This window comes from Callorhinus ursinus, unplaced genomic scaffold, assembly GCF_003265705.2.
Source record: "Callorhinus ursinus isolate GAN/ISIS: 27379988/994484 unplaced genomic scaffold, GSC_fseal_2.0 scaffold23, whole genome shotgun sequence".
Classification (NCBI taxonomy): domain Eukaryota; kingdom Metazoa; phylum Chordata; class Mammalia; order Carnivora; family Otariidae; genus Callorhinus; species Callorhinus ursinus.
Genome location: NW_027397085.1, coordinates 1,544,152 through 1,832,509, shown reverse-complemented (window position 1 = coordinate 1,832,509; position 288,358 = coordinate 1,544,152). Strand labels below are relative to the sequence as shown.

Below are 288,358 nucleotides of genomic sequence, written 5' to 3'. Positions count from 1 at the left end.
ATGATAAGTGTACTCTTTAATCCCCCTCCCCTATTTCACCCATCCCTCCACCCACCTCGCCTCTGGTAACCATCAGTTGTTCTCTATAGTAAAGAGTCTGTTTCTTGGTTTGTCCCTCTATTTTTTCATCTGCTCATTTGTTTCTTAAATTCCACATACAAGTGAGATCATAATATATTTGTCTTTTTCTGACTTATTTCACTCAGCATTACACTCTCTTGATCTGTCTGTGTTGTTGCAAATGGCAAGATTTCATTCTTTTTTATGGCGGAATAGCATTACAGTGTGTGTGTATACACATCTTTATCCATTCATCTATTGATGGACACTTGAGCTGCTTCCATAATTTGGCTATTGTAAATAATGCTGCTATAAATAAACATAGAGGTACATGTATCCCTTTGAATTATTGTTTAGGTATTTTTTGGTAAATATCCAGTAGTGTGATTCATGGATTATAGAGTAGTTCTATTTTTAATTTTTTTTGAGAAACCTCCATACAATTTTCCACAATGGCTGCATGAATTTGCATTCCCACCAACAGTGCAAGAGGGTTCTTTTTCTTCACATCCTCCCCAAGACTTGTTGCTTATGCTTTTGATTTTAGCCCTTCTGAGCTGTGTGAGGTGGTATCTCATGGTAGTTTTGATTTGCATTTCCCTGATGAATGATTTTGAACACCTTTTCACGTGTCTATTGTCCATCTGGATGTCTTCTTTGGAGAAATGTCTGTTAATGTCTTCTGTCCATTTCAATCAGATTGCTTGTGTTTTTTTTGGTGTTGAGTTATATAAGTTCTTTATGTATTTTAGGTACTGACTCTTGATTGGTTGTGTCATTTGCAAATATCTTCTCCCATTGTGTAGGTTACCTTTTAATTTTGTTGTTTCCTTTGCAGAAGCTTTTTATTTTGATGCAGATGTTTTGTTTTTGCTCTTATTTCCCTTGCCTCAGGAAACATATCTACAAGAATATTGCTAGCCGATATTAGAGTGATTACTACCTCTGCTCTTTTCTAGGATTTTTATTGTTTCAGGTCTCACATTTAGGTCTTTAATCCATTTTCAGTTTAGTTTTGTGTATGGTGAAAGAAAATGGTCCCATTTCATTCTTTTGCATTTGGCTGTCCAGCTTTCCCAACACCATTTGTTGGAGATACTGTATTTTTCCCATTGTATATTCATTCCCCCTTTGTGAGAGATTGGACCATATAATTTTTTATTCTGTTGATCTCTAATGTATCTGTTTTTATGTCAGTACCATCCTGTTTTAACTACTACTGCTTTGTAATATAACTTGAAATCTGGGATTGTGATAACTACAGTTTTGTTTTTCTTTTTTAAGATTGCTTTGGCTATTTGAGGTCATTGTGGTTCCATACAAATTTTAGGATTGTTCTAGTTTTGTGGAAAATGCTATTGGTATTTTGATAGGGATTGCATTAAACGTGTGGATTGCTTTGGGTAGTATAGACATTTTAACAATAATTGTTCTAATCCATGAGCATGGCATATCTTTCCATTTCTTTGTGTTGTCTTCACTTACTTTCATCAGTGCTTTATAGTTTTCGGAGTATAAGTCTTTCACCTTTTTAGTTAGGTTTATTCCTAGGTATCTTATTATTTTTGGTGCATTACAAATGGGATTGTTTTCTTAATATCTCTTTTTGCTGCTTCATTATTAGTGTATAGAAATGCAACAGAGGCACTTTTGATTTCTTGGTTTGACCCATTCATTGTTTAATAGCATGTTTATTTAATGTCCATGTATTTGTGGTCTTTCCAAATTTTTTCTTGTAATTGATTTCTAGTTTTATAGCATTGTGGTCAGAAAAGATGCATGGTATGATTTTGATTCTTTTGAATTTTAGAGTTTTTTTGTAGCCTCATATGTGATCTATTCTGGAAAATATCCAGTGTGCACTTTAATGTGTATTCTGCTCTTTTAGGATGGAATGTTTTGAATATGTCTTAAACCCACCTGGTGCAGTGTGTCATTCACAGTCATTCTTTCCTTGTTGATTTTCTGTTTGGATGATCTGTCCATTGATGCAAGTAGGGTGTTAAAGGCCCCTACTAAGACCATTATTGTATTACTCTTGTTTAGTTCCTTTATATTTGTTGTTAACTGTTTTATGTATTTGGGTGCTCCCATGTTGGGGCATAAATATTTACAGTTGTATCTTCTTGTTGGATTGTCCCCTTCATTATTACATAGTGTCCTTGTTTGTCTCCTGTGGTCTTTAAGTCTATTTTGTCCAATATAAATATTGCTACTCTGGCTTTTTTTTTGGCTTCCATTTGCATGGTAAATGTTTTTCTGTCCCCTCACTTTCAATCTGTAGGTGTCATTTGGTCTGAAATGAGTCTCTTGTAAGTAGCATATACATGGGTCTTATTTGTATATCCACTCTGTCACACTATGTCTTTTGATTGGAGTATTTAGTCCATTTACATTCAAAGTAATTATTAATAGATATGTATTTATGCCATTTTGTTACATGTTTTGTGGTTGTTTCTATAGATTTTCTGATTCTTCTCTTGCTATTTATAGGAATAAGGTTCATTGGCTTTCTTTAGTGATATGTTTGGATCCCGTTCTCTTTAGTCTTTGTATATTTATTACTGGGTTTTGATTTGTGGTTACCATTAGGTTTGTATATAACATGTTCTGCATATAGCAGTCTATATTAAGTTGATGGTTGCTTAAGTTTAAACTCATTCTTTACTCCTCTTCCTCCCACCTTTTAGGTGTATAGTGTCATATTTCACATCCTTTTATTTTTTGAATCTCTTCAATGATTTTTATAGAAATACTGATTTTTATTGCTTTTTTGCTTTTTACTTTTCATACTCTCACTTATGGTTTTTCTTTTTCACTCAAAGAGTGCTCTTTAAAATTTCTTATAGGGGGGCGCCTGGGTGGCTCAGTTGGTTAAGTGACTGCCTTCGGCTCAGGTCATGATCCTGGAGTCCCAGGATCGAGTCCCGCATTGGGCTCCCTGCTCAGCAGGGAGTCTGCTTCTCCCTCTGACCCTCCCCCTCTCATGTGCTCTCTTTCTCTCACTCTCTCTCAAATAAATAAATAAAATCTTTAAAAATAACAATAATAAAATTTCTTATAGGGCTGGTTTAGTGGTCTGTTTTTTTGGAGGAACTCTTTATCTGTCTTTCTATTCTGAATGATATCCTTACTGGATAGAGCATTCTTGGCTACAGAGTTTTCCCTTTTACCACTTTGAATGTATCATGCCACTCCCTTCTGGCCTGCAAAGTTGCTGCTGAAAAATTCACTTGTAGCCTTATGGGATTTTCCTTGTATGTAACTGTCTTCTTTTCTCTTGCTTTAAATGTTTTTCTTTATCCCTACTTTTTGCCATTTTAATTGCTGTGTGTCTTGGTGTGGACCTCCTTGGGTTGAATTTTTTGGAGGATCTCTCTGCCTCCTGGATCTGGATATCTGTTACCACATTAGGGAAATTTTCAGTTATTATTTCTTCAAATAAATTTTCTGCCTCTCTCTTCTTCTGAGGTCCCTGTAATGTGGATGTTACTATGCTTGATAGGCTTGATAAGAGTTGCTGAATTCCCTAATACTGTTCTCAATTTATATACTTTTCTTTCCTTTGCTCAACTTGGTTACTTTGTGTTACTCTGTCTTCCAGGTATTAATTCATTCCTTGGCTTCATCAAGCCTGCTATTTATTTTATTATAAGTGTATTTTTAATTTCACTTATTGTGTTCTTGACCTCTGGTTCTTTTTTATCTCTGTGTTAAGGGTCTCACTGATGTCCTCCACTCTTTTCTCCAGTCCAGTGAGTATCTTTGTGATCATTACTTTAAATTTTCTTTCAGGCATCTTATTTATATCCATTTTGCTTTGGTCTCTAGCTGTGGTTTGGTCCTGTTCTTTCATTTGGGAGATGTTTCTCTGTCTTCTCATTTTGTTTGACTTTCTGTGTCTGTTTCTCTGTGTTAGAGAAGTCAGCTACTTACCTTACTCATAACAATAGTAGTCTTTGAAGAAGAAGTATTATAGTGCCCTGTAGTGCAGTGTCCCTGTTCCCCAGGGTGTGTTGTAGGTGCTCTGCTGTTGAGTTCTGGAATCTTCTCCCTTCAGTCCAGTTGTTTGCTGATGCTGTCTTTACCTATTGTGAGTAGCAAGGTGTGCAGTGGTCTACGTGTGAAACAATACCTGCCACTGCTGGAACTGTGGTCCTGCAAAACAAGCGGGTCAGGAGATGTGGTATTGGCAGGGTGGTCTTCTCGGGGAGGGACCCCACAGCACCACAACTCAGGGGAGCATGCCTGGGAAGGGCTGATCTGCCAAAGCACATGTGGCGGGGCTCGGTTTGGTGTAAGCAATTTAAGTAGCATGTGGCCGCCCACACAGTGTTGGTTTCCGCAGGTGGCTGTTATTTATGCGGGGGAGCAGGGGAGAAAAATGTCACCTGCCAGCTCCTTTTTTCCTGGAGGGGTCTCCCCATGATACCTGTCTTTCTAGGCCCGTGCTCTGAGATGAGCAAATCTCTGTCCTTCTTGTCTGCCTGTGGCATTTTTCGAACTGCTGGTTCTACACTGCATCTGCATAGGCTGTCTTTCATCCTGTCTCTTTAAGATGAGGGACTCTGTTTCCTAACACCTTCTGGGCTTACCCAGAGCTGAGCATGCTGGTTTTTAAAATTCTAGGTTTTAAGTCCTGCTGGTTTTAAGAACCCATGCAATTTCAAAGGCAAATATGGAGATTCATCCTCCCAGTTAGTATGAAGATCTGCCTGCCTCTCTTCTCTGTGCCGCTGGCTCCTTCTCCGCTGCGGCAGGCTGCTGTCCCTTTTGCTCCCAGACTGTGTCTTCACTCTTTATATCTCCTTTGTTGTGGACTCTTCCCTACCCTTCGCTGTGGAGTGTGTTCTGGCATCCTTTGGGCTGTTTGCTGGGTTATTTCCACTGCTGTGGGTGTTACCTAGTTGTATCTGTTGGAGGAGCCGAGTTTAGGGTCCTCCTTCTCTGCCGTCTTCCCAGCCAACCTCTCCTATTAACTTTTTAGGGCCCTGGCACGTACCTTTCTTTGGTGGAAAGAGTTAACAATTAACCTTGATGTAAATTCTTCAGTTTGGCACTATCTGTATTTTACTAAAAAGTGATACTTCAAGGTTTTGTTTTGTGTTTCTACACGTGGCATCCTGGAGGAGAGTGTGTATGGTGCGGTGGTAGAGGTAGCAGCCAATTGGAGAGTTGAGGAATGAGTGAGTTTGAGAAAATGGAGATGGAGAGCTGAAGCAGCACTTTACTACACACTAGAGGAAGAAGAGAGGAGTTCTTGGCGTTTTGCTTTTTGTTAGGGTTAGGCCTTTTGAAAGAAGTTAAAATTGGATCTCTGTGTTATATAATTTGTCCTTTTCTTAATCTTCCTAGCCTCCACCAGGCACTGTGAAAATGCCTAATGTACCCAGTACACAACCAGCAATAATGAAACCAACAGAGGAACATCCAACTTATACACAGATTGCAAAGGTTAGTTCATGTTATGTGTGTAAATTTGTATTGGAAATTACAGTATCAACATCTTCAGAATAGAAGAATTTTTTTTTTAAAGATTTATTTATTTTGAGAGAGTGAGAATGAGAGAGAGAGAGTACATGAGAGGGGGGAGGGTTAGAGGGAGAAGCAGGCTCCTCGCTGAGCAGGGAGCCCGATGCGGGACTTGATCCCGGGACTCCAGGATCATGACCTGAGCCGAAGGCAGTCGCTTAACCAACTGAGCCACCCAGGCGCCCGGAAGAATTCTTTATATGTTGCCTTACTTAATTTTTTTTTTTTTGCCTTTTTTTTTTTTTTTAAGATTTTATTTATTTGACAGAGACACAGTGAGAGAGGGAACACAAGCAGAGGGAGTGGGAGAGGGAGAAGCAGGCTTCCCACTGAGCAGGGAGCCGGACGCAGGGCTCGATCCCAGGACTCTGGGATCATGACCTGTGCTGAAGGCAGACGCTTAACAGCTGAGCCACCCAGGCGCCCCTGCCTTATTTAATTTTTAACTTACTTTTGAGTGTGGGTTAGTTAGTCAACCCTATAATACAGTTCTTTTTCAGCTTATAGTATTTACTTTATACTGTTATTAGCAGTTACTGAATTCATATATCCTCTTGAGGAACAATTTCTTTAGGGAAGTTTTTGTTGCCTTTTGTTGGGTTTACTCTTTAATGCACAATGCTATTATAGTACCAATGATAAGATAATATAAACTATTGGAAAAGAGTTGTAATGGCTAAGCAAAGGACAGTGGTAGGAAGTAGCAGGTGGTAAAAATAGGAGAATAAAGGAGATGAATAGGATGCCTTGTATTACATAAAGGCAGATGGAGTTACAAACCAGAATTTCTTAATCATATCCTTCTTTCATCTCGTTGTCTTCTAAAATAGAAGATACTGTATATTCTTGAATTGGAAACCTTAGGCACCATTCAAACCAATTCTTAAGAGGCAGTTCAGTTGTCATTTTCTCACTTTGTCTGTTTTGCCTCAGTTGTTCCCTTTGTTCTTCATTCTCATTTAGGCACAGAGGTTACCTTAATTTTATTTTCCCAATTAGAACTCTAACTACTCTTACTGAGAGAATTTTGTCCTGTTCTAAATGTCCCAATATTCTCGCTGATGGTTTTCATAACCAGAAAAACCCAAATCAAGGATTCCTAGGTGGCTCAGTCAGTTAAACATCTGCCTTCAGGTCAGGTCATGATCACAGGGTCCTGGGATCAAACCCCCCTTCGGGCTCCCTGCTCTGTGTGGAGCCTGCTTCTCCCTCTGCCTGCCGCTCCCCCTGCTTGTGCTCTTTCTCTCTCTCTGAAAAATAAATGAATAAAATCTTAAAAACAAACAAAAATCAGTCACGTATCTCCTTGTCTTCTGAAGATGTAACCTAGAGTGAATTCCTGTATTTTTTTTTAAGATTTTATTTATTTGAGAGAGAGAGACAGAGATAGCAACAGAGAGAGAGAGATCACGAGTGGGGAGGAGAGGGAGAAGCAGGCTCCCCACTGAGCAGGGAGCCCCATGACCAACTGAGCCACCCAGGCACCCCTGAATTCCTGTATTTTGGAAGAGCATTTGAATTTAATTCTGACATTGTAGGACTCTTGATCTTGGGGTCCTGAGTTCAAGCCTCACATTGGATGTAGAGATGACTAAAAAGTAAATAAACTTAAAAAAAAGTTTCTGGCATTGTAGAGGGAGAGAGAGAGTAGAGAGCATAGTCATGTTATCGGATTTTCTAACTCTGACAACCTATTCATTCACTGATGTTTTGTTTGTTTGTTTGTTTAAGGAACATGCTTTGGCCCAAGCTGAGCTTCTTAAGCGCCAAGAAGAACTAGAAAGAAAAGCAGCAGAATTAGATCGTCGAGAACGAGAAATGCAAAATCTCAGTCAACATGGTAGTATCCAAAGAAGTTTGAAATAAAAATAACTTTTAAACACTTTAAATTATGCCTGTGCTAGCTCTAAGTCATTTGGTTTATGGATAAAGCCATGGCATTTTTTCCTGTTCTAGCAAGATCAGACAGGAGATTTCCTTCTTGTTACTCTGTAGCTCTCTGATCTTGGCTGATTTGCATAGTCTTTTGATAGATTATAACAGTGTTAACCTTATCACACAGAAAGTGAATGTGAACATGATAATTTTGGGGTTTGGCCAGGAGCCTTTGATTCTGCACTTGGGCCCTCTTTGAGTCTATTGAAGCTTTAAGAGTGTGCCCTAAATTTGACTCTTACTTTTTGTTTATTACTGTTTCTATTTATGTGCCTTGTCCTCAGAAGTATAACATGCCTGTCAAATCATATTAAAAAAAATGTGTGACATGACTTTGGGAAGCCTCAGGTTTCTCAGTGATACCACAGAAATAAGTACTGAATTGATCATTTGCTATGAAATCTATTTAGACTGTGACTACCAAAGGCCACTTCAAGGGTGTATCTTAGAGAAAGATAGCAGTGTCTGGCTAAGGGGTTAAAGAGCTAGATAAGTCATTGTTACTATGTCTAGGATAGTGATGGAATGACAGAGCTAGGTCAGCAATAATATACTGAACTATTTCTTCCTTATCTTAGATTGTGTAAGCCTAAGTTAGAGAACAACAAATACCATATGACTTCACTCATATGTGGAGTTTAAGAAACAAAACTAACAGTCATAGGGGGAAAAAAGAGAGGCAAACCAAGGACAACTGTAGAGAACAAACTGATGGTTACCAGAGGGGAGGCGGGTGGGGTTGGGGTTTAAGGAGGGCACTTGCTGTGATGAGCATCAGGTATTGTATGGAAGTGTTGAACCACTATAATGTACCCCTGAGACTAGTATTACACTGTATGTTAACTAGGGAATTTAAATTAAAACTAAAAATGAAATTTATATATTCAAAGACTATTAAAAAAAAAGTGTGTAAGCCTAGGGCCTTGTGAAGACACATTCATCCTTGGCCATTTTGTTGGCTTGCAACATCAGAGACCACATCTGTAAAAGGAGAAACTAAGGATTTATTTGAGATCAGTGTTTCTGAAATACCTGTAATAAAATCTGTCCTATATCCTTAGTATTGACTAATATAAGTTATTTCTATGGGAGATATTTTAGTAAAGATAGTAACAAAGAGTGGGAAATTAAGAGTTAGACTTTTAGTATGTTACACATGTAAGTACTTATTATCTATTAACTCATTTAATTATAATTCCCTGAAGGGTGGTATAGTTATTATTCTCTTGTTATTTCTACTCTTAAATTTATGAAGAAATGTAAGATTTTATAGATGTCTTCAGATTTTACCAAGTCTTCAAGAGTTTAAGGTACCCAATGCCCTCTAGCCAAAAAATTGCTAGGCACTTCTTTTTTCAGATTCTAGTTCTTACTTTGCTATTCTCTGCTCCTCTCAAATAGTGTGAGACTTGTATGAGAAATGAATATGAAATTTGGAAAGAATTATAAATAGCACAGACATGGTGGGAAGAATCAGACATAGGTCATTCTTGTTTTCCACTGTAAAGTTTTCTTCACCTATACAAAGTATATAAAATCAAATTTTCAAAAATTGTGGCATATAATTTCTAAAATGAGAAGTGGCCTTTAGGTGTTGTGTTTACCTTCTGTTTTTAATGTTTAGACTTCTTGCTTTAATTTTGGTGTTTTTATTGCTCCCACTGCTTCCCAAGCCCTATTTTCTGTTTCATTTCTTTATAAAGACACATTTTCCCTCCTCATAATTTGAATTTATTTTTCCTCTAGGTTTTTGAAGGTGTTATAATTCCTTAGCTCCCTTCTCATGTTTCATATTTTCTCCTAGTTTTATGGTTTTCTCACATGGATATTTTTAATATTTTTTCAGACTTTGGGATTTCCAAATTTGATTCTTTGGTATTAGTTAATTGTGTGTTTCTTCATGGAGTTAACAGTAGAAAACTCAAAAGATTCAGAAGCTGTTCTTCCCTCTCCACATGGGCTAGGAATTATATTCAAACACTTAAGATGCTGAAGAGGAAATTGTAGATATTTTAAAAACTGCATGACCTTCACATGACAGCCAGACTCTTGGGACTTTGAGAAATAAGTCTGTTTTTAGGGTAGAGTCACAGGGTATGTCTTTGTGCTCTTTTTTTGTTTCTTGTATCAAGAAACCATTTATGTATATAAATGGTTCCTGCTAAACATTACATGACACCGGAAAAAATATTTTGCCATCTAATGTTTTCTAAAGTGAAACTCTGGGGAAAAAAACTTTTTTTTTTTTTTTTAGGATTTATTTTTAAGTAATCTCTACACCCAATGCAGGACTTGAACCCACAGCACTAGATCCAACAGTCGTCACACCTCTATCGACTGAGCCAGCCATGTGCCCCTACTTTGGGGGAAAAAAATTTTTTTTTTTTTTTAAAGATTTGATTTATTTGACAGAGAAAGGGAACACAAGCAGGGGGAGTGGGAGAGGGAGAAGCAGGCTTCCTGCAGAGCAGGGAATCAGATATGGGGCTTAATCCCAGGATCCTGGGATCATAACCTGAGCCAAAGGCAGACACTTAACACGTGAGCCATCCAGGCGCCCCCTTTGGGAAAATTTTTAAAAATACAAAGCTTGGCTTTCAAAGCTGTACCAATATAGGAATGTAGAGATGCAGCATTCGATTTATAAAACATCTATTAAAAGAACAAATTATGTTATTTATTATGAAACCAAAAATAAGAATAGCACATCTTGGTCCTAATATAATTTTTTTTTTTAAATTTGCAGGCAGAAAAAATAATTGGCCACCTCTCCCTGGCAATTTTCCCGTGGGACCTTGTTTTTATCAGGATTTTTCTGTAGACATTCCTGTAGAATTCCAGAAGACAGTAAAGATTATGTACTACTTGTGGATGTGTGAGTATAAAAGAAATTATATATTCAACAGAGTTTATGTTTTATTGTCAAAAACCACCCTTTTTGGAATTCAGGTATTAAGGATAGTATCACAAATAGGTTTTTTGGTATAGCTCTTAGTTTTCAGAGTGAAACATATTTAGGTATTGCAAAATTATACTGTATGTGACAATCTAAACTGAAAGCATATATGAAAGCATATATGAGAACTGGCATTCTTTTGAGGAAAGGACTTCTCTGTCACATATATAGTATTTTTTTGAGGAAAAAGGAATAGTTGTAAAATACTATCTAGGTAATACTTGTTTTGAAAAAATTATATGAAATGAAGGCTGTTTGAAGCATTATGACTTTTTAAAAGGGCCATAAAATATTATTATAATTTTTATTAGAGCTTTGAGCACAATTTACTGTTCATTTTCAAGTGGTTGATAAGTACTTTTATTATTGGAAGTCCTAGTTAATGTAGGATATTTTACTAAATAGAACATTAGGACATATATTTAGGCTGTGGTGCTTGCGTTGTGTTGAGTATAATTACAACTCATGTAATAACTAAAGTAAAATGTCAAGCTGTTAACAGTTTGTTCTAGGTACACAGAATTTCCACTTATTCTCTGTTTCACTTTTATTGCAAACAGTAGTCTCAGCCCCTTTTAATGTTACTATGTTAGTAGGAGAGGTGTAGCTGTCATGACTTCTCACCTGCATAACTGCTGGGTTTAGTGGAGGTTTTGTAGTGTACATTCTTGATGGAGGAAATTTATGTGTGTTACTGTATAATTATAAAAAAGCCGTTTTTTCCCCTTCCTAAATAAATGAGACAATCTTCCTCAAAATCTTTTCAGAGCATTCTTCACATATGTGAAGTTACTTTAGAATGTGAGTAGTGATCCCTTATGGATAGTACATTCTTAACTCTTTAGTTATTCTTTGAGATTTTGTTGTTGATCTAGTATCTTGCTAAATCTCCAGTGTAGGCAGTATTATATACTTTTAACATTAAAGCTTTTGATTTTATATATGTCATGTAAACAACCCATATATTTTATTTAATCAATATATAATATATGCATGTATATAGTAATTATTTTTTAATGGGCAGACCTGGCCTAGCATTTTAAGTATAAGTTCTTTGACCTAGTGGAAAAACATGTTTTGGATGGCGGAGATAGAGGTTTGGAAGAAAATTCTACAAGGAATTTAGTAAATAGAGATTGAATGGGAAAGGTGATTAATTTTAATTGAATGGCTACTTTACTAGTACTAATTGTTTCAAAGTAGGTCTGTTTTGTTTTATAAATATGTAACTTTCTGAGGTTTTTAGAATATAGTTTTTCTAAATCCTGTTGAGTTGACAGATCTCTTATTTAAAGTACTTAAAGAGGCTCAATATTTAAGGAAGCATTACCTGGAATAAAGTAAGATCTAGTACCAGCTCAGTGATGTTTCTAAATTTCACTTTTAATAAGTCACTTTCAAGAAGTGTCAGCCTGTTAATGATTTCAGAGCTGACGAGTGCTTTCATACTGTAGTAATAATTATAATGAAAGAGAATATTTATTGAGGATTTATTTGTGCCAGGCATAGTACTAATCACTTTATATACATGATGTTATTAACTCCTAACTACACTATGAAGCAGGTATTATATTACCTAAGATAAGGAAACCAAAGCTTAGAGAATTGGAGTAACTTGTTCAAGACTACACAACAATTAGGATTGGAGTTGGATAGCTTGACTCCAGAGCCAAGAGTCTAGATTTCCATGTTGTGCAACCTACAAAATACCAAAATGAAGAAGTAATTTATGTTTTAAACCCAAATAAGATGAAGATATACTTTCAAAGGTACCTTACTTGAAATAAATATTTTACTCTATAAAGGAACTGAAGCAATTAGAACTATCACTGTGAAATGAATCTTAACCTCTTTGAGTATATTCTTAAAAAAAGGGAAAACAAGCCATTTAAAGATCATTAGTGAAGAAGATAATTATACTGTTTAAAATCTGTCTATGTTAGGTGTCTGTGTTATAATGCAGAGCTTATCAAGAAGAATATTGTAGTGATAGTTACAAATTTAGGTCCACTAATAACAGATTTAAGTGCTTAAAAAAGCGTATGGAAATTTTCTATGCAGTTGAATCACTCAACTTAAAAACTTACAAATCATGTAAACAAAATACCCTAAAAGTTTCTTAGTGTTATATGTACACCTAGAATCCACCAAGTGGATTGGAATGGGATTGAAATTAGCAACAGAGAATCATGTGTTTCACATTACCTTGCCTTTCTGTATATTTTTTGATCTGTGTATAAGTGGATTATTTAGTAAGTAGGCCTGGACATTTTACTTTTCTTTGGGGTACAAATAAATGACTTGTTGATCATGGTTTTTGGTTACTCTGAAAACATTTAGAAAGAAATTTTAATAGATTACACAAAATTAAATTGAAATTTTTATCAATAATTGGAAGAATTTTTAATGAAACTTAAATACACATATCCATATTTTCTTAGGCAAATTAGGAGATAAACCTTTAAAAATTCTTTTAAGGTTGAAATTTGAATTGTAATGTGAATATATAAAACTTTTTTAGGCAGTTGGATGATATTTCATGTTAAAAAATAGTAACTTTCTATTTCATGGTCTTTTGAAATCTGTTTTTAAGCCATTGACAAAAACTTTTATTTTGAGACAGAAGATTGTGAGTAAATTTATTAGTAAGCTAGCTTTTGTGAAAGTTAGAAATCCTAATGGTAACAAAGTTAATAAGAAAGAGTCTTCTTTGTGTAATAGAATGGAATGGAGTTTTAAATGTGGAAGAGCTCCTGTATTTCTGTAGCTGAAAAATTGAAATGTAGAGGTTGATTAGCTCAATAGTATATCTGTATAACCCAGATGTTTTCACTCTTCCTCTAGTGCCCTTTTCTTACTCTAGAGTTTGTATATTTAGCTAGTCATTTAAGCAAATATAGAGGCACCCTATAATGTATGTCTTTATCTTGTTTTGTTAATTACTATTTTTATTTAAGTTGAAAAGATTTTAAAGTTTTTAAGGTAAGTTGAGATTTTTGTATTTGGATTTACTAGGTTTTTCATTTATTTTTAATTCAAGTAGTAGTTTGTTGGTATATTTTTCTTGTATTAATTTACATTGAACATTATTTTAACTTTTGAAAAAAAATTATTTCTTTTAATTCAGCTTGTGAATAAACTTCTTAAAAATCTTTTTTAAAAGTTATTAATTATAATGGGTAAATGTAGTTCTTTAGGATCAAAGTATAGTTAGATGGTACTCGGATTTTTTGTTTTAGGTCTTTCTGGATATGTAATTATTAACAACATATGAAGAGTTTTCCATTAACTGTGTTAATTAAAAGAAAGATCTGCCACAGCAGCTGAAATTCATTATTTCCTTTCTTTAAAAGTAAATTTAATCCTCTACCAAAACACCATATTTATCCCAGCATTTTAAAAAATGATAACCCTATGAAGAATATTCCCAAGAGATTGACTATACAGTCCCTGAAATTGCTACTGTATTGTTATTTTTAGTTTAGTGATTCTAATTAATTGCTTAAAAATGTTACAGTGAGATTGTACAGGGCACTTCTCCAGTTTTCTTCTCCTTGTATAGTCTACTCTGGGAGGAGTCTGCAGGCCTACTCTGTAAAAATGTAATTCAGAGTGTAGGATCTTTTTCCTCCAAAGTCCTGGTTCTTTCCCTGGCTGGGCCTTGGATCAGAAAGGCATATCACGTGTTTCCTTCTCAAGGAAGAATCACTTAAGGCAGTATTTCTCTGCTAATTGCCCATCAGGAGAGGGTCAGAAGAATTGTTCCCAAACATTACATATAGTAGGACTCTTTTTCCTGTATATACTGTTTTCAAATCAAATGTGTAAGAAACAGCAATGTTTTTTAAAAGATCCTAACTAGAAACAAGGGATGGGATACATTTGCTCTAAGAAAGAATTTTTTCATTTACAATTTTTGTTGAATGAATTCATAAATTGAATGTAAACATTTCTATTTTGTTTTTTGATTCCACAGTCCACGCTGTAACACTCTTTCTAAATATCTTCGGATGCTTGGCTTGGTTTTGTGTTGATCCTACAAGAGGGGTTGATTTTGGATTGAGTATCCTGTGGTTCTTGCTTTTTACTCCTTGTTCATTTGTCTGTTGGTACAGACCACTTTACGGAGCTTTCAGGTAAAATGTGTGTACTTTGAAATATACTCTTTAAAACCTGTGAAGTAAATAATTGGTAATTAACCTTAAGGGGAAAATTGACATTTTCACTAAAATTTTTTATTGTGTAACATATATTCTGATAAATTCATATGTAATATGCCTTTGTAGTAATTAGGTTTTGTAAGTCACAAAATCTCTTTCTTTTCTCCCACTTGAGAAGATCAAACATGAAAATAAATAAATGACAATAGTCTTATATCTTAATATTTGTAGAATATTATATTTCATATGATACACTTGACATTAAAGAAAATTTTGCTCTTCATTCCCCTTCAAAAAAAAGTCACAAATGGTGATTAAAGTCTAATTCTTAAATGAACCTAGGTAAGGTCAGTATACCTATGATATTTAAAGTGAGTCATTTTTACCTAGCAAGCTAATTATTTTCTATGTAAATTCATTTTTGGCTTTTCAAAAGTTCTCACATTTGAGAATCATTAAGATTATAAGGTTATATTATTTTGCATGATATATTTTAATCGGTGGTTAGGATTAATATTTCCTAAATGCATGTTCTGTGAGGTATTAATAAATGTTGACAAAAAAGGGACTCATTAACTTAGGTTTGGGAAAAGCTGGATAATAAAGTTAAATTTCTTCGCTTCAGGATTTCTTAGACTCTTTTAAGAACCTAGTGTGATTTGTGATTTGACTATGAAAGCATTATTTTTTTGTGGAACACCTTGTTGAACTATTGCTTTAAATAAATGTTGGGAAGTGCTGATTTAGATAATCGTTCTCTACGACTCCATATATGCAACATTTATCAACTTATTTTTGAGTAAACTTGTTTGTGAGTAATGAACTTTTTTCAGCTCTCATGAGTGAGGGGGGCAGCATTACTAGGAAACAGGTATGTATGGTGCAGATGTTATATTGGGGAAATTAGAGGGCCACATTCAGTTGTTGTTGTTGTTTTTTCCATTTCAACATAGAATTTCTTTGCTTAACCACAGTTTATATTCCTTCATTGTGGAATTAGAAACCCAGATATGTAAACAGATAAAAAAAAAAAAAAACCCAGACGGAAAAGGAATAAGATGAGGGAATTTGGGGAGAAAAGGGGTCATTCAACAGAAAACTAAATTGGTTAGAATTGGAATGAAGGGAAGAAAATGGATGGACGAAGGAAAGAATCTTTGAATATATTAGAATATGGAGGTTAGTTATCAGGGAATGGGGAGAGGTGCCTCCTCTGGATGTGGCTTGGAGAGGAATAAAAAGGACCTATTTACTCTTTCCATGACCTAGGAAGAGAGTTACTGCTGCTCTTTTTCTTGTTATCTAAGCCTGGCTCACAAGGTTTTTTAATTTTTTGACACTTGGCTTTGGCTTCTGCCTGCCTACTTCCATCATGCTACTAATATATTTGTAATGATGCCAGTGGGTAGGATTAGGGTTGTTTTTGAGACTTTAAAAGTGACATGAGGAGGTGCCTGGGTGGCTCAGTTGGTTAAGCGTCTGCCTTCACCTCAGGTCATGATCTTGGGATCGAGCCCCACTTTGGGCTACCTGCTGGGTGGGGAGCCTGCTTGTCTCTCTGCATCTACCCCTCCCCTGCTCGTGGGTGCGCACTCTCTCTCTCTCTCACATGCTCTCTCTTTAAATAAATAAATAAATAAAATCTGAAAAAAAAGTGACACGAGACTAATGACTTTGGATTTTAAACCTTCTATGACTAATGTAGCGAAAACAAACTACTAAAAACCAGCTTTCTGCCTTTTATTACTTGAAGTCACTTGCTTCCTTTTATTTCCTTTCTTTGCCAGTTGAAATAAAAATGCTTTGTGGAACATTTTTACTTCTGTCATTATTAATATGTAAGGCTAAGTTCTTAGCTGCATCTCAGTCCTTTAGAGTTTATCCCAAATGTGTTAATTATCTGGGTTTCCCTGTTCAGAGCAGAACTGAGAGGAATAATATTTAATGGGGAAAGTTGAAATTAAAGTATTTTACATCATTACTATACCTTCTCAGTATGTAACTTCGGCATTTCTTTCATCCACATTGCCACGTGTCTTTCCTGCTGTATCTAGTAGTTTGTTAAACCTGTATTGATGGCAGCTTTTTCCTTTAAATATGAAAATCTCAAACACAGATACATTGGATGTGATTCTTGATATTAAATATAGGGCTTTAAATAGTCTTAATCACATAAATGCTTTATTTTATTTTATTTTTTATTTATTTTTTTAAAGATTTTATTTATTTATTTGACAGAGAGAGAATGAGAGATAGAGAGCATGAGAGGGAAGAGGGTCAGAGGGAGAAGCAGACTCCCTGCCGAGCAGGGAGCCGGATGCGGGACTTGATCCTGGGACTGCAGGATCATGACCTGAGCCGAAGGCAGTCGCCCAACCAACCAAGCCACCCAGGCGCCCATAAATGCTTTATTTTAGATCAGTTTTGATAGGGATTACTGCCTTTGAGAAAGGGCAGAATCAGGATATGCAGTGTTTCATATTTTGTTTCAAGACTGATTAAGAAATGAAAACAAGCTTCTGAACATACTTTGTAAGTCAGTAGAAAATGGGTAGCTACAAACTTTTAGGCCAGGTTTACTGGTTTCTTGAGAGAAGTTGTTATTGAAAGCATTTAGTTTTTATTAATCAGATGCTGCAGTGAAGCTAATATGCTTTTTAAAAGTTTTCAGGGGTTTTTTTTTGTTTTAAGATTTACTTATTTATTTTAGAGCGAGAGCGCACAAGCAGAGGGAAGGGCAGAGGGAGAGAGGCAGCCACCTAGTTGCCCCTAAAAGTTTTCAGGTTTTACTCTTCTCTGGCTAATGGTATATTTGCCTCTTCTGCCATAAGATTATTTAAATATCTCCTGAATTTTATTTCTCAGGTTTCCCCCTAGAAGTGAAGAAAAGACTAGTAAGCAATAAGGCTCACCTTGGGTGGCTCAGTTGGTTAAGCGTCTGACTCTTGATATTGGCTCAGATCATAATCTCAGGGTTGTGAGATCAAGCCCTGCCTCCAGCTCACAGCTCACTCCCTGGGCATGGAACTTGCTTAAGATTTTTTCTCTCCCTCTCCCTCTGCCCTCCCCCCACTTAAAAAAAGGAATAGTAAGCAGTAAGAAAAACATGGCAAGGATTGATTTTAGAATAAACTAGTCATTGCAAACATAGAAGTTAGGGGCATTAGGTTTGAGAATGTGATCAGATTTTTCTTTTTTTAGTTCAGTGAATTTATTTTTTTCTTGTGGATGGTGGTAATTTCAAGTTTCTAGAGTAGCTGTTAGCTCTGTGGTGGAGTGCTAAAAATAACGAGAGGACATATCAGGAAGGCTTTATTTCTAGAATACAATAGAAACGTACCTTAGTCATTTGGAGTTGCATTTTTAATTGCCATATGTGGTTTATCTCTTTTGCCTCTGGCTCACAGGGTAAAAGTAAATAAATTTAGTATTCAAATTCCTTTTTGAAGGTTAACAGGTAACTTTGTTATTAAGAATTTGTTGTAATTTGCTCAATAATATGGCTGAATAAACCTTTTTTTATATTAACTCTAATCTGAGAAGAAAAATATAATTGTTTTAACTGAATTATACAATGCCTTTTTAGATTGAATTAAAGTATTTGGTAGTACTTTTAAAGCCCAGTGGAAAATTTAAATCTACATTTAAGTGATTGTATCTAGTAATCACATATAACACATCATAATAATTACACATAATTTTAAAATGTGATAAAGGTAGAATATTTAGCAATAATCATTTTTTAACTAGTTATTATGCATGAGAAGTTGGTTTTCCAGTGTCATCTGGGTTTCTATTTTAGTATTTTATTTGCATGCTCATTATTGAGTTCACTGGATTCTTTCAGGGGGACATAAATATTAAGATAAATAACTTATATTATGCAACTGCTTTACAATAATGAAGTATCCTAAGGTTAAATGAATCACTCATTGAATAATGACCATATACTAAGCTGGAGATACAAAGAAGACATGGTACTTGCCCTTAGAAATGTATAATTGATTTGAAAGTAGGCATTTCTGAAGCTTTGGCTAGTAAAATTTATATATAAAAATTGGGTGATATTCAGACACCCCCAGAATATTTGAATTCCAAAGGAATTTAATATTGGTGACATACCTTGTGTTATATCTCAAGATATAAGATCAGTTATCTTCAAATTAGTCTTCTTGGATTACCTTTTTGAGGATTTCAGTTTTTGATAAATATTTTTCTCTGAAATCAGGGGGGGAAAACCCTGTTTTTATTGGCACCATTGAAATATCAGAATGTTCATGAAAAAGATGGTTTCAAACTGTGTAAAATACTGTACTGTATGACTTATCTTAGTTTTCCACCAAGAAACTGGTTTTACTGTTATACTTACAGGACTTTGTCCTTCATAAGGTTATCCGTCCACCTGAATCTGAAGGTCAATGTAGAGAAGTTTCAGGTATATGTGTTTTTAAAAGTTAAGTTTAATAGCTATCAAAATTAAATCTGGACTTGTCATTTTGTCATTTACATATTTTAAAAAGATTGTAACTCTGATCTTAATTTTATGCTTCCACAAATGACTAAGCATTATGTAAATACTTTAAGATAATAGGTCATTATTAATGAGGCAGTGTTTTGTTGAAAAAGCTTACTTATTGGAAATATACTGAAAAAGTGTAAGAATCCTGGCTTCTCTGCTTAAAAGTATTGAGCTCCTAGGAAAATGCAGTATAAAACTTTAGTGCCTCAGTTTGTTGAATGTAAATGGGATAATATTTGCAGAGTTGATAAAAGGATTAGAGATAATATATGCAAAATACTAGGTTTTATAGGTTGTCAAAAAATGGTAGCTGGAATTAATGTTTTATTTTTGTGTTAGGTTTTATTATTTACTTCTGATCCATAAAACTGTTCCTTGTAAGAAATCATCCTTTGCTGCTTTTAGTTCATTGTCCTCTGGTGCCTCAGTCTGAGCTAGAGGAAATCATAATTTATACTAGGGTGTATGTAGGTCCTTGTGTTGAGAGATAAAAATAAACTTAAAAAAAATCTAGTATGACAATCTAGTCTTTTAATTGGAGTTTTTTGTTTATATTTAATATAATTACTTATTTACATGGATTTATATCTGCCTCCTATTTTCTTGAAGAGGAATAATTCTTATATTTAATTATGAAAAATTTCAAAAAAATAGCAAAGTTGAAAGAATTTTATATCGAACACCATATATACACCATCTAGATTCTGTCACTAACATATGGATGCATTACAGGGTAAGTTGTAGACATTAGTAACTAAACTCAGTATTTGTTTACTGTTTTGGTTTGTTCTTGTGTGTGTTTTTTAAATTTTTTATTTATTTTTTAAAAGATTTTATTTATTTATTTAATTGACAGAGAGAGAGAGAGAGATAGCGAGAGCAGAAACACAAGCAGGGGGAGTGGGAGAGGGAGAAGCAGGCTCCCCGCTGAGCAGGGAGCCCGATGCCGGGCTCGATCCCAGGACCCCGGGACCATGACCTGAGCCGAAGGCAGACGCTTAACGAGTGAGCCACCCAGGTGCCCCGTGTGTGTTTTTTTTTTAAATGTAAAATCTGAATTCACAAACCCTATCAAGATACAGTATATTAATACCTCACCCAAGAAAATTTCTCAGGGCCCCTTTACTTGAATCCCCTTTCCCACTCCTCCAGAGGCTACTGTAAATAGTTTGTTTTTTTGTCATTGGAGTTTTTTTTTTTTAATTTAAATTCAATTAACTATAATGTACTATTGGTTTCAGAGATACAGGACTGTAATTCATCAGTTTTATATAATAACCAGTGCCCATTACATCTCGTGCCCTCCTTAATGTCTGTCACCCAGTTACTCCCTCCCCTCCAGCATCCCTTAGTTTGTTTTGTATGAGTAAGTCTCTTATTGTTTATCTCCCTCTCTGGTTTCATTTTGTTTTATTTTTTCTTCTCTTCCCCTATGATATTCTGTTTTGTTTCTTATATTCCACATATGAGTGAGATCATATGATAATTGTCTTTCTCTGATTGATTTATTTCACTTAGCATAATACCCTCTAGTTCCATCCACGTCGTTGCAAATGGCAAGATTTCATTTTTTTGATGGCTGCCTAATATTCCAGTGTGTGTGTATGTGTGTGTGTGTGTGTGTGTGTGTGTGTACACACCACATCTTCTTTATGCACTCATCTGTTGATGGACATCTGGGCTCTTTCTGTAGTTTGGCTATTGTGGACATTGCTGCTGTAAACATTGGGGTTCAGGTGCCCCTTCGGATCACTGTGTTTGTATCTTTGGGGTAAATACCCAGTAGTGCAATTGCTGGGTCATAGAGTAGCTCTGTTTTCAACTTTTTGAGGAACCTCCTTCTGCCTTCTATTTATATGTAGTGCTTGCTGTATAAAACATATCTGTTATATACCTTTTTCTTTCTTTGCCTTTTAGATCAATAAGTTCTGTTTTTTTAAATATAGTTTACTTTTTCTCTCTTTTTTTTAAGTTTATTAGAGCGTGCTCAGGTGTGAGCAGGAGGGGCTGAGATAGGTAGAGAGAGAGAGAGAGAGAGAGAATCTCCAGCAGATTCCCTCCTGAGCTCAGAGCCTGACTCGGGGCTCAATTCCACATCCCCGAGATCATGACCGGAGCTGAAATCAGGATCAGTCACCTAACCAACTGAGCCACCCAAGCGCCCCTGTGGTTCATTTGTTTTTATGTAGGTCTGCTGGCAATGAATTCTCTCTGATTTATTATTTTGTTTCCAAATATATTCATTTCACATTGATTTTTTTTAGCTTTTTTGAGGTATAATTGGCAAAATTATACTTAAATTGTATAACGTGATTTCATAGTCATACGTGTTATGAGAGAATTCCCACATTTGGGTTAACACATCCATCACCTCACATATTTACCTTTTTCTTTTGTTGTTGAGAACTCTTAAGATTTACCCTCTTGGGGTGCCTGGGTGGCTCAGTTGTTAAGCATCTGCCTTCGGCTCAGGTCATGGTCCCAGGGTCCTGGGATCAAGTCCCACATCGGGCTCCCTGCTCAGAGGGGAGCCTGCTTCTCCTTCTCCCCCTGCTTGTGTTCCCTCGCTTACTGTCTCTCTCTCTCTGTCAAAATAAATATTTAAAAAAAAAAAGATCTACCCTCTTGGCAAATTTCAATTATATAGTACAGTATTAACTATAGTCATTATACACTACATTAGATCCTTAGACCTTCCTGATTTTATAACTAGAAATTCATACCTTTTAATCAATATCTACCATTTCCCCCATCCCCTGGCAACCACCATTCTACTCTGTTTCTGTGAGTTCAACTTTTTTTTTTTTTTTTTGATCCCCATATAAGTGATACCATTATTTGTCATTCTCTATCTGGCTTAGTCCATTTAGCATAGTGCTGTCCCAAGTTCATGCATATAGTCCCAAATGGCAGAATTTCCTTCTAAGGTTGAGTAGTACTCTATTGTATATAAACCATTCTTTTCATCGTTGGCCATTTAGATTGTTTCCATACCTTAGCCGTTGTGAATAATGCTGCAATGAACATAGGATTACAGATGTTTTTTTGAGATAATGATTCTACTATCTTTGGATGAATGGCCTGAGGTAGATTTGCTAGATCATATAGTAGTTATATTTTTAATTTGTTGAGGAACCTCCATACTGCTATCCATAGTGACTGCATCAATTTACATTCCCACCAACAGTGCACAGCTCTTTATCCTTGTCAACACTTGTTATTTCTTATCTTTTTGATAATAGCCATTTTAACAGGTGAGAGGTGATAAATGATTGTGGCTTTAATTTGCATTTCCCTGATGATTAGTGATGTTGAACACCTTTTCATCTACTTGTTGGTCATATGTGTGTCTTTGGAAAAATGTCTATTTAGATTTTTTTTTTTAATATTTATTTGACAGAGAGTGTGCGAGAGAGCACAAGTAGGGGGAGCAGCAGAGGGAGAGGGAGAAGCAGGCTCCCCGCTGAGCGGAAAGCCCAACATGGGGCTCAATCCCAGGACTCTGGGATCATGACCTGAGCCGAAGGCAGACGCTTAACCCACTGAGCCATCCAGGTGCCCCTGTCTCTTCAGATCTTAGGCCCATTATTTTTTAATTGGATTTTCTTTTTTTTGCTGTTAAGTTGTATCAGTTCTTTGTATATATTGGATATTAATCTTTTACAAGATAAATTATTTGCAAATATTTTCTCCCATCCAGTAGGTTGCCTTTTCTTTGCTGTGCCAAAGCTTTTTATTTGTTGTAGTACCACTTGTTGATTTTTGCTTTTGTCACTTTTGCTTTTAGTGTCAAATCCAAATAATCAGTGCCAAGAATGATGTCAGGGGGTTTACCACGTATGTTTTCTTATATGAGTTTTATGGTTTCAGGTGTTTAATTCAAGTCTTAAATCCATTTTGAGTTAATTTTTGTGTATGGTGTTAAGATACTGGTGTAATTTCATTCTTTTGCATGTGGCCATCCAGTTTTCCCCACACCATTTATTAAAGAGACTCTTTTTTCTCCATTGTATATATTTGGCTCCTTTGTGTGGTACATAATATATAATATATATATATATATATACCTATATAAATATATATATATATATATATATATTGTCTTTGGACGGTCCTGTTCAGTTAATCTATGTGTTTGCATACTGTTTTAATTACTATAGCTTTTTAATAATAGTTTGAAATCAGGGATTGTGATGCCTCCAGCTTGGTCCTTTCTCAAGACTGCTATGGCTATTGAAGGTCTTTTGTAGTTCCATACAAATTTTAGGATTGTTCTATTTTTGTGAAAAATGCCATTTGAATTTTGATAGGGATTTTTTTTGAATCTGTAGATTGCTTGGAGGAGTGTGGACATTTTGACAATATTTTTCCAATCTACAAGCATGATGTATCTTTCCATTTATTTGTATTTTCACTTTTATGTGTCCAATTTCTTTAATCAGTGTTTTACAGTTTTCAGTGTAAGGGTCTTTCACTTCCTAAGTTAAACTTATTCCTACGTATTTTATTTTTTATGCAGCTGTAAATAAGATTTTTTTTAATTTCTCTCTCTGGTAGTTTATTGTTAATGTAGAGAAACACAAAAGATTTTTGTATATTGATTTTGTATCCTGTAACTTTACTGAATTTTTTAGTTCTAACAGTTTTTCAGTGGAGTCTGTAGGGTTTTCTGTATATAAAATAATTTCATCTGCAAATAATGATAGTTTTATTTCTTCCTTCCATTGTGGATGCCTCTGACTAGGACTTCCAATACTGTGTTGAGTAAAAGTGGTGAGAATGGGCATCCTTGTCTTGTTCGTCATCTTAGAGGAAAAGCTTTCAGCTTTTCACCATAGAATATTATGTTAGCTATGGGCTTGTCATATATGACCTGTATTATGTTGAGGTATATTCCCTCTATACCCACTTTGTTGAGAGTTTTTTCCTTAAAGATTTATTTATTTTAGAGTGGGGGAGGGGCAGAGGGAGAGGGACAGAGAGTCCCAAGCAGACTCCGCACAGAGCATGATGTGGGACTTGATCTCAAGACACTGAGATCACGACCTGAGCCAAAACCAAGAGTCAGACACTTAACCAATTGTGCCACCACCCAGGTACCCCTTTGTTCAGAATTTTTAATCATAAATGTATGTTGAATTTTGTGATATACTTTTTCTGTATCTATTGAGATGAGCATATGATTTTTGTCTTTTGTTAATGTGGTTTATTACTTTGATATGTGAATGTCAAACCATCCTTGCATCCTTGGAATAAATCCCACTTAATCATGGTGTATGATTCTTTTCATGTGTAGTTGAATTTGGTTTGCTATTTTTTTAAAGATTTATTTTTGAGAGAGGGGGAGAGAGAGAGCACAAGTGGGGGAGGAGCAGAGGGAGAAGCAGACTTCCTGCTGAGCAGGGAGCCCAATGTGGGACTTGATCCCAGGACCCCTGGGATCATGACCTGAGCCAAAGGCAGATGCTTAACTGAGCCACCCAGGTCCCCTGGTTTGCTATTTTTTTATTAAGGATTTTCGCTCCTGTGTTCATTCTTGTCACTTATATGTAAGCATTTATCTACACATAGATAAGCCTTTTTCCTTCATTTACTCCATCTCCGATGCTCTTCCTTTAGGTGGATCTTTTTCTGACATATTATTTTCCTTCTCTCTGTAAAACTTCTCAATATTTCTTGCAAGGGCGGTCTACTAACAACAAATACCTTCAATTTTTGTTTGTTGTTTTATGTCATTTTTTTTCTCCTTTGCTTTTGAGGAATAATTTTACAGGGTTCAGAATTGTAGGTTGGTGGCTTTTTTTTTCCCTCAACACTAAATATTTTACTGAACTGTCTACTTCTTTGTATGATTTCTGAGGAGATATTGGATGTAATTATTACCTTTGTTTCTCTGTAGCTAATGTGTTTTTTTTCCTCTGGCTTTTTTCAAGATTTTTTCTTTATCTTTGAGTTTTTTGGTTTGAATATAATTTGCCTTGATGTACTTCTGTTTGGTGTTCTCTGAGCTTCCTGGATCTGTTATTTGGTAATCGACATTAATTGGGGGAAATTCTCAGTCATAATTGTTTGTAATATTCTTTCTTTCTCTTTTCTGCTGGCATTCCTGTTTTGCATATTTTACAACTTTTGTAGTTGTCCCATAGTCCTTGGATATCCTTTAATTTTTTTTAAAAGTCTTTTTCTCTTTGCTTTTTATTTTTGGAGATTGTTGTCAAGATGTTCTCAAACTCACATTCTTTCCTCAACCATGCCCCATCTACTAATAAGCCCATCAAAGGCAATCTTTATTTCTGCTACAGTGGTTTTTAGACGTTGACCATTTCTGCTTGCTCTTTCTTAGTTTCTCCATCTTTCTGCTTACTTATATTGCTAATTTCATCTTGCATGCTGTCTACTTTATACATTGGAGGCCTTAGCATATTAATCGTAGTTGTGAAATTTCTGTTGTAATTCCAACATCACAGCCATATCTGAGCTTCCTGTTTCCTCAAACTGTATTTTTTGCATTTTCATATACTTTGTAATTTTTACTTGCTAGGTAGACTTGATGTACTAGGTAAAAGGAACTGCTGTAAATTTTGCCTTTAGTAATATGACTTAGGGTTGTGGGGGAGGGGAAGTACTCTTTAAAGCTAAGATTAGGTATCTTTTAGGGAGCCTGTGCCTCGACTGTGAGCTTCACCAATGCTTCTCAAGCTCCCTACCCTCTTAGATGGGACAGTATGTTTAGAATTGGTTGGAGTTGGGTATTTCCCTTTCCTAATGTGGGTTAGGCTCTAGTAAAGCCCTCTGCAAATTAGGCTCTGGTTAGTTTCTCCTGAGGGCAGACCTTGTTAAGAACAGAGTGCTTTGGAGTATTTCCAAATGGTTCCTTTTCTCCTCCTCCTGCCCCAAGCATGAGGGGATTTTCTCCAATTTTCACTGTGAGAATCAGGTTGAGCTGTTGGTGATAAAACAAACATGTGGCGGGGCGCCTGGGTGGCTCAGTCATTAAGCATCTCCCTTAGGCTCGGGTCATGATCCCAGCGTCCTGGGATCCAGTCCCACATCGGGCTCCCTGCTCTGCAGGAAGCCTGCTTCTCCCTCTCCCACTCCCCCTGCTTGTGTTTCTGCTCTCGCTATCTCTCTCTCTCTCTCTGTCAAATAAATAAATAAAATCTTTAAAAAACAAAACAAAACAAACATGTGGGGCTCCTCCATGACTAGGTCTCCTGGAGATTTTAACTCCAAGAGCTGTTTGTTCTGAGTCTCCCGCAATTCAATTACAGTTGAGATTTTTCTGCCCTGGCACTGGTTCCTGCAGAGGTTTCTCTCCTATAAGGTTTGATCTTCTGTATTTACCTGCCTCTCCAGTTTTCGGGTGGCAGTTTGCTCTGTGACCTCACTTTGGGATTTAAGAAGAGTTGCTGATTTTTCAGTTTAGCTTTTTACTTGTTGCTAGGATGGATTGACTGTTTCTAACCTGCTTGCAGGTATACTTTTTAAAAGTAAGCTGTCTCTGGGCATTAGACAGGGTTTTTGTTTTGTTTTGTTTCATTTGTCATTTCTTTCTAACATGCTTAATATCCACGGGAATATTACACCTTTTATGTTGGATTATTCTCACTGGAATTAGAAATTAAATATAATTGAACTATAACACCATTTTAACATCTTGAAAAACAGATTTTAATATTTTAATTTAAAAACATAATTTAAGATATTTTTAACAGAAAATTTAATTTAGCTTTTTCTCTAAAAAGATAACTTTATAGTTGATTTAAAAAAGCTTTTTTTAAAGATTTTATTTATTTATTTGACAGAAAGCGAGAGAGGGAGCACAAGCAGGGGGAGTGGGAGAAGGAGAAGCAGGCCTCCCGCTGAGCAGGGAGCCTAATGCAGGGCTCGATCCCAGGACCCTGGGATCATGACCTGAGCCGAAGGCAGACACTTAACGACTGAGCCACCCAGGTGCCCCTATTGTTGATTTTAAGCATAAAAACATATTCAAAGATAAGGAATTGATATAATTTGTATGCTGTTTAAGTTAGTTTTTCAGTTTATATACTGTTTAAAGTCTTTCAGTTTTGCTTTTCTTTTTAAAGGTTGCTTTGGCTATTCTAGGTCTTATTTGAGAATTTTTCTTTTTTGACACCAGAGTGAAGTATGACTTTAAACTTACCTGATGGAAAGATAATATTCTTTCTGTACCTGCAAGGAGAACCTACTGTTTATCATATTTTCTCACATGTGTATATGAATACATGTACTTTAGAGTCTACAAGTCATGTTTAATATTTACACACTTTTGAATGGGTTGTTAGTTGCTGAAATTTTCCACCTAGGTCTTCAGACTAAATAGGGCTCATGTGTTCCTTCCTAATTTGTTACATTTACTTTATCATTTAGTTTGTGGTGAATCCAGGTATTTCAGTGATCTCCTCTCAGTGGGTTAATTTATTTTGGAATAGTAACTAGCAATGCTTATTTCTTGAATAGTTTTTTATCCAAGCTACTTAAGACCTTACTATTCATTATAAAGGTCCATGCCAGCTAAGTGTTGAGAGTGTGGAGAAGAAAAATGACCTGTTCCTTTTTATGCAGCTTATTTCATAATAGTTTTTCTAAGTGTGATATTAAGATCCTTGGGTCTCTTTCAGGGAGCTTCAGGTTATCCCTTTCAAACTATATGTGTGGAGTTAATTTTCTTAATTTTCAACCAAAATAACATATCATTTAACAGATTGAGTGCAGAAGTTATTTTGAAAACTCATATAGAATGTATGTGCCACATACAGTGCTAAAGGATTTTAAAACTCTGAAATAAACACCTCTTTTTGTGTGCACTTGAAAGAATGTATATTCTGCTATAGAAGGGAAGAATGTTGTGTAAACAGAAGTTGGTATATTTGGTTGATAGTGTTGTTCCGGTCTTCTGTAACCATACTAATTTTTTGTCTGCTTGTTTTGTTAATTCCTGAGAGTGATAGGTTGAAATTTCCAATTTATTTGTGGACTTTTTCTGTTTCTTCTTTTAGTTCTATTGTTTTTTGTTTCATGTAGTTTGATACTATCTTATTAGGTAGATAGATATTTATGATATGTTTTCTTTGTGCTTTGACTTCTTTATCATTATGTAATGTACTGCTTTATCCCTGGTAATAATGTTTTCTCTGTAATCGATTTTATCTGATATTATTAAAACCACCCCAGCTTTCTTTTGATTCGTGTTTGCATGTTATATATTTTTGTTATTTTATTTTTAACCTTTCAGTGTGTTTACATTTAAAGTAGCTCTTTTTGGTAGATAACATATAGTTGGCTTTCGTTTTGCAACCAAGTTGATGGTCTGTCTCTCTCTTTTTTTTTTTAATTTTATTTATTTATTTGACACAGAGACACAGCGAGAGAGGGAACACAAGCAAGGGGAGTGGGAGAGGGAGAAACAGGCTTCCCGCTGAGCAGGGAGCCTGATGCGGGGCTTGATCCCAGGACCCCGGGATCATGACCTGAGCCGAAGGCAGACGCGCAAATCAACTGAGCCACCCAGGTGCCCCAAGTCTCTCTCTTAGTTAGTGTGCTTATGTCCTTTGCATTATTTGATCTGGTTGGATTAAAATCTCTCTTTTTATGAGCTGTTTTCTATTCCAACTGTTCTTTGTTTCTTTTTCATTTTTGCCTTCTTCGGGATTATTTTTAAAACATTTTATGTTTTCATGTTTTTTCATTGTTTCTACCTCTTACCAACATCTTTTTTGAGTGATGACTGAGTTTTTATAATATACATCTTTAATAAATCTGAATCTGTGTTAAAATAATAATATTCTTATTTATGTGTACTGTAAGGACCTTCCAACAGGATAGTCTCATTTTCTTACTCCATCCTTGGTGCTATTTTTGTTATATAGTTTATTTTTACATACACTAGGGACACATAGTACCTTGCTATAGTTTTTGCTGTAGGCAGTCGTTTCTCTGTTAGAAGAATTAAAAATGAGGAAAAATAAATTTTATATTTGCCTTTATTAATGCCATTTTTTTTGCTCTTCATTTTTAAAAAAATTTCCATCCCTATTTCTTTTTTTTTTTTTTTTAGCTTTTTTTGTTTTTTTATTATGTTAGTCACCATACAGTACATCATTAGTTTTTGATGTGGTGATCCACGATCCATTGTTTTCATATAACACCCAGTGCCCCATGAAGTACGTGCCTTCCTTAATACCCATCACTGCGGGGCTAACCAATGCCCCCTCCCCTCTCCCCTCTAAAACCCTGTTTGTTTCTCAGAGTCCATAGTCTCTCATGGTTCATCTCTCCCTCTGAGTTCCCCACCCTTCATTTTTCCCATCATAATTATTTTGCCAGAAGAATTTCCTTTAATATTTCTTTTAGTACAGGTCTACTGGTAACCAGTTCTCTAGTTTTTGTCTGAAAAAAATCTTTATTTTCCATTCATTTTATTAAAGATACCTTCACTGGGTATAGAATTCTTGCTTCACGGTTTTGTTTATTCAGTACTTGAAACACATCATTTTGTGTTCTGGCTTGTAAACATTCTAAGTCTTCTGTAATTCTTCTCTTCTTCTTCTTCTTTTTTTTTTTTTTTTGAATGTGTCTTATGCCCAGTGTGCTCTGGGCATTTTGAATGTGATTATGTGTGGTGTACACATGTGTATGTGGTGGTATGTGTTTTGGTTTGTATCCTTAACTGTTCCATCATATTCTTCGATCTGTGGTTTGGAGTCTCTTGTTAACTTTGGAAAATTCTCAGTTGTCATTTTTCAGATAATTTTTTTTTTCTTCTCTTTCCAGAATTCTTACTACACATAATTTGGACTGTTTGATACTGCCCTACATCTTTTGGGTGCTCTGTTATTTTTTTCTTCACTCTTTTTTTATCTCTGCATTTCATTTTGTGTAATTTCTACAAGTTCACCCTCGGCTGTTTTGAGTGTGTTTGATGAGCTTGTCAAAGGTATTCTTCTCTCTGCTTTCATGTTTTCTTTCTGCCATGTCTGTTCGGTTATTTCTTATAGCTTACATATATGCTGAGATTCTTCTTTTGTTCATTCATGTTGTCCACCTTTGTGACTTCAGTCTTGAACATATTAATCATAGTTATTTTAAATTCTTTATAGTGCTGACATCTAAGCTATATCTGAGTTTGTTTCTTTTGATTGTCTTGTCTCTTGTCAGGCCTTCTTGTACAGCCATAGGATTGGCGACTGGTGTTTATCTTTTCCCTTGAAGGCTTAGAGGTTAAAAGCTTTATAGATAAGGGCAGTCTTGATTATAAAGCTGACTGCATTTGCACAAAACAGTAGAGTTAGCCTGTCCCTTCCTCCCTTAAATCCTGGTGCACTCTTCTCTTCCTTACTAATAAATGTCCTTTGTGGCATTCTTTTTTTCTTGAGTAGGGCACTTTCATCTGCCTTAAACACCTGTTCTGGCAAATATCTTTTCTTCTCAATGATTTTCTTAATGGCATCTTGGAGCTCGTCTGCTGTCTCTTGGTTGGCAGAAGCTGCTTCTCCTGTTATCTTGATATTTTTTAAGCCAAACCTTTTTCTAAAATTATGAAACCATCCTTTTGCTAGCATTAAATTCTCCAGCTTTAAATCCTTCACCTTCCTTTTGTTTTAAGTTGTCATGTAATGACCTCACTTCTTCTTGATTATATTAGATAGATATGCCTTTATTACAGCATTCTTGCACCCACATAAAAGCTGCATTTTCAGTATGAGATAAAAAGGCATTTAGCAAAAAATGTAAGGTCTTTGCACCAGCTAGTGTAGATACAGTGATGGCTTCATGAATTTCCTTACCCTGGATTCATTTATCTGACCTCTGAACCTATGGTATGTATTAAGTAATTCAACTTTTTCTTGTAATGTCATGACTTTTCTTTGTTCTTGGAAGCACTTCCAGCATCACTAGTTTGTATGGGTCTCATGGTGTTATTCCAGGTTTGCTATATTGTACGAAATACAATGAAAAATATGCAAGAGTTGTGAGAGTCCACTTTTTACTGCAGTATGCAACTTACTAGAGAGATGATCTGCTTACCCAGAGATACTAATGTGACATGGTATTTTAAGCGGGTACTGGCAATACTTGAGCTCACCACAATAGCAACAGGAGGTGGGTATGAAACTATTACAAAACTATTATGAAACAGTATGTACTACCATTAATTTATCATTTGATACCACATCTTTACATTTGCTTTTGTGTCTCTTGACTATAAATGGTGTCATGTACAGTCTAGGTGTTGTATGCAAAGTATGTGATAACTTTTTATAATAAATTTACTACCATAAAATATGCAAAATTGTTTAGTATCTACATATAGTTTTGTTCATGACATAACTTTCTCTTTTTTTTGATATTTCTAGGCTACGTGGTTTGTCTGTGTTTTCAAATTGTTGCAAATCTCCAAAAAAAATTACCAGCACATTTATTGAAAAAAATCCATGCATAAGTGGGCCTACGCAGTTCAAACCTGTGTTGTTCAAGGGTCAAGTGACTTTTAAGTATGACTTTTATATTCCAGCTGAAATGAGGAAGGTGGTGTTAGCTGTAGAATTTTAAAATCCCTAGCAGTTTACAGTAATAGAGATTTGCAGTAAATATGAAATCATTTAAGGTTGATGAGACAAATGTTTTTAAAATATCTTTTGATCAGTTAGTTCTAGATTCTTTGTTCTCTTAGCTGGTTATTTTGCACACACCTGATAATAAAAGAAAACACAAATAAGGTGAGTAGCATTGTTCCTTAAATGGCAAAAACAGGTAGGTAAGAAACATTTATATATGGTACAGTTAAGAGTAGCTTAGATACAGAACAGAGCAGAATGATACATGTGCATATATTTACTTATGTATATATAAATAAATATATGTAATGTCTCTGTAACATACATAATTTATATTAAAATAAGTAAAACCCCTTTAATAAGGAATTCAAGGTGAATTGATATTGGTGATAAAGTTTTTAGTTTACTCAATAAGAGTTATTTGTTTTCAGTAATAGTCCATGAGATACATTATTTTTCTCTATGGCATTTTACTATATGGAAGAAGTACATACTTACTAGCTTGCAATATAAAATTAAGATAGTTGATTTAGAATTTAAGTATATGTGAACATTTAAGGAAATAGTTGAGGAGATAAAAGGATATTTCAAAGTAGATTAAGTAATTAGGAAACTTGTCGTGTGGAAATAATAGGACTGTAGATATTAAGTTGTTTAAATGGTTGACTCCTGGCTGATTTTAGCTGTTTATGCTTTCTAAATTGAAGGCAATTCAGTGGTGAGATTTTAGTTGTTAGGTAAATTTTTGCTTAATCAAGTAAAAGTTTTAGTAAATTTCAATCCTTATTTTCTGATAAGCTACAAAATAGTATTTTTTCAGTCGTAACCTCAACTCTTCTTAAAAGGGAGTATTTTTAAAGAACTAAATTATTACGAATGGAAAGAAAATTTATAATCTCCCCGTATATAGAAAACACTACATTGAGCATTTGAAGTTAATTTAGAGAGTGGTATCCTATTGATAGATAATTGGCTTTCTTGGGCAAAATGGAATTGAAATAATAGCCTAGGGATAGATTTATCCCATGGTTAAAAACATTAGCTTCACAGATACACAGACGAGTCTCAGCATTTCTCTTACCAGCTCTGCATTTGGATCACTTAACCTCTCTAAATCTGTTTATTCATCAGTAAAATGGAGTCAGTATTATTGCCTACCTCACAGTGGGTTTTTTAAACATTAAATGGATAATGCATGTGTTTGCCTTGGTCACTGACACATAATGTTCAATAAGTGTTAGCTATTATTACAAAATACAGAGTCAGGTGTAGTGGATAGAGTGTTAGGTGTAGAGGATATAGATGTTGAACCCAGGTCTGGGTTTAAAATTTCATTACATGTGAACCTTTTATTATGCATGTCTGCTTTAAGCATAGCATGGACGGGAGGAAGACAAAGTCTAAAGGCCTATGCTTTTTCATTTAGACTAATCTAGTGAGTGGTTTTTTAATGGTTTTTATGTCACAGACTCCATTACGAATCTAAAATTTTTGAGTCCTCTTTTTAAGAAAAATAAACACATGCAAAATTTTATGCACAATCTGGGTGGGTTTGTGCTGTTTCTTTTTAAAGCTATCTGTGGAACACCTGATCTTGGAGAAAGAATTGATTTCAGCACAAAATTATTAGAAGGAAGATGGGGTTGCATCCCAAAGTAACTAAGACAAGGAAAGTAGCTGTACTTTGTAGGTTCCTTTTTATTGTAATGTCTTTACATCAGTAATAATTTTATGTATTACTTTCTTCTCTTAGTAGTAGTGAAGTTACCAGCCATGTCCCAGAAATGCTCAGGATCTTGTCAGAGGCCAAATATCACTTGTGTAAGCAGAGTAGTCTGTGAACAAAACCGTTTTAGTGTAGTATTGTACTAGTGCAGTAGAGGTACCAACAAGTAACATTTATTGATTACTTACTATGTGCCTATACATTCATTCCCTGCTAAGCCCTTTATATCTGTTTCATTCATATAAAAGTAGATTCCACTGTTATTCCCATTTTGTAAATAGAAAATCTCAGATTTAGACTTAGATTTTGCTTGAAGTTACACAACTTTTAATGGGAGACTTCTGGATTCAAACCCAAGTCTGTCTATAAAGGTACATGCTCTTAACTACTATGCCAAGTTACTGAACGTAAAATGTTTAGTATTTTAGTTAAGTTGTGCTGCGCTCCCGTATCATGGGAGCTCCCTTATACATTTTACAAATGTAAAATTTTTGTTAACTCTTTTGAAATGATGAGATACCTTTTCTTCTCTGCTTCCCCAAACTGTAGTTGTAATTAATATCTCTGATCCTGACAGGTAATGTGAAATATACTTTTAAGATCATATAAATCTATTTTCTGAGAACTTTTGAAAATTTAGGGGAGAATTTTTTTATTTTAAGGTGTTGTAACAGGGCACCTGGGTGGCCCAGTTGGTTAAGCATCTGACTTCTGATTTTGGCTCAGGTCATGATCTCAGGGTTGTGAAATTGAGCCCTATGTGGGGCTCTGCACTGGGTGTGGAGCCTGCTTAAGATTCTCTTTTTCTGGGGCCCCTGGGTGGCTCAGTTGGTTGAGTGTCTGGCTCTTGATTTTGGCTCAGGTTGTGATCTCCTGGGCTGTGGGATTGAGCCTGGTGGTTGGGCTCTACCTTCAGTGGGGAGTCTGCTTGGGATTCTCTTCTCTCCCTCTGCCCATCCCCTGCTCGCGTGCTCTCTCTCTCTGAAATAAATAAATCTTAAAAAAAAAAAAAAAAGGTAGGTTGTAACTTGGCAGTATATTATTTGAAGACGTTAAGCCAAATCCAACTGGCTTATTTGAGATTCAGTTTTCTAGTAGACTTTGATCTGGAAGAGCTAGGATGACAAGTAGTAGAAAGCTTTTATTACTTATTGATTGATTCTGACGAAATAGATTACATAGGTGGGTTTATTATGAAAATATATTCACAATACCATAAATACTTGATTGTAAACTGAGGCAGATTACAATTTAAAACTGCTTAGCTTAAATCAGTTGATAGCAGTTTTTTCAAGTATATTTGTACTTTTTCTTCTTTGGCTTAAAATAGCTATATACAAGCTGGATTATTTAAAGTTTTTTTCCTAATCTTTTCCTATATACAAGACTTACCCCGTTTGGTTCTGGATGCCAACAGAAGTCCTTCTACACTCCTGATGATGGTTTTTCTCCTGGACTCCTCATTTTGGCTCTGTCCCTTTACAGCCCTCCACCAGTCTTCTGGCAGCCTTACCTGGCTTTTCCGTCAAACATCTCAAATGAACTTGATATTCATGTGATGTTGTATTGGTCAAATTTGTTAATTTACACTTTACAGAGTTTTCCTCTCTTCAGTATATGGGAAGTTATTTATACTTAATACACTTCTTAACACTGTGATTAGCTCAGTTTTTGCATATAAATTTTTAATAATTTTTAGGCTTTTGGCAGGGAATGTAACCCCATATTGTAAAATTGTTTCCACACGATAGATCCATATTTTTATGTCACTTTGATATAAAGAGCTATATTTTCAGTGCCTGCTTGTTTAGTTAAAAATGAGGCAACCTGGGGCACCTGGGTGGCTCAGTGGGTTGAGTATCTGCCTCTTGATTTCGGCTCAGGTTGTGATCTCAGGGTTGTGGGATCGAGCCTCACATTACATCGGGCTCTGTGCTCAGTGGCGAGTCTGCTTGGGATTCTCTCTCTCCCTCTCCCTCTGCCCCTTCCCCTACTCTCACTTTCACTTGCTTTACCTCTCTCTCTCTCTTAAATAAATAAATCTTTTTTAAAAATGAGGCAACCTTTTTAAAATTTGATTTGACTAATTTTGCATTTTTAATAATTTGAATAGATTATATAGAAGAAGATTTGTATACTCTTGGAGGTAAGAGTTCAGGTAGTTGACTAATTATATGGAGTTTACATCTCAGAGAAATTTGAAGTGTTTTAAAATTATCATTTATATTTACATGGTAGGTGTACAGTGAAATGAATTTTACTGTCTCCTTGTCCACAAACAGAAAAATTGGTTAATCACATAAAGCAAACAAGATATACTGAGAAAGGTTTCTAGCCTGTTCAAAAAAATAGAAGTAGACCAAACGGGTTTCAAAGACTTTGGGGTTTCTATTTGATCAGTTTAGTAAACTAGCTTTACATTTATATGTGCTAACTGTACGTATAAAAGAGGAAGGTGAACCAGTTTTAACATTCTTCAATTTGTATCTGAAAGCAATATTTTAGAAATATTTGCTTTTTAGTAGGACTTCCTTAGCAGGACTTGAAAACATATTCTGTATTTTCTAATAGATTTCTTAACTAGAGGCTGTTATTAGGCAGTTGCCGCTTCTACAATATTATCTGTGAGTTTGGAACAAAGAAAGATCCTTCTTCGGGAACTGAAATAGCTTTTGTGAAGCCTTTAGACATTATGTAGGAAGCTCTTATTCAGAGTATATATTCCCTTTATAATTTTAACCATTTTGATAATATGGTTTCTTGGTAAACAGGTAATGAAGTAAAAACTCAAACAAGAAAAAGAGAATTGTAAGTTAGGATCTTTTTCTACTAAAGGGATAGGGAAATAGAAGTATATTTTAGCAGTACCTATTTGAAAAGAGTAAAAAAATTGATTTATTAAATGTGGTATTTGTTTACCAAGTATTAGCCTGGAGAAATGAAGCGTACATGGGATTTCTATTTGTTATTAATAAAAATAGCATTTTATATTGTGAACTTTTTGTTGCTTGTTTTTTGTTGGTTAAGTTTTCTAAGTTTTATGGTCAGTAAGTAATACCAACTTTGGTGTAATATATTACTAATAAATTACTGTGAAAGGTGGAACCATTTGATTTAAATCTAATAACAGAAAAAACATTATTCGTGAACTATTAAAATCTGCTTTTTTGCACTTTGGAGAAATGGCTGATTCTAAAGCAAGGAAAATACAAAATAAGCAGAGATCAAGTACTTAAGCAAATAGAATCTAAAAGGCTAAAGCTAGAATAGTTTTAGCACAAAATAATTATAGTGTTTAATTTTAACCTAAAAAATAAATATCCATGAGTCCATACTGATAGGAAAAAATGATGAATATAAACAGGTGGAGCTGAAAGAACAAATCTTACATACAGAATTCCAAATAATAATTGTGAATTCTACTCTTTCTAAGGGGTAGAGCTTAACTGTCCTCTATTTTAGTGTGGAGTAGACTTAGTGATTCATCTTAAAAGCTGAGTGCATGTTTGCCAGGCAGGAAAGAGGACTGTATTGGGCATTTTAGACACAGTGTAAATAAAAGCATTGAAATAGCAAGACATGTTCTTCAGTTTCTATTATGAAGACACACACACACACACACACACACACACACACACACACACACACTGGGTTATATTATTTGAACTTCATCCTGTTCTTGGTGGGTCATACATTAGAAGATACAAGCATCAACTAAGGAACCTTCCTGTAAAGACAGTTTTACAATATGACATGGAGGTGGATCTTGAAATAAGAGACTGAGAGGCAGTCTAGATTTGAGAAGAAACAGAAGTAGAAGTGAGTAATATTATAGAAGCCAAGGTCAAAGAGTGTTTAAGAGGATCTTTAGTGTCAAGTTCCATTAAAAAAAATAAAGAGACTTGAGGAATTTGGTTTGGAAATTCATAGATTGCCCGTGATTTTGAAGTACCTCTGGAGGAATAGGTGAGGAAAGGCCAAGTTACAGTGGGTTGAGAAGTGAATAAGAAGAGGGAAGTAGAGGAAATCAAGACTTACTGAAGGGAAAGCGGGAGATCAAGTAGGTGGAAGTTTAGCAGGGGAGATAGGGTTAAAAGAGGGTTAGTTGAAGATGAGAACTATGTGTTTATACACTGGGAAAGATCCTCCTCGAAGAGCTGAAGACACAAGCTAGGAGAGAAGATAAGTGACTACTGACGTAGAGTGCTCCAGAGGAACTAGAATGATGGACTAAAGATTTTTATGCAGGTGTTAATTTTGAAATGAGTGATACTTCCTCCTCACACATAAGCAATAAGGAGGGTTGGTGGTATATATAAACTTGGAAATCATTATATGGAGAAGAAAGTTGAGGTTTATTTCTATGCCTTCTGTTTTCGTCTCTGGTGAAGAAAACAGTTTTATGCTGAGACTGAGGAAGTTGAAATGTTAAGGGCCTTGAAAAATGTGTGTTGGGGTTGGAATGGTCACTGTGATGAAAAGAAAATGGAGTAAATTTGGGATGGTTGAAAATCTTGCCAAACAAATCAAATCCAATAATATGTTAAAAGGATACCATGTCATAATCAAGTGGGTAGAACTTTTTCAGGAATTCAAGGCTGGTTTAACATTTAAAAATAACTAGCATAATTAACCATATTATAAATTAAAATAGAAAACCCATATGAGTATCTTCATGTAGAAGCATTTGACAAAGTACAATACTCAATCACTCATGATGAAAATCCTCAGTAACTTAGAAAAAGAACTTTAGCAGGGCACCTGGGTGGCGCAGTTGGTTAAGTGTCTGACTCTTGTTTTTGGCTGAGGTTGTGATCTCAGGGTTGTGGGATTGAGCTCCGTATCGGACTCTGCACTCAGGGTAGAGTCTGCTTGAGAATCTCTCCCTCTCCTTCTACTCCCCCCCCCTCCCGCGCCGTGTCTGCTCTCTCTCCCTTTCTCTAAAATAAATAAATAAATCTTAAAAAAAAAAAGAACTTTCTCCACTTAGTCAAGAGCATCTATAAAAAACTGTAACAGCTAACACCATACTTAATGGTGAAAGACTAAATCTTTCTACCAAGATCAAGAACCAAGATAAAGATGTTCGTTCTCAACACTTCCATAAAACACTGTAATGGAACTTCTGTCCAATATAAACAGGCAAGAAAAAGAAAGAAAAGCATCCAGATTAGAAAGAAAGAAGTAAAACTGTCTTTATTTGCAGATCATTTGGTCATTTGTGTAGAAAATATAAATGGAGACATATACTTTGTTAATAGTTGGGAAGACTTGATGTTACTGTGGTGTGAATTCTCTCAAAATGGATCTGTAAATCCAATGCAATTTCAATAAAAATCCCAGCGTGATGTTTTATAGAATTAAACAAGGTGATTCTAAAAGGCATATAGAAATATAAAAGCCTAGAATAACCAAAACAACTTTGAAAAAGGACAAGAAATTTGGAGAGCTAACATTACTTAATTTGAAGACTTAATAGAAAACCTTGAAGGACACTCTGCAAAGAATGAAAAGATAAACCAGAGACTGAGAGAACAATCCTGCCAAACATGTATCTGATAAAGGACTAGTACATGCAAATGCACAAAACCTAATAGTAAGAGGAAAAAAACAGTTAAAACCTTGGGGAAAGATTTTAACAGTTCACCATAGAAGATAGATGGATGGCAAAAGGCAATGAAAAAGTGCTTAACATTAGCTATTAGGAAAATGCAAATTCAAACCAAAAGAGATAGTTATTATATACCTACTAGAATGGCTAAAATTTAAAGAATTGACCATACTCAAGTGTTGGTGATATGTGGAGGAACTGGCATACTCCTACAGTGCCACTGGGACCATAAAACAGAATAAGTCCTTTGGAAAACAGTTTGGCAGTTTCTTAAAAAGTTAAACATACACCTATCATGTGATCTAGCCATTCTACTTTTAGGTAGTTACCCAAGAGAAAAGGAAATTTATGTTCATGTGAAGACTTATACATGGATGTTAATAATTAGCACCTTTATTTGTAATAGTAAAAAACTAGAAACTACCTAAAAGTCTATCAGTAGGTGAGTGAGTTGACAAACGTGGTATATCTGTACAGTGAACTACTACTCAGTGAAAAGGAATGAACTCTTGATACGTGCAACAAAATGAGTGAATCTCAAAATAATTGTGCTGAGTGAAAGAAAGCAGACAAAGTATATATTGTATGATCTCATTTATTTAAAATTCTAAAATATGAAAACTGTAGTGACAGAAAGCAGTGGGTGCGATGAAGAGGGAGGGATTATCAAGGTTCACAAGGAGATTTTTGGGAAATGCTTACTATTTTGATTGAAATAGATGCATGGGTATATACATGTCAGACCTTATCAAATTTATATTTAAAATAGTTGCAGTTTATTGTATGTTAATTAAATTCCACGAAACTCTTTAATAATTTAAAAGGGAACAAAAACTTTTTTGCCAAGATGTTTGTGATACAGTTGAAAAGTGAAAGGACAAAAAATGAGTTAAAATGTCATTGAGTATCTGGAAAAAGGGTTCACATACATTGTCTTGGTAGCCTTAACTAGTTGCCAGTGGTATTTTTATTTCTCAGTGTTTGAATGTCTTTCTTCATGTGAATTGTGAATATAAAGATATTGAGAAAAATGACACTTTACTCTTCTTTCTCCCCCCCCCTTTTTTTAAAGGAGTGACAGTTCATTCAGATTCTTTGTATTCTTCTTCGTCTATATTTGTCAGTTTGCTGTTCATGTACTCCAAGCTGCAGGATTTCATAATTGGGGCAACTGGTAAGTCATTTACTTTAATTACTCCAGTTTTAATCTGTTTATCTAGTATCTCTACATAATTTTGGCTTCCTAAAAATAGTTAACATAGAAAAGCCAGATTAGCAAAAGTAAACAAATATAAAAATAGTAAAAAATGCAATTTAAAAAATGTCAAAGGCATATAACCTTTGGGCAAACGATTCTACTGAAAATTATCTTGCTATTTTTTAAAAACAGCATATTATATCTAGTTTAAAAATGTGTATATAACGGGCACCAAGAGGAAGAGTAAAAAGGATACTGAGGAGGGGTCAAATACCTGGGCCAAAGATTGTGGAAGGGAGAGAAAAGAACTTCTAGGACTTTAAGGAAAAGGGTATCTATTATGTGTAAAGCACTATTTTAGGTAGAGAGACATATATTTCCATACACACACAAATACATATGCACATGGACACTTATCTTTGAAAAATGGGATCACTGCAATGCTCACTCTGTGGGAGACCCTCAGAAACTGAAACTAAATTATTTAGACTCAGGCTAGGAGAAAATGGCAGATGGGTATGGCTCTTCATACACTTTGGAGCAAACATTCCTTGAATGAAATGGTGGGTGGAAGAGTACACATCTCTAAAATTATCCCTCCCTCTCTTCTATTATAATTGAGTTGCATAATGTTGAATTCTTATAAGCAAAAGTATGTACAAGGCAACTTTGCTGCAGTGTTTACAAAAACTAAGGCTGTAACTAGAGTATATTGAGAACTTAAATTTAGTGTGCTCATTCTGAATCAGAGTGGAGACTGGCAGTCAGACAACTATAGGTAGCTTTGTGGATCCCTTAATGGTCATGCATACATGCAGAGAATTTATATGGATACTTTAAATCAGTTCTTAAAAAAACCATACATTATTTCAAATAGTGTATTTAGTCTTTGGCATATGAGGGAAAGGAAATGTTTTAAATGTTTAATTTAAAAATATACTGCTTATGTTAACAGCACAAGTTTTTTTTATTCTTATGAAATTGAAGTAATTTCTTTTGCTTTTTAGCACAAATTTAGAAAAAAGTGTTAAAATTGAGCATAACATTGTGTAGTGGCCACATAGGACAGTAGACTGCTAGTGAGGGGGCGTATAGGATGATGTGTTTTAAGATATCTAGACCTCATGTGATTCAGCAGATTTTTAAAAAATTAAAAATTTTTATTTATTTTGAGATAATTGCAGATTCACATAGTTATAAGAAATAATACTGTTTACACAGTTTTTTCCATTGGTAACATCTTGCAAAAACATGGTGTCATGTCAAAACCAGGATTTTGACATTGATAGAGTAAAGATAAAGAACATTTCCATCACCAGAGGATCTCCCATGTTGCCCTTTTAGAGCACATTCACTTCCCTTCTGCCCTCATTTCCTTCTTAACCCCAGCAGTCACTAATCTGTTCATCATTTCTATTATATTGTTATTTCAAGAATGTTATATATGTGGTATCATAGGGTATGTAACTTTTGTCTTTCTGTGTTTGGCATAGTTCTCCGGAGATTCTTCTAGGTCGTTGGGTGTATCAGTAGTTTGTTCGTTTTTATTCCTGAGTAAAACCGTGGATGTACTACAGTTTAATCATTCACCAGTTGAAGGACTCTGGACTGTTCCTAGTTTTAGGCTTAGCCTCTGTAAACATTCGTGAACATCCATTTTCACTTCTTTGTGATAAATACCAAAGAGTATAATTGTTGGTTCATACGGAAATTGCATGTTTAGTCATTTTTAAGAAACTAACAGACTTTTTCAGAATGGCTCTGCCGGGTTGCATTCCCACCAACAATGTATGAGTAACTCAGCCTCCACGTCCTGACCAGCATTGGTGTTGTCACTTTTTAAAGTTTTAGCTATTCTGGTAGATGTATAGTGATAGCTCACCGAGGTTTTAAGTTGTATTTCTCCAGTGACTCAAGATGTTGAACATCTTTTCATGTGATTATTTGCTTCTTTATAGTCTCTTGAAACATCTTTTCATGTCTTGCCCATTTTATTTTTTTTTAATTTTTTTAAATTTTATTTTGTTACGTTAATCACCATACATTACATCATTAGTTGTTGCTGTAGTGTTCCATGATTCATTGTTTGCGTATAACACCCCGTACTCCATTCAATACGTACCCTCTTTAATACCCATCACCAGGGGTGCCTGGGTGGCTCAGTCGTTAAGTGTCTGCCTTCAGCTCAGGTCATGATCCCAGGATCCTGGGATCAAGCCCCGCATCGGCCTCCCTGCTCAGTGGAAAGCCTGCTTCTCCCTCTCTCACTACCCCTGCTTGTGTTCCCTCTCTTGCTGTGTGTTTCTCTGTCAAATAAATAAATAAATAAATAAGTAAAATGTTAAAAAAAAAAAATACCCATCACCAGGCTAATCCATCCCTCACCCCCTACCCTCTAGAACTCTCAGTTTGTTTCTTGGAGTCCATAGTCTCTCATGGTTCGTCTCCCCCTCTGACCCCCCCCACTTCATTTTTCCCTTCCTACTATCTTCTCTCTCTTTCTCTCTCTCTTTTTTAACATATAATGTATTATTTGTTTCAGAGGCACAGGTCCATGATTCATTAGTCTTACACAATTCACAACACTCACCATAGCACATACCCTCCCCAATGTCTGTCACCCAGCCACCCCATCCCTCCCACCCCCCACCACTCCAGCAACCCTGAGTTTGTTTCCTGAGATTAAGAATTCCTCATATCAGTGAGATCATATGATACATGTCTTTCTCTGATTGACTTATTTTGCTCAGCACAATACCCTCTACTTCCATCCACGTTGTTGCAAATGGCAAGATTTTGTGAGTTTTTTTTTTTGATGGCTGCATAATGTTCCATTGTATATATACACTACATCTTCATCCATTCATCTGTCCATGGACATCTTGGCTCTTTCCATAGTTTGGCTATTGTGGACATTGCTGCTATAAACATTGGGGTGCACGTACCCCTTCAAGATCCCTACATTTGTATCTTTGGGGTAAATACCCAGTAGTGCAGTTGCTGGGTCATCATACGGTAGCTCTATTATCAACTTTTTGAAGAACTTCCGTACTGTTTTCCAAAGTGGCTGCACCAGCTTGCATTCCCACCAACAGTGTAGGAGGGTCCCCCTTTCTCTGCATCCTCGCCAACATCTGTCATTTCCTGACTTGTTAATTTTAGCTGACTGGTGTGAGGTGGTATCTCATTGAGGTTTTGATTTGGATTTCCCTGATGCCGAGCGATGTTGAGCACTTTTTCATGTGTCTGTTGGCCATTTGGATGTCTTCTTTGGAAAAATGTCTGTTCATGTCTTCTGCCCATTTCTTGATTGGATTCTTTGTTCTTTGGGTGTTGAGTTTGATAAGTTCCTTATAGATTTTGGATACTAGCCCTTTATCTGATATGTCATTTGCAAATATCTTCTCCTATTCTGTCGGTTGTCTTTTGGTTTTGTTGACTGTTTCCCTTGCTTTGCAAAAGCTTTTTATCTTGATGAAGTCCCAATAGTTCATTTTTGCTCTTGCTTCCCTTGCCTTTGGCGATGTTTCTAGGAAGAAGTTGCCACGGCTGAGGTCAAAGAGGTTGCTACCTGTGTTCTCCTCTAGGATTTTGATGGACTCCTGTCTCACATTTAGGTCTTTCATCCATTTGGAGTCTATTTTTGTGTGTGATGTAAGGAAATGGCCCAGTTTCATTCTTTTGCATGTGGCTGTCCAATTTTCCCAACACCATTTGTTGAAGAGACTTTTTTCCATTGGACATTGTTTCCTGCTTTGTCGAAGATTAGTTGACCATAGAGTTGAGGGTCCATTTCTGGGCTCTCTGTTCTGTTCCATTGATCTATGTGTCTGTTTTTGTGCCAGTACCATTACTGTCTTGATGATGACAGCTTTGTAATAGAGCTTGAAGTCTGGAATTGTGATGCCACCAGCTTTGCTTTTCTTTTTCAGCATTCCTCTGGCTATTCGGGGTCTTTTCTGGTTCCATACAAATTTTAGGATTATTTGTTCCATTTCTTTGAAAAAAGTGAGTGGTATTTTGATAGGGATTGCATTAAATGTGTAGATTGCTCTAGGTAGCATTGACATCTTCACAATGTTTGTTCTTCCAATCCATGAGCATGGAATGTTTTTCCATTTCTTTGTGTCTTCCTCAGTTTCTTTCATGAGTATTTTATAGTTTTCTGAGTACAGATTCTTTGCCTCCTTGATTAGATTTATTTCTAGGTATCTTATGGTTTTGGGTGCAATTGTAAATGGGATCGACTCCTTAATTTCTCTTCTTCTGTCTTGTTGTTGGTGTATAGGAATGAAACTGATTTCTGTGCATTGATTTTATATCCTGCCACTTTACTGAATTCCTGTATGAGTTCTAGCAGTTTCGGTGTGGAGTCTTTTGGGTTTTCCACATAAAGTATCATATCATCTGCAAAAAGAGTTTCACTTCTTCTTTGCCAATTCGGATGCCTTTTATTTCTTTTTGTTGTCTGATTGCTGAGGCTTGGACTTCTAGTACTATGTTGAATAGCAGTGGTGATAGTGGACATCCCTGCCTTGTTCCTGACCTTAGGGGAAAAGCTCTCAGTTTTTCCCCATGGAGAATGATATTTGCTGTGGGTTTTTCATAGATAGCTTTTATGATATTGAGGTATGTACACTCTATCCCTACACTGTGAAGAGTTTTTTTAATCAAGAAAGAATGCTGTACTTTGTCATATGCTTTTTCTGCATCTATTGAGAGGATCATATGGTTCTTGTTTTATTAATGTCTTATATCCCATTGATTGATTTGTGGATGTTGAACCAACCTTGCAGCCCATGAATACGTCCCACTTGGTTGTGGTGAATAATCCTTTTAATGTACTGTTGGATTCTATTGGCTAGTATTTTGGTGAGAATTTTGGCATCTTATTCATCAGGGATATTGGTCTGTAGTTCTCCTTTTTGATAGGGTCTTTGGTTTGGGGATCAAGGTAATGCTGCCTCATAAAATGAGTTTGGAAGTTTTCCTTCCATTTCTATTTTTTGGAACAGTTTCAGGAGAATAGGTATTAATTCTTCTTGAAATGTTTGGTAGAATTCCCCTGGGAAGCCATCTAGCCCTGGGCTTTTGTTTGTTGGGATATTTTTGATGACTACTTCAATTTCCTTAGTGGTTATAGGTCTGTTCAGGTTTTCTATTTCTTCCTGGTTCAGTTTCGGTAGTTGATACATCTCTAGGAATGCATCTATTTCTTCCAGATTATCTAATTTGCTGGCATAGAGTTGCTCATAATATGTTCTTATAATTGTTTGTATTTCTTTGGTGTTGGTTGTGATCTCTCCTCTTTCATTCATGGTTTTATTTATTTGGGTCCTTTCTCTTCTTTTTGATAAGTCTGGCCAGGGGTTCATCAATCTTATTCTTTCAAAGAAGCAGCTCCTAGTTTTGTTGATCTGTTCTACTGTTCTTTTGGTTTCTATTTCATTGATTTCTGCTCTGATCTTTATTATTTCTGTTCTGCTGGGTTTAGGCTTTATTTGCTGTTCTTTCTCAAGCTCCTATAGGTGTAGGGTTAGGTTGTGTATTTGAAACCTTTCTTGTTTCTTGAGAAAGGTTTGTATTGCTATATAGTTTCCTCTTAGGACCACCTTTGCTGCATCCCAAAGATTTTGAGCAGTTGTGTTTTCATTTTCATTGGTTTCCATGAATTTTTTTAAATTCTTCTTTAATTTCCTGGTTGACCCATTCATTCTTTAGTAGGATGCTCTTTAGCCTCCATGTATTTGAGTTCTTTCTGACTTTCCTCTTGTGATTGAGTTCTAGTTTCAAAGCATTTGTGGTCTGAAAATATGCAGGGAATGATCCCAATCTTTTGGTACCAGTTGAGACCTGATTTGTGAGCTAGGATGTGATCTGTTCTAGAGAATGTTCCGTGGGCATTAGAGAAGAATGTGTATTCTGTTGCTTTGGGATGGAATGTTCTGAATATATCTGTGAAGTCCATTTGGTCCAGGGTGTCAATTAAAGTCTTTATTTCTGGGGCGCCTGGGTGGCTCAGTCATTAAGCGTCTATCTTCGGCTCAGGTCATGATCCCAGGGTCCTGGGATCGAGCCCCACATCGGGCTCCCTGCTCAGTGGAGAGCCTGCTTCTCCCTCTCCCTCAGCCTGCCTCTCTGCCTACTTGTGCTCTCTCTCTCTCTCTCTCTGTCAAATAAATAAATAAAATCTTTAAAAAAAAAAAAGTCTTTATTTCTTTGTTGATCTTTTGCTTAGATGATCTGTCCATTTCAGTGAGGTGGGTGTTAAAGTCCCCTACTATTACTGTATTGTTGTCGATGTCTTTCTTTGATTTTGTTATTAACTGGCTTATATAATTGGCTGCTGCCATATTAGGGGCATAGATGTTTATAATTGTTAGATCTTCTTGTTGGGTAGACCCTTTAAGTATGATATAGTGTCCTTCCTCGTCTCTTATTACAGACTTTGGTTTAAAATCTAATTTGATAAAGCATTGCCACGCCAGCTTTCTTTTGGTGTCCATTAGCATGGTAAATGGTTTTCCACCTCCTCACTTTCAATCAAGGTGTCTTTGGGTCTAAAATGAGTCTCTTGCAGACAGCATATCAATGGGTCTTGTTTTCTTTATCCAGTCTGATACCTGTGTCTTTTGATTGGGACATTTAGCCCATTTACAAAGATATGAATTTAGTGCCATTGTATTGCCTGTAAGGTGACTTTTACTGTATACTGTCTCTATTCCTTTCTGGTCTATGTTACTTTTAGGCTGTCTCTTTGCTTAGAGTACCCCTTTCAATATTTCTTGTAGGGCTAGTTTCGTGTTTGCAAATTCTTTTAGTTCTTGTTTGTCCTGGAAGCTGTTTATCTCTCCTTCAATTTTCAATGACAGCCTAGCTGGATATAGTATTCTTGGCTGCATATTTTTCTTGTTTAGTGCTCTAAATATATCATGCCAGTCCTTTCTAGCCTGCCAAGTCTCTGTGGATAGGTCTGTTGCCAGTCTAATGTTTCTAGCATTGTAGGTTACAGACCTCTTGTCCTGAGCTGCTTTCAGGATTTTCTCTTTGTCTCTGAGACTTGTAAGTTTTACCATTAGATGTCGGGGTGTTGACCTATTTTTATTGATTTTGAGGGGCATTCTCTGTGCCTCCTGGATTTTGATGCCTGTTTCCTTCCCCAAATTAGGGAAGTTCTCTGCTATAATTTGCTCCAGTATACTTTCTGCTCCTCTTCTTCTGGGATCCCAATTGTTCTAATATTGTTTCGTTTTATGGTATCACTTACCTCTCAAATTCTGCCCTCGTGATCCAGTGGTTGTTTATCTCTCTTTTTCTCAGCTTCTTTATTCTCCATCATTTGGTCTTCTGTATCACTAATTCTCTCTTCTGCCTCATTTATCCTAGCAGTTAGAGCCTCCATTTTTTATTACACCTCATTAATAGCCTTTTTGATTTCAACTTGGTTAGATTTTCGTGCTTTTATTTCTCCAGAAAGGGTTTCTCTAGTATCTTCCATCCTTTCTTCAAGCCCAGCTAGTATCTTTATAATCGTCATTCTGAGCTCTGGTTCCAACATCTTACTAATGTCCGTATTGATTAGATCCCTGGCAGTCAGTACTGCCACTTGTTCTTTTTTTTGAGGTGAGTTTTTCTGTCTTGTCATTTTGTCCAGAGGAGAACAGATGAATGAGAGAACAAAATGCTAACAGGGTAACAGTGACTCCAGAACAATTTACGCTAAACAAATCAGAAGCAACCTGAAACCAGGGGGAAAGAAAGGGAAAGAAAGAAAAAAGAAAAAAAAAAGAATATGATCAAATATGATTAGGCTGGTGAATAGATCAGTGCCACACACTAGATTTTGGGCATATTTTGGTCTATTAGAAAAAACTGCCTCCCAAAATTTTAAAGAAAGAAAAACGTATATATGTACAAAAATAAGGATAAATACGATGAAGGGATAGAATGATTGTAAAGATGAAAATTATAAAAGATTTTATAAAAGGAATTGATAAGTTGGTTGAAAAAAGAAAGAAGAGAAATTTAAAAAAAGGGGGGGGAGAATGTGTTTAGATAGGAGACTAGAAAAAAGCCATGCACTAGAGATTTAGGGTATATTTTGGTCTGTTAGAATAAACTGTATCCCAAGATTTTAAAGTGAGAACAACTTATGTATATACACCAAAAATAGGGTTAACTACAATGAAGGGATAGAATATGACTCTAAAAATGAAAAATAAAAAAGATTTTTAAAAAAAAGGGATTGATAAGATGGTTGAAAAAGGGAAAAAGAAAAATTAAAAAAAATAGAAAAAAAATTTAAAAATTTAACTTTGAAAGACTAAAGTATAGGGGAAAAGAGCCATGAATTCTCTGTGTAGTATTCCCCTGGTGCTGGCGTTTTCCCATTCTCATTGATCAGTAAACTTGGTCTTGGCTGGCTGTTCTTGCTGATCTTCTGGGGGAGACGCCTGTTGCTGTGGTTCCCAAATGTCTTTGCCGGAGGCAGAATTGCCCTCCCTGCCGGGGGCCGGGCTAAGTAATCTGGGGTTTGCTCTCGGGAGCTTTTGTTCCCTGCAAGCTTTCCCTACAGCTTTGGAGGACGAGAGTGAAAATGGCAGCCTCCCAGTCTCTGCCCCGGAGGAGCCCAGAACTTGGGGCCCCACTCCTCGTGAGCCCCCAGAGAAAAGCAGTCAATCACTTCGTCTCCCTGGTCTCCGGCCGCACTCCATGCTCACGGGGCCTGTGACCAAGCGTTTCTGTCACTGGCACCCGACCCTGTGTGGAGTCTCCAAACCTAGCAGATCCCTACGGTGGGCTCCCGCGCTGCTCCTCCCCGGGGGCGGAAGGGGAGTCTCCCCGGTGTGCCACATGTTGGGTCCCTGCTGGAGGAGCAGTGGCCTGACTGTGCCCCGGATCACGGTGTATGGCAACCCCTCGGCTCCGTCTCTGCACCCGGCTTCTCCGCTCTGATACCTGGGAGCTCTGCCGCACTGAGGCACCCCCGGTCTTTCTGTGACCCCGAGGGTCCTGAGACCACACTGTCCCAAGCGAAGGTTCCACCCCCCACACCCCGCCCAGCCAGTGGAGCGACCCCTCAGCGGAGCTGACTTCTACAGGTTCCGATTTTGTGCCCTGCTGCTCTATCACTTGCCAGTAGCAGCTGACGGAGGCCCCCTACCCCTCCGTCTATCTTCTCAAATATCGCCTTGGCTTCACTTCTCCGTACGTCCTACTTTCCAGAAAGTGGTTGCTTTTCTGTTCAGAGAGTTGCTGCTCTTCTTTTCTTTGATGTCTTACTGAGTTTGTAGGTGTTCAGAGTGGTTTGTTCCCTATCTAGCTGAATTCCTGGGACGACGAAATTTAGGTCTCCTACTCCTCCGCCATCTTGCTCCTCCCCCTTTTGCCCATTTTCTAATGGAATTTTTTTCTAACTGTTGAGCTTTGAAAGTTCTTCATATATTCTCAATGCTAATTGTTGGTTGGATATACAGTTTGCAAATATTTTCTTTCATAATTAAGCAGAATTTAAAAAGAATTGAAGGTAATAATGAGTTCGTGTGCTGAAAAAAAAAAGTAAAATGTGGTGGTACACACTTAAGGCTCTGGTACTCATTGTTGGATTTGAATTCAGACTATACCATTTATTAGCTGTGTGACTTTGAGCAAGTTAGTGAATATCTCTGACTTACGCTTATCTGCAAAATAGAGATTTAAAACAGGATCTGTCTTATGAAATTGTGAAAATTAAGTGAGTTAATATGAAGATCTTGAATATTGCCTGGCTTATAAGTGCTGAATATGTATTGGTTACTATGTTATTTTTTTTTTTAAAGCATGCATTCACTTACTTGTCTAATTATACTTTTTTTTAAATTACTTCTCAGTGGTTGGATTTCATCCCTTACTGGCCTCAACCAAAGTATTCCTGTTGGAATTATGATGATAATCATAGCAGCACTTTTCACAGCATCAGCGGTCATCTCGCTAGTTATGTTTAAAAAGGTAAGTGATTTGTACATCTGTAAATTTTTATACTTAATCTTATGTTCAGTTCCCATCTTCCCATTTTACTTTCAATTCATTGTACCCTCAAGCTGTTTTGTTGTTCATCTTGAGCATATGTGCTCTCTTACGATTACCTTTTACAATTATAAGTTAAGCATAAAGAAAACTTCATCACATTTTTAACTTCCTGTAAAAAGGAAGTATCTTAAAATCCTGTTAGCTCAAGGTTTCTTTGATGAGGAGTCAACCTCATATAAAAAATTTTGGAATTAAAAATATTTTTCTAATTTCTTTTTTTTAATATAAAGCATATTAGCCTGATTAATACATAGAAGTAAATTTGTGTGGAATGTGCATTTTGTTTGTATTTAAAATTGAAAGACATGAAATTAGGAAAATAAAGTAAGCTGGTGACAGGTTTGGACTGGGTTATAACGTGAATTTGTTTTTAGTGACTGCCCAGTTATCTTAGCTGTACTTCTCGTATGAAATTCCCATGGCTGTTTTCTTAGCCTTAACAAAATCATTACATGGGGGAGAGAGAAATCAATGGTTTTATTTGTTTATATAAAGTTTTACTGTGTCTCAGATACGTATTTTTGATATTCTACATGTGTTCAAACATGTAGATTCTACATGATATAGAAACCCTGGGAATAACCCCTGTGTTTTAAGATGATAAAGATTTTTGATGGGTCTTCCTTTAAAGAAGATAATTCCTTAGAACAGTTTTTTCTTTATTTTTTCCCTGTCTGGTAACTTGAGGATATGTACAAGGAATACTTAGAAATAACTGTACTTTATATTTAAGAACACTTGGCACTCCTGAAATATTATTCTTGTGCATTTGCCTTTTATTGTCAGAACTCTGAAGACTAGGCTGTGTTCTTTCTGCCCATATTTTGCTACTCATTTTTTCTCTTAAAAGCTTTTACTTCTTTTCTGTACTACACACATGTACTATCAAAACTCAGCTTCCCAAAGTTACTAAATTCTGTAGCCTTTTTGCAGTTACCTTTTTCCTTGAACTCTGCAGTCTTCTGTACTACAGGTGGCCCCTCTTCCTCAGTCTTTGTAATTGTGTTCTGATTCTCCTGCCTTTGAGGCTGTTCTTTCTTCTTCATTTCTTTGTCCAGCTCCTAAGTACAGGTCTTCTTAAATGAAATCAGTTCTCCTCTTTGTGCTATATAATCTTTTTCCTTGGAGATTTCAATCTCTCCCATTTTTTTTTTTAAAGATTTTATTTATTTATTTGAGAGACAGAGAGAATGAGAGAGAAAGCACATGAGATGGGGGGAGGGTCAGAGGGAGAAGCAGACTCCCCGCTGAGCAGGGAGCCCGATGCGGGACTCGATCCAGGGACTCCAGGATCATGACCTGAGCCAAAGGCAGTCGCTTAACCAACTGAGCCACCCAGGCGCCCCAATCTCTCCCATTTTTTGAGTTCCTTCTCTTCTCTGTCGTGGGTGCTCTAGAATCTTGGAGTTGGAAGACATGATGCTTTTCATAATAATGTACTTGCTTGATCGGCTGAGTGTTTAGGTCTCCAGTTGGACAGTATCATCATCTTACAGTAATGCGTCAGTGACTCATCAATTCCTTCTCAGAACTAACTCTTCTTCCAGAAGTTCAGATTCATAGTCAAGAAACATTTAGTAAGACCACATATTATATGATTTCATTTATATGAAGTGTCCAAAACAGGCAAATCTCTAGAGATAGAAAATAGATTGCTGGTGGTTTTTGACCAGGAATAGGGCAGAGAAGGATTGCTTATGGTCATGAAATTTCTTTTTGTGGTGATGAAAATTAGATTATAGATGATATATTCACAACACTATAGTGTTGTGTACTAAACCGCATTGAATTCTACACTTTAAGAGGGTAAATTGTTGATTATGCAAATTTTATCTCAGGGAAACTGTTTTTATTTTTATTTTATTTCTTTTCTTTTTATACCCATCAACAGGCTAACCCATCCCCCCACCCCCCTCCCCTCTAAGGGAAGCTGTTTTTAAAAGAGGAACATTTATTAAGTACCTACAATAAATTTGGTGATGCTAAGTATTTTCTCATGATTCCATTTAAATTTATTTCAGCACTTTGACTGCTTTTGTCAGTGTTTTTGTTACTTCTTAAGTCACTTTCCTAGATATTTTCTTAGAATCTTTTTCATATTTTTCTTCCTCTCCATTCCCAGCCTCAGCTAGCCCAGAATTTTTTTGCAAATCACTCACACTCCCAACTTCCTTCAGTCCGTTTTGTGTGTAGTTACTATGTTAATCTAAAAAAAAACCCCAAACCCAGCACTCTGAAGATTTTTGAAGTGGACTGGGTTGGGAATGGGATTTTGGTGGTTAAGGGAAGTAGGGCTAGTACTGACCTTTTACTGCTCCTGGATCCAGACTTTCTCCTCTAGTCAAACTGTATTTCTAAGTTTCTTCATATATATCACATATGTTCCTTTGTCCCAGTTTTTGTTCATGCTAGGCCTCTTGACTCCTGGGTTGCTTCATCTTCTATGCCAGTTGAAGACCTATGAGTGTTCTTTCAAGATCTTCATGCCTCTTTCACAGAATCTTTCTCATTACTCCTGTCTCCAGGATTAGGTCATCCTCTGTTTTCTTGGGGAACTTACTGTAGGTATTACTCACTGCAGCATCTGGGCACAAGCCACTTTATATACCTTATATTCTGGGTACCCAGCTTGTTAAAGTTCGTCTGGGTGAACATGTCTTTTAGCATTGGAATGAATTAGAAGAGCAAGAGCTTTGGAACCATACACTCAGGTTGAAATTCTGGTGCCTTGACTTAGCGCTTTGTGAGCTGAGGCAGGCTTCTGTAACCACAGAGGTTCAGTGTCATCACCTGTACTCTAAGCTCCATGAGAGCAGAGACCTAGTCTGTTTTTTTTGAGGTTATATTTCTTACATCTGGAACAGTGACTGGCAGTGATTCCCATGTGATAGGCACTCAAAGTATTTGTTGAATGAAGGAAGGAATGGGAATAATAACTACTTCCAGAGTGTTAGGGTGAGGGTTAAGTGAAACAGGGAACATAAGTTGCACAGCACAGGGCTTTCTCAATTAAAATTAACTATTTTTTTCTGGTCTTCTTGACCCCTTTATCAGTTTATATACAGGGTCAGGTTTAGTGTCTACCTTTATTTAGTAGATACCTGTGTCAGTCAGTGTTGTATCAGAGAAACAGAATGAAGAGATTTATTGAAAGGAATTGGCTTATGTGGTTGTGGGGGCTTAGGTTCGTCTAAAATCCATCGGGCAGGCAGTCAGGGAGGGTCAGAAAATCTCAAGCGGAAGCTGAAGTTCCAGTCATAGGTGGGATTTCTTCTTCCTCAGAGAAACATCAGTTCTGTTCTTAAAGCCTTTCAACTAACTGGATCAGGCCTACCCATATAACTCAGAACCACTCATTTTCTTAAAGTCAACTGATTAATAATCACGTGCACAAAATACCTTCACAGCAACACCTAGATTAGTGTTTGATTGATAACCAAAGACTATAGCCTAGCCAAAGAAACCTGACCATGACAACATCTCTTTGGACATTTCTTTAATTATTCTATATGTATCATTGGGGGTGCTTTATAAAACTAGAAATGTAATAAGTTTAGAGTACAGTGGAGGGTTTTGTGGTATGCTGCAGATTCCATTCATTTGTTAACCATTTATGAGCATGTGTCATGTGTCAAGTACTGCACTATGTATGAGCTCACAGGGCATGGAGCCTACATACATACATATGTACATATGTATATATAAATATATATAATATATATGTGTATCTCCATATATATCTCCATATATATGTATATATGGAGAGAGAGAGAAGCTATATGGGCATCAGGTTGTTTTCAACTTTGAATCCAGAGAGTTTAAAATAATGCTGGAGCACCAAAGTATAAATACACAGTAGGCTTTTGGATGTATAAGTTGGGAGCAAAAGAAAGAGCTTTAGGCTGGATTTCTAGACTTGGGAAGTAATAACTTCTTGATGTAAATGAAGCCCAGAAAGTGGGTATGGTAGTGAGATGAGGGTAGAACACACTGCAGATCTGCTGAGGAAAGAATGTGGGGGATTTTAACCAGTGGTGATGGTGCATATGTGGCACAGATGATTAATCCGGTCAGAGTGAAGGAGAAAGTGTTTATTCTACAGCTGTGTAACTGACTGCTGTGTGCAGCACTCTAAAGTCTTTGACCTGCAGCTTTTCCCCTAGGGACACAATTCTTTAAGATCCAACCCATTAAAGGAAAAGTTTTAGAGCTGTGCTGATTGTATGCCAGGCATTCGAAAGAACTGTGACTGCTTCCCAACTAAATGTATTAATATGGGAGTTGTGCAGCATACTTTCTTTTGGTTGACCTTTTTTTACCTCATAGTTGAAGAACTTGCCAGTTAACTCCTTTTATACGTGTTCACTGTCAGTCAGTGCAATATAAGTCCCTGAACTTCTCTGAATCTCATATTCTAATGAAATAGGAATTTAGATGAGATGATTTTCTGTATGATTTTATGAAGTACAATAAATGAGGATAATATAAGCTAAAATATAATTTGAGCTCAGATTTCATACTTGTAGTGGCAAGGATTTCTCTCTCTCTCTCTTTTTAAGGATTTTGTTTGAGAGAGAGAGAGAGTGTACAAGCAGGGGAAACGGCAGAGGCAGAGGGAGAAGCAGGTTGCTGAGCAGGGAACCCGAAGTGGGGCTCCATCCCAGGACCCTGAGATCATGACCTGAGCCGAAGGCAGACGCTTAACTGACTGAGCCACCCAGGTGCTCCTATTTCTCTTACTTTTGATAGAAATTGAGATCCAGTAAAAACGCCCAACAAACAGCTGAAAGCATACTGGCTGTTTCCTCTGTAGCCATAGTTGCTAACCACTAGGGGTCAGGCTCTTCATAAACAGTTAATGCCCTCCAAAAGTTCCCAATGCACACTATTTGACTCAAGAATTGTTGCATTTTGTTAGACTATTCTTGTCTCCAGCCCCAGCTAAACATGCTTGGTGGTATATATTTATTTCAATTATAATGAATACAATTTTGAGAATTCTTTTGGCATTCTGATTTGGCCTTGCATAATTGGAGTAAGTAATCATTGCTGTATAAAGTGCCCAGTATGAGTATTATAGTACCTTTGTTTTCTCCTAGTGTCATTTTATAATTGAAATTTGAAAAAATTGAAATGTAGGAATATCTGTCTCTTCACAGATAAGGGAACAGGGAGCAGGGAGATTTACCTTACCTTTCACAGATAGATTTCTTAAACTTTCACTTAGATTGTTTCTAAAAGGTATTTTTTTTAAAAAGGTCTTCTTTCCATAGTAAACAAATAGAATTAAGTAATAGTTTTGGACTAAGGAGGAGGTATTTTCAGTGGATCATACCAGGGGAATTCAAAAATTTTCTTCTTTTAATTGGTGTAAGAGCCAGAATAACTTAGTATGGAAGAGATAAATAAATAGATGATACATAATTTGTATTCCTTTGGGGACTTTTGAATGATTTTTCTGATGAAATTTAAGAAACTGTTCATAGACATTTGTGTTCACATTAATAAAGTAATTAACTGATTTTTTTAAGCATTTCAAAAGAATTTTAGAAAAAATTTATTTCAAGGGGGCCTGGGTGGTTCAGTCCATTACTGCCTTCGGTTTGGGTCATAATCACAGGGTCCCTGCTCAGCAGGGAGTCTGCTTCTCTCTCTGCCCCTGCCCATACTCTCTCTCTCTTTCTCTCTCTTGGTCACGCGCTCTCTCAAATCTTTAAAAAAAGAAAGAAAAAACTTATTTCACTTTAAAAAAAAAAAACAAGTTTCCCTAAATGCTTGAAATTTTTTTTAAATGTCAGTATATCCATTCTGAAAATACTTTTGTGTGAGTCTTTAGAATTTAGGTATATGATCCAGAATAATGACAAGTCTCATTGATTCGTTAAATTGGTGTTTTATAGTAAATGCTTTGTAAACACATTGCATGTAAATACATGTAAATAAGTCTTCTTAGATTAAAAGCGATGCTTTCATTTTCTTTGAAAGCACTGCTATTGTTCACTCCCTCTTTTTTCTTTCTTTCTTTCTTTGGATCTAGGACAGAATGCTGATAATTTTACTATACTTTTTTTTATAGTCACAAATAGGTATACTTCTTTTGTCTTTCTGTCTCTTTCTCTGAATCATCCAACACTCATTTTTCCTGATGGTGAATAAATTTCAGATGATTTACATTGCCTATTAAAATGCAGGTCCACATGCTTGTTATCTTCATCCAAGGGACACACAGTAGGTACAGTAATACTTTAGAATCCCTAGAAAAATTGGCACTCTGAGCAAGTTGTTTATATCCTGTCCTCGAGTGGTATCCTTAGTATGTTCACTTTTTTCTGATTGCCCCCTCTTTTTATTTTGTTATTCTTTTCTGATCTTAATAGATCCCAAGTCAAGATTGATATGTCTAAATTATTGAAAATCATCTTTACTTAGGCATGTTCAAATTTGTTGGCTCTGCTAATATTTATAATGCTATACATATGATATTTTATCTAAATAATCTTTATTATTTTTAACAAATCATGTTGAGCGATCATTTAAATTTACTCATTTAAAATGTACAATTCATGGTTTTTGATATTACCTTATTTTTTCAAATTGTGATGAGATATATAATACAAAATTTGCCATTTTAATCATTTTTAAGTGTACAATTCGGTGGCATTAATTACATTCACAATGTTATATAACTGTAACCATTATTTTGAAGACTTTTTGTCATGCCAAGCAGCGCTCTGCAGTCATACAGCAATAGCTCTCCCTACACCCAGCCCTTGGTAAGTTTGGTAAGCTTTGGGCTCTGAGCTGGGTGTGATGCCTACTTAAGGTTCTCTCCCTCTCCCTCCACCCCTCCCCCTGCTCACGTGCACATGCATGTTCTCTCTCTCTTAAAAAAATAAATAAACATGATGAAATACTTTCCATGATAAGTAGTTATCATCTGTCGCCATAAAAGGTTACACAAAATTATTGACTATATATCCTATGCTGTACTTTACATCCCTATGATTTATTTTGTAACTGGAAGTTTGTACCTGTTAATCCCGTTCACCTATTTTTTCCATCCCTTCACTCTTCACTTCTGTATGACCCCTTGCAATACCCCTTCCCCCCCAGCAACCATCATTTTGTACTCTGTATTTATGAGTCTCTTTCTGTTTTTTTGTTGTTGTTTGCTCATTTGTTTTTTAGATTCTGCATGTAGGTGAAATCATATAGTATTTGTCTTTCTCTGACTTATTTCACTTAGCGTAATACCTTCTAGGCCCACCCATGTTGAAAGTGACAAGATCTCATTCTTCTTTTGGCCGAGCAATATTGCATTGTGTGTATATATACACACATACATACACACACACACCTTCTTTATCCATTCATTTATCAGCATAAGATACTTAGATTTCTTCTGTATCTTGGGTATTGTAAATAATACTACAACAACCATAGGCATTCATACATCTTTTCCAATTAGTGTTTGTTTTCCTTGGGTAAATAACCAGAAGTGGAATGACTGTATCATATGGTACTTCTATTTTTAGTGTTTTGAGGAATTCTCCATGACCTTTTCCATAGTTGCTATACCAATTTACATGCCCACCAACAGTGCAGGAAGGTTCCCTTTTCCCCACATTTTTGCCAACACTTGTTATTTCTTGTCTTTTTGAGGATAGCCATTGTGACTGGTGTGAGCTGGTATCTCATTGTGGTTTTGATTTGCATTTGATGATTAGTGATATTGAGCATCTTTTCACATAGCTGTTGGCTATTTGTATGTTGTCTTTGGGAAAATGTCTATTCAGGTTCTTCTGCCCATTTTTTAATTGGATTGTTTTTTTATTTTTTTGAGTTATATTGATTATATATTTTGGATATTAGTCTCTTATCATTTGTATTATTTGCACATATCTTCTCCCATTCAGTAGATAGTGCCTTTTCATTTTGTTGATGGTTTCCTTCACTGGAAAAAAGCTTTTTAGTTTGATGTAGTCCCATTTGTTTATTTTTGTTTTTGTTGCACTTGGCTAAGGAGACATATCCAAAAAAATATTGCTAAGATTAATGTCCAAGAGTTTACTACCTGTGTTTTCCTTTAGGAGTTTTATGGCTTCAGGTCTTATATTAGGGATTTTAATCCATTTTGAATTTATTTTTATATATGGTGAAAGTGATCCAGTTTCATTCTGTTGCATGTAGCTGTCAGTTTTCCCAACACCATTTACTGAAAACACTGTCTTTTCCCCACTATATATTCTTGCCTCCTTTGTCACAGATTAAGTAACCATGTAAGAATGAGTTTATTTCTGGGCTCTGTATGATGTTCCATTATTCTGTGTGTCTCTTTTTGCACCAGTACTGTACTATTTTGATTACCATAGCTTCACAGCAGAGCTTGAATCTGGAATTGTGATACTTCTAGCTTTGTTCTTTCTCAAGATTGCTTTGGCTCTTTGGGGTCTTTTGTGGTTCTGTATAAATGTTAGGATTATTCTAGTTCTGTGAAAAATACTGTTGGTATTCTGATAGGGATTGCATTGAACATGTAAATTGCTTTGGATAGTTTGGACATTAACAGTATTCTTTGAGTCCATGAGCATGATACATCTTTCCATTTGTATCAACATCAATTCATTTCATCAGTGTTTTATAGTTTTCATTATATGGGTCTTTTACCTCTTTGGTTAAGTTTATTTCTAGATTTTTTTTTCTTTTTTGATATGTAATAGTAAAGGGAATTACTTTCTTAATTCTCTTTCTGCTGGTTTATTATTAGTGTATAGATTTCTGTATATTAATTTTCTGTCTTGCAACTTCACTGCATTCATTTAACCTAACAGTTTTTTTGGTGGAGTCTTTAGGATTTTCTATACATATCACCATGTTATTTGTGAATAGTAACAGAGTGGATGCCTTTTTTTTTTTAATATATATTTTTTTTAAGATTTTATTAATTTGACAGAGAGAGAAACAGTGGAGAGCAGGAACACAAGCAGAGGGAGTGGGAGAGGGAGAAGCAGGCTTCCCGCTGAGCAGGGAGCCCGATGTGGGGCTCGATCCCAGGACCCTGGGATCATGACCTGAGCCGAAGGCAGATGCTTAACGACTGAGCCACCCAGGCGCCCCAGAGTGGATGCCTTTTTTTTTTTTTTCCTTTTTCCTGCCTGATTTTTGTGGCAGGGACTTCCAGTACTGTGTTGAATAAAAAAGGCAGGAATGGACATCCTTGTCCTGTTCCTCATCTTGGAGGAAGAGCTTTCACTTTTTCACCACTCTGTATAATGTTAACTGCAGGTTTGTCATATATGGCCTTTGTTATGTTGAAGTACGCTCTCTCTTTGCCCACTTTGTTGAGAGTTTTTATAATGAATGATGTTGAATTTTGTGAAATGATTTCTCTGCATCTATTGAGGTGATCATATGATTTTTATCATTCACTTAATTAATCTGGTGTATTATGTTGATTGATTTGAAGATATTGAGCCATCTTTCATCTCGGGAATAAATCTCACTTGATCATGGTGAATGATCCTTTTAATGTATTGTTGAATTTGGGTTGCTTATTTTTTTTTTTTGAGGATTTTTGCATATATGTTCATCAGGAATATTGGCCTGTAATTTTCTTTTTTTTGTAGTGTCTTTGGTTTTGGATACCAAATGAGTAATGCTGACCTCATAGAATGAATATGGAAGCATTCCTTCTCCTCAGTTTTTTGGACTAGTTTGAGAAGAATAGGTATTAGCTCTTCTTTAAATGTTGGGTAGAACTCATCTGTGAAGCCACCCAGTCCTCAGCTTTTGCTTGTTGGGAGTTTTTTTTATTATTGATTCATTCTCATTATTAGTAATCAGTCTATTCAGATCTTCTATTTCTTCCTGATTTAGTCTTGGAAAATTTGTATGTTTTTAGGAATTTATCCATTTCGTCTAGGTTGTCCAATTTGTTGGCATATAATTTTTCATAGTAGTCTCTTAACAATCCTTTGTATTTTCGTAGTGTTGGATGTAATTTGTCCTCTTGTATTTCTGATTTTATTTATTTGAGTCCTCTCTCTTTTTTGCTTGATGTGTCTGATAAAGATTTATCTATCAATTCTGTTTATCTTTTCAAAGAATCAGTTCTTAGTTTCATTGATTTTTTTTTCTATTTTTGTCTCTATTTCGTCTATTTCCAGTCTGATCTTTAATTATTTCCTTGCTTCTGCTAACTTTGGGCATTGTTTGGTTGGTTTTTAGTGCCTTTAGGTATAAGGTTAGATGGTTTGAGATTTTTCTGGTTTATTTGCGTAGGCCTGTATTGCTTTAAACTTTTCTAAGGTCTTCTTTTGCTGTGTCTCAAAGATTTTGAACTGCTGGGTTTCCATTTTCATTTGTCTGAATGTTTTTTTTTTTTAATTTCCTTTTGATTCCTTTGTTGACCCATTGGTTGTTTGGTAACATGTTGTTTAGCCTCCAGGTATATATGTTTTTGTCCAGTTTTTTTAAATTGATTTCTAGTTTAATACCATTGTGGTCAGAAAAGATACTTGATATGATTCCAGTCTTCTTAAATTTATTGAGATTTGTTTTATGGCTTAATATGTAATCCTGGAGAATGTTCATGTGTACTTGAAGAGAATGTATGTTCTGCTGTTTTTGATGAGGTGTTCTGTGTGTATCTCTTGAGCCCATCTAGCCTACTGTGTCCTTCACAGCCACTCCTTCCTTGACTGATTTTCTGCCTGAATGATCTATCTATTGATGTAAGTGGTGGGGTGTTAAAGTTCCCTAGTATGTTCACTTTTAAAACAGCCTGTGAGGTAATTGCAAACTAAGCAATTTACTTTGTAACACAGATACAGTCTGCTAGAGCAGTATTGTACTTCTTGGTAACTTTGTAAACAGGGTAATTTGGGGCCATTTTTTTTAATCCCTAACAGATAAACAAGTAATTAATTATATAGTGGCTTTTACTGCAAATCATTATGTCATGTTTTTTTTTTCTTGTTTTGTTTTTTGTTTTTTAAAGTAAGCTCTACACCCAGTGTGGAGCTTGAACTCATGACCCCAAGATCAAGAGTTGCATGCTCTGGGGCACCTGGGTGGCTCAGTTGGTTAAGCAACTGCCTTCGGCTCAGGTCATGATCCTGTAGTCCCGGTATCGAGTCCCACATCGGGCTCCCTGCTCAGCAGGGAGTCTGCTTCTCCCTCTGACCCTCTTCCCTCTCATGTGCTCTCTATCTCTCATTCTCTCTCTCTCAAATAAATAAATAAAATCTTAAAAAAAAAAAAAAAAGAGTTGCATGCTCTATGACTGAGCCAGCCAGGTGCCCCAGCAAGTTACTCTGTCTTATAGGGGATATAACAATGAGTGGAAATTAGCCCTTCCCCTCAAGAAACCAAAAGCATGTGGGATATAAGACATGTATACCTACAAACCCGACAAAAGAAAAAGCACGTTATACATCCCTAAAAGATGTACAGTGTACTGCAGGTGCTCACAGTAGGGAGAGCCACAGCTAGGTCAGGCAGAAAGAGGGCAGCAGTGTATGAGATAGGCTCATATCTCATGGGATGAGTGGGATTTCAGTAGTGTGGGACTGGACTATTAATTCAGGAGGTTACAGAGGGGTATCTGACCCCAGTCTGTGGGCAGTTCACAGATGGTTTATAGGAAATGTTTAATGGAAACATTAGACTATCGCTTCTCGTCCTTTTGGCTAAGATCAAGTGTGGAAAACATTAGACTAAGAGATTGGTAAGTTTTTTAAAAACTCAAAATAAGAAAGAAAATTTCAAAAATTCATTTCTTCATTTTTTCCCAGGTTTTAAAAAAGTTAAAATAATTTTGACATAACAGGCATCTTTATATTTATAAAAGCATCACTTCTTGAACTCATATTCTCTGAGCTTTAATGGAAATAAATGTTTGGATTATTTTGTCTAAGTACTGTACCATGGTTCTTTCCATAGTATATAGTACATAATTTTTTGTGTCATATACCAGCACAGTATACACTGAGGAAGCAAGATTCCCTTCTGGAGTTGTATCTTGGCTGTGACTCTTCTACAGATATTTAAAAGTTAATTTTAATTTTTGTTACATATTTACATATTACATATTTATATAATTCTCATTTGATCCTTAGGAAAACTTTGAGAGACAGGGCAACACTCTTGTTTCATGGGAAGTAAACTTGAGGGCTTTTTGTTTGTTTGTTTTTTTAAGATTTTATTTATTTACTTGAGAGAGAGTGAGAGAGAGCATTGGGGGGGGAGGGTCAGAGGGAGAAGCAGACTCCCCACGGAGCGGGGAGCCTGAAGTGGGTCTGGATCCTGGGACTCCGAAGGCAGATGCTCAACCCTCAACTGACTGAGGCACCCCTTAAACTTGAGGTTTTATGTGGTGACCAGCCAGGTAGAAAGTAGTGGAATCAGTAGATACCAAATCTAGTGTTCTTTCTGTGTTGCTCCTAGAACTAAATATTTAGGTTAATGCAGTTCTCGTAACTGGAAGAATAGCAAGTATTTAAGCTGTTCGGTTTTTAAAAATTATAATATTTTATCTTAAAGCTTTCATAAGGAATGTGAGCTATCAGTAGATATCACTCTGAAACATAGCAGGGAAATGATGAGCTTTTTTAAGATGGTGATACTTAGAATTAGCCTGTCATGTTGGAGCACTGATAAAAGAATCACCCTTTTCACATGGATAGAATGGATTTCATACAGCATTTGAGCATTATGCACTGAATACTTATGTAATCTTTTCCCTCTAGGTGGCTCTCTGAGTCTGTATGGATTTGGACTACTGAGAAATGTGTGTTCTTCTACCTTTATTTTCCTTCCTGCTCTGGGACTATGCATTACATTTTTTAAGTAATGAAGTATGAAACCCATTGAATATGTAACCTCAGGGACTCAGTTTAAAACACATCTGGGAAAGGAAATAACAAAGCAAGTTAGAACAAACATTTGTTTATTACATGCCCTTAAACTTGGGGGGAAAGGAAGAGAGACAGACAAGTGAACTGTAGTGGCATTGCACTGTGACAGGGTCTAGTAAGTAAAGGTTTATTAGATTTCTATAACATACTTCATTTTCTTGGGCTTAATCGTATGAACTCTGTTTCGAGATCATTTTCTTACATATAGGACTGGTAATTTATCTGTATCTCTTATGTTCCATAGAAAACTTGGTTTTAAAAAGAGAATAGGTCGCTTGGGCAGCTCAGCTGGTTGAGCATCTGACTCTTGGTTTTGGCTCAGGTCACGATCTCATGGTTGTGAGATGGAGCCCTGCATTAGGCTCTGTGCTTAGGGAGGAGTCTGCTTGAGATTCTCTCTCTCTCCCTCTGCCCCTCCCCACTTGCACTCTCTTTCTCTCTCTCTCAAATAGATCTTTAAAAACAATTTTAAAAAGGAATAAAAATAATTACTTGTGATTCTGAAAATTCCCAACATGAAGAAATGCTTTTGAAGGTGTTGATCAAAATTACAGAACAGGAAGTGATCATATAATGGAATGACAAACTATGAAGATTAATATTTCAGCTCCCTTTGTGTTTATAAGCAAGGATCAGCAATTTTGTTTGGAACCATTTTTGTGTGTCATAACAATAACTTTGGATAATGCATAAAGATTATCCTAGGAGAGAGAAGGGAACACAAAAGAGATGCAATATAACGTTCAGTTAACCAGCATGTGAAAAAGTCATTTCTCATCATTCTAAGTATTAAAAGAATTAAATTATGATAGTGCAATAGTACTAGAAGAAAATAATTTTAGGGTTTACCTAAAGTGTACTTGTCAGCACTCTCTTTTATTCCTTGACCCTTTTATAGTTTGTTCCACTGTAATATGGCATTTGCCTTCACCACTATGTCAAAAGAACTTAGGGCTGTCTGGGTATTTTTATCTTCCACCCTGGGCAGCTCTTTATTCCTTAATGTGGCTTTCTTCCCTTGGCACCTGTGAAAAAGTCTCTGGCTTTTCCCATTTCTCTTTTAATTATTCCTTGTTATTGTGGGTACCTCCTAAATATTGGTATCTTAACAGACTTTGGTACTTGACTCTCTCTTTTTTTTCTCCATGGACCATTTTATTTATGTCAGAGTTGCAGCTACCACTGATGTGCCATTGCTTTTCAAGTCCTTGTTTCCTGCCCATTCCTCTCTTGAGCTCCAAACCAAATCTTCCCCTGCCTGCTATGGCAGGTCTAGAGTAGGCATCCAAACATTTGTGGAATGTATGAATGTTTAAAATTAGCATCTCCTTTCCCCTCTAAACCAACCTGTCTTGTCTATTCTCTGTCTTGAAACAACTTCTCAGTATCTAAGCTTGACTTGAAAATCTTTGATTCATTCTCTTTTTCCTCATTCCGTATTTACTCCACGAGTATCAGTCCCTATCCAGTCTTGGGAAAAAGACTGACTTGGGTGCAATGCCCCGATGTTCCAAACCTGCTTTGATTGCATTTCAGGCAGGCTTTATTTAGACTTCATCAAAATGCAGTGTAAGTTGCATTTCTGTCTCTTCCGCCCACCCACCCAAGTTTGTAGGCATGTAATAAATATTCTAATTTGTTTTATTATTTTCTCAAATTTATATTAAATTGGCTGGCTATTGTTGCACTTCATAGTTTATGCATCTTGCAACATATGCTAATAGAAAGAGTATTTTTGAACCTTGCTCTTGCAAATAAATCCCAAAGATTTAAATGATAAATCAGTATGGACGGACAGTTCCCAAAAGTTTATCTTTGTAAATCCTTTAGGACTTCACCGTACACAAAAAGTAAAATGGTATACAGAGTGAGAGAGGATAGCAGAAGTATCTCTAAGAACATAAGTAGTGCTTGGTACATTAAATGATATCATTTGATTGTAATAGGGTTAGTGGTTCATATGTAGCCAACATAGAAATAGATAAGGTATTATTCTCTTTGAATTGTCTTACATAGTAAATTAATAAATCAAAGTCTGAATGTCTCTTGTGTTTAAACCATTCTCTGTAATATCTTAAGTAAGTACAGCAGGAAACATAGCCTTTTGCACTTGGTTAAGAAGTTTTAAAAATTATTTTTAGTTTAGCATAAGCATAAGTACCTCTCCTGCATTGGGGATAAAGTGGAAAAGTCTGTGTTAGGAAAATATTTAAATACAATATTGTGTGCCAATGTGGTGGCTGATGTTCTTGACCCTAGGAATCATGGCTGCAGTCTGGTCCTTTTATCTCTGGATAAGGTTGAGATTAATTGAAGAGTTGCTGAAAATGATTGTATAGGTTACCACTTACTTTGTCCCACTTTTTTGTGCCTCCATAGGTACATGGACTATACCGCACAACAGGTGCTAGTTTTGAGAAAGCCCAGCAAGAATTTGCAACAGGAGTGATGTCCAACAAAACTGTCCAGACTGCAGCTGCAAATGCAGCTTCAAGTGCAGCAACTAGTGCGGCTCAGAATGCTTTCAAGGGTAACCAGATTTAGAGAACCCTCCAACAATAACACTGGTACCTTCTGACTGTACTTTTTCTCCAGTTACTGTATTCTATAAATATTTTTATGTTCAAAACAGTACACACGGCATGTATATTTCCTGTTCACTTGTGCATGGGCTAAAACCAGAAAAACTTCCTTGTCTTATTATTTACCTAGCAATTTAACATTTTGGTGCCCCCTGCAGAAAAAAATATCACAAATATTCTCCATATTTTTTGGGGGATGAATGTTCAGCAAATTATTTCAGTGGTGACACACTGAAATTAATATGGTACTTATGATTAAAAATGCATTTAGTACTAGCTGCAGTCTTTCAAGAATCTTAGACTTAAGGATTACATACTAGAGCATTAAAGCGATACTTCATTCCGTTTTCCCTATTTATATTGAAAGAAATAGGCCATCAGGGACTTAGGGATTTTAAAATTGGCTTGCTTTTTAGCAGTTTTAGTCACCAGTGAAGAGCCTGTGTGCATTTTGTAGTAGATCATGTAAATTTTATCCTTTTATTTTTGTTCCTTTTTTTCTTTTTTAGAGTAGTTGATATTTTGATATCAATCTCTGATCTTGCATGGGCACCACATTTCTTAAAAGAATTCGTATTTTGGCTTCTGCACTGCTTATGGTTGTAGGATTAGGGAGTTGCTGGTAGAATCAAAGACGTGGTTTTCTGCAGTAGTTTCTTTTAAATAAAAATTTATTGGGATGCAATTTGAGAACATAATATGCAGTGCATTATCCAAAAAAAAGGGTAGATAATCAATGAAATAGAATGTAGTAATGATAATACTTTTTTTTTTTAATTTTCAGTATTCGTATCATAGTAGAATATTACTGTATGGAAACTTTGGTATATTCTTGTGGCTACTCATTTTAACTGAATTGAGATTGTGTTTGGCAGCTCTTTTTTGGGGAGTGTGTGTGTGATTTTTAACAGAGGTATTAAAGTTAGACAAACTCCTTGTCCAAAAAGAACATACAGTATTTCAGGGATTTTTCTTTTAGCCTGTCATCTGTAGTGGGATTAAAAAGAAAAAGACGCTGTTGTTTCACATATACTTGAATCCCTAATTCACCTCAGTCTTTCAATTTTTGAGACAGACTGAATACATTAAAATTTTTCAGCAATAGAAAAAACATTTAACCTGCACCAAACAAGAAAATACAAATACAGTTAAATGCATTAATTATGACTACAACCACATTAAAATTGTTACTATGCAGCATAGGATTTAATTCTTACAGTATACTTGGTTTGAAACTTTGAATCATTTTTAATACTGATTAAATGACTCAAAGACATTCATAAAGTCATGATATACTGTGTTTTGGAAGTCATCAGCTAACTTAAGATTGCAGAATAATCAGTGATTTTTTTAACTTGACTTTTAAGTAAGGATAGTCTATTGGATTATATTATTTGAGACTGCAGATCCTTTTTAAAAACAACCAAATGGGCATAAATTCATTCTTTTCCCCAAACCTGGAGATAAATGAATTTAGCGTTGGGGGTGGGATGATGAGTTCTCACTATTTATGAGGGAAGCGTTGTGTGACACTAGGTAACATGGAGCCATCTAGATGGTGTTTACATTTGATTTATTTGGGATTAATTGAAGTAATATACTTGGAAGATATTTCCTTTATTCTGCTTAAAATAGGATTCAGAATATGAATTTAAAGCTGTTTTTATGAGTATTTCTGATCAGTGATAATCTCCCTACTTTCTCAAATAAGCCAGTTCAAGTTTGTCAGATTCTATAATCTTACTGGAAATCTGTTTTATCACAGTGTGCTTTACTGGGTGTGTATTTTACAAACATTCACAACATTAACCACAAAATATAATAGGAGTACTTATGTTCATCATTAATTTATATCTCAAGCCCATTTCTTTTTTTCTTTCAACTACAAATGAATATAGAGACTTGAAAAATACTAAGATACTTTCCTTCAAGAATAGGAAGGCTTCTGTCTGTCTTGTAGAAATCCCCAAAGGTAGCATTGTTAAATAGCAAATAATTAAAACCAACAGTACCTTTTTGTGTGTGGATGGGGAAAATGTTTTAAAATCCACTTCTTTGGGTTCATACAAGCTTACGAGAGAAAATTGTTTTTTAAAATATATAAATGTGCATTAAAATGATGGCAATAACAGTTTGGTAAGGTATGGGGATTTTAAATTCTTACATTCTCTGTTCTCCTAACAATAATGAGTAAATGGTCACATTTTCCAGCAAGAGATTGGCATTTTTTAATGTTTTATACTTAATACTAACATGACCCAGTATCACAGTCATGAAATGGTCTTCATTGTTGTAAGCATTCGTGTCCTTTTTCAGTTTGCAATATTAAATTGTGGCTATTTTATTTAAAACTAAAATTTGAACACTGGAAAATCATTGCTCAGTGATTTGTAATTTGGGACTTGGATTATTTAGGGATGTTTGTATATTTTGTCAATGAGTAATATTGCGCTGCCATCATAAGGAGCGTCATGGTTCTATATAAATGCCCTCCATCTGTCTCTCTAATGTTGCATGTTTTCAGTGGTTTGGAAGTTTTGTATATTTATTGTATTAACACAGAGTGTCATGAAATAAAATGCTGTTTACTGGATGTTAGTTTGTCTAATTTTAAACACGATATTAGCATTTCAGAGGTAGAGATTATGCTGTGGGCTTTATGTATATAGAAATTTCACATTTGATTTTTAAAGAATCTATGTATAATTCTATCATGTGCTGAACAAAATACTATAAAAGGCTTCATTAAAAACTGAGCAACATAAAATGACAATTTTTCTGTTGGATTAGACCTTTTAGGTGATGGAACATGAGCTTCACTCATATATTTTGATCACTTCAAGGTCAAAATACACATAGTATCTAGAAGTTAGATTCAAAATGGAAAACCTGTTTTGTGGCTCAAGTTTTTCCTTGTGGGTTAAAATGGATGCTTCTGTACTAGTATTGTATTGATTAGCTTGAACTTGTGTTCTGTTTCCTAACCTAGCTACCTGTTGCTGTTTTATGTACTGATGAAAGTACCTATTTGTGTATTGTTGGATTTTTCACTTGGATTATCTAAAGAGGATGTACAAATCTAAAATGTTCATGTTGAATCTTATTTTGAGAAATATGTGTTAAATTAAAATAGGACCAGCATTTTTAATTTTCTGGGTGTTATCCAAAAAGTGAGTTTGGATTTTTATTGGATATATCTTCTTCTATAAATCATGTTGAGCTAATGTATAGTTTACATTTTATGGGGAATTTATGTTAAATTGAGTTTATTAGTTTCTGTAATTTATTTGTACTAGCATAATGCTTTTATAGTTATTGCTATGTCTTTTTCTGAAAATGCTGACACATTAGCATTTAATTTTATGTCTTTACTGGTAAAAATCTATGTTTAAACTGTTTATATGCAGAGTTTGTTACAGTTTTGCACATTTCCCCCCGTTGGAATTACTGTGGCCGTCAAACACCATTTCACTGTATTTCCTTCCATTTTTCCTTTAAGGAAAATGTTTAGAGGGATTTTTTGATTCCATGTGATTAAGACCTTTAGAAGTGAAATAAAAGTGGTTAATGTAAAAATAATGGTTAAAAATAAAAAAATGCCTTACTTTGATAGATTTTCAAGTGCCATAGTATAAATTTATTTAGAGTAGAATAATATAGTGTAAAACATTAGAGCTGTTTTAAAAACTTGTTTATTAAACTAAAAAGTTACATCTCAATTGTTAAATATTATGGAAAGTGAACTATTTCCACTAGAAGTTTTGGGTACATTTTATAAAACAGTGTGTTTTTTGTATTGATGGGCGTTTTAAAACCTTACTTTAGGGCTTTGTCACAGTACAGAGAGAGCTAGAAAGAAATCTATAGAAATTTTCTAAACCAGACATTGCCACTAATCTATACTAGATAAATATCTTTAAAGATTCTAGGAAAATAGGGAAAGACCCTTCTCTAGTGTTTTTACCCTTCCTGTCAGTTTCATATTTATAGTTTAACTTTGTGGTTTTGGTAAGACAAAGCCTTCAACCTGTAGAGTTTTCTTTAGCACTGTTTATATTTTCAAATGGCAAGGGAGATAGGAGCCACCATGTAGCAGTGTAATGAGTGTTAAATTTTATGTTTATCTAAATCTTGATTTATTCTTCAGCTTATCTTTTTTTTAATTTTTAATTTTTTTGTTTTTTAATTTACTTAAGTGATGGCTATACCCCATGTAGGCCTTGAACTTAGGAGCCAGAGATCAAGAGTAGCATGCTCTGTGGACTGAGGCACCAGCTAGGTGCCCCATCAGCTTATATCTTTCTGGGCTTGTATGGCTGATGGTGTAGTTAAAACCTTCCTGCCACTAAAACCCATTTTTTCTCTAACAGGACAAAAAGTAGTTAATCCTCTTCAACTTAGTAATGTTTCATATGCTTGTATAAGATTAGTCTGAATATTATTTTCTCTACATTTATTCAGTTACAATTTGTAGAATCATAGGATGCAAATTTTATTTTTTAATTCTTTAGTTATTTATACCCCTTACATGTAATCCTAGAATTCCTCCAGAACTCATTCGATATTTTGTAGGCCAGTGATTCTCAAGATAAATCATAGTTGTGAGTAGTTGTTACTGGTAGTAGTTTATGGTATTCTTCAGCTGTTTCTTCAGCCAAAAATCACTGTCTTTTATCTGGTCATAGTAGTTCCTACAAAATTATAGTCTACACAAAAACTCAGTCCGCTGGTCATACACATTCCTCAAACTAATTTTTTCTAGTTTGAAAGTCATATATACCTGTTAGAAAACAGTTGGAAAATAATGAATGAGAAAAAAATAATATGTAATTCTGTCATCTAGGGATATCACTGCCAATGTTTTATTGTATTTTTTTATCCTTTTTCTATGCATACATTTTTTTTTAGAGAATTAAGGAATATAAACTGGATTTTTTAATCTTATTTTCCCTCCTTTAGCATTATGTCATAATGGCCTGATAGTTTAGCTTCTAAAACTAAAATTAATACACACTTCAACATAAATTTTAGAAAATATAAGCAAAAGAAGATAAAGTTGCTCATAATTTTATACCAATAAATAACTGCTATTAAAATTTGGCTTATATGTTTCTATTAATTTTCTAGGAAGACAACTTTTATCCTAAAATTAAAAAATAAGTTTCCCTTCCGCATTCTTGTAATAGGTCCTGTGGGGGTGTTTATCTAGCTCTCATAAGCCTCATCTCTTTGGGCCCCTTAAGACCACACTGGTACAAGTTGTCATCTAGCCATAGCGACTTAGACTTGGCTCATTAAATGATAAAAATGCACAAGTAGGATGAAACACATAAAAAATACCCTAATAGCTTTCCATTTCCTGTATGAGGCCCAGTAGGTCACCCATATTTCATCCCATTATCCCAGTAATACTCTTACTCTTGTTTTCTCTCTGAGCTATCTTGAGTTGGTTTCCTATTACTTAGAAAAGGAGAATTTAAGTGGGTTGTAATCTTTTTAAAACTATGATATGAATATATGTTGAACTTTTTTCATATTCTCAATATATTTCTATAACATTTAATACCTGTATAGCTACCCTTATATGCATGGGTCATGTTATTTTTTAATTAAAAATTTATTGAGGTATAATTGATGTAACATTAAAATAGTTTCAGGTGTACAACATAATGATTCAGTATTTGTGTACACTGTGAAATGACCACACAAAGTCTAATTACCATCCATCACCATACATAGTTACAAAACTTTTTTTTGTGATGATATTTAAGATTTACTCTCTTAGCAACTTTCAAATATTCACTACAGTATTATTAAGTGTAGTCACCATGCTGTACATTACATCCCCATGATTTATATTAATACTGGAAGTTTGTACCTTTTGACTCCCTTCACCCATTTCCCCTACCCTCTATACCCTCCTCCTCTGGCAACTACCAGTCTGTTCTCTGTATCTATGAGCTTGGGTTTTATTGGTTATTTTGTTTTGGGGGGAAAATTTTTTTTTTTTTTTTTTTTTTTTTAGATTCTGCATATAAGTGAGATCATACAGTATTTGTCTTTCTGTGATTTATTTCACTTAGCATAATGCCTTCCAGGTCCATAAATGATGGTGCAATGGCAAAATTCCATTTGGGGGTTGGGGGCTGAATAATATTCCAATATTCCAAATGCACATATTGCAGATATTTTCTCCCATTCAGTAGGTTGCCTTTTCATTTTGTTGATGATTTCATTTGCTGTGCACAGGCTTTTGAGTTTGATGTAGTCCCACTTGTTTATTTTTGCTTTATTGCCTTTGCTTTTGGAGTCAGATTCAAAACATCATTGCCAAGGTCAGTGTGAAGGAGCTTACCACCAATGTTTTCTTCTAGGAGTTTTCTAAAGCTTTCAGGTCTTACATTCAATTCTCTAATCAATTAATTTTTGTGTATGGTGTAAAGTAGTGGTCCAGTTTCATTCTTTTGCATGTGGCTGTCCAGTTTTCCCAACACCATTTATTGAAGAGACTGTTCTTTCCCCATTTATATTTTTGCCTCCTTTGTCATAGGTTAATTGGCCATGTATGTATGAGTTTATTTCTGGGCTCTCTGTTGTGTACTATTGATCTGTATGCTTTTATGCTAATATCATACTGTTTTGATTACTGTAGCTTTGTAATATAGTTTGAAATCAGGGAGTGTGATGCCTCCAGTTTTGTTTTTTTTTTTTTTTTAAAGATTTTATTTATTTATTTGACAGAGACACAGCGAGAAAGGGAACAGAAGCAGCGGGAGTAGGAGAGAGAGAAGCAGGCTTCCCACTGAGCAGGGAGCCCAGCGTGGGGCTCGATCTCAGCACGCTGGGATCATGACCTGAGCCAAAGGCAGACACTTAGCGACTGCGCCACCCAGGCACCCCTCCAGTTTTGTTCTTAAGTTTTCTTTGGTTATTCAGAGTCTTTTGTGGTTCTGTACAGACTTTCCTATCATTTATTTCTTTGAAAAATGCCATTTGAATTTTGATAGGGATTGCATTGAATCTGTAGATGGCTTTGAGTAGTATGGACATCTTATTCTTTTTAAAAGATTTTATTGGGGAGAGAGAGAGAGCATGAGCAGGGAGAGGGGCAGAGGGAGAGGGAGAAGCAGATGCCCCACTGAGCAGGGAGCCCGATGTGTGGGGCTCGATCCCAGGACCCTGGGATGATGACCTGAGCTAAAGGCAGTCGCTTAACCAACTGAGCCACCCAGGCATCCCTAGTATGGACATTTTTAGCATTATTAATTCTTCTAATCCATGAGCAGAGAATATCTTTCCATCTGTTTGTGTCATCTCTGATTTCTTTCATCAGTGTCTTATTTTATTCTTTTTGATGCAGTTGTAAATTGGGGATTGTTTCCTTGATTTCTTTTTGTGATAGATTGTTGTTAGTGTATAGAAACACAACAGATCTTTTGTATATTAACTTTGTATCCTGCAATTTTACTGAATTCATTTATTCTAACATTTTTCTGTGAAGTTGTCAGGGTTTTCTATATTTAAAATCATGTCACCCATCGATAGTGACAGTTCTATTTCTTCCTTTTCAGTTTGGGTATCTCTATTTCTTTTTCTTGCCTTCTTGCTTTGGTAAGATTTCCAGTGGTGTTTTGAATAAAAATGGTGAGAGTGGCATCCTTGTCTTACTCCTGAACTTAGAGGAAAAGTTTTCAGCTTTTCACTATTGAGCATGGTGTTAGCTGTGGGCTTGTCATATATCACCTTGTCATACTATCATCTTTATTATAAAGGGTATGTTCCCTCTATACTCACTTTGTTGAGAGTTATAAATGAATGTTGAATTTTGTGCAATGTTTTTTCTGCATCTATTAGACGATCATATGATTTTTATCCTTCATTTTGTTAATGTGGTATAGTTGTGATTGGACCATCCTTGCATCCCTGGAATAAATCTTACTTGATCATGGTATATGATTCTTTTAATGCATTGTTAAATTTGGTTTACTAGTATGTTTTTATGACTTTTGCATTTATGTTTATCAGGGATATTGTCCTGTAATTTTCTTTTCTTGTGGTGTTCTTATCTGATATTCGTTAGGGTAATGCTGGCCTCATAAAATGAGTTTGGAATCATCCTCTCTTTTTGTTTTTTTTTGAAGAGTTTGAGAATGATCGGTATTAATTCTTTGAATGTTAGGTAGAATTCACCCATAAAGCCATCTGGTCCTACACTTTGATTTGTTGGCGGTTTTGATCACTGATGCACTCTCCTTACTGGTAATCAGTCTATTCAGAGTCTCTGTTTTTTCATGATTCAGTCTTGGAAGTTTGTATATCACTAGGAATTTATCCATTTCTTCTAGGTTGTCCATTTTATTTGCATATAATTGTTTATAATAGTCTCTTAACATCCTTTGTATTTCTGAGGTATCTTTGTAAAGTCTTCTGATTTTATGTATTTGGTAAGTCTAGCTAAAGGTTTGTCAATTTATGTTTATATTTTGAAAGAAACCAGTTATTAAGTTCCATTGATCTTTTTTCTTGTTTTTAGTCTCTGTTTCATTTGTTTCTTATTGTTATTTTTTCCTTCTTCTAACTTTGGGCTTTGCTTGTTCTTTTTCTAGTTCCTTGAGGTATGAAATTAGATAGTTTGAGATTTTTCTGCTTCTTAAGGTAGGCCTGTATTACTATGAACCTCTCTCAGAACTGTTTTTGCTGCATCACATACATTTTGGTGTGTTGTGTTTGCATTTTTTATCTCAATATATTTTTGATTTCTCCTTTGATTTCTTTATTGACCCATTGGTTGTTCACAGTTGCATGTTTAATCTCCACATTTTTGTGAATTTCCAGTTTTATTCTTGTAATTGCTTTCTAGTTTCATATCACTGTGGTTGGAAAAGATGCTTGATATGAATTGTTCTCTTAAATTTATTAAGAATTGTTTTTGTAACCTTACATATATATGATCTATCCTGGAGAACGTTTCATGTGTACTTGAAAAGAATGTGTTTTCTGCTGCTTTTGGATGGACTGCTCTGTATATATCTAATAAGTCCATCTGGTCTAATGTATCTTTCAAAGCCAGTGTTTACTTAATGGTTTTTCTGTCTGGATGATCCATTCGTTAAATGTCCTACTGTAATGTCCTACTATTATTATATTGCATTGTGTTATTTTGTCTCTTTCTCTTTAGATCTGTTAATATTTGCTTTATGTATTTAGATGTTCATGTGTTGGGTGCATAAATATTTGTAAATATTATGTCTTTCTGTTGGATTGACCCATTTATCATTATGTAATGCCCTTCTTTGTCTTTTTTTTAGTGTCTTTATTTTAAAGTCTATTCTGTCTCATGTAAGTATTATTACCCCAGTTTTCTTTTGGTTATGTTTACATGGTTATTTTTATAGTTTTATTTTCAATTTGTGTGTGTCCCTTACATCTGAAGTGAATCTCTTGCAGACAGCATAAAGTTGGGTCTTTTTTTTTTTTACCCCACATTCAGCCACTCTTATGTCTTTTGATTAAAGAATTCAGTCCATTTACATTCAGAGTAATTATTGATAGTTATATACTTATTGCCATTTTGTTAATTGTTTTCAGTTCTTCTTGTTACTCCATTAAGTTCTGATTTTCAGGTTTTTGTATTAATAATTTATCAGGGAGGGGCGCCTGGGTGGCTCAGTTGGTTAAGAGACTGCCTTCAGCTCAGGTCATGATCCCGGAGTTCTGGGATCAAGTCCCGCATCGAGCTCCCTGCTCAGCAGGGAGTCTGCTTCTCCCTCTGACCCTACCCCCTCTTGGGGTCTCTCTCTCTCTCTCTCAAATAAATAAATAAAATCTTAAAAAAATAATTTATCAGGGATGTATTTGTTCCTAAGTTTGGGGGCTTAGCCTTTTGTTCTTTCTTTAGGACAAATTGTTGGGTCAAAACTTAAGCATTTTTTTTTTTTAAACTCTACCCCCAGTGTGGGGCTTGAACTTAAAACTCCAAGATCGAGTGACACGCTCTAACGACTGAGTCAGCCGGGTGCCCTAAACAAGCATATTTTTTAAAGACCCTTGATGTGCACTGCCAAATTGTTCCAGAAAATTTTATCAGTTTATGCCCCATCAGTATTGTCTGCAGTGGCTTCTCTATCCACACTCTGCCAACATTGCATGTTCCTTTTCTAAAGTCTTTGCTTACCAGTAGGTTTTGACAATTAGGTTTGTTTTCTTAGATTCTGCTGTCCCATAGATGATGGGCTAAGTCACACTAACCTCTTTATCTTTTTGGTTTTGCTAAATGGGAGTGACCATGTATACTGCATCCACAGAGAAATCTTCCTCTTCCTGAAAGCACTAAGTTAAAGATGATTAGGATGGAAAAAGAAATGGTGGCCTCAGGTAGCCAATCCATTGAGCCTCTCTCGGTAAAATTAGATTGGTTTTAACAAGTTATGTTATTCTTTACAAGTTTTTAGCACAAGTCTTAATTTTTAAGATTAAATGACAGTCTGGGCAGACAGAACATTCTCTTAATTTTCTTCTAGTAACTTTTACTTATTGAGGACTTTATACCAGAGAGTATACTAACTGCTTTAATACATCACTTAATCCTCACACCAAACCTATGAAATAATTTCTATTATGGGTCCCATTTTTAGAGATGAGTAGAAAATTATCCCATTCAGTGAGTGCTGGTGAAGGGGCAGCTAGACCCGTGTTCTCTGACTCCTGCTACATATGGGGCTGCCTCTGCCATGTGGTACCCATGGTATCACTTCTCTCCAACTCTGTTCCCTTTCCATCTTTCCACGTTCATACCCATAATTCATATCCATAATTCATATCCATCCTTTCAGGACAGTGGACCCTAGGAAAAAAGTCAGTACCCAAGGAAAAAAAGTTACAGCATGTATTTGAAGTCTCTACACCAAGGCCTAGTTCTACAACATGTGGGTGAGTACCTGCTGTACCATTACCAAATAGTCTTTGGCATTTGTGTGTATGTTTGGAGAAACTTTAGTTGAAGTCAAATCCTTATTAGGTTAACTACGAAGAAAATAGGCTTTTTAGCTAATAATAGCTGCTTACCCTGGATGAGAGATTATTTATAATAACTATCAAATAATCATCTGTTTAACTACAGTCATATATCCTGATGAATTTTTAGGGGCACTTTACAGGATTGAGTGAGTTGAGACCTTCTAAGGTAAGAAAAACTAGCAGGTCTTTCTCTGAAAGGGAGAAAAGAGCATTTTTCATCAGTTGTCATCTTATGGTGTGGTCTTTTTGGAGTTGTACTTAGAAGTTATTCCAAGATTTAACTACACAGAGATGTTGGTGTTCCTCCAGGATTTGTATTGGCCTTCTTTTCATCATGGACATTTTAGGTACAAGGAAACTACCACTGTTTGAGAATATAGGCTTGGAAAGCCACTTACTAGCTTTTTAACCTAGGGTAAATTCAGTTTAGTTCAGTTACTTGAATAACAACTTATCTGTAACATGAGGATAATTCCTGTTTATAGGGTTTTGATGAATAAATGAATTTAATGCTTAACACAGTATGTGCATAGAAAGTACACCCTAATTAACTCTTCTTGTCTGTCATGCATATTGATGACTTCCAAATCTCTATGTCTAACCTGGTCTTCTCTCCAGACTATATTCCTGGCTGCACACAGGACTTCTGGCAGCCTAAGCCGAACCTTTCCACCTTTATACTGTTTCTGCTCCTCTCTGATTTCTGATGTTGCTGATTACCATCACTTTCCGCCCAGTCTGCCCAAGCTAAATACCTGGGAGACATTTTGGATTCTTTCCTTTCCTTTCCTCTCCTCCCACCCTCAAGCCCCCCACTTCTAACGAGTCACCAAACTGTCCATTCTTTTTCCAAAGCATCTCTAATTCATCTCATGGTCTTCACCATCACCTGCCTTAATTCAGGCTTTCTTCTCTTGAGAATAGGTCAAAGTGGTTTCCCCCATAGGCACTTGGTTGACTGCTTGCCTGTAGGTTCAACAATCTAAAGGTGTTAGATTTTTCAGAATATTTGACTATAAAAAGCCAGAGAGGTGCTAATATCTACATGTTACTTGACTTTTCTTTTCCATGTGGTTTTACTGCTTCCTCTTACTTATTTATGCTTTTATCTACATCCTGTGTACCTCAGCAAAAAAGAGCAGTTCATAGCTTCAAGACTTATCTTGCAGAACTCTCCACGGTGAGGAAGAAGCTGCAAGGAAGAAGATAGAAGGGACAGCAGCCAAATGATTAAGCAGCTGATAGATAGGGACTCTGAGAGAAGGGAATTATTGGTTCTTGTTGCTCTGAAGAGTAGGCTAAACGTTGGCTTTGATGCCATTATTCTTTAGTGTTTGAGGGTTGAAAGGGTAGTGAATAAATGGAAACTATTGAAATAACCCACTTAAAATAAATGTCCTATTTTTTGATAGTAAGATTGTTCTTAAGTGGTTTAATGTTAAGGAAAGACTTTAAGGAGAGCTAGCAGTAAGTTGAATGCAGTGTCCCAGGAAGATCAATTGTGGGAAGTTGATCCAGTAGCAAAATTGCCAAGTAAAAACTAAGGATGAAATGCGAAGCACATGTGAGCGTTTCCCAGCCTCTGCTGACCTGTAAAGCCAGGGTCCTTTCTCTTTTGGATTAAAGATGTGAAAGCTGAAAAAGCAAGTGAAGATTTCCAATTTTGCTTGGACTACCTAGATCATAATTCTTTTGAAAATTTTTTTCTTTCGTGATTCGGATAATTTTGTCAGCTTTTAATTTTTGTTTCTATTAGAAACTTAGCAGGTGTCAGGTATCTTTAGAAGCCAAAGCATAAAAGTAGTTTCAGCTGTCACGGGCCTTTAAAGAGCCATTTTTGTTTATTCTATCAGATAAGTGCTTCATGGGATATGCAGAATTGAAAGAGTTTATGAGAAGTGTTATTAGTGTCATCTTTGAATTTCTAAAGTAGAATTCTGCTTCTTGATGAGGCTCTCTATGGGCAGGACTTCAGGAAAGGTGGATGTGCACCTCCTCCAGAACTGGCTTTTTTTTAAGCAGTTTTTTTTTTTTAAAGATTTTATTTATTTAATTGACAGAGAGAGACAGCATGAGAGGGAACACAAGCAGGGGGAGTGGGAGAGGGAGAAGCAGGCTTCCAGCCGAGCAGGGAGGCTGATGCGGGGCTCGATCCCAGGACCCCGGGATCATGACCTGAGCCGAAGGCAGTCGCTTAACCAACTGAGCCACCCAGGTGCCCCCAGAACTGGCTTTAATTTTGGTATTTTTGTTGGAAGAGACTGTGTCCTTCAACTGACTTTTTTTCTTTGTCACTATTATACATATTTCTTCAAAAAGTGTTTTTAATGCTTGGAAACATTTTCATATTTCTTAAGTTTACTGTAAAATTAAGATATTTGTATAATATTTGAGAGTTCCCCTCTCCCCATTTATGTTGATGCTTCTCCAAGAAAGAAATAGGTCCTTAATCTTGAAGTTAAAAAGCTAACCTAGAGATACATATGTACTAAAGAATGGAATAGTTAAAATACCTGAACATTTCCCCCCCATCATTAATATTACATATAAGTTAGTGTTTAACATAAAAGTTGACTGGTAGGTGTTTTTTTTTTTATGTTATAATAGGTGTTTTCTTGGGAAAATTATGTAATTCTGTTGAAACCAATATACTTAGACTTGAAAAAATCAGATTGAGTTTCCAAAATCTGGTTTAATTCCGATCTGGGGAGGGGAGGGCATTGTGAAATACATATGCACAGGAACCTAATCAATGCTAGACAAACAATGTATTAGTTTACAGTATAATAGGATAACCATAAATTTGAAGGCTCAAATTGAGTCCATTAGCGGTAAATACAGTTTTCTATTTGGCTCAGAGGCTACTGAATATCAAGTGATGCTGAGTTCCTCCAAAGCACCTAATGACCTCCCCAGCCTTGGAAGGAGTTTCACCACAGTCTCAGAAGAAATCCCAGTCATGCCTTTAACTCTTTTGGCCCTTGGGAGTCATCGCTGCCCAAATAGAAATGCAGGCCAGGGATTCCTAGTGGCCACATGTTATTGCACAGAGAGGTCTGTTCTAAGCCAGACTCTTACGGCTAAGAAGGTGTGAGATCAGCCCTTAAATAGTGGTCTAGCATTAACGTGGTCTATCAAAGCATGTTAAGAAAAAGCTCCTTAGTGATTATGTCCCAGCTACTAGTTTTCACACTAACAGAAAAGGCAATGTGGCAGCTTCACATTTCACATGAAAGACTAGCATTAACTGGGCCTGGTGCTGGCTTAATTTTCACGTAAATCTAGTGATTATTTTAATGTAGACCCAGGAATAAATGATTTCATACCAGTCTTTTCTTCACATCGGTTTGTGTAGCATTTAAATTGTTATGGGTTAATGACTAGGCCATGAAGGCAAACATGTTTAACTCTCCTTTGCCAAAACAGAAACAATCCCTGTTCTGACTCCTGTCCAGTTTCCAAAAAAAAAACAAAACATACATACACCTTTGTTATTGCACATCTTTCACAGACTTGTGTATGTATAATATACATATATATATTTTAAATATGCTACACATAAAAAAAGACTATGGCACTTTACATGTTTAACAAAGATCATTACACCACAGATGTTTGAAAACTGTACAAAAACCCTTACACAATTAAGTGTAACATCGTTGAATTAGCACACAGGTTTAAAAAATCCACAGAATCCAAGGCAAGTATTTCTGCCTTCTTGGGAGTTCACTGAGAAGCCCAGCCCATCACAAAACTTTAAGCGCAAATGCAGGCAAAAATAAATAAGACTTTTCTGGTAGTAGTAATGGTCCAGGTGTATTAGATTTTTGGACTGAGGTGATTAGATGATTGATATTTATTAGGAAAATGTGGGTCAACAATCAGTCCACTTGTTTAACATATTTCTAATACATTCCTCATATTCAGTGGTTTTTAAACAGCTGTACAGGTTGGTGTAGACTAGCATGATTTTGACATTTCATTTTTCCCAAAGCCTGGCTAATGGACTGAAGGTTTAAAAGGCCCAACATTAGTTCTTACTCTGTCTCTGCTACAGAAATTCCATCTCTGCTCTGCTTATTAAGTCAGTGTTTAAGTAGTTTTTAGTGGTTTGGGGTGATGTATGTGTGTGCATGTACTTTGTCATCTGTAGCAGTCAGACTAATGGAATAAAAACAGTCAAGTGAATTTCTTCTGGCCAAGAGAAGTAGCATTTTCACTTGTGACTACTGCTTTATCAGGGTATTCTAGAGATATGCCACCACCTTAGCCAAAGAGCAGTCAGGTAGTAAAAATGATGGCCATTCTCAGAAGGTCCTCAGGGCTTAGGACTTAAACTTTTCTGTAAAAAAAGGGAGTTAAGAAAACCCATTTCCTAACACTGATTTTGTACAGAAAAAAACAGTAGAGCAAAACTGCTGATGAAAGGAATCCCCCCTCCCCCGCTGTTTTTTTGAATGAAAATTACTGCCAAGATTTAAAAAGTAGTTACGGTGGGCACTGGGAGTTGGTTAGAACATAAAAATACACAGCAGGGACAGGAGCCCTGTCCATCGGCTTCCATACCCTATGTCTGTGGGGACTTAAATCTTGCTTACTCTGACCTTTGGTCTAAGAAAGGTGAACTGATTAAGACCTGGTTCTATACCACCACCCCTCTTGCCCTTAGCTCTTAATCTGGGTGATAAAGTGGTTTGTGGTATAGGCCCCAAAGAAGGGAATAAAAGTTTAGTTGCTCCGTTCCCTCTACATATAAAGCAACTGTTTGTTTTGCACCAAGGCATGGTTTTAGACTCAGCCTGGAGATGATTCACTTCAGGCCGTGTTGTAAAATCTGAATCAGGTTTCTATGCCTGGTGGTACTTAGCATACAATACCTTACCCAAAGAAGGTGCAAAGTCATTATTTGTTAAGCTTTCAAAACAAAGCAAGCTCTTAGGGGAACAGATTCGTAAGCCAAAATAGACCTGTACTTTTAATTCTTCCAGAAATCTTGTGGGTCCACTCCAAACTTGCTAAACTGTGAAGGAGTGTTTCTGTATCATTCTGCAATTCTGAAGCTTCGGTAATACCCAGCTAGGTGCTTGCCACTGAGATCATTCCAAAGTAAATTTGAGGTGGTGGTGAATACCATTTTTCTGCATCAATTTTATTGGTAATTTATAGAAACTAGATTATAAGCTCCTGAATCCTTTTTAATAGTGGTGGTCCATTCTTTTTGTAAACAGGCATAGGCAGGTGCTATGAGCTTGGTCTAGCTCTCATTTTTGCATTAAATTTCCACTCTGTGCTTCTCTGGGTATGAAGGCTTGATGCAGCTCACCCACTGAAGTAATTTTAATGTTCTTTCAGTCTGCTTTCAGAAACAACACTAGTAACTGGAGAAACTGAACTCCCGTGACTAGCTCCTTTTTTTCCTGCAAAGGTCATTCCATTGCTGCTGGGGTTGGAAATACAGCTGACTACCATATGGTTACCAAACAGTGGGAAAAGGTCTCCTGGCAAGTGCTGAGATTCTGGCAAGTTCTCTCAGTGAGTATCTGAAGGAGCCGCAGTTGGCTTGGAGACCTCTGTTCCTGGAATGAGGAAATAGGGTGAGGTTTCCTTTGGCAGTCAAAGCTCGATCCTAACCCTAGGAGAAAAATATGGGATCTCCTTTAGAAGAGGAGACTGGGCCGGTACTGGTGCTAGCCTGACTGCTGGGCAGTGGCATGAATTTCTCTTCCCTAGCAGGATTTTTCTACTTCTATTCCCATGATCATATAGGTCCTTATTCTTACTCAGATTTCTAAAATCTTGGAGGGACAGTTCAAATGATCCAACCTTACCCTGGAATTCAGCCTAAAATCAGTTCCACAGTGGGATTCCACACTGACCTGCTGACCCCTTTGGTCCTAAGAGGCAGTGTCTTACTATGCCCTGGAACACATTACCTATCCCCAGTAAGTATGCAGGCTTCACTTTAGTCTCTGAGACGACCCGCAAGAACTAGGAGGAGACAAAAACACCAACCCCAAAACCCCATTCTGGAGCAGTGATGCTTACAGGCCTGCAACTTTGTGGCAGAAATACATCTCAACATAGCCTGCAAATCTAGCTCACAGTCTCCTGTTACCAGAGGAACTGCTGCCTTAATGATTTAGATCATCATCCTTCATGAGCTTTGGAGGAGATGGAGTCAGACAGACTCGTCAACTCCAGGTCAGGGTTCATGCAGTAGTTTCCTGTTCCATCTCTGACAGCTGGAACTGTGGCCCTTGAGCGCAGTCACTTAGCTGGATGTTGCCTCGCACTGGTCCTGTTAAGGCCTGGGGCCGTGGAATGTAGGCTTTGGTAGGTAAAGGCTAGTTCTTCACTTGACTCAGACGAGGAAACCAGAGGGGTACTCTTTCACAAGGTGACACAGGAAGAAAAAGGGCATTTACGTCTCTTCCAAACTAAAGGAGGCAGATAAGGTTTTTCCCCTCTTCGATTTCTTCCTGTACTTTGTCACTGGAGGTTGCAATCTCTGCTTGTGCGGAGAAGACAGCACAGATGAAGGTGAGGACCGTGCCTCCAATGGCGGTATAAAAGGCCCAGCCCAAGGAGCAGTCTCCAGGCTTGTAGGCCGACGCATAGTGTCCGCAGTAGCCTACGGCCTTCTGACAGCCCCAGCCAGCAGGGTAGAGTATCAGACCCAGGATCAGGAACAAGCCTGCGAGGCAAAGAGAGGACAGGTGAAAACCCCCACGGCTTTACAGTGTAACGTGAGCAACTGTACAGAGAGGCTGTCATCCGTTTGGTAGGAGCAGCAGGGACCACTTTATGCAACTAATCTGACCTGATCGAGAAATACCATCACTTTCTTAGAAATATATTTAGCCTCTTTTGTATATGTTGGAATGTGAATCCATTCATAATTTCTCTTCTACAAAAGCAAATTAAACTGGTTGCTAGTTCTTCCCACACAACTCTTATTACAGTGAGCATTTCCCTTTTGGTCTAAGGCACAGGTTGGCAAACTAAGGACCCCACAAGTGAAATGTGGACTTGGTTCTGTAAAGGTTTTTTTGTTTTGTTTTGTTTTTTAAGATTTTGAGAGAGAGCAAGTGAGAGAGCCCAGGCTTGGCGGGGGGGCGGGGGGCAGAGGGGTAGAGGCAGAGAGAGAATCAGGTTCCCTGCCGAGCAGGGAGCCTGATGCGGGGCTCGATCCCAGGACCCTGGCATCATGACCTGAGCCGAAGGCAGACGCTTAACCCACTGAGCCACCCAGGCGCCCCTGTAAATAAAGTTTTACTGGAATGTACCCCATGCCCATATGTTTATGACCTTTGCCTACAGCTGCTTTTGTGCTGTAACAGTTGCAAGATGATGGCTTATATTTTATGTGGCAGGAGAAAAATGGTATTCTCCACAAAATGATACCTAATATAAATCGATTGCTAACTTTATACCCCCAAAAGCTTTTTTTTTTTTAAAGACACCTTGCAGTAGCAATTCTATCCTCATAATTTAATCGTGGTTCTAAATTCTCTTTTTTCCTACCTTTCCTGAAGTTCTCTGGGTTTACCACACCAAAGCTTCTAAGTCATTTATAGGAACTCTCTCACAGAAAGAACATGACTGAATCTGTGGTGCTATCAGGCTTGAAGGATGATCAGGAACAGTGTTTCAGCCCACAGGTCACAACTGTCATAGCTGTCTTCGCCTTAGGACGGCATCTTCTTGCCAAGCCTGGCAGTTCAGATCGGACTTTCCCTACTTCCCAAATTAATCCCATTGTTCTACTCTGGAGGCCTTAGGGGACTTTCTAGCAGGGATGGAATATAGGGAAGTGGTTCATATGTTCACTGTCTGAAGAATAGTGTTTCAAAAAAGAAGTCTTTCTAACCCTGCAACCCTTTATTTCTGCATAGGTCAGAGTGCTGGGCAGTAGGTAGGGAAAAGCACTCCAGGGTTAGAAGCATCAAGTGAAAGGACACCCGACTGAGGCATCCCAGAGAGGTGCTGTTAGAAAGGACTGGGAGCACGGAGCTAATTCCCCCAAGAATAAGACCGCCAGTGGAGAATGTGTTGGTACTCGATTATGCAAGGTTTTAACAAAGACTTGCTAAGTTAAGAGGTGGGTGGGTTAGTAGTTATGAGCTCGGACGTAGGTACCATAGAGGTTTGAATCCAAACTATTGCCATTTATGAGCTGGGTGACCTCTGGGTATGATTCTTCACCTGTAAAACTGGCTAATCCCTAACTCATAAAGTGGTTGTGGATATTAAAGTGTGTAAAAAGATACTTTATACATCCATAACAGTAACAGCCTTAACAAAACTGGAACACAGACTAGCAACTGATAACAGGTTAGAGCCTTTGGCAGACCTCTCCCATATATAAACACAAGCAGTTTAAAGTTTACCGTTTATGAATAAGCAAATCAGGTCTATTTTGAGGGTGTATTTTGAAAGGTGTAATAATTTGGGACGGGGAGAACCCAAGCTATAATTTAATACCCTTGGAAGAATAAACTAGTCTCCATCTGAACATATCTTACTCAGCTGGGGAGATCTAAATCTACTGAGCTAATAAGTCTTCTGTATTTCTAAGGCCTACGATAAAGCCTGATTAATCCCCATCTCCTTCCCTAGGAAACCTCACCTGAGGTAGACAGCACTTCGGTAGTCTCCTCCCTCGGGTCCTCAGTTTCCACCCGGGAAACAGTGAGGTACCATGGCTGGGACTTCCGTAAGGATTCAGAGGCACTCTCTGGCACGTGAACGTTCACTCCAGCACTACCCTCCACACTCCGGGCTGTTCCCCTTTCCAGTAGCTCAGCTAAGCTTCCCGAGGGGCTTCAGCCCATCTTAAAATCCTGTGGTAGCCAAAGGCCGATCAGTTTGTGAATAAGGACAGCAGGGAAACTTTCCTTACCACAGAGTTTGTCAGAGCCTCAGCTTGAATATTGACAAGCCCACAGGGCAGTCCGGGTGGGGGGGTAATCAATAGTGGGCTTGGGTATGTCTGCAAGCCCCAGTGGAGGGGGTCTGGGCTGCAACCACAGGCAGCCAGCCTACACAAACACCAGGAGTGCCTTATCCAGATTCTCAGAGGGAGGAAACCTCACTGTCTACCTTGCCCTGGCTGGTGACCTCTCCTCCGAGCACTCATTGGATTGTCATTAACACAACTGATGCCATGAAAATGCAAGACCTACGTCTCCATGAGAGACAGAAAACAGGCCTTTGGGTGAGCAAACATAAATAAAAATGTAAAAATCCCATTTTTCATCTCTCTAGTATTTAGACAAAGGCTCTTTACCAAAGGAATTCAGTAAGTTGAACAATTCAGGTTGCCTCTCCAGTGACTGCCACAGTCAGTCCTTACCTTACACCACGTCCTGACTCCACTGCTGTCGGGCCCAGTGCAGCTTATGAGGAGCCTGGGCCTTGGTGGTTTCCTGGGCCCTAATAAGCATTCCTTAGTCATAAAACCCTACCCAAACAGATTCTTTTTGCTTCTTAGTAAAAGTGAGAAAAAACCCATTAAAGTTCCCCATCTCAGGGTAAAATCCAGCTTTCTCTGTCTCCTTGGCCTTCAAAGCCCTATGACCCGCCTACCTATTACCTATTCAAATTCACCTTTGCCTTTCTCACCCTTGTGCTCTCTGCTCCAGCCTCACTAGCGAGAGGGCTTTTCCTTGGACATCCGTACCAGCCATGCTCAAGCCTTTGTACCCGCTATTCCTCTTATCTGCAGTGCTTTCCTTCCAGACAGCGTTTAGGCCACGGTCAAGTGCCACCTTGTGGGTGTGGTCTTCCATTCCACTCTACTTAAAAGTCCAACCACCTACCTCCCCCCTTTCCTTGCTTTATGGCTCCTTAGCATTTATTACTAACATAGAACATATTTCTTTGAATCATATGAAACTTCCAATGTTTGACCATTTTTGACCTATAAAAATGGGCACATCCTATAGTTCAACCTATTATTTTACTTCTTTTGTTACCATCTCCATCCCAGACTTGAAACTCCACGAGGGCAGGGATTTTTGTATTATGTATTTACCACTCTAAAGCCAGTACTCAAAGGAGTGCTTGGAACATAGTTAAACTCATAATAAAATCTCTCCAAACCACAGTGCCCACCGTGAAAACCAGTAAAATAACTTGACAGATACCAGTCAATCAATGAGAACAAAATGTGTCAGCAAGAAAGGAAATAGAGACTCTTAGCTGGCTGGTTTAGCTCGTCACACCTCCCTGTTCCAGGCCTCTGAATCCCAGTATTTAGAAGCAAACTTACACCCCAAATTCCAAACAGGATTAATGACACCAACTATGGGGCAAAACTGAAGTCTTAAAGAGGCATGTGAGACAACAGGCGTAAGAATATAGTCAGACATACCCATACCAAGTCTGCTGCGAACTTAGCATGGTTTTTCTGGTCCTCGATCTGGAGTATAGCCAAGGACTCTCAGTATGGTTGTGGGTTACAGCTAGAGACCAAATGGAAGGTGAAGTGTGCTCTGGATTGAATTTCACACAGGAGCCAAGCCAGAAAATGGTCTGATCTTCTTGTATGGCTATTAAAAAAGTAGCTTCTGAAGTTAGGCCAGCCTATAGTGAGTGGTCTCTGGGGTCTTTCCACCACCTTGCCCTTGTGCATTATTGTTTTGGGAGGGGGGCATCATTGATAGAGAAAGTAAGCAGCGACTAGGCCAGTAGGCTTTGGCTTTTCTGACTGGCATCTCCTCCCGTGTGCCTGATTAAGCAATGGCTGGTCCAGCAGGGAGGAAGAGAAGCAGGGAGGATGATACTGGCCAGCAACCAAAGGAAACAGTCATCACCGAAAGCAGCAGTGACTCAGAGCTGTGATAACCTCTGCTATAGCTCCACTTGATAGGATGGTACCCCAGAAGGTACCGTCTGCTCATCATGGGATCACCTGGGGATGACTCAACCTTATCTGGGAAAGAAAAAAATGAACTAATGGTTAGTTACTTAGACTACCTGAGATGCCACCACAGGCTGGAGACAGAGCCCCGACGACCTCGGTGAGGCCGGCCATATGGTGCTGGCTCTCTCACGATGAGCTGGACACCAGCTATCACAACGCAATGCCCACCGTGTCTCTGTGCCGTTTGAATAACAGTTTCCCCTGCCTGGATGGCGCATTCAGGCTCAACCCCAGATTCCCAGCAGTTGAATCTTGCTGCACAGGAATCTTTAGTCTCTGTGGGCAACCTAAGCATGTGGTTTGGACTTTCAAATAATTAGACTCCGTAAGCTCCCAAAGGGCAGAAACTATGTCTTACCTAGCATTTCCAGTGTCTAAAACCTAGGAGGTGCTAAAAAACAATGAAATGCACCAAGAAAAGTCTTAGTCCTCTTGCTTTGTGGTCCACATTTACTGACTGCTGTGAGTAGACCAACCACAAAATTGTACATCTTAGGTAATTTTCTTGCTACTACCCTGGAATGAAATAATGTTATCAAATCTAAGTTTTAAGCAAATCCCTTAGGTGGGAAGATAAACATCTCCGTGATCCTGAAAAGCACCCAATTTTATAAAGATTAGGAGTTCCTGAATACAATAAATAGTATTTTACTTGGTCTGAAGATGACCATCTCCAGCTTCATGAGATGCCAGGAATGGTGGGGGCGGGGGGGGGGGGGGAGTCCAGTCTGAACCACAGCTCTTCAGTCTGTGAGGGAAATGAGGAAAGGCTCTATGGCTGTTTCAGTGTTTTCCGGCTGTTAGAGCATCACCTCCTTCCCTCCAGATCAACCACACAATTGTCACTCTTTCACCACTGGCTGACCAAGGGAATGGACTCAAGGTTTCTTGTCCTTTGTGGGTCACCCACCATTTGTACAGAAGAAGGCCATTTTTTCCTGGCCTGAAAATGTGAGAACCAAAGGCTGGCTCCTGTTCCAAAGAATAACAAGTGGATCTTTGGACATCACCTTCCTATTTCCTCTTCAGACAGGCTTTCAGTCTAAATAGCAAAGACTGACTAGACCTCAGTTTGCAAAGCACTTCTCTAAGGACACGAAGAAAAGGCCAGCTGTCAGTGCCGCCGCCAACCTGTGGAGAAGCTCCCAGAGAGGGACACAACACTTAGCCTCTACTAGATTATAATCAAGAAGCTCGTTCTAAAGCTATGAGAGATCTTCATCTCTCTGGAGAGTGAGCACACAGCAGACAGTTGGCAGCAGGCGGAGTAGCTTTTGATAAATTTGGGTTCCAATTAGGTAATTCGCGAGGTGAGTCCACTGAGTGTCCTGGTGCCAAGCAGGTGAGTGGCCACGGCAGCAGGGGAGGAGGGGGCTGGTGCGGGGTTTCACAGGCGCTGCACACTTTTAGGCCAGTAATACTCAAGGAATCAGGTCACACTCCACACATCACAATTCCCTGAACACGGGGCTCTTACTCATGCTGACCCCTGGGGTACTCCATCTACCTGGAAATAGCCCCCCTCACCCAAGTCAAGCGTCACCTCTATGTGAAACATTTGTCACCACTTCCTGCCAGAATGGTCTTGTCTGTGTGCCTCCACTACCCTGTCCCTCTTCAGCTCTTCATCACAGTGTTAATTTTGCAGACTTATTCAACAACTATTTACTAAGTTACCTAAGTGCCCCTCCTATTATACTCAGCCCTGAGGATAGAGCAGTACCCTCGTAGGACTCTGAGCCCCTTGAGGGCAGAAAACTTGATTTCTCAGTATACATGACAGTTTTGTCTTAGCATTTACCATAAACCTGATGGGTGTGTCACAGTTAACTTTGGATAACAAAGGTCAAGAGTTCAACTCATTTCTTTGAAATAGCCACGGACTCATTTAGGAACCCAGCAGGAGATCCCTTGTTTAAACCTTTGGGTCTACCTTGTGACTCAGAGACCTGGACCTAGACCTGGAATGTGGACTTAGCTTAGCCTGCACCCCAGTGTTTGTTGACCCAGCTCAGCTGACTAAAGCATAATGCCAGGAGGCTGCCCCCAGGCCGCCTACGCCTCATTCCCTTGCTCCAGGCAGCCATCTCTCTAACAGGAAGTAAGGCAAATCAGACGAGAGAGTGACTGGCTTCTAGGACAGCTCAGAGAGCACTCCAGGCTTAATGGGAGTGGTACCTTCAATCAGCAAGTTCAAAACAAACAACAAAAAAAATACAGCACAGGATTAGAGGAAGACCAAGACAGGACAGCCCTCCTTGCAAGTATTTTAGAGCATCCACCAGCGTTCTAGGTGGGATGCCATACTGGCTTTTCCTTCTCAGTATCCTTTGCTGTCATTAATCTTCCAATTTCTTAACATTGGACTGCCCAGGGCTCAATCCTTTGTCGTCTCTGTATTCTGCTCATTGATCACACGTGGTCCCATAGCTTTAAAATACTCTAGGCTGACATCTCCTGCACTCGGATCTCCAGATTTGCATATCCAATTACCTACCTGACCTCCACTTAGATGTCTAACAAATTATGTCCAAACCTAACTCGTGATTGCCACTCCCCGCTTCACAATCTTGTCTTTGCCCTGTGCACTTCATTATCAGCAAATGGGAGTTCAATTCTTACACCCTCTCAGGCCAGAAACCTTAGGATAATTTTTGACTCCTCTCTTTGTCTCAGAGCCTACATTACTCTTTATCAACAAGGCCTTCATTCTGACTGTTCCCTGGGCCTGCAAAGCTCTTCCTGATTACCCATATGGCTAACTCCTTTATCTTCGTCAAGTCCTTAAATCTGTTCTCGAATCCTACCCTGACTGTCCTATTTAATATTATAACTTGTCCTCTTATCATGCCAGCATACTTAACCTCTCTTATCCTGGCTACACCTTTTTTTTCTCCCCTAGTGCCCACCACCTTTTAATACACTAAATAACTTAGTTTACAGTTTGTCTCCCCCACCTTCAGTGTAAACTCCATGAGGAGAAAGAACTTTGTCAGTTTATGTATCCCAATTGCTTATAACAATGTAAGACATGTAATAGGTGCTCAGTAATATTTGCTGGGTGAATGAAGAGACAGGGTGCTGTGATGCAGATGTTACATTTTAAAGGAAACCAATGTAACATACCTGCCAAGTTTTTAAACTAGTTGGAGGAAAAAGCTTAGTTCGATAAGGTGAATCTCAGGAGTTGGCAATTTCGGCTAACAGAACAACAGCCATACTTACTAATGAAACCCACACAAGGTCCAAATCATAGGACTTGACTGCAAGCACTGAAAACCTCCTTTCTAGCTCTAGAAAGTGATGCTCTTTGGAAGAACACAAAGATAAAAGCATTAAGTTAATTAAATGTAATAAATTTTTAGTTATCTAGAGATCAGCCTTAGTTGAGCCTCAAAACTCTGAAATTGTTTCCAACTCTGGCTGACTGCAGTGAGGACAGCTAAAAAGACAGACTGTGGCTGACCTGGGGGACCTTTCCAGGACACCACCTGTGGGAGGGAGCAGTGCCGGGATAAGCCTGGAGAAGTTCAGGAAAATGGCAGGTGACAGAAAGTAGAGGGGTACAAGTGTAAATGAAGAAGGAGGTGGACCGTGGCAGTTTGCAAAAGAGCTAAGGGTGGTATCCAGAAGCAGCACGAGCCTGGACAATGGAAAGACCAACAGAAAGTGCCAGCATTGAAGGCAGGAGAAGGCAGAACTGCTCTGCAGTGCAGGAAAGGCCCCTCCCACCAGCAGCCCGAAGGCAGTGTCACGGATGAGCAGCTGGTGTGCGTAGTCTGCACTCCCCGGGAGAGGAATACCACGTTCGGCTATTTTCCGCTAAGTCTGGGACCATCATGTGCCAGACCAAGTGATGTACAGAGTGGTTTACAACAAAGGTAGAGATGCTGGTTAACATTTATCTGTACGTTTACTGCGCTTTTCTGTCTAAATTTTAATTTTCCCCCAAGTCACCTTTCATGCTGACAGCCGGAAAGCATCTTGGCAGGTCAGCTGTTGTCAGGTGGGGACACTTCTCTTTGACAGTACCCCTAGGCAAACATATGCTTTGAGGAAGGCACACCACATCAGACCATGTCCAGTTCCCACCCACTGAATCTGTCATCACGCCATTCTCTTCCCAGCCGTCCTGCTATGAACCTGTTACACACTCTTCACGTGCAGGGACTTTGTGAGACATTCTCTAGTGACCATTCTCAGTCACAACACAAAGCTAACCCAGGTTCTCTCTAATCTTTTAAGAAAGAAGAAATGTAATTTTTATTTGAAATTTTTAACTATGAAATTCTAAGGAGCAAGTACAGGGTTAACCAACTATGTGGAAAACTATATAGAACAGTGATAGTAAAAAAAAAGAGAAGTCTTAACTGTGACATAATACACATCTGTCCCATAAAAGAACAGCAATCGTCCGAGCTCAGACGGACTCTCACTCAACTGTAAACTCGCTAACAGCGGGAGGCAGTGTGTTCCCTGTCGCTTGGCCTCTCTCTCCATCCCTATCCCACGTCTACGCTCAGTGCCCAGGCCCCAGGCCTCTACACATTCTGTGTTGTTGGCTGACTTCATGCGTCATTTCTCATGCCTGTTTTCTTTCTAGTCTTCACATCTTCACAAGAACCTTTTGGAAAGGTCTTCTATGGCAAAAATGCTAGATTCCAAGTAAAGATGACATGGAGCTAAAGCTATAAACACCTTCCCCCAATTTTATACATTCACAACTATTACTTTAAAGCTAGAGGTTTATACAGATGATTAGAACCGTTTAATGGTCAGAATAATTTAAAATACGGTGGCAATCACTGATGCTGACTGAGCCCTACAACGTGCCAGGCACGGGTGAAGCACTTTAAACTTAGTTCGTTCAGTCCTTTTCACAGTCTTAGGAGGTTGGTACTGTTCCCACCGGAGAGATGAGGGAACTGCAGCCTGCAGGGATTCAGTAGGGCCCTGGCTAACGAGTGGTGGAGGCGGGCCTCGCATCCAGGCGCTGTGGCTCCATACGGCACACCCCGCTCCCGAGCCATCGGCTCCTGCCGCCTCACTGCAAACCAGACGGGCTTCTCGCCTGGGTGGCTCAGGTGGTTAAGCGACTGCCTTTGGCTCAGGTCATGATCCTGGAGTCTCGGGATCGAGTCCCGCACCAGGGAGCCCGCTTCTCCCTCTGACCCTCCCTCCTCTCCTGTGCTCGCTCTCTCTCTCAAATAAATAAACCAGACGGGCTTCTAAGCAAAACGCCTGTCCGGCCCAAGAGGGGAGACTGGTACGTACTCAAAGCTGGCTTATTCCTCCAAGAGGTCAGAGAGCAGATGATGAGGAACAGCTACCAAGTGAGAGAACCACAGGAGTGCTGTGGGAGGGAAAGGCCACTCCAAAACAAAGGGTCACCTATTCTTCATGCCGGCTGGTTTGCTAACGCCACAGCAAGACAACAACAAATAAAGGAGTTCCATCCACACCTTCTCCTTCATTACAGCCTGTCACCAGCCTCCTCACCGCAATATAGATGCCACTGTGGAATGGCTGCCTCTGGCTAAAGAAGCTTCTAGAAAGAAAACCTAGTGAGCAGGTCGGAACAATTTCAGGTTTGCTACGATGTCCTCTCCCGCAGGATGTGGAACACCCGTGTGAGCAGAAAACTGCAAGCAAACCTAAAACCTATTGGCCTAGAGGGAAGAAATGTAAGCCATATAATCCACCTACATTTTTGTCTTTGCTCTGAGATTCTGTATGATTGGGAATTGTCTAAAATTGCACATCCACCTAAAACAATAATGCCATCCACAAGCAAACATATCCCGTGTTCTTCCCAGGGCAGCTGATGAGACAAACACGGCACCAAGAGCATTCCCAGACAGCCCCCAAATTACACCCTCCTCCAGCGGGTCAGGCCACTGTGCAACTGTCTCTTCAAGTGGCTTTCCGTAATTCACAGAACACAGCTGATGATCTTTGTCTCTCCGGCCCTCCTCCTCCTGCATCCTCGCGCCATTACCTACACACCATAGCTGTCAGTCCACCACGTGTCTGCAGGAGATCTGCTTGTCTCACTGTCTGCCAGCCGGGGATATCACCCTCAGTCCGCGGCATCTCGCTGGCATGACGTCTTGCTTAGGACAACTGCAGACACCAAGATGTTGGCTCTCAGGGCCCTTCCCTCCGCCCAAGGAGAGTCCTGGGCTCACGCCTCCCAAGTTGCAAAGCCATCTAGCGATGGTATTCTGGCCTGCTTGACTTCTCAGATGCCAGGCAGGCCACTATCCTCAGTACCAAAATGTCAAGTTCGCCATTCAGAGTCAGGGGTATTTGAATAGTATTTATAAATAGAAGTAATAAAACAAAGTATTAGTTATAACATGAATCAAGGATTTCTGCCCAAGAACTGCCACCTTTGGTTAATCTAGACCTTTAACATCACTTTGCCCATTAAGGTTTTTCAATTTTTCAATGAAAATTTATTTAAAAGCCAAAACAGAATTTCGTTTTAGTGCTTGCCAGTTCTGAAGCGATTCTTATTAGTTCTTTGGGTAATGGCTCCATTAATCTATTTATGCCCTGTCTGGGAGGGCAGAGGTCATGTCAGGATTGAGGCTTAGCAGCACTGGTGAACACTTTACTTTTTTCCAGATACCTAGAAATTTATAGCTCTGCTAGGACAGATCATCATAACGCGGATCATGTTTTTATCAATGAATATACATTTACTGAGGACTTATGTATGTAGCAGGGCCCATTCTGAACAGTAGAGATAGAAATGTGAAAAAGACACAATCTGCACCCTTGCTTACATTCTAGAACAGTGGTTCCCACACTTCTGGACTTCACACACTAGTACAATAGCCAGAAAAATTATTGGAAGGCCAATATTTTTATTTTGCTGATATAAGGACACTGAAAACCATCATCTCCTTTCCTCCTCATTTCATAAGAGGATATTTTAACACAAAAACTGTGAAGGATGTAATCTGAGAATTAAAGACAGTTCTTTAAATGGAATACATTCAGCTCTATGAAATCTTACTACACTGTCCCTGTCTTTCTTTTTGCTGTGGACTGCTGGAGACCTTAGCAGGGTGGACCAGGATTCATTCAAAGGCAGTAGCTGCTGGGCAAGAGGCCCCTCTGAGGAGAGGGCAGAGGTTGCCTGTGTCAGGCTGGGGACACCTCTCTAAGAAGCAAGTAATAGGCTGAAGACTAAGAAGGCTCTTTGTGAATTCTCTGTCTTTGGAATCCAGAATCTGAACTTGCATTCGCTGCACCTCATTGTAAAATTTCAAGAGTTTATGAAAAGCCACAGTGGGCCCAACTTTGACATTTAATAACTCTGCTTTGATAGGCAGATCAGGAACTGGAGGTCAAAGGGTTCACTGGTAATCAAAAGGGTTTTCAGCTGCTACCACAGTGTCTTTGTTAAGCAGATTATATCTACATGTCATCTTCATACATGATTAATAACATTAGAGGTTTTTTTTTAATTTTTTTAAAAGATTTTATTTATTCATTTCAGACACAGAGATACAGAGAGAGAGACAGCATGAGCAGGGGGAGAGGCAGAGGGAGAGGGAGAAGTGGGCTCCACGCTGAGCCAGGAGCCTGATGTGGGGCTCGATCCCAGGACCCTGGGATCATGACCTGAGCCGAAGGCAGACGCTTAACCATCTGAGCCACCCAGGCGCCTAACAGTAGAGGTTTTTAACCAACAAGATTTTCTGAAGGGAAGGAGAAAAAAAGCGAAGGATCAGGTGTCAGTTTTTTTTTTTTTTTAAAGTTTGTATTAATGCTCATACCATCTCCCCGGAAGAATCTAGTATGGTACTGGTTTCCTACTAAGAACACTCCCAGGGAATTATAATAAAAAGAAAAATACTTTTGCAGGGTCGGGGTGGACAGTGGATGATAGAGCAACATAAAGAGAATTCTTTGGAAGACAATCAGAGCATAGTTGTCATAAAAAGACTTTACAACCAAGGCCCCCAGAGGAAGTTTCTGTTAGAATTACTCAGAATTAATGACCATCAATTAAGAATTGTCTGATGCCCTTAAAATATACAGAGAAACAATCTGTAAGAAAGATGCAGTTTCTCCCTTGTTGAAGCCTCCTGAAGTCTTTCTCAGCAATGATTCATGTTTATATGCAAATTACTTCACTGTCAGTTTCTAAAGCCTTAACTCTTAACAGTTTAAATGCATCCCCAAAACTAATTTAGCCAGATTAGTGCTTCCTATGAATTAGTGGTATCATTTTCTTCTCATTCCAAGTAAGAGGCTTTTTTTTTTTTTTTTGAGAAGCTGTTTTTTAAACTACATGCAACTGGGAAAAATTTATAAAGTATTTTCTTGATAAATCATTCATCCAACATGCAAGATTAAGAAAGAGCTTCTGTTTGACTATAACCAAATTACACTGATCATTCAAAGTAAACTTCCAAAATAAATAAAATGCAGCGTACAGCAGAGTAAAAGACATGTGAAAAAATTCAATTTTTGAGCTATAAAATTTTTATTTTTTATTTTTTATTTTTTTTTTAAATTTTGTTTATTTATTTGAGAGAGAGAGAATGAGAGACAGAGAGCACGAGAGGGAAGAGGGTCAGAGGGAGAAGCTGACTCCCCACTGAGCGGGGAGCCCGATGCGGGACTCGATCCCAGGACTCCAGGATCATGACCTGAGCCGAAGGCAGTCGCTTAACCAACTGAGCCACCCAGGCGCCCTGAGCTATAAAATTTTTAGAACAGTAAGTAAATTTCTTGCCTGCTAAAGTCTTAGGGTCCAGATAATGTTAAATAACTCCTCTACTGAAGCAGGTGTCTTTTCAACACAGGGCCCTGAGTTTGGCCTAAAAACTCCAAACACACAGCACCTGTGCATTTTGGTTTGAAACTTTTTAATATTGGCTTTGTATTTTCAATGTTTATTTTAGATTTCATTGGTACTAGGGGCTATCTTTTAAAAAAGAGGGTGATTCTTGGGGGCGCCTGGTGGCTCAGTCGGTTAAGTGTCCAAATCTTGATTATCAGCTCACGTGGTGACCCCAGGGTCCTGGGATGGAGCCCCACCTTGGGCTCCCTGCTCAGCAGGGAGTCTGCTTTGCCCTCTCCTTCTGCCGCTCCCCTTGCTTGTGTGGGCACGCACACTCTCCCTCTCAAATAATAAAATCTTTTTTGAAAAATAAAAGATAAAAAAGAGAGTGAGTCCTGGACATTTAACAAAGCTACTGGAGAGCCCGTACACAGGAACTGAACTCCTAACTGGCTGGCTTTGCTGGAGCACAGTTCTTCATAGGATGCAGATGACTCTTCAAGTGGTGTCACAGCTTAGAATACTCCCAATGCAGCAACCTCTGAAAACGAAGCGTCTGAGCTGCTCATGTAAATGTTCAGAGCCATACTTAAGTGATTATTTGTTCATGAAATTTGAACATACATCATCCATGGCTCCATGATAATCTACGTCTATAATTAAGTGGTTCCCATGGCAAACTGCTTTCCACATTTTGTTTGCATATCAAGGAGAATTTGCAATTTTCTTCTAGACCTTCCAACTGGTTCTTTAAGAACAGATCCCACTCCCTGGATTTACTCAAATTAATGCCTGCTTGGTCCACTTGCTTTTAGGGCGTAGTTTTTTATCTAATGATATGGTTGAGTAGTTCTCTGTTCCCTTTATATATAATGATTTATATATATATTTTTTGCCTCTCTAGGGTACAGTTTATGAAACAATGACTCTCTAATATGGCTGGGGAACAGAAACTGAAGAAATTGGAGACCTGAGTCTACACGTCTTTGTACTTAGTAGGCATCCCATGAAAGCTCCTTGAACTGAAATTTAATTCTGGCCTGCTGTACATTTCTGCATTCTTCAGTTTTTACCAGGGGATTACTAGAGGTCGATGAATTAGTAGATGTGTCATAATCAGTGGTATTCTTAAATCAATCCAGACACAGAACTGTTAGGCCTGACTTCTGGGGGGAAGCATTCTCTGTCTGGAGAACCAGAAATGAAGAGCTTCCCTTTGACAGCCGGAAGCTTCCAGAGCTTTGTTCTAAGAAGGAAAAGCACCAGATGCTTCCTCTATTTTCCTCATGCTTTTTCTCTGAGGGGATTTTGAAGTTGGGCAGTCAAGGTCACGCTACCTTCTTGGAGAAAGCCAGTAAGTTTTCCAGGTGTAAAATTATGGGACAAGGTGTCTGTGAGAGTTAGGAATCTCTTCCTCTCTCCCTATGCTTTCCAAGCCCCTGTTCTTATTTTTCTCCTTTCCAGTGGCTGATTTTCCTGGCCCAGAAGTAAATGGGTAGAGCAAGGGACAAGTCAAAATATATGCTGAGACCAGGTTGAGTCGTGGTTATCTTCTTGATGCTAAGGTTATTGTTCAGCCTGTGAAAAACAGCAGTGGCAATACCCAGTCCTAGATGGTGATCACGGTATATTTCATATGCCTACCCATACTCCCATATACCTTCTGGTTTACAACAAAGCAATTCTACAAGCAGCAAAGGCAAAACCCTCCACTTGTCTCCTCTCTCAGATTCTTCTTTTATTCCTTTCCCTTTTTTGCATATTGTCCTCCTCTTTCCTCAGTCATTGCTCACTTCCCAGAAAGCTGAGCCTGCGCACAGCAGGAGCTGAGCTATGACGACAGAGAGCGAGTCCCAGGAGCACGCCCTCTGTCCCAGACCGGGGAAGGCAGAGTTCAGCCCACAGCCATCTATCTGGTCAGACTGGTGGAGCAGCTGGCCGAGGCGATCCTGTTGGATTGAAACGGATAGAGAGAGACAGAGGGCTATGGGGAACAGAGAGCGTGAGAGCCAACCAGACCCAAAGAAGCCAATGAGCATATGAGGGAAGACTGAAAAGATAGCAGGCAGCCAGGCCCAGCAACTCATGTGCTAGTCCAGCCCTCATGGCAACCCCAGTGGAATAGTCCAGGCCAAAACTAGTGAGCCAAATCCTGAGCTCATTTTAATGGCTTCTGTCCCAAACCTGAGTCACTGGGGATTCCATAGACTTCTAAGAGAGCCCTACATGCGTTTCTAAAAACAAACTGCTTGATGCTGTCATGGAAAACCTGGATCTTTGCGTTCTGTGGTTTCATTATGGATTACATCCAGGTCACAACCTAAGGAAGACAGCTGGGGGCGACGACCCTGCTGGCCGATTACCCAGCTTTTGTAATGAATCCCAGAGGGCTCCAGATGATGTGTGTTTCTGGCTCTGCCAAGCTCTGGACAAGTCCTCACCTCGTGAAGACCAATCAGCCTGTGATTTAGTTTGTGTGGGGAGCCTGAAAAGCCACCTGCAGTCAAGGCTCAACTGCGAGAAGCTGCCTCCAGCAAGGAGAGGAATTAGAGACTGTGTGTCAGACGGAAGAGCAGTGAGAGCAAGAAGTTCTTGGTTTTCCTGTCAACTCAACTGCTATCTTCTGCTTTTTAAAAAAACGCCCCAAGGACACCCACAGTCACCCCAAAGCCACAGGAATACTCTACACTCTTTAGCCCCAACACAGGCAGGTTATGAAGGGGCCAAGAATGGCCCAAACAACACAGTGATGTTTGATTTTTCAATAGAACAAGGTCACTTCTAAAGACTGGAAGAGAAACCACTATTCCTTAAAATGCAGCAATTCTAGGAAACATTAAAAAAAACCAACTAAATCCTGCCAAGAAAGCAGAAAAACTTCAATAACCACATAGCTACCACTTATTGTTTACTATGTGCCGAGTACTCGGCTTAAGCCTTTCTTCTCATATATGATCTAATGTAACCCACAAAACAACCCTGAGGTATGTATTATACCTCATTATACCCATTTCACAAGTGAGAAAGGAGGTTCAGAGAAGTGAGGTCAATTACTGGCCATTTCATGGCCACTGTAAGGTGAGGTCAGGACTGATCCAGAGGCAGGTGAGGCTTGACCTCTAATTGCTGCCGAGAGAGAGAAGTACTGAACTCCGAAGGCGTCTGTGCTGAGTACTTAGGAAACGTCAGATGGGTGCCCAGCAGTAGGCTAGACCTTGAAGGCAAATCCTATATCTGGGTTGATGTGATAGTCAATAGTTGTATCTTCTTCTTATTTTTAAGTAACATAGATTCTGAGAGTTCCACTGAGGTAGCAAATTCTTTCACATCCACTTCTAAAATCAAAATACCCAGATTTTGATAATTTATGTTACACTTTCTATAGACAATGAGTCTACACAAATCTAAGGCCTATTTATTCTTTAAAATTAGTCACAGTAAGGAATATGCTTACAGTATCTTGTAATTTTTCTTCCAGTTATATTAAAAAAATGTTATTTTTGCCAAAATGAAAGTTTTAAGAACAAACACAGTCTGAGTGTATTTCCAGAGAATGCTCTTGTTGCGCTGGCAACAGCTCCTTTCTCACCATTTGTTCCCATGTCACATAGATGCGGGGCTGAGAACCGTGGGGGGGTGTGGGGGGGGCGGGGGGGAGGGAGACTGACGTTAGCAGCTGCACCGAGTCCTTGGCTGAGGCTGGTGCTGCCCAGATGCTATTACATATTGGCCGACAGGAGAGAAAGCAAGTCAGCTGTTTCAGACACTGGTGGGGCAACTTTCTCAGCCATAGGTTCAAGGACCATGGCTGCCATTTTGTTGGCTTGAACTACCCAGTATAGACCTCCATTAGGAGAGAAAGAGCCCACCAAGCATCCCTTACAAGATGTGCCCCCTCCCCGAACCATGAGGGAGTCACCTGCCCAGTGCATAGTCCATCTCGCCCGAGATTTCTGTTCAACAGGGATGCTGCTAGGCTAGGCAGAGAAACTACTCCTTCCTGTACTTCAGTCCTTAGCCTTAGATCAGTGGGCTCTAGAGAGATGGTCTGGTTTATAGGAATCTCTGCCTCTTGCCAATTCAAAATTTTAAATAATTTCAGACTCTCTGAGATGCTGTGTTTACTCAGAGGGAACCTAAGTGAGAGGGGTGGGGAGAAAGTTCTCTTAGAAAATCTAGACTTTTGGGACGGACAGGTGACCAACAGACTAGCACCTCAGGTATGCTACTATTTCCTTCCTTTCAACCCTTCTTCCCAGAGCCCTGATACAGAGAGGGAGGGAGAGAGGGAGGGAGAAGCCAGGAATAATTCACTGGAGTGTATGAATAATTCCTACGACATATACTGACCTTTGTGCCAAAATGAACACTCTTGTCATTTATGTGAAATAGCAAACAAGAGCCCCAAAAGATTTGTTGGACTAATCCTCATTCTTAGAGACTGAGTTCACTGGACTAACACCTTATTAAAGACTGCATGGAGGCGCCTGGGTGGCTGAGTTGGTTAAGCATCTGACTCTTGATTTCAGCTCTGGTCATGATCTCAGAGTCGTGGGATCGAGCCCCACATCGGGATACATGCTGGGCATGGAGCCTGTTTGGGAGTCTCTCTCTCCCTCTCCCTTTGTACTGCCCCCCCTTCAAAACCTGCATGTAAATAGTCTGTAAGACTGAAAGGGTAACCATAAGTTGCTTGTGAATGACTGTAAAACACAGCTTAAGGTGTTATGGCCCAAGATGCCCCATTCGTACTATGGACGGCCAGGAGTGCTAGAAGGAACTAAATTTCTCAGGATGAAAAACATTCTTAGGGATGACAAACCAGGAGTTTTGCCTGCATACCAGCACTTTGATAAAATTCATCGTAAAGGCATGAATCACCACGGATGTGGAAATATACTAGTAAGGAAAAATTACACAGAAATCCACTTCTCTGGTCAACCCGGGCTCTTCGACAGGATTAATAAATTGTGTATGCTGCCTTCTCTTCGTCCACCTGTTTATTCTGGCTTTTCAAAAGCCTTTGGTAATACTTCTCAGCAGAAGTTTTAAGATACACACAGCATATATGCACATACCTCTGAGGCACTGTGTGTCTCAGGGCAATAAAGTAGGGGCATTTCTCTGACAAGAAAAAGATGAATCTTATTTAATGTAGCTGGGAGGTAAAATGCCAAGCTGAAGGGGATAAACTTCAGATTTCAGAAGTGAATAAAAGGGATAATGAACTTCAGAGAATTAAAAATTTAAGGTAAAAAAAATCTAAGGTAAGGTTATATTTTCCAATGTCCCTATTTTTCAGATGAGGAATGCCAAGCATTTATCTCAAGCAAAACTGAAAACGAGAACCCTGGCCTCCCCAGTGCTGTGAATGCCTAGGAGCGCTCGAGTCATTCATCAACCCGCTAGTCCTCTCGGAGAGATGGGGGCCCCAGATACCCCCCATGCAAAGAGATCAGCACCGTGCAGCACGCCCTCTCTCGTTTCTCTAGGCCCCTTAATCCACCAACCACCACACACACATATATATGGGGGCTCCCCTAAGACTGGGTGAACAGAAAACATTATCTTATCAGCTGCCTGGGAAATAACTGTTGGTTTGATCTGCTGATTTGGAAGCCAGCCCTGCTGAGCTCAAGAGTTTGCTATTAGACTAGAGTTAATTCACTTGGGGTCTGTTTCCTCACAGCCCTGCACACCAGGCTCAGTGCTTTACCTTCACTGTTGAAGAGTCCCACGCACAAAGCTTTAGGATTTGCTGAGGGATGAGTCACCCGTGCCCTTCAGTTAGGGTTTGTGGGTGGATTACCGCTCTCCTGTTGGAGTTCAGATTAACAAATGCCTTGGTTCTAACTGTTTAAAAAGTGATCTTTTTCCCCCCTGAAAAATCAAAGCGAGAGTCTAGTCCTTTAGTTCCTTGACGGTATCTTCAAACTGCAGCGTGTCTATGTGTTTACTCCTGCCATCCAGAACAAATCCCTTGAGCCTAGACAGACTGAGCGATACCCGCTTGGCTCAGGATCCACCTTTCAAACCCATAGGGGAAAGGCTATCGAAGTGCTGGTGTGCGTGGAAGTTTTCTCACAGCTCCCGGCCTCCCTTCTGGGATCACCGTAAAGGGCGCACACTCTTCTTTCCACCAATTTCTAACAAGCTCATTAGTGAGGGATTGCCTGAGAGTGGAACAGTTAGTTTGTATTTTCAGATCTAAATGCACAGAACCTTCTGTCAGGCTCCGGGAGACAGACAATTTAAACCTGAATGTGATTAAACACAGAGCTGCCCATACTCCCTCCTTCCCAGCCTGCTGCTTCCCCTCCCCAAGCTGAAATCATCCTGCGGTTGGGCATGGGGCTGAGCGTGCGTGGCGGGACCACTGCCCTGGCCTGGAGGCCGCACAGGCACATGCCCTCCTTCCTAGCACACGCGGCCTGCTGCAGGGGGGCCTCTCTCACCGAATTTCCTCAGTGGGATGCACGGACGTGGAAAGCATGCTTTTTAATGTAATGGGAAAAGCAAAACAGTAGGAGTAGTCACTCTAAGAAAACCCAAGGAGGGCGCCTGGGTGGCTCAGATGGTTAAGCGTCTGCCTTCGGCTCAGGTCATGATCCCAGGGTCCTGGGATCGAGTCCCGCGTCAGGCTCCCTGCTCCTTGGGAGCCTGCTTCTCCCTCTGCCTCTCTCTCTCTGTCTCTCTGTCTGTCTCTCATGAATAAATAAATAAAATCTTTAAAAAAAAAAAAAAGAAAGAAAACCCAAGGAAATCAGCGAAGAGGAACATGGGAGAGAAAGAGCAGGCGTAACAGGGGAAGGGGAGCCGTGAGGGCAGCACACTCCTGTTGCCTGGAACAGTCTTTGCCAAGCCAGTGTGCGCGGACAGGAGACGGCCTTCCAAACCAGCAGGGATGGACCAGAGCAGCAGGTGCGCAGCACGCACAGCGCAAGGGCCCCGCCGTCTCCCCGCACACTTACCTGCAATCCCTTGCAACAGCCCGCAGACGTTGAAAAGACTCTTCTTCATGATGCTCTGCACACACATGGTGAAGACGGACACCAAGGCCACGATGCAGAGGATGAAGATGCCCACGGCGAGGAAGATAGCGGTGGCCTGCCAGAAGCCGCTGGCAATCTCGCCGAAGTTCTCGGCATAGGGCCCGCACAGCGTCTCCCGCGGCACGTGCTGCACGCCGGGGTTGCGGATGCAGCGGGCGTAGATGCCCAAGGTCGGGTGGTAGGGCTCCGACGAGCCTCCGCTCCGGTCCTCGGGCTCGGCGCCGCTGCGACCCTTGGATGTGCCGATGAGCCAGTCGGCGCTCATGAAGGCAATGAGCTCTGCAAAAGCCACCACAATACTCAGGAGGGTCCAGAGCATCGAGCGACAGGTGACAATAACATGACACATATTGATGTTCCAGGCGGAGAAGTCAGGAGTCCACGGGGTGAAGAAGAACAGCCAGCGGGTGGGGAGGGAGGCTCAGGCGGCCTCAGGAAGCAGTCGCTGCTCCGGGCGCTCACTCCCACAGCCTGGGGCTCCCTCTGGCCGGCGTCTGGCAGCGCGGCGCCGGGCCGTCATGCTGCCATGTCCGAGCTCGGAGCGCGGCCTCACCTACGGGAGGGAAGGCAGGAGGGCGGTGAGCGGCGGCCAGGCTCCGCCCCGCGGCGCCGCCGCCAGCGAGCGCGCGGCCCCCAAAGCCAAGCGTGCGGGCGCCGCGGGGCTGCTCCCCGCGCTCCCCAGCCCTCCCCAGCCCGGGCCGCCGCGTGCCGCTCGGCGCCCCCCCGCCGGAGCAGATCCCGGTCCCCGGCCGGCGCGCCGCGGTCACCGGTTTTCTTTGTTCCCATTCTCCGTTCGCGAGCTCTCGCGCCCTGCGTGCGGTGGTTCCCTTTTCTCCGGGTCGGCGGGGGGCCGACGCTTCGGCACAGGAGCTCCCGCCAGAGCCGCGGCACTCTCGGGATAGGGCTCCTGCTCCATCATCTCTTACCAGACAAGGTCAACGGCACGGAGAGCCAGATAGATCTCGATAGGACCTGCAGGCAACGAACGCTGCCGACAGCCTGGCCGTGTTTTTATAAAGCTCACAGGGACTCTCTGCCTGCTGTCTTGGTACGAGATGAGGTGAGTTTTGAAAAACTCGCACCAAAAGCTTTTGCTTAGAGACAGCGCAGCAACACCCACTTTTATTGCCTGGGAATCAAATTAGTGGCAGAGACCTAAGAGGGAGGGTTTGCTTCATAGGTAAGTGAGAATTTATAAAAGGAAACACTATGAAAAATAACAACACACTGCTCCCCAAACTTATTTTTATTCATTTCTCACAGGGTGATTTCTGGACAAAAAGCTACACTAATTAAAACTCAAAAGAGGAAAAAATAAGAAAGCCTTGAAGAATTCATGACTTACTCACTCGGGGAAATCCTTCAAAACGGGCATTAATGACCACTGACTAAGTATCATTACCACTGAGGAGACTTGTTGCCAGAAACTTGCCGAGGAAGAATGCATTCCTTGAACTGTCCCAATTCAGCCCATGTGCCTCTGCCTGAGCTTCCATTCACCCCATGTCTGCAACTCAACATGCCCATTGTTTCTGATTGCACAAGGGCTCATTCTCTTCCCAGGGACAAATGGCTTCATTACCAGAGGGCTGTGCTCTAAGGTTCAAACCTCCTTGAGAGGGGCCTGAACCCTTAAACAGGGGTACAGTGCTCCTCGGCCGCCCCATTTGCTGCCCCTTCTCCAAGGTCAGGAAGAATCACACAGTTCACATCTGACATCTGGGCACGAGGCTGTGTTGTGAATGATTAGACATGATTAAACTGAGGTCATGTCAACCTCACGAGAACCAGAAAGAGCCCCAGTGGGGTGGGGCAGGGAGTTAGTGACGAGGAAGGGCATGGGGAAATAAGGAAGCCCAGAGTCAAAGCGTCCACACCACACTAGTGGACATGCTAGTGAGAGATTACTATTTATCTCCTAGAACGTGGCACATTTACAAATCCTCATATCATTCTAGTTACACAAGATGCTCTTTTGGGAAATTACCTAACACAGTAGTAAGGACATAGGCCCTTCATCGTCAGTGTGCGTGTGCACATGCGTGTGCGTGTGTCTGCTGAGTGCGGCTCTGCTGAGCACATGAAGGGAGAAGCGGGTTCCACTCTAGGAGTTTTGGAGTCTGTCAGGTCTGGGTTCCAAACCCAGCTCCACCACCCACTGGCCATGTGGACGCCTCAGCTGCCTCACCTACTCCATGGCAACAGTAAGGTATCCCGCTTCACAGTGTTGCTTCAGGAAACTACCAAGAACCTGTTAGAGCCCCTCAGGGCCTGGCAGTAAGTAAGCACTCAGTTAACTATCACCTCGCTTCCCTCAGAAGCCTTTCCCTGAGCCTGGAAGACACTGGTCAGACAACAGTGTAACTGCTGGAAGCGCTTGGCTGGTAACAGAAACATGGTCATTACACGCAAACATTAAGCACATGCTATTTAGAGACGGATGAGGTCACTTGTGTCAGCCTCCCCGGTAGGCTTCACGGGTGGGTCCTGGTCCTACTTCCTACCTCCTCACTGCCCAACCCGCTGCCAAACTCAACTGCGAAATAAATTAGCACTAGGCCAGAAGGAGAACTTACTCCCCCTCGCTCATCTCACCACCACTCAACCCCAAATGCCACCAAATAGAAATGCCTTTTTGAGACAAGAGTTAACAATACAAAAAAGCTTGGGAGGAGATAGTTTAGTCTGAAACGATCATTCTGAATGAGAACAATTAACAAGCCAGTAATGACTCCCGGGAGGTCCCACAAGCTGCACGCACCTGCCCGCCCACCAGGCTCGCACACACCTTGCACCGACGAGTGGAAAGCCAGCCCATTAGATGAAGATGAGGCTTCTACTAAGTCTTTTCATTTGATTAGAAAGCAGTTCACTGAGATGCTAGCCGATCTTGATCCCTGCTCCTCTTCTGTTTAATGGACAATTTTCAATATGAACATAAAACTTCTGCGTGTACTCTTACAGAGCCTCGGGGCTCTGCTACAACCTCTCCAGCGACCTGGATCTTAATGACCGTATCACGTGTCCACTGTCCTGGGCAGCAAGCTCGGCTCAGAGTCAGGCCTGCAGTCAGGTCGCCACTTATGAAGAGAAAGGGTGTGAAACTTCAGGGGAACGGAAGGTGGCACATTCAGGCTTAGCAAAATGGTCCGGGCCCCATTTAGGGCAGGATTATTTAGGGAGCCAAGTGGTTAAGTTCACAGAACGTAGTTCTCTTGTCTGTCCATGCTAGAACAATCCCCCATCTACGGCACCAAATTCTCACATCCAGGCGGGCATGGCTGGAAGGAAGCTTTTATTCGCCTGTTTGGAAGAGGGAGATAACATGCTTTGCTCTCTCCAGCCCAGTCCGCTAATAACTAAGTGGGACGGCCATACCACACAAGGCCGACTGACCGGCTTTCCTGGGGATCCAAAACAAGTCCTCAGATCGACAGGACAAGGGAAAATCTGGAAATGCATCAAGGGGCTTCACCAGGAGCCTGTGCTCTGTAGAGTGTCCCAGTTTGGCCACGTCACATGTGCGAGGAGAGACCCCTGCCGACACAACATCCATATCAAAGGGGAAACAGATCCTCATGACAGATGTTGTGAACCATGGGGATCCCAGCACGGAGCTCAACACAGCCTCCACGGACGTCCCCCGGACTCCCTGCTTCTCCACAACTCACTCAATAAGACCAGGCCCTCGCTGACCTTCCATATGGAAGTCTTCTCTCCACAGGCCACTACATACATCTCCACTCCAGCACAGCTGACTTCACTGTCTTATCCCTGATGGCTGGGCCTCATCTGGACAGTCCTCTGACTTTCAGAAAATGATGCTGTGATTCTCACAAAGGTCCGCAGAGTAAAGCCTCTTAGCGAGTAATAAGAAACTACAACAACAACAACAAAAAGAGACTCCTACAGAAACCTACAGTAATGATCTGCAGTCATACTAGAGTCAGAATGCAGAGCAAGGGGAAAGTGACAAGTGGCCGGTCTCCACAAAGCCCTCATATTTAAAACAAGGGTGAAGGTAGTAGGCTGCGCTCAACTGGGTCTGTCACTGCCACCACAGGGTCCTATCTTTGGCAGCTTCCTGCTGTCACAGTGAGCAGGGAAGAAGGTGCAGGTGGAGCACAACCACCCGGGGCCAGGTGGCCGGGAGATGACCGTAACAGAGACTGAGGAGCAGAGGAGGTGAAAGGACTTGACTCAGGTGCGTCACAGCTACCCAAGTGTGCCGCCATTACGAGAGCAGCGAAGCCCGTGAATGAAGCCATGACAGAGTTTTGAAGAACACTAGAGCTTGCTTCTTCACTTCAGTTCTCTTTTTCTACTTTATTATGAAAACTGGCAAACATAGATGGAAGTGGAAAAGAACAGACTATGGACGTTCAGCTTCGACACTGGTATACAGCCTCACGCTAACACTCATTTTCTTCTGAACCATGCGAAAACAAGTCACAGATGTCTTGACACTTCAACCCTAAACACTGTAGCATACACCTCCTAAAAATAAAGACATTTTCCTACATAACCACAATAAAATGAACACACCCCAAAAAAACTGACAATACTTTCCTTCTATCCAAAGCCTGGTCCACACTCAAATTTCCCTATCCTGCCCCATTTTTTATAGTTGTTTTCTTATAACCATGACTCAGTCAAGGCTCATGCACTTCATTTGGTTTTGTATCTTGTTTCTTTTAGTAAAAAACGATCCTTTCACCCCTAACCCTGTTTGCATTTTTCCCTTGACATTGAGGCTTTTTTTTTTAAGATACCAGGCCAGTTGCCTTGTAGAATACCCAACAATCTTGATTTGTCCATTTCCTCATGATGTCATTTAAAGTGTTCTCTATTCCCTGCTTTATAGAAACAAGGTGACTAACTTCCGCCTACCCCGCCCGGGCCCCCGGACCGGAAGCGCCAGGCTCGAACCCCAACCTCCTCGTCTGGCTTGAAACACCGGCGCCGCCAAGATGCCGGCTTACCACTCTTCTCTCATGGACCCTGACACCAAACTCATTGGAAACATGGCACTGTTGCCTATCAGAAGTCAGTTCAAAGGACCTGCCCCTAGAGAGACAAAAGATACAGATATTGTGGATGAAGCCATCTATTATTTTAAGGCCAATGTCTTCTTCAAAAACTATGAGATTAAGAATGAAGCTGATAGAACCTTGATATATATAACTCTGTACATTTCTGAGTGTCTAAAGAAACTCCAAAAGTGCAATTCCAAAAGCCAAGGTGAAAAAGAAATGTATACACTGGGAATCACTAATTTTCCCATTCCTGGAGAGCCTGGTTTTCCACTTAATGCAATTTATGCCAAACCTGCAAACAAACAGGAAGATGAGGTGATGAGGGCCTACTTACAGCAGCTGAGACAAGAGACTGGACTGAGACTTTGTGAGAAAGTTTTTGACCCTCAGAATGATAAACCTAGCAAGTGGTGGACTTGCTTTGTGAAGAGACAGTTCATGAACAAGAGTCTTTCAGGACCTGGACAGTGAAAGGAGCCTGAGCAGACACTTTCCACAGCCGTGGGCAGCATTTTACAGCAAGGTGTACACAGTTATTTGCCTTTATTTGATAAAGTTTTATACAGAAGAGAGAAGAGAGCATGTCTTCACTTGAAGAGCTCTTTTATCAAGAATTTGGGGCAGGGAGGGAAGAATGGGTGATTTGAAATTTTCTGCAGTATTAAGCTGGTGCTTAATAAAAATAAGTAAGAATAAAGAAATTTCTAACATTCCATGTCAAAAAAAAAAAAAGAAACGAGGTGAAATCTAAAGGCTAGTTCAGAATCAGCTTAAATATTTTTGGTGAGACTGCTTTGCAGGTGACACTCTTTATTCCTACTGCATCACATTTGGGAGGAATAATACTGAGTACACCTCAGAATCAGAATAATTTTATACATATATAGACATACATGATTATGTATATGTGTACATGTATAAATATATATGCATATATTTATACATATATATGGGGGGGAGAGAGACAGACAAGACAGACAACATGCCCGGGGTCCTCTCTGGCCCTGAAGAATCAGAATTTTGGTGAGGGAGATGCAGAAGGCTGGCTGGGCAGGGCTCCATGTTTGGAAGAGCTCCTTGGGTAAGTGTTGACAGCACTGTTGAGAAGCCCTGCCCTAAGAGATGCCACCCTGGAAGCTTAAAAAGTCCTTTACCAAAGGGATTTTACTTCTAAGAAATGTTTGCTGTATTTCTTTGAAATGAAATCACACTTTATATATGACGTATGAAAGCAGGGAAAGCTCTGCAGGCTTGGGGAGTAAAATACAACCTTAGAGAGAGGCAGCCCTTTCCAGGAGGACTGACTTGAACCAACAGAGCCCGGTTGTAGTGATGAGGAAAGCTTTTGCGTGACGAGAAGGAGGGGCCATCTTGCCGCTAACTTCAGAGCCCCCCCGTCTCAGAAAGGACAGCCCTGGGCTCCTGCCGCCTCCCTGTGACCTTGCCCTCGGCCCGCCAGCCTGCCCTCAGCCAGGCTGCGGGGGGCATCAGGTGCTGGCAATACCACGCTGGGCAAAGCGCACTACACTGTGGGAGCTGGGATGGCGGCATTTTAAGAGCTTTGTAAACAGACTCATGAGCAAATCTCAGCTCTGCCGCTGAAGAGTTGTGTGACCTTGGGCAAGCTATTCACGCTGCACCTTGGCCCGCCTCAGTTTCCTCCTCTGCAAAAAAAGGGTAGCAACATCTTCGTCCCGAGGCTGCCAGGAGGAATGAAGGAGACAGCACACGAGGAATGATCAGCAGAGTTTCCTGTTCACTGTGCTCAACATACCTGAGCTATTATCAATCATTATCAGAGGATTAAATAATTTATTAATGATTATCATTTTAATCATGGGATCATATGACTAAATAATAGATTTACTATAGTAACCCATGTGACCAGAAGGACCAATACACTTCCGAGCAGATTGCATTTTGCTCCCACGTCACTGATGGTTTCTTTGGCAGTATGGTCTCCATCCCAGTGTCTTCTGGAAGGATAAGAGGATTAGGTGAGTAAAATTTATGTGCTTTTTGCCTTCCAAGAGTTGGAAAGACCCTCCAGAAGGCTGCTTCTTGAAGTGTGGTCCCTGGACCACCCCCCATCTCCTAGAGGGAGATGTAGGCCATCTGTTTTAAAAAACATTTAGTTCCTGGTCCCCACACACTGCATCAAACTTTCTGGAGGTGGTGCCAGAAAGTGTTTCTAACAAGCCCCCCCGCCCCCGAGATTCTCTGCATGGCGCCATCTAAGACCGGGTTGGGGGGAGGTCGCTGGCCCTGGCAGTGCCTTGGAGCTGGGGAGGGAGCCAAGAAGAGGCTTGCCCGGCTCAGGAGGACAGAGCCAGACCACCTGTCCTTGGCACAGCTCCTGACGTCACAGAAGTCACTGGGCCAGTGAATCTGCAGGGACGCAAGCTGCTTCCCCATACACGTGCTCTCCAGTGGTCCTTGTAGAGCATGAAAGAGCTCAAGCATTCAGGACTCTTCAGAGCACGCCAGCAGCTCTCAGAACTGATGGACTGGGCTGGTCCAAAAAGCTCAGCACCTTGCATGACTTTCCAAAAAAAAAAAAAAATCAGCTCCCAAAGGAGGTTTTGCGAACTCTCAATTGCCCTGGCCACCCCCTCAAACACGTGGACTATGGAAATGTGGTCCTCTTGACAATATTTAAGAAGGGGCCCCAATGTACTAATCCATACGCTGTCCCTGGAGTGCCAGTCTTGGCATGCTCACATCCTCCCGCTAGCGACCACGATTTCCTTCCTCGCTCCCTCCCCGTCTCTGATCTGACTCTACCTGGAAAACTCCTGCCCTGGCTCTCAACCAGGACGATTTTGCCCCCTCCCCCTTGCAGGAGACATGCGGTGATGTGTGGACATATTCGGGGCTTGTCACAACTTGGGGCGGGAGGGGAGGGTGTGCTCCTGGCATCCAGTGTGCCAAGGATGCTGCTGACCGGCCTGCAGGGCACAGGGCAGCCCCACAAAGAGGCAATGTCACCAGTGTTTACAGTGAGAACCCCTTTCTGGAGGCTTCCTGCATAGAGCAGGGTTGACATTTGCAGGTGCAACATGAAACAGATTGCTAAAGCTGTTGCTTTTTAAAAAGGTCTAATGAGTAAGCCATGCTCTATAATCTGGATGGACAGTCACAGTATTTACTACATTAAGTACATTTTTAGTCGTTTTTCTGAATTTCTGTTTAAGGTCCACGCTAGTCTGTGTGTCCCAAGATGGCAAGCTGACAGAATGTGGATCCCAACTTGCCGGAGTGAACACACTCAGGGACAGTGCCCTTGACCTTGCCTCTTCGGGGGCCCTGACAGTGTTTGGATCACACACAGAAGTCAGCTATTGTTTTTAGTCATCTCTTCTGCAAATGGCAGAATGGGGCTCCCAGCTTATTAAGAGCAGGAGGTCATTCGCTGCTGGGTCTTTACCTCCCCGAGGGTCTTGCACTACCTCAGACAACTGCAAGTTTGGTCACATGGCCTCTATTTCTCTCAAATTCCCCTCCTCCCGAGCTGGGCTGTCCACTCCATACATGCTCAGGGGGCCTTGGCCATTCCAAATGCCAGGAAACCTCAAGGAACTTCCCAAGGAGACCGAGGGAATGCGCAGGCATTCTGGTTACTACCCGACCCCGGCCTGGCTCCCTCGACCAGATGCTTTCCTCTCTGGCTGACCCTCTCAGCGGTGTCTGCGGCCTGATGGCCCCTCCAGGGCAGCAAGGGCCCACCCTCCGAAAGCAACTGAACGAGCCTTTTCTTTTCTGGGTTTGGAGCACCCGGTGAGCTCCTGCTCATTATCAAGTGTGTCCTTTAATTCCCTGCTCCTCCCAAGGCCTTCTTGGTGCCCACTCTCACTCCTCTTGTAACTAATCCATCTGCTTACTAAGCACCCATTTCTAAAAGTGTCATTTTTATATTTCCTCCCTGAGACATCAGCACCCAGAGGGAGCAGGTCTACTTGTCTGGTCCTATTTTCTAAATGATCCCTTCTTTAAGATTTCTGAAGCCCACCTAACTTACTTCTTAACTTTTTCCTTGTACAAACCTCACCATCTAAAAATCTTTAGAAAACAAGTCTTTCTTTACGGATCTTCTACTCTGTCAAACAGGAGGGACTGAAGAATCAATCTCCAAGGTAAACGCTGACGTCTAATCTCACGCACATCCTGTAAGCTAGGGGCCATATGCCTATGCCCTCCCATACTGTGGGGTCCAAATGTTTTCAGTTTGTTTCAATGGAATTAGAGCTTGAACATCAAGGGTTGCCTTTTAGTGTCACTGTTGTATATAATTTTAAACTAAAGGTATTTTCAAGTTCGTAATGAATTCTGTGATACCAGGCAAAATGTAAGTCTTAAAGTGAGCCTCATGAGTTTTCTCAGAATCAATAAGAAAGTAGAGTGCTTTAATGGAGAAAAGTAAAGGATGGAAAACAAATAACTTAGGAGAACTTGTGCGTAAAAATCAAGATATATAACTTCCTTCTTCATGAACACCAGTGAAAACCAGAGACTCCAAATGCCCTCTGTTAAAGTGCCTCAACTCTGAGAATAAATAACAGGCTTCTGGCTTGTCTAAGTGGACAGCTGGGCAGCCTCTCCCAGGGCGGGGAGCATGGACGTTCACTCTCAGAGCAACTGTAGGCTTTCTAGTCCCTTCCAGACACAGGCAGAAAGCATCACTTCTGTTCACGGGATATGATGCCATCAGTCAGGTTCCCTTCCAACAGCTTGAGAAAAGCCAAACATGATAAACGGAAAGGATTATGCCATCTGTTATTTCTGAGTCTCACAGAAACCCAGAGAACCCAAGAATCAACTGGAACAAGAGTCCCATTCTGACTGGAAGCTTCGGCGGAAGCTTTTGTGGAAGACTGTATTCCTCTTTCAAATATACTCTGTCTCTCCTTGGAGGAGGGTCCTATTGTCCCTCCCCATCCCCATCAAGCCTGCCCAGAGCGCTGGCTTCAGCCAAACCACTGTAAGAAGTGACACATGCCACTTCTAAGCGGAAGAGTTTATGAGCTGGTGCCTTATTCTCCAGCTCTCCTACCTCTCCCATGAGGTCGAAAACACCTCAGACAGAGGCCTCCCCCTCCGCCTGGGTCCCTGACAGCACGAAGCAGGGGCCCCTGATCCTTGATAAACAGGCAGTGTGGGCCCCAACCCGGCCCTGTTGTTGCCAGTGCGGAGATGTGAGGGCCGCGCTCCTGCTGGAATCCGAGTACCTGCCGGTCCCGACTCTCTGGTGGCAGGTTCGATTCCACTTCGCCATGTTCTACCACACGCACGGCAAAGAGCTTCCGGCATTTAACAGTAATAAATGAGAGACATTAAAGCTTGGCCACCGTCTCAGGAGTACTCCCTGAACAATTCAGTGAGGTAAGCTGCTCCAATACGGGGTTTGCTCTCACTGTATTTATTTTAGGGTTAATAAATGGAAGTACTAAGAAAGAAGAAAAATTCCCTCTTCAGTAAGTGGGGACATTTATAAAGCGACTCAGAGGACCGGCTTGAAGACTCACTTCCCACATCAGGCGCTTCTCCGAGGTCTCTTGCGGAAGAGCTGCCTCAGCTTTCCCTTCTCTGCTTCTGCTTCTTCCACCCAGGGGGGGCTCCAGCCGGCTCCCGCCGCCGCCGCCGGCCAGGACGACAGCCAGGCCGCTGCCGTGGTGCAGGACAGCTCCGCGCCGGGCCTGACCGGGGGGCTGGGCCCGCGCCGCCGCCGGCGCCGGGGAGCCCTGCGGGAGCAGCTGGTCGCCGCACTGGCCCGAACCAGGGCGCAGGGCCGCCCGGAGGCCGGAAGCCACAGGGCTGGAGGGAGGGCGTCCGACGGACACGGGGCACAAGAGCTCCTTGAGCTCGGAGGGCAGGACCGACACCCGGAGGCTCCGGCTGCGGAACAAGAGGTCGCGGCGGCCCAGGATGCGGAGCCGCCAGACGAGGGAGAACGGAAAGTCCGGAGGCACAAGGTGGAGGCAGTGAGTCGCAGGGGGACAAAGAGCCATGACCACACTTGACATTTTCTCAGGTAATCTCTACCGTGAGAATCAGAATATTCCATCTAGGAATGCGGCCATTGCAGAGACGGCATGAGGGTGGGAACTGGTGGCTTTTGTGAGGAAGACTGCCAACAACTCCTGAGAATATCTGTCATTTAAAAATGGGTTTTTTAAATTTTGGTATTGCCTCCTTTTGAACCGAGTCCTTTTTTTTTTTAAACAGCAATATGGTATCATTTTCTAAACTCAGTAATAAGTGCCAGACAAAAACGCTAATCTGGAAATAGTCTGTGGTAGTTAAAAAACAGCAGAAAGTTCTTTCCTTCTATCCCCAACACACACACGCACGCGCGCGCACGCACGCACACGCACGCACAGGCACTGAAAATCTCACCCATTAGTGTTATTAACACAAGAAAACCAGAGTGGTTAATGTTCAACGTGGGCCTTGGTGCCAAGGTTCCACCAGCCGTTAGGGAGGTGATGGGTGTGAGTGGAAGTACCACAGAAACCTCCTTTTAGAGGCCAAGGGGACAGGGCAGGTGCATGACTCAGAGAAGGGGTTCCCGCCTGCGGACCAAAACTCCACCCAGGAACTTCCCGAAGGGAACGGGGCGGGAACCCAGGACGCCCTTGAAACAAGCCCATCACAACACCACCCGCCGCCGTCTGGTCTGCTTGCAAAGCTCTCAGCAGAGTGATGTTCTTTCTAATTAGCCACTAAAAGATATTATCAGTCAACTGGGCCTAAAGATGCAAGACAACCCACATCCTTAAAAACCAAAAGGATAATTTGGGATTTACCCAGAGACCAAGACAGTGCTAGTCCTTCCTCACCTTTTTCTTTTCCAACCTTTTCTATTCTCACTGAAGTCACTTCTGTTTCTAACCAACATTGCTCAGCAGCAGTGGAATTTTAACAAGTTTTTGAATGAGTTAAAGGAAAAGGCCAAAGTCTACTGTAGACTATGCTCATATTTCTAAGAGCACCACTGAAATGCTCAAACTCGTTATTACTTCACTCACACCAATACTGGCTTTTTGCAACTGAAGATATGACTTGCAGCCTCTGGTCTGAACCACCCTGTTGGGTGTAGACACACTTCCTGACTGTCAGTGAGCTTGGACAGGGAATGGACATCAGCCTAAGGCTTTATGTACCCAACACACACGCAGCCTAGAATAAGATGGACGAGATAGGTGCTCACAAACACGACTCTTTGTAAGTCTAGGCATTAAAAATCTCCCCTCTCTAGAGACTTCCTTCTCCCACGAAATACTGTATGATCAGGAATGTGTACGTACACACATATTTGCAATGTTAGATTCTTTTAAACCTCTAAAAAATCAGCCGGACAGATTTGTACACTGCATCCACACCCAGTTCATTAACCACTGTCCATTTCAGTGATTTCATAGCCAGAGAGTGAGCTACCCAGCACTTTTCACCTTTCCCTAATGAGCATGCCAAATTCAAAACCATAAGCAGGTTTAAGCTTCCTTCATTTATTAACTAGAGGAATTCCCCAGATATTCAGAATTCACACTGTTCTGGAAACAGGCGGGTTTAAGTACAGCTCCCAAAGGGATGCACACTCTTTGAGGGAAAATATGTTCAATGCACGGTTACCAGCAGCTTCAGGTACTCGCAAAGGGAGAACAGTCCTGCAGTGTGGGCGGCAGCCCAGGCCTACACTGCCGAGCTGGCCTAGTGCCAGGGAGGTACCAGGCGGAGGAGGCCCCGGAGCTTTCTTCACTGCAGGCTCGATGGAGTCAGTGCAGACTCCAAGTTCAAGATGGTCAGAGCACACCCCCGATATTTTGGAAGTCTGAACCCTTGTACTTGATCAAAGGACCCAGCACTTTCTTTCTGCAAACAGGGATTCACTGTTACAGTTTCTAACAATAGTGAGGTGTAGTGAACAGAGAGAAAGCTCAACTGGACGTCTCAGAAAAGAGAGTATGTGTCAGAAGACCAGGCTGCTTAAAAACAAAAGCAAAAGTGCTAGAAAGCCTGGGAGCAGAAAACACATTAGGTTCATTTCTAGAAGAAGACATGTCCCAACCCTCTGTTCCCTAGCTTCTCCCCTGTAAGGGCTGATAAACAAGGTGGGCAAAGAGGAAGCCTGTCCTGGTTTACAGGCCTGTCCAGCACTATGGACACCAGGTGCCACAGTGGGGTCTTGGCACCATCCCCCGCCCAGCCCCCACCCCACCCCTCCAGCACAGGTCTTCTGTAGGGTATGACTCACTGAGAACACACATGGCTCCGTAAGAGAAAGGTACAAGGCCAGGGGGCCTGAGGGAATCAGCAGAGGGGAAAAAAAATGGCCAGGTAATAAAATGGAGCATCCCCGAGATGCTGACACATAATCCGCTGAAGTCGTAAGAACTGACAGACTTTGTGACAGCAAACCATTCCCCACAGCCCTGATCACTGCAGGCTTCGTAAAAAGACCCCTTATCTGGCAGAGTAAGTCCTTTTCTCTGCATCCCAACTGCCAAGCTCTCCCATGAGCAGGGTGGTTAATAACTCCAGGTTCCCGCACAGTGTTTTGGGGAGTCTCTCAGGCTCATGCACAGGAAGAAGGTAGGCTCAAGAATCACCCTCTCAGAGTTCCTACAACGCCCACTGCTCTGCCCTTCCAGGCCAGTGAGATCCCCTAGAAAGACAGCACCAGGGAGGGATTTGGTCTGGAGCCAGACTGCCTGGATTTAAATCCTGTTTCTACCACTTCCTAGATTAGATGGTGACTCTGGCACAGACCTGCCTCTGTGCCTCAGTTCCTGTGTCTGCAAAATGGGATGCCAATGGAACCTACCCCAGAGGCTTGTTGTGAGGATCACGAAGTTAAAAGAAATAACGAGATCAGAACAGGGCTTGACGCATGCTCAGTGTTCCCGGCACATGGCCCACCCTCCCTGGAACAGGATCCAGCCTCCCCACCTCCTGACTTGCATCAGAACGGCCACTTTGGGGGTCGTGCCTGAGGCATTCCTTTTGCCATTTTGACTTTCCTGTTCTCTAAGGCCCACCTGGCATGCGGTAATTTGCCTTACCTTCAAACACCAGTCTTTTCCATGTGAAAGGAGTCACAGAGCAGGAAGGATACGGCTTGGAGCCAGATCCTCCTTCAACGCTGTCACCCTGACTATAACTAAGTCTGCGTCTGTGGACAACGAGGTTCGCTTCTCTGAAGCAGAGCTGATCAAGTACCTACCTCACAGGGCATTACAAAGGACGACAAGACCCATGCAGGTAAAGTGAGGTTAAGACTGCAAACACTCATTAGGTGGTAGGACCCACTACTATTATTATCCTGTTGGTCAACATTTATTTTTCTGCTCCCAAAAGGCTCTTTGTCTCCACAAGGCCACAAAAAAAAAAAAAAAAAAAAAAAAAAATCACAGCATCACTAACAGGTGGGAAAAAAGCCCTAGACAGGAAGCCGGGAAAACTTGGGTGCTGGTCTAGGCTCTCGCCTAACTGACCTGTGAGCAGACAGCTCGCTGAGCGATCCTGGCTTCAACAGCTCAGGCACAAAGTGACGGGGATGGGTTTGCAGATCACCACTGTCAGTTCCGGTGCCAAAAGGCTGTCATTTCAAGCACCACACCACCTCTTACCACCTTCTCCAAGACTAGGGGCTCCCCTGGAGCAGGTGGCACCCCAAGTCCTATTCTTCTAGAGGGGAAGCCTGTGGGGGAATGGCAGAGGGGAGACCCTGCAGGAATGCCAAATGCAGTGGCTTAAAGGTGGCAGAAGAGGGGCACGCAGGTGGCTCAGCTGGTTAAATGTCTGACTCTTGATTTCCGCTCAGGTCATGATCTCAGGGCGGTGAGATCAAGCCTCCATTCAGCAGGGAGTCTCCCTCCCCCTATGCCCCTCACTTAGCTCGCAGGGGGGAAAAAAAAAGGTGGCAGAAAAGAAGGTCACATTTGATCACAGTGCTGAGAAGACCGGGGACTGGGGGACATGCCCTTGGGCAGCGCACAGGGACGTGTCCAAGGGCCATGGTCAGATGGTATGGCCTATACTGGTTCCCTCTTCTCATGGTCTTGTTTTCTCCCTGCGGTGGAGGAACCCAGCTCTGACCTTTCATTTCCCACTTCAGAGTGTCTCTCATTCTTGGAAACACAGCAGAGCAGTCCCCACTCCAGTCTCTGGGCTAACAGCTACAAATGAGGCCCCCTCCTGTCCTTAGCTTCAGAGATGGATCCTGCAACTGAAGCACGCTTATTCAGTTCTGAAAATTCACGGTCATAAAAAGGATGCTTTCTTTCTTAGATACTTTTGCTACCCGTCCTAGACAAGTAAAACGCTTGATCATGAAAAATTTCATGGCCATATGCCAGAGGACATGATAGAATACAAAGTTCTAATCGTTTTGAAGTATTTAGATGTTGGTTTCTTACATATTTTAGGAAGGGCACCAGCTGATTCACCAATGCTCCTTAATATGAAGTCTGCAGTTGGAGAAGCCAGCAACAGGAGACACTTGTTTTGAAGGAGTTTAGTTTCAGGCAGGAGTCAAAAGTCATATCCCTTTTATTTCAAAACATAAACCATATGAAGCTGTCCTATAAAATTAATGTTTGCTGCTGTTTATTCTCTGTTCTTTGGTGAATTATTAAAGTCAGGCAGTGTAATTCTCTCTTCAGTTATAAATGGCCCCAGAAGACTGATTTGCATCCATCCAGGGGCACTTATTTCTGATAAGTACTCTTATTAATGACCTAATAAAATGTCTTGTTTTGTTATGATCAACCAAGTGATTCAAATGATGTTTAAAAATTCAGCACTCCAACCCAACAGCCCTGGTGATGAAGCCGCTGAGCTGATGTTAATGTAAAGTGATTTTCAATTTTCCTTGGCATTATCAGTGAGATCGTGGATGAATTAAAAAAAATTTTTTTTTTACATTTTGGTCCCAATGCTGTCAAAGGCAATCGTTTACCAAGGTTCAGTAAAAATGATCTGATTAGAAATGATAATCACAGATAGCAAAGGCCACGGTTAAGAGGTGCTGGTAAGACAAATGATTTGGCGGGCAGCCACATACATCCTAAATTGGCAGGCAGGCTGCCGGCATGGCTGTGAAAATAAAGCTCTGTCAACAACAAGAACAACACTCCCAAAAAGAACACATCAAGTTTCACGCCTCCTAACTTCCTGACCTTTGTTCCAAAATGCCCTTTAGCAGAGGGAGCCACTCATAAAAGCAAGGGCTAAACCCGATTATGCCACCATGGTATGTCCTGCCCGTCTGGAAGGCCGGCTACGAGCAGGTGCTAAGAAGCTGATGAACGAGTTGTGCGCACACACACACAGAAACACCTCCCACCCCCGTGGAGAAACCCAGGGCCCGAAGCCTAACAGGACAGAAGTAATGGATTTCTGAGGTAATGCTGAAACTGTCCGTATTCTGCAAAAATAGCTCTTCTTTTTCCTGGGACCCAGAATATCATATTGCCTGATTTTTTTTCCTTCACCCTTCTTTGAAAATAATGCTCATTAAATCTCTGCTAAAACTAAAGCACTTAACAAGGAGTCTCATCTGCGAGCTTCCCAAACCAGAGAATTTCTGTTCATATGCATTTATTTACCCTTATCTATCACTGGGATTAGCAACCGAGCACTCAAGCTCTCAAGAGGTAAGACAAGGCAGTTCCCTCTAGAAACTAACAACCTTGCGCAAGATCTGACTGTCCAAGGTGTGCAGAGCAACATAGTGGGTCACGGAGTCCGGACAGGACGGGCGGGAGGAGACACACTCACTGCTCTCAAGGGGAATCAAGAAACAGACCAGATAGACTCAGGCCACCGAGGGGCAGGACCAGCCACTGAGAGAACTCACCATGGATCAGGAGGGCGGGCAGTACTGCGGAGGGGGGGGGGGGGGGGGGCATAGACACAAACTATGATAAGGTTTGATCAGGAACATAATGGCTGGGAAGTAAATCGAAGGGAAAACTGCAGTTGGGGGAAAAAAAGGTGAGGGTTATTCCTGTTTCTGTTGGATAACCCCAGATGGATGCATAACAACACTTCTGAGAGGAAGACTGAAGGGCTGGATGATGCTGACCCTCCTCATATTCTGAGCAAAACAGAGTGGCGGATAACCCTCCTGTGTTTTGGGGCATATGTAAGTAGAAATGGTGGCTGAACGGGAGAATGAGATTTAATCCTGGCATATCTGCCAGCTATTTAGTATGATGAATTTTAAACAAAAGAATTAAAATTAACCTATGTTCTAACAGCCCCCTCTTCCCCATTCAAATTCACTTTTTCACGGACAGGATTATTTGTGAACTTTTCATAATGATTGCAAGGAACTAGGATGAACTTTGAGTCTGGCTTCCTCATCCAAATTCTATCAAGAAAGAAACTCCTAGAACACATCGGGCTTAGGTAGTTTTAAGAGACAAACGTGCTCTGTTGAATGTCAAACCCATACTGTTTTCAGAGGCTAGAGGGGGGTATACCTGGCAGGACTGCTCTGCCCTCAGCTGCTTCTGCTCCAGAGCGCAGGGTCCTCTGGTCCTGAAACACCGATGCAAGTGGAACCTACCATTCGAAGAAGCAGCTTGCACTTGGCAAAGTAAGTGCATATTTATATTTGGCTCAGGGAAAAAATAAATGACATTAGGGGAAGAGTTTGTAAATATAAAGTGTGATCCCAAAAAGGAATTTGCAACCCTTTCTGCAAGCTGTCCCTTCCTGCTAAGTTCCCTAGGAGCTCCTGACCACGTGGGACATTTTCAGGAGAGGAAGGAAGGGGGCATCAATGGATGTGACTGAGAAAACTGGGAGCTTTGCGACTTATATAAAACATACAATGTAATTAGGGACAAGAGTCCCCCAATTTCCTCATCAGAAAGAAAGAGAAGTTGTAGCAGTCTGGTCGGTAGTGGCCATTCCTCAGAAACCAGGCAGCCAATCCCGGAACCAAGGGGTGAATTGATCTCATTTCTGAGAGTGAAAGGTTCTACTGACACACCGTCAATATTAACTTTGTAAGACTGTTCATGGGCCCGGGGCTACGCCAGGGCTGGGACGCCGAACTGATTAGCCCTCTTCCTCCAAGTGGTCACGGGCTCGTGGGGGGAGGGGAAGGTCAGCGGGGGGCCCAGCACCGAGCTGTCAGTGAAGAGGGTGCACTGTGCTCACTGGGAGGCTGATGAGGCCATGGGGAACAGCACTAGCACATTCATGTCCTGGGGCACAAAGGGGGGGTGCAGGGAGCAACATGACAGGAAAAGACAGCAGGAACCAACTAGCGAGGTGCTGGATAGGTCTGGGATTTGAACTTTGTCCTATACATTATGAAGAGGGGCCCCTGGAATAATTTCAGCATAAAAGTGACAAAATCAGGTCTGCATTTTAGAAGATCACCTCCAGGAAACCTGCAAGGGTTAGGCCGACTAAAAGGAAGGAACACACGTGTCCTGAGTGTGTCTGTGTGTGCACTTTGCACGCATGCACGCAGAGGTGCACTCAGGGTCTGAGGGGAGCTGGCGATCACCAGGATGGTTCTGAGGGTGCGGCTGGGCCCCAGATCCCACAGACTGCGGCCAGGCAGAGGGGTCTGTGCTGCAGTGATGGCCTACCAGAAGCCAGCGAGGAAACTCCTGCAGTGAGCCGGGTGGGGACCGCTCAGAGTCCGCGCTACGGTGGAGAGAGGGGCAGGTTGGAGAGGGACCTGCCTAACGGAGTATGGAGGTTGTTGGGAAAAGGGAGTCCGGGATGACTCCCAGATTGCTGCCCAGCCACCTGAACGCTTCCATTCCTTGGTGTAAGAATACGGAAGGAGGGACATGTGGGGCAAGCCCGTGCATCTAGTCTGGGTCAAGAAGAACCTGAGATCTCTGTGGACGTACAACAGGCGCTGAGAGGAGATCTAAGAGCAACCGGAGTAAGGGACACTGGGGATGTACCCTGGGGATCCGAGGAAACGGCCAGAGAGACAAGGAGCAGTCCGAGGGGGAAGAATGTGGGGACCGTGTGTCCTGGAAGGCATGACGGAGAGAGGTCACGGGGGGTGGCCGTGGTCAGCAGAGACCAGGGGCAGACAGTGCCGTTCACATCCTACCAAACAAACATTTTATCCTAAAAAGCAGCAAGGAGATCGCTGAGCAGGAATGAAAGGGAGTCTCACTGTGGTCTGATTTATACTTCAGAATGTCGTGCACTGACTGCATTTTAGCTACATCCTCAATTTGCCAGCCCCAAGCATTTAATTAAAAGGAAAAAAAAGTCCCAAGGAGTACTTTATCTGAGGAGTCACTACAACGAACGGGCGGTCAGCACAAGGTCACGATGAGGAAGAATGGGAACAACACAGTGCTGCAGATGCGGCTGGGGGGCGTGGGGAGAGGGCTGCAGGGAAGGAAATGAGCTGGACCATGCACAGATGTCTACGTTTTCGCTCTCAGACAAACAGGAAGACCTTAAACTTCTCCAACTGGGAACGCTCGGTTTTGCCTGAGGAGCAGAGGGGCTGAGCACATGACCGGAACACGAAAACAGACGGTTGTGATTAAGGCAAATCTACACAGAACCTTCATGCAGCCTCGTTCACACAGAAACTCGAGCCTGGCTCACCCTGCACCCAGACTACGCTCCCTCGGCCCGTGGCTGGTCCGCGGGGTTTGGGGGGGGGGCGTGGTCTGTGAAGTCCTAAGAGCTGCACCCACCCATGGGACCAAACAAGGCCGACATGGTAAATTTCACAATTTTAAAATTTCCTGCGGACACGTAGCAGAGAACCCATGTGCATTAAGCCTGTAAGAGGATCCAAAGAGAAAATGGCTAGCATAATTCTCCATGTGAGAGAATTATGTTCCAGTAACTGTAACACACCAGAGGTATAAGAATTGTTAGAAATCCTTTGCATTTCATAAGTTAGGAATTTCATGAAATATTTTTTCCCTGTAAACAGTTATATATTTTTTTCTCCCTGTTGAGTAACTCTGCAAACAAGGAATATTTCTTGAAGTAACTGAAATTTCACAGCATCACTTGGAAGGTGGCCCTTAACTGTTAAACCTAAATGCTCTGTCTGCTCTAACTACAACGGGGTTTCTCAAGTTCAGCACCTTTAACATTTGGGGTTGGATAATTCTTTGTCAGCAGGTTGTAGGATGTAGCCTCTTCCCACTATATGCCAGGAGCACTCTCCCAGTTGTGACAATAAAAAGTGTCTTCTGATACTGCCAAATGCCCCTGAGTAACAATTTTGCTCTAGAAGGTACCCACTAGTAGTTAAGGCACAAGATCTAGACTAAGGTGAGGTTCAAGCCCTAGCTATGGCACATGCTAGCAGAATAAAGTTGGGCAAGTAATAGCCTCCCTCTGCCTCAATTTCCCCAGCCATCAAATGGGGATGATACTACCTACTTCACAGGGTTGATATGAAGATTCAATGAGAAAATACACACAAAATGCATTGCACAGAACCCAGCACCTAATACAAACTCAGTAAATGATAGCAGTGACAGTGGTTGAAGAAGAGAGCTACAGACCCATGACTTTGGAAGACAGAATCAAGCGTATCACTCATTTGGCCATAAGGTAAGACAAACCGCCCACAGAACTCATGTCTGAACAGTCTGTACGAGGGCACTTATGGCAAGTATGCTAGAAACACAACCACTTATTAATACTAACCTTGATGGAAATCAAATTGCTTTCATTCCTTTTGGGATGAAAGCGGGGGAAGAATAAAGAGAAAAGAAATGAAATGGAAAAAGTGCTATGTACCAAAGACAGATAACCTGACACAAAGTGGAAAAGGTAAAACTTCACGCCTTCAAAAAACTACTTGGGCCACCAATTAAAATAAACAGAAATCTGGGATGTGGGTACGATGGTTAAGAATGAGCACCTAAACAGTTAAAGGTGGTCACTGGGAGACCAAGGGGACGTCCTAAGTCAAAGCAGCCAGGAGGACAGACACCAAGGAGGCAGGAAGGTGTGAGCCCTGGAGACTCTGGCCGAGAGCAGTCTCACCGCTTGTTCCCGTCAGTGCCGTGGGGCCTGCTGCAGAGGTTGGCAGAGCCCCCATGGCCTCCCGAGGGTCCACCAGCTTTGAGGGCAGCCATGACGGGCTGCTGGTACTGCAGCCCACCTCCAGCACCTCTGCTCACAGGCGCGCGCGCACGCACACACACACGCGCACGCACACACAACGCACGCAGACACGCACGTACGCAGACACACACGCACGCACACATGCACACAGACATGCACGCACACACACACAGACACGCACGCACGCATGCAGACACACACACACACACACAGGCATGGACACACACGCGTGCGCGTGCCCGAAAACCAAAAGCACCTCTCCTGCTCAGCCAGCACGGCCTCTGCTTCCCGCACAGCGTGGCTTTGAATGGGAGAATCAGAACGCAAGCACAGAGTCAACCAGCATCCAAGCGTTCTCGGGTTTGGCCATAGTGACTTTATCCAGTAGCTGGAGTCTGAAAGAAGCTGTTTAAAACAGTCATCTGACTCACAGAGAATGCAACACTAAATTAGAGATATCTTCTAATTAACCATTCAAAAACACAACTGAGCCTTTCTTTGGGAGACAAAGCCTAGAAGTATGTGGTCAAAGACCCCCTTCACTGCCTATTTTCTGACCTGGGTTTCGCATGTATCTCGGTGACACACAGGGATCTACTATGTCATTCAAATGCACCATGTTTTTTCTTTTCTCATTAAAGTAAACTGAATAACCCAGAATAGTAGTAGGCTTGTGCCCAGCGTGGAGGGTTGTGTGCATTAACATTCAACAATGTGCCCACACATCCATGATCTGAGCCTCAGTTTTGTCCACTCAAAAACCCAGTGGAGGCGAGGGATGTTTTACCCTGATATACTATTATGTTGTTGTCAGCTGAATGCACTCTAAGAACCAAATGAGGAAAACAAAGACAACCCTCCATTCTTTCCTGAAGGAAGGCCACACAGTGCCCTCCATTTGACCCCAACATCCCATCAAAGACATCACATGGCATTTACATAACAGGGTAATTTGTGTAAGATTAAAACTTCTACAGCGCAATTTAAAAAGCAAAATATTTGACGTAAGTACAGTATCCAACACATAGTACAGGTTAGAAATGAGAAAAACAGGCAACAAATAAATAGTTAACTTAAAATATCCTAAGCCATTTCGACAAACTCCCGAAAGTAGAATGCTAAACTCACTTCGTCAGAATTAATTTGGGAAACATTTAGCCCTGCTTGGAGGAGAACTGGACTTCCCCAGCCAACATTTTGTCAAGTCACCATTTCCATAGTTTCTTCCTGTCAGTGTTCCATCTGAGTAACTAAGTGTCCCTCTCTTGCCTTGGCTGGGAGGACTAACATGGGGCCAAACAGCTTGGAGACAGAAAAACAAACGGACCCAGTTACTAGGTTTTAAACTCAGTTCTGTCTGGAAATCAGGAACCAAGATCAAGTTTTGGGGCAGCTCTCAGGCTGATGAGGTGTTTTTTTTTTTTTTCTCAAAAGTTCAAATGAGAAGTCATCCAGAGCTCAGAAGTGCAGAAGGCTAAGAAATGGCCATGTGGATTGCCTCCTGGGGGCACAGTCCGCCTCCACCGCTTGGATTCAAAAGGATCAGAAATTTGGACTGGTGTCCTGCCTTGTTATTTCCACCTGACCCTTCTGTGTTTGCAAATTTTATATAAAATGTCTCTGCCTGAAAAGGGATCTAGATGGTCAATTTCACTGTACTAGCGGAGCGAAGGAAGGGAGGATTTTAGATTTTACCTCACTGACAGAGAAAGAAAGGAAAAAATATTGTGCAATTTTCAAATTTCCTTATAACAACAGTTTTTCCCATCACAAGAGGAACTGAAAAATGTCATTTAACTGGAAAAATCAGCTGTCTGCTTCCCAGCACCCTTCCACCCTAGCTTTATTTGTTCACATACACAATGTTTATTGAGCTGCCCGGCTAAGAACGTGAAGTCAGCAACGATTCCAGTTCTGGGTCCTGAAGAGAGCAGACTATGGACAGGAGCTGGGGTCAGGAAGAGTGACATCCAATATTCACCAGTCTCAGCTTTTCCTTTCTCCTGTTTCTCTGCTCTCGTAACCCTCTGTCTCCATTTTCTGAGTCCGACAGCGGCCAGGACTTTCCATTGATTACAACTGATCTCTGAACCACAGCCGTCTGTCTAAAACTCGATCTCCCTCTAGGGTGACTGTGCTCCCAGAAACAAAATCCTGAAAGGTTTGAACCAATGCACTTCATGTGGGCATTCTGCTACAGATCTGTGTCTGCTGTGGCTTCTGAGTTAAAATACACCTATAAGACAGATTGCCTCAACCCAACTCAGTCTGCACACTCCCTACGTGATGCTCTCAGACTGCGTGCCGTAGACTATGCCGATGCAGCCACGGCTAACAGGCCTTACAGGTCAACAGGCGCCATGTTGCGTACCATGCGTGCCCGGCTGCCGGGCTCCCACACGGCTTCCAAACCCTCTTTACAGAGGCAGTCGCTGAGCTCTAGGCCATGTAAGCAAATCAATAAACACAGACCTTTCCCTCCAACATCCAAGAGGGAGCATCCACACTCAAAAAGTGCTAATAAATACTGATGACCAAATACTTCTATTTTAACCAGTGTCATGTTAACATAACTTGAAAAACTACTTTAGAAATGTGTTCTTCAACTGGACACAACCAACCAAATGTCAATTACCATAGCCCTGTCAAAGGCAAGTACCTTCATACCTTAAAATTACATGTTTACCCATACCAAAAAAAAAAAAAGTTTACTCATACCAATACCTGGAATCCTATAAGGACTGAAAAGTACTTTTCCTGGTGACCTCGTTCAATTGCCACAGCATTCCTGTGAAAGTTTGGAAAGAACTGATAAACTCCAGCACTTTTCCCTGAAGCATGAAGCTTTCAGACGGCCTCAGAAAAGTGTTGCGCGGTGTGTAGGCAGGGTTTCGTGTGGGATGGAGCCCCGCCACGGAGCTGGATGCCTAAGTGCTCACAGGTTTAAAAGCAGAAAGCATTACACATGGAGACAGGTGAGAGGATTTGTGAAACAAATCACTGAATTTTCAAAACACTATATATTCTCAAGAAGGGAAATCATCTGACAGACTGAATCATGAATTTGTGCAGTGCAAGAATTTATGAAAGCACCAAGGTATGAATCATAGCCACAAAATGTTTTGTAACATCCTTGTAAAAATCTGCCTTATAAATGTAGCAGCTCTTCCAAAAGCACTTGTCTTTTTGTTCTAGGTATTCACTCATTTAACGATTTGTAAAAATGATTTATAAAATCTACCTGAGGTATAATTTCTGGAAACTAGAAGAAAGGGAAAAAAGAAACTAAACCCCAGTACAGTAGACTGTTTGGATGCCATTTTGTCTACATCAGAAGCATTATCAAAAAGAGAGATTATCATGTTATTCCTTCTAATGATACTAAGTCAAGCCATAAGATCCAATAAGCACTTTACTTTTAGTATAATTACTCAAGGGCACTCCAATTCATAGCTAAGTACCATCCATAGGAACTTTTCTAAGATTACAAATAATTTTGTCATTAAATTTTAAATGGGCTTCTCTGAAATACCAAGTGATTGTTAAAAGTTACCCCCAGTTTCTAACTCTCTGATCAAATTACATCATTAGGACTTAAAAACAGCAAATTAAGTGATTTTGGTTTTGTGTACATATGTGGCCTTAGTCTACTGTTTCTCCAATACTCCTTTGTGGGGAAAGCCATAACCATTAAGGTCCACATGAAACCAAGCTGAAAGATAAGGAATCATTCCAAGAGGTATGTCTACACAGGGAACTGGGAGCTGGAGAGTTTCATCCTGATACGATGTCTTCATTAATCCCTCCCCTGATAAGGACCCATCATTTAATGAGATCATGTGCCCTGAGTTCTAGAGCTACTGGTAAGATGTTGAGTCAGTCTTCTGGGAAGTTCCAGCTCCATGGTTGCTGACTTTGTACTTATTGGGCCAGACATTATTAACCACTTTTACAGCATGAACCCCAAACTGACCATAACACTCACACGGACTCATCCTTGGTTACCAACTGCACCTAACCCTCCCGAAAATTTCACGTGCAGATACGAAGATGCTACTTCAAGGTGACTCCCATGGGACTGGGGTTGTTTCTGAGCAGTTCTTGTGTGGTAGGAATAATGCCCCCACAGCCCTGCCTGCCAACGGTGTCCTCTCGACCACAAGTTGACTCATTTCACAGTCAGCTGTGGCTAAGGACTTGAATAAGCAATAGGTAATTTTTCCTTGACAGAGACTGCCAGGTTTCTACCCAATATCCATTCTCCTCTTCTTTGCTCGGAGTACCGATGACCAGAAACTGGGGTGAGGAGAGTAAGACACTCTCCTTGAGTGCAAATTTAAGGGGATGCCAAAAACTGATTAATCGTGATAAAAAATATTTTAATATGTTATCATGTAAAACCAATTAATTTCAAAATCCACAATAAACCAAAATAAAATTTAAATAAAGACCAGGTCAGCATTACCAATTTTTCCTTTTACTTTAGGCTCCAAATATGGCACTGTAACATTGCATTAAAACATCACTTATCTTAATTACTGGGTTTTTTGGTGTACCCTTAAATTTTGCACAAAGGTGAGTGTCTTATTTGCCTTACCGTATTCCTGGCCCTGAAAGAAATCGTACCTTATGGGGGGTGGCAGTGTGTCCAGCTTAAAAAAAAAAAAAATCTACATTTCCTTTGCAGACGGGTTGGCCAATGAGACTTAAATGGACAAGATGGGGAGATGTTTCTGGGAAAGCTATTTAAAAGGATCTGCTCTATCACACACACACATACACACAAAAGTAACCATGTGAGGCGGTGGATGTGTTCATTAACTTGGTGGTGGGAATCATCACATTGTAACCTTAAATTTATTATAATTTTATTTGTCAATTATACCTCAATGAAACTGAAAAAAAAAAAAAAGGGAAAAAAACCTGATAAGAACAAGGGACCTGACTCAACTTTGATACTAGCTTTTCCCCTTTGGGGAAAGTGACCATGAAGGCTCCAGTGGGGACTTATAGGATGACATGCCCCTCCCTGGCGGCTGCGGAGCAACAGGAGAGAAGGCACCTGCATCCGTGACAACATCATGCAGCTCACATCCTGGTCAGCCCGTCTCAGGATTCTTTATTACCTGAAAACAACGCAACTCTTAGTTTGCTTAAAGCACTGTAAGCGGGCCTCAGTTAACTGATAAATTCAGTTCTCAACTGGTAGACTAGGAATACTTAAAAAAAAAAAAAAAGCTAATCACAGTGATAAAACCAACGCCTTCATTTAAATGGGACTGTTCTGAAGAGATACACCAACATCTCTGATACTTCTCGTTCCATCTTAACTGAAACACCAGTGTTTCCACCCAAACGATTCTAGTGTCGGCTTACTATTAGGAAGTCCACGTGCTGCTGGCCTCCCGAGTAATCGGAGGCAAAGATCAGGCAAGGGTGGGGATTGGAGATGCTTCCCCACTGGTGAGGGGCTCCTGCCTGTGGCCACGGAGACAGGCCAAGCCCCCAGTGCCCCGAGAGCCCGATTCGGGGAGGCTGGGCAGTGCACCGAGGGCCCTCAGAGACTCTGCTCCCATCCTCTCCTTTACGGAGTCTACTTCCATCCGCACCAACAGGCTCCCGGACACCGAAACCCGTGGCCGCCTCGGGCCTTTGGGGCTTCGCTGCTCAACTGCAGCAAAAAGTAACATAGGTTCACCTGAGGGCAGTCATCTTTTCAAAAACCAAAACTTTAGAAGACGCCTCGCACATTCCTGATATTGCGCTCCCCACAAAATAGTAACACCTCCATATGGAAGATATATCAGGAAACACTGAACATTAAGCCTTAACATATTTTTAAATTATATTCTTAAACAAATGAAGCTTTGTTCCATCAGGTATGGCAGTAATTCAAACCATGTGAACAAAGCGGTGCCTGGTGACATTCCTTAGAAGATGTGTGACAAATATATAGGAGAATAAATCAGAAGAAAAATCGGCATTCGTTTGTAAACGTACTGCTAACACTGTGGGAGCAGGGGTGCGAGGTGTGGGGCCTGGGGGGGTCGTGAGGGAGGTAAGTAAAAGTATAATCTTTCAATCTCCCTGAACAAAGGAAACAGAGAGGGAAAGCCCTCTCTGGCTAGGAAGATGTCAGTGCAGGAACTAAAGGCTCCTATTCCAAGGTCAGAGCCCCCTTTTCAGCAGAAGAAAAGAAAGGAAAGCGTCATTTAACATTTCTCCTGGCTTGTATGGGTTGTTAAGTAATAAGCCATGTGCCAAAACCTTAATCTGCAGGATCAGCTCTGAAAAGAGGAAGAGAATTCTGCCAAGCATTTATCAACACCTAAAATTGTTTCTTTTCATTCCTAGAACTAAAGCTGTTTTATTAAATTTATAAACCTGAGGTCCACTGCTCACCTCCAAACCTGCAGGCACTTCTCAGATTTTAAGCCATGGCTCTCAGAAAGCAAAGGGGGGGGTACCCCACGCCAAGGCGGCTGTTAGAACAAAGACTGGAGGCCCCCTGAGCCCTCCCCAGCCCTGAGGGTGTGCAGACACCCCCGCTCCAGCTGTGAGCCTTGGCAGGGCGGCTCCCCCCACAGCCCTTCTGGACAACTCCGAAGAGCAGCACCCCAGATGGCAGCCTCGAAAGGAGAAGCTGTGCAGCTGTGGCCACACCATCATGTGACACTAGATGCTGGCGGAGGGGGAGGAGGGAGCCAAGGGAAGGGCTGGATGCTGCTGCTGGCCGCCATGCCCCCACAAGGTACAAGGTGGGGGGGGAATCTCTGAGATCTGGAGTCCCTCCTAGAAGGAAAGCAGAAGCAGCTCCTAGGAGCCAAAGGCTAAAACAACAGGCAAGGGCAGCTTCGTGGGCTTGGACCCAGCAGTGTGCTGGGGGCCGCAGAGAGGAACAGGAAGTCAGTGGGATCCTGGGAGGCATGATGGTGCAGAGAAGGGAGCACTGGATTGTGAGTTCAGCAACATGCTCCCCCAGCCAGCTGTGTGTCCTTGGGCAAGGTGCTTTGCTCTTCCAGGGCCTCTGCCGGTTCCTGCCCAAATGAGGTCATTAGAAAGCCAACTGTCAAGAGACCCTCCCAGCTCTAATGTCCATGACTCAGTGATTCCCTGTCCTCAAGCCTCACCCATCCCTGGTGCTGACTCACTCACGTTGCGACTGCTGGGTTTTCTTTTCTTGACCACCCTTCAGATTCAAAGCAAAACAGGAACATAAAGGCAGAACTCCAGATGTGGGGTCAATCTTCCCTACTTCCCATGTTACTGAGCCGGCTGCAGATCCTTGGGGAGCAGTGGCCTAAGCGTTGGCCCCCCAGGGCACCCTTGAAGCCCAGGGCCCCCTCTTCCGGGTCAGGTCTTCACCATCCCCCCCTTGGCTCCGGCAAAACTCCCTGCTCCTGCCAACCCGGGACAGGAGAGGTAGGGGCCGTGACGAGGCCCAGGGATTTCACTTAGAGAAACACTGCCAAAATCATACAGCCGCCTCAACTTAAGCTTTTCAAATCTTAGGATATTATTTTTTGCCCTGTACTGTAAGTCCATGGCAAAACTTAAAAGCTTTAATAGCATTTTTGTTTCAAGTTGAACAAGTTTGTTGGAATGTAGGAAGAAAAACCATCAATTTCTTAGGAGTAACTGGGAAGAAACCCCATTTTCCAGTGTCCCAGGACTGCTCCCCATTTCATTTTAGTTCTTTGTCTCCCACAAAAGGAAATGAGGCTTCATCTGAACCTTAGAACATATCACAGGTGAGACATAAAGAAGTGGTTTTGCCAAGGAATCAGAGACAGCTCTGACTTGGAACACCATGCTTAGCATCCAAGTGCATGGGGCCCCTAACTTTCCACTGAACTCTGACCCTGAGTGAATCACTGTGGGGTAAACAGAGATAAAGATAATCCTAAAAAACCCTCTCTGGTGCAGGGACACCCCCCCCCCCATCTCAGGCTCAGCCCCAGCTTGTCTCATTGCTCCAGTTCCTCACAAAGGGTAGAGGGGGAGATCGAGAAGTGCAAAGATCTAGGGCGCCCTTCCCCCCAGAGCCAACAGCCAGGGGAGAGAAGCCATCCACAGGGGCTCCTCCCAGCCAGCCCTCCCGCCCAATCTGGGTCCCCAGCTCTGCCTGTAAATTCCTAACCCCACCCACTCACTGATGTCTTCCCGCCCCGGAGCCCCCTGGAGAGGAAGCAAGGGAGGTCTAGTGCTTGCTTCCCGCCAAGCCTGGCTGGGGATGTCTGTGGAACTCCCATGCACTAACCACAGGCACATCATGACCGCCGTCCCTCATCCCCAGGATGGGCCGGCTGTGGGCTCCTCCACAGGACTGACTACACCATTTCCACATGACAACGGGCTCTGGATTCCGACACAAACCGAAAGCAATCTCTAGAATACAATCAGAATCACAAGCTGGATCCTACTGGCCTCAGAGTTTTAATAATCAGACTGGCTGTTCGTACCCTTGGAAGAGACTTAGGCATTCTGCCTCAGGGAAGTGGGAGTCACTCAAAAGACCCACGCAAAGGGAGTTCACCGTGTTTCCTTCTGTGAAGATCACCCAGTCACGGCTTCTGCAGCCAGATGTCACTGCAGTTCCTCAGGGGCCCGTGCCAAAAAGAGACCAATGCTATAGACCGAAAACAGCCCAGGGGCCAAATGCGATCCCAGGGTGTGTGGCGGTGGCCCGCAACAGCATTGGAGATGAACTCCCATGGGGGGGCGGGGAGGCATGGCAGTATTCAAGTGGAAACTGGGTAGGGCTCTGCCAACTGTTGTTGCCTCTACCGTCCAGTCAGCCAGAGGTCCCAGCAAAAAGACGCGCCCCCCGCCCCCCACCAAGGAAGTCTTTCAGGGAGACAGAGGAGTGCAGTTTTCTCCTCGCCTCTGGAAGAAACTCCAACAGCTTATACAGCCAGCCCAAGTTTCCCCCCAACCTCAACCAGGGCCTGTCATACTCATTCTCCTACAGATGGACACAGAATCCTGGTCTCTCAAGGAGTGGTCTTATTCCCCTGCCACCCTGCAAACTACCTATCTGCTCATAAAGGCTTTAAAATGATCAAAATGACTTTAACCTCACAGCTTCAGTGTCTGGGCTATTCTTCTGCCCTTACAATTTTGGTAAAGTCTGCTCCATTATTTATAAGAAGAGTCTCCATATACATCAACTAGTGCAGGTTTGCGCTTTACTGAGTTAGTCATTACATCTACAGTGGTCAGAGTTTGACCAAATAGATGCATTTTTTACCAGCAAAATTATACTACACAACACACTCATAATCTTGCTGTTAGGGTAAAGCGGCGTCACCACCACCACCAGGCCAGGGAAACATCGTCAGTATGACCAGCAGCAGCTGTTGAAACACTGGTCTTTTACTTAGCGTAGGCCAAATACAAGATGATCAAAACGGAGTGGGGTAACTCCCCCATCTGTGCACCTTCACCCTTCCTCAGAGGCCTGAAGATCACAGTGGACTCCAACCCTTTGCCACTCAAAGTGTGTTCCCAGGAACAGAAGCATCGGTATTGCCCACGAACTCACTAGAAATGCAGACTCCCTGCTAGAGGCGGGGGGTGGGAGGGATGGGTGGCTGGGTGATAGACATTGGGGAGGGTATGTGCTATGGTGAGCGCTGTGAATTGTGTAAGACTGTTGAATCACAGATCTGTACTTCTGAAACAAATAATACATTATGTGTTAAAAAAAAAAAAAGATAATAGGAAGGGAAAAAATGAAGGGGGGGGAATTGGAGGGGGAGACAAACCATGAGAGACTATGGACTCTGAAAAACAAACTGAGGGTTCTAGAGGGGAGGGGGGTGGGGGATGGGTTAGCCTGGTGATGGGTATTAACGAGGGCACATACTGCGTGGAGCACTGGGTGTTATGCACAAACAATGAATCATGGAACACTACATCAAAACTAATGATGTAATGTATGGTGATTAACATAACATAATAAAATAAAATTTAAAAAAAAAAGAAAGAAAGAAATGCTGACGCCTGGACCCCAGCCAGACCTCCTGAATCAGAATCTGTACTGAACATTCACAGGCACACTAAAGTGTAAGAAGCACTGCCCCCAGGCCTTTCTCCTCCCACCTCCACACTCCCCCTGGCCATCCTCTACTCAAACATACACTTTGGTCTCAGATCTGAGAGCAGCCCATGCTCCCTGGAGGCCACTGAGGCTTTCTCCAAGGGGCCAAGTCGCCATGGCCACCCCACTCTGCAGGCCCTCCTGGCTGCACCCTGCCCCACTGGCCTCCTCTGTTGACTTGTCTGGGGTGGTTAGAAATGTGTGAGGCATTTCTGTCCCCCCCAAAGTGGTTTATTCATGAGGAAAAAGATCTATTTTTAAGCGTCAACTGCCAGCCCATCCTGGCTCACCCAGTCCCTCTCCTCCCACTTGTCCAATTAGAAAGATCATATTGTTTCCTGGCATACAGTTCCGAGGGCATGCAGCACGGGCAGGGGACCTGGAGAGGGCTCCAAGAACAGCTCTTAGTGAATGGAAACAAGATGACTTCTGCTCAAAGCAATTTCCTCAGCACCCACCCTTTCCTCCCACCACGGACCCCATGCTGAAGGGACGCCAAGGCCACGTGGAAGTAACAGAACACCAACATATGCAAGACATATTTTTTACCCTCCAAATACAGCAGAAAAAAAGGAGAGCCAATCAGTTAACTCTCCTTTTATCCCACCCAAGTTGAAACTGTAATAGTCTAATCCCAAATTCCCAGATGATAGAGAGATGGATCCAAGTTTTTCTTATATGGAGGAGCGTGCCCAAGAAGGATGTAGTATCAAAAGCTTCTGAGCTTGCTGCGCTCTCAAATTCTGACTTTTTAGGGGGATCTGGAAGTGACCATAAACAGCTAATTTACCTTACTATCCTGGTGTACTACAGGGATGGCAAATACGTCAGGCCATTTGCCTTTCCTTAGCTCACAGTAGATGGCACTAATTCACCACAGTGCTTTTTGTCACTGAGCCTAGATACTGCCTTAGAATCCTTCTCAACAGAGCCCCTCTTCCTGTAGAACCTCAGAACCCTCCCCTAGAACTCCTCAATCAGGATGTACACTGGAGCAGGACCCCAGGTGACCCGCACATGGTGAGAAGCACTGGCGGAAGCGGTACCTGATGTGGGTCCACAAAGTGAGATACACTTGCTACCCCTGGTCTAGGGTCCTGGGGTTCCCATGTCTATTCCAACATTTCCAGAGCCTCAGAGCCTCATAGCCTATTCCACTCCTTCATGCTGCCTACCTGAGTATGTGACTATACCACAATGGAGACTGTCATGTTTCCCAAGTCAGTAAGAACAGGTGCCCATGACACCGACCTTCACATTCAACCCTTTTCACTAGTCCTGATGATGAGCAGCCACATCTGCTTTGGCACACTTTCCCTTTCCCCACATGATCCCCACAGGAAAGGAGCGCTGCAGTGTAAGCTGCCCCTTCATAGAGCTCCTGTCCTGTTGGAGATCCACAGGCTGCCTGAGGCCTGCAACCACACACTACAAATCCTTTCTGCTGTCTTGTGCCCAGCACCAAGCACACACCAGCAAACACGACCTCAATAGCATGAGCCCTAAGTCTGCAGCCTGCTTCAAATTCCTGGCAATGCCACTCAGGAGCAGCGTGAGGACCCTGGGCAAGCCGCTAACCCCTCTGAGCCTGTTTCCTCCTCTGTGAAATCAGAGGAAGCACTTAACTCAGTGTTCTGCTCAGTTACTGGGGGGAATAAACGGCAGAGTGTGAAGTGCTCAGCACAGTGCCTAGCATATCTATGCACTCAATAAAGGTGGTTATTGCTATCATGAAACACAGCTCGTGCTCAACAAATATTTGTTAACTGACTGACTTTCCCATCACCTTTGACTATCCTACTTCCCTGAGAAATGGAGAGCTTTCAGACCCTCTGCATTGTCATCTAGGTTGGGAATGAGGCATTGTAGTCCCTGGGGGGGGGGGGTCGTCTCTGGACAAGCTGGCCACATCAGCATCCCAGGATGTGGGTTGGCGGAATAGAGACCTGAAACTGCACAGCCAGGCAGGGCATTTTCCTTACCTCCACTCACAACTTCTACACAAACCAGCCAACTTTTTGCTTTTTTAAAAAAAAAAGGTCATTAGCATTTCCATATGTCTCCTTTTGAAGTTAATAAAATAGATTTTTAAATTCCATTCCAACCCACATACATCTCTCACTTCTCTGATCTCACAATGCACTTGGGTAGGACCACCCATTTTAGCATTTAATGCTCTCTCAATATTTCATATAGACCGTATGACTCTCCAGAAAAATTCTAAGTGGCCTCTAAGGTCATCAGCACAATGTGTGGCAAACAGAAGGTATTTTTTTTCAAGTACACATACATGCATATACGGGTTTCCTTTTCAAGCAAAACAATAAATGTTTCTGCATTTATCTTGCACTGGCAAAGTGCTAAGCAATGTAACAAAATATATGCCATGCCCATCAACATCCATTTCCTTGTGCGCTAAGAGATATGTTTGATGTTAACTAAACTCTGAAATGGAACTCTTCCAGTTTTCTTTGGTAAACTTTGAAAGTGTAATAAATGAAAAGGGACTGATTTAGGTCACTGTCTTGTTTGTTTCCTTAAAAAGAGACTGGTGATGATCTCTGGGCTGCAACATTTTATCTGCCAACGCTGCAAAACTGACGGAAGAAACATGCTATGTCTTTCCAAAAACAATGGTTTCCGTGTTAGTTCCTCCTTTCAGTTCTAACTGATTTCAACACACGCCACAGGCCTTGGTCTTGGCCTTCCTTTTTGGGAACCGTGAAGGCCTCACATTCACAGCCTGCAGAATGCAGAGGGCCTGGGGATCGCTAGCAAGGACTGGCGGGAAGAGAACCACACTGGTCATTTTCAGTCTCCCTAACATGGGGAAGAAGTAGAGGTGTTTGGGACCATTCCTGGCACCTCTGTCCAGGCCATTTATTCGAGCATCCTGTTGCTGTGGCTGCCCCACAACCAGCTTTGACTCCGAAGTGGCACATCGAAACAGCTAGAAAATTCACTGTTTAATGTCAGCCCTGGACACCAGCTCCTCCTCCAGGGGTCAGACAATGGTCTCGTTGAAGCAGCTCTCTGGAATGGATTTGGAGTGACCCGCTTGTCTGAGCAAACCGCACAACCCTGCCAGGCAGCTGTCCCCTCGCTTATGGGGACACGGAGAGTTGTCATCCCAACCTTGGCCCTTAGCAGTAAGGAAACCCCTGTGTTTTCGGTGAGCAAAGAGTGCTGACCTCTAGCAGTGCCAGAGAGAATCATGGGAATGTTCTGAGCAGAGCCTGAGGTCTCCAGGAGGGAAAAAGGCAGGAACATTAGCACTAAGAACAAAGGAGCAGAAAACCCTTTACCTCCCAGGGAGAGGAAGTAGGTCCCTCAATTAACTGCCTGATATATCACCCATGAGTGGCAGCCCCACCTCCCCAACTCTTTACCACCCCCACCTCAGCCCAGATCTGCATGGCACTTGCTCTCCAGACAGATGCTAAATCAGCTACTTTGAATCGAGTTGTCTAACAGGATTTCTCAGTTGGCGGGTAGTGAAGGTAGGGGAGAGGAACCATCTGGGGACACAGAGGGGGCAGGAGAAAGTGGGGAAGGCAACTTCCAAGTATCTATTGATAACAAAATATGAGCACACTGACTGAAGGCCCAAAGGCCTTATGAGTGCTTCCTTTGTAGTTTCTCAACTGAGTACCCCCAGTGCAGTCGTGAGATGTGGGAGCCCACTGAAGGACACTGCAGAGCTCCTATTTCACATGTAATTGCTGCTTGTAGAAAACATTTCACATTTACTGTTGTATGGAGAACACAGAGGCAGCCCACGGCCTGTCATCGGACGCATGGCTGGGCCAGTCACAGAGTCCTTGGGAAAGGGGAGGGTCCCCTTTCATAAACTCTTACATTATGACCAGCCTGACAGCTGATCAATCAGTTACAGAAACAGATCCAGGGAACCCAGGAACACTCAAAAGGGGGGAAAACGTAACGACAAACCCATAAAATACTACTATGCTGCAAAAACCACACAAAAGAGGACTTGCAGTTCAGGGAAATGCATCACAGGAAAATGGTAATAATTAAAGCAGTGCCAGGTGCCTGTGTACCTACACAGGTGAGGGCAGTCATTAGCCTACAAACAGTAGAAGCCATAACCACTAAGACTAAGTTAAACTAGAAGAAAAAGGAAAAAAGCATCCACATTGAAAAAAATGCATTTCCATAGTAGAAATAACATTAGGATGCTTTGAGTTTGAATTCTGACAAGGGTCCACTTTAAGAGGGAAGCCATTTGTAATTCTAGAATCCTTAAACTACAGCAATTTAGTAGCTCCGTGACCTTTGGATTTTTTTTTTTTTTTTTTTTTTGAACCACTGTAGTTAAGCTTTTGTCCAACTACCTCTATATCCTTGGGAAGTAAATTCTTTAGCATTGTGTGATGGCTCCGATTTGCCATCAGGAAAAGAAAAGTGAGCAATCTCTAAGAGACCTCACATTACCCCAGAGCCTGCTTTCTCCAGTAGGATCCCTGGAGAGACTCAGTTTTCTGAATGGTAAGCACTGCTATGGGCCCAGCAGGATGACTTTACGGAGCTGCCAAACTTGCTTTGTCCCTCTGTGGAACCTACCAGCAAAGGGAGCTTGTGAATTGCTTCCCGAGACTTCCAGGAATCGCCCTGCTCGGCTGCTCCTGGTTGCGGCCTGTGTGTGTGTGTGTCCCGGGAGGCAGAGAACACATCTCAGCCTTTCCCGCTCCCCTCAGAGCTCCCATCAGGCGGGTTGCCTGTGTGCCCACCTCAGTGCTGTGGTCTCCGCACCCTTCACCTGCACAAGGCCACCGCCCCTCTGTCCTTCAAGGTCTAGCCTTGTTGACATCTCTTCCACGGAAGCCTTTCCTTTCAGACTATCTGCCCCCACCGAGTGGGATCCAGTCTTTACCTGGACCCCTTCAATGGCACAGCACTTTCTACAGCACGGTGCATTTAAGAGAACATCTTTTCTCCCTTCCTGGAGAGCCCTACAAACTTCTGGAGCTCGGAACCCTCACTGGACTCACTGTCACAGGCCCACAGAACTGCACACCCAGGGCCTGCTCAGTAAGTGCCTATGGGAAGCTGCCTAGGGCCCCGTTTCTGCCTGCAGGGAGGGCGGCAGGTGTCCACAGACCTTGCTGGGGCACGGGGACGGCAGTCTCCCATCCTTCCTGCTGGGGCTCTCTAGGCTTCCCACCTTCCTGCTCTGCCCCTCTGTGAGGATGGAGAGCAGCAGGACAGACGTGGCCACAGCCTCACTCCTGAGACACAGTCCTCAGACCCCAGGCCTGGCCTCCCGGATACACGGAGAGAAAGAGTGTTTCCTCAGCCAGAGAGTCACCTTCAGATACATACAGCTGTGGGCCTGAGACAGGGCGACCTGCACGGTGCCAACCAGGACAACACATCAGGAGGATCAGGGCAAGGCATGAAGTCATTGCCGTAGGTGCACTGAGGACAGAAAATGCGACTGGGGGGAGGACCTGACGAGGAGGGGGGGATTCTGTCATAGCCTTTGAATGTCTCTTGCAAATTCCGGGTTGGGATGCTAAGGGCAGACCCACCTCCAGTGGGCAGGCTATAAGCACTCTGCCTTGGCTTTTGCAAGGGACTGAGAGGCAGCACAGCTGACTGATCTGGGACCAGGTGGGAAGGGCTGAGGGTGGCTGAGGAAAATCACGGACCACCCACCAGTGCCGAGGTAGCCATGAGAGGGAGACGCTTGACGTGCCAATGGAGTTTCCTGTTCTGGGCTCTGGGCAGCCCCTTGGGTGGCTCTCTTCTAGACATTGTGCAATTCCCTTACTTCATGCCCCCAAGCTGTGGGGGCCTCATGCCCAGCCTGCTGCAGACAGCAAACTCCTGAGGGCAGGGACCACAAGTGTCTCCCCAACTCAACATCACAACCTCCCACAGCATCTGGTGCACATAGCAGGTGCCCAGTAACGACCTGCTGAATGACACCTCGGAGGTAAAAAAGAACTCAGATTTTTGGTTTGGAATCGTCAGAGGTAGTACATTTTGAACACAAAGTACAAAAACTGTATCAGCCTCTCCATTCCCCCCTGTAGGGGACAGGGTGGGCATGCAAAATCTCCAAATCAAAATCCAAAGTTGCCTTCTTATAAGGCTACCATTTCTCAGAGAAAAATTAGCCAGAAAAACCTCTGTCATGATTTTTGTCAACAGGATGAATATGTATCATTTGTTTGAATCCTTAAGTCACAGATGTGTGCAGACACATGGAGGACTCACAGCTCCGCTGACTACAGCAGTTTCAAAGTAGCTTGTTCCGGTGAGACCAGGCTACCTTGGTGGGGAAAGTCAGGCCAAGGGCAGCAAAGTGTGCCAGGAGGTCCTGGGCCATATTCTGGTGCTCGTGCACATGCGCACACACACACTCACACACATACACACAGATACACACACACTCATATACCAGAACACAAAAACAAAGACACAACCACTGAAGTGACTGTTTGAACAGGCATTTAACTGCCTCTTAGTCTGCTTTTCAGTAACTGGGTCAGAATCTGAACTTTTCTTTGTCTTCCTTTTTCTAAAAGAAAACATCCCCTAACCAAAATATGGAATTCATCTGCACGGTAATCCCAAGTGGAGAGCAGACTCATTTCCTCTTGATCTGTGTCTCACTCACGCCCACTCACTCTTGTTTCTCATGGACAATGAATGGAAACACTCCCCTGTAGGAATCTCAACCGCCCTCTTTGAAACAGATGTTTTGGAAGTCCCTGACAAGCTGCCCGTCACTGTGAGGCAGATCGCACACGTTCACAGCCCGTCGGGTCCAACACTTCTGCACGCCCGGCTCCAACAAGGCTTGCAAGAGCTCAGACAGCTGTTCCATGAGATCAGATAAAACTCTGTAGTTCAGCAACTTTTTCTCCATGTCCCCTTTCAGCAACATTCCCCATCAGGAGGCCACTTCTAAGGCCCTCCTTCAGCAAAGTCATTGTCATCTGCTACAGAATCAAGACTGGGATTTCCCGGGCATGTCTCTGTAAAGATCTAGTATGGTCAAATCCTTCGATGAAAACATTACTTTCAGGAAATGAGCCATGCACTTGGGAAAGAAAATGAACTTTTGTAAGCCACCAGAGCACTGTTCATAAATTTCTGCTAGGCGAACGGGGCCCTCGTGGCCTGGGAGAGTTACTACTCAGTACTTCCTAAGCACCCACAGAAGCTCACGTTTCTCCCTGAGGGCCTCACTTGCCCCAGGAGAGAAATGCACTACAAGCTTTCATCTTGTTTAAAACTGTGTGATGCATGGAGGCAGATCATTCAAGCCACCTGGGTGTGCTGTGAAATAGTTTCTCCAACAGTTCCAGCTTTTCCAAATGCACCTATAAAAACAAAACTAAATGTCTGTTAAATCCACTCTTTAGGGGACCTACTTTGCTCCAGAGTCAACTGACCAGAGAGAAGCTTCAGCAGAACCTAATACACTTGCTCCAACAATCTGGTTATTGGCCAGAGTAAAGAATAGGTTCATGCACATTTGGAAGGCCATGAACTAAGGCAAGAGGAGACACCCCAAAAGAGACCTTTCCTTACCCAACTTTTGCTAAGGCCATGATACAGAGGATGAACTGGAGAAGCTAAGGAATCTGAGAGAAGCAACCAACATTTAAAAAGAAAACCTCTGAAACATTATTCCCATCTGCCTCAGCAATGGGCTTCAAAACAGTTCTGATTTCTACTGCACCAATAAAACTTTCCATGACTGTGAGCCATTAAATCCAGGCACAAACATACTTCTAGAACTGTACATGCCTGCTCAGTATTAGTACACACTGTTAAGGTTAGACTATTGGCTCCTTTTCTCTACATTCTTCTATCAATAAGGATTATTTACATGTAACACTAAATTTCAATTTTATTTGGAGTAAACTTTGAGTGGAATGACCATAAAGTTGTAATTATGATTAAAAAAAAAAAGACATTTTCTCAAACCAGGTATCCTTAGGTACTGCATTCACCAAACCCAACAGGAAGAAAAAAATATACATACATGCATACGCATACACACACACAAAGATAAAAATAAAAAAGGGATTAACAGAGAAGGGCAACATAGTGGAATATTTAAGGACATAAACTCTAGCCCAAGGGACCCAACCCCAGCTCCATCACTTTATCATCCCGTGTGACCTTGGGCAGATTAGTCTCTGAGCCTCCGTTTCCCCATGTGTGAAATGGGGATAATAGAACGTACATTTCTAGCATGGGTGATTCATCTTGAGGCACAGTGTCCAGTAAATGGAAAGCTCTCAATAAATGGTTGCCTTTATCATGTGGTTCTTACTAACCTCAACTCCAGGACCCGCTGGTGCTTGCTTACTTAAGAACGACACAATCTGGCAGAGTCACCTGCACATATTGACTATAACTGGCCTCTTGTTCGCCTTGCCACTTAGAGGTCACAGTCTACACGTTCTGTTTATATTGACAAAGAGTTTCCTGATGACACAGTAGTTACACAGAAATATCTATTTGTTTAGTTCTTTGCTTTTTGCTGCTTCCAAATGTCTGTGGATTGATCTATGTGGATCCCAGAAATGTAATCGTTAGTTGCTTGGCTAAAGAGGCTTCTCTCTGTGTTTGTTTTTACTAGAAGTCAGTCCTCTGAACCTGTGGTTTGCAAACTTTCTTTCTGAGCATGGAACACTATTTATCAAACAGAATCTGACAAGCAACCCTAGATGCGTATATGAAACAGCGAGAAGCAGAGCTGGTGCTGATTATAAAATAAGGAGTCGACAAGGGCCACCTTGCTCCCATGACCACCATCACCTCCAGGTAACCCCTAAAATGCCATTAGAAACTGCAGCAACTGCAGCACTCTGTGGAAGATGCTCAGAAAAACACTGATCTAAACCACTCTTCCAATTTGGATCTCAGAGCCTATAAACACCACATGGCCTGAACTTGAGTCTCATTGGTGAGCTCCTGCTTTTCATCTCCTAGCTCCGTCAGTAACGACAAAGTCAGAGACCCACAAAACCACGATCCCTTGCTTACTAAATGTTCTTAACATGGCTGTGGTCTGTGCAGATACACAGACTCTTACTGTCTTTGTTTTACTAGACCATACACCGAGTTACAGCAACTCCCCAAAAGAAATGCCGTAGGACCACAGTGTTCACATGGCTGTGCCAACCAGTACGTACGATGTATGTTAACATTATTCCTGGCTTCTGGAGGAGCCATGTTCCTCTTACACTTTGTTTCACCCTTTAGTCCATGACATACAAACCAAGATCAATCCAATCTAGCAAAGACTCTGAAGAATACTGGAAAAATGTTCAATGAATATGCCACTCTCGTGCTGAAATGTATATCCTTACAGGGCTTATGAAGTACCACACGATTTCCACACATATGAAATGATGAAATGTTACAGGGATGAAAAAATTAGAGAGAAGTTCAGAGCAGGGGAATCAGAAGGCTGAAGCAGCTGGAGAAAGTCATCACTTCAGAAAGCACCAAGACCAGGAAGCAGGCCCCTCCTCCTCAGTTTAATGGCTGCTCAGCGGAAGCATGACATAGATTCAACTGTGGGAAGGCAAAAGGTAGGAGACTTGCTCAGGGTGGTCTGAGGAGACAGGCCAGGCGTGATGGGGCTGGAGCCAACCAACAAAAGATCCCAACCAATAGGGAGGAAAATATTTCCTCCACAGAAAAAGCCGCTCCATCTCCCAAGGGAATGGTTGGAAGACTCCCAGCCTGAGTCATTCGGAAACAGATTTTACAAACCGCTCCAGAGTGTCCCAGGGGAAATGATCAGGCCATGACGGAAGAAGAGGCTTCATGACCAAGTGGGTCTTTTCCAGCTCCAACTCCCATGATTCCCAGAACCTTCTGCTTCTTCCCAACTCACTGCGGCCAGCGTGGCCAGAGCCTGACCATCACGATCCTCCCCTGTGAGCCCGGCAAGGCCTGGGCGTAGCTACTGATGTGGCTCTGCCTGAGTCCTCCCAGCTGCCACAGTGAGCCCGCAGTCCTGGCTTCCGTGTAAACAGCCCCACCTGGCCCCAGGGCCCTGAAGAGATGGTGGATGTGATAACCGAGGATGCGGAGCTACCAGGCCCCGGGGCACTCAGCAATCAGGCTGCGGCCAGGGGCACTGCCCCGGGCCTTTTACGTTTCCCCATCTCACTGGGGCCTTCGACATCTGCTAATCAGATTTGCTCCTGGGAGCCGGCAGTAATTAAACTCACTGCATGGCTGGAACACTGGCAAGGTCTCATATCCCCGTAGCTGTCCAGCGAGGGGAGCAGATGGGCCACATCTGAAAGTGTGTCTGCTTGAATCTAATTATTAGGCTGAAAGAATGAGCCCTAAGTGACCCTGGTCACCTCAGAGATGGCTGGTCAGACAGGCCTCGGGAAAATGTCGCCTCGACAGCAGGGGGGTAAGGCTACAACTTCTCCATCAGTCCCTCTCACCTTCTTCCCAAGGCAGTATGAGCACCACCCATGCTGGATCACTCACACTGGGACTGACTGGGTGCCATTTTCTGGTGCCGTTAATCATATGTCAAACACATTTTTTCTTGGTAAGTATTCTCTTGACTCAGGTTTCTAGAAAATCCCTGTCCAGAAATTTCATTTTAAGCCAGAAAAGCCTCACAGAAAGTATCTGATTAGATAAACCACCACATTTTTTTTTTTTGGTCTCGTTTCAGTTTTTAATTGGGCGTTACTGTTAAGACGGTATCCCCGTTAACTATTGCTGTGTAACAAAGCTTCTCACGGTATCCCCGTTAACTATTGCTGTGTAACAAAGCTTCTCAAAATGTAGTGGCTTAAAACAATGATTTATTATTTCTCACGATTCCACGCGCCGTCGGGCAGTTCCTCTGCTGGTTTTGCCCCAGCTCATGGATGCGCGGCTCTCAGCGGGGTCAGCCATGCTGGAAGGCCCACTGAGCCTTCACTCATACATGTGGCAGTTAATGCGGCCTGTTGATGGCGGCACCGCGGCTCTCGTCCATGGGCCTCTCATCCTCCTGTAGGCTGGGCTGGCTTCCTTCCACACAAGTCTCAAGGCAGAGTCCCAACAGGGCAAAAGCAGAAGCTGCTGGACCTCTCGAGGTCTAGGCTCTGGAACTTACACAATGCTTGTGCTGCATCTGTCACTCCAAGTGAGTGAGAAGGCCTGCCCAGCCTCAAGGGGTAGGGAAATAAGGCTGTAGTTCTGGATGAGAAGAGCCAAAAAAAAAAGGATTTGTGGAAAAAAAAGGTTTCAAATTCACCACATGTCAGCATTTTCCCAGTGTGTCAGAGTGACAGCACTTCTGGACAGTGGTCACAGGTGCTCTTAGACCAAAGGGATCCCAGAACAGATGCCGAATCCTACAGCCCACCCTTGAAAACCCGCTGTACACATTACCATGTTAAAGTCTCTGAAAAGTCCCACAATAAAAATACATCCTGCTTAACAATGAACAAATAACCTTATAGAAACCAAAGAAGACTACTTTCCTGTAGTAGTTGGAAACCTTGGTCACGAATCCTGAATTTTGGGAATAGTTCTGGTTTTGCATGCTTTGTTCTTGGTGACCTATGAAACATCCCAGAAATGTCACGTATGTTTCCAGAACACCTCCTAACATATGAAAGTGGCACCACTACTGCAGGTCCTGAGGTGGGGTTATAAAACTAAAAGCCACCACAGTTCTCTCTCAGGTAAGTAGACATGAACAAACTTCCACTCAGAATCATCTCGCATAGCCCTAGAAAACTTTCTTAAAAGTTGTAGGCACAAAGGTTTGGAGGTTTTTTCTTCTTCAGATAATAGTATTTTTGAGCACTAACATTCGTACTATTTCCTACAGAATGAACATGAACATTTACTCTGACTAAACTTCGCAAATTTGAAATTCAGGGAAAATAGCATGACCCATAGCAGAGCAGGAGGCCAAAGACTATGCTTCCACAGAAGCTGATGAAGAACTACTCTACTTCTTACCTACCTATTGGTCACCAACCTGTACCCTCCCATAAATCTGTACCCTCCCGTATTATTTTCTGCTCAATCAGAAAGAAAAAGCTCATCCATCCTCAAAACCAGGCTCTCCATTGGCAGCTTTTAATAGCAATGATATGGGGGGGACAATGGTCTAGTGCTCTGGTCATAAGACCGCAACAGTTCCAGCGGTGAGTGAAGATTCATGTGGGCTGGGCCAAGTCAAATCATGATCTAGGACCATTGAGACACATGCACTCACGAGACCAGGAACAAGGAACAAGGGCGGTCTCCTCAAATTCAAGAACCAGACCCCCAGCACAGTCCCTGCACACAGAGTACAATGCACAGGGAAGGCACACTGCAATGCTGGATGCTAACTACAAACCTGAAAAAATATCCTATTTACCTTTGCATTTTCTCTTGTGTCAGGGAGAGTGACTGACAAGGAGAGAAGAACCTACACCATCTGGCTGCTAGAAGTTTCTTAGAATTGATTATTCTTACATTCATTCACTAAAGGACAGTGATTCACCCTGACAGCTGTCAGGAGGGCAGTTTACCAAATCAGACTCAAGACATCTCGGTATTTCTTTCTTTGGCATCAAAAACTTGTCAGTCTTTGTCTTATGCTGTGAAATCATCAGGGAAACAACTCCTGGAAGCCTGAATGAAGTTTCAAAGGATGGGATAAAAGTGAATCTACAGACAAATGGGGGGGAATTCCATGGGAAAAAACCCTCCATGTGTGATAAAAGAGGAGGGCGGAACTCCTAAGGGAGACAGAATCCTGAGCACACTGGTCAGTCTAAGAAATAAACAAGGTGACTGGCCGAAGGAGCTCCACAGCACAGCCCCTTGGAGAGCCTTTCTGAGAGTGGATGAACGACATGCAAGCTTGAATTTAAGCAGCAAGAGGTCGGTGCAAGGATCTGGTGAGAGGGTACTTCCTCGGGGTTCCTAGAGATACATCTGGGAGTCCGCTTTAGCTCCTGCTCCCAAGTCACCCTGAGAAACGGCCCTAGGATGTGGACACCACAACGTGTGCTTTTTCCCTCTACCAAGGTAGCTACTCTTTTAGAAACAAGGGACAAAAATGACAACCAAGGGATTCAGCTGCTCAGTGGGGTGTGGGAGAAAACCTGCAGCCAGCTGACGACTTTGTTCCCATTCTCAGTCCATGCACTGAGGGATTCTAAGCGCAGACGTGCCCCCTAGAGCACGGCCCAAAGCACCACCACACTAATGCGATGACACGGCGAGAGCAGAGAGGGGGAAAATTAGTTAAAGAGAAGCACTAACAGTTCCAAACTCTGTTATATATAGCGAGGTGTCTCCAGGAACAGGGAACACTTGGACTCGCAGGAGTGGTAGAAAATACATGGCCCAGAGGGGACAAAGATATATCTAATACTGACCACCTGCGTGAAGCAGGCCCATCCCATCATCGACAAGGCATCCACAGGCCATTCAGGATCAGGGATCAGCTGCTAAGCACAAAATGGTCGTTTTACTGCCAGAAGGCTGCATCTGTGGAACCTTGAACCCCACACAGGTTGTACAAGCTCCGTTCACCAGCCTACGTCATTTCTATGACGGCAGGGTGTCCGCTAGGGAAACCAGAGGGGACAGAAGGGGCCGGGCTGTCAGCGCCATCTGCCTTCCGACGGTATGTGAAGGCAGTGGCAAGGCCCTCAGGACTTGGACAAGCTGCCTTCTCCTGCCTGCAGGTCCAGCCTCACGACACCGTGTTCCGAATCCCACCAACCACTCACTGCTCCCTGACCACACGCAGCACTTCCAGCCCCCTTGGCTTCCGTCCACACTCGTCCCCACCTGGACACCATTCTCTCCCTTCATGCCTTAGTGAAACCTACTCATCTGCTAAGGCCCAACTCAAATGTCACAGCTCTGGAATGCCCTCCCCAAAGGTCAGAATTAATTGTTCCGTCCTCTGTCCCCAGCGTTACCCATTTATCACAGAATCAGTGGCTTCTCTGCTCGTCCTCTCATGGCTGGACCGGGAACTCACTGAGGACGGGGACACTGTTCTACTCTTCGCTGCTCCACTGTCACACAACAGGTCTGAGTGATCAGATATCTGACAGCTTCAAGATCGCATCCGCTCGTCCCCTAAATGACACTCACAGAACAGCCAGCAGGATATTAGAAGATATTTTCCATTTTAGGGTGTGTCCTTAAGACTGCTGTGTAACAGAGAGGAATCAAAAAAAAAATAACAGAGAAGGGTTCTTTTTAAGGTGCACTAACAGCTTGGATTCCCCCTTCTTTCCTTCCCCAGGAATTTCCCCGAGTAATGTAGATGGCTCTGTCCAGACTTGGCTGGCCAGAGATTTCCGTCAGGTTTTTGTTTTCTTCCAGATCTGAGTGCACGGAAAAAATACCGTAATTTCCTTGTGGGCCTAGTTACAATTCTATAGGCCGATGAGCAAGGAGGAACCCTCAGCCCTGTAAGAAGCCCTGATAACCCAGTTGTTCCATTTGTTACTGTCAAGGCTTATCAGCGTTTTTGACTGAGGCATGATGTGTCATTTTAGGATCAACATCTAGACACCTCTCAGAGATCAACCCTATATCCTCCCTTCCCCATTTCAGGATTAATGGCATCAAATTCTCAGTATTTGACATTCACTTCAGTGTCTATCAGACACTGACAGAATTCATACTGTACTAGCAATCTCTGCATGTGCTTTGTTTCTGACCAACCTGAGATGTCTCTAAGTGAACTTGCCTATGACTGTTAAAAATGTGAAAGCAGTGGATTCAGTAGGCACCACAGTGGTCCGTGCATACCCCTCATCTCCCTTGGGTGCTGCTGACAGCAAGCACCCACGACCAGCACCCAAGCAGAGAGCAGGCCTTAAGTGCTGGCCTCAAGAGCAGCCACCAGTCAGTGACGGATGTGAGGTGGAGGCAGCCTCTCCCTACTTGCTGGGCCCTCCAAGGGCTGGTTCTGAAGGAAGCCTCCTAGAATTCCCCTGGGGTTCAGGCCCAGGTACCCACAGCAGCAACTTACTCAAAATCATCCCTTTATTGCCTTTCATCTCCTCGCTAGTTCACATACCTATTCCCTTACCAATGTTTTCCAGGTGAAGCCCAGTCATAGGATCTGGTCCGAAGGGAAGCCAATCTGAGAAAAGTCTCCACACAGAAGCAACTCGATAACCAATATGGGAAGGCAGACATACAGGGATATCCCGTATTCAAGTGTAGTAAATATGCACAGTAAATAAAACACTGTCATGGGCGCCTGGGTGGCTCAGATGGTTAAACGTCTGCCTTCGTCTCAGGTCATGATCCCAGGGTCCTGGGATCGAGTTCCGCATCGGGCTCCCTGCTCCTTGGGAGCCTGCTTCTCCCTCTGCTTCTTTCTCTCTCTCTCTCTCTCTCTCTCTCTCTCTCTCTCCCCCCCTCTGTCTCTCATGAATAGATAAATAAAATCTTAAAAAAAAAAATAAAACACTGTCATGGCATATTCGTGCGGAAGAACTTTCCGTGTCATAGTCATAATGAGCCTGACAGCCTCAGGAAGCCAACAGAGCTGTCTTAAATCTCTGGGAATTAGTGTGTTATATGTGTTCTAAAAACAGACTGGATTTCAGGGGCTGTTTCCAACTTCCATGGCATTAAATTTCCTTTTATTTTTCCCAGCACCATATTTCCAATAAGCCCTGAAAACACGTACCCCTGGGGAAGGATATTTTGCTATCTTAATAAAGTCTTTCAATCCTTAGGAGAAAATTCACCATATTTCATTCTCAAAAATATTAATTTTACTCCCCCCAAAGAATCTTAGGAAAATATTTGTATTTCTCGCCTGAGTTCCCTGGGAGGTGAAGTTGAAAAGCTAGCTAATAAAGGATAATTCGAATATTACAAAAAATAATCCATACTGCAATATGGAAATAATTAAGATCCAAAGAAAAATTGTCAAGCCCTCAAATCAAAAGCCTTTCGCTAGAAAGTAATGTCCAGGGACTCTCATTTGACTAATATGTATTAGACATTATTCAAGGCATCCTTTGCTTTAAAACAAGCAAGTAGGTACTGAATTCAAGTTTCTATAAAAGGTAAATTCATGGATGAGGATTTACTTCATACAAAAATTCATAAATATTCCATTAAAATACCATGCCCTGCAAAATATCAATTTTATTTTAGAGAAACTTGATTTTTTTTTTTTTAAAGACTATATCTCATTGGGAAAACACATTCCTTCCTCCCAGGAGTGTAGCCTGGACCAGGGTGGGAAGAACAGGGATGGAAGGAGGCAGAACTGAAAGGTCGTCATGTAACCCGTGGGATGTGGGCGGTGAGGTAAAGAAGGGTCTCAAGATGCCACCCAGGTATCTGGTTTGGGAGATGGACCGGAGGTCTTTTTACTGGGAGAGAGCAGGAATTTCATTTTGGGGCACGATGCATTATAAGTGCCAGTGCGAATTCAGGGGAAGACCCCCTGGGCCTGCAGCCTGGAGGAGAGGTTAGATCGGGGGAGGTCTTGCCCATGAGTGGCAGCTGAAGTCATGGGGTGGGCCAGAGAGTTTGGAGAACGCAAGGAAAAGAAGGAAGGAAGTGGATAGAAGAGTCCCTGGAAACAATGACAAGGAAGAGGCAAGGAAAGTCGGCTAAGCAGTCTGAGAAGAAACACTAAGGAGAAGCAGGTATGAATCACTTCATGGGGTCAGTGAACACCTTATTAGGAGCCAGCATGTGGTGTTCATTGTTATGATTCCATCAACATGAGCTACACCAGGTGCCTCGCACAGGTAGAGGGGACGGAGAAGTACCAGGGCAGTACGCGCAGGTTGATGGCTGGCGTGCCTGCCAGGTCTGGTGCTCCCTGGGTACAGCTGACTTTCCAGATGCTGACTGTCCCAGCCGAGAAGTCACATTAGAACCTCCAAGTGTGTTCTCTTTGACACTTCCACACCCCACTTCCTCTCCCATACAGGACAATTCTGTATTCAGTGAACTATTACTGAGAAGGCAGTGGGTGCAAAGTTAGGCATCTTAATCAACCTTTCTAGAAAATGGGTCAAAAATCATAAACATCCCAAAAGTCATAAATGACAATTTCACCCGAAAAAAAGGACATAATCACAAAAAAGAAAATACAGGTGGCTATTCTGTTCATGAAAAACATTCAATTTCATTAGTAATAAAAAGAGCAAAAATTAGAGTGAGGTGCCATTTACTTCCCAAACTGGCAAAGATTCGGGTCGTTAGGGATCCTGGCAGTGCACTAAAACAAGCACTCTCTCTTACTGCCAGGGAGAGCCCAGTGTTCCTGAAGCTATTTTTAAAACTGAACAAATATCTATAAAAGGACAGTGGAAGTTTATATTCAATTATTTTAAAAAATCAGAAAACTCAAATGTTAAAAACAGAAGGTTAAAATGATTTAAGTATATACCACAGATATAATTTTCAACCACCGAAATACTTTAACAAGAAGTTTCTAGTGATACAGGGAAATGAATATAGTATCATATGAAACAAAAAAGTAACTGGCTGTAAAGTTGTATACAGAGTAAGCACTAGATTATGGGAAGAAAAGAATGTACAAGAAGAGACACTCTTTGGAGCTCGGCCACCAGATTGGAAGTGGTGAACCCTAAGGAGGCGGATTTTTTTTTTTTTCTCCTGCAGGTGCATACTTCTCTGTATGAACCTGGATTATTTTGATAATTGGTAGAAAACACAAATAAACATCTCCTGGCGATTCCAGTCCAGCAATAATAGCACATAAGGGTTGTTGCCTGACTTCACAAGTATACCAGTGTCCCAGGCACTAGGGAAGACTGAAGTGTCACCTTTGGGCAGCTGAAGAGGTAGTTACCTCTGCTTTGAGGTGTGCAGGTAATATAAATATGCAAGGGTAACAGCAGCTAGAGAAAAAGAGTACTCCTGGAGGTTTGCCCAAGTGACCTCTACAACCGCCCTTATCCCAAAATGAAGGAATGACTTCAACGTACCTGCCGTGGGGTGTAAATGGTCAGTAAGTTGGCTACCCTGACCGTGAATAACAATGAGAGGTCCGTGAAAGCAGTAGACCACCATGCCAGGCTGGCTGTGACTTTCCAGGCCATAGCCAGCCTATGAACATGAGCAGAAAAATAGATGGAACTTCAACTGAATCAGTTTGAGAATGAAGCAGGGAGAGAGAAATGTGTTGATGAGGCAACAAGACAGGAACCAGCTCCTTCAGATTAGTCACACTAGACTTCTAAAGTGAATTCTCAGGCATCTTTGCCTTCATTACATGAAAGAGATGACCTAAGCTGTGAGTTAATGACAGGAAGAGCCCATTTCCTAAAACAACTTGGCTGCGTATATAGAATAATTTGGATCAAAATCAGGTACATTTCTAAGTCCATCTGAGCTTGCCAATTAGCTCTTAAGAGTTTTTCACAGGCTATTCTGGGCTGGTAACACAAGGTACAGAGACGGGGGCCAATCCCATCTTTACAGGCTGCCTGGCACCTAACCCTGTGAAACGTGGTACGTGGCTAGCCTGTGGCGCAGGGGATGCTGGTGTTTTGAAGGACAGGGCCACTGTATGAAGAGTGGTTTCCACTCGTATGAGAGCATGAGAAAGGGAAAAGATTACAAAAACTTTATTTTGGCTTTTGAATTGATCCAAAAGGGAATGTAGATTAAATCAATATTTAATTGAAAAGAAGCCAGTTTTTCTTAGGAAGTCATGATGAAATTTCAAAGAGCAAATCGGGTGATTATGGGGGCAGGATCTCAGAACTTTAGAGCTCTATATAAGCAGGGATTGCTGGGTCTGACCTGAGAAATGAGGTCAAACCACAGCAAACTAACAGCTATGACTTACCTGTGTCAACAAGCTTCATGGGAAAGCATGTGTATATTTTACAGTGACAGTGAGGGAGACACCTCTACACCATCCCCGTGTATATTCATTCAGATGAAGAGAGTTCATCCCCTTCCTTTCAAGGAGCAGCTTACAAAGTGGATCATTAAGGTGAAAGAGCTTCCCATGTAAGGATCATGGCATTTCTTTGTGTAGATGGAATGACAAGAGGAGTACCAACTGGAACCAAGTCTACCTGACGGAGCAGCTATATATAGCCTTTCCCATAGACTTGAGCATTTGATCACAACAAAACTATATGTTTGCTGATGTGAGATCCAGAACTTCCCCGTGGACTTATTCCATCAGATGGAGGACCTGAATTCTCTGTCGAATAATCCTTTAGAGAGGCCCAGAATTCACAGGACGATGGATGTTCTTGCCACATCAGCACTGAGAAGAGCTCCTTTCCATGTGGGGAAGCATAAGAACCCCTGGCTTCACCTATCCTCCCCCAAACAGATGACTTTCCCTACTTCTCAGAAGAACTGAGACCAGCACACGAGAATTCTCTTAACATCTATTCCTCGTACTTGAAGCTTATTTATGGCACTACTGCCCTTCCTATCCCCGAGAGCTGCCCCAGTTCCCCTCCGAAGCTAACCACACAGGCACCCACCCCTGGGACTGTGCTTCATTCCTTTAGCTGAGCCCTGCCCACCTGACCCTCTGAAGTCTCCCTCTCCACCCTCATAGTTTCTTACCAGTGGCACCTTCCTACCTGGTTTCCTAGCCTCTGGGCAATCTGCTAGCCACGTTCCCTTCCTAATAGCTAACCTCACTTCTCTGCTTAAAAGAACCTTTGCGGCTTCCCAAATTATAAATGGTTCATACTCCCAAGCTCCCTTATAAACTGGAAGTTAAACTTTAGCCTACATTCACTCCTCCAATTGTCCAATATTTAGCAAACACATAACATACAAGACACTAGCTGTGCCGCCCCTAACGTGCCTGAAGTAGAGTTCTCGTCAGAGGACATTATAAAAGTAGCTCTACAGTCTAACCACAGACATTTATCTTCCATTCCTTCAACCGATATTCACTGAGCACCTACTATGCATCAGACACTGTACTGGGCACTGAGGGTATAATAAAAAACTCAGACCAGCCCTCAGAAGTTCACAATCTACCAAGGGAAGCAACTTTTCATTCTGTCCCTGCTGAGAAGAATCCTCAGGACTCTCCTGTCAAATGGCACAGGTCTAGCCAAAACTTACCAGAAAAAAGGCAAGCCGTCAACATACAAGTAACAGAAGCGGAAAAAGAACTGCTTTCACTTTAAGTCTTTAGTATATCCAATTACTTTGATTTGCTTTTTTAAAATCTTGAAAACCACAATCTTATTTTTACCTTATTTTATCATTTTCCTATCCAGACACCATATATTTGATTCAATGTACTCTCAGTAAAGGAAGAGGGCTATTACACCCTCCCCTATTAAATGTTTCCAAGCTACTGGTGGAAATGAATTCTATACTCTGTCCCTGGAACTTAAAAACCTCACTGTCTTCATAAACTCTAGGCAAGGAAAAGCCACTTTTTGGTGGCTACAGATTCTTCATGAAATGTGATAATGGCTTGGATTTAATACAGAAATCTCAATCCTGCTTAATTCCTGAATAGAACGATATTAGAAAGTAAACTCTCTCATTCATTTACCCAGCCTGGAAAAGTCTGAGGATGGCAACGTATTTGCCATGTTTATCACACGAAGGCAGGTAGTTTCATAGATAGTACACACAAAGGAAGAATGTTGACAAGGAAAGTGGCTGGTGTTTGTTGGCACCAATTACACAGGAACAGAATCAGAGGTTAGGAAAGCTCACCACCATCACCCTGTGAGCCAGCCAGGATTCAAACGCAGACCAGCATGATTCCCAGTCAAATACTCTTCCCCCTGCCCCTCTTAGACTACATTTCAGCGTAACCCAGGGCATGAATGAGAAACAAATACATGGATGATTCTAACTGGATTCTCTTGTCATGTTTCATACATATACTGGTGACAACTAAGCATCTAGCCAGCAATCATTCCCTTGAGAATGTACCTCTGTATTTCTGGTACCACAGTAAGAAGAGAGTGTTAATTCACTGTAGGTAGTTAAAAGTCATTTTCTCCTGGATGACAGTTCCTAAACTGACCTGCTGGGGCATGTCAAAATGTGACCCTGGGAACATGGTACCTGAGTCAAATGTCAAAATTAACAATCATCAGAGAAGCAGAACATTTAACTGAAAAGCAGTGTTTGGGTTCATATCCTGGTGGATAGTGGTGAGTGTCTCCCTTGGCACATTTCAGAAGGAAGTGAAGAGGAGAAAGGTCTATAGCAAAGACATCAAAACTGAGCCTCGGGCTGTATGACATAAGGTCCAGGTAACACAGCAGCTATGTGTCTTTTCTTTTTCTTTACAATTTTGAATATTTAAAAATATTCCTCTATATGTAGACTGTGAACAAATACTTGAAAAGGAGAGAAAAAACCACTTTCATAACCCTCACAATCTATTAGAAAAAAACTGTATTTTACTTAATAAATTAGAAACTATCCCATTCTTTCAAGGATCTTTCAAGGATCTTCTAGAGCATCAATGTCCAATGGAAATATTATATATATGAGCAGGTATGGCATTTAAAAATTTTAGTAGAAACATTTAAAAAGAAGAAATTAATTTTAATAATATATTTAACTCTATATATCCCAAATATTATCATTTCAACATATAATCAACATAAAACGTATTAAAAATATTTTACATCCTTTTTTCCTAACACTAACACTTCAAAATCTGCTGTGTTCTTTGCACATAATGCACATCTCAATTCAGGTACTAAGTTTTCATCAGAAATACTTGACCTGATTAAACCACATAAAATGTACAGTTGAAAAAATCGATCTGCATGCCAAGTTGCCTCAAACATGCATAAAAGTTTTCCAATAACTGAATTAACTATCAATTCTAAATTTTCAATGAACTAAAAATTCAGTGCTTCCGTCACAACTAGCCATGATTCAAGTGCTCAACAGCCACACGGGGAGAGGGGCTACCAGAATGGACAGTGCAAGTCTAGAGCTCTCATTTCGCTCATCTGGTTATTTCTAGCAAAAATTCCCCCAGATGGGGAAAGATTCATTTACTCGTGAATAGAAAACCAAAGAACTCTAACTCTCAATGCTTCACCCTTCTGATGAAGGAGTTCCACTTTGGGGTATAAGGTCACTCTCGATTTATTCAGGAAAAAGATGATCCTTCCTGATCTAAATAACATAACATCACATAAAAGGCAGCTCAATAAGCCAAAATTCAATCTGAAGAGATTTTAAAACTATGGATATTTTTTCAAGTCAGATTCTCTGCCCCCCTTCTTGTGTCCTGGCAAATTTATGAGCATATTTATTGAGATTCAATAGGTGCTAGTTCCATATGCCTCACTCTACACACAATACATCATTTAATCTCGCAGCAATCCTGTGTGAGACAGGTGAGAGCCAGAGAGGGTGTTAATAACTTGTTCAAGGTCATACACCTAATTATAAGGTGTAGAGCTGGGACTCAAGCCCAGAAAGTCTGACCAGATTTTTTTTAAAAGCCTGCTCAAGAGAAGCCCCCTAATGCCAACTACACACCCTAAATTCACGCTTCTCAAAGATTTCTCACATCCACACCCTAAAGTCATGCTCTTCGAAGATGTCTCACAATTCGCACAGAGTAGGCAGGGCAGGAGAGAGCAGGTACTACCTTACCACTCTACCAGTGAGGCAGAGGAGGTACCTGGCAAGGCCGTTCCTCCATCCCACATCCAGTGCTTCTTCCAAGGTCCCTGACACATAGGAGGTACTTGTTGCTGCTAATACGCCACACACATGCTATCTTTACCTCGCTGAATCCTCCAAAGCACTCTGGGAGGAAGGGGTACCTTCCTTTACACGTAAAGAGATGGGAGTTCCATCAGGTAAAGGAACATGCCTTAGGTCACACAGCCAAATGGCACCACATCTGGGATCCCAACCCAGGTCTGTGCCCAGCAGAGATGGACTCCCAGCCTTGGACCTCCTGAGGACAGGCTCTCCTCAGACTGCAGTGACTCTTCGTTCAAGAGAAACCTTTCAACAAGTTGATATGATGTGAGTAGTCAGATTTCTTCATAATTCACATGCTGTTATTTCAGAAAGGTCACTCCTGTGTCTGACTTGGTCAAGTTTTATTGTATTTGTATGGGATGAACTCACAATTAAAAAAAAGAAGATAGATAGATAGAAGGTGAGTTTTATCTGGCTAAATCTTCAGAGAGGGGGATTTCAAGGATGAACATGACTCCTGGAGGCACTGGCAGAATGGAACTGGCTTCTCCCCAGAGCTGATTTAACAGGCCAGCCTGGCAGAGATCCAGGGTGACAACCCACACTGGGGGACTAAATCATCATTGGAATACATGGGAAATATGGAGCCACTTAACTCGGGCGTTCACATGCGACTCCTTACATAATGGACAAAATGGCAAATGGACCTGTTTCCCCTCAAACAGAGAGTGCCTGGGAGTTGAAATAAACACATTCCTCACCAGCACAGATCTGTCTCTGTCGAGAATATTTTCCCTTGTATATCTGTAGGAGTGAAAACAGGCCTCACTACCAACCCCAATGTCACCTGGCTGACAGGCATCTGAAAGTCTGGACCTGAACAATGCCTGGCAGACTGTGATATTAACCAAATTTTAAACAGACTTATGAACACCTGAGTCAGAAAATCACATGTAATAAATCCCTTATTTTCAACATACAGAAAAGATATATATTTTTTATTCATAGTCTTCATTAATAGAAAATCACTTTCATCTAAATAAATAAATCTAAGTAAATAAATAATGGAACAGATATTTCAAGATTATCAGTTTGATAAGGTGCCAATGATTAACCTTCACAAGACACCCACCCATCTTGGGTGAGCCCTGGCTTTCCCATGAGAAGGAACTTTGCTCAAATAATTTCCTAACTCACAAGTGTTTACAGTTCCCGTTAAAAAAAAAAAAGAACCCAAGCTTCCTAATCTAACCCAAGTAGTAGTAGTTGTCAGAACATTTTAATAACATTTCAGAAGTCAATAGTTCAATTCATGATATAAGGGCAATTTTGCCTTCCCCAGAATCTGTAAGCTAAAAAGATCACCGTTCCACAGTTGAGATGGTGTCGGTGAAAATATTCTGTGAATTCACTGTATATGGTAGAGCCTCCGGGAGAGGGTGTCAGTGGGTCCCATATCCAAACCACATACTGGCTCTCTTGGCCTGAGCTGTACCCTCAAGTTCATTACTAGGCCCCTGGGGGACGGGTTGAATACTGTCTGCTTTTTTAGAATCAGAGATGGATCAAAGTCTTTTAAAACAATTATTCAATTGATCTTCCTTAATGCATACTGTAGGAGATTACTCAACCCCTATTATTGTTACTAACATTTTCCAAAAGTGACCTTTATAAATCAGAATCTATAGACTCAATCATACATCACCTATTAGTCAACTGTTTTCAACTTTTATTTAGGCAATTCCTTTACCCGAGCTGTCATCAAGTAATAAAACTGGGTAATTTGAATTGGCCATCTCTACTTCCCCTTTCACAGAGAAATGGTAACAAATGGTGAAATGGTCCACAGAGAGCTCAAAAAGAAAAACAACTTAGAGTCAGCTATGCCCATTATAAAGAGCTTGGAAATTTGCTTATGAATGGTCACAGAACCTTTAACAAGGGTCTTTTACAACATTTGGGTACGCTCATCCAAGAGGTTATTTCTAACCAAAACAAAACAAAAAACAAAAAACCTAGTGTTACCGTTCAAGATCCAAAAGTTTGAAACACTGCACCTCTTTCAAGAAGTAATTTGCTACCCACCTGGAAAGTATATCCAAAGAATTGTTATAAGGGTATCTGACTTTGACTACTTACCTATTTTATCTGCAGGAATGCTGGGAAGTGTCAATGAACAACTTCAAAAAAATGCCACCTGGAGAAACAAATTGAAAAAAAACTTAGATTAAAAAAAAAAAATCGAAGGCTTTTTTTCTTTTAAACATAAAGAAGACTTTAGCATACAGTTTTATGTCTCATTAAAATATGTAATGTTTCAAATATTGGCCTCCAGGCAGCAAATAGTTCAACATGCATTAGAACATAGCCACCTGTTTGTGGGGACAGCCACGGGTTCGTGGGAACACTGATGTACTAACACAGAGTCCAAACCAACCATGAACCAGAAAAGGTAAGAGAACAGTGGGGAAGGTACAGCCCATGAACATGCCCCTTATTAAGCCCTTTCCTTTCCCCCACAAAGAGACCAACTTGAAAACACAATTTGTGTCCTTCAGGGCACTTTATAAACGGTCTTAAAAGGCTCCAATACTCCTGAAACAAATTAAGAATGAAATATATAATTGTGAATGAGGAACTATCCTGGCAGTACTCTATGTCCTTTCCAGTAACTCTGCTAACTTTTTTTCAAGCTAAACTCACAAGGATGTCCAAGAATGGAGAAAGGGAAAAGTGGCTGTTACAACTCTAACATAGTAAACAAAGGAATCAAGAACTAAGAATTTATCTAATGATTAGTTTACTCAGAAATCAAGCATTCCTTTTGGTGTTCTCAAAGTCTTCTGGTAATCTTAGAAAATTATAAGCCTATTAATATGTTCACAAAACAAAGAATCCCAAAATGTCCATTCATTCACTGCTTTGAAATATTAAACATAAATGGAACAAATTTCTAATACAAAATATCACAGTTACTATTTGGTGGGAATATATTACATATCAGCACAATGTGGCATCTGATTATAACCTTTCCAGATAGACAGTATGTCCTTTGACTGTTGAGGAAACTAATGTTGAAAGAAGAAGAGAAACTTCCCCAGCATCACAGAGACCCAGGGTTTCCAAACAGCAATCCTTTCATCCTGTCATGTGGCCCCCTGCAAACACCTTCTACTCTACACCTGCTAGTCTACTCATTACTTCTCCAAATAGAAACCTGACATTCCTTAACACAAAAGCTCTGGAAAACAAACCAACTAGCAGATAAAATTAACTTGTGCTTTTTGTATGTTTAAAAAAGTAGTTTCTTCATTTCAAAATGGTTAGCCTAATCATGCTATTTAGGAATGTAATTTAACATTGCATATAAGTAAAAATGTAGAAATAAATAAGGGGTTTAGAGTTCAAGAAATAAAACACACAACTAGGAGTGAAGAGGTGTTTTTAACTTCAGGTAAGACAGATGAAACAAAATATTTGACAGCTTCAATTCTATTGGTAAGCAGAAAAACGGGAAAAGTCTATGTGCCCATTTTCTATTAACAAACTTTCAAATATCCCATCATCAAATTTTGATAATGAAAGTCTGTAATATTGGGCCACAAATATCCATACTTATATCCAAATAACTAGTTTAACAGCAGCAGTATCAGTGTTAATCTAAACTGGACCTGAGGTTGAAAAGCCAGTGTGGGGCTTAAAGGCTCCTCTATCTAAAGACATCATTTTAGTTCAATAACAAACTTGAAGATACTGAACAACAGTCATTGGGTTTCACTTTATAAAAAATAAATACACAAAAGAATTCTGAATTCATAAGGTTCTTTATTATAATAGCTTAGGGGAGTTATGATTTTTTTAAACGGTTCTTTATAAGTTAATTACTAGTTAAATTCCAAGCATTTCCCACAATTTAATTTTACCCCTTTAGGGAAAGTCACAGGAAGTCATGATCGGTATTTTTATCTGAAAACTGCTTCTGTGAAATAAACCACTAGGATTATTATAAATGGGTCTGTTGTGGTGGAGCTCTTGATCAACATTTCATTACCTCTCAAAGCCGAATGGGTAACAAAAACACTGACTTCAAGCATAGTTCAAAATCAAAGATAACATTTTAAAAATTTTTTGTCACATACAACGCAAGCAAAGCTCTGGACAGTTAAGAAAGATCTCCAACCTCTAACAGTAACAGAGAAGGCAGGGTCATATCCTGATTCCCACCTAAAGTTTTCCAAACTCACGCTGCCAGTAAAAGGCACTTCCTAGAATAAATATATTTGGTCTGAAGCTCTGAAGAAAAAAGACGTTTGGGACTAAGTTTTCAGTATCATGATTACTGACAACAAAGTCCTATCTTGTGAAACTACCAAAATGATCAGAAAGATAAAACATGACAATAGGGCATTACAGTTATTTTTATTTATTAAAAAAGTCATTTTAAACATTCAGTAAACTAAAAGTATACTAAGTCATAGATCCCTCAAAGGTTCACAAAAACTAATGACTCTATTAGGCATTAACTGTCAGGCACTGTTCTATGTACTTGTTGGGAATTCACTCACTTCTCACAAAAACGCTGAAGTAGGTACTAATATTATCCCACTTTAGAGATGAAGAAGCAGGCACAGAGGAGTCTTTCAAAGTTACATGGCTTGTAAGAAGTGAAGATTCAAGTCCATATACATGACCACATTTAATCCTAAACAACTATATTAACAGAGGCAGGTCAAAAAAAAACTTAGCCCCATTTTGAATCTGAGGGAGAATGAAAATCTGAGGAGAACAGACTGCCCCGTGAATCACACTGCCCATCAGCAACTCGGGCAAGAAGAGAACCCAGGGCATCCAACTCTAGAGTTGGGGCTGGGTTTTGTTTAATTTGCTTGTGTTTGTTTTAAATTCTGTTAATTAACATGCAACTCACTGAAGAGAGTGTATCCTGCCTTTAATCTCTGAGAAGACACTTCAGGGTCCTCCCAGGGGCTGTGGCGACTCTAAGAATATCTAGCCCAGTGCCCACTGAGGTATCATCATTGCTGCCATTTCACGAGTTTCCCTTCCTCCATGTGCAATTACGTTTTTCACTTAACTGGTTAACAAATACAGAGGAGCTTATAAAAATCAGAAATAGATGACTTTATTATTTATCCTTCTTTCATCTTCATTTTTATAGACCAGTAGTCTCCTTGGCCACTTAAATGAGTTACAACCTAATAAATGCAGGCACTTATTCAGCAAGTAGCCTAAACGAAATCAAAACCGCTGTTATTTTTGCACATTAAGGAGTTAAAAGTTTGTACTTCCCATTCATCTCCATTTGAGTTGCATGCCCTTCTGTTCCACTTCCGGAGATGGGGGCTGTGGGGGGGAACAATAGCTGCCTTTAGCGCCAAGCACAGCACCCACGTGACAGGCACCAGCTCTTAGGTATTGAATTGGATTGCCAAAAACAGGAAGCTGAGTTGTAAGACCCCTTTCTCAGTTAGAAACTTCTATGACTTGAAATGTGCTGATTTGAATTGTTTCCCGTCAACTCTGTAAAATTAGAACCAAGAAGTGTAACTTGTTTTGGAAGTTATAAGGAGAAATTCCAGGTCAACCGAAAAAAGAATGTCACAGTCAACAGAGTGGCCACACAGAGGTCCTGGTTGCCGTGGGGGGACTGAGAAGCATTGGCTCATGATCACAGAAGCCAAAGAAGGGTAAAGTCTCGATTACCATCCTATAACAGAGAGACTCATTCCATGAACCCTGTGATAGTTCACGACACCCATCCTCGGTGAGAATGTGAGTTCCCATAGCAGAGCACTGTATGAATTAAATGATGCTTTACAATTCATTTTCTCATCTGACCCACACAATGAGCAGAAGGCAGTTGGAGTGGGGGTGTTGGGCAGACATCATTTATTATTCCCATTGTACAGACTAGGAATGTGAACCACTCAAGCTAAATCACACAATCAGTAAATGCTGGATCTTTGCAACAACGAAGACATGGGCTTTTCAGCCATCATACTTACTCATCAAGGACGAGGGCAAGGATGGGCCCCAAAGACTTGAAGCATGAAAATGAAACCAAAGGAGATGAGCTAAAAGCAAAATATAGTAATAGCCCTATTACTCCTATAAACCACTCTACCTTCACCTAAAAAGTACTCTACATTTTTAGTAGACAACTCTAGGTTCTGTTTACTTGTGTCAACTAAAGGGACAGTTGTCCAAACCCTACTTCACTATGCTCTGCTGATACAACATATGTTTGTATGTGGTTCCTATTTTTTTTTTAAGATTTTATTTATTTATTTGACAGAGACAGAGAGAGACAGCGAGAGAGGGAACAGAAGCAGGGTGAGGGGGAGAGGGAGAGGAAGAAGCAGGCTTCCCGCTGAGCAGGGAGCCCAATGCGGGGCTCGATCCCAGGACCCTGGGATCATGACCTAAGCCGAAGGCAGACGCTTAAACGACTGAGCCACCCAGGCGCCCCCGTGGTTCCTATTTTAAGGGGAGTTGGTGGCAGTATAACAGACACAAAGAGCACTGTCCCATTTCTACATCCAAAGCATAAGTAATTGTTCAAAGACTAGGCTGAAAGGTTGGTTTTCTTTCTTTCTTTCTTTTTTTTTTTTTAAGTCAGTGAAATGTACAGACTCTATTCTGACAACAGGTCCAAGAGAACCTCACACTTGGGTCTGACAACAGGAGTTTAAAAGAAATGGGTCAGCCACTGAAGACTGCTGAACCTTGCAAGATTTTTTAAGGAAAGACAAGAAAGTGTCAAATTTCACAAACCTGTCTCTACGCAGAGGGAGTGGCAGGTTGCCAAAGGCTGGACTGCATTAACTCATGTGAAATGCTGGGAACCTGAGCCTCTACAATGCCCATCCTGCCACTCAGCCACACAGTGAATGACTGAAGTTCAAGGTTCTAGAGATCTCACAGTCTATAAGCCAAATGTTCATCACAAAAACTTCCTTTTACTCTTAAGGAAGGAGAAACTACTTGAGTCAAAAATCACATCAACATGAAGCTGTTAAAGGGTAAGTTTTCAAATATCTGAGAACACAATAACCTAGCCATGTGCCATCAATAAGTCAGATTCAATTATACTGCCTTTTAACAATCAAGTTTGTACACCACATTCGTTCACATGACTATTAGCCTTTCCCCAACACTTAGTTACAAATCTACTGGACCAGAAGCTCCTCCAGACTAAAACTAATTCTACCAAACTCCCTTACCTATCTCCTGCACTTAGCACAGTGCATGGCACAGGGTAGACATTTTATAAATAGTCACTGAATAAATGGATGATTTCCTACAGATAGTCAGAAAAGGCAGGATAGGGGGAAGAGAGAAATATGGGGTTGACAGAATGGAGAAAATCATCAAGCAAAGAGGACTGCTGGAATTCCAGCAGGAGAAAGTACCAGAGGCAAAGGATGAGTCAGCAGGCATGCAAGGAGCATCGGGGGGGGGGTGGTTACCCCGTCCACGTAGGGGGAGTCCCCAAGTGGGTGTGTGTTTCAAAATACCAGTGTCTGGACCAACCTCCATGATATCCTTGGAACACAAGTGGTGGAAGACGGTGACAGGGGCAAGTGTATATAATTAAAGAGCTCTTTTGGGAATTCTGCGAAATGCTCCTCCAGATGACGACTACTCTTAATACTCTTGGCCTTTTTTTTTTTTTAACCTTGAATATAGCTATGTGATCATTCTGCAAGACAGAAACAGTTGTGAATATTGTTGGGCACCGGTAATGAGCAAACCTCATCAAATACCCCAAGCACGTGTTCACGAACAAGTCATTTAAGATGGACAGACACAGGTCATTACAGGCAGACAGGTGAGTGCCGCATGCTCGGAGTACGCGCAAGGCTAGCGGGTGGCCGTGCAGATAGCTTGCACCGGGAACGCTGACAAGCCCTTTCTCTGTCTGACACTTCTTAGCAGTCTGCATTCCAAATCTGGGCATCAACTTAGTAACAGGCCAATGTTTCTGAAAAACAGAGGCCAAGATTAAAACTAGAACCAAATGAAGACTAAACATTAAAAACCTTTCCAAAGAGGGTCATATGGACACACCCCACACTCAGGTGAGAGCACACAGATGGCAAGTAGGATGTCGCTCCCAAGCTGGCCATCAGTGATACTCCCCTTAAAGTCCAAGAATGAGCCCGTCTGACCTGTGGAAAGACCCAAAGATCCTTGTATAGCATCACCTTCACACAGGTGAAGTTCACTGAGGGGACACAGCTGTTACAACATCAGCACAGGCTAACTCTCACTCTGGAAATGTCTTCTTTAAAGGATCTGCAATGTCCTAAAAATGAAGGAAAGAAATTCTGAGAGTCCCTGCCTCCAAGCAAGGCTGATTCTAGTGGTGAAAGACAGTTGGCTTTGGGAGGCATGGCTTCCATATCTAAAATATTTTCCCTTTTCATTATCTTGCGAATGCAAAAAGCATTTATCTGTCCATTACTTTATCCTCCCCTAGTCAAAAATTATCTGTAGGGCACCTATTCCCTGCCAGGCACCAGGGAGACCAAAACAAACAAGGCATTATTTGCTGCTCCCAAGAGAAGTATTGTCTCCCCTGCACTGCTCAGTCGTGCTCTGCCCCGTGCCCTGGTGCTTCCTGGGACTTCCACTGTGTGAGGGGTCTGGTGGCCATCACGTACACAACACTCGCCAGTCACTGCTGTCTCTTCCAGGGGGACTTACATCTTCAGCCTCTGTCTACATCATCAAAGGCTTTGAGCTTTTCTAAAACCTTGACATTAGTGAGCAAGGAACAGGATTTTGGTGAAACAGAGCCAGAAGAGGAGCTTCGATTACCCCTTGGAGAGCTCAGAAGGCCTGTGGCATCTCAGGAGGAGTGAGGATGTCTTCCAAATACATATCGGAGGAATAAAATCACTTCAACACAAATTGAATAAGCTTCTACTGCTTGCCAGGGGAAACTTTCAAGAAATTTGTAAAAAAAAAAAAAAAAGGAAGAAAGAAAGAAAAGAAAAATCTGTATCATAACATGGGGCGCCTGGGTGGCTCAGTTGGTTAAGCATCCGACTCTTGATTTCAGCTCAGGTCATGATCTCAGGGTCGTGGGATCGAGCCCCATGTCGAGCTCCGCGCTCAGTGCAAAGTCTGCTTAAGACTCTCCCTCTGCCCGCCTCCCCCTCTCTCAAATAAATCTTTTTTTTTTTAAGGATTTTATTTATTTATTTGACAGAGGAAAGATACAGCAAGAGAGGGAACACAAGCAGGGGGAGTGGGAGAGGGAGAAGCATGCCTCCCGTGGAGCAGGGAGCCCAATGCGGGGCTCAATCCCAGGATCCTGGGACCATGACGTGAGCTGAAGGCAGATGCCTAACGACTGAGCCACTCAGGTGCCCCACAAATAAATAAATCTTAAAAAAAAAAAAAAAGTAAGTTGTTTGTCCACTAGAATATAAGCTCCGTTAAGGCACAACCTTTAATGTGTTTTAGTCTGTGCTGTATAGATCCCTAATACCTGGAGTGGCACTTGAGACAGAGCGAGTTCTCAGTGAATATCAGTTGGTGAATATATGTGTGGGCAGATGATAATGTCTTGACCAAAACAGGAAACCAAGGGAAAAAGGGAGATCAGGTGAGGGTTTGGAGGAAAATTTGCTCATTGAGGCTTTTAAGCTTGAAGTACCTGGTTGGGCAGATTCCAGTAGGCACGTGAGGAACTGAGGAAAGGAGGTTGGTGCAGGTGATACAGTTTGGGAAATTCGCACCATATAGGAGGTGTTTGAAGCCATAGGTACCCCCCAGAAAAGCAATCAAGTGAGTAAGATAAGAGCTGGCTACTGTACAGTAAAATAAGTAAATAAATAATAGCATCTACCTCACAGGGAGGTGTGTACTAAAGGAAAGAGCGCATGTGAAATACCTGACCTGTCTAGCTCTTTGAGGCTTAGCCAAATTACACAGCAGGTGCTCAATAAATAGTTACTGCCAATATGCAAACACCTTTCAAGACTGATATAGACCATTTTTAGTGCCATTTTGTCCTCACAGCATTTGGGCACAGCATGGATGCCAAGAATTGTATGTTTACACGAGGCTGCTTTCGGAGGACTCTTACTCCAGTCTGATCAAAGATTAAGAGATTCTCCAGCGTTATCTACAGGGCAAAATAATGCTGTCTTCCTTTTTATTATCTAGTGGGGGAAAGTAAACAGGCAGGAACACAATTACCAGAAATGGGGTATGAAAGGCTACAACTCGTTCCTACAAGGTCCATGGACATGAATGTTTATCGTGGTCCAAGTGCTGTAGCTACAGATTTAAACCTAAATCCACGAGGAGAAAAACTTGCTGCCACAGACTAAAAAAGTAATGACAAATGTGGCATTTGAGCTAAACTCAAAGGATGAGTTAAATGTAAAGGTCCAATTTCAAGAAAGAAAAAAAAAAATCACAGGTTGGCTCAGGTGGTTTGCTTTTAAGTTCGTCATTAGTGACAAACTACTGCTTAACTAAAAATAAGCATCCCAAGTCAATGACGGGAAAACAAACGTCACCATGAGTGCCCCATTTAGAAGAGTTAGTCAAAGAGGTAGAAGTCCAACACCAATCAAGCACTAAAGCAACTGGGTTAACTGCTGTACGGCTTACAGCAACTGCCTGCTGGAAGTGCTGCTGGGTCTTTGGGGAGAAGTACCCTGTGGTCTCACTGGTCAGGGCAGAGGAGGAAGTGAGCAGAATTCTTCCCCAGCTACAACTAGAGTGTCTCTGCTTTTATCTTTTTTTTTCCTATATTAGAATTCTACTGAAAATTTTGTTTGAAGAAAGCACTCATTGTTAAGAACAAACATTTTGAAAGCCACTGACCTGGTAAAAATTAATTCTGGGGATAAAAATCAACAAAAGTTTTAAAATTCTGGTTTTTATACCCATTTTCACAATTGGCTTACAAGTATCTTAAGGGTGATCACTGTGGGGGTTGGCTGCTGCGGTGATTAGGAGGTGCAAAGGTTTTATAATTCTGTAATGTCTGAATTCTGCTTAATAAAAATGAATACTTTTCTCACCAAAAAATGTTTGAGATACTTTACTTCAGCCTACTTGTCTTTCCTATTTTTCAAAGAAAACAAATTATAACTAAATTTAATTGCTTCCCTGGGCAAAGATGAAATCGTACGGAAGCTTCATACATTGCTGTGTTTATGCTAAGAAATAAGAGAAAATGTTCCTTGTTGCATTAATAGTAAAAACCTAATGATATAGAACCATTCTCTAGGGGAATGGTGTGCATGGGAATAATATTTTTTTTCCAAACAACTTCCATAACATTCCTGTTCTTGTACAGATGCAAATGAAGTGTTTCCAATTTTAATTACAAAACGATGTTTAAATGAAGAAATGAGAACAAGCAGTGACAACGAACAACGGTCTTAAGGAGTTAGAGGCAATTTCTCTTCTAATGCTGGCCCTTCTCCCAGTTCCTGAAAAGGAGGATGGTATGTTCATGTTGAGCGCCATGGAGCACTATTTAAGCAATCTCAGTCTAACTTAGTATAGAAAGTTTTGTCTTCAGACCAGAGAAACCCACAAACAGCAGGCACTGAGACTCTGGCTCACAGGGAATATTTCAGACTCTCCTTTTAGGCTGTTAAACATGCAAGCAGGGTGCCCTCCATCCACGAAGATGAACGCCAAGCCCTCTACTACCAGGACAAAGGCCCTAAGAGATCCCAGGAGGAAAAGCGGAGTCTGGACATCCTTCCACACTCTCTAACCCTCCCTGGGACCCGTGGCATACATGTGAGAGGCAGCTGGTTGGGGTTAAAAGTACAGTCTGGCCGCACAGTCCCGCCCAGCTAACTGGACCACAGAGCAACTGAACCCTGACCTTGGCCTCACCATCCCCATTCTCTAAGCAAATGTGTTAACTGGCTGCAGATTCCTGAACTGTGCCTCAGATGCATTCCCAAACTAACACACATACACACAAACACACACACAAGTGATAGGACATAATTTTCTCTAGTGAGGAAAAACTGTTTTATTTATTAACAGCTAACCACTTACCAACAAAGTCAACTACAATCAATGGTAAACAAGAACCCATAACTTGTTTAAATCCCTTTCTCCACAAGATTCTGCTGTGTTAGAGGGTTACAGATGCCTCCCTGAAATCTCTGAAAAACATTTTCCTGAGACGATTCTGCTGATGCATCAGCTTCGGCTCCCAAGCCCTCACCTGCCTGAACTGAAGACCACTCACACTAGAACAGGACGATTCTCCCTTTAGCCAGGCCTTCTGCATGCGCTGTGCCTATTCCTCAGTCACCCAAATTCCACCACCTCAGCGCTCTGTGTGTCTAACTCAGAACTGCTTAGGGCAGGAAGGACGTCAGAGATGACCTAGCACAACGCCATCATTTCAACAAAACGGGTCCAAAAACAGCAAGTGACAAAAAAGTATTGGTGGCAGCCTGGGAGCAGCAAACAAGGCCCTCCCTCCTAATCCTGTGTTCATGTCAGGGGATGAAGAACCTTCAGGGGCCCCCAGTGCTCAGATGTGCCTCAGAAACCACAGGGCAGGAGGCGGCTGGGGGGCAACTCCCCAGAACAGCTACGGTTTATCTGTTTCATATATTAGGGTTAAAAATAAGATTTTATTTGAAAGAAAGGTTTTCAGTGTAAATACACAAACATCTTGAAAACCACCACATGGCAGAACTAACTTCAAATAAAAGGAAAGTTAAAAGAGAGAAAGAACTAAAAACATAGGGTTTTACTTTAATGAATGTGTCCTTTCTTAAAAGGAATGAGCAAAGAAAACAGTACTAAAACCAAATGTTACAGCTTGGAGTTCTCTCCTTTATTTTTGCCTGCCCAGGAAAATAAAACAAACAAAAAAAGACAAAGAAGAAAAACAAAAGGAAGATAATATATTTTAGTGTCTAGGTCCTTGGCAAAGTCTCAAATCCATATTGCATTGACTGGACAATTTCAAGAAATAAAGTCACAGAGGGCATTAACCTCCTATTTTAAATTCCTAAGATAAATTTTTACTTAAAAAAAAAGAATGGAAAAAGATGTTTCATAAATTGCCTTTGCGGAGCGGGGTGGGGGTGGGGGTGGGAAGCAAGGCTCCTAATTTCACATTTTGCTTTCCTGTCTGTTGAGCACCTTTAACGCTTTCAATTTCCCCATTCCTAAAAAATCAAGTCCTTCTTACAGGTGTTCATAAGCCCGTGAACTATGTCTCTTTAAGGTCAGTAGGCAGGAGGGAAACTGATTTGTCACCATGTGGTAGGCTAGAGCTGGATACAATTTGCAGGAGGGGAAAGCCCTGGGGATACTGGGAATCCAGCAAGTCACCAAGAACTATGTTCACTGTGGTTTGGCATTCCACAAAGAACCTTTTCTTTGACTTTTTAATTTTTGTCATTCTAGACTCATACTGGATCCAGATGATTTAAAAATCTTGCTTTAGACAACCTTCTTAACTTTTTACAGTTAATATAATAGCTTCCAATGACAATGAACCAAACAACCTCTTTGCATTTTATAGACCATTTAAAGCCAGCAAACTAATCATTTAGTAATGCAATAGTTCTTTACAGGAAGTGTCCTCACGCTAAATACAGTTCTTTGGGGACTTTGTTAATATGCTCAGTCAAGTCAGCTCTGCTTAAGCCAAGTATCCTCTCAGTGCCATCCTCTGAAAGGATCGAATGTCACTCTCCAAACAGACAACCCCTCTTACTTCCTCCCTCCCACCACTCCTAAATTTCCACAAGCAACATTAGCATCCAATGCAAATGAGAGACACAGCCATTTCTAGGCACAGGGAGCTCAACACATTTTTAAGGAGCTCTAAGAGAATGTAGCAAAGTACTGATTTTCCTTATGCTCCACGGATATATGAATATTAACACAAGCTGTTTTATAAACTTGGAACACTGCAGGAGGCCATCTTGGTTAGGCTCCAAGCAGACTTACTTAAGTGACCTAATTTTTATGTTCTACTTTTGAAGATCTCCAGGACAGAAATTCCACAATCTCCACTGGTAGCCTTACTTGTAGTTTAATTTCCTTCAGAGTCAAAGGGGACAGTTTCTCTCAACTTTTTAAAGAAAAGTTAAACAAGAGCTTAAATCTTGTGAAAGACGTTATTTGAACCCCGAAACTGGTAAATGCAACCACACAAGTGAACCACCAAGAAAGAGGCTATAGGCTACAGTACAGGCTGACATGTCGCCGGCTTACAAAAGACAGTCACACTGCTCTGTCCCGCCCTGGCGAGTCTGCGTGCATCACCGACGTCCACATTCACAACTCAAGAGTCACAGATTTAAGAAATGACTCTACAGTGTGGGAACTGTTGAATCGTGGTATTCTACACATGAAACTAACAGAGCACTGTATGTTAACTAACCGGAATTAAAGCAAAAACTTAAAAGAAAAAAAAAAAAAAGAAACGACTCTACAGCTCCTGGAAGGAAAGGAGCTCACGTGCAACAAAGAAGTATTTCCTAGTCACTGGGGAAAATCTTTCCCAGGCCTTCCACACTTTCCAAATGAGAAGAAATTGTGTTTTTTGGTTTCCTTTTCCTTCTCTGTTTTTCTAAGAGTCCCCTAAGCAATATCATACTCAGGTTTTCTACATTTTTTTTTTAAAGATGAACTTTCCACTGAACTACACTCCATGAAACAAGTCTTCTGGAGATTTTGCCCTTGGCCTCCTGGAATTTTTCAATGAAATTCGAAAGAGATGTTTACCTGACCCCAAATGTTATCCTGAAGAAGACTCTGTTTTTAATTCCTTGAACTCTTCTCTTTCTCTTTTCTTGTCATGCCCTCTGGGAAAGAAAGACACATACAGATGTTGGTTTTACCTCAACTGGCAAACACCAAGATAATAGAGTTCTAATAGTTTCTCAAGAAACTTGGACAACATCACAGAGGTTAATTATGCCCCCTTCTCTGGCATGGGCCTCCACACTTCACCTTTTTAGAAGATCAGTGTAAAGACAGAAAATACCAGCATACTATCTTTGTGACAAAAACAAGATGCCAATCACTGGAAGAATAAAAGGAATGTTATGGGTTTCTCAAAAGCAATGAGAGAGCAGAAAATAAAACAAAACAAAAAACTATGACCTAAGTGGTAGGAGGAAGGAGGCGTTAGAACCATTTTCTGCCAATTAAAGAGTCCAAATGAGACTGAGTGCAGGCTCTCTCTAGCAGACTGCATCTGAGGAATATAGGAATTGGGCACCTACAATCAGGGTTTAGTTGATAATTTCCTTTTCTTGCAAGAAGGAAGGTTCCCGGCAGGGAGGCTTGGCAAGTCCATTTCAAACGGTCACAATTCCCCGTTTAGGAATGGCTTTGGCTGTCACACGTACATACAGAGCCACGTCATATGCATTTCAGGGTCTTCCTCCTCCTCCTTTCCAGGTACTTTCCTGTACCAAGAAATCAAGGGGTGAGATCAATGGCTTCACTTTACTGCCAATTTTCTCTGAGAAATATCTTCCAGAAATCATTTAGGTACAAGGCTTCTGAAACCATTCCTAAACCTGCTCCTAACTACCTGTCCTGGAATAAGACAACACTACCACACGACCCATCAACCACACACACAAGCCCTGGGGGCTCAGAGACACCAAGTCCAGCTCTCTGCTGCCTAGAAGCTACAATCCAGTAGCAGGAAGAATGCTGATTCACACAGAGCTTTGCTTCAAGCAGGTCCTTCTGAGAAAGTACAGTTGCTATAATAGTGAAGATGAACTCAAACCCAGTACAAAAGTGTGGTTTATTTCCTCTACCTTTTTGAACCTGACTCTGCAAAAGAGATGAAAACTGCCCTCAAGCAAAGGAAAAGGGCCTTCACATGGCCTATACAGTGCCCCGAGTTCAGTGATTTGGTATTTGTTACAGTCTGGCCATTTCCCTACACTTAGGGTCAAATAGGTGAAATCATCTGGAGCCACGGTTGGAATCTTCTCAGACTTCAGAACCAAGCCAAGTGTAAACATGAATCTACACAAATGCCCACAGTAAGGGAGTAGTTCACACTTGTTCACTGGCTGGATTGATTTGTAGGAGTCGAAAAATTGCTCTTTGGCATTTCATTTAATAAAAAATTTCATTTAGGGCAACTGGGTGGCTCAGTCGGTTAAGCGGCTGCCTGTGGCTCAGGTCATGATCCCAGGGTCGTGGGATCGAGTCCCACATCGGGATCCCTGCTCAGCAGGAAGCCTGCATCTCCCTCTCCCACGCCCCCTGCTTGTGTTCCTGCTCTCACTGTGTCTCTCTCTGTCAAATAAATAAATAAAATCTTAAAAAAAAATTTCATTTATATTTCATTTATATTCCAGCGTGGTCTATCTCATCAAGGACTTTAATGGAGATCTCTAGGTAAAGGAACAAAATACACAAATCACTGGAGTCTCTTCATCAGAAGCAAGAAGTTTTGAGGATGGTGATGGCCAAGGAATTAATATGATTAGCAATAACAGGAACTAAGTGAGCAAATAAGGATTTTCAACCTTTTTGTTTATTTCATCCAGCTCAACTCAGACTGGCTACTGCTTTATCCCTGGGCCACTCTGCATAAATAGGAGCCCCCAAATTAGAAACAAGGGAACTTATTTTGTCCCCATTCCATTCAAAGTTTCAGTGACTAAGTTTAATATCAATGGTTTGTTTGTTTGTTTGCTTTTTTAAAGGACTGATAGTTCTAAAAATGGTTTTTCTTCTAGATGCTAAATGAAGGAGCTTTAGTCTTAGTTCATGTGGAAACCATCTGGCCTAAATGATGATTTGAAGCTCTCAGCAAACATCTGATTGTAAGGACACTGTACATGGAGATGGCATTCTAAGCCCATCCTAGAGGGAGGCAAGGAGCTAACTGGTCTAGGATTTTCATAAAATTCAGATTAAAACTGATAAAGTTAGAACAGAAGCGTCCTACAGTCTTTCAGTTTCCCCTAAGTACATGAGTAAGAAAAGACAACAAGGATGAAAAACTCATCAAGAAACATCAGGGGAAGAGCAGGAACATCTGCTGAAAGTACTTCTCATTAGCACTGAAAATGAGGGAAGCGGTGTGACCCCAGTTTTTGGGTCCTTGTGTGGGCCTGTCTCTACCTGTTTCTCAGAAATGAGATGAGATGATACTTGCCAACCCCTGGTTAAGTGATACAGAGGAACAGGAAGTCCTTCTCTGGTTTGCCTGGGATAAAAATACTCCATAAATCTTTAAAGGATGAATTAAAAGATTAGCTCTGGACAGAGCCTACGAGTGCCACTGACCTTGGGAAGGCATGGGGGGTCAGCATGTACCATAGGCCCAGCTGTCTCTGTTGCTTGATGAGGCAGAAGAATCTTGAAAGTTTAAGCTGGGGTATGTGGAATAAATAGGAAACACATGACAACAGAGGTTCAATAGCTGTTCTCCATGGAAACCAGCCCCCAGGAAGCTATTATGGGCGTGTGTAACATGGGAGGGTCAAGAGTGCAAGTTCAGCCAGGAAACAGCTCAGCCACACATGGGTCCAGGGAGAGAGAACTTTCTGTTGCCAAAACCTCAAGAGCACTGAGAACCTTAGCAGTAACTATGGTCTTCCTCCTCTTCATGATCTAATGAGGGGTCTTGCTATGTGCCACAGTGCGAAGTACTTGACAGCATTTATCTCCATGGAACACTCACAACAATGACATGAGACAGTCAATTAACTCCATTTTACAGATGGGGACCACTGGGAGTTGGGGTACCCTGCCCACGGTCAAATGGCCAACAAGCAGCACAGACCCTTCTCACATTACCTCCCAATGATCTAAAAGGCCAAGCAACACCAGAGCTAAAAGCAGGGAGAATGACAAGGCCATTTTTATCCAGTGCTTTTCCCTCTCTAAAGGACTTGAGGAGGAAGAACAGCACCAACTCTGCAGTTCAAATTCTTGGGTTTAAGTACCAGATTCACCATTTGCTGTTTGGGGATGTAATGATCCCAAGGGTGGCCAATATCCACCCATTTTATTCTCCTTTCCCTGGGGCAAGTGACTGAGACCTCTAAGAGCTTTTGTACTCCTATCTATCATGCGATCATCATCATGTCACCTCTCCATATAGCTGTGAGCATTCAGTGAGATGATTTTATGATATGGCAGTACACAAAGACGAACCGTTGTTATTCCATTTGATTTCCATCTTGTCTCATTTGCAGAAAGTGCTAAGCCATCTGGTTTTGCAGAAGCACGGTATGGAGTATAGAACAGTGCTGTACTCATTTCACAAATGTGGTAACTAAAGCCCAGCACCCAGGGCCATCACACAGCCACGTGGCACTGTGACCCATCTTCCGTTCCTTCCTCCACCCTTTATCTCGGTCACCACAAAGCCTGACATGCTCCGTCCGTGAAGAGAATACCACTCAGCATAGTTAAGTGCCCCAACAGTGGTCCCTTGCAAGGCTGCCCCCCCGCCACACACACATGTAGGAGGTATACACATTAAGTAAAACAGCAGCAGAAACTTCTGGATTTTGTAGGAAAAGAGCTGATCCTTAAATTCTGTCCCAGTACTGAGTTTAGGGTCCTCTGTTTATTAATACAGTAGAAGCTATGTTTTCTAGCAATTATTTGAAAAGCTCTGGAAAGGGGCATTTCAATATAACAAGAACTAGAATGTCATTTTTATATATACCAAGACTTGGAATACTCTCTTTAATTGTTTCTGCTGCCTAATAAAGGTTTCGTGGATTTTTGAACTCAGGAAGTATATTTCCTTATTGGAGGTGGGGAGAAACCTAGTAGCTTTTGCCTCAAAAAGAACAACTGTTAGATCACTATCATTACTACTATCATTCCAATCCTGTCCTTCATCAATAATAAAGGCATTTCTTACAGTCATTAAAGCCTCTGCCATATGAATTGTGAAAAAACAGATATGAAACAAGGCAAACCTAAATACCTTGAACTTTGCTAATGTTAAAATATCTGTTGCATGGCCAATTAAAGTTGGTCATAGAGATTCGCATTTTCCACAATCTATCTGCTGGCACGGTTGATGCTTGTTGGCAAAGAAGCCAATCAGAGTCATCTCACAAAACAGGACAAACGAGGACTATATTCGACACTGCAAACTAACTGTTATGGAAGATTTCCGCTGCTATGAAGGGCCTGGGGGTCAACAATAAACGATACACAAGGAAAAGACCACCAGAAAATGCCGACACCTCCAATCTCTCCTTTTGTCCCTGCATCGCACACCTCTTGGACACAGGGACTTGGGTCTGAATTCTAAATATCCTATACCCACATGTAAGCCATTATGAGTAACTGTTCTTGAAATTTAATTCCACATCTGCTGTTCTGCAGCCTTTAGAAATCTTATAAATTTCTCTGACAACTGTTTGCAAAGGCCATAATCACAAGCATCTGTAACTGGATCCCCAGCTACAGGGCAAAACACCACATAATTCCAACAGGCTTTTGGTCCAACCTTATTTGGTTTCTTGTCTCTCTTGCTTTCTTTAAAATTGTGCTGAGACTTCAATTTGCAGAGAGAGCTGATTAGCACTGGAAGGAGGCGGCCCAGGTCCTCCGTATCACCCCCACCACACAGACGTGGGCACATCCTCAACGTCTGCCTCTTGGTTGTGGCTGCCCACTCACCTTTAGAAAGAGCCCTCGTGACTGTGGCAGGAGGCAGTGGGAGCCAACAGAGATTCCCTGGGCCACTTAGGTTGCTCCCTGGAGCTTTCAAACTCCCAGAAGGTGTGAGGATGCTCCCTGGCTCCAAGTAGCCTAAACATAGATGCATTAGGGCTTCAACTCCCGCACTTGGGTTGCTCAGAAGCTGTGTGGCTCTGGAGCTGGGTCTGCCCTTCCTAATTACAGGTGGCCACTGGCCTGACATTATCTTGAGCAACATAATGAACCTCCCTGTGACCGTTAGAGATTTAAAAAATTTCATAGCATCCACTTGTTAACAGCATTCCTGTTCTGTTCTTTTCATTCTATTAACACTCCCAAGAATCAGGTGGTTAAAGTTCTTGCACCAACTGGGCCACACACAGATTCAGTAACCCTGGGCAAGTCACCTCCCCTCTAGGAAACCTCTGTTTTCTATCCCAGTCTCTAGCCATCTCCTGTTTTTTACGAGGAACACATGTAACGAGCTAAGCAGAAGTGTTCTTCAAAGGATGAAAAATTAAAATCTAGGCATTACTATCACTGCCATCCTCATGATGCTCTTCAAAAACTCCATCCAATAGTTAAGAGCTCTGGAGCCACACAAGCAGGGTTAACTACTCGAGCCTCAATTTTCTCATCGTTGACCTGGGGATGAAATAATAGCACCTAACTCAGAATTCTTGAGAGGATTAAATGAGGAAATGTACAGAAAGCACTTAGAATGTGCCAGAAACAAACAAATTGGTGCCTAGTATTAGCCACTCTCAGTATCCTGTAATTAGCCCTGCTTTCTTTCTTGTTTCACCAAGCATCTTCCAAAATAAATGATCTTTTTCAAGGCACTCGACTTCAGTGTGCCAAGGGAAGAGGAGGAATTCATCATTATTGGTACCTATACTACCTCATATCCAACCCACACACGGAGCATATTTTATTATTCCCTTTTTATGTGAAGTTCAGAAAGGTGGAACAGCTACTAGGTGGCAGCCAGCATTCAAAGGCAGCTCTAAACAACGCAGGCTACGCTTTCCATTGCCTTGTTTCCATTAGATATGAAGTGGGAGGGAAAAAAAAAGTTTCCCCCCAAATTAGAAAGTCACCTAATTTACATAAACAGTGTGGTTCAAAGTCTATTGTTAAGAAACAGCTTTTGATTTGGACTTAAGAGTCAACACTCAGCTCAAAGGGCACCTACTCTTGCCTTCCCTCTCCTGCTCCTCCTTCACCTGCAGCCCTGTGGGCACTGAGGTAGAAGGAACCTCTGCTGCATGTCCCAGCCCATGCGGACCCGGGCACAGCCCCTGTCCCCCAGCAGCACACCTGCTGGTTTGTGTTGGTCCCCTCCAACGGACCCTGGGTTGGTTCCCTAAGACCCAGCACATTTTGTTCACCTCATATATCCAAGGCCCACCTGATGCCCAGCCCAGAGTAGGGGACAATACCGTCGGTTAAATGAATACATGAATGCTGTCCATCCATGGAATCCTTGCTGCACTGAGGTCTGGTTTATTTGACAATTACGAGAGGTTGAAAGGTCCCAGCATTAAACCTTGTCACTGCAGAATACGATCTGTATAGTACCCAAGACCACACCTTACAAAGAACATTTCATAAGTCTATGTAATTAGAAAGACACCTAAGTAAAACATATTTATATCCTTATGAAACTTGGCTTGTGTCTGCTAGGAAATGGTCTTGTATCAAATATGAAGGCACAAACTTCCACACACATGACTAGACTATAACTAGTGCCTTATTATATTTTTTTTTGGAGGGTCATTCAGGAAAATCCAGTCAATAATAACCAAAAAATGGGCAACTTGGATCATTATGTTTCCTTTTCAAAAGTACCACACAAGAGAACAGATACAAACTTAGATAAAAGCATTAACTGATTATATAAGTAAAACAAACTCTGAGTTCTTTACACTACACCTACAGCCCACAAAGTCCATTTGCCTTGCCTCTTGGTTTTTTATTTTTAATGACTATATTAAATCCATTTTTTTCCTTTTCACCTTAGGCATTTTTCCAGTTTATAAGTGGGTCTTCCTCCTGGAAAAGTTGAGAATCAGGGAGGCATACAGCTGCCTCGTGAAATGTAAGTGATAACTGTGTTAAAAACCTCTATGATGTTTACTCATGGATTTGAGAAAGATCGCTATGCTTTTGTTACAAAGAGGATTTAACATGGAATAAGTTTATACTTCATGTAACACTCATACAAAAGCTAGAAATAGTTACATCCATGTTGGAACATTTAATCTTACCAAAATAATGTAGAACATAAGGTCATAATACCTCCAGGATAATTGTATATGAATGATAACGCAGATTATGCCTTATGTAACCACAGTCAGAGCTAGGGAGATTTCCTCTTCCCTCACACCTTTGATTCTGCTCAGGGATCTGTGACTCTTTATAGCTGGGTGTTTATGATATTTCTGAGAAAATCAAACTGTTTACTAGTAAAAATTACTCAAGCTACTTCTTGGTGCTAACCTAGTGACACATTTAATGTGCTATTTTGTGGAAGAGGGAACTTGGATTTACTATTTTTCATAAAATCAACTCAATTCAGGGGCGCCTGGGTGGCTCAGTCGGTTAAGTGTCTGCCTTCAGCTCAGGTCATGATCCCAGGATCCTGGGATCGCGTCCCGCATTGGGCTCCCTGCTCAGCGGGGAGTCTAGCTTCTCCCTCTCCCTCTGACCCTCCCCACCCCTCGCTCTCTCTCTCTCTCTTTTTTTTTTAAAGATTTTATTTATTTATCTATTTGAGAGAGAGAATGAGATAGAGAGAGAGAGCACGAGAGGGGGGAGTCAGAGAGAGGAGCAGACTCCCTGCCGCAGGGAGCCCGATGCGGGACTCGATCCCGGGACTCCAGGATCATGACCTGAGCCAAAGGCAGTCACTTAACCGACTGAGCCACCCAGGCTCCCACCTCGCTCTCTCTCTTGCTCTGTCTCAAATAAATAAATATTTTTTTAAAAAAATCAACTCAATTCATACATAGTCCCTGTCCATACAGAAAGACACGCTACAGAAGTAAAACCCCCAGGACTTACGATGTATGTATAAATTTATAGAAGAGAATTAAGATGAGGACATGACCTTAAATGCCCAGTTTATCTGTTCCCATGACCAAGCAACAAATGGAACGCCAAGAACAAGGGGAAGTAGTTGACCTACAGAGCCCTAACATTTTTCCCTCTGCAGCTTTTGAAACAGTTTACAGTTTCTTTATCTTTATTAGGACATTTTTCCCTCATCAAATTAATGAGTCACTAAACAAAAGGCTTACTAAAATGTTTACGTTTGGGAATAAACTATCTGCTAAGGCTTTAGCAGAAAAGACAAGCCATACTTTGCCACTGCTTTTCAATAAAATTTTCTAGGAAAAGCCAGGCAGAATTGTTGGGATAGAAACATAGGATGACCATGCAAAACTCAGTGAATTCTGAGACCAACTCAAAGAAAACGTTCACAGTCCTTTCTGCCCCATAATCCTTAACATCTTCATTTCCACCCTCCTATCTTTATGGAGTCCATTCTTCCATCCTTCCTTCCTTCCTTTCCTTCTTTCTTTCTTTCCTTCCTTCTTTCTCTCTTTCTAAGATTTTACTTTTCAGTAATCTCTATACCCAATGTGGGGCTCAAACTCACGACCCCGAGACTGAGAGTCACATGCTCCACGGACTGAGCCAGCCAGGGGCCCCTGAGCTCTTTCTTTCTGACAACTATTAAACAAGACATTCTTTTGGAATAATTTGCATTGTTATAACCAGATATCGTGCAAGGTAAGTGAGGGTAGGAGAAGTCAGTAGAAACCCTGTGCTGTGAGGACTTAAAGGAACAAGAAGCTTGTTAGTTGAGGTAACAAAGACAGAAAATGGATAGTAAATAATAAAGGGCAACACATACGTTCATCAAATTTTCTTAGGGTTCTGCCTGGGTACATGCAACCGGCTGAGCATGTGGCTGATGTACGGTATGACAAGAAGCCAGGACAGGACAGCTGTGAAGGATGCACTGTACACTACATCTGGAAATTTTCTGAACAGAAATGGCTCCTTTCAAATCATTTCCATTTGGTGGTCTTTTCACAGTGGTCAAGAACACATATTCCTGAATTAGCAAATAGTACAATATTCTTATTAACAAGCAACACAGACCTACAGTTAGAGATCGAAGGGAAGTTACAGAATTCCATCCAGGAGGGCACCTGGGTGGCTCAGTCGTTAAGCGTCTGTCTGCCTTCGGCTCAGGTCATGACCCCAGGGTCCTGGGATCGAGCCCTGCGTCGGGCTCCCTGCTCGGCGGGGAGCCTGCTTCTCCCTCTCCCTCTGCCTGTCTCTCTGCTTGCTTGTGCTCTCTCTCTATCTCTCTGTCGAATAAATAAATAAAAGCTTTAAAAAAAAAAAAAGAATTCCATCCAGGGAACCGTGGAAAGACCAGAAGTACTCAGAGGTGGCAAGGCACGCGGTGCCAGCAGTGCAGGAGGGGAGCCAGAGGACCGTGGCCTCCCCCTGCAGAAGGAGCCTCTGCAACCTGGTGCCCGGTCCTACATCTAAGAGATATTGGTGCTTCCACCAAGTAAGAGCTAACCTGCGTCGTTCTCCTGTGGGGGCTTCCGTTTCCCAGGGTAAACTGCATAAATCCTCTGCTCCGTGGGGGCAGTAGAGTTCTTTCTCCCTCTAAGTTTCACAATTTCGTACCACACTCACCCTTTCTGAACATCCTTGGCTTTCGTGGCTTCTCATTTCCTCTACATTAAGTTCTGCCTGATCCCTCCTCAAAGCAGTGAAAAACCCAGGGACCTATTATCAGTCAGCTGAATTACTCCTGGAGTTCCAGATTGCTGTTGTTCTTTAATTTCAAAAAAATTCAAAGCTGTACAGAGGTTCTTTTATGCAAACAGGCAGAACGGGCTCTACTCCTGAATCCCTAATGTCCCTTCAGAACAAAACCAACAGCATTATACCCACAGTCATGGCAGCGGGTTAGTCACAGCAGCCAGAAGTGGAGGCAAGCCAATTCCCTATTAACAGATGAAGGGATCAACAAAATGCGGCATATACATACACTGCAATCGTGGGCAGCCTTCAAAAGGAAGGAGATTCTGACACATGTTCCAATACGGATGAGCCCTGAGGACATTACACTAAGTGAAACAGGCCAGCCACACAAAGACAAACACCGTACAACTCCTCTTACGTGAGGTTCCTAGGGTAGTGACATTCATAGAGAGAGAAAGCAGAAGGGTGGCGGCAAGGAGCTGGGGGGCAGGGGAAGGGAGAATTACTATTGAATGGGTATGGAATTTTACTTCTGCAAGATACAAAAAAAAAAAAAACTCTAGAGATGGGTGGTGGTGACGGTTGCACAACACCGTGAATGTACTTAATGGCATTGAACTATACAATTAAAAGTGTAAAAATGGTAAATTTTGTTATGTGTGTTTCACCACAATGAAAACAAAATGAAACAAAAACCAACAGGCAGTTTCCACATCAGTTTTTGGCAATTTGTGGGCCATCTCCATCACTGAGGCTTTCTGGGAGGGGGCAGTCATTCACTGCACTGCGGGGGTCACTACCTGCTTAGTGCGCTAAGGAGCAAGGGGAAGCCTTGGGGTGGGGGCGGTGCTCCGAGGGGAGTACTCTCCCAGGCAGTGGGGTTTCTGCATCAGGAATGCCTGACTCACTTCCCTTCATCGTGGGAATCAGAAGGGAAACATTTCAGGCCCTGAAGTGGGATGGGTAATAAGCCCTCCAGGTTCCCTAAATTAAGGAAGGGGAAAAAGGATTACGGAAGTCAAGAGCACAAGGCCCAGAGACCCCTGGCGCTGTCTTTCCACCTTCTGGTTTTCTGCCTCCTCCAGGTACCCCTCCCTTCATGTTCACACTCCTGTAACATAGCATTTTCATGATAAAAAAACTTATTTTTTAATAAAACTGCTCTACAAGGTCCTCACAGACTCAGCCTTGCCTCCAGGAGGTCATCATTTATGATATACCCTTGTGGCCACACCAGCTGAAACATATAGACAAAAGGCTGGGATACAAAATCAATGTTTGAATGGGCAATGATGTAGTCAAAGCACCTGTGGTAAGGGTGGGAGATGCACACATTCTGAGAACAGGCAACCAGACCAGAGACCACAGAGAACAAGTATGTGTAGAAGAACCTGGGAGCTATGCCCACAGCCTAGAGGGTAAAGACTGGACCATGGTTCCGAGAGGGCCTCACTCCCAAAGTGGCAGGTCATGACCTTCCCCCAGTCCTACCCTACTCTGAAGCATCCCACAAGCGAACCCAGGGCACGTTGTTGCTTACTGAGGCAAGGAAGAGAGGGAATGGGGAGGACATCTTATGCTTATCAGTCTTCACGATGGCAGATACTTGCATAGTGCTCATCACAAGCCATTCTTCTAACACTTTATGGATACTTACTTCAACCTCACAACTTCAGGTACTGTCTTATCCACTGATGGAAACAGCAAGACGTAAAAAGGGTAAGGAACTTGCCAAAGGTTTCAGAGCTACCAAGCGTGGGAGTGAGACAGTTGTCCTTGCTCTTAACCATTATGCTATCCCGTCTCTCTGAAAGGGCTATTTACATATCACTAGACAGGGAGAGAGGCCGAAGGACATTCAGCACTATGTAACATGGTAGTTCTGCCCCCCACCCCCATTTTTAGGCGGGGAGGCCATAGAGCTTTGTGTAGAGACATCCTCCAAGTCAGGATGATATAAGTAAGAGATCAACTCTTAGAGCTCTTTCTCACTTAGCTATGTGGCCGTGGGCATGTTAATTAACCTCTCTGACTATTGGCTATCTACTGCATCTGTAGTATATGCCCTCTAGTCTATGAGAATTATACCAAGTTCCTGGCATATATTCAGTAGACAGAAGCTATTATAAACCCAGCCAAACACTCTCAAAACAACCATCTGACAGGGGCGCCTGGCTGGCTCAGCTGGTAGAGCATGCGACTCTTGATCTTGAGGTTGTGAGTTTGAGCCCTAATTTGGGTGGAGAGATGACTTAAAAATCAAATGTTAAAAAAAAAAAAAAACCAACGTGTCTGACAGTCATCATCTAACAAATTAATCAAAATTCTATGATAAAGTAATAACGACCGTAAGTCCAAACTGTCGGTTCATAGCCACAACCCTACAAATCTTGAACAGTCCCTTTACCACAGTGTTTGGGGAGGGATTTGATAATTTTTCCTAAGTGTTCCCCTGGAATAGTTAAGAACCAAGACACAAGGAAAAAGAGCACAAATTAAAGTTAGCAGAATGTTTTACTTATAAACATAGTGCAAAAGTTAAAGATTTTTTAAAATGACATTTTGTAATAGTCTTTGATTCTAGAAAGCCAAACATTCCATAATTAGTAAATCACATATTGAAAAATGAACAGCCTTCAATGACCAAAGAAAGAACATAAATTGCTCGTCGCATCTCAAACTTCAGAGAGAAACTGCCTGACGAGGTTAACCTTCTGAACAGCTGTGAGCCCTGTGTTCTCTCCCTCAGAATGGACCCTGGTGACTGGCACCTGGCTGGCCTATCCTCAGGGTGCACAGTGATCTCTCAGGGACCACGAGAGCAAAGTTCATGCCCAGCATGTTCCCAGCTCACATACAAGAACGTGAAAATAATTGGCACTGTCTCTATACATGCACTGATGGACTTTTCCCAGGACTGTGTCAAACCAGGATCTAAGGTAAAACAACAAGCTAGAGAAGCCATGTGCAGACACCCCACCTCTGGCCAGGACGCAGGGATTCTCCTTCCTGGAGACAGACGTATTTTTACAACAGGCTTTTCTATTTTCCTTACAGATTGCTTCAACTATAACAGCACAAACCAAACATCTGAAATAATGAGTCACCTATTGGCTTGAATCCGAAGCACCAGGTCAAATGCAGTTTAAGCCACGTCAGTGCTTAAAAGCAACCCTAGTACAGTGAGTGGACAGATTTCTGCCACCCACCACCTGCATGCCCTTTCTACCGCGGTACACGATGTCTCAGTAACAAGAGGCATGATGAGCAGTCCCAGCTCTTCAGGGGACCATCGGGAGAACCTGTGGCGTTTTCCTTCTGAAACTGCCCCTTGATAGAGGGTATTCCAGACAAGGAAAAGCCAAAAAAGAAACTCAAAGCATTTTTCCCTGACAGGCACTCCTGGCAAAGGGCAGTATGAAAGAAAGGGGTGGTTAAATTAACAGTAATGGTATTAAGTAATATCACTCTTATTTTTGGATTTAAGTTAAATTTGTTCCGGATTGGGTAATAAAGTTGAGACATGTTTTCATTAGTGTGGGGCAAAAAAAGTAGCACTCTCAGCTCTCCAGCTATTCTGAACTAAACCAAAAAAACAGATTACAAGATTTACAATAAATTACAAGCAACTTCATGTGACGCCCAAATTACACATTTCCCCTCCTTTACGGTATCATTATAATGTCTGTAATTAAAGCCAGGCAGATACTACTTGAAATTAAATTGAAAAGATGCACAGCTACAAGATTATTTCTCAAGAAAGATGGAATGAGAGAGGGTCCTCATTCCAAAAGGCTGGGCTTTCAGGAAACATAGTTCCACATCATGTCATAGGAGATGAGCAGCCACCTGGAAGAAGACCACTCAGAGAGAATAAATGAGTGAGTGAATGAATGTCAAATAAACGAGTGAAGCACGCAGACATGAATGAATGGTTGACTGTGCATTTGAGTAAAGTAGCTCTGGAATTGTAAAATTTCAGGAGTACTTTTCATGAGTCTTCTAATGCTCAGTTTTCCTTCAACATAAGTTGGTCTTACCTCTTCTAAAAATATACCAGAAATGTGATAAAGAGAAGCACAGTAAAAAGGACTGATCTTCCTTGGCCAATCCTTGTGATTCTTATTTAATCATTCCAATGCTGCTTAGGGATGAAGGTACTGTGCACCCGCTGGGAAGTGTCTACTACAGCTATGTTCTGACTGTCCAAAAGTCGGGCCCCCAGATCCCCAATCACTCAGAATCCAGCTAGGAGCCAGGAAGGAGAAAGGGGCTCTGAGCAAGGAAATGCTGTCCAAAGCTCAACAAACCACATTCAGATACTGACAGAATACAATTTATAATCATCCAGAAAAGACAAATTCCTCCTTTCATGATAATGTTGATGGCTTCTTCTGCTCTTTCAAGTTTTTGCCTTCTTCCCATGAAACCACAAAATTAAGTGACTCTAAGGTGCCCATGTTCCAAAGTCTGTAAATTCATATGAAATCAAAACTCAAACATTTAAAAAGAAATTCAGTTTGTAAGTACTGATTAAATAAATGGCAAATAATTTTTAACACACCAAATATGTTAATTTTGTGAGTAAAATGCCAAGCCCAGTTCTCGGCCCTTGCTCTGTATCAGAATCACCTGTGAGACTTGAAAAAGTCACAAATAAACCACTACTATGCCCCAGAGATCAAACCTGAGGATCCAATACTACCCCCCAGAACTCAAGTATGATTTAGGACCACCTCCCACAGATTAAGTATGATGACCCATACTGCCCTCCAGAGATCAGGTGGGCCTTGGGATGGAGTGGACACGGCCCTGGGCAAGGAGCCAGGCAATAAACTTTCTAAGCCTGGCTTTTCACTTCCTGTGTGACCTCGGGTACAACACATTTCTTCCACGTGTTTCCTCAATTCTAAAATGGAAGCACTGTATCCAATAACAATGGAGTCTCTTCTAGCCTAACACATATAAATTTTAAAAATTGTCTCCCAAACCTAGCGTTTCTCCCACTTTGGAAACTTACATCTCTCAGTACCACATGTAAGCCAGGAAAGGCAGAGACAAATGTACCAAGCGTATCTCAGAGTACATGAGTGGACTGATTCAACAGGCTCAAAGGATTTGTGTGGGAAAGTGAAGAACTGGCAGGGGAGATTAGGAAACACCATGGACAGGAGGCCTGGAAAGTCACAAAACTCTAAGAACCCTTCCTTCCTCCCTTTTGCCTTTTAAGGAACAGAACAAAAGAAAAGCTGGAAGGACAGAGAAGTGAAGTGAGAGACAGTAAGTTAGTTCAGTGCATTCCATGAACATTTGTCAAATGTACATTATGCCATATTACAGAAATAAAAAGGAATAAGAAGATTAAAGTGAAGAGCAACAAGGCCCCTGAACTCAAGGGATTTGTGATGGAATTTAGCAGCTCTCAAACTACATATGCACTAGTATCATCAGGCAAGCTTATTAAAAAAGAGAGATGTTTGGGTTCCACCTACTCATCCCAAACATTGTAAGTCAGAATTACTAGGATACAGAGCCCAGAAATGTTTTTGTTGCTCACCAAAATTTGACAACCACAAACTTACAGCGAAAGCCAATTTTTAGATAATACTGTAAATACACAGGCCCTTGGAGGCAACTCTGACTTAGTTATAGAGAACAAACACAGGTCAGACCCAGGTTCCCACACCAAGTGCCAAGGTGCCCTGGAGAGCCACAGGGAACCCACAGGAAGATGGAGGGGATTCCAATTTCTCAAAGAAAACACAATGAAGTCTTGGACACTGAACAAACTACTAGTTCAAGTTAATTCACAGATTGCATTACATGACATCATTCATATGTTTGTGAAAAGGTGGTTTTTGTTGTTTTGTTTTTGTAATTCCCGTGATAAAAACCCAAGTATCATTTGAAAATTAATATGAAGCAGAAAATGTGAGTGAGAGTGTCTAAGTCCAAGGTTTGAGAAGCTGTGCAATGTCCAACAAGTAGACACATTATTAGTAAATAATGGTACTTATTAAAGAATGAAATAAATTTTTAAATTTTAAGAGAAAAGCATATGTCTTTTACAATTTACAGGTCTTAACACTTTCAAATGGCAACTCAGTTATTAGGACATAAATATTTATAAAATTGTTTATGTTTACTTAATAAGCAAAACCGTTAGGTGTTTCTTTTGAAAAAATTATCAAGACACTTAAAGCACCATGAAGAGAGAAAAATCTGGAAATTTCTGGGTCAATACAACTTTACAATGAGATTTTTTTCACCACACAACTTAATTCACTTGATCAAAACAGATCCAACATTGCATTCTGACAGAGAAAGCATTCTGGAGGAGTTCCAGAATAGTGCTTTTCCAAGTATTCTCAAATGAGAACAATGGATAATCATGAATGTCTATCCACTGATTAGCCAGTAACTTCATGAATTATTTTCTCCCATGTTATATTTCAAATAACATTCCAAAGTAAAACATGGTAAGCTTATTACATTTGTGCAAAGCCTTCCAACATGAGACGGTCCCATTAATTTCGCAAAATTGGAACACACAGGCCCCTTGGATTATCTAAGCAAAGTTATGCCTGGTTTTTCAAGCAAGTCACAGGAAATGGTGAGTTCACTCTAACTGTTGGTATCATACTGATCTCCAGTCCTTTTTGGTATAGCAGTACTGTTTGTTTTGTTATACTACACCATTCTTTTGTCCTCCCAAATGCTACAGATACGGTTTTCTTTCTTCTTTTTTTAAATTTTTAAAAAAGATTTTATTTATTTATTCATGAGAGAGAGAGAGAGAGCACGTGCATGCATGCACAAGCATGCACATGCAAATGTGGGGGGGAGGGGCAGAGAGGGAGGGAGAGAATCCTAAGGAGACTCCACGCAGAGCACTGGAGGTGGGGCCATGACCCCAGCAGAACCAAGAATCCGTTGCTCAAATGACTAAGACACCCAAGCGCCCCACACTTTTATTTTTTCAATTAATGTGAATTGGGTTTTGAGACTTCCATGATTCCTACAGATAAAAACTTCCCAAGACTGAAAACCAAGGCTAAACCCTCTTCCTAGCAGGCAGAACTTCAGTAAGAAGAGACCATATGTCCACACACAGGCTCTGCCTACCTGTTCAAGGATTCAACCAATAACAAACATCAAGGCTTACTGCCTAGCCTTGGGATCCTGTCTACTTGTGACCTGGCACGGTGAGTGCTTTTTAACCCTCAAATTGGAGATTTTTCAAATTATCCCCCAAATTACTAGCAGTTTTTGGAGTTCTCTTTAGAAGATGCCCAAAGGGGAGCCTGGCTGGCTCAGTTGGTGAAGCATGCAACTCTGGATCTCAGGGTTGTAGGTTTGAGGTCCACGTTGAGTGTAGAGATGACTTAGAAATCTTTAAAAAGAAAAAGAAAAAAGAAAGTGCCTGAAAACACAGAATTTCTGAAGTGGCTATTCAGAGTCAAATCTGACTACATGAAAATTTTAAGTGACAAAGCAAATCTTAATTGTGTCCCTTAACAATTAATCTTTCTCGGGCGCCTGGGTGGCTCAGATGGTTAAGCGTCTGCCTTCGGCTCAGGTCATGATCCCGGGGTCCTGGGATTGAGTCCCGCATCGGGCTCCCCGCTCAGCGGGAAGCCTGCTTCTCCCTCTGCCTCTCCCTCTCTCTCTGTCTCTCATGAATAAAAAAATAATCTAAAAAAAAAAAAAAAACAATTAATCTTTCTCTCAGATGAATAAGGAGCAAGCAGTACACTCTTCGGAAAGAACTGTTTCCTAGGGAAACACACATCAAATAATGGGAGCTTTTTTGTGTGTGAAAATTACACTGAAAAGACTAAAGTTGATAGCAATGTACCTACTAAATTCCTAAATAGTTTTGAAAATCTCAAGGGGAGGTTTTTCACTTTCAGATGAGCCTTTCAAGTCAAAAATTTACAGAGCTGGGGCGCCTGGGTGGCTCAGTCGTTAAGCATCTGCCTTCGGCTCAGGTCATGATCCCAGGATCAGGATCGAGCCCCGCATCGGGCTCCCTGCTAGACGGGAAGCCTGCTTCTCCCTCTCCTGCTCCCCCTGCTTGTGTTCCCTCTCTCACTGTGTCTCTGTCAAATAAATAAATAAAATCTTAAAAAAAAAAATTTACAGAGCTGTTCTTGTCAAGTGAGCAGACTAGATACTAATTCTAACAAAGCCCTGTTATTTCACGTTATGCTCCCCACCTATGGCCATACCAGTTTCACATTAAGAGTTAATCAGTAAGCTCTTCAGTTGGGCCCGGGGCTGGTGAGAAGAGAAGTTAAAATTATGACCTGGGTCAAAAGATAATTTCTCCACTTTGTGAGTTTCAAAAATCAAATCATAAAGCTTTCAGAGAGATAAATGACTAATGAATGCAAGCAAACAATATATTTACCCCCCAGAGAGATATTACTAACAAAATACTATGAAGTTGGTAACTAAACTAAATGTTCTGGCTGAGAAAATACTTTCCACAATGGAACACCAATAGCAGACAACCAGGACAATGCTCCCTTCTGGCCTGTGTCTGAACTCAAATTAGCAGTTTAAAGAAAAAGAAGTTCACCCAAACTCCAAGAACACTAAAAAGTAAAAAGGAATGACATTTAAATTTGCCCAACACTTGACCAGCATGTTTGCCATTTGCCCAACCTCGACACAGGAGTGACCCTGCAGGCCAGGAGGGCACTCAAGTCTGAAAGACCCAGTAACAACAGGCAGAGAAGTCTCTGAGGAAAAACTGTGAAAACACAAAGGAGAACAACTCCTACCATTTGGTCTGGTGATGAAAGGCGAAATGAGGTGTCATTGCGGATGATAAATATCTGGCCCCTTGACTTCTTTGTGAGGGCAAGGTAACAGAACAAATGCCTTTTCTTAAAGGAGTGATGTGGTTTGCCTTGAGATTTATGATGCTGAGGTGATTCTACCATGTTCACAAAACGACCATTGAGAATTCAGGTCCCAGAGCAGAAGGTCCCAAGAGCGCAGAGTCATGGATTATTCCCTGAATTCTTCTGCTCAGAGTAAGTGCCCACTAGCCATACACATTATTCTCAGGTGTGTATATGAATTAATATTCATGGTGACTGTCCCAGTGAGGTAGGCAGATTGCCCAACAGAGAGATGTTGGTTCTTAAAGAACAGATGAGGAAGAAATTTAGTAAGAGTAGCGACCATCTCTATGTAGCAAACTTGTGCCACCCACCAATTCAACAGCACTAGAAGACAAAAAACAAAACAAAACCTTCCAACCCCTCACAGGCATTCCCCAGGGCTAGAGTAAACACAGAATAAAAGTCCCCTGTTGGCTGCATTCTCACCAGGCCACCTGCTAACCTGCTGGAGAAAGAAGAGAAGCCAGAGGCTGGGGAAGGGTGCGGGGAGCTGCTTCTCTGACCGGTCAGTCTCCTCCCCGAAAGTCATTTTCCTCAGAGCTTCAGTTCATCCAGCAGATGTAGACCATCTCAACCCTAGTTAAACACTGCTGAACAGTTGTAAATGTCGTGGCTGAACCTCAATATGAAAAAAGTCAGTGAGTGGGGAAGTCTAACTCCTTAAAATCAAAAAAATTAAAAACTTTTAAAAATACATATTGATGTTGGGGCGCCTGGGTGGCTCAGTCGTTAAGTGTCTGCCTTCGGCTCGGGTCGTGTTCCCAGGGTCCCGGGATCGAGCCCCACATCGGGCTCCCTGCTCCGCGGGAAGCCTGCTTCTCCCTCTCCTACTCCCCCGGCTTGTTGTGTTCCCTCTCTCACTGTCTCTCTCTCTGTCAAATAAATAAATAAAATCTTTAAAAAAATACATATTGATGTAGAAAACACATACATACCCCTGACACACACACATTTAGACTCTTCTCCTAAAAACACTGATGAAATATGGTACCAAATTTAAAAGAGGTTCCAATGGGGGCACCTGGGTGGCTCAGTTGATGAAGCGTCTACCTCTGGCTCAGGTCATGATCCTAGGGTTCCGGATGGCTCAGTGTCAGGCTCCCTGCTCAACGGGGAGTCTCCTTCTCCCTCTGCCCCACACCCCCCACCCCACCCCGCTCATGCTCGCTCATGCTCTCTCTCAAATAAATAAATAAAATATTTTTTTTCTTTTTTTTTAAAGAGGTTCCACTGAAATTTCCAGAAAAGGAAAGCCTATCCAATACATACTTTGGAGAGAGAATGACAAATCATTGATTCCCAAAATACACACATGGTTAAAGAGGATGATGATGGCAATGAAGAAGGGAAATAAGAAAAAAAAATTAAGGGGGTGCCTGGGTGGCTCAGTTGTTAAGCGTCGGCCTTCAGCTCAGGTTATAATCGCAGGGTCCCGGGACTGAGTCCCGCATCGGGCTCCCTGCTCGGCGGGAAGCCTGCTTCTCCCTCTCCCACTGCCCCCGCTTGTGTTCCCTCTCGCGCTATGTCTCTCTCTGTCAAATAAATAAATAAAATCTTAAAAAAAAAAAAAGAAAAAAAAATTAAGGCCCAAATGCTGTTGACGCTTCTTTGACTTTTTAAAATTAGGTGGTTGTTAGGTAGAAAGATTTCCATTAATGCCACAGGAAAGTAGAAGGTGCAACGTTTTCTTACAATACCCAAACAAGTTAAAATTTTCATCCACCAGCTTCTCTAAAGGCATTTTATTCAAGCTAAGGAAACAGGATTGGAAGGAACACATCCTTCTCAAATTCTACCTTTATTACCCAAACAAAAAAGTACAGTACCAGGGGAAAAAAATGGTATGTTTGCTACATCTTTTTTTTTTTAATGTTTTTTAAAAAAGATTTATTTTAAAAGAGCATGAGCGTGAGGGACAGAAGGAGAGGGAGAGAGAATCTTAAGCAGATTCCACACTGAGTGCAGAGCCCAACATGGGGCCGGATCTCGGGACCCTGAGATTGTGATCTGAGCCAAAACCAAGAATCGGATGTTCAACCAAATGTGCCACCCAGATGCCCCAGGATGGTTGATATTCTTATTAGAGTTGTTCTCTTATTTGTTCTTGAAGAGCAAGCATCTGCCTTGGGGCAGGGGGTAGAGCCACAGAAACCCTTGACCGTATCCACTCATATACAACCCTGAAAATGAGCGCATTGCAAGAACCGATCCCAGGTAGAAGAATGCTGACCCAGAGTGCAGTCAACACACCCAAGAAGTGTCCTAGAGCCCAAGGACTTTGGGGAACAACTCGCCAACACTGCATAAACCCAGTTCAGAGGCCTGCTACCACCGGGTACCCCCCTCCCCCAGCCAGAGCAAATCACAGCAGCTCTCACTCACTGAACACCCAATATCAGCGAGGCCTATGCCAAGTGATGGCTTTGCAGCACAGTATTGTACTTAAAGCTCACCACGACCCACAACGAGGCAGGTGCTATTGCATGCACATTATGAAGCTGGAGGTTCAGAGGGGTAAAGCAACAGATGGGAACCCACGCCTGGCTAACTGCACAGGCTGGGCTCTTCAGCACTACACTGAATTCATTAACTGATCAGCCGACAGCACCCGAAGTCTCACTGTAGGTATCGGAAAACTTGATCTCTTGCCAGTGAAAAGGTTTCAAATCTCAGAGACAATTCCTTTTCCTTGTGGTCACTTTCCCCTTTCTTAGAGCATCTCTTCAGAGGACTCTTGAAGCAAAGGGGAAGTAAGAATATGGCACAAGAGTGACAAACCAGGCCATACTCTTTACCAGGGATTTCTCTCCAGGGAAATATATCCCCAAGAAGAATCCCAAGGTGGGAAGGGGGGCGCAATCTTCTTAAAGATGTTTGCAGCAAGGGCGCCTGGGTGGCTCAGTCAGTGGCATGTCCAACTACTGACTTTGGCTCAGGTCATGATCTCAGGGTGGTGGGACTGAATCCTACACTGAGCTGCACACTCAGCAGGGAGTCTGCTTGAGATCCTCTCTCTCTCCTTCTCCCTCTGCCTCTCCCTCCCCACCCGTGTGCGTGTGCGCGTGCTCTCTAATAAATATATCTTTAAAAAAATGTTTGCAGCAGGATTATTCATGCCAGCCTCAAACTGGAAAGAGTTTGAATGTCCTATAATGGGGCTAGTCAAGCACACCATGACACATAAAATGATTAAATGCTAAATGGACTATTCAAAATGAGAATGTGGTTAATGCAGCTATTTGGAATGTAAAATTACAGTAACATTAAATATTTTAAGTGCAATAGTATGTACCCACCACTGAAAACCATTAAATAGTCCCACTCAGATACAATTTCAGAACCCAATCAGAAAGTGATATAAATGAGAATTCAATCAACTATAGCATTTTTATGGTGGTTTAAAGCTGCTAAAGAAATACAAACTATAGAAAGTCAAAACAGAGACCCCCTAACAGGCTGTTATGTGGTCAAAGAGACATATTCATGCTAACATCACATGCACATTCTGATCATGGAAATTAATTTTTTTTAAGATTTTTATTTTTAAGTAATCTCTACACCCAACATGGGGCTCAAACCCACAACCCTAGGATCAAGAGCCACACGCTCCAGTGACTGAGCCAGCCAGGCGCCCCTAAGTTCTTAATTTGTGTTATTAAAATACCTGTCTACTCTATAGCTTCTTTTTTTTTTAAGATTTTATTTATTTATTCATGAGAGAGAGAGAGGCAGAGGCAGAGGGAGAATCAGGCTCCCTGCAAAACAGGGAGCCCGACCAAAGGCAGACACTTAACCAACTGAGCCACCCAGGTGCCTTACTCTATAGCTTCTTGAAAGCTGGCTTTAAAATAAAGTCAACAGTCTCCCTGGGGAGAAAAGAGGTATGAGATTCTGTATCAGTGCTGCTCAGGAAACGGTTCCTTTAATCCTGTTTGTCTATTCTAGTCTTTGCATTTAGGAACTCTCTAAATCCCTTCTATTTAAATCATAGCACTTAGCCTAGGATTAAAGATGCAGTGAATTTTCTGACAAAATGCACCTAACTTTATGTCTAGGCCATGTGCTTACACAGTTTTGTACTTGAGTAATTTGTTGAATGAACCTGTACAAAATAATGTGTCTGAAAATTCACCTTTTAAAATGTGTTTTATCAGAAGATGGGACAGGAGGTTTCTATTACTTCTGGTAAGAAAAGGTTATCCAGCCCCATTGTGGACTTTGTATGTGTTAATGGGCTCTGAAGCCAAGTGACAGAAGCCATGACATGGCTAGGGTTTAAATTATGTCTTAAACATCATTAGGAAGAGGAGTTTAATGAGAAGGATTTCAATTAACTGACGATTAGCTGACAAAATCAGACCTTCTACAGGACAACCAGGCAATCAATGCAATTTTGAGATCTGGCAGGTGTCAGAAGCAGAAAGGCATTGATACATTGCCCCATTGCCCAGCCTCTGAACAGGAGGACGTGCGTCTGGGAGACAGATGGCACCACAGGGTCATTAGCCATTCCAGTAACCTGTTTCATGGACCACTTCTTCATGCCGTAGGCTGTCAGTCCTTCCTTCTACCATCCTTCAAAATACTCACCAGGATTTCTAGGATCTTTTATATCATCATTACCACCACTTTGACCATGATACTACCTATGCTGGATAGAATTCAGACAGGTCACTTTATGACACACCTGGTCTCTACAATGAGCAAAAACCACAGAAAAGGCAGTGCCTTTATGCTTCTATTTCAAGGTAACAATTTTAATTAAATCATCCTTACTGACCCTCTTTCTCCTTTGATCTCTCACAAATTTACCCAAGGAATCAAGACACAATAACCTGTATATGAGTTGTCTTTGGATTACTCAGTTCCACATCTCAGAATTCCCCAGAATTTAATATAATGCAAAAATTAATCATTTCTACATAGTACTGTCAGCAGAAGACATTAATTACCTTGCGTTTACCATCTGGTTTGAGGTCCTTCCAGTTTTCACATTTGCTATTTAACCCTCACAACCCCTACATACAGTGAAATCCCTTTAGTCAGCCACATTGGCGAACACATTTTACAAAATCAACATCGCTGATATGAGCTCTGATGAAAGAATAACAAAATGAAGCAGGTATCACCAACAAAAATTCTGTCCTAAAACGCATAACTTAATTCAACTCAACCAATATTTAGGCCTACCATGCCCTACCCCAGGCAACGTGCTCCTGAGTCAGGCTTCTTGGGGGGAACAAAACCACAACATAAAAAATTTAACCACCTTATGTATGTCCCTAAACATTAAAAAAACAAAAACAAAAACAAAACGTGGTCCATGATATCCAAAAGTCTGGCGACTACTGATTTAAAAGATTTTATGGCACCTTTACACTCCCTATGCCTAAGCAACCATCCGGCTTCAGATGAGCATCTCTAGAAGCGGCCACCAGGGACCGGGCCATGAATTACTGCTCAGAGCTACTTAATGTCCAAGACAGAAATGTATTAAATGGCAATGAAGTAGTAATTACTAAATGCTTCCACAGGGACTCAAAGAGCCAGCAATTAACTACCACTTACTATACTAAGATTGTGAGTTATTAAATGGCACTAAAGGAACAGTTCGTTAAATGGTACCTTAGTGTCCTGAAAGAGTCATTTCCATACAAGTCGGCACCAGCATGCTTAGACACTGGCGGAAACCCGCTGTTTGCTGGAAAACAATGTGCACGGTCACCCAGTACCGGAACCCCAACATCTGGTTAGATAGCTGAGCAAGCACTTGATTCAGTGACCCCTCCCAGGTCACTGAATGTAGCCTGAGCGCGGGTGTGACGAGACCACAGCCCCACTGAGTCTATCACAGTCCTGTCTCCGGTACCAATTCACACGCAAATGTGTGGTGAATCTTCTCACATAGGTTTATATTCTGCCTTTCTGACATGAACAGGGAACATCTAAAAATGTCACGATCTAATTACAAACAAAATTTGCCATATTTACTCTGCCAGCCTCCTCTAAAATGTCTTTTTGTGCATCCTACTTACTCTCCTCCTCTTGGTTCCCACCTCTCATTCCCATTTTATTCAAAGTTAGCCTCATCCCTAGCCATTCCTTTCCTCCAGTTAGTGATCTCAGCCTTTTAAATCAAAATTCAACACGAAGAGTCTATTCCCTCTAGAAGGCTTTACCTGACAAGGAGACAAGACATTGAAGAACTCTCCCAAACTACTTTAAAATCATTCCCTCAAATTCTAAATAGGTTTACAAAGAAAACTAAGTTGGCACACCTGGGTGGCTCAGTTGGTTAAGCATCGACTCTTGATTTCAGCTCAGGTCATGATCTCAGGGACATGAGATCCAGCCCCACATCCGGCTCGGCACTGAGCGTGGAGCCTGCTTCAGATTCCCTCTCTCTCCCTCTGCCCCTCCCCTGCTCTCTCTCTCTCTCTCTCTCTCTCTAAAAACAAAAACAAAAAACAAAAACTAAGATGGTGTTATTTTTTTCCCTAAGCTAAAGTTGCCTACATCTTGTTATTGCAATAGTCTCAACGGGGAAATATGTCTTTCGTAGATCTATGTAACACCCAGACAAAGGGAGCGCATAATGAATGTCACACATTGAATCACTCTGGTCTGTAAAAGAATACACACTACAAAAGCATTTTAAGATGATAGATGATAGCCCTATCATTAGGTGAACTCAAGAAAGTGTGAAAGAAAGATAAGCAATTAACCAATGAACTGGTCCAAGTTCCAGGTGACACAGAGGACGGGCAGATGAGATCAAGGAGATAAAGTTCAAAGAGGTGGAACAACAGGTCACTAATCACATGGATCTGGGGAGACTTTCACGGACTGACACAGATGGAGAAAACATTCTAGAAGAAACCAGAGACAGTCATGAAAGCACTGCTTCCTTCCGTAGTAGAAATGCTAGAATACTCACCTCAAGATGATACCTTCAAATAAGAACTCAAGAATTATTTTTTTTAAATCCCTATCAAGTTACAAAGTAGTATTTGCTACTTTTATTGTCAAAAGCTCTCTTTAGCTAAGTTTTAGAAGCAATATGAAAGGACGGAGCATGACAGATTGCCACAATAAAGACTGGAAAAGGGCACTGGCTTTCATTGCATAACCTCCAATGTGATGATTAATGCAATCAAAGTCAAAAGAAGACATTACTGTGTAAAAGCATGGGACAGGCTGCCCCAAAGGTACCACACTGGCATACTGATTATTTTGAACTGAAGCTACCTGGAAAACGGGCAGCGTAAGGACACTCAGACACTCCGCTGTCCCCCTGAAAGTGGGAAATAAATCTCCCGTACGAAAAGTGCCCTCCCTGGACTAAGAAGTAAAAAGACCTTCTTATCACCAGAGATGGGAACTTTAAAGCTGAGAAAGCTACAGAAATAAACTTGGTTAAGTTTTTACTCATCTATTACCTCAGCCCAAGTTCCACTCAGAATACTTCTCTAATTAAAGCTCCCAAACATCTGTTTTCTTTATCCCTGTCAATTCCCCACCAACTGATTGTCTCTTTGTCTAAAATGTTTAAGAACTGCCTGCCTTTGGTCATTTGCTTGGATCCCAATTTCATTATTGGGCTTCTGTGCACACATAATAAAACTTGGTTCTTTTTCTCCCATTAATCTGTCTCATGTAAAATTTAATTCTCAGTCCATCTGGAAGAACCTCAGACTGAGGAAATTTTCTTCCTCCCATTTAACTGCATACTAGAATGATGTAAGGGAAAATATAGACTGGATACGCATTTTTGGTTCCTAACCAGTGAAGCTACATCTATCACTAAACCTCCCCTTAATTAGTTATCCAAAGTCTACTTGCCAAGAAAAAAAATAGTAGCTCAAGAGTTTGGGAAAATTAACCATTTAAGGTACAGTAAAAGAACAGCATTAAAGAAAGTCCACAACAGGTTTTCTTTCATTATGGGACCAAAAAAATGGTTCAACATTTCTGTAGGTAGCTTGTCAGCCTGCGTGAAAATCCAAAATAGTTATTATATTGTGACTCAGTAGTTCTAACCCATTTATCCTGTGAGAGAATTAGACTGGCACAAGGGTGTTTAATGAAGCATTATTCATAACAGGGAAAATGTTCCATCTTTAAGAGACTGGTTAAATAAATCACAGCACATTCACACAATGGCATATATATCAGATATTAAAAAGGAAGGGTCTAGGGGCAGCTGGGTGGCTCAGTTGGTTGAGCAACTGCCTTCGGCTCAGGTCATGATCCTGGAGTCCCAGGATCCAGTCCCGCATCGGGCTCCCTGCTCGGCGGGGAGTCGGCTTCTCCCTCTGACCACCCCCCTCATGCTCTCTCTCTCTTTCAAATAAATAAATAAAAAATCTTAAAAATAAATAAATATAAAAAGGGTCTAAATTTACTGACATGGAAAGACTGACCACAATCTACTGTGAAGAAAAAAACAGAACAATGCCTTATTATATGATCTCATATTTAAGGTTGTAAGTGTGCATACGTGCATGGTGATCCTAAAACATAAGGGCAATAATTACCTTTAGAAGGTAGGTACTTGGCATGCTTTGACCTTTACTTGTACTTTTATATGCTGTTTAAACTTTCCACAATAAGCATTTCTTTAATAAGCAGAAAAAAAATACCAGAAAATTAAGCTTCTTTATATGGGGAAAGGAATCACTGATACATCTATTTTTTTTTTTTTAACGAGCTTTTTCTAGAGAGAATAACGGTCGTCCTTTAATACAGGACGCAAATTCGCTGTCAGTCGTCAGAAGCTCCTGACAGGAGCTAGCCTGACCCTCAGGCTGGGTTAGGAGAGCCCCGCGTAACTGGAGTCAACGATTCCGACTGCCGCGGACAGAGCTGGCGGAGAGGCCATCCGTGGTCCACCTGCCTCCTCATTAGCACATGCTCGCTTTTCCGCTCTGGGACTCGGTGAGAGGCAAGGTAGGGACAGCAGGTGCTGGCTCAGGAAATGCCAGCGGGGCCCTCTGTACTTAGCCCGTGGCCCTGAGTGGGGAATCGCTAAATGCAACTTCACCAGAAGGCAGTGGGAGGGTAGAGGAGACCGGAAGCCTTGGGCCTGCTCCACCTTTCCGCAGATGCAGCCAGGGGCCACTGGGAAAGGCAGTCTGGTTAGGAACAGTGGGCAGGCCCACCAAACAGAGGCAAGACTCCACCGAGGAGCAAAGGGTCTAAAGCACCAGTGAAGAGGTCCCTAAGAGGCCCAGTACGGATGCAGAAGTGCAGTGTTCCCTGGAGGTGGTCTAGGGAGGACAGTACAGAGCAGGGCAAGACCACTGTGGGCTGAGGTCAAGAAGGGCTTTCCAAGTGGAACTCAGCCTGGGCCTGAATCCTGTTCCTTGTCAGTCTCTACACCCAGACAGGTTAAGAATCACCATCTGGCCCCGGCCCGTGGAGCTTCTGGGCTTCCTTCTCAGCAACCGACATACCACAGCCTGAGGAGGTGATGAGGAGCTGAGCCTCGAGCTCAAGGAAGCCAGGCCAGAGGCCTGGGGCAAGAGATTTCAGGCAGGGCAACCGGCCATGCTGAGGGCCCCGAGTGGGTCAGGAGCTCGGTGGCTGAGGGCCAGAAAGACAAGTCTCAGGGCTGGAGCGGAAGGAGCACAGGCACAGCCAGAGCGGGGGCTGGCGAAGCTGCCAGGGATTTGGATTTTATCCCTAGTGCAACAGCAGACTGGAAGATTTTAAGTAGGGTGCAAAAGCAATTGAATTTGTAGCCTGATTGACATCTCTAACAATCCTGACAGCTGCTGTGCGTAGTCATGGATCCTGTGGGACGTCAAACATTTCAAATTTTACTGAAAATCTATTGTTAAAATTCAGAATGTATTGAGGCCACAAAGCAGAGTCTTCTTCTATTCCATTCTCCCCATGGGTGGTACACACAGGCTCCTAGAACACACACTCCCAAGCCCTTTAAAAGCCCACAGTACATTGGAAGATGGTCCTTTCCAGGGGACGGATTTCTCTCTGAAACAGCTTAACAACAATCATAATTTGGGGGTGTTTCTCCTCCAAAAGCAAAACAGAAGAAAACAGTGAGACAGAAAAAAAATATACAGTTGATCCTTGAACAATTCAGGGGTTAGGGGTGCCAACCTCTGCACAGTCAAAACTCCACATGTAACTTTTGACTCCTCAAAACCTGACTACTAATAGCCTACCCTTGACCAGAAGCCTTACCGATAACAGAGGCAATTAATACATATTTTGTGTTATATGTATTATACACTGTATGCTCACAATAAAGTAAGTTACAGAAAAAAATGGAAAGAAAATCATAAGGAAAGAATATGTTTACAGTACTATACTGTGTTGACTGAAAATCCACATATTAAGTGGACCCAGCCGTTCAAACCCAGGTTGTTCAAGGGTCAACTGTATTCTTTTATAGCAAAGGGCTGTGCTTTCACTAGATATTTTGTTACCAATTAATGCAAAGTTAGCTGTTCATTGACAACAGAGCACTTCCTACTATCTCCTTACTATTTAAACTGATACTGTGAAAACATTTCCTCTCAGATTAAGGAGATTTTTTTTAACTAGTTCTAATAATGATATGGAAATAGAAAAAAATCACCCTAGGCTTTTGCAAAGATTTTCCCTTAAAAAGTAAAAATAGAAAAATAGCCACTAAGGCAAATGGTTAGTAGAGAGTATGGTTTGCATCTTTTAGAACTGGAATGCCCTTATATAATCACTCCTCCAAAACCCGTGAAAATATGACTACTATTTATCTAGAGCCTTCCGTTAAGCAGTTAAAGTGCTTTACAAATATCCTCCTCATAATAACCCCATAAAGAGAGGAGAGTTTGCTATAAAAGTTCACTGGGCGTGAAAACTTGGCTCAGTTATTCAACAGCTTGATCCAAAAGCAATTATTAAAATTAATTTTTAACAGCAACAAAAATAATTTGGCTGAAAGAGTAAACTAATAAGCAGTCAACTAGTTACCCATGGAACATTTCCTCTACACAAAGGCTGCCATTCGTTACCCCAATACCCAGAATTACTTCTAGGGAAACCAGCTCCTATAAATCACAATAGCCCAGAGGACCCGCATCAGGCGCTGTCTTGAAAGCACTGGACTCCATTTTATAGCAGCACTTGGTCCTACATTTCAAGTGCCCTTACGTCTGGCACCAAATGAGCTGGGGAGATAGTGATTTCCTAACGAATTAAGGCTGAGCAAAAGAGCCACCCTTCATTCTGCGTGTGGGATAGTCCACTAATTGCTCAAGGACATACAGATTCATCCCAGCCTCTCCCCGGCGAGCTGCACCATGCACATACGTGGCAATCCTGAGGTCTTCGTGGCAGATAAAACAAAGAAAGGATGGGGTAGCTCTGTGGAGCAAGCATGGATGTACTTGCTGGCGCAAAATGCCAACTGCCATCAGCCCTTTTCCAGGTTCTGAGAAGCAGAGGCCAAGGAAGGAGGCCAAGTCCATGGAATCTACTACTTGGAGGTCAATTCCTCCTTTGCCAGCCTTCTACCTCCATTGTGGGCTATTTCTCTCTCTAGCCATGGGCAAGTTTCCCGGATGAGAAATGAATGCAGCATAAAGGCAGCTGGTTCTATAAGATAATGAGAGGCTTAAAACATGCACTCAGTTTTCCTGGTTCTTAAATTATCTGGTGTACCCCAGAGGCAAACAAAGGTGACCAGACCTGGGAAGAAACCTTCCTGGACTCTTCACGGCATGGCATGGTGAAAAAAGGATTCACAGTCCTCCTATGCCACCTACTACTTGTGTTATTTACACAAGTGACTTGTATTCACTGAGCCTCTATTGCCTCATCTGTTAAAGGGGTCTAATACTCCACAGGGAGGCTGTGGAGATTAAATATGCTAATTACGTGCAACGCCTGGCATAAAACAGATGCTAACTATTGCTCTCTTCCGTTATCATGAAGTCAACCTCCTCCTGTGTTCAGCAATTTCCATCCTTTTGTGCTTGTTACTCTCAGCTGCAAATTTTGTAATCCATTCAAAATGGACTACCCATATCTACTCCATACTAACAGAAAGGCCAGGGTAGTGATTTAAAATTGGCTTTGGCTCAAGCAGAGCTGTGGTGAAAAACCTAGTCGCATTACTTATTGGTGGTATGATCCTGGGAAAGTTTATGGAACCAGAGACTCAGTTTCATCAGATGCACGATGGGGACACCAACATCACCGTTAGTGGATTACTGGGAAGGTAACTGCAAGGAGTAAACAGCTGTCTTTGTCAGAGAGCCCCGTCGGTATCCTCCCTGGGGCCGAGAGCACCCTCAGCAAATGCCACTTCATAACAACACTTTCTTTGCTTGGTCATGAGACACCAGCCAGTGGCCCACACGAGCTGAAGAACAGACCTTAGAAACAATGCTTGCTGACTGATACTGATTCGGGTGCCCATGCTTTGTTTGAAACATTAGCGAATGACAGGGTTTAACTCTAAATTTTGAAAGCCTTTGTGGGTAAGATATGCCTGAACAGTCCTGGCCTGGAATCTGGTCTGGTCACCGTCAATGCCCCCAGGAGGACGGGCCTGGTGTGCCTGGGCACTTGGAGTAGAATCAGGACTACTTCGGCTGGCCCCTTAGGAAGCAGGGTCCAACAGGAAAATGCTACTGGAACAACTATACCCACCTTCTTTGGCCAGGGGTCCTTCACATCTCCCCCTGGGTGTCAGGAGGGTGGGAGATAGCAAGGAAGCTCCTTCTTACACATACTCTGAGCATCTGGGTAAAGCCCATTCATTCCACAGAGAAAAAAATCTACTTTCGAAGTCTACCTCCAATATTAGAAAAGCAGGCCTAAATCAGACTATTACAAGTGCTTCTCAGCGTCTGGAACACAAACCTATTGTTTCCTACTGTAAGACTCTACCCATTTTATTGGAAGTCTTTAAGAAATACTCTAAAATTATGTTGTTATATTTGAACTTAAAATTGTAGTGAAATCTATATTGGCTCCACAAATATAAAAAATATGACCATCAAAATAGCTCATGTTTAGAAAAAGAAGAAAAAAAGACTAAAGGATTCAGGCATAGGGAGACAGTCTTGGGACCCATTAGAATGATACTTTATCAAAAAGATGTAATTATTGAATATACTTAAAATATGCCAAGTATTGACCCATTTGGTCTTCACAAAAATAATGACCCCAATTCACAGGTGAGGTGACTAAAGCAAAGAGACTAACTTCCCAAAGAGCACCCAGCTGTAAATGTCAGAGCTGGTTTCAACCCCGGCAGTCTGGCTCCAAAGCCTGGGCTTTTAACCCCTCTATTCTTAGTCACAGTTTATAAATCCAAGTTCAAGACTCTTTCTCCAACATAATTTGCAGAAGAGCCTTTGCCTTCCATCTACAGTGTGGGCAGTATTAACATTTCAGGAGTGATTCCTATGCAGGCATTTAGGCTCCCTGGTCCCTATTCCCATAAAGCCTTAGGGCAGACTAATCACCCTCCCACATCCAAATGTCCCTGGTAATATGGAGGAGAAAGTGGGAGAGGACAGGAGTCAACCTTGCCCCAATTGAGAACCATTATAGTAAACAGAAAAGGAAATCAAAAGGACATCAAGAAAATTTAAACAAGAAATACCTGTTAGAAAGCAAAGGAAGATAAAGAAATGAGAGACAAAGGGAAGACACACACCAGATTTCCTCCCTTTTCCTGCATTGTTCAACTGGTAATTAACTAAAACAATCCAAACTTCTGAGAAGTCATCAGGACTCAGCAGCTAATAGAAAACTGTTTTCTGAAAACAAATCCATATATGGTAGGCATTCTTAATCTGTTCTTTCATAAACTCTAAGTCCAAGATTTCAAATTAACTTATGACCTCCCAGACAATCTTCATTCTGCAAGTCTGACCTCCTGATGGGAGCCTGGTGAAAAGCCCTCAACTGTGTTCAGCCTAATAATCTAAGAGAACTCAGATTGTCCCAGAATAAAAAACTGAATTTGGATTCAAAACCTGGTTGCTACAATTAGTAAGAACCTATAGTCTGACAAGGGGACCACTCATTTGGCTTCAAAAATACAGACAGCCAAGAAGGTCAAGCTGATGGATACACAATGAACAGAACACCCACGCTCCTTCCTCAGGCTGCCCTCACTTCTCTACCATGAGATGGGGCGTCACCCTGGGGAGACCATCCAAAGGTAACTCCCCCAGCTGACGACAGAGAGAGGTTTACCCCTGCAAAGCTGGGGTCCGGATGTGGGATTTGAAGTGCCCGATGATGCTTATGCTCAGAAGACCCGCACACCAGCCATAGAGTTACACCATCTCCTCCACTACCTACTCACCACTCCTCCTTCATCCTGCCCTCTACTCTCATTCCCCTTCTTCCATTCCCTTGGCAAATCCAAACCTCTTTGGCCCAGGCTTCCTTTGCAACTACCCTAACAATGGATTGCTTCTGAGGACATTTTACGCAGAAATCAGAAAGCCAGAAAGGGATTTTGGCAAGGATTCCAAAGCAATCATATCCAGATTTCAGAAAACCATGCCAGAAGACGATCAGCTCCCCTAATCCCTGGTCTGCGTTGTGACATGTCCCAAAGAGAACAGGAAAGGATGCTAAAAGGGATGGGGGTGCAGGTGACCCTAACAACCCCCCGGGAGGAGGTCCCATGTACACAGGCGATCCTTCACAGCCTTGGCAGAAGACAACTGCAGCTCTCCTTGCATATTACAGCCAACAATACTTCCTAATGGCCTGCCTCTGCTCGCTGACATCAGCATGAACAGTGACATCCCTGGAAGTCCACACCACCAACAACCTGGACTTGTGTGCATTTTGGCACCCATCTGCAAAGAGGCAGCTTCCTCAGCCCACCTGCCGTAATTCAGGAGAAGCCATCCCTGCTCATGGGCTGCTAATTCTGATCTTCTCGAAGCACATCCTGGCTTCTGGGAGAGCTCCCTCTACGGGCCTCAAAATGTGAAGTGTCAAGTCTCCTCTGACGATGGTCGTTACATTATTTTCAGGCTTTCTTTAAAAGTGCCAGGCACTTCACATTTACAAGGACACTATTAGCTCTCCTGTAAGAAAGAGAAGAGTTCAAATAATTGTATACCTTTCCTCCCTAACCAGCTAAACATAAAGGATATTCTGTCTGTTATATACCAAAAATGCAATTTTTATAACATACATTTTGAAACTGTTCACTTCTAGGAAAGATACTTTTTAGAGTGCCTACAACCCCAGGACAGGATTTAGGACAAACTGACCTAATCTTCTAAGAACTGAAAAGCTCCTTTAAAGTGTGCACTTCTTTGGGCCTTGGGACATCAGAGCAATAATCTGGAATAAGGCACCAAATGAAGGCAAAGGCTCTCACCCTAACCTCCAGCTTAAACCAGGGCGACTCCACATTTGTTGAAGAGTTGTTATTAAGTGGTATTTATTAAAATTAAAACATTTGTTAATAGTTTAATAGACTATGCCAGAGAGGCCTTAAAGTCAGGCAGCCAGCAGCTGTGAGGCAAAACATGGTCATGATTACCCTGAAAAAGTTCTTTAGGAAGAGCAACAAACCATCACCTCAAGAAGCTTCTAGAACAAGTTTTTCAGTAGCACACTAGGCAAAACGGTTGATTTCTTTAGGGGTCACTTAAAACAACAACTTTTTATAGTGTCTCACATTTTGTGGGTCAGGAATTTGGACAAGGAGCAGTCGGGTGATGCTTCTGTTCCATGGGACAAGGTCAGAGGTGGCATGCGGTGGGCGGGTGGGCTAGTCTACAGGATTGAGGTGGCTTCATTCCCATTTCAGTGGGGATGGATGGAAGGCTGGCTTTAGCCTACACTGTCTACTGCATCACCTGCCACAAGGGCTACAGGGCAGACTTCTTCAGTGGCAACTCAGGGCTGGAAAGCGGTGTTCCTGAAAACAAGCCAGAAACTGCTGCATGGCCTTCTATGACCTAGCCTCGGAAGCCACACGATGACACTTGCTGTCCTACTTTACTGGTCAGAGTGGTCACAAGCCCACCTAGATTCGAGGAGGTGGACCTTGTTTTAAAGTCTAGAAGCTCCCCAGCCACCTTGTATAGAACATAATTTAAAGACCCTGAGGTAAAGGTAATTTGCACGTGAGCCTGGAAGTAAACATTCAGAATCGCTTGTTTCAGGGGCTGAGCCTGACAAAAAGGAACCGGAGTGACTGCTTTTCAAAACACTGATCAAAAACAGCAGGGAAACAGCCCGATGGCATTATCCAGACTCGATAAGCAGACCTGAGGTTGAGAAATTGGCCATGAGCCCCTCCTATTACCAAGAAATTCTGACCTGACAAGGCAGAGATTCGTGTAACTGGACCAATCACTCTTCTCTCTAAGGCTTCGGCCTTTAGAAACTTCCCAGAGAGATTTCACTGAGGCTGCCTTCCCTTGAGAAGTAAATCCCTAATGCTTTCTACTCCGCGCCTCTGGGTCATCCCCTGCACTTTACACTCGCTATTTTGTTTTCTCTTACTCACTCATCATCCTCACAAAGGCAAGAGGATGTGTGAGAGGACCTTGACCCGGGATCACCGGAGGGAACCACCCACGGAAAGCACCTCCGAGCTCTCTCAGTCTACAGCAGTGGTTCTCAGGTGAAGACCGGCAGGCCCTCCCCGCCCCAGCACGTCTGGCAACGTCTGGGGGCGGGAGTGGTAGGGACGCGGCTCAGCATCCTACGCTGCCCAGCACAGCCCCACAACAAAGAACTATCCCCCACAAAATGTCAGGAGCCCCAAGACTGGGCAGCCCTGCTGGAAGGCACACACTCTACTAGAGCAGACTGTTGGGCAGACCCATGGTGGAGCCCTCACGAGCCCTCCCTCTGTGCTTTTGAACCACGCATGGACAGCTGACTTCCTAGGAGCTAAATGCACACATGCAGTGGCCCCACTGGATTACCTCAATTTTAAAAAACGTTCTCCTGAGTCTGAAAATCCTGATTCTCAGGAAACCATTCTTGCACTGCATTTTTAAGAGCTCCTTTTAATTTAGATGACCCAGTCATCCAGGAACACCGCACACAAACACGGAAACAAACGTTCAAGGGTCCAATACTCAGTGGCTCCCATCCGAGCTGAAATGCTGACCCTGCTTCGGGTTCACAGCCGCTCTCTCAGTCCTGGCACCTGTGCACTATGGGAGGGTCCTGTCGGTCTGTCATCCCCCAGCAGGACCATGGCAGCAGGAACGCAGACGTGGCCCAGGCTGGCCGATCACAGCCTCGCCCTCTGCCACCTGTCGCTCAAACAGCACAGATACCTGTCTCTCCCGCGGCCGCTGGCTCTCACACGCCCTGCTCTGTTTGTGGCAGTCCTACTCCGCCTTCTACTTACAGATCAGAAGCTGTCCAGGGACAGAAAACACCATTTATAAACTCTTATGCTCGCCTTTGGGGAGCTCCTGATCGTCATTTTTATTGGGCCTCTTGTACCACATATTTGTAAAGCTACTACCTATTCCATTTTTTTTTAAAGATTTTTATTTATTTATTGAGAGAGAGAGAGAGAGAGAGAGAGAGAATGGTAGAGAGAGAGCATGAGAGGGAGGAAGGTCAGAGGGAGAAGCAGACTCCCCGCCGAGCAGGGAGCCCGAGGCGGGACTCGATCCCGGGACTCCAGGATCATGACCTGAACCGAAGGCAGTCGCTTAACCAACTGAGCCACCCAGGCACCCGCTACTTCCCATTTCAAACATTAATTGCTATTTTCCTCTTACAACAAGGTTCCAATGCCACCACTACATGGCACACAAAACCACAAACCCCTCAGTGAAATAAATTACATCGCCGGCCTGGTGCGAACGGCAGCAGCAGACTATTAGCGGGCCAGGCCCGTTAATGGTGTGCGATGTGTTGCCATTCTCCCAAGACAAACATAAACACTTTCTATACAATTTTTGGCTTTGCATCTGCCTTCCCAGCTAACATTTTACCCCAGGAGGTTGAATCTGAGCTGTCCCACAGAGCAGATGGCCACTGGGCATGGCCCACACTTGGGTAGGCATCCCTCCCCACAAACACGGACTCGCAAACAAATCTGCCACAGGGCTAATTTCATTTCTAAATGACTATTAATTTTACCTCCTGTCAAATACACACTCGCTCTAGAATTCGTTTGATCCTAAAGGCAAAGGAAGCCCTGGGACATGCCCGTGTCCAGAAGCTGTGTGCTGCAGACAAAGGGCGAACACCGGCCCCGAGCGCCAGGAAACTCCGTCCCCAGCAGGCTCTGATACGGAAACAGCGGCACCCGTGTTGAGGAGGCAAGGACAGGCCCTCAAAACAACATCAGCTACAAACATGCTCTGAGCACCTCAGGGGAGGGGGGGCGACAATTCATAAGAAACTTTCAGAAACTACTGGATTACTCAGGCCGACTGGCTCCTATTGTGGTAGCAGTTACGATCACCACCTACTAGGTATGCCTCACCTAGGTCGTCTCAGTTAATTCTCTCAACAATTCCAGAAGTGGGTATGATTATCCCCCTTTTAGAGAGAAGGAAGCTAAGCCCTAGGAAGATTAGTAACTTGCCTAAGGTCACAGAGCCTGGGTGGGGAGAGCAGAGACTGGAACCCCAAGCCTCCTTGACGCAAGGCTAGGCCCTCCCCACCACAAAACCCGCCCAAACACTGACTCAGTCCAGCCCCGGCCCGGGACCGGCCCCAGCACTAAAATGCGGCTGGAAAGGGCTGTCGCCCAAACATTCTCTTCTCCCAAGAGCCTGATACATAATAGCTCTCTAGTGTTTATCAATTAGGAAGATACTTAAACAGACTGCATAATCAGCAAACAAAATCCAATCCTGTGTATTTAATCATTAACATTTTTAGGCTATAGAAAATGCATGCTCCTTAGTTTTAGAGTGAGCGGGGCTGCTTGTTAGGTACGACTGGGCTCCAGTTGTAAGGACCCGAAGACAAGGACCAAGACATCCTTGGGACCTGGCCAGACTGGAGGAAAAACTCAGTCCTCTCATGAAGATCCTAGGGGTCAGGCGTTACAGGGGTTTGATTAAACTGGGGTGGAGATCAGAGATTTAATCCTGGTTTCTGGGAAAGAGCACAGCAGGGGAAGTGATCAGCTAGAAAACACACAGAAGGAATAAATGGAAGAAAAGACAGGGCACATTAACGACTTGGAATTTTAAAGTTCTCTGGATTGTAAAACCAAGAGCAAGATACTTGCAAAAAAACTACAGACTGATTCTTACACTCCTACTCTCTATAAAGCTAGACTTACATGATTTATACCTTCTTTGGGGAGTAATCAATGAGTGTATATACTATAAGAAAATCATGAATATGAACCAGTCTTCTAACTTATTAACACTAAACTTGTATAAACGAGTTAGAATCCCATGAATACAAAATTCCATCACATTTGAGCATTTAATTTTGTAAACATGAACGCTACTTATATAAACCTCCATTAACTTCCTTTCTGCCACTGTGGTTACAGACCCCCAGAGATTGCTTTAAAAAAGATAAAGAGAACTACTGAAATGAAACTATGCCACCTGCAATAAAGTAAGTAAAGAAATAAAAAGTGTGCCTTCATGAACAGGCAATGCCACCACACTGTTCCACTAAACGGTTTGCTTTCTAAATCACCCTTCGTAAATCCTCAGGGCTCACAGCTGGGGAGTCAGGCTTCCCACCGCAAGTTTGCTTGTACTTTTAAGAATCCTGAAGAGAATAATCAGGTATTCCCCACATGTAGATGATTTCAAGAAACTGGATATTCCAAATAAGCTGTTTTTGTCGACATACATGTAGTATTAAAAATTGAATTTGTTTCTAATTTGCATGGTTTTGCACACAGATTATTTTCAGTTCAAGTAAAACATTTCCCATTCACTTGCAAAGCCCCATGCGGGCACCGCACATGAGGACAGGCCCACAAATAACTCCATCTGTGCCGAACAACAGCCCACATGAGAAGTTCAAAAACCAGACTGGGGACACTACCACAAAATCACTCCCCAAAGCCTGATTTTCACCATTAAAAACAAAGTGAGGATTAATGCCACCGTGCAAAATGGAGCTTGCTCTTTTTATTCAAGCTCTAATAATCTAGCCAATGGTAATCATTCTTCGTCCTGCTATGGAGACCGGGTCAGACCCACCTCTGGTCTGCAGCATGCCTGCCAGCTCTAGATCAATAAGGCCTGTGTTCTTTAATATGGAACAGAAGCCACTACCCCAGCTGATTCTTTCTGTAGTCATCAATCAGGGTTAGACTACAGCTTGTCTCATGACCCCCCCGGGAGATGGGATGTCTGCTGCACATCTCCTGGAGAGAAGCGAGGAGACACCGTATGAAGTCCCTATCAGCAAAATCAGGTGGACCAGTGAAAGGGCCATCAGGCAGGAAGAATTTCCAGAAAGAACAGTGTTCTCTCTCCCTGAGGTGGCACAGAAAACTCCACAGCAAAGTGGTCAGTTGCCCAGGGTTCCAGAGGAAGCACACTCACCCGGGATCTCAAGGCCACGTGGTGAAGCCCAAAGGTCAATTTAAAGAGACACGTACACATTCATCCAGGCTAGGAGGGCAGGGGGGGATGGGTAGATGGACCAGGTTCATGGGGTAGATGAAACTCACCAAGCGGCAAACAATAACTTGACCTCACTCAGTATTTGTGAATTTAAACAAAACTTCTTGACCTTACAAATTCTCTTGGGGAACTTTTAGAATTTTTTTTTTTTTTTAAGTAAACCCTGCCCCCAACATGGGGTTCCAACTCACAACTCCGAGATCAAGAGTTTGCGTGCTTTACCAACTGAGCCAGCCAGGCGCCCCCGCTTTGGCAACTTCTAATCTTGAATTAACCTCCTGTAGCTATTCTAAATTTTAAAACTCCGTGTAATGGTCAATGTTTTTTTGTGAGTTAGCTGGGAAGTTCACAGGGAGGGAAAGGAGCAGCACTGCCTTTCCTTACGGGCCTGAAAGCAGCGGCACGGCTAACCACTGTGGGCTTCTCACCTGGCTTCCCCGCTTGCAGCCAGTGACAGAAGCCAGCGCGGCAGTTTGCAAAATGGGCTGGGGCAGTGGCAGCCACCCTGATGGGCTGGCTCACGGCGTCTGTCAGTACAGAGAAGCGAGTCCTCCTCCTATCACTGCCGTGCCCCCGGTCTCACCCACGCCATCTTGTACACATGCACGTCCACAACAGACTGAAAAGTTCCATGAGTCCCAAGGAGCACGGCCCCCTGGAAATGAAGGCCCCGGGCCACAGAAGGGTGGGTACCCAGCTATGGGTACTGTTCGTGGGTGGAGGGGCCACTTCAAGCCTGTTTGTTCCACAGGTGTCTGGATTCCTCCAGGGAGGTTGGGGGGGGCGTTCACCCCTCCACAGGGCACCACTCGCACACACAATATGGCAGTCCTTCCTCCCACCCACCCCCCACGCCTCAGAAGGCCTGTCTTCCCCTCGACTTCACCACCAACTTGAAGCAATCCGCTTAATCTCGCCATGTCTGGATTTTCTAATCTGCGTGTAATCACAATAATCTACATACAAGCTACTTGGCACCACTTCTTACACTTTTTTCAGCCTGTAAAAATACCTCAGAGAGCACTGGACTAGGAGTCAGAAGTCCTATCTTCACTATATCATTCATTCACCTACCAAGTGCATAGTAAGCACCTACTCCGTGCCAGGGACCAGAGTTATAAAGCTGAATGGGCACGACAGACAAGGGCCCCTGCCACCATGGGTTTTGGACAAGTCATTTGCTGTCTTTAACTGAAATCAAAGGACTTGGACAAGCTCTTTTAAGTCCCTTCCAGCTCTCCTATTCTGCTTCTACTGCCAAGAGGGGACTGAAGCATTCTGGAATGTTCCGCTTCCCTGAACAGATGCTATTTTTACGTACATATAGCTCAGGCTGCAGACGTGTGACTTATCTTCATTCTGCCAAGCACAAATGACTCGTTTTCACCCCAGAGTGGATTCAACTACGTGGAGCCCTCCACTAGAAGGCCTACTGGCATGCACATCTCAGGCTCCTTGGCACAGGACCCTCACAGTCCCATTCCTTCCACACAGAGGAAATCTGGTTCCTTCAGATCAAAACTACAGAAAAACAGGAGCAAGGCTGCCAGGGCTTCCTCGCATGTTGCCTGGGTTTGTTTATTTCTTCTTCATCAACTCACATCATTTCTGACACTGCACTTCAACTTCCTGGACACAGCCAGGGAGAAAAGCTTTTAAGAGGCACTGAAGTTCGGCCAACTTCTGATTAGCTGCTATAATGAAGGGAAGGAACAGCACATGGCCAAGGCAAGAGGACCCCTGCCTCTAAGGACTACAGGGCAAAGATTCTTGAACAGAAGGTGGAGATGCATTAGGGAACCAAGGGAGACTCCCCCCACCCCACCCCCAAAAAATCACCCTCAGGTAACATTTCAGGAAAACCCTTGGCTGGAGTTTTACTTTCAGGGAGTTCCCAAGAGCACCACATCTACCAGAAAGGGAGATGCCTCCAGTTTCCATTATCACTTTATAGGGAGAAATATCAGCTCCTGAATCAAGGGGGGGAATAGATTTTGATTAGAACTCTACACACTGAATCTATGATTAAATGCACTCCACAGTGGATAAGGTTTTTGTTAGAACATTTTAATAGAAGTTTTCTGTTTCTCAGAGCTAAGTTCATAAATATTAGGCAGAAATGTACGCAGTAGAGAGGCAGAAGTGGAAGAGAAGAAAGCAATCAGACATGAGACAGTAAGAGTATGAATGAAGATGGACATGGGAAGAGCTGGGCCCCAGAAATAAACAAGCAAGCAGCAGTGGTGTGGACACTTGATGTCACTGTCCTTCCTTATCATATGCACGGGCATTCCAGAAGTGACTCAATGCTTTATGACTATGTCAGATATACAAATCACCCTCCCCATCCTCCTTGCCCTGCCCACCCTGGTCACTTGGCTCCCCTTCAGAAAGAAACCAGGCTGCCTTGGGGAATGGTGCCAGCTGGCGGCTGGTGCAGAGAACTATCTATTAACCACTGCTTTTCTCTTCCGGCTCTTGGAAGAATCTTTGTCATTCTCCTCCTCCTTCTCTCTCCTCTGTCTCTTCAATAATGATCACAGAGAACCTAATTTGCAAGTTAAAAGTCCAGGATCGAATCCCAGCTCCCCTGCCGCCCTCCTGGGAGACCAAGAACAAGTCCCAGAACCTTTCTCCACGTTACTCTCTGTCCACGTGGGTAGGAATACGTGCCTCCCGAGCAGGGCTCTAGGAAGCAGGAGACATGAACATATGCTAGGAACAGAACAGCACTAAGCAAATAGAAGGTACAGCTCTCGCTTTCCTGCCAACTCCCCCCCTCCCAAGATTTAACACTTTGAACACTGCTCAGCTCAAAGGAACGTGATGACCATCATGCCCCAAATAAATCACGTCGACAGGGGACTGGCCAGCCTTCCTCAGAAGTAAAAGACACGACAATCCTGATTCTAAAGGAGCTCTCTTGTCTGGCGGATCCCTTTCTTTTCACTGTGAATGCCAAGCTCCTGAGTAACTGGCAGAGAGGTATGCTGGGGCACAGATCAACTGCTTTAAGTCACTAACTCTCGCCACAGAGCAGGAGAAACTATGTTCCTGGCCATGGTGCCCGGGATGGTGACTGTGCCTCCCCCCAGCCCTGCCCTGGTGTCACGGAAATGCAGCCGTGAGGCCCCTGGCAGGGAAAAGGCCGGCGCCGACAAGGCCCTGCTCCATCCCCAAGTGCCATCTCACCATGATAAAGACCTCAAAGGGGCTAATGAAATTAGCTCCTCTGCCTTTTATTCCTCAGTAACAACCACAAAATTAGATGAAATGACCCCCTGCCCCACTAATTTAAGGCCTATTTTATTACCTCCAACCCCAATTCTCTCTCTTTTAAACGGATATAAGACCCTGAAGACCCAGAAGCCAATGGGATTAGTAATTGACAGGCCCGTTCTCCAGAGGGTGCTTCTCTGTCCCCCACGGTGGGGTCACGATCAGTTCAATCTTCATGCTTCAGAGACAGCCCCTTTGAACAAGATCAGATGTTTCTCCACCCCTGCCCGGAGCTCCGCTCAAAGTGGCAGCAGCCCCTTCTCGCTCAGAGCACTAACGTCAACTCAGCCAGAAAGGCGAAGGCAAAAGGAAGATGTCAGCATGGTCAGTGGTCCACCAGGCTCACACACAGCCCCCTCAAACCAGCACCTTGGGAGGGCTGATCACCCCCATAAAATGTGAAGTGCACTTTGAACCCAAGAACAAGGAGAATGAGGACTATTCCCCCCAGCCTGCTGGGCTGCAGTGGGAGCTCCGTTATTTGTTTTCTTTTCCAGTTTGCGGCCCATGAAGGGGAGAAGGACACCCTGCAGCAACCCCAGGCAGGCGGTGGAGCGGGGGGGGGGGGGGGGGGGGGGGGGGGGGGCAGGGAGGTGAGCACCAGGTGTGGCCGTCAGGACAGAAAGGAGAGGAGAGAGAAGCATCAGTGGAGGTGGTCTGAAGGGAGCCAAGCAGGGCTTCCTCCAGCTTTGAAGAAAGGACCTGAGAGAACAGGATTCCTGAAGCCTCAGAAACTGCTCCATGTAAGAAATGCTTTCGAGAGAAAAGAAACCATTTAAAATGCAGAGTATTTACTCTTCATCATCAAAAGAGATGAAAGAGGAAACTCTTTCACTCTCTTTTGCCTATTTGGGAAAGTTACTTTTATTAACTAGTTATCCGACGGCCTCCTTCCAACTCAGGTAAAAAGATGTGAAGGAACAGGAAACAACCATTTCTTGAAGAGGACATGAGAGTGATCAAAACAACAGTCTCTTCATAAAGGAGAAGTCCAAGAGCTTCTGTTTATAAGCAAGTTTTCCTGGAAACAAGTACTTATAAGTTATCTTTGAAATCAACAACAAACTCCTATAGTGGATAAGACAAACCAGCCAACAAATCACAGCTGACAAGCAACCTGATCAAAGGACAAAGGGGCTCCTAAATGATGCACTGTGACCTGGACATGGAAAAACAGCAAACTCTTCCCAGAGATGTTAATTCCTGGGTGCGGCTTTGCAAATGAAACTTGGAAGTCTGTTTTGGAGACTTTGTTTCTCCTTTAAGAAGACGGAAAGATAAAAGCTTCACCTGAAAACAAAACAAAACAACAACAAAAAACCAAAGACACCTGAGGGGAGATGGGCCATTTATGTTCTGTGTGTATCTGTAACGAGCTGCAGTCTGGGTTCCCTGCCATTTCAACAAGAAAGGACATGGTCAGTCAGAGACCAGTATGCTAACAACACTGGAGTCTGAGGCCAGAGGCAGAGTTGCTGTGTCCGCTCGTTGCCTTTGCTCTGATGGCTCCCAGATGTCTACCCTGGACACAAGGGGCCCATGCTGGACAGTACCTTTGGATCAAGGCCAACACTCCAAAACAGCTACATTAAACACACACGCACACGCGCGCACACCCTGATATACAAATTCTACTGCTGAGGCACCAGCAGGCCCATCTTTAGAAACAGCAAACATTTCATGAAAGAAGAACCCCCTCCTACCCCAAACACAAAGTTCAGAAGCTCTAAGAAAATTCAGGAGCTGTATCACTTCTTGGGCTAATGAGAATGATGTGGGGTAGTCAAGATGCAACTAGAGAATGCTAGTGAAGTGTGTCTGAATGCATACCTGTGTGTGAGTGTCCCGAATGGAAGAGGACCATATCAGGAACTTGATGACTTGACCTACCTCATTTGTTTTCTAACTAGATTAGACTTGTATTGTAAACCAGGAGTCGCTCTGAGAATCAAATATCTCCTAGAAGCTCAATAAGCTGCTAATTCTTGCCAACTGGTAAGCACTCCCCATGTATTTGGCGGTGTAAAGACCAGACACACAGCCACCACCTTGCATTCGGCTTCTGCAGGAACAGTGCAACACACAATAGGCAATACTATCTCAAATTCCAAAACCTACTAAAGAGCTAAAACTCACTCATATCTTAACATCTGGGCTTTTAAACTGCAACTAATTTCCTTAACTTATTTTTCAAGTATGATAGACAAACTGGCTTCCATGGAGACTGGAAATTCCTGGGCAAAGCTCAATTCCTCACTCTACCCAAAGCCCTAGGAAATTTTGAGAACATGAATAGGGTCAGCTGAGAGTCAAATTTCTTGTACTGCCTTGTCTTTCACTAAATTCTCAGACGTAGCTGTATAACTGGCGCTCGGCACCAGGTAAAAGAAACCACAGTTATTTGATTGCTTTTACGTGGGACTTGCTGGCCAGGACCTCTACTAGGAATGCAGGAACCAGAAGACAACTCCTTTCTCTTTGCTTCAGTGCTGCACACACCTAACCAAAGCAGCTGGAAAGACCAAACAATGAGTAGTGTTCATGGAGAAGGCAGGAGAGGAAGGCAAAAGCAAAGACTCAAGGCCATAAATTCTCCCCTGTGAAGACCCAGGTCCCATGCTGGTTTCAATATCCAGTGAACCAGCAGCCTGGGGGTTGCTACTCCCAACCCAAAGGATGAAGCAAAATGGCATCAAGCCACTCAGCCCACATCTCAAAGAACCCAACGTACCCAGAAGTTTGGGGAAGACTGAGGGGCACTAATTTAAAAGCTTATTGCTAACCTTATTTAAACCTCAACTGTGTTTTAAAACAAATGCTCAAACCACTCAGAAATATTTTTATTTCCTCTAGGTTGTAAATTGGGCAAGTCTATTGTTTGCTCCCTTACTGCCTACACATTTAGACACATGATCAATCCTAGGGCTGACCAGGGCTCCGGGGGTCTGGTTGACAATGGTCTCCCCCAGGGCAGCCAAGAGGGCTGGCTGCTCATGGCCCCAGGCTGTCATTTAGCACATTAGTGCTCCATGACCTAGCACCACTTATTACTCCATAGAAAGACAATGACACGAAAACGCCTGACTTCTTATCCTTTTCATTAGGAGTAGGAGTCTAAACTCCTATTGTCTTATGACGGTAACTCTTTTTTTTTTTTTTAAAGATTTTATTTATTTATTTGAGAGAGAGAGAGAATGAGAGATAGCACGAGAGGGAAGAGGGTCAGAGGGAGAAGCTGACTCCCCGCTGAGCAGGGAGCCCGATGTGGGACTCGATCCCTGGACTCCAGGATCATGACCTGAGCCGAAGGCAGTCCCTGAACCAACTGAGCCACCCAGGCGCCCCTGCCGGTAAACTCTTAATTATGCATGGAAATATGAGCAAAGAGGCAGAGAATTAACCCAAAAAGGCACTCTACAAATCATTTAATTGGTTTAGAAATACATTTTGATTTTTTTGTCACCATGCCTTCGGGGAGCTTACGAGGGTTTTCTCTTTTTTTTTCGCCAGACATATCTGTTCTTTTATTGAAAGTCTGTTCCAGGCCAGGAAACATGCAAAGGAACTCACAGACTAGAGGGAAAAGTTGTGCACGAACACATACGTCCAGCTCACCCAGCAAGCAAGTGTGCAGTGTGAGCAGAGAGGCAGTGATTGGTTCTGCTGTAAAGCCAGGGGAAAGGCTAGGCTCCAAAAAGCCTCCCGCTGAAACAGTCTGATAACTAACATATGAAATTTGGGCTTGGTCTTAAATGAGGAAAAAGAATCCTAAAGGACCAACTCACATGGATCGGAGAAGGGAACCCCACTCAAAGAAAAGAATGTTGGTAATGAGAAGACCAGCAACGCCCAGGAGAAAGCCAGCCAAGAAACACCTTTGCCCCGCAATTCCCAGCAGGGGCAGGGGACCACTTCATAGCTTTCTTACAGGAAATGTCGCCCTACATATAAGGATTTTCTTTTTAACGAATGAGAACTTTGGGTGGTTATCAGAGCGCATCACCATGGCTAGTTTGTCTACACCCCACCTGAGCCTGAGCGGGTCCTTACCTGTCTGCGTGCTCTTTAACAAGAGGCAAAAACCGCAAGCCAGCTGTGAATTCAAGAGTCTGCTTCCCAGTTGACCTGAAAAACAACAGGAAAGGGCCCTTTTTGTTTATTTGGAACAAGCAGTCTTTTAATGCTCCCAGGAAAGACCTGCGGACCATGCCTAGGTCTCCTTGGTCTCAAAGCAGAAAGTCTGGTGGTGGGGGAGGGGTTGGGTCAGGGAGACGGGTTAGAATCCCAGTGTTGGAACTCAGTGACAGGGTAACCGGAAGCCAGATACTTCACCTACCTTTGCCTCGGTTTCCTCCCCTGCAGTATCCTTCTCACAGAACAACCATGCCACAGAACAAGCAGCCGAAAGTCACATGACTGAACATGGGATGGGTTCGCTGCCCTCTGGGAGCTTACAATCCAGAGAGACAGAGAAAGAAATAAGCAGTATCAGGACCCTGATGCAGCTGACAGGAGCCGAGTGAGAAAAATACAAGGTGATGTGAAGCCTTTACAGAAGCCCTAGCTGGTCCCAGAGGGGTCAAAGGAACCTCGCCAGAGCCAGTGATGGCCAAGCCGAGGTCTGACAAGCAGGAGTTGGCCGGACTAAGAGGACCAGCAAATAGCCTGCCAGGCAGAGGCACCAGCAAAATGGGATGCCCTGGAAGCAAGAAGAATATAGTAAGTCCACCCAAGAAAGGGGTTAATGACCACCGGCGTATTCCCGGGGCTGAGAGGAAAACTGGCAAGACACGAAGCTATAAAGGGAAGGAATCACAAAAGGCCTTGCCGCCATTTTAGGAGGGTTTGGACTTTACCTTAAGGCCACTGGCAAGCCTATGAAGGGTCTCACAGAGGAGAGCAGCACGGTCCAGGAGCACCACAGAAAAGATGGTATTAGAAGGAGGTAATGACAGTCCAACTCAGCTACCCCAAATGCCACGTGCCTGCTCTGCGTGAAGAGAGAAGGCTCTAGGTCTGGGGCCCCTCTGGCACTCCAGGGAACCACTGCTTCCCCATTACTGGCTCCTCCAGCACTGGGCAATTCCCCACAGGCAGACACCCCACTGGGACCGGAGCCTGCCTGTCCCAACACACCCTCCAGAAGGTCGAGGAGTGCCTGGTGTCACTGTGGCTCTCAAAGTGTGGTCCCCAGAGCAGCAGCATCAGCAATTGGAAATGTGTTAGAAATACAAATTCTCAGCCCACCCCAGATCTAGCAACTCAGAATCTCTGAGGGTGGAGCCCAGCCATGTGTGTTATTAAAAGCCCTCCAGGTGACCCAGATGCTCCCTAAAGGCAGTAAGCACTAAATGGGGGCAGTGCCAGGAGCGGGGGTGGGGGAGAGTACAGGGTAGGGAAGAGCTGGCCTAGCCTACTCCCTATGACATCCATTTTTGTTTACAAGAAAATGCACGACCTTGTTGATGCTCCGAATCCCTCCTAGCCCTGCAGCCGGACGGGTAGAGAGCCCAGGGACCACCGCTGCAGGAGGATTTCATTTCCCCAAGAAATGCCACATCCCCTTCTGCAGGCTCAATTGCTTCGGGGCAGGCAAAGGGAACTCCAGCTTCAGGAAAGTGGACGCACACTTCCCTTTCTTATTCATTTATTCATTCATTCATTTTTATTTTTTTTAAGATTTTTTATTTTTAAGTAATGTCTGCACCCAACATGAGGCTCAAACTCACGACCCCAAGATCAAGAGTCGCACGCACTTCCAACTGGGCCAGCCGGGCACCCCTCATTCATTCATTTTTAAATATGGAATGCTTCACAAATTTGTCTGTCATCCTTGCGCCAGGGTCGGGCCAATCTCTGCATCGTGCCAATTCTAGTGTGTGAGCCGCCGAAGCGAGCACACATTTCTCCTCTCAGACAATGCCTCTCCTCCCACCTAGATATAAAATCTGACCACTCGAGAAAAGAAACGGGCCATCCAGAAAGCTCCGTGTGGTTTTATGAGAGGGTCAAGTTTCTTCCTGGAGTGTGGAGCACCCTCTGTGGTTACAGAGATGCCAAGGCCCAGGAGCATCAAGTAATTCGGGGTTGAGAATAGCTCAATTCAGCTGCCTCTCTCTTTGAATATCTATCTTCTCTCTCTAAGAAAGAAGAGATTGCCCCTCCCCCCCAACAAAAAAGTATATTTCTGTAAGGAGCTGGCAAATCCTCACATTCTTATGTTTCTTGCTTTTCTTTACAAAAGGGGAAAAATGGAGTCCAAAACATAAAAACAGTATTCGGATCATGGTGATACACTGCATGCCCCAACCACACTCAGCTTCCAGAGTCTGCCCCTCTTGGCCACGCCACAGCGAGGATGACTAAGCTACAGGATCTCCTAGCAGGTCAAGCAAACACATGTGGACCAGGGGCACAAGCAATGCTCCAGAAATCCCTAGCGCCTTCCCTAGACTGCACCTTAAGCCCGCACACCCCAGCTCTCCAGCCTCTTCACCTGCTCTGGGCATGTGGTGCCCACACCTTCTAAAGGTCTCTTACACATCCCACGTGGCCTCTCCACCCTGCACTGCACACCTCACTACCCACAAGAAAGGTAACGACTGTTCTGCGATCTCCCCTACCAGACTGTCAGCTCCCTGAGGGGCTCAATAAGCTTGTGTTGAATAAATGACTGAACACACAGACATACAGACTCACCTAGAATAAGAATAATCAGGCCTCGATTCATCCCCTTACCTTCTCTAGCCCAAACAGGTAAAATGACTTGCCCAAGGTCACAGAGCAAGCTCATGGTCACACCACAGGAGGCAGTATAGACGGTTCTCAATGCTTTCCAACATTCACAGACTGTGTGTTCCCACCTTTCCTGGGTACCAGGAAACCAGTACCCCTTGAAGACAAAAGTATTTGATCTGTAATAGAATGGATTCATTTTCTGTGTGTTTTATCTCAAGACCTTGCCCAAGAGCATGAAGGAACATCTTGTGAATCTTGCAATTAGGGACACTAAGCCCAATCTAAAGACAGAGCAGGGACTCTGAGGGTAGCAGGGGCAAGAAATGGCCATCAGTGAGGGTGTGGGTTGGTCTTCCTAAAAGTTTCCAGAGTTCTGGTCCCTGGGATGTACTTCTGTATCACTTCTCTTATCAGTTCAGGCTTACTCAGCCAGCAGGGGCAAACGTAATCTCCTAACCCATCATCATACTATTCTAAAAACACACTGTACCACTCAAACAAGCTTTGGCTGTGGTAATAGGATGTCCAAGTTCAGAGTTCAGCCACCAGCTATAAACTATTCTTTGCAAATGAGGGAGAGGAAGCAGGCACTAATGCACACTTTCTAGGTGGCATGGGGTCTCAGAAGAGTCAAGCCCTTCTCAAAATGGACTGGGAAAAAGCCTCTACATAGACGAAGGTCTCTCCCACTGGCCAAGTTCACCTGTTAAGCAGATACAGAAACTGAATCATTTCCCAAGCTTTTCTCTCAAAACTAAACAGACTTTTTAAAAAGAGCAAAATAATCCCAACTACATTTACGATGTTTAATCTTAATTTTCTTATATAAATCGCCTGGCTTTTCATTACAACTGGTCAAGTATATGTGAAATATGCCACACACATCGTGAAGACTCTCTGAGTCCCTATAACACAGCATGCGTATGCGCACACACACAGTGAACAAGAACCAGTTCTGCCCAGTGCCCTCCCAGCTCGCCCTGGCTCCTGGTGAGCTGCCCCACATACCTGCTGTCTCTAGCTATCCCCTGCGGCACTGCTCTCCTTGTCCAGGACCCACACTTCACCCCATCAAGTCAGAGTCCACTATCTTCATACCCTGATCTTAGCTAACCGCTTTTGAGAAGCATTTTACGAAATTATTCCTGTGAATGTATAAATAAGAAATGTATTCTCTGTCTTATAGATGTTTACATGTTGAAGAAGAGGTTTAGAGTTTTTCACCCAAATTTCTCTAATGATAGAATTTTAGGCACAACAGTTAAGTGAATTCACCTTATTTTTTAATTTTTAATAGATCAGTTTGTGACTCCCACTCAGCAGTTCCTGAGGACTTCGATGCTGTCATACATAATTTGAGACATAGCAGGAATCTTCTTCATCTCATGACCATCGTTAACACCACCCCTACAGGGATCTCCCTGCCAGATATTACAGGTGTACCAGTCAAGAAATCACTAATCATAAAGGTTCAAATAACCACAGATCTCTGGCATAAAGCCTGCTTCTACTGTAGCTTCTGATGGAAATGTGTCAGAATCACCAGGGAAGAAGCCCTTTCTCCACCCCTCCAATACCAACCAACACACAAGCCATTTCCTACTATATCTGCTTCCTAAACTGACTTGGTATCTGGGGTGGGGCTGAGATGGACCCTGCATTTGTAGAGAGGAAGGTCAATGTTGATATAAGGGTATGGAAAGCCCAACTCCTCAATCTGTCAGTTCATCTGGATCAGAACCAAACTGGTCTGTGGAGGATGAGGGGCCCTTCCTCATCCATTTCTAGTCAGCATTCTACTTAGAAAGGGGACACTCATTATCCCCAGCTGTCTGTCTAAACCAAAGTGGGAGAGGGTGTGGGAAAAGTCAGCTGCAGGACATTCCTTAGACTTCTCCATAGAGGTCCAAAGCTTAGAGCCCAGTATTTCCAAGAATGCCCAAAAGCACTTAATAGTCAGTGTCTATAAAACCTTCCTAAAAATAACAGCTTCACAGAACTGATGTCTTACATTGTTGAAAAAGGACTCTGATTTGGTCCCATCCAAGATAAGAGCCTCTCTGTAAGAATGAAAGCATGTGTCAAGATAAAAATTAAAGTGATTCCATGGGGACAGAAACCAGTACCCAAGAGGCCAAGAAAAGAACATGTAAGGGCGTCCCTCAGACATGGTCAACACTGTAGGTTCAGATAGATGGGTTTCTAAATCAATGTTTCTCTACATTGGTGTTTCTAGAACCTGTCGGACCATAAGAACTACCTAGAAGCTTTGTTTAAAAAAATACAGATCCCCAGAACCCTCTCCAGTCTTATAAAGTCAAAACCTCAGAGGAGGGGTCTGTGCCTAAACTACATTAGAAGCAGGCTTCGTGCCAGAGGGAGAGGCAGACTCCCCACCAAGCAGGGAGCCCGATGTGGGGCTCCATCCCAGGACCCTGGGATCATGACCTGAGCCGAAGGCAGACGCTTAACCAACTGAGCCACCCAGGGACCCCTAGTTAGAGCCTTCTTTATCTAGTTAAAATTATGAAGTATAGGGGCACTGAGTGGCTCAGTCTGTTAAGCAGCTGACTCTTGGTTCCTGCTCAGGTCATGATCTCATGGGTGGTGAGATCAAGTCCTGTCAAGGGCTCCACACTCAGCAGGGAGTCTGCTTGAAGATTCTCTCCCTTTGCCCCTGTCCCAATGTGTGGGCACACATGGGCATGGACACGTGCGTGCTTGCTTTCTCTCGTGCTCTCTCTTGGATAAATAAATAAGTCTTTAAAAAATAAATGAAATTAAATTATGGAGTACAGTCACCATTGTATTGAGGAAATCAATTTAACTAAAACTTAGCAAAAAAAACCCTGCCATTTAGGTTTATCATATCCCACCTAAAAAGACCCTCTAGAACCTCCCTGCCCTAAGGACTAAAGGTTAACACTACACAGCTGCTCCTGGTGGTCATTACAGACCCTAATGGAAGTGACAAGGCTGAGGGCCCTCAGTCTCATCCCAACAGAGACCAGCCCTAAATGGCAGGCAACCATTCCAAAGTCAGACTCCACAGGTGCCTCCTGGTTGTCAGACTTTACAGGTTTCAGCCTCCAGCTGACTAGTTCATAGTCTTATTCATGTCCCAGCTTTGTGTAAGGCTGGCTACTCAAAGTGTTTTCCACAGAACCACCAGCCTCAGTGTGGCAGGAAACTTGTAGAAATACAGAATCCCAGGCCTACTGAAGCAGAATCTGCATTGTAACAAGATCCAGGTAATTCTTGTGCACACTGAAGTTTGAGTGTGCCAATGTGAGACTTTTACGCCCACCTGTGGAACACCCAGGTCATCAGCTTACCCACAAATGCTCCAGACTCTCAGAGGCCTTCTTCCCTCACACTCTTGTCAGTCTTGGTTAGTTCTGGGACCAAATTACCATCAGGAGGGTACAAAACTAGCTGATAATTCAAAGCCCAACTTTTACAGAGTTAGAAAAAGGCAATAGGTACTGATAATCTCCTACATTCTCACCTCGCTCTTATATTCCTTAGAAGGCTGAAATACGGACCCCATGACCATAAATCAATAGAGACAATCCAAAGTCAAACAATACCATGGAACGCTGGCTCTCTTGGTTCCAACACAGTGTTAATGAGGGCAAGGTCACAAGTATGATTAGCTTCCTTTGTTCGTTGGCACAGACTCCAACCCTCAACTCTCTGGCTGCCTACAAAGGCTGACACACCCCTGGTTACTAAGAGGACTCGGAAGAATGACAAGGGGAGGCTTAACAGCGCGGCACCAGTAAGTAACTCAAAGAACTTCCATGACTGATGAGCAGAATGTGTCGAGGAACACAACACGCAGCCTGAGGGATGGCTGACATGACAGATGACCAGGTCAGAATTCAAAATTATCTGGACATTTTGACGGGAAGTCCCATGGTCAAAATTTTTTAAAAAACTCACACACACATATAAGCAAGAGGAAATCTAACCTGGCGCTTCTCATTTTAAAATGTTTTAAAAACATGCCAGTTGTGTTGACTAAAGTAGCTGCCAAGAAAGCTCACGTCGTCTTAGGGTCCATGAGTCCAGTTTCCGGACCAAGGGAAGCAGCGGTCCATCTGCAACAAAGCTCATCAGACTATCCTCACCAGTCCCCCAGCCACCTGTCCACACAGGTGAATACACAGCCTGTCACACTTTTTCATCACCACCACCACTTGGGTTCTTATAATTAAGTGTGGCCTCTTTCCCTGGCTACAGCTCTTTTAGGCTTCGGGTTATAGTTAAAAACATTCCACATATCGGCTTAGCTCCCTTTGATGCTGCCCTTTCTTTACTAATAGAGAAAAAAATAGACCTCAGCACAAACTGGAAAAAACACATACGCAGACCAGACAACCTAAGCACACTCATTTACCGAAAGGATTCAGATCAAAAAGACCTACGGTCACCTGTTTAAGCCAGTGCACTATGCTACACAGAACAGCATAAATCCATGCAGAATTAGTAATTAGGTTGGCAAATGATGAGCTCCCAATACAGAAGAACCTTGAAAGGACTACTACAAAAATGAGCAAATGACAGAGTATAAGTATCTGTTTAGACATACTTCTCTATGTAGGATCATCTAGACAGCCATTTAAAAAATTGGATGGGATTTTAGACTGTTTTTAAAGTTGTGACCCATGTTTTTCTTAAGTCTATATTGAATACACAAGTAGTAGTCATTTATGAAGACAAAAAGACTGCTTACTGGTAAGTTTGCAGTTCCCAGACTATCCAATCCATTATTTTTAATTTCAGAAAATTTGGTCTCTATGGGCAACAGAAAAAAGAAAGTTTTAAAATCTTAAGAGGTTAATTTGCTCTGAATAAGTGTATGCCATGCACCACTTACCTAAGCATTAAATGAAGCTACTGTCCACACAGTTACAACCATCCTTAAACAACTGGCTAACTGCCTGAAAACTGGAAAACAACATGTGAAATTCAGCCCAACTGCAGCCTGCCCCAGGAGAAAGGAAGCTTGAACTCCAGGTGCCCTTGACAACACAGCTCAGTGTGGAAAGAAAGAAAATGCTGAACAATAGAATCAGTAGAGGAAAAAGAGCCCCTCTAATTTTCCAGGCATGTGGAGAGGTTGCTGCTAAAGGGATTTTTAAGATCTCACTGCTGGTTTGGGTTCTAATGAACAGTGAAACAATTTTTACCAAGAAAGAAACCTAACATATCAGTATAGTACATATTTAAATGAGTACTTAACAGATTTAATTCAAGAGTTCTTACCAATCAGAAAGACATTTATACGCTTAGCTATAAAAGTGAAATACCTCTCAAATCACATTCACATGTTTATGAAAACATAGAAAATATAGGGTAAGGAGTGGGTTCTTGCCTATAGTTCAGAGGAAGCTGCCCCACTCTGGCTGTGGGTCACAGCTCCCAATCCTGGTTGTATTTCCAGCCTCCCATTATGAGCAACTATGTTTACAACAAATAGGAATTGCAATTCTCTTTTAAAGCAGAAACCTGCTTTATAATGGATGCACCACAGATTTAAGGAGATGTACAGTGTTGTGGCCAAAACCGTTTGCACACACACACACAAACCCACCAATTGTTTTGCTCTGATTTTAAAAGTAACATGCTATTTACAGAAAATCTGAAAAATAGGAAAATAAAGAAAATAACTAGTCACTTGAAATCACACTAGCCCAACATGAAGAGTTAAAAGTTTAGTCTCCATCCTTCCAGTCTGTCTATGGCTACCAGCTTTCCCCTTCAACGGCAACCCAGTTAAGCAAGCAAGGGTGAGGGGAGGTGTCCCTGCTGGTTCCACAGCCTGACAATGGCCCGTAACCCCCTCTGGTCTTACCCTAGATCCACAGCAGTAAGGGCACTCACACTGTGCACAAATCAGATAGCATGCCTGCAATTTAACAAGCATTCACTGGGGTCTATTTTGCACACTTTTAATTATTCCACGAATGAATGAAATTCAAATTAACAGCAAGAGCCCTCGAGGGCCATACGGTAACTTCATAAAAAAAGGCAGATAAGCCTCTTTTTCGTGGACATGAAAACATAAGTTAATTTTCCCAGTACACGTTCTCAAGGCACCTACAGATTCGGAGCCTCCGTCCTGTCTTGTAGATGGCTGCCTTCTCACCGCATCCTCACACAGAGGTCTCTCTAAGGGGAGAAAATTAGTGTTGGGAGAAAGGGTGTAGGGGAGCAATTGGTAATAGAGACCTGGGAACCACAAACATGTGTGCAGCTCCTGTCCAGCCATCCAGGGATCCCTGCAAGTCTGTGCACTTGTAGGATGAGAGATATTCAGCCCACACCAGAATATCCTTAGTTCCACAAACAGGGAGTGCTTTATTTATGTATTTGTTTGTTTATTTATTTATTTTCATTTGAGACAGAGATACAGAGAGAGAGCAGAGAGCATGAGCAGGGGGAGAGGCAGAGGGAGAGGGAGAAGCAGGCTCCCCGCTGAGCCAGGAGCCCAACATGGGGCTCGATCCCAGGACCCTGGGATCATGACCTGAGCCGAAGGCAGACGCTCAACCGACTGAGCCACCCAGGCGCCCTGCCCTGGGAGTGCTTTTTTTTAAAGGCCCCATATTTACCGTTATAACATCCTAGCTTCATACACTAGCCTGGGCTGCAAATCCCCAATGTATTACCCTGAAGTGGCCAAAAGCCAGGAAACCTGGTGACACCTCGTGAACTACTCTCTGTCCATACAGAAGACACAAGAACAGCTTTTATCGCTAATGTCACCTTGAGGTGTTACACATTATTTGCTATGGACCCGCTGAAACCCTCAACATTCTTCATTCAAATACCATAACTGACTACAGAATTCGGTAGAAACCATGTGCAGAGCTTAAAAGCTAGTTAGGCTGCACTGTCCTAAATGGAACCTCAAAAATTCACCCAACACCTCAGAAGTCTTACTTAATTTTGACTAAAATATTTTTTAAATAGTCTCCAAAACACCACTTAATCAACAAATGTGGGATTAAATCCAAATCAGAACAAACCCACAGGAGGAAAAGTCAAAATACAGTGAGGTTCTCCTTTCTTACCCGGCAAGTCTCAAAGTCATAGTTGGGTACTTGCTCTTGACCTAGCTGAAGGTATTACAGTTTAACTAAGAAAACATGCAGGTAACATACCTCTTTAACTGTACTTGGTATTTTATAGATGCACACAAAACTACTTTACTTCCTCAGCAAGTAAAGGTCATCTTAAATTTTCTGAAATACAACACACACCTGTACAATAGCCAGTTCGAGCTGCTATAACAAAATACCATAGACTGGGTGACTTAAACAGCATTTCTTTCTCACTGTTCTAGAGGTTTTGAGTCCAAGATCAAGGCACTGTCAGGTTTGGTTGCTGGTGAGAATCCTCTTCCAGGTTTGCAGATGGCAGCCTTCTCTCTGCGGCGGGCTCTGGTCTCCCTTTCTCATCTCCTAAGGACACTAATCCCATCATGGGAACTCCACCCTCACGACCTCATCCAAACCTAATCACCTCCCAAACCCCACCTCCAGGTACTTGCGCACTGGGGATCAGAGTTTCCACGGATGAATTTTGGGGTGCGTGCGTGTGTGTGTGTGTGTGTGTGTGTTGGGGGGTGGTAATCAATTTCATCAGTTATATATCCTAGCTATTAAATATGTTCAGAGCCCTTCTACATATATTCCTCTCAATGATGTCAGGTCAAAATAATATAAACAGATCCACCATATCTGTAAAATAATACCAGTAAGAGACTGGTCATTTAAGGCCAAGGTCAGGGGCTTGACTATCCCCAGTTAGGCCTGTTGAAGGGATAAAAGGGGAAAATTCAGTTACAAGGACACCAATTAACTCTTACCCTGAGCACTATTTAGTAAATCTCAACCAACCAGGCAACCACTTGCCACTACTATAAAAATAACTCCCTCTTTCATCTCTAGCTCCAGACCTTTGTTCCTGCCTGTGTCTCTAGCTCTCTGCTGGGCTTCTCTCCCTGGAAGGCTCACAGTGCAGTCCGGGATTCAACTGAGCTCATTAGTCCTCACCGTCTTCTCAAACTGAGGATCCCCACAGCTGCTTACCTCAGCGAATGGTGCTATGACTGGTCACCCTGGACTCTGTCTCACTAAGTGCCCACACCCAAAAGATGACCAAGGAAGTGTGACCAGTCTCTCCTGGCCTCCCCCTTTCTCTCCCCTTCTCCTTCTCCAAGTCCCTCACGGATTCCTGCACTAGCCTCCCAACTCACTTTCTGTCCCCATTTTGGTCTCCTTGTCACCCAGCCCACGTCACGGCCACCAAGTTCTTTCTAAAGCACAATAAAGCAAGTCAATTACCTGCTGCAAATTCTCCATCATTTAGCCAGTTTTGGAGATGAGGTTCAGCTTCTTCAGCTCAGCACCCAACCCCAGCACCCTCAGGGCCTTCCCTACACAACCTTGCCTCCAGTCCACACAACTATCAGAGCCCTGACTGCCTTACACCTTTGCAAGCCTCCTAGATTCCAAACATGCAATTATTATTGCATAATGTATGTTATTTTAAAAGTGATGAAAAAGAAAACCTAGAAGGTACATGAGGAGCCAAGTATCCACCTTTCTTTATGCCTTATACAGCGTGAGAGCGAGAAGTGTTTCAAGTGCCACACCAGATTCTTCCCTGGACACATCTGGGTTTTATAAGCTGATGATCAAAACTGACCTTTAATTCCTTCTTTGCCTTTCTAAGGCTGAGAAATCTCACCTCTGAGGGAAAAAAAAAAAACTGTCTTCATGGCATGTGGCTGCTGGTTCTACTCACCCACTACGCAAACTGGACACAGCCTTTTATAAAGCATGGGGAAAAGAAGAGCCCCCTCTTTCTCCCTATCCCTACAGAGAACCCACAGGACTGGCAGCCCCTGTCACCACCCGCGGTCAGATCACTCCCTCGGAGCAGGCAGGCTTGTGGGAGGGAAGCACACCCAGCCAGCACTCTGCTCTCCCAGCACAAGCTCTTCTAAAGCAAAAAAAGGAGCTTCCTGGGTTTATGGAGGTCCTTCGCACAGTTTGCTTCGCCAACTAGAATGTGTACTCTGTGAGAGAAGAGGCCTGCTCTTGGTTCTTGCTGTGTTACCAGAGGCCAGAGCAGAGCCTAGCCCATGGGACAGGGTTCATAGGTATTTGCTGAATGACAGAATAAAAAAAAGGACGAATGAGCAAAGAGGCAGTCCTCCGCAATTATAAGAGCCATATACAGCATAATTCCCCTGCTCAAGAAATAGTGTTTGGCTAAGAATGCCTTTTGTTCACTTTGTGTTAGGTACCACCTTAATAAAAACTGGGCAGTGTATCATTAACCCCAAAGTATACTTTAAAGTTGCTTTTCGGAAAAAATTCTGGAGATTAGATATTTACTTATTGCTTGTATCTTTCCAAGAGCAGTAAGCATTGAGTAAAATGTTGCCTTTAGGATTCCCCAAGAGGCATGCACTTTGTCCAACCACTAAAGTTCTTTTGTTCCCCCCACCCCAAACAAAATTTGGATATTTACTTTCATGGGACTGGAAACCTGAGAACCTGCCATCACAGGGTCAGTGAGGCCTGGAATTGCAAGCCACACCTGCGCTGTTGCCCTCGGAGCCACATGGAGCCTGTACTACACGCTCCCTAGAACTGGAGTCCCAGAGAAGGCTGACCAGAATGGGCCAAAAGGATGCAGCATGTAAGTTCTAGAAAGATCAAGTATTTCTGTCTGTGGGCTGCCAGAGGCAGGGGGACAGCCTCAACTCAGGGTCTGCCTCAAGCAACCACAGCTCACTTTCAATCAGGTATGCATTCCGACTCTTTGAATGGCACTGCTTTTTCCAGGGCATTTGAAATATTTGACAACCAACATTAACATTTTCTGAGCACTCAGCACGAGACACCACCCCAAGTCCTATACAAAAGTAATCCTAGTTAATCTTCAAGGTTAGTCTTTGACTTGAACTCTTACTGCCACCGAGTTACAGACACAGAAACCAAGGCTGAGAGAAATTAAATAACTTGTCCAAAGTTCAGATAGTAAGTGGCACCTCTGGGAACTCAACAGCACCAATTTGGGTCTCCTATATTTTCGCTTCCTATTTTGTCAATTCTTTGCAATAAAGAAGTTGAGAATCTGTACACAATGTTCATTAAAAAGGACTTCGTACTTTTCTGTATGTTGTTTTTCTGTCTTCCGCTATGGAATTTTCCTTCCTGCCCTGTCCACTATATGCAGTGAAATCTCTTTTAATTCATCAGTCCACACATCTTTGTAGGCAGGTGCCATCAATTGTGAGCCCATCTGCATGGATGAACAGTATACATTCCTTTTTCCAGAAGGCACTGCTTTGCTCTCATCTACAAAGACCCTTTTTCCTTCCTAAAGACAAATGACTGGTTCATGTACCATGATTCGAATTACATTTGAGAATGTTCATCTGCAGAGTAATTATTCTTCCTAATTGGACTGCTCTAAAGACAAATGATTCTCCCTCCCCACCCCTATCATCTCCTGCAACATACCATGTCTTCTTTCCTGGCCTAAAATGTTTGCTGCACCCTTTGCAAACCACAACCAGAGACACTACCTGCTCTATGTGTGACCACTTAGAAAAAATATTATTATACCATAATAGCAGTATTACTTCAAACCCCTCAACTATTTCATCAGCATCAGATTTCTGACACATATTAATAATAAACCTGTCACAGTATGACAGCAAAAAGAAATGAGGATCTTGAATTTTATTTTTTTCCTCTATCTTTAAAACATTTAATCTTCCCACTATCATGTGTTCCTTATCTCTTAAATTGTAAATGAAGTCGGTTTTTAAAAAAGACCAGGAGAAAAGAATCAGAAACACCCAGGAAAGGGCAACGCCAAAGAAATTAGCACCGATCCTCGCTTAAACCTGTTGGGGGTGGAGCTCTCAAGCGAGTGAGTGTAGGAAAAGCAAAGGGCCCATGATAAACGTTCCTTCGAACTTGGTTACTCAGGTTTAACTCTCTGGGACGAGACTCTAACCGCTCCCCTCCCCTTCGCACTCACCCCTCTTCTCCCTCTGGCTCAAACACACACTGGTCTACTGGGGCTACTTTGCGATTTCAAACAGAAGTTGTACTTTTACATGTGGGTCAAGGATGGCAACCTACAAGTACGCACACAACCACGGAGAGAAAACGGGAAATACAGGAAATGGCCCGGGGGCGGGGGGGGGGGGGAAAAGAGGGGGGGGGGGGACAAGACTTTGTCTTTACTCTCATTTACTCGCATTTGCAACAGCTCACGGACTCTCCTGAAACTCAGGACCCTCCTGGATTAAGAGAAAAGTTGAACGGGATGGAAGAAAATCCTTTTGCTTTTCTCAGCTCAAAGAACACTAGACCGCTGAATGGAAGGGAAAACAGGGGGTGGGGGGAAACTTTGTGCCTAAAAACACCCAGAAACACAAACAGAGTCTTCCCCAGTCCTTTACCCCAGCCCATGGGCTCAACCATCCATCCCAGATGTGGTCTTCCCCACTCCACGCCCACCTCCTCCAGCCCGCACCCCAAATCACTGAGCTGCCCACAAAAATGCAGCCCAGATTTGAAAAGCAGCTGACGTCTGTGGCCGGCGTGACCCAACGCCACACACCAGGCCCCAAGGGTGCGACCACCGGGCGGCCCCCAAGGCGCGGTACCAAGCGCGCGGAGCTCGGCGCCGGGCTGCGCCCAAAACCGCGCGCCGCGGTGCCCGCGGGAACCACCGGTCGGAGCCCGCCAGCGGCGGCGGGAGAGCTCGGCTCGCGCTGGCTTCCCAGCAAATTGCCGTTCCAGGCACAATTTTTCCACTTCTGCTGCCGGCGGCTGCGGTGGTGAGAGGAGAGGCAGCCGCTCCCTCCCATTCCCAGCATCCGACACCCGTCCCGGTGCCGGGGACGGTCCTCTTCCCTCCCCGTGGGCTCCGGGGGCGCGGGAGCCAGGTTCCCGCGCCAGCCGCCGCGCACGCAGCCCGGGCTCCGCCGGCCGCGACGGTTCCGCCGGCGCCCGGGCAGGGTGCCCCCCACCGGGGCCGCCCGCCCCACCTGGCCGGGGCTGCAGGCTCTCCCTCCCGCAGCGCGCGCGGGGCCCGGCGACTCCAACTCACCCGGCCCCGGCTCCGCGTCTCTGGCTCCGAGCTCGCAGCCTTACCCCCGCCGGGGCTTTCCGCTACGCCTCCTCGCAGCTCGCAGCTCGCCGCTCCGGGAAGGAGGAGGAGGTGGCGAGAGGAGGGGGCGAGGGAGGGGAGAGGAGAGGGTCCCCGGGTGGGGGGAGGAGACGAGACGAGAGCGCCGACCTCGGCGGCCGCCGGCAGGGCTAGCAAGGAGGGAGGAGGGAGAGGGGCGGGGGCAGAGAAAGAAAGAGGCCGCCGAGCCTCCCTGCCCAGGACCCGGCCCCGCGTCGCTGCCCAGTCACCATCGCCGCCCCCGTCCCGCTCCCGGGCCGGGCGTTCAGGGGGAGGGGTCGGGGCCCGGGGCTCTCCCGGCGCCTCGCGCGGGGCGGGGCGGGGCGGCCGGGGGCGAGACGGGGGCGGTGGCGGGACGACGAGGCCCGGCCTCCGGAGGGGAGTGTCCTGCGGGGCCCGGGAGGCTGTTGGCGAAAGGGGATCCCCGGGAGGAGGGGCGAAGGCCCCGGGGCCTGGGAGCGGGTCACTGCGCCCGCCCGGCGGCGGCGGCGGCGGCGCCTCCTGGAATCCTGCAGGAGGACCCCCGGGCCGCTCCGGGGAACCTTCGGGGGGCAGTTTCGGGAAAGTGTCTCAGGAGCGCCGAGAATGCTCACGGCCCAGGCAGGGAGCGGCGAAGTTGGAGTCGGGGGTGATAGGCCGGACTCCTGCCGCGGAGCGCGGGCCCTGGAGCGCCCGAAGCAGTTCCCCAGGCCCGGGCCAGAGCGGGAGAACGTGCCGCGATCCCCGGGAATCCTAAGCGGGAGGGTGGGTTGGGGCTGCCTGGACCCCCATCCTCACCTCCCTCTCACGGAGAGGAGGTTCCAGACGTAAGTTTCTTTGCCCTGTGATTCTCTAGGTGGGAAAACTGCAAGCAGTCACCGAGAATATTCAGAAACACTTGGGGTTTTGAAACATCCTCCTCTGTCCAAAATACGGTTTCAGGATGAATTCCTAAGGCACTTTAGCCGACACTCTGAAAAGGCACACCCTTCTTGTCTTTTCTTCCTGTCAGACCTGCTCCTGTCCCCAGCTTCTCTGCCTCTTGTCTGGGATACCTTTTTCCACCAGTTCCCTGAACACAGACCCTACCACTCGATTCCCGGCCTCTTCCATTGCCATAGCCACTCCCATTGATTCTTCACTTTAAGGTCTTTCCAGTTGTCCCGTCCTTTCCAAGTCCAGTGCCACCTTCCTGGTTCTCGCTGTTTGGGGACTTAATGGTTTCAGGGCTCTCTCCCCCATTCCTGGCACAGGCATCCATCTGCACATGCGAGGGTAATGGTTCTAGAACCCGGCTCGGGCAGGCCACTTCCTGTTCTAAAAGCTCTGGGAGGCACTTTACCACAGAAAATTCTGAATTTAAAACTCTGTTCAAAACCACCCACTTACCCACTCCTCAGAGCCTCCCCTGCCAGCCAGGACTCCTCCCCTCCTCCCAGAAGCTTCCATACTGTATCCACTTGGGAGTTGCTGATGCTCTTTTGCCAGAACTGAAATGCTCTCTTTTATCTTCTCCCACAGCCAAATCCTACTTACATCTTCATTGAAAAGAAGCTTGTAGTACAACGTTTCTTCTATAAAAGGATGTATGTGTTCTTCCCATTTTGTGAAATCATACACTAGAAATAACAAGGCTTATGGGGGAAATAGGGTTAGCAACAAAGGATTCCAAATCTTTTTTTTTTTTTTTAAGATTTATTTATTTATTTTAGAGAGAGAGAGTACTCTGCACTAGTGGGGGAGAGGCAGAGGAGGAGACTCTCAAGGAGAATCGCAAGCAGACTCCCCGCTGATCTTGGAGCCAGACCTGGGGCTCAGTTTCACCACCCTGAGATCATGACCTCAGCCAAAACCACCAGTCACACCCTCAACCGATTGAGCCACCCAGGTGCCCCCAAACGACTCCAAATCTATGTAACATTGCAACTAAAACACTAACAAAAACAGTAACCATTCCAAAAAACATACTAGCAGAGTTTATAAGCCATGTTAAATTCCTAATAAATATTACAGTAAATATAAATACAGGACTTTTACCTTTAAGAAAGGATGGCGGTCACTGATGAAGGGACTGGAAGGAGAGTTGTTGGAGGCTGTTGAGTTCGGAAGATAAGCACAAAATGTACAAGAGGTGAATTCTCTCCTCACAATAAACCCTTCCAAGTTAGAACCCATGGCCAAACGAATCCAAGAGAAAGAACATAGGGTGAATGGGCATCAGGCACAGCACTGTGTATTCTCCACAAGAAGCAGGCTGCTGTGTTTTGCTTGGAACTGCTGTTACTTGGTGGTGAAAATACTAAAGTGCTTGGGACAGTTGCTTGTGAACAAACAAAACCACCCGATTTTATGAATACCCTTTCCCTATACAGTGAGTTCATTTGTGTTAGCTATATTCTCATTACAGAAACAGGCCAGTAATAGAATAAGCTGTACTTAATTCTAAGCTTAGAAAGTAGACTGTACTTCATTCCACACATGGATTGGGCACTTACTATATGCCAGGAACTGTTTCGGGCACTGCAGATGCATCAGTGAATAAAAAGGAGCACAAAAATGTCCACCCTTGTGGACCATAGGTACCTGAACTTGGCATCACAGGATGGTATTACATATTTCTTATGGATGTGATTTAAATTAGTGCCTCATCTGATGCCTTATGTTGCTGTGTCTTTCAGAACATCTGACGTGTAAAGCAGTTTACACCCATTTTATGCCTTGTGTTATTGAATTCACAGGAGAATCACCTGAGAAATCTAAAACTAAGGTTTTCTCAGAACGGTTTGTTGCTATTTGGGCTAAAATTAAAGCAAGTTCCTCAGATAGGATCATTTGGATCTGAAGAGTAGGAAAACTACACTTGATAGGAAGCAAAAAATTAAGGACGGGAAGGGGAGGGAGAATAGAGAAAGAGAGAGATGCTAAAAGGTGTAGTTCAAGAAGAAAGTACTTCTAAGCTTTCTGGAAATGTAGCTAGAGAAAGAATAATAACAGGAACTTTGGGATACTGTGAATGCTGCTTCTTTCATGTGTTTCAGCCAAATGTTCAAGAAACAATGTGGGATGAGTGAGGATGAAATTATAAGAAATTAAAGGGTACTTGAAGAGTTTGGTCAAATGACAGGAGGCCTTGGAAGAAAATATGAGCCACTAGATAGGTCACAAGGTAAAATTACAGTGGTGCCCGGCTACAGTGTTGTGATTCTGAATTTACTTGCCTGTGCAAATCACTCATTTCTCTGAACATTATACCCCACCTAGTATAACTTGCATCAGCAGGGCTAGATATTTTTCATGGGCGAACGCTGTGTATCCTATTCTGAGTGTGAATCTGCTTGGAATGCAAATAAAATATGCATTTACAAGAGACACATTTGATATATTTTCATGATTGTCAGCATACTGAATATAGATTAACTTTAAATTTGCCTGTTCATCTTCATAAAAACTACCCTCTCAAATGCACCCCCCCTCCTTCTTAGAGATTGATATTTCCTAAACTGTGATCATAGAATTCCAGGGCTAGACACACATTTAGAAATCAATGTCTTTTGAAGATCACATTAAAAATGAAATGACTTAAGTGGAGAATTTCTTCAAGGAAACCAGCAAAATTGCACTGCACCAACTTGAGGTCCTGGGAAAAATCAGTCTCTTAAAAATTATCATTCTGCCTTTTTATCCATGAATCTAATCATACAAAGAAGTCATCTGAAACTCCAAGAATCCACTTTCCTTGACAAACATGGATGGAGAAAAGGCAGTTTTGAGCACAAAGACTTGAGGAGCTTTCCCAATTAAAAAGGGCTCTGGGCAATTAAAATCAGTGCTCTGATCCACATGGGACAGAAGCAGTCTTTTCGGCTACAGCAGTGACCTGGCCACAGTATCCAATGGGTTTAACCATGTCATATTTCACTTTCTGCTTCCAATTCACAGTTTTTAACTCAAGGGTGAAAATGATGGTCTTAAACACTAAAAAAAAAAAAAATTCCCTATTTTTCCTGAAATCCCATTACCAAGGTGCCAGGCTATTTGTTGAATGAGGATAGCAAAATGTCTCCAAGTGAGAACAAATATTACAAGTGCAAATAGGCATGTAAGATTTTTCAGTAACCACATTATAGGAGGGCAGTAGGACCCATGAGCTCAGGCCATGAGCTCCTGATAAAGAAAATCTCAATGATCTGTAGAAAACACTTCCTTAATTTTCATACATCTATTAAGGACACTGTCCACACAGGAGCCAAGGGAAAACATGGCCCTAAAAATACACTGTGGCTAAGTCATGAGAGAAATGAGCACACAGAACTTTGGGCATTTGCTCTCTTCTGGCAAAACTAAGGGTTGTTGGCCACTTTAATCTTCAGGCCACAGTCTCTGCCTTCTGGCCTCCCTTTATTCTGTAAATGAAGCAGTAGTTGTAATTTGCTACTTACTCCTAAAGAAGTAGTTTGCTTTACTGCCTCTGGTTCCTAAACTTGATTCCATGAGAGTCCAGCAAAACTCAAGAAGGTGCTCTGTTCATTTCCTCCTATTATGTCACCACTACCATAAACAAATCCATCTGGCCCTCATCCAATTGAGCTTACCCCTGAAGTGAGGTGGAAATTTCCATACAGTGAGAATGTTCTACTGCGATATTACTTTATACGTTGCATGTAAATTCTACAACATTCTTAGCTGCTCAATAACACGTAACTGGCAAATTCAATTCATTCCAGGTATTTACCTGCAGACATTTTCCTAGATTACAAACTTTTCTCTGAAGAGGTACAGAATACAAAGAAGCTTGGGGGATTAGCTATCTTACAGTATTCATGACAGGCATAAAACCATCCAAAGAAAGCCTGCTTAAGCCCTTTCTAACAACAATACTGTGCATCTGGTCCCTGACTTGTGCTTTATCTTTTCTATTATGAATTATGTGTTATTCTCATAACCTCTAAGGGGTAAGAGTTTACTATTACCCTCATTAGTAGCTACAATAAAATTTGGGAAGTACTCAGTGCGATTCAATAGCAATGCTGAGATGAGAATTTGAGGAAACCACTGCTGTTTTTTGCATTATGAAGAGGATACTTGTCCCAAATCTGGTCCAGAATGAAAAACCCAATCTCCAATCTGAAAATCTTGCCTTTAAGGAACTTTATCTTTTATTCTTTTTTAATTGTCTTCTGAAAACAAGAAGTACAACACATAAATCTATAAAACCAGGAATTGTTGGGCACCCTATTCTCACATAGTGCTAGAGTTAGAAGATACATTATTTTCTACTGATAATATAATTATTAAGTATTATTGATCATAATATGTATTCTGCCTATTTCCATACGGCCCTGGACTTGTTATTAAAAATAATAGGGACGCCTGGGTGGCTCAGTTGGTTAAGTGTCTGCCTTCGGCTCAGGTCATGGTCCTGGGGTCCTGGGATTGAATCCCGCATCGGGATCCTTGCTCCCCTGGGAGCCAGTCTCTCCCTCTGCCTGCTGCTCTCCCTGCTTGTGCTCTCTCTCTGTGTCTCTCCCTGACAAATAGATAAATTAAATTAAATTAAAAAAAATAAAGGCGGCAAGAAGTTCTCTTACCAGAGTCTGGATTTACAATAGTTGAGCATTAAATTTAGCTCTGGGCTTCTCAGAGCCAAGGCAAGAATGACATACAGTGAATAATACAGTTCTCATGGTCTGGTAAAAGAATCATAGTTGTTCTTCAAGTTAGACAAACTTTTTCCTGGCATTAACTTCTAAGAGGAATTGAATCATGGGAATCCTTACATAAGAGCCACTGGGCATTCTAAACATATGGGTGCAGCGTCTTCACTGAGAAAAAGCAGTAGACTCGTGCCCTGCAGAGTAGAGAGGGTAAAAAGTTCACAAGAGATGACAGAATTGTCTAGACCATGTTTCTGTCATGACTGAAACTGCATTATCTAAATTGAACTTCTATCTAGATTCTGAGACCCAGAAGATACTCTCCGTGTCCTCCATTAAGAAAAGAAAAATAAAGGAGCTTTGTATTAAATGAATTATGCCCCACAAAATGCCATTTCTTCATTGACTTCACATATCTTTCTCAGTTCTAAACATTCTATTATTTCACATAGAACTCGTTTGACAATTATGAACTGTGTTAATTTCAAAACAACCTTGAGAAGGTTTTTACTGAAAACAGAAATTAAAGACAAGGCCAATCCACACAACTGAGATTCGTTCTGGCTTTTCTTCCAACAGAATGGCATTGTGCTATGCTAATTATACAAAATAATGTTCAATGACTTTTGAGGTCATATAAATGAGAATAACAGAAGCTGTGAAATTAAAATAATTAAAATGAACCATAAAAACCATAGTTTTTATAGTTGAAGAATGATTTCTTTAAATATCTTGTGAAACACTGCTTTTAGACAACAGTCTTAAAATAGTTATAAGCGTCTCTTTAATTTTCTAGAGTGTCACAAGAAAAATGTTTGGTATTAATGAGCTCAAGTCCCTCCACTGCCTTCAGTTGCATTTTGTGTTCACTAAACCCGTAGTAATAAAAGCTCCTTGTTATGAAAAATATCATGGGCTTTGGATTCCTAGGGACTGTGTATAAATACCACTTCTTCCACCATTAGTTACAAAAAGCTCATGGGCAAGTTACCTAAACTTTACTTTTCTTGCTTTTTAAACATTTCTTTAAAAATTTTACTTAAAGTAGGCTCCACGCCCACTGTGGTCCTCAAACTCATGACCCCAAGATCAAGAGTCACATGTTTTACCCACTGAGCCAGCCAGGCACCCCTACTTTTCTTGCTTTTAAGCAAGGATAATGCTACCTATTGTATGAGGTTATTATGACTTTTCTTGATTACTATTACAGTGTATGTGAAGGTGTCTACTATAATGCCTAACACACAATAGATGCCCAATAGATGTGTATTCCCTCCCCTTAACATCCATTCCTGAAAAAAGAATTTTCTCCCAGTTTAAGGAGACCAGTCTCCCCAGTTTGCCAATTACACAGCTTTCCTATACTGTTTTTAAAAAATGACGTAAGAGGGGCACCTGGGTGGCTCAGTTGTTAAGTGTCTACCTTCGGCTCAGGTCATGATCCCACGGTCCTGGGATCGAGCCCCGCATCGGGCTCCCTGCTCTGCAGGAAGCCTGCTTCTCCCTCTCCCACTCCCCCTGCTTGTGCTCCCTCTCTCGCTGTGTCTCTCTCTGTCAAATAAATAAATAAAGTCTTAAAAAAATGACATAAGAATCAAAACTCTGTGGTACTGGCATAAGGCTAGAAATATAGATCAAGGGAATAAAATGCAAAATCCAGAATAAACTCACATTTATTGTCAACTGATTTTCAACAAGGGTGCTAAGACATTTCAGTGGAGAAAGAATAGTCTTTTCAACAAACGGTGCTGGGACAACTGGATAAACACATGGAAAAGAATTAATATGAACCCCTACCCCATACAAAAACAGATTGCTCAAAATGGATTAAGATCTAAATATAAGAGCTAAAACTATAAAACTCCTAGAAAATCACAGAGGAGTAAATCTTCATGACCTTGAGTTAGTCAATAATTTCTTAGATATGACACCAAAATTACAATTAATAAAAGAAAAAATATATAAAGTATATTTCATTAAAACTAAAAACTTTTTTGTGACAAGAGGACACCATCAAGAAAGTGGGAGGGCACCTGGGTGGCTCAGTCTGTTAAGCGTCTGCCTTCGGCTCAGGTCATGACGCCAGGGTCCTGGGATCAAGTCCCACATCGGGCTCCCTGCTCAGTGGGAAGTCTGCTTCTCCCTCTACCCTTCGACCCTGCTCATGATCTCTCTCTCTCTCTCTCTCAAATAAATAAATTTTTCTAAAAATCTTTTTTTAAAGATTTTATTTATTTGCCTGAGAGAGAGAGCAAGCACACAAGCAGGGGGAGTGGCAGGCAGAGGGAGAGGGTGGTGTCCCTTAAAAAATCTTTTAAAAAAGAAAGTGGGGGAAAAATACAAAATTAAAATATTAAATTATGATTAAATATTTGCAAAACATGTGTCTGATAAGGGACCTATATTCAGAATATATAAAGAATTCTTACAAGGCAATAATAAAAAGACAACCCAAAATGCCAAAGGATCTGAATAGATATTTTCCCAAAGAATACATACAAATGGCTAATTGGCACCTGAAAAGATGCTCACCATCATTAGTAATTACAAGAATGTAAATGAGGGGCGCCTTGGTGGCTCAGTCTGTTAAGCTTGGGACTCTTGGTTTTGGCCGAGGTCGCAATCTCAGAGTCATGAGATTGAGTCCCGCACTGAGCCTGGAGCCTGCTTGGGATTCTCTCTCTCCTTCTGCCCCTACTGTGCCTTGCATGCGTGCTCTCTCTCTCTCTTGCTTGCTCTCTCTCTCAAAAAAAAAAAAAAAAGAGAGAGAGAGAGAGAGAAAATACAAATGAAAACAACACTATACATACCAGTATGACTAAAATAAAGAAGACAGAAAATAGCAAGTGTCGTTAAGGATGTAGAGAAATTGAAGCCTTCATACACAGCTGGTAGGATTGTAAATAGGCAGCCACTTTGAGAAACAGTGTGATACTCCTCAAAAGGTGAATATGGAACTACCATATGACCCAGAAATTCCTTTCTTGATATATACAGAAGAGAAATACAAACAATGTCTACACAAAAACCTATACACAATGTTCAAGCAGGATTATTCATAGTAGCCAAAAAAGTGGAAACCCAAATATCTATCAACTGATGAATGGATACACAAAAAGTGGTGTGTGTATATATATATATATATATATATATATATACACATATACTATGTACATTTATTATACTATTCAGCAATAAAAATGAATGAAGTACATGTTATAACATGGATGAACTTTGAAAACGTTATGCTAAGAATAAGAAGCCAGTTACAAAAGAGCACATATTGTATGATTCCATTTATATGAAATCTCTAAAATATGCAAATCTATAGAGACAGAAAATAGATTCATGGTTGCCTAGGGCTGGGGTGGAGAGTGGGGGTAGGGGGAAGTGAGGAGTGACTGCTAATGGGTATGGATTTCTTTTGGGGGCAGCAAAAATGTCCTAAAATTAGACTGTGGTTGCACAGTTCTGTGAATATATGAACAACTACTGAAATATACACTTGAAATGAGTGAGTTTTATGGTATGTGAAATATATTTCAGTTTATAAACAGAAGTTAAGAAAAAAATGATAGGAGAAATGGTTGTACTATCAACCATTTTTAATTTTGGTAAACATTTGCTTACTGTGTGTAAGGGGGATCCAAGGATGACTAAGCATGGACTCTATCTTCAAAGAGCTTAAAATATAGTGAATGGATGCATTTCGATGAAGATCAGTGCATATTATGCTTGCCAGTGGGATCACAATTAAATAAATAGCTGGAATGCATAGTGTTCACCTAATACACAGTGCTGAGCATCATGCTAAGCCTGGGGATATAAAGTTTGAATGTCTAGCCTTCTATAGGCAACCACACTTTTGGAGTGCCAGAGAAGGGTCTAGGGAAAAGTGCTGTGCTAAAGAGCAGGTGTCAAAGAGGCTCATCAGCATTGAAAACCAGTGGGAGGAGGAGAAGGGTGTTACAGGAGTTTTTCTGGGGGTGATGACATTGTTTTCAGGAGTGAGTAGGAGTCCACGAGATGAAAGGTAGAAGGCAGGCCACTCAGACAAAGGAGACTGCATGCACAAGGGCCCCGAAGCACCAGCAAGTGCATGGCTAAAGAACACACAGAGAGGAAAAGTGAAAGATGAGAAGAAATTGACTGGGGGAGAGAGGGTGGATGTCAGTGGGAAGCCCAACAATCCTATGAATCCCATTAAGAATTTCATCCTGAGGTCCCCAGGAAGCCAATGAAGGTTTTCAATCCCAGGATGGCCCAGTCTTGTTTTAGGCTGCTCTGACTGCTATGGGAGAAGAGTGACTAGATGAGAACAAGACCAAAAATGGAGAGACCTATCTTCCAGGAGAGTGGGGATGAGGACCTACATCAGTCATGGTATCAGGCTTACAGCACCAACTGGGTGGTCAGTGAAGGCAAACAAGTCAAGGATGACTTCCAGCTTTCCAGGCTGGGTGGTACATGACTGGTTGTGTCAGCCACAAAGGCAGAAAACATGGGATGAGAGACGAGATTCCAGGGGAGGCATGGAAAATGGGATGTACCGCTAACATGAGTGTGTTAGAAGGTGGCGGAGGAAGAGTAAAGTAGCCCCCGAGCTGAGAAGGCTCTTTGAAACCGGAAAACAAATCAGGTGACTCCATTCAGTAGACACAGAATTTTATTCAGGGTAAATTACTGAGGCGTGTGTCTTGGCAGCAGGTGGGGGGTGTACAGGGGCAGGTGGGCAGATCCAGCAGAGGACAAGCCATGGCCGCTGCATAGTTATTCTCCAAAAAGTCTGGACCTTAGTCCGGATTTTACAGAGTGAGAGGACACACAGAAGGGCACTGTCGTGAGATCAGAGAGTTTGCAGGCACCTGATTGACAGCCAGCCTTTAATTAGATTTTGTAGCACTACCTGCATGTCAGAAGGGGCAAGACCATGTTACCTTTAGCAAACTCACGGAAGGCCAAAGCAAGCCTCCCCCCATCCTGACCTTAATGGGCATGTCTAAGGTATGTATATTAATTTCCAGAACACGCAGCCCTAAGTGAAGTCATCAAATGAATACAAACAACATGGAGGGCCAAAGATGAAATCAGTATGGTCAGCACTCCTACAGAGTTCACAGGGCCTTGGGCCCTGGCTATGCAAAATGGGAGCTTCCCTCCTGAAAACCTTAAAGGGCAGTGTCAAATCCTTCCCTTTGCCACCAGATTGTGGAGTTGGGCCCACTTATACCTTCCTTGGTACCCAAGCCAAGGGCAGGCCTTCAGGCAGTGGAAGACACCAACCTCTATCTCAGTCAGCCAGACTCGACCAACAGCTAGATAGTCCTGATACATCTCACTATACTGAATGCTTTCCAGCCAAATGAAAAATACTTAACAGGCTGTAGGAAAGATTCCCCCAGGGCACTTCACCACCAGGTTCTGACGGAGGCTGGGAGACTGTAGACATTTATCCAAGTTGGGGGGGGGATCAAATCAAGTTGGATCAAATATCATCGTCATTTATTATGGGGACATGTGAAATGCACCACTTGTCTAAACCAGTATTCCTGATGGCATCACCTCATTAATTAGTTCAACAACTTCATAACTAAAGGAAATGTCCCCTTGTTTTGAGCTGTTCTTTTGTACTTATACACAATACTACTTCAGAAGCTTCCATAACTTTGTAAACCAGATAAGGCCCTCAAATCCTAATGGAATTATTGATTCTCAAGGCAAAATAAAGTTTCAGTGCAACTCATAATGCATTTATTGATTGCTGATGGGATGAAAATTAACATGAAAAAGTACTCAATAAAGCCACATCAGAAACAATGTCTATGTCTTCTAATGTGAGACTCTGTCAGTGCAAAGTTCCCTTAGAAACCTGAACTTTCTTTGACCTGGTACAAAGTAGCCATTCCAGCATAGGATGAAAGACAATATGATATGCCTGTTCAAAAGTAAACAATCATTCAAAGCGCATTTTAACCTCAGAGACCTCAAAAGAAAAAGCAACTACCATGTTTACTGATAACACAAAAGGAATTCAGGAGAAACATTTCAAACTTAGAAAACAAACTGTTAAACCTTTCTTATCCTTTGTCTGAAACTGGCTGTGGTCCAGAAGCATAGATTCTCTTTCTCTCAGCCCAGAACGCTTCCCAAAACTTCCATACTCGTGACATTGTAAGTGAAGGAAACTTGCCAATGCCTGAAGGTAGCAATGCCAGCATTTTAATGTAAGAGATTGTGCATTTACTGTGTTCTTCAAGGAGCTACCTTGAGAAAATGTATTAATTTCTCTCATTTTTCAACACTATAAAATAAAACCATTTAATAATGCTTGTTTATATGCATTAATTGAATTTTAATAAATGCATAGTTTTATTATACTTTTTAAAACCCAAGTCTCCCTAATCTTCATGGAAATTATTAACAATAGTTTATGACATCTTACAAAGTCCAAACTGCAGCCATGGTGGTTCAGTTGTTATCTCAGGCCATTCCAGGTAGCGGTGGAGTGGGACAACTAAACGTTGGTTCTATTTTGGCATACACTGTCCAAGCCCTAAGCAAGCCCAGGATTTCACTGTAGGCCATTTTTCTAATAAAGTAGCCTAACCAAACTTTCTATATGGAAGTTTGATGGTAAGAAAATGCTTTTAGAAGATTCATTACTAGGTTCTGTGTTATATATATATATATATATATATATTTTTTTTTTAGAGTGGAGGGGAGGGGCAGAGGGAGAGGGAGAGAGAGAGAATCTTAAGCAGGCTCCACATCCAGCATGGAGCCTGGCATAGGGCTCGATCTCACAACCCTGAGATCATGGCCTCAGCCAAAATCAAGAGTCGGACACTTAACTGACTGAGCCACCGATGTGCCCCTTATTTATATCTTGAGAGAACTTATGTGGGACTATATCCCACATGAAGGCGAAGTCATGATGGAATCATTTGCTGAGCGGGAAGTTCCAGCAGAGACCAAGTGTCTAATGATCATATCTCATGACCAATTTATAGGAACCTCTCAAGCGTAATTGTAAGTTGAACACTTACCTCACGCTATATAAAACAACTCAGAATGGATCAGAGACCTAACGGGAGAACTGAAACTATAAAACTCTTAGAACAAAACATGGGAACAAATCTTCATGAACTTTGATTTTGGTAATGGATTATTAGCTACGGCACCCACAAGAAACAAGCAAAAGATAAATCACACTTTATCAAAATTTACAACTTTTGTGCATCAAAGTACACTATGAGGAAAGTAAAAAGACAACCCACAGAATGGGAGAAAATATTTGTGAAGCATAGATTTGATAAAGCTTTAGTATCCAAAACATATAAATAGTTCTTATAACTAAATAACAAAAAGGCAACCCAAATAAAAATGGGCAAAGGATCTGAATAAAGCTTTCTCCAAAGAAGAAATACAAATGGCCAATAAGCACATAAAAAGATATTCAGTATCATTAGTCATTAGGGAAATGCAAATAAAAACCATAAAGATATACCACTTGACCCAGTAGGATGGCTATAAACAACAACAACACCACCAAGGGAAAAGAACCAGTGCTGCCAAGGATATGGAGAAACTGGAACCCTCCTGCATTGCTGGCGGGAATGTAAAATGATGCAGCTGCTTGGGAAAACAGTTGGGCAGTTTCTTAAAAAGTTAAACATAGGGTGAAAACATGACCCACCCAATTCCACTCCTACATATATGCCTAAGAGAACTGAAAACAGGTGCCCAAACAAAAACTTGTACATGAATGTTTATGGCAGGTTTATTCATCAGTCAATAAGTCAAGACAAACCAAATGTCCAAGCTAACGAGTATATTCATAGAGCATAATATTAAGTCATAAAAAGGAATGAACTACTGATACATGCTGCAATATAGATAAATGCCGAAAACATTCAGCTAAGTGAAAGAAGCCAGACACAAAAGAACGCATATGAGTCCATTTATATGAGATATCCAGAACAGGTGAATCTATAGAGACAGAAGGTGGATGAGTGGTCACCAGGGGCTGCAGGAGGGGGAAGGGTGAGTGATTGCTAATGGGTATGGGATTTCTTTTTTGGGGTGATGAAAATGTTCAGAAATTAGATAGTGGTGGTGGTTGCACAACCTGGTAAACGTACTGGAAGCCAGAGAACTGTAAACTTTAAAATAGATAAAATGGTGAGTTTTGGTTACAGGAATTTTATCTCAATAAAAAACATGTTTTCTAACACCAAAAAATAACTAGTGAGAAAAGCAACATTGTTTTATATTTTTTGCAAATCTCTTACATGTGACTTAATGAAAAAGAGTTGGGTGCTTCTATCTACTTCTTCACTCAAGCTGTTACAATGTAGTTTGGTTGAAGTATACGAAGGAAAACTATCCTCCCGGAGATATGAAGCTGGAAAAAGGAGATTGTAAGAGCCTTTCTAGATAATAGTGGATATTCATTCTCCTTTGATATGACACCAAAATCCAACAAATGGTAGATTTTTAGAGGTTAGTTGCGATGTGGAATCTGAAGCCAAATCAATTAGCTTTTCATGTTCTGTTATATTGAAATCCATTGGTTTAGCATGCAAAAGTAAAAAAAAAAAAAATGGAAGGGTGAAACTGAAGGGTGGTAAGTCTTTTTTCTTTGTATGTATATAACCCTGATTTAATTCTGATAAAGACAATGTGGAAAAGGCTAAAGATTATGTTCAAGGTTATGAGTTAATGATTAGCAATAGAGTTGTTCGGCTTTAAGGAACATTTTACACTGAGGGAAAGGGAGAGGTATACTTTTCATCTACAAATTTTAAGCTCCCTTGTATATGCCAGGACTTTGGCTCGGTGGTAGGAGCAGGGCACAGGAAGGTACTGGAAGGACGTGCACAACATACCTCCACTTGCTTCAAAAGTTTGCACCGCCAGGCAGAGTTCAGGCTGTTTTCCCTGGCCCGGGGTGGTGGTGGACAGGAGACTCCACAGCCCAGCCAGCCCGCACCAAAAGGCAGGCTTCCCCAGGCAAGGCGGAGGTACCTGTGTCGTTGAGCCATGGGCACAGTAGGTCCTCACAATCCCTTTGTGGAATTATACCGAATTAGAAAAAACGTACACCAGTAGAAAGATTTTTCTTTCTTGTTGCTTGACTTAAAAAAAAAAAAAAGATAGAAAAATCTTCGAAAAACTGTAAGGTCATTGATTTCATCATTTTTATGCATCTTTTTATAACACTGAGATCATGCTGTAGATAGCCTTGTAGCTTTTTTTCCCCACTTAACCACCATGACCTAAGCATTTCCTCATGTTAGTAAAAATTCTGTCTGCTCCAATTTTAAATCCCCTCCTTCTAAGCAAGGCCCGTTTGTGTGCTTGCTAGTGATCAACCAGGAGTGCACACTCTACTAGAGAATCCTCATGGTTTCCTTACAGCTCTATTAAGAACCCCAAATATGTCAATAATCAGTTTTTGAAAACCTTAGTTTTCTACCATACCAATTGCCCTATGTTGCTGTTTAATGGTACCTAAGAAAGCCAAGGGCGGCCAAGTTGAGAAGACACTAGGACTCCCAGGGGAAGCACCTAGACCACTTGTCTAGGTCGAAACCCAGCCATAACACATAACAGTGTGACCTGAGACAAATTATTTAATCTCTTTGTACTTCAGTTTTCTCATAAATAAAAGGAGAAAAATGATAATAGTAGCTCCAACCTCATAGGATGGCTGTCAGTGGGTATATGTAGGGTGCTTATCACAATGCTTAGGGGTTGGGGGAGTCAGGGAGATGTGTAAAGGTACAAACTTGCCTTTTGTATAAAGAAGCCCTGGAGATCTAATGCTCGGCAGAGTGGTTACAGAGAACAATTCTATAGTATAGATTTCAATATGGCTAAAAGACCAGACCTTAATTGTTCCCAACACACACACACACACACACACACACACACACACACACACACAATAATTATGTGACACTGATAGCAGTGTTAGCTAATCATATTGCAATATATAAATGTACAAATCAACACACTATATACCTTAAAGTTACACAATGTTATGTGTCAATTACATCTCAATAAAAATAGAAGAAACGATGCTTGACAGGTATTAAATGTTTAATACATGTTAGTTGTTACCATTATGATTAACTAGAATCAGACAGCCCCGGGGTGGCAGCCCCCAAATCTCAGGGGACACCTTGTTCAACTTCTGCCAGGGCTTTGTTTTTCTGCCCTCTAAATCAGTCTTATAACACCAATCTCACAGGGTTGTCTGATTGGGCATTTGAATGAGCTCAAGGCTGAGCTGCTACAGGGCCTGCTCCCAGTGGGCACACAGGAAATGGTGGTTGGGTCTCAGGCTCCTGTTGTAAGTCGCCACCCCCAACACCACAGAGCAGGTGTTTAGCAAACTGAGGGGAGAAGTTTGGGGACCGAGGGTTTTCAGGGGAAGAAGAGAGGCACGGGGGCTGGCGTTTGGGTAATTTTCTTCTTCCTGCCCCCAGGTCACTGAGTGGTGGTGAGGCCTCAGGAGTCTTGACTACCCCGAGACCCACCCATCAAGGGAGAGGGACACCCCGAGGCCTGCAGACTGTTTTCTTAATTTGTTTCTAATCCAGTGTTCCGGTAGAGGACTTTTTCAGCTGTGGTAGGGTGGGAATGTTTCAATAAATGTGTTATCTGTAAGATCTCGTTCCTCTGTTTAGAAAATATCTATCACAGAAATCACAGAATGGAATCACAGAAATGGGAGGGTTTGTGATGAAACAGGCACCCCGGGCAGTTCCCAAACAGAAGGCTCTTTTGTAGGGTTTTCTTTGGGGGACTTTTCAAAGGCTCCCGCCTGGCTGGCTGCCCCAGGCTAGTCCTCGGGTGGGAGATCACCGGGTTCTCAGCAGACAGGGTCCCTGGCAGTTGGTCCCTCCGTTTGCGTCCTTTACTGCAACCCAACACAGACCCTCGGCCATTTTCAAGTGCCTACCTACTTTGGGAATTAGGCAAGGGAATGAAGGAGTCAATTAATACATAAGCCAGGGACTCAAGTAATTCAAGAGCGATGAAAACATGGCTCAAGAAGTTTATCTGTCTTCCTAAGCAGGCCTGCTTCCTCTGCCTCCAATCTCTCAATTCCTCTCCCAACTCCATCTTGGAAGAGTTCCTTTCTGGTATTTCACTGCACTTCCAGCCCCCTAGCCCAGTCTGGTATCTCTCCTTTAATACCCTTGCACCCTGAAGAGTCAACTTCTCTGCCTGGGCCAGAGGGTAGCCTCTCTCCTGTTGAAAGCTGTTTCCCCAAGCCCCTGAAATGCTGCCTCATCACAGACTGTCACGCTCAGACCCTACCCTTGGCTCACCTGGACTGGAGTGAGTTCCTGTGGTCACACAGCTTACCTTTGCTTGGGAATATGAAGTGCTAGCAAACTCACTGTTGCCCCCCACGTCCTGCCTTGGATTCCCAGCATTGGATTTCTTCCATCTCGTGCTCCAGATCTATTTTCAGTTACACCTGCCCCTCCAGCCTGGGGCAAATAATTGGTCAATATTTACGAAGATCACTGTGGGCAAGGCCCCACGCTAGTGGCCAGAGAATAGAAAGTTAGAGGGCTTCCGTGTCAAAGAGCTTCTGAGCTAACTTAGGGCCAAATAAGGCTAAAGTGTTAGGTGCCAGTGAGTGTACTGAAAATAGCAAGCAGGAAGGACTTGCTTCCCTGGCAGGGTCAGGGAAGGCTTCCCGGAAGAGGTGGGATGTTGAATTGAGCATTAGCAGATTAGGCAGGCCAGTGGTTCTAAATGCATTTAATTTTAATTTAAATTTTATTTATTTATTTAATTTTTATTCTCAATGCATTTTAAAGAAATAGATGCGCTAGACTCTAGCCCCAGAGTTGCGATATGTACATCTGGGGTGGGGTCTAGTTGCTGAATTCTCCCTCCTCGTCCCCCCCCCTTTTCTTTTTTTCCCTTTCCTTTCTTCCTCTTCCTCTTCTTCCTCTTCTTCTTCTTTCTCCTTCTCCTTCTCCTTCTCCTTCTCCTTCTCCTTCTCCTTCTTCTTCTTGTTTCATGGGTGACTGAGTTAGGTGATCACAGTTGAGAATTGTTGGTTTGGGCAAGGCAAGGAGAAGTAAGGCATATCAGATAGGGGAAACAACTGTAACCAAAGAGGAAAAGCAGGAAAGCACAGAGCTCTTTCTTTGGGGTAGGACAGGCAAGAAATAGACTCATTTAGCTGGTACATATTAGTGCTTGAAAGGCAGCTCAGAAGTTTAGATTCTATACTTTGAGCAATGGTTTTTGAAGGGGGGAAGAGATCCTAAGGAATCTGAAAGTGTTTCTATAACAAGTACTTAGGCAAGGGAATGAAGGAGTCAATTGATATGTAAGCTGGGGACTCAAGTAATTGAGTCTGCCTAGAATTCTCTCTGTTCTCAGACTTGAAGGAGGTACACTATTTTCCTGGGCCCAAAAGTGTTAGCCCCGGTCTTTTTTGCAATTGCAGGCGGAGTTAAAACTAGACGTCATGTTGAATCATGTGCCAGGATGATTGGCAGTGATTATGTCCATTGCTTTATTCCCATGTCTTCCAAAAGACAATCATAAAAATGAGTCTGATGTTGCATTTTCCAAAATTTCAACCATCAGATCATGTCTATGGAGAGGTAGTTTTCATAGACATGCAAGTAAAGGTGATAGAAAAGAGAAAAGGGAACAACTTAAGAGAGATTACAAAGGAAGAAATGTAAGACTTGGAACACAAAGTAGGCAACCAGGGTAGCATATAAGGAATTCTTTTTTTTTTTTAAGATTTTATTTATTTACTTGAGAGAGAGAGAGAGAGAGCACGAGCAGGGGTGAGGAGGGAGAGGGAGAAGCAGACTCCTTGCTGAGCAGGGAGCCTAATGTAGGACTTGATCCCAGGACCCTGGGATCATGACCTAAGCCGAAGGCAGACGCCCAACCGACTGAGCCACCCAGGCACCCCAGTATATAAGGAATTCTTAAAGAGAATAAGGGTTTTTGATTTACAGAGTAGCTACCTTCAAAGACCCAAAGACTGTCACATGGTAGAAGCATTAGGCTTGTTGTGTATATTGGTAAGCTTCCCCAAGAAGTAACGGAATGGGAGTGTTCAAACAGGTCATGGAGGCTAAGCTATAACACTCTAGGATTCCAGGTTCTAGTAAGTGCTTGAACATACAGAGCCAGCCATTACCCTCAGCAAAAGGCCATCCGTAAACCAAGGCTGGAGCAATAGCACTGCTTATAATAATGACACCTTTCATTTGTATAATGTCAGGCATTACATTTCTTTCAAATGCTGCACAAAACCTGGCATGATTTTGGGCTGTATGAAAAATTGCTGGTGAAAAATATATACATAAGCCTCCTGCCCTCCTTTAACCTAGTGGCCCAAATGAGCAAATATATTATCCAAAAGAGAATACATGTTTTACACTTACAGAACATAGTCTTTTTCCCTCTAAAAATTAAAAATCTCTTTTTCAAGTCCTGGCCACTCTTATTCAGGATGAATCCTAGTGCTCTATTCTCTCTACAGCCAAGATGCCCTCCTAGGGACAAGTTAGATGCTTGACTACATCCACAAGCTCTGTAAGAACTCCTGACAAATGAGACCTTTCATAGTAAATGGTGAAATAGAACAATAGGAAAGGGCAGCTTGATAGCTACTCTACTGAAATATATGGAGAATTCTCATTAGGAAAATGCTGGGGGGGAATGTCTGCTTTGTGCTGCACTCAGAAGGATGTAATAAAATATTTTCTATGTAAGTCTCTGAATAATGCAGTCCTTTTTTTTTTAATTTGGGGGTGAGAGAGCATTAGTTGGGGGGTGGGCAGAGGGAAAGGGAGAAGAGACTCCCCACTGAGCAGGGAGACCAATGGGTGGCTCAATCCCAGGACCTGGGATCATGATCTGAGCTGAAGGCAGATGCTTAACTGACTGAGCCACCCAGGCACCCCTGATGCAGTCTTTTCTTGAGATTAGTGTTAAACTGGGCCCCTAGGGGCTGCACTTTAGCCCTACAGTTACCTCTCTCTATGATATATGTGCTAGACTATGAGTACCATGAGAGGAGGTGCATTGTTTTCGTTGTTTCTATGATTGTCATCAATGCACCCCCAGGATCAAGCACAGTGCCTAGCCCAAGAAAGGCCCTCACTGAGCTTTTGATTAAAGAAAGGTTGGATAGATTTGATTACCTACTGCCAAAGAGTATTGCATAACTTATTTTTTATTTATGAAAGTAAAGAAGTAGCCAAAAAGAAAACCACCAATTTCCCCACATAATATACAATTTGGCGAATAAAGAACCTTGGATCATAGTGAAGAGCTGCGAGAAGGCAATCACTGGATATCGTGTAGACTTGGAAAAGGACCAGAAATGTCTAGGCAGATCCTAAGTTCAGCCTGTACAAGATTAGAGCAACAAACGGAGTATATTTATCATTTAAATGAACAACAAATGGGAATGTGAGATAAGCTGACATTCAAACTCACTAAACTTTGTATTTACAGAATGAACACTTTGCAAATAGCCCCAAGGTTACAGTTCTTTTAAATTTTTCACATTATTGCTCTAAGGTGTGGTGGGCCTGAAATACCACAATGGTGTGATGATTGTGCCAAAAAGCAAGCAACATAAATACTTGGAAAAGGAGAACATTACCTTTTTTCTCCCTTGATGCAGGTTTCAGAGGACCAGCTATTTTTAAAAAATGGAAAAAATTGAAAAGGAAATTTTCTAAAAAGCAAGGAAGAAGTTGGTAGAAAGAGAAGCAAAAATGAAAAATGATATAATACTTGGAAAAAAGATTAAGGAAAAGGAAGCGCAAGTACAACTCAGGATTCTAGGACCTTATGGGTATAAGAGGAGGACCTCTGAAGCTCTACCTGCAAAAACAGTAAAAACATAACCACATAGTGGAGGTCTCTGGGAAACCTTGAAATGTGAAGATATATACTCTCAAGTGTGGGAGTGCAGCATATGGGGTTTTACATTGATATTGTGACAACAAGCCAGATTTCCCATGAGTCCCTCCTCTCTCAAGGAGAAATACAGTTTCCAGATAGGCACAGCCCAATTATGCACTTGCCTTACAAAGCTGTACATGGGTAACATGGTCATAGACAACTCTGTCACCCTCCCCCCATCGAAATCCTTTTTTTCACCAACCCAGAGAGCAGCCAAACTAAATACCACAGGCGACAAGCTTGGATCATAACTTTACCTCTGTTCCTTCCTCACCACTTCCTTTATCTTCTCAATTTTAATCTTGCCGATGAGTCCTTTTTTACCTCCATTTTCCACCATTCGTAGGACATTGACTTTTACCTCAGGCAATTTATTTTTCACACAGACTTACTAAACATAAGACACCAGCATCATCAGTCTGTAAAGACCTTGAACCAGCCCAGAAAGTCCCTCCAGAATTTCCACAAAAATCTTCATTGGTTCCTTGCTGCATGCCCCAGCATTTATCATAAATGAATGCCATTACTTTTTTTGTTATTTTTTTTCTGTCTTGTTTAAATACAGGCATGTGACTTGCTAATCCTCTTCATTCCCATGACATTTTAGCTACCTTTTAAATGAAGTACCCTTTCTGAAATTTGACCACGGCACAGAGTCAGGGCCTGGTGAAATGGAGTGTTGGGTCCAAGGCGCCTCGTCTGGCTCTTTTTGCTTGGGTGTACACCAGGGGCTTCAAGCCTGGCCCAACATAGCCTCCCTGATCATGTTTGCAAGGTAGACTCTTAACCAGTGTCTCTGTTCAAACTCTTGATAATCCAAACGGCAGAGCCCTGTCATGACTTTACTGCTTTGAGATGTGAGGGCTGGAACTATACTCTCCATCCCTTGTCCAAATAGCTGTGGACAGAGAGGGGAGGGGAGGCAAGTTCCCTAAGGAGGGGATGTGAGTGGCATCTCTTCTACATTTCTCTCCATTTCTCTCCAGGCTCCCACTGTATCATGGTCCACATAAGGAATGAGTACATTCTTGCTTCTTCCACCCTCAGGCTCTTAACTTTAATGATTAATGCAATTATCCACCAAACAAGTTATCAAACAGAGTCTGTGAGAAGCAACATCTGATTTTCCAGCCTCCGGTTAGTCTATAAAAAGATGAATTCTGGGAACATCTTTGGGATTAAGTCCTCTCAAGTTTACACAGGGCAAAGGATCTTGGTATAAAGACAGAGCCAAGTCCTGTGCATACCATCTTCTAGGTGCAGTAACTTAGAACAGGCCTGAGGACGGTATTCAAAGTGGTGAGATGTCTATGTACCTCTTTGAGACTCGCTTCCCATCTCCTGGCAAGTTATTATAATGACTTCTATTTGCATAGTGCTTTACAGCTTAGTAACATTTTGGTTTAAATGATCTCATCTCATGCTCACAGACACCCCAAGAAGGGAGTAGTGACATCCCCATTTTACAGGTGAGGATATTGGGGCTCATTCAGCGACTATTTATAGAGTAACGACCATGTGTTGGGCCTGGTGGAGACAAAATGATGCATGATACACAGTTCCTACCTTCAGGGAGGCCCGCAGAGAACACTGACCACCAGCAAGACTTGACACTGCAGCCCTAGCCTATCAGGGCACAGAAAAGGGTTGATGATCCAAGAATGGAAAAGCTTTCTGGAAGGGGTGTTATCTGAATTTTTTTTTTTTTTTTTTTTTTTTTTTTTTTAGAACCAGGTGAGTAAGGTAACAAGAGCCACTGGAAGAGCATTCTAGGCCCCAACCCATTCTTATTTGACCTCTTAAAGAGGAAATCTGTCAACTCAAATACACTTCTGGTGGGATTTCAGACCCTATAACAATGCCCAAGGAGGTACTTGAAACAGGCAACGTGTGGGGAAGTTCGGGCTCAGAGGTGTTATTGTCTAGTCCCTAGACTGAGTGTGCCCCCTCCAGGAAGCCATACCAGTCTCCAGGATACTTTTCTAAGTACACCTGTCTGAACACTGCAGCCTCTTTCCCCCAGACAGACACAGAGGAACCCTCCCTAACTCGCCTCCTTAATATGAAAATGAAAATACACGTAGAGATCGCAGATACCATGTGGAGGCTGGCCCTTCTGGAAGTGACAACCAGGAAAATAATGTTAGAACTTTGCCACCACAAAATGTAGTCTAATAAGTTCAGGCACCGAAAAGTGTTACAATGAGTTGTTTGTGGTCAGTGGTTCAATCCAGAACAATTTTTCCTGCTTCTTCAATCTCCCTGGAAAAGAAGAGGTAGAAGCCAAGTCCTCCATATGTCCCCCCCCAAACAGGGGCCCAAAGGGAGCTACTACCCCAGGGCAGCAGACAAATCTGCAGCATTTTGTTCCAAGAGACGAGTCTAGCCTCTCCAGGGAGCGTCAGGCATAAGCACCATGGCGCACTTTCGATTTTTCTCTCGGTTGGACACAACAGAAAAATCTAAATTATTTTGAGGAAGAAGAAAACATCACTTTGGGTCAAGCGGACCCTTCTTTTTAAAAACATCTGGGATAGCAAAATGGGTGAAATAAGTGTAAAAGCATTTTAAAAGACGCCATTCCTAGAAATAGTAGAGAACGACTTCCTTATGTGGCCCCTGTGGTGGTGGCCAGGGGTCTGCAGGTCTAGGAAGTGACTCAGATGCAGCCAAGAAGCCACGTTGTTGTGGAAACCCTGGCGCTGGATTTGGGAATGGCACCTACTTGAGGATGATATAAATTCTGGTCTTGTGCACATATTGTTTTGCAAAATCCAGGCATGAGATCATTTGGCCTGAATGTTTTCTCTGAGGGTTTCTCACAAACACAGTTATCTGAATTGAGTTAGGCCAGGGGAAAGGCATTCTGGGGATTATCTGATGGTGCATGTGGAGGTTTAAACATTTCTCAGTTGGGCCACAAACCCAAGGTTTTATATTTGTTTTCAAGAGGGCCCACAGAGGAGGAGGCCACCGATGTCTAATCACCCAACCGTTTCCTACTACTTTAGGAAGAACTAAAACACTCTCTCCAAATCATGGGCAGGAGACGGAACAGCACCACTATTCTTTCCGGCAGCATTTATTTGATTAGATGGGTGAGTATTTCTGTCTGTTTTTTATTTTAGACTTCTCAGAAGAAGGGCCTCTAAGACTGCTCATAGTTTTAAGTAGGATTTTCTATCGTAAGTGAGAGGTGATAAAGAAAAAAAAAACAAACCTTAGTTTTAGATCAGGGGCACTGCATCTTTCCAGAAGAGAACAGTTTGACTGATCACATCACATCGTTGCAGTGTTTCTGACCACTTGCATCAGAATCATTCACAGGGAGCCCAGTTAAATAGAAGATTCCTGCACTCCTCTCCAGAGACCCTCACTCACCAGGTGTGGGGTCAAGCCCCAGATTCTGCAGATGTTCCTGGTACACTGGCAATCTACAGAGCTTCCGAGTGCTAGATAAAGTGGTCATTCTCTCCCTCCCACATCCTTTGCTTGATTTTGCTCCAAAGAATATTTTAATATAAGATTTTTTTAATATAAAAATTTTTAAAATAGAGCTTTCTGAGACTGAATTGTTAGCACTCATCAGAAAGGTAGGGGAGGGACGCCTGGGTGGCTCAGTCAGTTAAGCGTCTGCCTTGGGAGCCCTGGGATTGAGTCCCACATCAGGCTCTTTGCTCAGCAGGGAGCCTGCTTCTCCCTCAGACTGATGCTCCCCTTGCTTGTGCTCTCTCTCTCTGACAAATAAATGAATAAAATCTTTAAAAAAAAGAAAAGAAAGAAAGAAAGAAAGAAAGAAAGAAAGAAAGAAAGAAAGAAAGAAAGAAAGAAAGAAAGAAAGAAAGAAAGGAAGGGATATTTGGCCGATTAACGGTTGGAAATACCAAAAGGCAAGAAAGAACCTGAAGCCTAGTTGGTTATCAGTTTCTTGAGTAGAAAGAGAGAGGAACAGGTGTCCTAAGGGCAGACCTGCAGAGCAGAGGGGAGAGGACACAGTGTCCAACTGAGGGGAGGCCTGTGAGGGCAGGCACATAGGATAGGTTTTACCTTTTCCTTCATCAGCAGAATGTTCACAATTAACTTCTGTAACGAAGAGTCTTGCATACGAGGGAGGACAGACTCAGACTTAGAAATTGGGTATTTTTTTAAAGATTTTTTAATTTATTCATTTGAGAGAGAGAGAGAGAGCCAGCAAGAGCAGAGCAGGGGGGAGGGGCAGAGGAAAAGGAACAGGCTCCCCAGCCTGTTGACAGAGAGACAGACAGAAGTGCACAAGCAGAGGGAATGGCAGAGGGAGAGGGAGAAGCAGGCTCTGCGCCGAGCAGGGAGCCCAATGCGGGACTCGATCCCAGGACCCCAGGATCATTACCTCAGCCGAAGACAGACATTTAACTGATTGAGCAGGGCTCAGTCCCAAGACCCAGAGATCATGACCTGAGCTGAAGGCAGGTGCTCAACCATCTGAGCCACCCAGGTGCCCCTTTCCTAATACTTCTTAAATTTATTTATAGTTTTAACCTGGACTAGCTCTTGGGATAATAAGTGCCTTAAGTCTACTACCAGTTGTGTTTATTATTGCTTTTATATACATCTAAAACATTTTTCAAACTTCTGTGGGTATTCCCCATTTGTAGTGTTCTGAGTTTTGGGGTACACATTCTTTCCCTAGCTACACTTTCAGAATTTCATCAAATTTGCTCCTATCTTCCTTCTTAACTAAGAATACTCCATTTCCGGGCGCCTGGGTGGCTCAGTTGGTTAAGCGTCTGCCTTCGGCTCAGGTCATGATCCCAGGGTCCTGGGATTGAGTCCCGCATTGGGCTCCCTGCTCGGCGCAGAGCCTGCTTCTCCCTCTCCCTCTGCCATTCCCTCTGCTTGTGCACTTCTATCTGTCTCTCTGTCAAATAAATAAATAAAATCTTAAAAAAAAAGAATACTCAATTTCCTTGGGGAATAATCGAGGTATTCCAGCCGCTTTCCTCGGGATCATAGATGAAAATAAGCTATTACCGGAGTTCTTTGGGGGTATCCGTCTGTTATCTGGTAGCAGCCATAGAGCGGGACCTCAACTTCAATTCTATTTCTCCTGCTTACTAGCTGGGAAACGTGGGGCAAGTTATTTTCCCTTTTGTTCTCCTCATCGGTAAAATGAAATGTCAGTGTATGTAATACCTATCACAGAATGATCACAGAATGATCATTAGAAGGAACTCTGCCCAGAGGTGGATGGGAGCTCAGTGAATGCTTTTGAGTCCCGGCATTTCAGGCGGGGTTCTGAGTAAACCATGTGTTCTCTATGTCTGGCCACATGTAACAATTTCAGCTTACACAGGAGATATCAGCATGTCCCCACTAAAAATGTATATGGAAGAAATAGTATGAAGACATTTACCCATTAGCAAATTCAAAACACACAATTTATTGAGTTCTGAGTTTTAAAAACAGTTTATGATAACTGCTCTGACTTTATTTAGTAGACAAGTGACTTATTCAATGAGAAATGCTAAGTGCATACATTTGAGAATCCACATCAACTAGACAAGTCTGAGGGTCAATGTTTTCCTCCCCTATCTCCTCTTTGTGTGGATAGTTGAGGTGGAATTACACTTCTTCCGTAAGACAGGTAGGACTAAATCCCGAAGGTCCAGTTCCTGAGGAAAAGACATGACTTACAAGCTCAGGCTGAGTGCCCGGTAGTGCTTATGCCATGGAAGGCATAACTCATTCTTTTCCATTCTGAACACACATTACCCCTCTGTTCCCAAACGCAACCTTGTGCTTTATATTCTATTCCCCCACACGGTTCCAATGGAGAACTAAATAATTTATTTATATTTCTATTAAAACGTTCCTGGTGCCATCAAAAATGCCATTGTGCAAATAGTCTTTTTCATTTGAAATAGGGTTTCCAAAAGGATTCCAAGTGACAAAGTTCAAACTCAAGCGTCATCTAACTAAGCAAATGAGAGGCGATGTTTGTGTGTATACACGGGCAAACCGTAGCTACTGAAATACTGCATGAATTCAGTGCTTTAACCTGCTGTGGGCGTGAAAGGTGCCAGGAGTGTGCTCTTTTCTACAGTGGAGATGCGTTAGTACTGGTTTGAGACCTAGGCAAGTAGTTCAGTCTTCTCAGTATCAATTTCTTCCTTCTTTTTTTTTTTTAAGATTTTATTTTTAAGTAATCTTTACACCCCATATGGGGCTCAAACTCACAACCCCAGGACCAAGAGCCACGCGCTCCACCGACAGAGCCAGCCAGGTGCCCCTGCATATCATTGTCTTACATCTTTTATTTTCATAGAATTTTGTTGCAATTTCCGCCAACTATCGGTTTATTTTTTCCTGTGTAACATAAGAAAAGGAAATTTTGTAAAGGATACCATTATCTGATAGTTTCTAACTAAATCATCTCTTACAAGAGTTCTCCTCTAAAACTTTCACTGGTGGCAAATATATATACGACACTTTGCAGTTTATAACGTTCCGTTCTTCCTGAGCTTCACATCAAACCTGTGGGAGAAGCAGAGCAAGAATTAACACCCCTGTTTTACAGATTAGGAAACGGAGGGCAGAAAGTTTAGAAAGGATGTAAAAAGACTTCTGGTGGATCTTGTCAAATAACTACAGATACCTTTTTTCAGTGACAAAATATCCTTTCCAATTTCCTGTGGCTCTCCTGAGTTCTAAATTATTGCCCAAAAGAAACCCCAAAGAAGTAAAGGCAGTGGTATGTATATTCTCATATGGTTAAACCCTACTGCAACATACTTTTCCAAAGAAGGTACTTGGAATAATAACAGTACAGTTGTCCCTTGAACAACATGGGTTTCAACTGTGCAGGTCCACTTATATGTAGATTTTTTTCAATAATATACATACAGTGCTGTAAATGTATTTTCTCTTCCTTATGATTTTCTTAATAACATTCTTTTCTCCAGCTTACTTTCTTATAAGAATACAGCATATAATACATATAACATACAAAATATGTGTTAATCAACTGTTTATGTTATCAGTAAGGCTTCCCGTCAAGAGCAGGCTATTAATACTTAAGTTTTGGGGAGTCAAGTTATATGTGGATTTTTGACTACACGGGAGGGGAGGTTCTGCAGACCTACTCTATGTTGTTCAAGAGCAAACTGCAGGGCACCTGGGTGGCTCAGTTGGTTGAGCATCTGCCTTCGGCTCAGGTCATGATCCTAGAGTCCCGGGATTGAGTCCCACACTGGGCTCGCTGCTCAGCAGGGAGTCTGCTTCTCCCTCTGGCCCTCCCCCGTCTCATGCACACGCTCTCATTCTCTCTCTCCCTCAAATAAATAAATAAAATCTTTAAAAAAAAAGAGCAAACTGTAATGTATATTAATCATTTATTATGTACCAGGTTCTGTATTAAGCATTTATATGTTTTATCTCAATTAACCCTTACAACATTCCTAAGCAGACAGGCACCATAAATGGCACCATTTTACAAATGGGAGAGATAGGCTTAGAGAGACTAGTGACTTTTCCTGAATTACAGAAAAGCAGTATTTTCAAATCAGTCACTCCAGCACTCTTAAGCAGGGCTTTATACAAAACTAATTCTCTGTCCCTACAGATGACACAAAATAAAGGCCAACTCAATTCAATTCAAAGATGAATTGTCTTTGTCAAAAAAAAAAAAAATCCAGTACTGCATTGCTGATGCAAATGCAAAATGTACAGCCACTTTGGAAGATCGTTGGTCAATAAAAGTAAACCTACACTTAGCATATAACAATCCCAGCCCTAGATATTTATCCAAGCGAAATGAAAAGACATGTCTGTGCTAAGGTCCGAATGGGAATCTTCATAGAGCAGGACTCGTAATAGGCCCAAACTGGAAACAACCCAAATGCCTATCAACTGAGACGTGGAGAGCTTGTGGTCTGGCCACACGATGGAATACTACTCAGGAAGAGAAAGGGAAGCTACTGATAGATGCAGCAGTGTTGGATGGACCGACCTCAAAAGCATCATGCTGAGTAAAAGAAGCCAAACACAAGAAGCTACACTCCACGGGATTCCTTTAACGTGGAATTTTAGAAAGCTCAAAACTATACTGACGGAAAAGAGATCAGTGGTTGGGGGTGGGGGTGGGGCTTGGAAGGGCAGAGGGAAGTGACTAAGAAGGGATTCGGGGAACTTTTGAGGTAATGGAAATATCCTGCATCTTGCTGGGTACAGCGGTTATGGGAGTTTATACATTTGCCAAAACTCATCCAACATTCTACTTTAAAAAGCTGGTTTTATTGTGTGTAAATTACACCTCAGTTAGTCTTCCTTAAACACAAATCTAGCATTAAAAATAGGCCCAGCTCCGCCCCTGCTGCTTTCCAAAATTATTTGATCATGGGCTGTTGTCACAGCAGGGTTATAGCAAGGTCAGCACGCACTTCTGTTCCCTCATAAAGCGGCAGTTAGCGTAAAAACCCCTGCATCCCTTCAGAAGAATACTACAACTCTCTTTCATTTCTCCTCTTCTCAAGCATTCTATGCATGCCCCTCATGGAAAAGCCAGAGCCACAGTTCAAATCTGAAGCCATCTGCTGCAGACTTTACTCTTGCTTGGGGGAGGTCAGCCTTGTTGTTCTAGGTAGGCCTTCAATTGACTGGATGAGGCTCACCCATACGAAGGAGAGCAATCTGCTTTCCTCAAAGTCCACTGATTTAAATATTAATCTCATCCCAAAACACCCCCCCAGAAATATCCAGAACAATGTTGGACAACATATCTAAGCACGGTGGCCCAGCCAAGTTGACACATAAAATTAACCATCACAATCTTCTTTGAGCTCTGTTTCTACTCCCATTTTTAAAGACAAGGAATAAAGTTGCAGGCAATGAACTCAAACAGTGTTTTCCACATTTGGGTGATGATGAGAATCCCTCAGAGAGGGTTATTAAAACTGCAGGTTCCTGCCCCCCCCCAATAGATTTTTATTTAGAAGGTCTGGGGTGGGGTCCAGGACTCTGTGGTTTAAATAAACTCCTCAGGGGATTATGATTAGGAAAATTTGGGCAATGACACTGTAAAACAAACCTACTTGTAACCAAGGAGCCCGGCTACTGGCGGAATTTATAAGGGCATTTGCCCAATGTGAAGCCTATCCCTTGAAGCTGCTTGCTGTAAGGGCACACAACAAAGTCTGTTTAAGAGCTCTTTTATCAAGTGATTAATCCTGCCCCAGGACTCAGCTGGGTCTCCTCCTGAAGGAACTCCATTAAGAGTGGTACTAGATGCTCACACTCACACAGGCCCAGCTGGGTCCTTCACAGAGGTGGGTTTGGGGCAGAGTCATAGCCATTCCCTGGGCGGCAGCTTCCAACCACACACTGAAGAGATTCTGTGTTTGTCCTTTTATGAGGCTAAGCCAGTGGTCCCACAGTGCTGTAAGCAGGAAAAGAACTTGGAAACTGAAGGGAGAAGTACACTTAATACCTTTAAAACAGATAGGGATCTTCTCTCTCTCTCTCTCTCTTTCTTTCTTTTTTAAAGGCTTTAGCTTGGAATGGAAAGGACATCAGATAAATATCTTGAAATAGCTGAAGAGTGCTCATGTAGAAAAGAGGTTTGGATTTTCCCTCTGTGTTCCCAAGAGACAGAAATAGCCCCAGTAGGTGAAAGCTATAGAGAGTGATATTATGGGCTGTACAAAAGGCAGAATAAATAGAAAAAATAAGGACTTACAGTCAGATAGTCTGCTATTAATCTGCTGGTCCTGCCACTCACCAGGTGTGGGATCTTGGGCAAACAGTTAATCTCGCTGACTTTTCTGAATTGCAAAATGGGACTAATAATAGCTCCAGGGCCGTGGTGAGGATTAAATGAGATGTTTGTAAAGCTCTTACCAGAGAACTGGACCCATAACTGGGGTTCAATAAGCCGTAGATGATAGAAATAAGGAGAGTTCAGGCTGTGAAGGGTGAAGAGGTGGCCTAAAGGAGGAGTAAATGCCCATCCCCAGAGGTGTGAAGCCTGGTTACAAACCCTCCTTTCCGGGGAGTTGGGGGGTGACAGGGAGTAGGGGCTTGAAGCATGGTGTGAGGGGTTGGATCAGACCCCTCTTGAGGTGCTTTTCACCTTGAGCAATTTTACAGTTCACAGAGGAGGTAGAGAACCCAGTCTTGTGCTTGCAAAAGGATTGTTCTTTTGCTTTTAGTGAAAACATTTACTCTCTCTGGCAGCCAACCCTTAGCCTTCAAGATTAAAAATTCGAGGACTTATGATTTGGTTTTTACTGGGAAGTTACAGCATTACACAATGTTTGCCCCTATTCCACCCTGAATCCCAAAGCTTCCAATATGTACCACAAAACAAAGTGATGGCAGAGTCCATTCCAAAACAGCAAGGAGGACAACTGGACCAGAGTCTTGCCTGCCATGCACAATGCGCAAAGCACACTGGGTCTCATCCAGGACAGTGAAGGGAATAGCATTATCAAAGAGCCGCAAGAGGCTGGGATGTCTATTAAATATAGGAACTGGAACTGCAATTTTCCCTAAATGTGTTATAACGAGGCCCAAATGTTCACAAGAATTGGAATAAAGGTAAAGAGAAATTAAAAACCCCATGTCTTTCCCCCTCCCCCACCCACCAGGGAGCCACCTCCTTCCCACACCCCCTAGTTCAGAAACTAGGTGTTTACTCTCTAGAAATTTGAACATAAGAGGATCCTCATTCTGGGATATCAGCACATCTTAAATCTTAGGCAGGGATGGGCGGGAGATGCTCTCTTGAAAACAGGGAGGTTAGGTAAAAATTTTTCCTACTAAGTGGAGAGTCCCTCAGCCCCTTTCCTTCTGGCTTTCACAACAAGGGTAGCCAGGACTGTGGCACACGTACAGAAGACAAGAGTCTCCTTCTTTGAAAAAAACTTAAAGACGCCCCCAAAATTTCTACAGCTCCTGACCTTTTAGGACCCCCAATTAAAAGGCCAGCTTACCACTTGATCCCCTTAAAGCAAAGCCTACCACTCGTACATCTTTTAATGTGACCTATGTGTAGTATCTTGGATTTGATCATTCAACTAGGGATCACCAGATATTTGAGGAACACCTCCAGCTTGAAGGACAGAGGACATAACATACAGAAAAAGGGGGAAAAATAGAATGTGGAGGGAATCCAGATAATATAGAGAGCAGATTTTTATTTTAATTCTAATATCCTCAAAGAAATGGGAGAAGATATTATGTCTAGAAGAGAAAAACAAAGAATTGTTATTGACCAGCAGGCTAGGGAAAATCCAAATATGAAAATAAAAGAAGGAGAGAAAATACATAAAATTCAGTGGGCTGTTTTTGTCAGAAAATATTTTCAACCTGCTGCCTGGCAGTCAGTGTCTGTGATTAAGGACAGCAAGGCAGGCTGGGACAGAGATGAAAAAGCAGGCTGCACAGGAGGAAAGTGGCAGCAGGTCGGGATAAGGAAGAAACCCAGTGTTTCCTCCCCACACTGATGAACAGACTGTCGTAGGAAGGTCAGGTGGATGCTTGCTCAAGATAAAGCAGGGTGAGGGGAGCTAGCGGAAAGGTCGCACAGACACAGTAGGCAGGGAGAAATGAGTGAAAGACATTTTAAGTGATGACTTTCAGAAGCAATAGTTGTGCGGGGAGATGGGGTACCCAGCGACGATGCTGAACAATTGTGGGTCCTCTGACTTAGAACTTTTTTGGAACTGCTTTGGAATTATTATGAAGGCTGATTCAGGGAAAACCAAAGGCAGTATTAGTGCAGAAGTTAGGTTTAGGTTTTGTGCTGACTTTGGGAGGAACGAAGCCATCACAGCTTTTCACTTTGTCACTTTTTTTCCTTCTGACAGTTTTAAACTTTATTTAGCTTTGTGAATTTAAATATAGGTTCACAGGAAGCTACAAAGACAGAATAGAGAAGACCATTCCCAGGTACCCTTTACCCAGTTTCCCCTAACGGTTACATACATCTTCTATAACTATACAATATACGCTGATACAATATATGATACTATATCAATATACATTGATACAAGGTGGGCATATAGTTCCCTTTCATTTCATTACATGCACAGGCTTCTGAAATGACCGCCAAGATCAAGATCCAGAATATTCCATCCCCACAAAGGTCTCCCTCTTGCTACCTGTTTATGGTCACATCCACCACCTCTCTTCCTCCTGCTCTGTTACAGTCACACTCTCTCCCCCCCCTGCCCCCCCAATCCCTACTCCCTTGCAACCACTAATATCTTCTCCATCTCTTTAATTTTGTCATTTTGGGAATGCAATATAAATAGATTCATACAATATGTGACCTTCTGTGATGGGCTTTTTTCACTTGGCATAATGTCTTTGAGGTACATCCAAGTTTTTACCTGCATCAACAATTGAACACAATAGTTTAGTCATTCACATAGGGAAGGACATTTTCCTTGTTTCCAGTGTTTGGCTGTCACAAATAAAGTTACTGTGAACATTGTGTCCAGGTTTTGTGTGCACATAAGTGTTCATTTTCTGGTATAAGTTCCCAGGAGTGCGAGAGTATGTCTAGCTTTGTAAGGAACTGCCATACTATTTTCCAGAGTGACTGTAACATTTTACAATTCCACCAGCTGTGAATGAAAGCCAGTGTCTCCACATCCTCACCAGCAGTTAGTACCGCATTATTTCTTTTTTGAAAGAACAGGAATATCATGCTACCTTCCTTTTTCACCTTCTAAGTAAAAAGAAAAAAAATTCAGTAGTATGTATAGGTATGTATATGTATGTGTGTGTATACATATACATATATATATACATATATATATATATAATCTATTTAAGTTCAAAGCATACTAAGACAAACACCTGGTTAACACACCATCCAATTTATTTATTTTTTTTAATTTTTTTTAAAGATTTTATTTATTTAATTGACAGAGAGAAAGACACACACACACACACACACACACACACACACACACACAGAGCAGGAACACAAGCAGTAGGAGCGGGAGAGGGGGAAGCAGGCCTCCCGCCGAGCAGGGAGCCGGATGTGGGGCTCGATCCCGGGATTCTGGGATCATGTCCTGAGCCGAAGGCAGTTGCTTAACCAACTGAGCCACCCAGGCGCCCCAACACACCATCCAATTTAAAAACTAGAGCATATCAAACCCAATTCCACCTTCTGCTTCCCCCACAGAGAGTGGTAGGCTGAATAATGAACCCCAAAGATATGCTAATCTTAGGAATTTGTGATTGTTACCTTATGTGACAAACACAGCAGATGGGATTAAATTAAGGATTTTGAGATGGAGAGATTATCTTGGATCATCCAAGTGGGCCAAAATACAATCCGTAGGAAATCACAGAGGGAGACCCGACTACAGAAGAGGAGAAAGCAACGTGACCACGGAGGCAGGCGTTGGAGCTATGTGGCCAAGGAATGTTGGCAGGCACCAGAAGCTGGAAGACGCAAGGGATGAATTCTTTCCTAAGAAGGAAGCACAGCCCTGCTGACACCTTGATTACAGCTCGGGGAAACGGAATTCAGACTTCTGGTCGTAGAACTGTGAGAGAACGATTATTGTTGTTTTAAGTCACCAGGTTTGTGATAATTTGTTACTGCAGCCCCAGGAAACTGATACATAGACACACTGTTTTGTCCCCATGTGCTACTAAAAGATCTTAGTGGAATTGTAAAATGTTACAGGCACTCTGGAAAATAGTATGGCAGTTCCTTACAAAGCTAGATATACTCTCGCACTCCTAGGAATTTATACCAGAAAAATGAACACGTATGTGCACACAAAACCTGGACACAATGTTCACAGTAACTTTATTTGTGACAGCCAAACACTGGAAACAAGGAAAATGTCCTTCCCTATGTGAATGACTAAACTATTGTGTTCAATTATTGATGCAGGTAAAAACTTGGATGTACCTCAAAGACATTATGCCAAGTGAAAAAAGCCCATCACAGAAGGTCACATATTGTATGAATCTATTTATATTGCATTCCCAAAATGACAAAATTAAAGAGATGGAGAAGATATTAGTGGTTGCAAGGGAGTAGGGATTGGGGGGCGGGGGGGGAGAGAGTGTGACTGTAACAGAGCAGGAGGAAGAGAGGTGGTGGATGTGACCATAAACAGGTAGCAAGAGGGAGACCTTTGTGGGGATGGAATATTCTGGATCTTGATCTTGGCGGTCATTTCAGAAGCCTGTGCATGTAATGAAATGAAAGGGAACTATATGCCCACCTTGTATAGTTCATTTAGCTAGACTGTATCCTTATAAAATTGCTGTGTTCTTATATGGAGAGACTCTGGGAGTTACTTTTTTTGTTCAACATTGTTTCTAAGACTTATCCATTTTGTTGCAAACCATAATTCATTTAGTCTTACTGCTGGGCAATATTCCATTATGTACTTCATTCTCAGTGGATTGTGGTATGTCTCCTTTATCAGATTAAAGAAAACTGTTTTTTTCCCCCCAAACTGAGCTTACGCCCAGATGTCACATTTCCCATGTTCTTTCACTTCAAATACTGAGTCAGACAAAAAAGCGTGGAAAGTAAGGTGAAATGAATGTTTTAAGATTCTGGGATTCCAAATACTCCATCAAGAGTAAATGTGAGTGAATTTCCTCACCACTAGGGAGGGAGAACTGGGTAAGATACCTTGGGATGAGGTGTGCACAGGGCATCTCCTCAGGCCCCTGCAGACCTGTTCAAACGTGGGAGAGAGAATGCCCACCCCTACTCCCCCCACTTACTCCTGTGGTTAGTGAGGAGTTGGGGCCTCCCTGGCTGAAGCAGATGTGGCTGGAAGGCCGGCCTGAGACACAGTGAATCATCAGTGTGAGGCTGACTCATTACACGAAAATCAAGAATAAATAAGATGACCTCAAAAAGATTTCTGACTTCTAGTTGGACTCAGGACCCCTGCTTCTCCTGAATACCCAGGAAGGTAAAAGGTATGAATGAATCTGGAACTAAGATGAATAAGGAACTAAGGATGATTCAGCCTGGGATGAAGCAGGTGAGTGTTCATGAGACATTCTCAACTTTTCCCTGCAAAGGTTTGCCCTGGAAAAAGTCTTGCTTGAGTGGTCGGTGAGTCATCTCACAAATCTGGGGGTCGTCATCCCAGCTGTCACGACTGGTCAGCCACCTGTCTCCTCACCCTTCACCCTATGTGTGAGCTCTTTCCTCAGCTGCCACTCAAATTATCCTCTTTCAGGAGAATCACAGAATTTATCGATGATTTCAGGGGGACATGGAAGGTGGTCTCACTTTGCACCACAGCCCAAGCAATGGAAAAATCCATTTTTCAAATTAATGCTCTCTCAAGTTTTCATCTAGGAATTGCTGAGTCATTTCCAGTACAATTTCTATACTGCTGAGAAATGCAGGTGCATTTCTTATTTTGACATATTTCCTTTACCTTGGAGCATCACCATGAATTCCTAAACACTTTATATGGAGAAACAGCCCCTTACTTCTCCAGAGGCAGAGACACTCACAAGGATGACCTTAGTAAGGGAGGACCCTTGGCTAGGCAGGTCAGCCTGGCAGGATCCAGGTAGGCAAGCAGCAAGCACCTTAGCTCCCAGACAAAAGCTTCCTTAGAGTTGTCCTCTCAGCATCATCTCTGGGGCTAGAGATTGGCTGAGCTCGTCCCTCACCATCATCCTTCTTACACATTTATAGGCAACTGCCAACTGTTTAGCAATCTAGTTCTCCAGCCTGAGAGTTACTTAATTTTTTTTCCTTCCCCCTTTTCCACTGTTTCTTCTTTGGCCACTAATTTCTCATGTGCGGGACTACAGAAACTGGGTAAAAATCTGGGGGATGACTTGTGAAGAAGAAAGGCAAAGAAGTCAGGTAGCCTTCACTATCCACTTCATCCCTCGCTCTTATCAATTAGGGACAATCTAGCATGGTCTATATGCTACAACCTCTTATTTATGAGTTATTCAGCAGCCTTTCTCACCAGAGCCTGGTGAGAAATTCTATTTAGCTAGGGCACATCAAGACTACACTCAGATCTTCTGACTCTCCATCCAAAGTTCTCTTCGCATTATAGCATATCCTATTTTTTAGAGTTGAAATTGAAGACATCAGTGGTTCAGTGGGACATTCAACAGGTCACTCTTGGCTATTGTTGTCATGAAGAGGCAGATGATAAGTCTGAAGATCTTTGCCAATAGTTGGCAGCAGTCTTTATTTCCATCATCAAAGACTGAGACAATAAATTCGCTTGCAAGGCGATGTCTGATGCCTTTAGTGGCAACACTAAGACTGGCTATGTCGCCAAAGGCTCCCAACATTTCTAGACCTATTCAAAATCAATGGTTCTCTTTGCAGAGCACAAAGGCAAACACTAAATCATCCAAAATCAGTAGGAAGTGATGGACAGGGGAGAGGACTATGTAGTACGAAGGATAAAGAAATAATAAGGCCAAAGGTTATAGAGTGATTGCTTTCTAATTTGTCTTTATAAAAAGCAAAAAGAATCAAATGAAAAGTTGGCAAGTCGCAGAGTGAAAATGTCAGAAACATTTTAGATTCTAAGGCTTTGCCACACACGGTCTTGCATAATGTTGGAGGAAGCAAGGCTGACATGGAGAATACTTTCACAAGTCTGAGCCAGCCAGGAAGCTGGGGGAAAATGCTCTTAAATTCGGGGAAATTACAGGACTGCTATTTGACATTATTTGGAGAAAAACATCAAACCTCAGAACTTATTCTGAGAACTTGAACAAGAGAAGTACTTCAAGCCCAGAGGAAGGTGGATCCCTCTAGGACTGGAAGCACTGTTGGTGGAAGCCTTTAGGGAAGGCCTTGCCAAAGGGGGATGGATGAAGTGGGCTTGCATTTCAGTAAAACCATTTTCTAAGTGTGCATGGAGAGCAAAGAGAACCTAACTCGGGCCTGGGGCCTGGGAAGAACATATGAGCTAGGCTGGAGAGTCGGATCTCCCCCCTATGTATGGGCCCAGCATCACAGCTAAGTTTAAAATAAACAAGCTTACTGTTTTGAAAAAGAAAAGTGATGAGAGCAAAGGTTTATCTGATCATAAACATGTTATCAAAATACAATATGGAAAACTGCGTGGCACTGACGCACAAATCGTTGTAAAATTCAATGAAATAGACTTGAGGGTCTGTAAATAGACTCAAATACAAACCCGTGGTAGCACTGGTCCCAAACAGCAGGCTCTGGGGCTGGGATTCTGGAGTGTGTGTGTGTGTGTGTGGGGTAACCCTAGGCATATGGCAGCATCACAGTCACAGACTCTCACCCGTGCAGGTTCAGGTAGAAGGTGAACGCCGGGTTATGTGGTAGCTAGGACATGTGAATGGATTGGGGTGAAAATGACAAAGATTGGGGAGCTGGTCTGATTTCAACTCTCTGGAAGCCATGAAAAACCACACCTGCTAACTATCAACCCAAGGTGTGATATGAAACCTCAAAGGCCTCCAGCAGTTACAGAGGCGAATGTGCTCAAAACTGGTCCCAGGATCTAGTTATAATAGTGGCAAAAGTGGCAAAGGAAATTAACTCACAGCTTCAATGAATCTCTTATGTCAAAGTCAGGGTAGAAAAGGGGGAAGATCCTGAGATGTGGCCGGGAGTGTTTGGACGAATGAGTCTGAGAAGTGCGAATCGTCATGCTCCTCAGAACTCTCTCCCCTGCTAGAGGAGAACCACCTGCCCTTACCCAGAGACGGTACTGAAGCCCCCACTTGATGTCTACCTTCTTGAACATTGCCCTGACTCTGACTCTCTTCAGAGGATAAATAAAGACAAGGTCTCAGCAGTCTGAGTAGAAAACACAGCTCCTCCTCCAGGAATAAAAATTGTCCACATGAAAGACATCACGAGACTTGGTTCACACGTACCAGGAAGAGCCAAGGATCACATGCGGGGGCGGATTTTAAGGAATCAGAGAGGGGAGAAGGGGGAATTGGTAGCAAGGGCAGATTATAAGGCTGGAGCGGGGGCAGTTGCTGCTACAGGAGCCCTCTCCCATGGTTTAGGTATCAGGGAAAGGAGGCCCAGGAATGATCCTAATATATTGTTGTAATAGCTTCTTGAAGTTCTGAGCAAACAATGGCCACAGGAAATGAGATGGAAATGCTGGAATTGCCTTAGCATTGTCTTGATGAAGAGGTCGGAAGGCTTAGGTCTGTGGGAATGTGAGAAGAGATTTATTGTGCAAGACCACAGAAGCTACCAACGCCCTGTATTCCTCAGGAAGACAGAGGGAACATTCCCTTCACTAAGGCCAGGAGGGTTACAGGTGAAGGAGGCACTGACATCCTGGAGAAGCTTGGTAGGGACCAGGGCTGACAGTAGGAGGTACTGTCATGGAAGTGGGCTCCCTAGTGTCAGCGGAAATGACAGAGACTAGACGGTGGCTGTTAACCATCAGAGCAAAGGAGGCAGAATTACTATAGTGAGCAGCAAGGCCAAGGCAGCAAATCAGGGCTCTATGGCAATGGCTAATAGATCATGGTGTTCCTAGGAGCACAAGATGCTTGGCTACCTGCTAGGATACTACTTACCTTGTCAAGAATCATGGAGGGTCTGGAATTTTGCCCTAACTTCAAACTAACAGGGCAGTCTACCATAGTTTCACGGATGCTGACAGGATGCATGAGACTCTTGAGTCAGAGACAAGGAATTTTATTGTTCCTGGTAGAGCGAGCAGCATGAGCTTCATATCTACATTGGTGTCCCTTGCTCCACATCCCACGGGGGCAGTGCGGAGGGACACAGGTAACTGTCATGTGTACACAAAATGGCTTTGTGTCACAACTGAGAAACCCTGAGATTGGGGAACTTGAATTTTTTATAATGGGAGTAAACAAATTTGCCTGACTTTTGCTCAGGAAGGAGACATCTCCCCCCCTGCCGTCTGCTCCACAGGGAGCCCCTATCTCTATCTTCCAAGGCTGTTTTCTATACAAACATACTGGAAGATATAATTAGGAACAAGTGGTTGTTAGTGTCTCTGTTCCTAAGACATGAAAACAAAGGAGAGATCCATGGAGAATCATCTCCCAACACCTGCCTAAAAAATAAAAAACGAACAAAGAAAAGACAACTTTGTGACCAACGCTTTTTGTCATAAACACTCTAATATAAACAGATCTTTCTCTAGATAATTCATGGGGACAAGGATTTGACTTTGTTGGTTGTAACTCATCAGTTTTGTTGGGATTGCTATCATGGAAGTATACCCTGTCTACGGAGTTAGCCTAATACCAGCTGAGACCAGGATGAGGGTGGTATTTGCAACAGTCCCCGTCCCAACATCCCTCACTAAAGAGGCAGTCTGTCTCCCTACTCCTTGAGTCTGGGCTTGGCTATGCGACCTTAGCAATCTTCTGCAGAGGATCATAGCTCACATGATTCCAGTCCCTCTCTTGTGTTCCTCCACCATGGCATGAGCACAAGTCTGGGCTAGCCTGCTGGAGGCTGGGGAGAGCGTGCAGCTGAGCTGAGTCACCTCGCCACCCAGCCACAGCCAGCCAACTCCTCCATGTGCGAAGCACCCCAGCGGAGCTCCCTAGCTGACCACCCGCAGACACGCCAGCCCAACAAATCGTCACTGTTGTATGTCACTGAGGTTTTGTGGTTATTTATTATGCAGGATTACTGTGGTAAGAGATTAGTGATACTGCGAGGCAGACATCTAAGAATGACCATGGCTTTTAGCAGGAAGAAGATGTGATTACCTGAAGGAGTCTATTACTCTTCTCTTTTCTATAATTGCACAGTTGGAACCCAGACGGAAGGAAGAATACTGCTCGTTTAAATCCGAATACTGCTCGGATTTAACAATAATAACATCACCCACTGACCCCATATGTCCAGGCAAAGAGGACTAGGGGGGAACGGAGCTGCATCTCCCCTGCTACCTGAGGGCTGACTGTACCAGCAGGAAGGGAGTGGGTGGTGTGGAGCCCGGATAACAGAGAACAGGAAGCAAAACGACGCCAGCTTTATTCAGGGCCCCGCCAGGGAGGAAGAACCTGGCCCAGAGGGCAGGCATTTTGGGGGTCACAGGCTTCTCCACACCTGGCTGGCACCCCTCAGGGGGCTGATCCCAAACTCATGGCTTCCTTCCTCGTGCATGAGGGAAAACACACACTCTTTCCTTAGATTTGCTGCTTCTGACCACGTGGGTGAGCACCTCATCTGGTTCTTCCTATCCCAGCAACGCGACTCTCTCAAGGCCTCTCTGTTGAGACTCCAGGTCATCAGGAAGCTCCCAATAATTAATTCAGCCCCAGACACCTGACCCCCCCGCCCCAACACACACACACACACACACACAATCAGGGTAGAGGACCCCTGCTCACAGGCACACGTTTGCTGGCATTCTGAGTAATGATTATTCCACTGGGACAGGTTGGGAGGTGGAGCATTTGATACAGGATGGGGCTTAGAAACAGCCAGGGCAGAAAACTCTGAGCCCCTGGAGAACTGCTCCGATTTGTGTTACACTGCAGCACAAACAGATGATGACCCCCTCTAGATCCTGCTGGACACTGAAGGGACTTAGGGGAAGTTCAGATTTTCTGTAAATTCCATTTGTATGGACCAGAGCTAAAGACACCAGTCTGTCTGGTCACCACAATTATGGGAACTCAGGCTTTGGTTTTTATCCTCTCAGCCTGGGACCTTTCCTTTTTTAGCACCAAGACACCTTTTGATTCGTGGCAGCCCTGCTGGGACCCTGACGTGGGCACAGACTTCTCCACTGGCAGCACCAAACCTATTGCCAGGTATGGCTGGGCGCTTCCTCACAGTTTCTAGCATGACTCCGGCAGCTAAGCAGATACTTGCTTTCAAATCCCCATCGTGGTTCCCCCGGGGTCCCCCTCAGAGCTCATGGCAAAGCTCAGGAGCTGCCTGCACCGCCAAGAGTTCAGCTGGGCCTTGCCCTGTGTATAAACAGGAAATCTTAAGGTTCCAAGGGGCACCTTCTTCAAGCAATAAAGGCTCTTAACAAGCTCTGCAGTAAAAGACACTGAACCAGAAAAGTAAACTTTCACAGAGGGGCGACTGCGTTAATGGAGTTGACCAGTCATTAGTGCTAACCCTCTAACTGTAATGATTTGCACAGATGACCTTCCAAAGAAAAATAAAAGGAAAAATAAAAGCAGCCTTTCCAAAGCGGTGCAGAGCATCAGATTTTGGGAGGTGAAGCCCCCAAGTAGGAAATTCCAAGTAATTATCGAAGGGAATGAAAGAGAAGAGAAAAAAATCTCACTGAAACTCTAGCAGGAGTTGAAGGAAACTAAAATTTAGAAGGAAAAGGCAAACAAAACAAGGGAAAAACCAGTGCACCTCTCACAGGGGGGCATGATCTTGGAGCTGACCAGGAAGGCCAAACGGGTATTAATAGTAGGTGACTTCCCAGTGGGACACCCAACAAACAGCTAGGGGTGGGAGGTAAACAGGACCCTGGGAGTGAACTGGAAAACAGGACATTATTATAGGAAGTGCTCTGATTCCTATGTAAGGTTTAGATTAAAATCTCATTTAGGCTCACTGCTTTATTATCTTGAAAAAAAGCTGACACATTTTCAGCCTTTTTCCCCATGTAGAGATTTCATAAAATGCCCCTTTAAAAAAGTCACATGCATCACGTTTGCAAATGAATGACAAAAAAGAAAAGTACCTGTGTGGAAACAAATACCATTATGATTTTGAAATATGGAGTTGCATTCACTCTAATGCCAGACTTTCAATTTGATAATAAATTTAAGACTCAGGGGGAAAAATAGTCATTCTTTTTGGCCATAATAACAACAATGTTTGCTCTTACTTTCTCATACACTTTGGAGGGAGGGCCAATTTGAAAAAACCCTAAGAGCAAGAAGGACTCTTACCTGGCATTTACTACATGCTAAGCATAATTCTCAATGGTTTACATGTATTAACACTTTTTTTTAAAGGTTGTATTTATTTATTTGAGAGAGAGAGAGCAGAGAGAGAGAGCACACGAGTGGTGGGGAGGGGCAGAGGGAGAGGGAGAAGCAGACTCCCCACTGAGCAGGGAGTCCGATGCAGGGCCCCATCCCAGGACCCTGGGATGACCTGGGCTGAAGGCAGATGCTTAACCCAGGCGCCCTTGTATTAACACTTTTAATCCTAACACCAATTGCATGAGGTAGCTACTATCATAATTTCCTCTTTATGGATGCAGAAAGCCCAAGCACAGAGAGATTAAGTGACTCACTCAAGGTGACACAACTAGTAAGTAGTGAAGCTGGGATTTGAACCCAGATGGTCTGGTTTGAGAGTCTGAGCTTCTGAACTGTGCTGCTAGCAAGAACACTCTCGAAACACAGTTGTGTCTTAACAGGAGAAAATGGACTGACTTTAAAAGAATGTTGGGGTGAACTATTAGATCACAAGCAAGGCTACAACCAACATAGGGTCCATTCAGAGTTGATTTTAGAGGATGCCAAGCATTTCATCTTAAAGCCTAAAGAGTCAACCTTTCCCAGTTTAGTTTTCCCTAAACTTATCTTCCTTCTGAGGTGAGAAGGATCCCCACTGGATACTGCCTTGTAGGACCGAGAGTCACCTCAATGTGTCCTGCTTAAATCAATTATTTCTGGAGCATCTGCGAAAGAACCATCATTACAGAAGACTATAAATAAGAGTTTGGAAAAGAAACAAAACTGGATCATAACATCACATGTCTTGGGCAATCATTTTCATCCTTTCAACCCTCCCCTTCTCCACATTGATTTTGTGAAAGACTTATTTCATTTCCATTAAAGAGCAATTTCCAGACCAAAAACTGTCAATGAACTGCCAAGGAGTCAAGTTCACCTCTACCCCTCTTGTGTGGAGCTCCGCAGTGCCTCGGGCCAGCAAGGAGCCCCGTGCCATCCCAGGGCCCACCTGGAAACGCATGCTGCAAGTGAGCCAGTCTTAAAACCGGTTTATGGAGAACATTTTCACCCTGTAACCTTAAACCCAGCAATGAAATAAAGAACAGCATGTTTGTATGATTTCCACCAAGTTAGAAACAAAATCTGATGCCCACTCAGCCCACAGAGTTAAGAAATTCATAGTCTTGAAAACACTAGCATGCTTACTGAAAAATCTTATCCCATGCATTAAATAATCACTGGTCACAAACTATAATTCAGAGTTATTATTTCCTGAAGTCCTATAACTACAACCTAAGTTCTCTGGTTGCTAATTTTGACGTGTGTGAATATCTTTAACCAGTTGTGTGAACCTGTCCACCTTCTGAAAAGTGACTTCATTTGATGTGATTATGTATTAAGAAGCAGTGTTTAACTGCTCTAGAAATTTTGTCCTAATGCCCTTGTCTCAGACTTCTCTCAGAGACACTTTGCAATCGTTTAGGGGGAATGGATTTCTATTGGTGGTTACTTTTATTTTTTTCAGACTATACAGACAGTAATGAAGATTTGCCTGTTGCTTGTTTAAAGAAAGTCATTAAGGCATTTTAAAGTGTCTTTATAGGCCTGGTGCCAGGTGCTTTCTTTCAAACACCTGGAGAGAGAGAGAGAGAAGAGGCCGATGCCAACAAGTAACAGAGGAACAATTCTATAAAGCATATTTGCTAGTATTAACAGCATTTTCTGAATGTTATTTATTAGGTAAACTAAAGGGCCTTTGTTCTACAGTGAAAAGGAGCAGATAAGTCAATCACTGTGGAAAATCAGTTTCTCAATGGTTTGTAAAATGAAATTGTATTCTATTAATATGTTTTATACATTCATTATAGAAGAGTAAAAATACAAAAAAGTTTAAAGAAAACAGTATAATCACTCAAAATCTCACCTCCCAGAGAAAAAAATCTCAGCATTTGTCTCACTTTTTTCTTTTTAGATTTTATTTATTTATTCATGAGAGACAGAGCGAGACAGAGAGAGAGGCAGAGGGAAAAGTGGGCTCCTTGTGGAACACGGAGCCCGATTCAGGGTTCGATCCCAGGACCCTGGCATCATGACCTGAGCTGAAGGCAGACACTTAACCATGACCTGAGCTGAAGGCAGACACTTAACTGACTGAGCTACCCAGGCGCTCTATCTCACTTTTCTATACAAACACACACACACACACATACACCATGTATTTTTAAAATCTAACTTTGTGACCTAGCTCTGCTCAGGTTTGTCCCCTTCTTTAATGATCAAGACCTGCTGACCAGTCGAGCTGGTCCCCTATGGTTTATCCCTTCCCTGGATGAATTCATTCCTAATAGGATCTCCACGGCCTCATTCAGACTTCTAACACACACACCCCAGCAGTTTCAGTAAAACCCTGGCATTTCTGCATTTTAGCTTGGACTCAGTCTGGGTCATCTTCTCACACCCTCGTCCCTACACTTGGTGTGAGGAATAAGAGCAATATGGCAGCTGCCTTCTAATGTCGGAAGGATGAGCCTTGAGGGGAAGGCACACTATGGCTCTATGCCGTTCTAGGGGACACAGCTGGGACTGATGGGAACTAGAATAGTCTTCCTTGAGAAGCGCTGAGTGCCCTGCCTGTGGCTCTATTCACTTGTCAGGATGGTTGTGGGAGAGAGGATGGAGAGCAGAGACAGTTGATGAGAGTGTCCTTGCCATCAGGTTCTGAGACTCTATTCTCTCCAAGGTTGACCTTATGTCTGTCTCCACATCAGCATCTTGGTCATGGCTGTAGCCGCAGGCCCCGTTATGGTGTCTAGCACATAGTAGGGGCTCAGTATTTGTTGGAACAAATAACTGAATGCATCGGTGAATCTCACTGCTGTGGTTACTCCTTTGCCCTCCACTTCTGGATATTATGGACAAGTGACTGTGCTGGAATTTGAAACAGGCGTTGGTGGAAAGGATGGAGAACTGCTGGCTTCTTAGCTCACAGAATCCATTTTCTGTTGTTTCTTGGGAGGACCCTTGGTCTTGGTTTTCACACAGTGGTATGTGGAATGGACTGGGAGACAGCCAATTTGGGCTTTTTCATCTACCAAACAAAACAAACCCAAACATTTGATTTGATAGATGGAATCCCCAAGTGGATGATTTCACTCAGTTTTTTAAACAATGCAGCAAGAACACTGGCCTCCTGCAGGCTTTCTCTTGGTGGGGGGTGAGGGAGGCGTAGTGGGCTGCAATGGGGAAATAACGAGTGCTAAAGGATTAAAAAGACAAGGAATGATTTTAAACTAGCAAACGGAGATCAAATGTTACACCCCAAACCGACAATACAGAGATCTAAAATCAAGTATTGCTATGTTTTTGTAACATAAGGAAGCAATATATTTTTTAAAACTTCTCTACCAAATGACATTTTAGGACTTGATAATATTAATATTTTCTGATCTGCTCGAATGAATACAAACAGCAGTTCCATAAACAGAGATCAACTCACATACAGATTTAAAGTGACGGCTTTAGAAATTATATAGCTGAGTTAATTCTATGTCTGAAAAGTGGAGATAAAACCACCAGCCAGGAGTGAAGGTCTGTTTTTTGCTTTGTCACGTGCAAGTGGAGATGCCTGGGAATCTCTAGGGAGCTGCGGTCAGCTTAGTATCAATTTGAAAAAGTGGTAAGGGATGGGTGTTTCTCAGAGGTGGCCTCAGGGGTGAACCAGGTAACTGGAAATACCTTTCTCCACCCTGCACAAGAATGCCAAACATAAGGTAGCTATCACCCCCTTCATTCACATCAGTGTGGTTTACGGAGATTGAACAACATTAAAGGCACATTCTCAGGGTTTTTAGGACACACATTGTATCTTGAGGCATTTTATCTGTAGACATGTTTAGGTAGGACATTGTTGGACTTTTACTCAGGACAAATAAAAACTTCTACTTGAGCGAGAAAACATGCCCAGTGTTCCCCTCTGGAACTGGCAGTTACCACAATATGCCCTTGGCTTTGGACCAGTTTGAACACACTTGAGTTCAACCAGACATACTTACAACCCACCAAGTAGTTGTATAGAGATAGCACTTTCTAGACTAAACGGTCAATTACTGGTATTTATTGACAAAGAAAATAATTGTATACCCATCAGCAACATATCCAGGAGCCAGAGGGAATGTTAACAGGGTAGTAATTTTGAATGTGGTTACAAGAATAGCCCATAGCTATTGGGCAGGAGGAATATAAAGTGCATGACTTTAGCCCTGGGACTCTCAGTGCCTTATCTGCTGTCAGTCAGGAAGGAGCCTTGAGGCTTCAGTACTCTTCCTGGACTCCTAAGACTCCTCGCCTGGCCCCCAGAACAAAACCGCCATCAGTTCTGCATTCCTTCCTCCCTCCCCAGTAACTGGAGTGCCCCCAGTCAGGCTGTGCCTATCAACTCCCCCCTCCCATTATTCTTCCAGGCTGAGGGACTAAATAAAAACATAGACCAACCATCATCATGATTTTTCTGAGGCTGCTTAGCTCAGCCGTCCCCCTTCATTTGAGTGAGTTCTGTGGAAGTTTACATCTCTGTTCTAGCAAGGCTGTAATAGACTAACATCTAATCCCCAATCTTCTGCTCTCACCCTTAACTAAACAATTCTCTGCCCCCCTCAAAGATTCCTAAGAAATTGTTCTTTTTTTTTTTTTTTAAGGGGAGAGGGACAAATAGAGAGGGGGTGAGAGAATCTTAAGCAAGTTCCATGCCCAGCATGGTGCCCAAGGCGGGGCTCCATCTCACAACCCTGAGATCATGACCTGAACTGAAATCAAGACTCGGATGCTTAACCAACTAAGCCACCTAGGCACCCCAGAAATTGTTCTTTTATAAAAGATTTGCCAGGGTAAGGGGAGGGAGTGAGTTTGGGGTGGAGTAAGGAGGAGGGGAATTACATCACTCATACACAGAACTGCACTTAGAAAAATCTCCTGAATGTGTCTCTTTTCCCTCAAATCTCTGCCTTTGGATGCTTCCCACCTGAGCTCCCTCAGCCTCTGTACCCTATCCTGGATCCTCACCCCAAATTTCCCACCACATGCACCTCACCCCTTTGCTTATGCAAAGTAATTTGGCTCCTGGACCAAGACGACTTCGGGGTCCAAACACAAGAACGACTTCGGGGTCCAAACACAAGAACTACCTCAGACACCAGGAACCCTTCTAGTGGAGGAATTTTAAGTCTCAGATCATTTTCCTGTTTTACTTTTTCTCCCATCACCTACACCAACTCATCTAGGCACCTTGCACATCACTTCCTTTGAGGTCCCCTTGTCAAGCCCACATCTTTGAAGGTGGCAGCTTCTCTTCGTGCCACACCAATTTCTGGAATGAGCTCAAGTAGACACCCGCTGACCCAAGTTAACACGGCCCCTCTGTTCTGATTCTAAGCTTTTTGGTGACCCCCACACAGGGCCAGGTTCATGGGCATGCAACCTATGTGGTGGCAACGGGCCCCATGTTTAGAAGTGCCCTAACATGGTTTAATGCTCTACCATCACCGTCGGAAAATTCTTAATACGTTTGAACAAAGGGCTCCACGTTTTCATTTCATCCTGGGCCGTGAATGTTAGGTAGCTGGTTCTGCCCACACATGACCTTCATAGAAAATCTCCCTTCCTTCAGAGCAGTTTCTCCATAGGTCCTCACAAGCCTTAACCTCCAGGCCAATCGGCCTTGCCCCATCTGGCCCCTACTCACTGTGGGGTGCTGGGCCTGGAGAAGGCAGCTGTGCAGATGGAGATAGTGGGGGCCCTCTTTTGCTCTAATGAAGCCATGGAAACCAGCATTTCGGGGGTAGAAGTGAGGGGGAGAAGGCATGGAAGTTTGAGGATGGAAGAAGGGCCCCTGAAAAATCCACCTCACCCACGTGCCAATTCCAGAGATTCTACCAGCAGAGAGAATTCCTTTGTAGTAAAGTCCTTTCCAGCTGTTTTGAAGATAAGAATATTTCTGTGAGGGTCAATACCCCATGTTATTGGTCTCTACCATGCTGTGAACAAGTCCATAAGCTGTTGTAAGCTGATCACTGGTGGAGGTCTTGGCACACAGGAGAAACCTGAATGAGGTCTGACAGAGTGGGCACTGGGGCAGGAAAGTCAAAAGAGTGGCAACTGAGTGGAGGAAGGAAGCTGCTGAGGAAGTATTTCTTCTACTTTACAAGTGTGCTAGACTCAGAACAAAAGCTTTCCTGCTCGGCCTATCTTGATGGGTAAAAGGGGCTGTATTAATATCCTCTGGCTGCCATTTTTTTTTTTTTTTTTTTTGGCCAATAACAAATTACCACAGCCTGCGTGGCTTAAATTAGCAGAAACTTATTCTCTTATAATTTTACACACTAAAGTCTGAAATCAAGGTGTCAACAAGGTTGGTAGTTTTTGGAGGCTCTGAGGGAGAATCCATTCCATGCCTGTCTCCTAGCTTTTGGTCACCTGGCAATCTTTAGCATTCCTTGCCTTGTGAATGCATCATTCCAATCCCCGCCTCCATCTACACAGTGTCCCCTCCTCTGTGTCTCTGTGTGTCACGTCTCCCTCTTTCTCTGACAGGGACACCAGTTATCAGATCTAAAGCCCAGTCTAAAGGCAGAATGATCTCCTCTAGAGAACCTTAACTTAATCACATTTCCAAAGAGCCTATTCCCAACAGCCAACAATACTGAATTACATACTCCCAAATTGCTGAGAAACTACACCTTAAATGTTCTCACCATAAAAAAATGATAATTATGTGAGACAATAGAGGTGTTAGTTAAGCGATGGTGGTAATCATATTACAGCATATAAATGTATCGCATCATGTCGGACGCCTTAAACTTACACAATGTGGTATGTAAATTACATCTCAATTTACAAAAGAACTTATTTTCAAATAAGGTCACATTCATAGGTACAGAGGTTAGGATTTGGATGTATTTCTTTATAGCTACAACTCAATATATGACATTTTTATTCATGCTTGTGAACTTTTGAGCTTTGGTTTTTCCCTTGACGGAAATCCTGAAATCCTAAGACTGATTATTAAATAATAACAGAAAAACCTCTATAAACCCAAGACATTTTACAAGTATGCACCACAAGAGACTCTGCAGGATCTCCCAGGATCTCAGCAGAATGGCAAAGAACAATAGCAAAATGCTTTTGATCCCTTCAGTAGGAAAGTTGCAATAAGAGCCAAGGCCTATGCTTTAAATATTGTTGTGCATTAGTCAGAACATAGAAATGTGAGTGTTTATGGTCCTGAAACTGACATGGGAAAGTAACAAAAATGTGGTTCTAGGAGATTTTCATTAGATTTATTGGTTTGGCGAAAAATATGTAAAAAAGCCTAACACAATATTTGTGAATAAAACCTCTAATGACTGAATCCTATCCACCACTCCCTTACACGCTTTTAGGAAAAAATCACTTTTTGGCATATTATACCACAACAGTACCAAAGATGAACAATCAGAAATTATGTGTGATTCTTAATCACTAAGGAGAGATTCCATTACCCTCAGGGATCTGGCATACTAAAATTATTAAAAGAGGAAAATGATCTTATAAAAAGTTAGGTTTTTTTTTTTCCTCATTAATCTTCACCACTCTAGGTCAGTTCTATTCAAGTATCATCATGGCTTGCATTAAGGCCACAGAATATTCTGCAGATATTGAGACTGAAATTTTTCCCTCTGAGTGTCAATTTTCTTTTTAGGATGCCAGATTACCTCCGATTTCCTTCTTTTATGTGCAGAAAAATCCCAAACACCCCAGGGTGTCATCCTAATCACATTTCATGACCAGTAATATCACCGTGCAATTAAAGTTAAGAAATTGTTTTCATGGAAAAATAAACTCAAAGGAATAATCCAGAACATTGTGAAAATGATAAATATGGGAAGCTGATCTACCAGATATTAAAACAGATTACGTGGCTACAATACTTAAAACAGTGTGTGTTGTGGGGGCGAGAATTGCGGCCAGATCCAGAGCTGCCGGATAGCCCCGGCACCTGACCCCAGACCCAACCACTATGTGAATGCAACCTCCTGGAAGATCCCAAACCAGAACAACCCAGCCAAGTCACTCCTCATCTGGACCCACAGAAACTATGAAAGAAATGACTATTGTGGTTTGAATCTGCTAAGTTTTGGGGTGATTTGTTACGTAGCAGTATAGATTTCATAGATAACTAATATAGGCACTCTCAGTGCTTGCTGGTGGTAGATTGAATTGGTATATCTTCCTTGGAGATGAGCAATTTACTAGTATCTAGTCAAAATAACACATACACAGGCCCTTTACCCAGACATTCTACTTTTAGAAGCTTCCCGACAAATATATTCACACAGAGGCAAAGTGATATACATACAACATATTTATCACAGTATTGTTTAAATAGGAATGATTGGAAATAACCTAAAAGGCCATCAATATGGGCCTCTTTAAGCAAATTATAAGATTCAATAAAATATTGTTCAGTCTGACAAAGATGATGGTATTCTTTATATGATGACATGAAAAAATCTCCAATGTAATTTCTAAGCAAAACAATAACAAAAAAGTAAGGTGCAAGGCAATGTGTATAGTAAAGAGGCAATTGAAAAGGAGGAGGAATAATATCTGTCCATAATTGCATGAATATGCATAGATTATCTTTGCAAATTACATGAGAAACGTTTACATCCATTGTCTGGAGAAAAGTACTGATGGCTGACTGACAAGAGTGGGAGGGCAGAGGTTTGCCACATACCCTTTAATATCTTTTCATTTTATTCCAGTGACTGTATTCCTTAATCATAAATAAAGTTAAATTTAAAAAAAGAAATTTCTGGGGCACCTGGGTGGTGCAGTCAGTTGAGCGTCCAACTCATGGTTTCAGCTCAGGTCATGATCTCAGATCATGGGATCAAGCCCCAGGTTGGCCTCCCTGCTCAGCAGGGAGTCTGCTTGACTCTCTCTCTGCTCCTCTTCCCTCTCTCTAAAATAAATTAAACAATCTTTAAAAAAAAATTTCTATCAGTTGTTTGGCTTTGATTTAATACTGTCTGGACTTTTAGATATTAGAGCTGGATCTTCAAAATGAGGTACATATAGGTCCAAGGATCAGGAACATTTTCTTTCAGGGTGTGTATTTGTGGGCTTTCAAGGAAACAGTAAAGGGAATCAGTTTCCAGATTTCAAACAAGCACAGAGGTTCTTGCTTGAAATTCATTTGCCTGGGAAAGTCCCCTGCCGGGCTGGTTCTATTTCTGGCCTCCCCTCTCCTAGCCTTCCTTCCACCCCTCACCTGTCCTACACCGGATGCTGGGTGTCTCCCCCCCCCCCCCCCCCGCCCCGGGAGAGGGAAGACCCTGGGGAGGCCAAACCAGGGAATGGTTCAAAATATTGGCATTGCTTTTGAGAGAGCAAACAACTTTAAAGATTGGGAAATACTTCCTTTTGCAAATCCAATTCTTGCAAAAGCTTGTTTCCAAGTTTTTGTTTTCCAAAAAATTGAAAGAGAACCTATTGTGCTGTCTAGCACATTAAAAATTATTTTTGATCATGGATTTCTGGGCCATTTTTTACATGTGACTCCAGACTTGAGAGAAATGAGTGAAATTGCTAAAAGTCTTTTCATTGCTATCTGCTTGTTTATATAAATAATGTTCATCAGCACTGGCATTTTTAAAAACAGAAAAAAGTAATACAATTGATACAATAAATTATACTCAGCCATAAGTAACTGAACTTGCTTAAAAACCAAAACCGCCCTATTCATCTTACTAAGTGATACATTTCCAATGAAATTTTTTTTTAAAGATTTTATTTATTTGACAGAGAGAGAGAGATGGAGCAGGAACACAAGCAGGGGGAGTGGGAGAGGGAGAAGCAGGCTTCCTGCTGAGCAGGGAGCCGGACGCAGGGCTCAATCCCAGGACCCTGGGATCATGACCTGAGCCGAAGGCAGACGCTTAACGACTGAGCCACCCAGGTGCCCCTCCAATGAAATTTTACTTTTATGTTTAATGATTGTAGTTGGTCAAAACAATTGTAGTGATAACTGCACCGAAAGTTTTCCTTCTTTTTTTTTACCCTTAGAGCTTTACAATCACAAGAATTTTTTTAACTTTGAAGATTCTTCATATTGAATTTTTTTGTTTTTTTTTGTTTTTTTTTAATTTTATTATGTTATGTTAGTCTGCATACATTACATCATTAGTTTTTGATGTAGTGTTCCATGATTCATTGTTTGCGTATAACACCCAGTGCTCCATTCAATACGTGCCCTCCTTAATACCCATCACCGGGCTAACCTTTCCCCCCACCCCCCGCCCCCTCTAAAACCCTCAGTTTGTTTCTCAGAGTCCATAATCTCTCATGGCTCATCTCCCCCCTCCGATTCCCCCCCCTTCATTTTTCCCTTCCTACTTTTTTTTTAAACATATAATGTATTATTTGTTTCAGAGGTACAGGTCTGTACAGAGGTACAGTCTTACACAATTCACAGAGCTCACCATAAGAATTTTTTTTAATTTCAATTTGTTCACATACTTTTGTTGAAGTATGATTGAAAAGAGAAAAAGACTTTCAAGCATACAGACATATCTGAGGTAAAATTCTTTGGGGGACATATAATGAAATTAGTTCCAAGTAAAAAGGAAACAATGTAAACTTTGTATGTATTAAAGAATAATTTTTGGATATATTTTTAAAGTGGTGATGGTGGGTATGAAATTGCTGTGGCATTTTGGATACATTTTAAAGATGATGTAACAAAGGTTTTTAAGTCTCCATATTTATAATGTGTTGAAAATGATGTCTTTTGTTGAAGAAACATTTTAAATAACATAAGATTGCATAAGGGAGAAAGTTCTTCGAATTCTTTAAGCAGTACACAAACAAATACTTTGAACTACTGCTTTAGAGACCATCTGGTTCTGCTCTCTTCACTTTGCAGATGAAAAACTTGTCCCTCAAAGTGAAAGTAACTTTGTTAAGGTCACCAAGTGACATATGGGACCAGACCCTGGTCTCCTGCCTCCTGGTGCAGGCAGCCAGATCTAATCTACAAGGCAACATGCCCAGCTGGGAGGGGTGAGAAATCCTCTACAGTCCTTGGCAGAAACACCTGAGTGGTAAGGAGCAAAGAGCTTCAGCCCAGATCCCAATGTTGTGCACTCCGGTGGCCCATCAGGAATGGAGATTAATACCCAAGCAACAAAATGCTGTCTTCCCACATCCTCATGGCGCTTGTGCAATGTTTTCATAGCACCCCCTTATGACCACCCTTCATTTGCTTTCCCATCTTTTTTGCCTCTAATTTCTTTTCTTTTTTTTAAGGTTTTATTTTTTTGAGCTAGAGAGCGAGCGAGAGAGCAGGAGCAGGGGGAGCAGAGGGAGAAGCAGCAGCAGGCTACCTACAGGGAGCCCGATGTGGGGCTCAATCCCAGGACCCTGAGACCATGACCTGAGCTGAAGGCAGACACTTAACAACTGAGCCACCCAGGCGCCTCCACCTCTAATTTCTGTGAATCTTTTGTTTTCAGTTTGCTCACGAGGCACCTCTCCTGGTAACAATCGTCACCCCCACTGCCCACGGTGGCAGCTAGAGCTGGCCAGGACCCAGGAAGGGAGAACAGGGCTGCAGGAGAGACAGGGGCACCTTCTTAACTTTGCCTTGGTAGCTCTGCTTTCTCTCATTCTCACGCCAGACCTGCTTTCCAGCTTTTCATTCAGCGGCAGGCAGGGCTACCATAGAACTTATTTTCCAAATGAGCATATATTTGAAAGGGGGCATGGAATACATATATTAATAATTATGCCATAGAAACAGGTAGAAACCAGGGCCATCCCAGGACATATGGTCACCTTAGCTATAGGGTTGCTAGTGAAAGAGGAAGGAAGAAGAAAACCACTCAAAATGTTGGATTAGCCATAGGGAGTGTTAGAGCAGTGGAACTCTGGGAGATCTGTTCTGGAATGGAGTGCTAACACCCAAATGAGGGGGGGAAATGTATAGATGATGAGTGTCTATTGTGTTG

The 288,358-nt window shown here is 42.3% G+C and overlaps 3 protein-coding genes and 1 non-coding gene across 20 annotated transcripts in view; 2 read left to right on the top strand and 2 right to left on the bottom strand.

The window, feature by feature from the left end:
• Positions 1 to 68,435, top strand: part of SCAMP1 (secretory carrier membrane protein 1) — a 113,107-nt gene extending 44,672 nt beyond the window's left edge. Inside the window, exons 3-9 of the mRNA XM_025892687.2 lie at positions 5,416 to 5,514; positions 7,324 to 7,432; positions 10,274 to 10,402; positions 14,460 to 14,619; positions 40,150 to 40,251; positions 50,145 to 50,262; positions 65,640 to 68,435. Of these exons, the coding sequence (XP_025748472.1) occupies positions 5,416 to 5,514; positions 7,324 to 7,432; positions 10,274 to 10,402; positions 14,460 to 14,619; positions 40,150 to 40,251; positions 50,145 to 50,262; positions 65,640 to 65,804 (882 nt within the window). The 3' untranslated portion in view covers positions 65,805 to 68,435. The remainder of the gene's footprint in view (positions 1 to 5,415; positions 5,515 to 7,323; positions 7,433 to 10,273; positions 10,403 to 14,459; positions 14,620 to 40,149; positions 40,252 to 50,144; positions 50,263 to 65,639) is intronic.
• An 11,095-nt stretch (positions 68,436 to 79,530) lies between these two features.
• On the bottom strand, positions 79,531 to 234,117 carry LHFPL2 (LHFPL tetraspan subfamily member 2). Of its 17 annotated transcripts, XM_073905287.1 has the most exons (8): positions 233,725 to 234,117; positions 218,881 to 218,955; positions 172,826 to 173,011; positions 172,323 to 172,402; positions 159,693 to 159,750; positions 145,717 to 146,081; positions 103,560 to 104,193; positions 79,531 to 83,552 (listed from the first exon to the last, which is right to left on the bottom strand). In XM_073905287.1, exons 7-8 carry the CDS (start codon positions 103,987 to 103,989, stop codon positions 83,296 to 83,298), a joined length of 687 nt encoding a protein of 228 aa, XP_073761388.1. In that variant the 5' UTR covers positions 103,990 to 104,193; positions 145,717 to 146,081; positions 159,693 to 159,750; positions 172,323 to 172,402; positions 172,826 to 173,011; positions 218,881 to 218,955; positions 233,725 to 234,117; the 3' UTR covers positions 79,531 to 83,295. The 17 variants fall into 17 exon arrangements, 15 of the variants coding, with proteins under 15 accessions (XP_073761388.1, XP_073761392.1, XP_073761387.1 ...); XM_073905291.1 differs by lacking the exon at positions 172,323 to 172,402; XM_073905286.1 differs by lacking the exon at positions 172,826 to 173,011.
• LOC112839637 (actin-related protein 2/3 complex subunit 3) lies at positions 108,525 to 109,388 on the top strand. The gene has a single exon (XM_025892625.2). The coding sequence runs from the start codon at positions 108,611 to 108,613 to the stop codon at positions 109,145 to 109,147; it is 537 nt and encodes a 178-aa protein (XP_025748410.1). The 5' UTR covers positions 108,525 to 108,610; the 3' UTR covers positions 109,148 to 109,388.
• LOC112839725 (U6 spliceosomal RNA) lies at positions 220,627 to 220,730 on the bottom strand. The gene has a single exon (XR_003212278.1). It is a non-coding gene; the product is annotated as a U6 spliceosomal RNA (small nuclear RNA).
• Positions 234,118 to 288,358: the final 54,241 nt, after the last annotated feature.

Coding starts and splice junctions, on each gene's coding strand:
- LOC112839637 (XM_025892625.2), top strand. CDS start 108,611: ATGCCGGCTTACCACTCTTCTCTCATGGACCCTGACACCAAACTCATT.
- LHFPL2 (XM_073905287.1), bottom strand. CDS start 103,989: ATGTGTCATGTTATTGTCACCTGTCGCTCGATGCTCTGGACCCTCCTG. Junction 83,553..103,559: donor GCTGTTGCAAGGGATTGCAG/GTAAGTGTGCGG, acceptor TTTGCCTCGCAG/GCTTGTTCCTGATCCTGGGT.